Raw genomic sequence first — 209,843 nt, 5'->3', positions numbered from 1 at the left:
AATGATTGAAAACATTTCTCATGGATACGTAGTATTGAGACCACGAGACACAAGAGGAAGCTGAATATTCTCGTTGCTTGGGCTGGCAGCCCAGAGTTTAGATGTGAGAGTACACCAAGGACATGTACTGTGCCGTTCGACAAAAGAAGAAAAATTTTCATGCCATTCAAATCACTAATAGAACGAGCATGCTAGAAACGCACCTTTAGAAACGTGTAGAAATCGGCTGTAGAGAAGTACCACAGTGAGTAGTATCAATCACAGCTGAACAGGAAATAGGCTATTTGTAATGTAACTGAACAATTGAAGAAAAATCAGATGACCTGGTTATGAGAAGTAATAATTGTTAGGGTTTAACGTCCCAAAACCCCCATATTATGAGAGACGCCGTAGTGGAGGGCTCCGCAAATTTCGACCACCTGGGGTTCTTTAACGTGCACCTAAATTTGAGTACACGGGCCTACAACATTTCCGCCTCCATCGGAAATGCAGCCGCTGCAGCCGGGATTTGATCCCGTGACCTGCGGGTCAGCAGCCGAGTACCTTAGCCACTAGACCATCGTGGTGGATTAGATTATGAAAAATAACAAGCACTGGGTTGAAAAACTTTGTGTAGTGATTTGTGCACTTCTGAATCCTGCATTGTGCACATACACACGTGCACGCACACCAATATTTTGAGTCAGAAGAGCGCCTGTTTGGCATTATTAATATTATTATTATTGTGATGTAACGGTGAAGGCAACCATTATTAGGCCCAGAAGACACGATGAAGCGACCACGCCCAAGGCACAGAACTCAGACAAGCCAAGTCCCCACAGCAGATGAAGATGACGACCACTCATGATGATGAATATGTGTAAAGATAGTAGATGTGCTTAATGAATGCCTACACTAACTCCCCCCCCCCCCCCCACGTGAAAGCGGTCATCCTGACCGCAGTTCAAAGCGAAGATGAACGCCGTATGAAAGGCTTCATGCGGGATACGTGGACTATTTCTGCTGCCCTGTAGCGGCGGTCCGTCGGAAGAAGAACGGGTGCCATGCGATAATTCACAGGATACGTTTGCTCCAAGACAGTGTAGGGGCCAATAAAATGTAATTGAAACTTCTCGCACAGTCCGGGAGTGCGAATGGGTGTAAGAAGGAGGACTTCGTCGCCAGGGCTGAAAGACACGGCACGATGAGAGGCATAATATTCAAGCTTGCGATCCTGTTGCTTGGCTTCAGTGTTGACGCGAGCCAGCTGGCGGCAATGAAGTTATTAAACAAGCTCGCAACAACAACCAATTCACGTAACCAGTTCACGTACGTGTGAATACCGGCGATGTTCTGCTTGATGGTCGCTGGCCTCCGCCGCCCCGCGAGAATGAGGAGCACTTCTTCCTCCGTGAGTGAGGCGCAGCCGTGGTCGGCAGGTATTTGTCGTACGCCACGAAAAGTGGGTGGTGCTAGGGCGAGGCATGCAGTGCGCATTTTATTGCGATAGCAATTATGGACAGTCTCGGCTGGTTTTTGCCGCCGCCACCATTCACGTGTATATATATATCGCCTTTCCGGCTGGGGTCTTCTGCGCGCGCGCTTACCTCGTGAGAGAACAAGGGTCGGGGGGGGGGGGGCAGCGATCAACTCGCAGCTAATGCCGCCACAGCAGGCGGGAGCTTCTACGGGCTGCGTTATCAAGACGAGTGTACCTGGCCGTCGCTCTAAACATAAAAAACTGCCTCCAGTGGTGACACACGACGTATAGCCCTTAATACCAGCATGCGCTGCCCACGGAAGGCGCTTCTCATCAACGCAGTCACTGCGCAGGAGCTTTGTTGTGGTCATCTACTGTGACCGCGCCGAAGGAAACTTGGTTGATTAGCAAGCGCATGTTTGCTACAATCAATATTGCTCCTAAAAATGCTAGCCTTCGAATATGTTGCTATCACATTCGAATATGTTGCTATCACATTCATTGCTTCGCCATTTTGACGAAACTGTGACTTTTTAATGTGACGCCAACATTGTTCATAATTAGCCCCGCCGCGGTGGTCTAGTGGCTAAGGTACTCGGCTGCTGACCCGCAGGTCGCGGGGTCGAATCCCGACTGCGGCGGCTGCATTTCCGATTGAGGCGGAAATGTTGTGGGCCCATGTGCTCAGATTTGGGAGCACGTTAAAGAACCCCAGGTGGTCTAAATTTCCGGAGCCCTCCACTACGGCGTCTCTCATAATCATATGGTGGTTTTGGGACGTTAAACCCACATATCAATTAATCAGTCATTGTTCATAATTAATTCTACAACACGTCGGAGCACTTGCGTTAAATTTTTTTTTTTAGATTGGCTGTAGGTGTCACAGAACGAGCGCTAAAAATGGGCGCGCCACCCAATTCTTGCGATAACGGGCGGGAGAAACGCCGCGAGGTCAAAAAGAAAAAAAAAAGAGGCAAACGTCCAAGGCTCCCCGGGCGCGCGCTCTCCCCGCAGAAGCGTGGCTTCACGACGAACCTCCTCACCTCACAACGGCGGCCGAGCAAGCACTCGATTTTTCCAGAACGAAAGGGGCGTGGTCATACCGAGTTGACTCATCGGCCGGAGAGGGCATTCCAACCATCTCGCCCTCTTCCCAGCTTTCGCTGCGTATCGCGCCGACGAAATGACGAGAGCGTCTGGAATGCCGCGCGCAAGGTATTTAACCGAGCAGCCGAGATGAGAAAGCAGGAGGAGACGGAAGTGAGCGCCAGAGCGCGTAGGGATTCCGCCGTGTAGTCGGCGAAGGTTTTGGTCCGTAGGGACGAAGCCGGAGATGAAGAGGATTTCCACCTGAGGGGTGAAGGCTCGGGCTACAGGCAAGAGCGTGTGTTGACCGCTTTCGAGCGAAGACCCGTGGCAACAGCTGCGGGTGTGAAGCCGACGTGTTCCGGCGAAGAAGTTGAAGTTTAAAGAGTGGCCAATTGAAGACGGGAGGTTTCCTGGAAGAGAAACTTCAGGGGCCAGCGGAACGACAACAACGCTGGACTTTGAGTGAGTGATTCTCGGAAGAGTATCATTCAGACTTTTGTTCCAAGGACTTTGGACTGAATAGGTTTTCTATCTCTTTAGTCTTTAAGGGTCTTGGTTGTTCAATGCATGCGACTGCATTGTAGTGTGTACTGTTGTCTGTGTCCGTTGTTCGAGTGTGGCTAATTGTACTGTGTAGTGTGTTGATTGATTGGTGACATATTGTACTCGGCTATTGTGGAGTGAGCATATTGGTGTATTGTTTTTCTGATCTGCCATTATTGAGAATATAATTTTGTTTGTTTATCAACTCTCGGCTCTGACTTGTTCTTTGGGCCACCGCCGGCGTCTGCTGGCGCACCAATAAGGACCACTTCTAAATTGTCCACGCTTTCGTGGTGCGGTTCGGGGGGCCGATACTTCGGCTCTTGGAATTAGCCTGGCGATCGCCTCCTTAATTAACGGGACCGGTGTGACAATTAATCTGGCGTCCGCGACAGGACCTTTTGGTGCACAGTGTGTCCAAAGAAGTGAGAAAGAGCCTCGAATTGTTGATACTGCTATCGGAACGATTTTGTGTGTTGTTCAGTGTTCTCGTTAACGAGTGCAGGGGAGTGTTCCGATAGACTGATTTAGGCAGATACTTTTTGCACGCGGCAAGGTTTTATTTGCGAGTTGCGAGACACCATGGATCTCGAAAAGTTAGTCGCTCTTGGTGAGAAGATGGGTCTTTCTGGCGCCGAACTACGGAAATGGGTAAGCCAGAAGGAGAAAGAGGCGGTGGAGAGAGAGAGGTTGGCAGCTGAGAGAGCCAAGGAAGAAAAAGCAGCTGAGTTGGAGAGAGAGAGGTTGGCAGCTGAAAGGGCGAGAGAAGAAAGAGAGGCAAAGGAGCGACAGCTGAACGAAGAAGGAGAAGAAAGGGAACGGCAGCGGCAGCACGAGATGGAACTCGAGCGGCTCCGTTTGCAACAGCGAAGTGAAACCCCCGTCCAAGCTAGAGTTGAAAGCAGCGAACGGGAAGATCATGGCTTCCGCTTGAACCCAAGCAAGCTGCTCGTAGCGTTTGATGAAAGGAAGGACGACCTAGACGCGTACCTCCACAGATTTGAGACGATTGCGAGGAGCCAGAATTGGCCAGAACAGCAATGGGCAACTGCTTTGAGTACTTGCTTGAGTGGTGAAGCGCTCAGTGTGTACGGTAGGCTGACGCCGACCGATGCAGCCAACTATGCCAAGGTGAAAGCTGCTTTGCTGAAGCGATTTAGATTTACTGTAGAAGGATTCCGGGACAGATTTCGGACAGGAAAGCCAGCTGATGGGGAGACGGCTACGCAGTATGCCGCCCGACTTTGCCATTATTTCGACAGATGGATTGAACTTTCAGGGACAGCACAGGAGTACGATAAGCTTAGAGAGCTCCTAATTAGAGAACAATTTCTTACTAGTTGCCACCCAAGCCTGTCGCTGTACTTGAAAGAGAGGAAGGCTGACTCACTTGAAGACATGCTTGAATTGGCTGATCAATTCTTGGAAGCGCAAGGTGGCACTAATTTGGCCAAGGTCAAGAAGGATTGTCCCGATGATTCGAAGAAATTGGCTCCTGAAGAAAAGAAGCGTGCACCAGAGAGCATTCCGCGATGTTTTCTGTGTAACCGAGTGGGTCATCGCGCGAAAAACTGTCGAACGATCTTTAGGAACCCTACGGTAGTAAAATGTTTTAAGTGTGGTCAGACTGGGCACAAAGCAGATGCATGTCGAAACGGAGCGAGTCAAACTCACCAGGTATCCTGTGGGCAAGCAGCACCGAAATCTGATAATAATGCCGTCACTGATGGATTCGTAGAGTTGAAGAATGGGGAGAAAATTCCTATTGTGGGTGCTGTAATGTCAAAACAGCCAACCGGTGTTACGAAAGGAATGCCAACGCTGCCTGGAAAAGTTGCGGGCAAAAAGATTACGGTGTTAAGAGATACCGGCAGTTCCACTGTTATCGTGCGGAGAAATTTGGTACGGGAAAGTGAGTTGACAGGCAGAACGAAACCGGTTTGCCTAATTGACCGTACAGTTCGGCTGCTTCCCGAAGCAGAAATTGAGGTTGAAACCCCGTACTTCAGCGGGAAGGTTACTGCTTTATGCATGACGACCCCCCTGTATGACCTTGTCATCGGAAACATCGACGGGGCGCGAGGGCCAAGTGATCCAGAATGTTTGGGAGAAGACCCGAAGATAGAGCCATCGCCAACACAGCGGCCGCGAGATACAGTGGAGGAACATCCCGTGACGGATCTCACTAGAGCCCAAGGTGAAGCTGCGGCGCAAGAGACAGCGAAGGAGAAGACGATCGTGTCGAATCAGTTCACGGGCCGAGCAACCGGACTTACGTCGGCACGACCTCAACCGACCGACAGTGTAAAGGAGACGGAGTTGGCCAGCCGGGAAAAATGTAGAGGCATGATCAAGCGGGTAAATAAACAGACAGGACCCGTCGAATGTAATGACGCGTTAGCGGTGTCGGAAGAGACAACGATGGCTGAGACGACGCCTCAGATATCGTCGTTGGAAAGGGCTCGCCGAAAAAGAACGTGGAAACACAAGAAAAGATCGAGCGAGCACCGCAAAAAGGGGCGCAAGCGCTGCTCGAAGTACTCAGGATAAGTGCTGAGGTCGAATCTGAATGTGTTGGGCAGTGCTGAGTGCCATATGTTGTGTTAATGTTGTGTTATCCTGTGTCACAAGTGTCGAAGTGTTGTGCTGTGATGTGATGTATAGTATTGTACCATTGTTGTAATGAGAGAACTTAGTACATTTGTATTATTGGGAATGTGTGGTGGAGTGTTGTACTCATGTGCTTGTGGTTGTGTTTTCACGTGTTGTGTAATTGAATTACAATGTACAATTGTATTAAGTGATCTATTGTGAATGTGAAGTCTCATGAGCGACGGATGGTGTTACAGTCTGTGAGAGTGTGTGGTGACTGTTCGCGCTCGTTTGTGTGGTTTTGAATATTATGAGATAATATTCTTAAAGTGGGGGGCAGTGTCACAGAACGAGCGCTAAAAATGGGCGCGCCACCCAATTCTTGCGATAACGGGCGGGAGAAACGCCGCGAGGTCAAAAAGAAAAAAAAAAGAGGCAAACGTCCAAGGCTCCCCGGGCGCGCGCTCTCCCCGCAGAAGCGTGGCTTCACGACGAACCTCCTCACCTCACAACGGCGGCCGAGCAAGCACTCGATTTTTCCAGAACGAAAGGGGCGTGGTCATACCGAGTTGACTCATCGGCCGGAGAGGGCATTCCAACCGTCTCGCCCTCTTCCCAGCTTTCGCTGCGTATCGCGCCGACGAAATGACGAGAAGCGTCTGGAATGCCGCGCGCAAGGTATTTAACCGAGCAGCCGAGATGAGAAAGCAGGAGGAGACGGAAGTGAGCGCCAGAGCGCGTAGGGATTCCGCCGTGTAGTCGGCGAAGGTTTTGGTCCGTAGGGACGAAGCCGGAGATGAAGAGGATTTCCACCTGAGGGGTGAAGGCTCGGGCTACAGGCAAGAGCGTGTGTTGACCGCTTTCGAGCGAAGACCCGTGGCAACAGCTGCGGGTGTGAAGCCGACGTGTTCCGGCGAAGAAGTTGAAGTTTAAAGAGTGGCCAATTGAAGACGGGAGGTTTCCTGGAAGAGAAACTTCAGGGGGCAGCGGAACGACAACAACGCTGGACTTTGAGTGAGTGATTCTCGGAAGAGTATCATTCAGACTTTTGTTCCAAGGACTTTGGACTGAATAGGTTTTCTATCTTTTTAGTCTTTAAGGGTCTTGGTTGTTCAATGCATGCGACTGCATTGTAGTGTGTACTGTTGTCTGTGTCCGTTGTTCGAGTGTGGCTAATTGTACTGTGTAGTGTGTTGATTGATTGGTGACATATTGTACTCGGCTATTGTGGAGTGAGCATATTGGTGTATTGTTTTTCTGATCTGCCATTATTGAGAATATAATTTTGTTTGTTTATCAACTCTCGGCTCTGACTTGTTCTTTGGGCCACCGCCGGCGTCTGCTGGCGCACCAATAAGGACCACTTCTAAATTGTCCACGCTTTCGTGGTGCGGTTCGGGGGGCCGATACTTCGGCTCTTGGAATTAGCCTGGCGATCGCCTCCCTAATTAACGGGACCGGTGTGACAGTAGGGCTCCTTTAGAACGTATATATCGAAAGCTGTGCTAAAGTCGCTTTGATTTTTGAACCAGATTGTCACCAGATCTACATGGCCTCTTTTGAAAGAAGCGGCAGGTAAACGCCGGCCCTCGCAAGCATAGGCGTGCTCAGCGGGGTCACGGCCGGACTCGACGCTCCTTCCGCACGCGGGAGCGCCGGAGAAGGAGTCGAGTCTGGTCGTGGCATGGAAGCTGACTTTGTGCCCTCCCCTCTTTCGGTAACTATAGGGTGTGCGGCCGCCCTCTGTCACCCCCCACCCCCATGCGCACGCATATATGCTAACAAAAACACACGTACGTAATACGCATTTTTACACGACCAAAAAAAAAAAGGAATAGATCTCGAGGTCTGCGCATTGTTAGCCACCACCGCATGAAGTCTGAAGCCAATGCTTCGTTTATCTGATCTGCCAGATAAGCGCCGGACGACACCCACCATCACCCGAAAAGATTTTCTGGCTGCGCCCTCCGGTTCACTGAGAAAGTGTAGCTCAGCGATGGCTCTGCGGTTCACCGAGGAACTTGACGTTGCGCGCAGCTTTGACGGAAATTCAGGCGAATGCGTAGGCATTCATAATCAACAGGTAGCGTAAAAGACACGGGCACAAGGCATCGCCGACCTGTTCCATGTTGTGTATGTGTGTCTGTCTTTTGCGCTGCTTGTTCACTATGTATTACAGCGAAGCACACAACAGAGGCGTCCATGATTCACGAAATTTCGAAGACCAATGAGTACGGAAGGATATCTGTTACACGAGGTAAGCAAAATCAATTATCACCATCTCGTCCATTAATAGGGAGTTTTAGAATACCGCTTGCGAGCGCTGCGGGCGTTGCGAGCACCATATGAGTTAGAATAGCGTTTGCCCTGCTATGGTTTGCCCTTCTAGCCACCATAGCCCTGCTGCGATCCGCAACGCACGATCGCAGCGACACCATAGCCTCGAAACCAGCGCTTGCAGGCCACATGCGGGCCGCCATCACCGCCCGTAGCCTCGAAACCAGTGCTTGCGGGCCACTTGCGGGCCGCTATCACTGCACGCAATTTCGGATTTTTTGCGTGCGGTCCGCGAACGCCGACTCGCGTTACGACGCATGCGCAGTGGCAGCGACCGCACCGCAAGGGCTTGCGGTGCGCTATTCTAAAACTCCCTAATATTTCGCTTACGGTGCTCGGCTGCAGATTCAAAGAGTGTGGGTTCGACCCTGCAGAGCCACGGCGGCGGTCTCATTTTCGTCGGAGGCGAAAATGCTGGCGCGACTAAGACTACGGTGCCCGTTAAAGGACGCCCGGTGGTCGAAACGTTCGGAGCCCTTCACGACGACATGTCCCATAGTCATGTCGAGGCTTTGGGACGTAAAACCACGGCAGGTATACATTAGTAGGACTATCTCGGGTATGACAAAACCTCAGCGCCGAGACATAGTAATTTCAATTAAAATGCGTTTCTTGCAGCAAGGAGTACGTTAGATGCATAATTTTTTTCGCGTTTTAAAAGCAAGTTAATTGATTTGTGGGGTTTAACGTCCCAAAACCACCATATGATTATGAGAGACACCGTATGTGGAGGGCTCCGGAATTTTCGACCACCTGGGGTTCTTTCACGTGCACCCAAATCTGAGTACACGGGCCTACAACATTTCCGCTTCCATCGGAAATGCAGCTGCCACAGCCGGGATTTGATCCCGCGACCTGCGGGTCAGCAGCCGAGTACCTTAGCCACTAGACCACCGTGGCGGGGCATCTTAAAAGCAAGTTGAAGACCTTCGGAAACGCAGTACGGTCACTGTCGGAAATGTACTTGGAGAGTTTCTTTAGTTATTTGATGTTTTATAATGCCTCGAAGGCCCCAGTTTTACATGAAGGATGGTCTAATACAAAATAGTTAAATGTGTTACTTAGCTTGAAAGCAGTCCATGATTGCTACTTTGAAGTTGCTTATGCTGGACTGGTGCACGTCATTGTTCAAGAGGAAGGCCATATCCAGTCTTGCGCTATCTTGAAAAAAAAATTGATAAACGTAACATGCGCAGTGGTACGAGCAGTCAACGCAGACGCAGCTTTTCCGTGGTTCATGTACAGTCGGTCGAGCGAGGATGGCTTGTCTCGATTGTGAGAGTACGAGGGGATGCGCGATATAACTGGTAGAACAGGTAAGCTGGCGGTGCGATAAAAGCCTATCGAGATTACGGCGAGATTTTATTTCAGTAACACTTGACTTGTATAATGTGACCTGAAAATATTAATACTGTTCGCGATTTTGCACAATTTCTCAGAGGCTTTCTTTAAAAGCCAGTTTCTTAGATGCCTCAGCTAAGCATTAGGTACCTCATCAAATGCTAAAATCGTCCTTGGGTTTCCCGCATTGGCGTGCCAACACATGTAACGCAAAAAAGAAAAGAGAAATCGTTACGCGAAGATGTCCCCACATGACGTCACATATTCCAAAATCCGCTTCGTCATTGTGGCGTCACATAACGTGACGTCATTCCATGAGGTCGTCACTTGGCGAAGGCGGGCCGATCACCTATAGGCGTTGCGAAAACCACAGTTGTACGTATAACGCCTTAGAAGCAATCGATGGATAACTTGTAATATGTTACATTTTCTTGAAATCTTGTAGTATAATCTATTTCGAAAGTTTAACGTTTTGGGAAATGGAATTAAGTTTTCTTGTAATTGATTACCGGTAATCAATTACTTTTTTTTTGCTCTTCCAAAATTAGATCACGAAGCCTTTTAAAGCAATTCTAGTCCCGAAAGATTCGGAACCGCTGCTGTAAGACGAGGCGTTGCTACAGGGCCTATTTTTTTCACGTTTTCTCGTGTGCCGTGACTTATCCGAGCGCCAGCAGCAGCGAAGCGCGAGGCTTGGTTGGCAGTAGCATCGAAGTACTGCGCAACTACGACCTGGTGCTCAAGGTGTTCCCACACGTTACACAACCACCCTTCACTCCAGCGCAAGCATTTGAGAGAGTGTTCGGTGTATACCAGCTTGCCTCATATCGAAGTAACATGGAACAATCAGTGGTGAATACTTTTGAAAAACAACTCCTGTTTAGAAAAGCCACATTAACTTCGTAACCTTCACGTGTTACGTAAACCTTCAGTCCTCGCTCTTTGTTGCAGTTTGAGTGAATTTGCGTTAAGTTACTACGGGAATATAATTTTTAAGGAAAGTATAACGTAAAAGTAATCGATTACGTTTCCGTAATTGCGAACAGTAAGCCTGGTGCTGTAATTCAATTCAAAACTTTATTTCATCTCAGCAAGGAGAAAGAGGGTTGTGGAAAAAAGCTGCCTTAGTGCAGCTTGACTAAGCCCGGCCTCCTTGTGTTACAGTTCGATAGTCAGTGTAGCACTGACTAAAGGTACATGGCATGCTAACGATAATCTAAGGCACATTGCATAAGTGTAAATGCAGTAGTGTAGGGGTGCATAAAGTAAAAGGACTTCTTTTTTTATGAATGTAGCAACGCTACGCCACGACATTAATAAGATATGCACAAAATAATTTAGAAAAAAATATGTGGCAATGAAACAATCGCAACCAAATAAAGAAAAGAAAACGTAATGGCCATAACAAACTCAATATAAACAGGTAAACGCATATGTACATTTGGTATATGCTCACATATTTATGTTCTGCTGGAATTACACGGCGGGATCAAGCGAAATGAAATGTGTGAATAAAGAGTGAGGAGACATGTTGTCCAGGTTTATTCTATGTGTATTTAAGGCAATACGATACGGTATCAATTGCTGCCCGTAGTTAGTACGACAAAAATGTGCCAACCAAAGATCTGTATGTCTTGTGCTATATAATTTCGCGACGATGCAGGTTAAACAAATTCATATAATTAACATTTCCCTTTCACAAGGCATTTCGGTACATAAAAGCCAGACGAAATTAGTAAATGAACCCAGCTGGCATGATTTTGTATTCTCACTATAATCAATTACATTTTAATGACGCTTAATTGTAACTCATTCCTCATATTCTATAACGTCCACAAGTCTGACACAAACAGATGAGGTGAAGTCGAGAGCAAGACGGAAATCTGTTTGGCCGGGAAAAGACGCGATTACAATTAAAATGCACGCCGACCACGAACGTTCACATAAAAGCAATACATTCTTGATCCCGCAGGGAAGTCTTGTGTGGTATTAAAATGGACACCGACCACAAAAAGTATGACACCAACCCGCACAGGAGTCTTCTATACTCAAGGTTTCCGTGCGGCAGCCCAAGTGGAGTGTTTTCATGTAAACATTGGTGGTAAGTGTCCATTTTAGTTGTCCTCAAACAGGTGGTGCGCAGAAAGCTTTATGAGGTAAGCAAGCGGGCATCAATACATTGACTGAGATCGAAAAGAAGAGGATGTCTTTAACGTGGTTTTAGCCGTCTGAGGCGTATGCGCAGATAAGAGACGCTGTCATTCTTTTTTTAAGGGTGTTACATTGATAAGGGTCCCAAATAGGGTATGCGTTGAAGTTCAGGTGTGATTAGTATATGGTAGGCAAGGAGTTTGACGGGAGTGACACGACCTGCACATTATTGGTAGCGTGTGATGTAAGCGTGCCATAATCGCAGCGTCATAAAGGAAAACCATGGAGCACATGGCGATTGCATTCTTACACACTACGACAACGTCACGCTGCATAAAGCGCTGAAAAAGAAGGAAAGCTTGCATTGAGCCGCGCAAGCCGTGAAACAACGAAACTGGCGATTCTGACGACTTGTCTGGTTGCTTCGAGGTTGTTTGTAGGCCTAATCTAGGTGATGCAGATTGTTTCTAGGTTGCTTCTAAGTCAGTGCTAGGCTCTATAGCTATAGGCGATGCTAGGCTGTATATAGATTGATTCTCAGCGCAGGGAGGGCTGCAGGGCGCATTTGTGAAAGCAAAAATAAAGCAACAAAAGCGAGAGAGAAGAATCTCTCTCCAAGGCCAAGGAGACAGGCTGTCGCTGAGGCGTGTGCCACTGCCACACCCCCACTCACTGCTCTGCGGCCTCTAGCAACGCGCTTGAATAAATGATCACATCCTAGCCGTTAGACAAGATGAGAGAGAGAGGGAAATGAAAAACTGTGATGAAGAATCTTCTCCACTCTACCTTTTCTGTACACCATCAAAAAGGAGGTAGTGCTCTTCCTTAAACATAGGTACTAATGTACAAGGTCACCATAATACAATGAAGAAAGAAGATGAAGAGAAAGGAAAAAGAAAGGGAAGCCTGTCACGTGACAACCATGAATGATAGCTGTCGCTACAGAAGATAAAGTGCCTTGAGGACACGCGGGAACACACCAGGAAGCAGCAATGGTGACCTAAGAATTCAGGTTCTACTCGTCAAACCACCATCCAACTCCCCTTCGCCTCTTCAAGAGAGCACCCGCCCTAATGATTATGGTGCGTTTTTGCTGCCCTGAAGGTCGCGGGTTCGAATCCAGGCAGTGGCGGCCACATTTCAGTGGAGGCGAAATGCGAGAGCTCCGTGTGCATAGATTTAGCCGCACGTTAAATAACCCCAGGCGATGATGATGAAAACTTCATTTGGCTTCAGAGAAGGCGCAATGGAAACCCCGCGCCAGTCGGCTAGTACCACTTCCCAAGCTCTCCAGTATAGGGCTTTCCGCGTGATCATATCGTGGTTTTGGGACGTAAAACCTGAACAATTGGAATAGTATTCCACAGTGCCTTAAACGTAGTCCGAACCCGCATTCAATCTTGTGCTGTGCTAATGTATAAATGCTTGGCTTGTTGAAAAAATTATTTTTTTTTCGCTCATCGTGGCTCATTGGCTTGACATGAAGGAGTGTGAATGCGCAAAAGTAGACGAAGAGGCTTAATACGCGAGCGCTGGCTTACAAAAGGGGATGTTGTAAGTCAGCGCAAGTGAGTGGCAAGTTTCTTTTCTGCCTTCATCGTCTGATGCACTTTCACCCTGCGTCTTTGTCTACATTTGAAACATAAAGCTTTCGTTGAGAGGTGATGTTAGGGTCGAAGAGTCAACTTGTCATGACGTCTATAGGTTTCCATCCTAGCGACGCAGAGGTGTGTTTTTGTATAGCCTATTCAACTGGTTTTTAAGTCGAGATAGCTGCTGATGTCACTAAAAGGAAAGCTTACAAACGAACAAACAAACAAACAAAAAAGAACACACACACACACACACACACACACGAGGAAATATAGCTGGCACAAGCATTTATATAACTCTTTGATTTAGACCATGGTACTCATGTCCCCGATTAGCCACCATGGATACCACGGTAGATCCATTGGTTGTCGCTGGCTTTTAAGCTGTCACTCACCGCCAAGAGCAGTCAAGACGTAAGCGCGTGCACGCGCTTACATCACGTTTGTTACTTTATACTGTGCAGTTTGATTCATCGCTCCCGAAAATCAACGGGGCATTTAAATGAAAAAAAAAACAGCCAGCAAAAAAGCCAGGAAAGGAGCTACTTTGTTGAGCAGTGCCGAACTTTGCAGCATACTTCCGAGCCGCACAAGAACGTGTGGAAGCTTGGGCAAGTTGGTAGGACATAACTGAATGCAGGGACAGCGCAACCTACAAGTAGTTACTTCGTAACTACGGAAGCGAAAAACAAGGACAGACAGGAAAGTCAGCGCTCTTTTCTGTCCTTGTTTTTCGCTTCCGTAGTTACGAAGTAACTACTTGTAGGTTGCGCTGTCCCTGTATTCAGTTATCTCGCACAAGAACGACGCAGAAAGAAGTCCCACTGAACAGGACAAGCCCTATCGTCACGCTTGTCCTATTCAGTTGTGCTTCATCCGGCATCATTTTCATGTCCGATTTGATTGCACGCTGAAAAGTTTACTTACACCTGCCAAAAGCGAAGGCAAGTGGCCCGAAACAGCTTGCGGTGGTAGGGGCATCCAAAATCGAAAAATATTAACCAGAGCACTGACAACAATCACTATTGTCAGACTATTCGAAGACTCAGAATACCCCAGACGGAAGCTTACTGAAGTACTGGACAAGTTCTCTCAAGATTGCATTCACGGCAAAGAAGTAGACTGCTGTGCAAGTATAGCCCACTAAGGTTTTAAAAGACAGCGTGGCACACATTACACGAAAACACGCAAGGAAAATTATTTAGTAACTGACACAAACATACCTGCCACATTAAAGGTAAGCTGTTCGAGACAGCACTGCTTCTCAATAGGAAGAGCAATCATTCTAAGAGAGGCTGAATGTCTGAATTTCCCGTGTTTGGTTGAAGCTCTCTGAAATACGCGTGCTGATTTTTTTGCACGTCACTTCGAGCAACACCAAAAAGAAACAATGACTTAACAATAGATCGACTAACAATAGATAACAACGCCGCGAAAGTTTGAAGAATCCGTCCTGCAAGCGGAGTTACGAAGATTTGTCACATGCTGCAATCGCATTCTCTCTTCTTTCATCCCGAAGAAAGCACTGGAAACTAAGCAGGGAGGGATGGCAGGCCCACAGAAAAACGTCACGCATGCCTCGTGACCTTGAGCCCTTTTTCTGTTTTTTTAATGCGCGGCTTTGTCAGTGTGATCGCGCGCACAGCGCAGACAAATAGCGGCCTCGCGTGGTGATCTCTGCAACGAGCGAGCGCGCCGCGTTCAAATCAGCCAATGGCTGATAGATGGGCTTGCTACGCGTGATTTTTGGGCATATTCCGTGATTTGTTGAAAGAATAGAAAACAATTTTTAGCTGACTTCGATAATTTATTGTGAACTACAGGCCGCGTGCTGCACTATAATGTTTGGCTCGCGTGTTGTAGGTAGCCTCTACTACCGATCAGCAGCGTTTTCTGACCATGCTCAAAGTTTTGCAGGGCCCCTTTAACAAGTGAGAAAGAGCACAGAAAGAAAATGTGGATGGCGCCACCACCTTGAAGTTCCCGCACCGATCGCCATGATGGCATAGATTCTGACGGCATCTACTGGAGCTTACGGCGTTCCTAACATAAAAATGACGTACATTGTCTTCTAAAGGGGCCAAAAATTTTGCCAGGGAAACTTTTTTAAAAGGAAAGAAAACTTCGTTAGGTCAATGTTCAAAAAGATATGAAAAAAAGGTGCTTTGAAGTTTGTCTTGCATAAAAACGCAGTTGTGACCCGGCTTCGCACTAGGTGGTTTCGCAGTCGTCGCTGAATTTTTTCTAAAGGGTGTTCCAGAGCACAAAAGAGCCAAGCACCCACCGATAACATCTTGTTATACAGAGCGAGGGTTGAGTAACGGGACAGTTGGTTCAAGATTACGTGGATTAGCGCAACTAGATAGGTTAAAGTTACAACGCAGACGTATGCAGCTTCAGCGCTTTATAGTAATCATCAGTATATCGTTTGCCGGTAGATCTAGCCTTGCAAAAATTGCAGGCTAATTGTCCCGCTCGGATCCCGGCTGCGGCGGTTGCATTTTCGATCGAGCCGAAAATGCTGTAGGCCCGTGTGCTCAGATTTGGGTGCACGAGATCCCCAGCTGGTCCCCAGCTGGTCAAAGATCCCCAGCTGGTCAAACTCTCCGGAGCCCTCCACATACGGCGTCTCTCATAATCATATGGTGGTTTTGGGGCGTTAAACCCCATATATCAATCAATCAATCAATCAATCAATCAATCAATCAATCAATCAATCAATCAATCAATCAATTGTCCCGCTCGGTTTTCTCTTCGCACATTATATTGAACTAACGTCCCTTCTAAAGCGAAGTATGGGCAGCTTACAAGAAGTCTCGTGCAGAACGACGCAACAATGCATGTGTCGGTGGTATATATACGAGCTCTCCCGCATACAGTGTTGTGCCGGACCCCCACATCACGAAAATGCAGCCCAACATAAGTTTCACTCATCGCCACTCACCTGCAAGGCACGTAATGCTTAAAAGCTGTAAAAGTAGCCGGAACACTCTAATTCGTGAATGTCCAGTGACCACGGGGAAACACAATCAGTTACATTGTAGTGTGGCGAGTGTTTCACAGCCTCTGCGTTTTCTGCAACATGAAAAAGAAAATGTCTCGTTATCTCTTACTCATTTGCCTAATGCGTCTGGAAGGCGAAAACCCTCTTCTTTCTCTTCACAGCCAATCACACTGATCCCTCCCGAAAGCTTTCCGAACCCAAAGTGGTTTACCGCTGCCTCCGAGATCAGCTCGCCCTTGACCAAACGGTTGAGTAATGTGGTGATGCCAAAGTTTGTGCGACTTGTAGAATCATGATGATGTATTTTTTTTAATCACAAGAGTTAACGTCGCCGACGTCGCCGATGGTCGCTGTTCCCGTTTGACGAAGTATGCCAGGCTTTCACCTTAAAGAGCTTTTTTGTTTGTTTGTTTTCTCCGCTCTTCGTTCATGTCAGACACTATAGCTGTAGCTCATGATCTCTGTCGACGAACGTCACATTCAACGAGACGGAGTAAATACGAAGCTAGGAAAACTCATTAGCCATAAAAGGTTCTAAGAGAGAGACTTTTTCTTTACACGTCCTATATTTATACAACCACATTCACATGCAGTCTACCATCTACCCGAACTTTTTCCTTCATACGCAATGATTTCTAGCCTTAGCGTGTGCCAGTGTCGGGGCTGTTCCATACTTCTTTTCCTAATAAGAAATATTCGCAAGGACGAACGGGCAAAGGGAAAAAAAAGGAGGAGGAGGTGGTTGTGCACTGACTCGAACAGGCGCACGTTGTGAATATATATAGTCGGTACTCGGCAGAAGTCGTCATTCTATACCTTGTTCGTTTCTTGCTAAGCGACACTTCGCAAGACGGAGAAATGGTTAAGTGGGAAGAAAGATCGGAAGACGGGGGAAGAGAGGGTGTACGACGAAGGACGACAAAAGAGGAGACGGCAGTGAAGCGTGCACGCAGGAGAGAACTTCATTTCTTAAAAAGTGTCCGCGATGCGGCGGCGCCCCTCCCGCGAGAGTGCACCGCGCGATACACGTCGGCCGCTCGGAGGACGAAAACAAAGGACCGCATTTAAAATGCACGGTGCAGCCGGCCTCCTGGGCGCCAGAAGCGCTTCGCGACAGTACTCCGAAGAGCAACAGAAGCAGGAAGCAGCAGAAGCAGTGCCGGCGACGTTGGAACATCGCTCGCTCGCTGGCTGCGGTTAAAGCCGCAGTCTCTGTGACGCTGGTGGGCGCTGCAACTACGCCTAGGGAACTTCCGCGAGACTGGCGTATTAATCCTGACCCGCCACGTGCGCTCTCATCTGAGTCCCCGCACAGTAAAGGAAAAAACGTGCATGTTTTGTATGTTACACCTATTTTGCTACTGCGTGTGCGCAGAAAATGACGGCCGTATATTTCTTGCATCCGTGCGGTGCGACTCTAGTGGGGGTTTTAATCTAAGCCTGGCGTGGAACAAGGTTAGGAAGGTTAATGCTTTCCAAACAAAGGTGTGAGTGGTGGATTAGTCTAAGCCTGGTGTGGAAGAAGGTTAGGAAGGTTAATGTTTTCCAAACAAAGGTTTGAGTGCCGGAGGTGTGTGGAAGATTTTTTTTCTCCTTGTACGGCATTTTTCTAATTGCTGCCCCGAACCTTTTGTAGATCGGGACATTTAATACAGTGAGCTCGTTGAAGTGTGGTTAGAAAGCGTGGAGGAAACGATGTGCACTTGTAGCGAATGCACGCATTTTTCCACTTATTTGACGAATCGAAAATTTTATTGAGTTTCTCATTGTGGCATGAGTTCTACGGGTTGCCTGGAGATATGGCTCGCCACTGTCTAATATAACACTATGCTATAAACACTAGGAGTGAAATGAAGTTGTAGTGAACAAAAAGTGAAGTATACCTTATATAACGGACTCTATCAAAAAAAATCAATTGATTATCTATAAGCAACTCGTGCATTGATGACAGCGAAGCCGTATGTCCGAGTTCTCACAATCTTCACGAGCGAAATTGGTGACTACTTCACGAAGGTTGCGATGCGGGTTTGTTGGTAGCACATCTTCAGCAGTTTTCTTCTTAGCGCACGTAAAGAACAGGGGAAAAAATGAGGGCACATGTAGACAGACAGAACACTAACTTTATCGTTCTGTCTGTCTTTTTCGCTTTATTCGCCATGCTCACGTGACGGTGACTCGTGAGGCAAGCGCATAAATGTTCCCTGACTTTCGAGAATAAACTATGTTGAAAGTTAGCACTTGTCTCTCCTTATGTGCCTTCATTTTTTTCTGTCTTTTACGTGCGCTACAAGGAAACATACTGATGATGGTGACTAGTGACCAGTTATTGTCATTTCCCGAAATCTACACCACACTTTTAATATGCTTCCAAGTATTGAGTGCTACTCTTACACTGTAGCCGCACCTCAAATGCTTCGATGTGTTAGAGCATGGTACTTCCAAAGCCACCACTACAACCTTCGTTTGAGCTATCTTGGATAAAATGAAGATGTAGTAATTGGCTAATCGTGATAACTAGGTGTGTCTTTCTGTATAGAAGCTGACCTTGCAACAAGCTCAATTGAATTTGGAACGGAGGATCCATTTGAGTGCCTAAAAAAAAAAAATCTCCCTTTTAATTTTTAACTCAGTCGCAAGACAGAAATGTTTTACAGAAATGCACGCTTTACAAGTTCTGCATCTGCGCGGGTGCGTGTTATTTGTACTAGATAGATAGATAGATAGATAGATAGATAGATAGATAGATAGATAGATAGATAGATAGATAGATAGATAGATAGATAGATAGATAGATAGATAGATAGATAGATAGATAGATAGATAGAAAACCTTAATATTCTACTGTCATCCCTCAACACCTATATTACATGCAGTTATGGTAAGTGGTGAACTGTTGCTATGCAGACGAAAAGCGGGATTATACGTTTCAATAAAGTGAGGGCTTGCTATTATCGCGTGACTTTCGAGATATGTGGGATAGTTCCCTCATTTTATTAAAAGCGAGATACTACAGCATAAAAATCGACGTAGCACAAACGGCCACTGTAAAGAGAAATAAACCTAACACTGTTTTGGTTTTTCAGTATCGTCTTACTTATTTCGTTCTGTCTCTTTTCGCCTCTCAAGTACAGTGGTTATATGGTTGAAACGTTGGTACCTGCAACAATGTTTCTTTTATTCACAATCGTAGAAACTCCAGAGAAGATGACTCTGGGCGTTAAGCCGGATGACTACATAAGGTTTACTGGCTTAGGCTACAGAAGCAAGCCTAAAAGCACATTTCAGATTAAGAAAATGATTATTTAAACCGAAAGAACACGAAATGGCGTCATGACACGTACACTACTCATATTTCTGGCTACCTTATTTTTTCTGTCACCAGTGCTGCTTTATTGTATAGCTCACCGATAGCTACAGAAAAAAAAAATATGCAGAAGCTAGTAGGACCATTTGAAAGAAAGAGGGAACCACGAATACCCTTAAAAACAGAGGCGCGTGGCATGCCTCGCGGTTTCTCGTTAATTACGGGACGCCGCGTGGGTGGCCATGGTTCTCGCTTTCCGCCGTGTGCTAGACCTCCTTCTCCTAGCCCTAATTTGCCTCGGTAATTTAGACCACTTTAATGACTAGCGTGCGCCGCCGTTTTTTTCACTGCGTGTTTTTTGTGTTTTATTCCACGCGTGGATGAAGGGGGGTGAGTTAGGCAATCCTGTGTACACCCATACAAGCTTGCGTTCAGCTTGGAAGAGCAAATGCGAGCCTCCGAGGTGGCTTAATGCCGTGAGTGCCCGTTTTGTTTTTTTAATATTATTATGCCATCAAATTTTTGTGCGAATAATGGAGTAAAAGTTTGAAGCGGAAGATTAAATGCCTGAGAGAAAAAGAGATAAGAGTAAGGCTGTATATTGATAGCGACATATATTTTAGGATGTTTTTTTATCATTTTCATTCATGTTAATCGCACTCTGTTTTTTTTTTCAACTGTTAACTTGCAGTCCCCCGTTTATTTTGTGTTATTTCTTGTTGTGATTTATCCTTTAAAAATATATCTCGTGCCTAATTGAAAGAAAAAAAAAAGATTAACTATCTACGCGTCTCATATTACAGATTACAGATTAGCTCACAGATTAGCTTTTAGTTACTTTTTCTTTTCTATTATTTTTCTTTTTCGTGTTTTCGGATTGGTCTTCTGAGTTCACCGGGGTTCTGCAATTTAACCTTATCTGGGCGAAAGTTATGCACGATTTAATCAACAATTGAATTACACGCTTGGTATACGCCGGTGCAAAATTTTCGTGTATTATTTTACTGAATTGAGCCGTGCAGGTTTATATTTTCTTGAAAATGGTGATACGTAGTTGTTTTCCTTTAAATTCTGAAACGCCATAACAACTAAACAGGCTAGCTTCGCTTGAATTCGTGAGAAAACGTAGATATACCACCAAGCCTTATAATCTGAGAAAGAAAGAGAGAATAAAAAGAAAAGAGAAGGTAGGGAGCTTAACCAGATTATCATCTGAAATTTGATGAGACGGAAGCAGCTAACCTCGGAATTCTCGAAGTACTGATAAAAGCCTGTTTCTATAGTGTTATATTTCTATAAAAAAATGGAATGTCACCCTTTTAATGAACTGTGACTCCAGTGCGTCTAATATGAGTCATTTATCAGAACGGGGGACTGAACAACATGTGCGCTGCTTTAGTTAAATATACTGTACAATATCGCCTCACAGGATTCCATTTACGGCTGCGTTGGTCGTACACGTAAGAAGGAAACTGATTCCGCCTTCTGCTGACAGATCGGGAACTTGCGAGTAATTGCGTACGGTGGTTTGGAACGTGTTGCCGAAAGGAAAGGTAGATGCTGCGTCGTGAAATAAATCGTGAACTGTTTAAGCGTTGCGAACAGGATCAAGAATACGGTATCTTTTTTCAAACTTCTGAGCCGGAATCAAATCGAAGCGTTTCAACTTTGAGCCCTAAAAAAATTTTGTTTGTTCGACACGACAATATGAACATTCTGTAAGCAGTATGCTTAAAACTGGTAACGTGAAAAAGAAAAATTCGCGGTTTCCATTTTTGTTATTACTGTACTTCATATGTGAACAAACGTGTGTATGAACGGAGGAATTTAGTTTTTCAGAGAAAAAAAAAAGGTTCCAAGTCGAGAATGTTGTTAGCGCACGCCTTTCCATTAAGATGTAAGCTATCTGACTATACCCCGATGTTCTGCCGATAGATTAACCGTGAGAATCAAGCTGTAAACGTCACGGTGGTTGCATATCTCTCCCCCCCCCCCCTCCCAACCAAGCATCCCGTTTACACACAGATGGTGTTCGCCCGCGAAGATCAAGAGGCGTGACGCTGCCGGCTGCAACGAGCCCTCGTGGAGACCAGACGCGTGCCACAAAAAAAAAATGGCTTCGGTTCTCACGGAAGTTATCGGCTGGGCACTTTGCTTCACCACGCTGACCCTTGCCTCGCGCAGCGTGCGCAACCCCGAACTGCTACATCCCCATGCTCGCCGGGAGGAAACCTAGAAGCAAGCTCTCCCACACAACTCAAACCATCCCCCGATACCCCTCCCCTTTCTCCGGCTACGCGCCGCGAACTCCTCCTCTTCTCTGTCGGTGGCGGAATCTCCTCGGGGGACAGCAGCGAGCGAGCCTCCATCGCAAATTGTTTGGTGGCGCTGCGAAAGCCTTCTAGCGCAGCCACACGCAACTCATGTCCCCTTCTGTTCGAACACGATCCTTCCGCTACGCGAGCGAAGGCTCATTACACCCGCGTCCGAGTGTAACCTTGAGCACGTGTCACCGTCGTTGTCCCTTCCCCCTATCTCTCTTTCTCGCTCCCATACTCACTCGCCAGTCCTGCAGCAGCACAGCCTCCGTCAGTGCCGTTAATAATAGAAGAGCCCGGCTAACACAAAGCGAATGGCTTTCGCAAAACTCCATAACGGACTGCCCGCTTGCTGGAGCAGGGACGCGTGGGGGCGCTGAACGAGTCACAAGCGCGTGCCGGTCGGTCCGCAAAAAGCGAAAAGTGTCCGCTAAAAGCGAAAGTTGCGTGCGTCTCCGACGTTCACACGGCACGCGGGGCATTCCAAAACATTTCGCCACGCGGTCCCGAGAGGCGAATAATTTCGCTGTCGCCTGGTTTTTCGAGGCCGGAGAGGAGCGGCAGCAGCGGCATCATACTGGAAGGATGTAGTTTGTACGCGAGTCACTGGAGTGAACGTGAGCGTTCGAGCTCCTGTAGTTGTGCACTTACTTATAAAGGTGACATTGCTCTCTTATTCGAGGTCACAGTCTGAGCATATTGGTAAGTCACAAGAAATTAAAAGCCCACAAGACTAAGACAGCGAGGCTTAAGACTCACGAGCACTCGTGTCTTAAGCCTCTTCGTGTCCTTCGTGTCCTTCTTGTCTCTGTGTCGTCGTTCTGTTCTCGCGCTATAACTATCGCCTCTTATATGCCCTCGTCTCAGGCGCACTTAGTTTATATCTCCTTGAAGATATTAAAAAAAAAACAGAATGCCTAAAGAGTATTTTAGAACTTGTAGCTATCGCTGAATCACCTTCAAAAACTTTCTAACACTGAAATGACAAAATTGAGCCAGTGTATTTAATATAGTCGCTTCATCACTGTGATAGTGTTGAGGACCACACTTCATGACACATCGAAAAATGAACGACACATGAAAAGATGCGATTAAAGACAAGAAATTTTAGTGATGATCTTTTTCATTTGAAATCTGATGCATCTGACGGCGCTGCCCTTAAGCTCACGCTCAATTAATTGAATCGTTGTCCGAAGCCATCCTAAGCCATTGGGAAACAAGAAACTGAAAACAAAACTCAGCATCAGGTTTGCTGTATCTGGTTTCCTCTCACGCAAAGCTCACTGCGTTGCCACCAGGCGAGATCAAAGAACCATAAAAAAGTGATATAAGAATATTGAAGTATTTGCCCTCTTATTTCTAATAATTAAGAAAAGAATGAACATCTAGTATTTTATAAGTGTAGAAAACTCTTCATGGTCGTTTGGTCGTGGTTATCATTCATTAGCGGTTTGAAGGAGGAAAAGATCTGAAATTGTTTTGTAGCCCAATAAGTACCATAATGCTTAAAAACAGCCGAGCACACTTTAAATGCTTACTAATAAAGACGATCCAGTTAGTAGGAAAAAAATGGTTGACACCATTACCAATGATTTATGTAGGCGGCTTAGTTGTCTTGTCTTCCACGATAAGACAAGGCTTAGTACTAGGAACAAACATTAGTACGTTACCTAGCGTCCACTATAAATCGGCAAATTAAAATGCAAATACGTAGATGAGTGAGCGAATGCACACACAAAATATAAAATCTAAGAAAAATTGCGTTTTTACGTGGGCTTATCTAAAGCATTTGTGTTTTCACTTCGTGTCCTGAACAGTGCCAACGATGCAGATTTACGAGAATGAAGTTACGTTAGGTTTTATCACGTTTTAAAGGAAGTGCGTAAAATGAGACGGAACGCATGAGAGAATATCCTGATAACGCGTTTTTTGTTTTTGTTTTTTCATGCGGAAAACATCTATGCTTGAATGATAACAAAAAATTATGTAAGCGATGCCATGCATGTGTGGAACGCATGCATTGCATCACTTCGTATCGCATGCATGGTGAATTGGCATTGGCATCATAGACTGCTAAAATGTGACTGTAGTTATCCAGTAGATTGTGACAGAAAAAAAGATTGAAAGTGATGAAAGCACATTACTGTACTAGTTATCTGACACCATATCGTTGTGTACATTCGAGATTACGTTGCAACGAGGCTATATATGGCTACTAATATTCATCCGTCCCATGTTCACAAAAATTTCTTGCGAGTACGTACCAGAGAAACTGGGTGATTGATTGGTTGATTGATTAATTGTTTGGATATTTATTGATTTATTGATTGAAGTAACTTTATTAGAGTCTTTCCAAACGTGCTCTGGCAAGTAGCGGGCCCGCTACCACATCTCAACAACAACAACAACAAAAAAAACGAAATCTCCCCTACCAATCGCTGGCTTCTAACAGCTGTTGAGACGATGACTAGTAATAGCAGCCTCAAATTGGGATAGCGTGATGATTTCGCCATCGTGTAATGTGGGGCGCCTCCAGAGCATATGTTCTAAGCTGGCTATATGTACCGTAGAAAAAGGGCTATTGGGTTTCTGAAAATGAAGGGCGGGGGGCACAGGCGGCGAACACTAATTAAGATTACTGGACAGGCGCAACAAATTATTGAAATACTTTAATATTAATGTACCCCCAGGATGAGCCCACTGATAAATACTAGGGCCACATGTTTCAGCTTCATTGGTCAACCGTCTTTACAGAATGCCTCTGCGGTATTTTTTTAGGATCATAAATTATGATTCATAATCCACGTTATTTTGTTGCTTTTTCTTACCACATTATTGAATGGATTGCCCTGTTTGTGTCTAAACGTCCAATATTTCAAACTTCATAACAACGACGAAACAGTTTGGACCATTATAGAGCAATTGAAATTCATTATCGCTGAAAGATGTCTTCGAACAGCAATGATTTGGTTAGTACGTGGTGTTGAGGATGATGGTGACGTTGGTTATGAAAAGCGTGATGATGAGTGTGTGAGATGGAGCAGAAAAAACGTACCGACTGTACAGTGATGGTTGGTAGGTCGGTACGAGTGATGCTGCGCCATCTGTACAAAGCTAGAGTAGTACTTCCGCTCCAGGAAGCCATTAAATCCTGATCTCAATCGGGTCGTGGCATCTCCAGCACCGTGGGGGCCCATCCCGGCGGGCTGCAGGTGCCCGAGCGCCGTTCCGTGGAGTGGCGCTGTAGTCGGAAGTCACGTGCCTCTGTGACGTTGACAAATGGCGCGGTAGAGGGCGCGTCCGTCGGGTGGCATCACTGATGCGGGTACGGCGGCCGACCACGATGTCCCCCGAGACAATTCCGTACGCCTTGGTTCGGTTTCTGGGGTGGAACACTGAACGTACGGCATGTCTGGCATGAATGTCGGCGAGAAACGTTCGTCACCGTGGTTCCCACGTTGCGACAATAATTGTGACATCTGTGAGGTCGTTGTCTATGTACCCTGCAAAGTGTGAGTTTTCTGGTGCAACCCCGAAGATGCCAAGATGAGAACGCAGGGCTGTCGTTCGGTCGCTGTGTGTTGAATAAGCAACAGTTACGCTTTAAACTTGCTCATTTGAAAGCGTGATCAAAGCGTCGTAAGGGAGGTTTTTTTTTTTTCAGTGTGATGACATTTCCTAGAAAAAAATAGATCAATTGTTGTTACTGACTAACATGCAACTGCTTTCAGCGTATGCAAGACAGCTACTATCGAGTAATTTGATGGTTAAATGAAGAATACCTATTTTGTGGTTTTACAGTCCTTGTACCTGTGCACTGTGCTCTGTTATCGCAATGAGGCCACCCAGCTTGCGTGAATGAAGCTGAGAACCTCATACTCCGCTCCAATTCAAATAAAACAGAAGTTAAAAGAAAGATAGAAAATTATAAGTAATGAAAATATGAAGTAATAACAAAAGGTGTACAGAAGTAGAATTACTACTGCTATCCGGCCACCCGAAATTGTTCGATAAGAAGCACACCTCTACAACGGGGCTTGAAAAGGAACTATGCAAGCTAAGATTATCACATGTCGTTGCTTCGGTGAAAGAACTGCAGAAAAAAACATAATAACAATTTAGTACTATTAAAACTTGCTAGGTGTAAAATTATGGCTCTGACGATCATGTATGAAGAAGATCGTGTGGCTACAAAGTTGGTTTCGTGGATATTTTAGACAAATTGTTTTATACAGACTGGCTCGTATTGCGTAAGATGATAGTGAAAAGTTTTGAGCTCTACATTGAGCCTCCCTTCTTTTTCAAGCTCACTACGATTGCTATGTAAAACACATCAAGACCGAAACACTGTGACGTGCGTGCTTTTATCTCAACAGATGAAATGACGGTCACTTACTATAAAAGTTACATCAACCCTGTTTGTGTCAGTTGACATCAATTTCACGCGCAAGCAAACATCTAGTATTGTTAAATGTAATCAAGGACATATTGGTGCTTGTATACGCGTGAGTCCGGCTATACTCCTCTTCTTCGACATTAATGTTCTCGTCATGAAATTTTCAATAATCGTACGACAATACACAACTTACGCACGAATGGGTATCCACATTCCTAATCTCAGTACTACGGGGCTGGCGCTAAATTTAGTTTGAAGTTAGCGTCGGTCCCGTCCCCTTTGTCTGTCCATGCGTTGTTTCGCGCTAAAATGTTTTAAATGCGGAGAATTTCTTAGTCGCACAACGCTTCGTGCGTCGACGTTTACACCCTCAATGTGCATGCTCATGTCTGACGTATCGTGCCACATGCTTGCGTCTCGTGCCAACTGTTTGCTCCTCCCCCCTCTTGCTTCGCAAGGCCGGCTCGTCTGCTAGTAAAAACCGACTGCTCGAGCTGCACAACCGTTCACTGGCCACCCCGTATATGCAGGCGCTGGATCGCACATCAGCGTCCCGCCGCTCGCTGTAGGCAACGTTTCTCCTTCATTCAATAAATAAGAAGAACAAAGACGAAATAACAATTGAGCATTCCCAAACTATACGCAATTACGCAACATTCACGCGTTAGCCCCACCACTATGCGACGCACTTACTCGAGTTCGCCCCGATGAATGATGCAGGCGGCATTTTTTTTCCCTTCAAGAGGAAGCGTCTCTGCACAGCGTATACCGAGGACAGTCGCAGAAGATATGCTGCAATGTCTCTTCAGTACCGCAGTTATTTAAAAGAGCGTTGTCGGCCATCCCTATCTGAAATGAACATGACTTTTTGTAGCCCACTTTTACACATAAACGGCTAAGCAGAGTGGCCTCCCTTTGGTGGAGCTCAGTTCACACTTAATATCGCCGCAAAGCGTTTAAGGGGGGGGGGGGGGGAGGGGTCCGATAGTTTTAGCTTCTTGATGTAGTCATTGTTGAGTGCAAAATAGTCATTGCGACTCTTCGAAGCATGGCAGCAGCATCAGACCTTGAAAGGGTAACTTTATCACTTTGCAAAGCTGACCGGGCAGCACTGTCGACACGTTCGTTGCCAATCACGCCGCAGTCACTTAGAAACCATTGAAATTTCACTTGGCGCCCCTTCTCAATTGACGTATGAATAAGGTGTCTATCTCGAATACCAGTTCGTTTGGTCAACGCCACAGGGCTGACAAGATAAATTCTAGGACTTCTTTGGAATTACTAAAAATTGACCATCGTTGTGGTTGTTCGCGATTAACAACGCTAAGCGCAGCGTGAAGAGCTGCGAATTCCGCAGCCGCTGATGTTTGGAGATCACACAACAGTCAATGGGAACTGGCCCCACTTTAAACATATCTCTCGCGAAGGAAGTGCTGATAGGTAGCAAAGCACGAGAAACACACTAAAACATGGGAAAGCACTTCTCCGAGTGTTTCTATAAAACCTCATGGTTACTTGATTTCGATGCCAATTTCTTTTTTTTACCACCACGGGACAAAGCCAGAAGCCTGGCTTTTGTTAGACACAGTTTACAATTGTTTAGGTGTTACAACACCGCACAAAATTCGTTCGCACCACCAAAATGTGAAAGGCAGCAACAACGTCAGAGTCGAGAGAAACATACATTAGCGTTTTTAGAAAAGCTTCCAAAGCAATAACGCGGACATGAGTGGGACGAAAGAAAGCGAAAACGTAGCCTCCATTTCGTCACATCACCGACTAAACGGCCGGTGCGAGCAAGGCGCAGACGCATCGCACAACCCTGCACTGTGCAAGTGTCTCGTTCTACATCTTTCTCAATAACGGTGCGAGCGGAGCAACGTTTTGCGAGCGTATTTGTCTATCGAGCCTTCGACAACCTCTTTGCCATCCAGCCGACTCCTCTCGACCCTTCTCCACCCGGTCCCTCACTGCGCTTACTCGCATTTTTCCTTTTTTTGTTATTAAACTGTCCTTTGCCATTAGCTTCGTTCTTTGCATTTTAGCCTGTCGAAAATTTTCATCCCTTTCTCCTTCGAAAAGAATGCGGCCCTTTGTGTACACACACTCTTTAATTCAATTATCTTGCGACCCAGCCGGGTTTTGCAGCGCTCTCCTTTTAGCACGCACCCTTGCCTTTAACTCGCGTATCTCTCTTTTTTGTTCGTGTTTCAGTTTTCTTTTTCAGTCAATATTCTTTGCTTTGCTTTAAGCAGTGCCTCTAGTATGCCCCTGCGTACTCTTCTCATGCGAACAAAAATGAAAATTTACGTTGCGCACAGAGGAAACACAGGCAGGAAAAAAAAAAGCTAGAAGGAAGAAAGAGAGACGGAAAACAGTGGCACTCAAAAGAGGCCTTTGGCAAGGTCTTTAGCCCACAGGGAAAGTATCCCGGAGCAAGTTTTTTATTTATTTTGCCTTTTATATCCAAGATATACGGCTATGTGAAAAGCCTGTCAGGAACATGCTGCACCCTACAGATCCATTCCAGCCTGCATCTGTACAGCTTGCCGAACGAAGATACTTTGGCAAGGCACCGAAGTGAAGCCTATCCTAAAGGAGTGAACTCGATAAGTCCACACACACACACACACACACACAAACACACACACACACACACACACACACACACACACACACACACACACACACACACACACACACACACACACACACACACACACCTACCACGTATTTTGCTAGTTTGGTCTAGTGTCATAATTGTAACGCGCTCTAACATTGACATGTTCACAAGGCACACAGGAGTACTCTTTTGTTATTGCGATAGCAATCATAAGAGAAAAAGAGAGCAATCCAGAAAAAGACTCTGGCGCATGGAATCGAGCGTGGGACCTCTGCGTCGTGATTGCGAGGCGTTAATCACTGAGCCACCGAGGAACACGTCCTTCAACGTTCAAAGGGCAAGCTATTTATACCTACCACTTACCTCTGCTGAGAGGACTCGGGGAGAGAATAATTGCGTTTTCAGCATTACCAGCAAGATGGCGCAATGAGCGCGCGTTGCCACATCGCGCTGCGGTGCGCGCTCCAATCTTCCACGCGTACTTTGCCCCGTTTAGAGCAGGAAGTTCAGGCTGCCTCTCGCGCCTTGGCTGGCCTCGGGCTTTACCTGGAACGATTCTGTAGTTGTTACCGGGCGCACAAAGGTCACTGCAATCATTGAAGTCTTCGTTTGCGAAAAGCGCGTGCTTTCAGACGCATCGGAGTAACAACTGAGACGCTTATTCGCGCGCATCTACACCTTTGGGTACGTTTCGTGCGTCATATGCGTCTAAGAAACGTTGGGAACGTATCGATCTGCTTTCCATTCAGCGCGTGACCTTCAAATTTGTTGCTATCGCGTTCATTGATTCGCCTTTGCGGCAAAGCTGTAACTTTTTCATAACTCATTGCCGATATGATATGAAGGATTGATGTAGCTGATGGTAATAAAAGCCGTATTCTTGACTGTAGTTACAGATGAAAACTGTAGAAATAGTTGCGTGGAAAATCATTTTCCAATGTAGGTGCGTATTTTAAAGTGGAGACCCGTCCTTGACTAGTGTGCGAAAGTTTAAGAATTTACAGGTTCAAGTTATTGTGCAAGCATAAGACCTCATTCAAAGTAAGAAATCTAATCAATTCGAAGCAGAACAGAAAACATTGAGCCGGGTTTAATGAGATGCAGGAATCATTTGGCTGTCTAACATTCTTTTTATTTTTAGTTTTGCGTTTGTAAGCTTTAAAGTAATTGTTTATTTAGGCATCTCTCCTAGTAAGTCTTGAATTGAACGAACAGTGCCGAGCCCTCCCAGCTGGTGTCTGCTGTAGTTAGGCATGCCTTCGTTAACTAACGAGAACATAAACAGAAGTAAGATCTACTCCGGTCCATGTTAAGTACTGCGCCCCACTTCTATCTCCCATCATGAACAGTTACCAATTAGCCCAAATGGCCGTTTTGCTGAAGAAATACGCTGTTTAGTAGACAGAACACAAACACTATAGCAAGTGGGGCCTCTTTACTTAAGGCAATAATCGCAGCGTTAACACGAGGCGCACAAGAGAAATGATGGAACGGATGCTGCTTTTAGGATGGCTCTATTTGGGGAAGAAAGGCTGCGATATATACACCTTGCACATGACCATGAAAATCTGGTTTAAACACAATTTTCTCAGCATCCATACAATGATTTAATAATTCCGAACTTGATGTTGCTGCCTCAAAAGTGTAATTTAACACAATTATTTCTTTGATTACTTTATTATTTAATCGCCATTTTTGACTTTTGTTGGTTTAATAACTTTTTCTAGGGTAATGTTATGGAGCTAGTGACAGGTCAAGTAAACGCTGCATAAAACAAGAAAAAAAAAGAGGGGGGATAATATTCACCTCGTAGCTGAAGCGTCATTGAGGGCCCTTGCTGCGGCATTCAAACACTTGTGCCTCGGCTTGAAAGACACCTGAGATATCCTCCATTTGACGAGAGGGTGGTCCTTGGCACCGGGTGTACCCTTGAGCGAAGTGCGGACCAGCATCACAAGAGCACGGATCAAAATATGAAGAGCTCTCGAGTACGCGGCTGCGAATGGGAGTGGGAAGGGTTAGCACCCAAAGGGCTGCTTCGGGTCGGTATCCATCTGTCGCACGACGTAGACGCAGGTGCTAGTCGCAGAGCTTTCAAACGGCTTAACTGGAAAATGCTCACGCTAAAGAATACTCAAAGCACAGAAAAATAGGTTTCAGTTTTGCCATCACCCTCAGCGTTTTGATATCGCCTAAGTTTAGCCTTTGAGATTAGCGTAGATTAGCACTGAACTCGCCTATCGGAGCAGCATCATACTTGCTTGTTATTGCTTTGTTTTTCCTATTGACACCTACACAGATGCATAAATAATTCATAATTTTAATTAGAGAAAGACGAATGACACGTACATTTTCTTGAAATACGTAATCGACAGTTGTTGCAGCTTTTTTTATTGAGGCGCCTTGTTTAATTCTGAGCAGGCACAATATACAACTTTTGTAGACGGCTCACGAACCACAATTAATATGAGTAGAAATACTAGAGGCTGTCAATTTTGAATGGCCTTAATGGGTGGCGTGGCGAACAACTTGTGCTGCACAAGGTTGTCGTACCACACCAGTATCACCACCTCCGCAGTAGAAGCTCTCGACCGGTGAAGCCAAGCGTTGCATACGCACAATGAACTGCACGAGCCATGCACAGCAGAACTTTTGCTCATCTGTATCATCTTACAAATAACACAACACAATTAGAAGCATTAAAAAACGCAGAGTACCAATACGAAAGCATCCGCCGATTCGCGCACCGCAATCGTAAACATTGCACGTAAGACGAATAACATGCGATATAAAAACATCCAATGACAACTGTTCATTTGCTGTCGAGATTTCTGTAGTATCAGTGCTTAATGGTCTGCAGTAACTCACTGTTATTGTTCATAAAACCACAAGGTAGAATGAAACATTAATTGTGTTGCATTTATTTTGTTCGAACTTCGAACACTATGACTATCTAGTGCACAATTTATACAGCGGAGTTCATGACACAGGATAGGTTAGTTGTCACGCTCCTCTTCTTGCTCCGATCTCCTTTCGCACTTACACAAGGTACCTTTCTCGACGAGAGACAGAAACTGTCTCGTAATTTTCTCTTTCTTTCTATTCAAGAACATTCTGTCTCACTTAAACAAAAAAACAACAAAGCAATTACTGTATTACAGCTTCAAGGTTCGTCATTGATACATGATGACTATAAACAAATTTTCTTGGACATTTGTAGACACGTATAGGACTGCTTCTAACGGGAGTTGATCGTATCTGAAAAAAAAATACGATTGAATTTCTCGATAAGGTTATAATTATTTTTGCTACTAATCGCAACTCTCTTGCTACACCCCTGACACATATTTAACTCGAGGAACCACATGGTGAGGTTTGGTTTGATTAGAAAACTCGGCTTTATATTGGAAGCTTCGGCAATGGGCGGAGTTTAGAAAAAAAGGGAGGAGGGCAACGAAACCACGAGGCATGTCCTTTCAAGCGATATTCCGAGCGCATTCTTCGGAAACGTGGCGTGTTTCTTTGTCATTACTTTCGCTCCAATGTTTTCATAGTGCACCTCTTCAGCACCACTGACTCGCTTTCTCGAGCATCGCCTGAGTGGCAAGAAAGTTATAAGCGCAAAGACAACACAGTTTTTTTTTTATCCACAGCGCCGCGACTGAGTTGAATGCGAAAACGCGTGTGTGCTAGGCAAGGAGTTCAACGTGACACTTTTTCAAACTCCGTCCTTTTGAATGAGGAGCACGTCAGGGCACGCTGAACAACCTTCGTGGTTTCATTTTTTCAAGAACGGATGAAGCGGCACTAAATGTAATAACATACTTGTCGCCTCCTATTACTGAGAGTGTTGATCATATGTAGCAAAAAAGGTTTAGACGTAGGCAACTTCATGTGAAGCGTCGTGCTTAGTAAATTCTAGAAAAAAGGGACAGTATGAGGTTTAAATCAACGCGCGAGTTCTGGAGTTGAATAAAAATCAAGCGCTCACTCGTTGTGGTAAGAGGCGAAGCATCTCCATAACGCGCACTGGTGTAAAATTAGACATGTAACAAAGTACCTGAAAAGCATCCATTGCCTGTAAGACATGTTTGTTATGTGTGCAAATTACTTGTAAAGCGTGTGCTGCCTGTATGACAACATTGCAAAATGGCGAAGCATTTGTATACCGTGTATTCTGCAAAATGACATGTAAGAAAGCACCTGTAAAGAGTGCACTGGCTGTTAGGCACTGTTGTCTTGTGACAAACTACTCGTAAAGCATGCACTACCTGTACGACAGTATTGCATAGGGGCGAAGCATCTTCATAACGCGCTCTGGTGTAAAGTATAGTCATGTAGCAAAGTACCTGTAAAGCATGCTCTGCCTGTAAGGCATATTTGTTGTGTGGCAAATTACATGCAAATCATGCACTGCCTTTATGACAACATTGCATAATGGCGAAGCATTTGATAACGTGTACTTTTGCAAACTGACATGCAAGAAATCACCTGTAAAGAGTGCACTGCCTGTATGGCACTGTTGTCTTGTGGAAAACTACTCCTAGAGCTTGCACTGCCTGTACGACAGTAATGCATAGTCGAAGCATCTTAATAACACGCTTTGGTGTAAAAATAGACGTGTAACAAAATACCTGTAGAGCATGTACTGCCTGTAAGGTATGTTTGTTATGTAGCAAATTACGTGTAAAGCGTGCGCTGCCTGTATGACAACATTATAGCATAACGGCGAAGCATTTGTATAACGTGTACTTCAGCAAAATGACATGTAAAAAAACACGTGTAAAGCGTGCACTGCCTGTAAGGCACTGTTGTCTTGTGGCAAACTACTCGTAAAGCGTGCGCTGCCTGTACGACAGCATTGCATAGTGGCAAGGTATCTCAATAATGCACTCCGGTGGAAAAGTAGACATGTAACAAAGTATCTGTAAAGCATGCAGTGCCTGTAAGGAATATTTATTATGTGGCAAATTACCTGTAAAGCGTGCGCTGCCTGTACGACAGTATAGTTTAGCGGCGAAGCATACCAATAGCGCGTTTTGGTGTAAAATAAACATGAAACAAAGTACCTGTAAGGTATGCACTGCCTGTAAGGCATATTTGTTATGTGGCAAATTACTTGTAAAGCGTACACTGCCTCTATGGCAACATTATAGCATAATGGCGAAGCATTTGTATAACGTGTACTTCTGCAAGATGACATATAAAAAAGCACCTGTAAAGTGTGCACTGCCTGTAGGGCACTGTTGTCTTGTGAAAAACTATTCCTCGAGTTTGCGCTGCCTGTACGACATTATTGCATAGTGACGAAGCATCTCAATAACGCGCTGTGGTGTAAAATTAGACATGTAACAAAGTACCTGTGAAACATGCAATGCCTGTAAGGCATGTTTGTTATGTGGCAAATTACATGCAAAGCATGCACTGCCTTTATGACAACATTGCATAATGGCGAAGCATTTGTATAACGTGTACTTCTGCAAAATGACATGCAAGAAAGCACCTGTAAAGCGTGCACTCTCTGTAAGGCACAGTTGTCTTGTGGCAAACTACTTGCAAAGCGTGCGCTGCCTGTACGACAGTATTGTACAGTGGCGAAAAATATACATTAAGGGCAGTGCTACAAAATTAGTCGGGTATAAGCTGTAAAGCATTCACTGCGTGTAAGGCAGATTTGTCACGTGTCGAACAACCTGTAAAGCAAGCTCTGTTGTTGCGACGTTATTGCATGGTGGCGAAGCATCTGCATAACGGGAACTGTTGTAAAATTCATCTCGTAACAACACACCTGAAAAGCGTGCACTGTCTGTAGGGCATACTTGTCATGTGGCGAACCACCTGTTGAGCGAGAGATTGCTTTGTGGTTTTGTTGCAATGTGGTGGAGGAACGCGCAAAGTGCCTTGAGCAGTTCTAGGTGCTAATGTTTGCCGAGTCTAGAACGTATTAGCAGCTATTTGTCTTATGCTGACTGCCGGAAAATCGCAAGTGACACCGCGTAACATAATATTCAACCCAACTTTCGTAAAAGAAAGGTCACGTGTGGGGCCATTTTGTTGCATGTTAACTTTTCAGACCACCGCCAGATGAATTACGTACGCGTTGGAGTGCAAGATCCTATAATTTTTAAAATGTATTTGATGTTTGCCTCAGGCAGTCTTGTTATACACTAAGATGAGTTTGAAAACTCTGGCCTAGTGCACAGTATTTTTTCTTAATCGTGTGCATTCTGTGTTTTGTGCTATGATATGATAGTCTTGCAGGAGGTTATGCTTCTTCATTAGTTAGTCTTCTGGCATTCTGACAGTTTAATTACATAAACAGCGAAGTGCATGAACACATCGTGATAACTCATTATCGATAATACAGTGCTCATGCTATGTGCAAATAAGTATGGGCGAAGAAATTTGTGTCTGCCTCTTGTCCTATTACGTCCCCTACGCAATTCACCTCACACCATCTTACCTGGAGGCTAGCAGTGTTGTCGCTAAGCTGACCTTCTTAGATACAATATTAAGGTTTCTCTCTTTTTCAACGCCTAACTTCAGTCGTCGAGTTACCAACTTTTTTTATGACACCTCCTTAAGACTTCAGAAAGTTGCTTTCTAAAAATCTCTTGTTTAAGAAAATCTATTGCTGGCGTACAGCGTTCAAAAGGTAGCAACCATAGCTTGAGGCTCAATGCGACACATTCATAATTTGTGACAAATTGAACTCTCGGCATGCGGGTGAAAAAGTTCGTAGGTTCAGTCTACTAGAAATAGCAGTTTTTGAAGACGTCGTTCTTCTATGCTGCTTTGTCTGAACAAATCAAGGAGTCGGCAAATATTCCAAATTAGCATTTAATACCATCGTTTTAGAAGTTTTACTACGACGCTGTCACTCAGGTGAGATAGCGGTCTTTTTCTTTTCACGCTGTCTTGCGTGGACATAAACTCCGGCATTTGTTTAGTGCGCATATACTCTGTCTGACGATTTCGTATTCCTCACTGCTTGCCGAGCGCTTGCAATGGCACTGCTTCTAATGGACATCGAGAAGTAATATTAGGCTATAATATTACTATAGGTAATAATAATACTCTAATATTAGTAATTAGTCATTTTGTTCGTTTTCGCTCATTGTTTTGCAGCATCAGTAGTTTGTGTCTTTTTTAAGGCAAAACTATCTCGTTCTGTCCAAAAGGGGCAAAACGTGGCACATTGACTCATCTTTTCAATGTTTTTGTGTTGGAACTCTTCTAGATTTTTTTTCTTGACGTATTGTTTTTGTTATAAGTCATTGCTGTTGTTTTCTACCGTTGTAAAATGTAATATCAAATGTATGTATATGTACCCACTCCTGCCTACGACTTCGCATAGATGTCGGCAGTATTAACTAACTAACTAACTAACTAACTAACTAACTAACTAACTAACTAACTAACTAACTAACTAACTAACTAACTAACTAACTAACTAACTAACTAACTAACTAACTAACTAACTAACAAACAAACTAACTAACTAACTAATTAACTAACTAACTAACTAAATAATGACAATTGCTCCTTTCCAATAGTCAAACAGCTGCTTTACCGCGAGAAGTTGTTGGTTAAAACAGTGAAGACGGAAGACGGAAGACACTCAGGCAAACAAAAGGAAACCGAGGGTTGAGGCAGCGTGAGTTTCCCGCATCAACTCGTACTCAACGACGTGTGATCTCGGAGGCCACTTCATGTCGCGAAGGGCTTTTATAGCCTGCTGCTGATCATTTAAAAGTTTATTGGCGAAAAAGTGTGGAAAAGGAGTAAATCGTCGTGGCTGCCTCAACATTTCATTGCAACCTCCTAGTCATTGATCCATTGTTCACGAACGTTGACATAACTGATTAAGGCTTTGCTGAGAGCTTGTTCTGATTTTTTGTAAGCCATGCACCGCTTATATTTTTTCTGTTGGTCATAAATAGCAAGTTCAGCCATCCGCAGATATTCTACAATAGAGTTTAAAACTTTATGGCCTATTTTTACGAGAGAGGCTAATGCAGAATTAAAAGAATCTTATTTAGAGAAGCTCGACTTTGTCGTAGTTATCCGGCGAAAAGAAGTCGACAGACTGCACAAGACGGGCCAAAGCGAGACACTGCATTGTCTGTATCTTCTGGTTATTCCGATTTCCGCATAAAGAAATGCTGAAGGAGGGGAGTAACACTGGCATTTTGCAGTTGGACATACCAGCTATAGAGGGTTGGAACTGCATTGTTTTCGGTACTGCTATACTTATTAAAACAATAAAGTCGGGTCTATTGAAAGCTCGAGCAGGTATTTTACTGCATGCAACTATTTCAGTAATAATTAAGCATAAGGTGCAGAAAGACGACATTAAAGTTATAGCGTCTGATAACAACATTTCAGTATAACGGCTTGCCTAAGAAGGGCGATGAATCTGTCAGCTTCACTCTGAAGAATTCACATATTGTACGCGAATGATCACGCCGGGAAAAAAGACGAAAACACTAGTGATCCATGGAGTTCATGTTCTTTCTTTGCTGCTGATAATGCCGCAATATGTTTGTTCCTTTCGATCATCAGGCTGCTCAGCACAACCTCGCTCATTGAAAACAGCCGCACTTGTATGGAAAAAAATACTACTCAGCGCCTGTCGTTCAACACGGTCGTATTGAAAGGAGCTTTGGCGATCAATGTGGTGTATCAGTTTGGTCAGACCAACACTTTAGAACAGCTCAAAATGTTTTATACCGATCATCTGCAGCGTTATGGGAAGATTTGGCCCTGTCCGGTATTCTTTGTTTCTTATGTTTTTTTAAATGTTGAGAGTGTTTATAGGTTAGTTTTCAGGGTATAGTTATAAGGAGTGTATTTGTAGGGGGGGGGGATATGGGTGCAGAAAAGGGCGTATATTATTAAGCAAAACCTTGAAACTGCGCAACGAAGGCAGGACTAAAACAGCACACAGACGCACGCATTAACTTCGTCTGCATTCCTGTTTAAGTCCTGTCTTCATGGCGCCAACTAAAACATTTTGCTGAATCTCTTGCGAGTGTTCCGGCGAAAAGTGTTCTATTTGCGAGTTGCACGTACGACTTCCTAGTGGTCTGCTGACAATGTCCAGAGGGTATTGACGAGTATAGCTCAACAAAAGCAAAACTATAGCCACGCTGGCCGAATCTCTACTCGTGTGATCTGAAAACGATCCCCAGTGCCGACGTCAGCCAGCGGCTACACCGAGCTGTCACTGCAAACAGAGCAGGCGGGAACCGAGGCAAGAACAAACCCTTCTTACTTTACTATTGTTTAATTTTTTCCTTGTTTTCAACGCTTTTGCGCGGTGTCACACTGTTGACTCGCTGGCGGCACTCTTTCCATTTTCTGACTTCATTTTTTTTTCTCTCGCCGGGGTCTTTCTCTCTGCACGTTTGATATCGAAAGAAAATAATCGCAAAGATTGTTCCCGAACGTGGACTTCATGACTGGCTAAGAAAGACCAGAAGCAGCAGAGTTTAGTTTCATGGTTCTCTCTCCTATAGTAGCGTAGGTCTTTCATCTTGCGCGTGTATGCCACCGTTCCATCGCCGTTCTCCGAGGCCTGTCCAACAGTCCAGCGCGTAGAGACGAGGCGACCAATCGCTCTAATGCGAGTAGCCCACCATCCGACCAGCTCCCACATCCTCCCTGCGTCCAACTTTTCTTCCTTTCCTTCGTTCTACACTTCTCCCGCATAGTCAATTCACAGCAATGCCCCCGTCGACGCCCGGCTGCCATCTCAATTCCCTCACTCTCTCACATCTCGAGAGATCGCCGTCCCTCCAAACTTGGGCACGAGCATTTTTCATCCCTGATATATATCACCCCACACGCAGTTCTCCCTCCTTGGTCTTCCGTCTCTTCACCTCCTCTCGTCCTAGCAGATCTTTTTTTTCCCCTTCCTTCCGTTCTAGTTTCTTTGCGGCGCTTTCAGTCGGCTCGTGCGTGCGTCTGTTAGCGTCTCCTACAGGACGAGGACCTAGAGATGTTTTTTCGCAGAATGAAACGAGAAAGAATGAAAGACGGGCGCGTAATTACTGCGTCGCGTACCACCGTTTACGCGAAGTGGCACTCCATTTGGAAGCGAAGAAAGCGGGGCGGCCCCCTAGCGGCAGCAGAGTGCGTCCCGCCTTCTAGCGACCCCAGGACTGGAAACAAATGATCCGCTTCCAGCTTCTCGGGTCGGACCAGCAGGCCGCGCCGAGGCGAATGCTGTAATGACGCTGCCACCGCCTACGCCTTCACCACCGCCCGTTTCGCTTTTCGCTCTCTACAGCGGGACTCGGAAGTCATTTCGAACAGTCGCGCTGGTACTGGATGGATGGATGGATGGATGGATGTGGCTGTACCCTTTAGATCGGGCGGCGGCTAACGCCACCTAGACGTAATACTTAGTGAACTAACCATTACATTTATCTTTTTTTCCCTTTAAATAATGAAGTTGAGGATTCGTACTTCGCAGTGAAGGATTTAATTTTCACTCGTGCCTTGACTTTAGCCACCAATCAGATAACCTCCTTCTAGTTAGGTCTACCCGCTTAAAGTCTATTTTGCCCTTGCTGTCCCTGAATCCCAGTGCTTTGAAAAACTCTGCGCCATCATCCTGAACTATAGGGTGAAGCCCTTTACAGAACATTATCAAGTGTTCGGCAGTTTCTTCTTCCTCTCCACACGCACTGCATACTGTGTCTACCCCTTCGTATTTGGCCCGATATGTCTTGGTTCGCAGTACTCCCGTCCTGGCCTCAAACAGTAGAGAACTACCCCGAGTATTATCATAGATCCTTTCCTTGGCAATTTCCTGCTTAAAAGTTCGATAGACATAGACAAGGCGGCGGCAGCGCCACGTGGCGAGTCGCGTAATGACGCCGAGCCGCGCTGCACTGTTGCGCGGCCGTGAAGTTGTTGCTACGGGAGGATGACCTAACCTTCAACTAGCCACCAACTGGTACTAGTACAACCAACTAGCCCAAGGAGGATGAATGAACTCTAAGTAGCCACCAACTCTGACTAGCCCGACCAACTCGCGCAACTTTCATTCTCGAGCTAACTTCGATAATCTTAGCATACAATTATCAAGTAAGCAACGGATTATTACATTACCACGGCAACAACATGTTGAGTGTGTTCCAAACTGACAATGTCGATCACTTGCTGCGCGATGCTCTGACTTTGAGGAAATATTACCTAATAACAGATCCTCCTATTTAGGCTGGCAATAGTTTAGGTATAAACTTTTTTTGCGGGTCATCACCTACGAAACATACTTTGAAAAATATCAAGTGAGATTAAAGCTCACACTAGGTGGCCACCGACAAAGCTTTGGAACGTCCAAAATACTAAGAATATTGTTGTAAAATGGAGTTTAGGAATGATGGGAAATCGAACCCTCTGTCGTTATCTTAATCAGTTCAACGTCGGAACTCTAAGCCTTTATGGCGAATAAGACCTTCTTCATAACTTATCAAGCCATATGCTTCTATTAAAGTTAACCTCCCTACTTTTTCCTAGCATCTATTTCTCTCACACGCACCCGTGTTACAAAAAAAGATCTATCTATCTATCTATCTATCTATCTATCTATCTATCTATCTATCTATCTATCTATCTATCTATCTATCTATCTATCTATCTATCTATCTATCTATCTATCTATCTATCTATCTATCTATCTATCTATCTATCTATCTATCTATCTATCTATCTATCTATCTATCTATCTATCTATCTATCTATCTATCTATCTATCTATCTATCTATCTATCTATCTATCTATCTATCTATCTATCTATCTATCTATCTATCTATCTATCTATCTATCTATCTATCTATCTATCTATCTATCTATCTATCTATCTATCTATCTATCTATCTATCTATCTATCTATCTATCTATCTATCTATCTATCTATCTATCTATCTATCTATCTATCTATTTTTTCTATCTATCTATCTATCTATTTTTGTGATGCGTTAGTGATTTGTATGGCATGACACTTTTTTTCTGTTTGAAGATTTTGTTGCTGTAATCACAACAATATTTGTTTCGGTTTCATGTAACTTTACTTTACACCACGTCTCGTTGACCATATTTCTATTTTTGTTAAATATATGCAATCACGTACAACTTTTATTGCTTTTAAGAACACCATGTGATCAGCGCTGTCGAAATACTTGCCTGTATGTGTTCCTCTTTTCCTTCTAGTAAAATCAGTTGTTAGAAGGCGTTCCTCCATAACTCTTCTTGTGTCCGTCTAGTTTGCGCCTTATTCATTATGTAAAACCTATATATATATATATATATATATATATATATATATATATATATATATATATATATATATATATATATATATATATATGCAATCATCGTTTGAAAGCAAATCACACTTTCACGCTACGTCGACTTGATATTCCACGCACTTTATTACGGTCAACATCGGCCTGCCTCCTTCAAGAACCACGAAGCGCAATTCAGTAAAAATAAAAGATAACGCAGATTTAACATTGCGGAATCACATAATGAATGCTTCCCGTACTAAAACGAAGGAATGAAATTTTTTTACGCTACAAAGTAACCGATTCGGGCCCGGTAGGAAATAATGACGGCCTCTCCGCACAAAAAATAGGAAATAAATAAAATATAAGGAAGGGAAAGTGTGTACATGTCCTTACGCTTCAGTGCTTTCGTTCCTCCGACACCGTAAAGCAGCTCTCTAAACGGAAGTGACATTGCAATTTGGGGGATTCGTTTCGAGGGTCTCGCGCAGTTGCTCCCGCCGCAGTTGAATTCATCTTTGGTGCCTTCTCTTTTTTCGTTCCCCCTTTCAGACTACAAAGAGATAATTTCGTGCAGTTACGCCCTCGAAAGACATCCTCGTTATCAATATTTTTAAGACTGCGGAGAACCGTTGAAACTGTGTCAACTTTAAAAAAAATTATTTTGGCAAATCTCATTTACAGGATGTTCTCCATTGTGATATTTTACAGTATATCTCTTGCTCGAATCGTGCACCACTTTTTCGATATTTTTAATCTGTTCAGCGATTTTTCGACATTGTCGATCTTTCTTGCGCTCCGTGATGAGTGGTTTGATTTTACGCTAACATGAGGTACCCCTGTTTCATCAACTTAAATTGGTAAGGTGCCCTTCGTGTTCTTAGAAGAAATTCTTCTTTCGTTGGAGTGATGCTTTGTTTGCTTATTGCGTGTAGGCCGGCTTTTATGTAACTCTGAAAGGCCTCGCATTCTAATGCATGCGCAACGGGGGAGAAATTTTACAGTTAAACTTGATTACAAACTTTCAACAAAGTCCGCCGCGTATCATGTTTTCTAAACATTTCTTTGTGTGTGCTGACAACTCGGCTGTGCGAGCATGCCAGCGAAGTTACCCTTATGAAGACGAGCAACGTCTGAAATAAGGATAATTTAGGTCATACATACGCTTAATTCAAATCTGTTGCATAAAGAAGAGGTCTACCGAAAACACTGTAGATTTAATAACGATCGCTTTAGTTTGTCATAGACGTATTTGTAACGGTTGTACGCTGATAAGGCAACCTTTCTGTGTATTTTTGTTCGTGGGGTAGTTCAGATGTTAGAGATTTCGCCTTTGCGAGAAGAAAAAAGCTATTGGCGCGGAACAACAGCTGCAGAGTCTGGAAGAGACAGGTAAGAAAAAGGTGGAGACAACATGCTGCTTGAGAACAATAGGCCTGACGTCGAGATTGAGATATCTAGTAAGACGCATAGTCGGCGTGCTTGTACGTAGCAAAACTGAAACGAAAAAAAAATCAATATCATTTTCGTGTGCTATACAACCGGGCAAACACACACACGTGTACGGTTCTTCTACTCTCTCTCTCTCTCTCTCTCTCTCTCTCTCTCTCTCAAGTACACACTTCTCATTGTTGTAGATGCTCTGTCCTCCTCCACTTCTCTTCCTGCCTTCTTTTCACGCCCGTAGTCGGGAAGATGAAACAAGAGGGCCCACCAGAAGCGTCATCAGTGGCAAAATCCGTGGCATAAGAAGAAAATGAAAAAAAAGGAAAGAAGAGCGACAGAGAAAGAACGACGTGGATTGCGTGGACGTCGAAAAGTGCGCGGGCCACGAAACACCGCCAGCAGATCCGGGCGGAAGGTTTATCTCGCGTTATGAAGACTGCTACTTGTTCACAGCCAGAAGCAATTTCATCTTTTATCCTCGTGGAGTTGATCTCTAAGTCTCTTTCAGATCCCGCGGGAACACACGAACAAGCTCACGATATAAAAAAAATCTAAAGAAGATAAATAAGCACGTATAGAATAAGGAATAAATATGAGGATGATACAAGCGTTAGGATAAAACAAACAAAAAGAGAAGCCAGTAAGAGAGCAAGAAAGGAGAAACAAAGGCGAGGAGCGGGAGAGAGCAAAAAAAGAGGCAGCAAAAAGGCTGCGTAAGTAGTGGCCTTCGCATCGTGATTGGGCAAATTACGGGGGTTCCGCCATTAACATACGCGCCGGTCGATTCGAGTCCCCGATTGGACGGAGGACCTCGCCGCCCCTCCCCACGTTGCGACTCCTCTCTCTTTGGCGACCATCGGTTGCCATGGCGACACAAACTCCTTCCTGGCCTCGCATTCTCCTCGTCGCCCATCCACCTCCTCTCTCTTATGTCTCTTTTTTTTTTCATTTCATACCTTCGTTGCCTATCTTATGCTGCTTCTCTTTTTTAACGTATATTTCTTCAACCGCTGGGCCTCGCTTGTTTCTGGACGACTCCGCCGCTGCAGTTGGTAGCAAACGCGAAACGAGAAATGTTTTCTTTCGATGCAAATTAAATCTGAGCGTTTATCACGCCATTTCGGATAGTAAACTTTTGTCGGCGGGCCGCGCACGGCCCTTCTATCTTTGTCTTCTCTCTTTTAATTCTACCCTTTATTGATCCTTTTTTTTTTCTCTGTCCTTTCATTCTCCCGCTCCAGAGCTGAGCGGCATCTGCACCACGTCGGTGGGCTCACACGTTCGCAAAAAAAGAAAGAAAAAGTGATCGTATTCAGCGGCGGTCGTATAAAAAAAATGTTATCGCCTCCGACGTGCCTCCGGCTGCCGAAACGGCGCAGCCTTTCTTCCTTGCGCTTGCTTGGCATTGAGGCGAGAACGTCTCGCGTCAGGTGTGTTGAGTCTTCCGCCGATTCCCTTCCGCGCCTCGCTATCGCGCCGCTGTAACCGTGCGGCGTACACCGCCGAGACGGGCCTTTCTCCTATAAACGGGCGCAAATTGGGCGCCTCGCAAGTGCTTCCTTTTATCGCGCTCTCTTATCCGTCGGACCCCCATCGACGGGCCGTCGATGATCTCGAGGTTGCACGGAGAAGGCGTGCGTACTCGCACAAGGAAGAGAGGGAAGTGTATCGGAAGAGGACAGCTTCGAGCCGAGCGGCGAGCGAGGGAGAGGAGGCTAAGGAGAGGAAGAGAGGAGAAAGAGGAGGACGGAAATTGAATCAGTCTGATTAGCGTGCAAGCGCAAACGTACACTGTGTGCGTGCCGACAAGCAGAGTCAAAGGCGCCGCTCGCAACAAGGTTAAGAGACGATTACAAGGTCAGCTGACCCCCCCTCACCGCTGCCGACAGTGTGCCGCGTCCGATCAAGCAGGTGGTCTCACGTGATCGCTACCGTCCCGCGCTGGTCCGCTGCCCGTGTTTTGGCCACGCGAGGCTCAATTTTCCTCTTTTTTGTTGTGACAGCTTTGAAGGAAGACGATTGGCTGTTCGGAGAACGAATTCGGGTCGAAACTATTGAAGGGGAGCACTTAGATCAAACAGAACTGAACGCGACATTGTTGATGCGGGAGGCGCGCATTCACGTGTTTTTGTTTCTTGGTTTACTGAAGCCTGTAAACCTAAGTGAAGTAGTAATGAATATGTCACGGAAGGTCGGGAATGTGTAGTGGCGCGAGAGTTCGCGCTGTTTGCTGACATAATTGTTACCGGCTTTCCTTACTCTTGCCTGTGTTTGCCTTAGAGTATCTTTGAAAGGCGCATGATGGGAGCTGTGATGGGCGTACCCGCACAGCTGATATATTTTACATTTTCGTAGATTTATTTCAACTTCCAGATGGGAAATATCTGAGAGTAAAGCATGATAAAGAAAATGCCGATATTAAGTTTGCGTCTTAGAAGATATGTATTACAAATATTGTTCAAGGCCTATAAGTTCACTTTATGAAACATCGAAACGCGCAACCTTCCTTCTTGGATTCCACCGGGTACAACGTTTACTGGGAAAACAAAAGACTGCACATGGAAAAATTCACGCGTTTTTTTAGTTTTAATGTAAAACTCGTTGGTCTTTACAAACGCACCGTGAGAAGTTCAAGAACTGTGGGTGCGGATGCAATTCCGTGCGTTAATTTTCCTGTAATACATCTGAAGGTGTACCGACAACCACAAGTTTTCAGCACACTTCTAGTATATATAGAATAACGCTGCAGATACACATACCTGCTTACAAACCTTACAACACGTATTCCAAAGTTCCCAGAAGTCATTCCGATACGAAATGAAAATGAAATTACCAGCAGGTACACGAAACACTCCGCAACCGTCCTGGCGTTTTATGACCGCAGAAAATTGAACCTGGAATTTCTTTAGTAAAAAAAAAGAAACGTCACTGGCATGAAAAGACGGCCCAGCAAAGGACACTGATACCTCCAGAGCCTTTCTGTGAGAAATAATTTTGTTGAGATTAGAATCATTGGATTTAAATTGAATAGACACACTTAACTCTTTAGAGCGGATTTACATTTCTGCTGCGTCGTCACAGTGGGTTGTCAGTGAACGGATTTTAATCGATGGCTTTCAAACGGCCTGATAAGCCCCGCCGTGGTGTTCCAGTGGCTAAGGTACTCGGCTGCTGACCCGCAGGACGCGGGATCGAATCCCGGTAGCTGCGGCTGCATTTCTGATGGAGGCGGAAATGTTGTAGGCCCGTGTGCTCAGATTTGGGTGCCTTATACAACACTATAGTTTACATTTATCATAAATCAGACAGCACTATAGTTGTTATAAGCCAGTAAGTACAAAACTAAGTCACATTTGTCAATAGTTAGCCAACAGCATCCAACCAAAGTAATACTTTAGGCATCGTTAGCCAGCATAGGTAAGGCAGCAAAGACTAACACCAACTGAGTCATAACTTAGCCAGTCAGCACTAGTTAAGTTTAGCAAAGTGCTGCTAGCAAGCGAGTAAATGCGGCAGTATAGTTAGGTCAAAAATATCTGTCATGCACCATTGTATAATGCAGGCAGTAGATGACCATTGGATATTTTGTCTTAAAAACCAAAATAGAAAAACAAAACAAGAATGCCTAAGTTACAATGAGCAGAAGCAAGGATGCGTTAAAATTTCGCCAATGTTCTGACCACGGCAAACCTCGCCAACGCGCGAATGATAACTGCTGACAGCCATATCAAGGCGTCTTTTTCTCGGGCGGCCCGTTTTTGTCTGTCAGGCTTCCAAATTAAAATCCAGCTTCCTAGCCTTAGGGTGAGAGATCCTCCTCACACCGAAAGTGGCGCTCGCCAACACCTGAACGCTTCCCAGAACACCTCCTGGCCGTGGCGCTGAACAAACTCGGAGTACGCGGGGGACCTGGAACTTTCACTCTGCCGCCGCGATGCCGTTTATCATGTTCCCTCTCGCGTCTACCTATGGAGAACTCCAGCCTCGCGCCCACGCTTGGCGCACTTCGCCGATTTCTATTTATTGCCCTGCACTCTCCTGCGCGCCAAACTTGCACACGCGCTGTTCAAGATGGCCGAGGCAGGCGTTCAACTTGAGGAGATATTTGTCACAACGGTATTGAAATAGGCTTCTCTACTTAATCTTTAGTTTATTCGGTGTTTTTTAAGGGGGGTGGGGGTGTTTGCTACGCACGTGAATCACTTTTTATAGCAGTCTCACTGCTTTCTCATTTCTGCTGCGTCATCACAGTGGGGTTGTAAGTGAACGGATTTTAATCGATGGCTTTCAAACGGCCTGATCGGCTGGAACCGCCTCACCATATTCAAAAGATTATCTATCAGCCGAGTTTCCCGTCAAGTGTGCCGCTTTACTTTTGTTAAAGAAAGTCACAGTTTGCATCATCTTTTTTGCTTTTGTTTTATTAGGAGACAGGATGAAGGACGCGAGCAGCAATTAGAGAGGCATAGGTATTGGTCTAATGGTCCCGGGGAAGGCAATGGAGCCAAATGATGAGTTAAGAGGAGATAATGGAATGACATATCGTCTAGTTGTGTTACTGTGAATATCAATAATTAATGTAGCTATAGCGTTTGGGTCAACTTGAATAGTGAACTTAATAAAAACATGCTGAGAAGGCAGGGAAATAAAAAAATACTTGCATTAGAGAATGTGGGCTGCTTTGTAGATTATAGGTTTCATGATTCCTTTTTCTAAAACATTCAAGATATAGCGCTCCTATATAATAAATGACGTTAAGAACATTATTTCATACACGTTTCGCATGAAACGTGTATGAAATGACGTATATGGAATAATTCATTTTTTAAACACACAAAAAATAGCCCTTATATATAATAAACGGCGTAAAGAACATTATTTCATACACGTTTCGCAGCGTATAGGCAGGTGTATCTCGTGGTTCATGCTGATTGTGCTCGTAAAATATCTAAGTTTAATTAATTAGTGTGTCTTATAGTGAAGTGATGGTTGATTAAAGAACGATTTCTTGAGGGCGAAGCTCCTTGGGACCTAGCCTTGTCTTTCATTGTGTTCATGTCATGGAACCGTTTCTACAGTCAAAGCATGAATGATACACACAAAAAAGGGTTGTACAATAGACTTAAACGTAGACATATAGGTTAAATATTAGGTAAGAGTTCACTGTTACCGCCAAAAAATAACCTATCAGGAAGAGTATAGATGAGTTGACCTCTGCAAAAACGTGCCCAGGCTTTTCAAGGAAACCTGCAATTCATAGATACACGTCGAGCACTATACGTGTCAACAAACTACCCATACTAAAATGGTTTCTTGCCACCGATAAGATGGCGGATTCTTGGATTCGCGTTCGAGTCATATCTTCCACTTCAGCAATTTTCTAAGTCCGACTGTCTGACGGGCCCTCTACGCAGCTGAGAGACTTGGTCTTTCTGCTTCGACGTGGGAGCGGCCCGCAACGTGCTAAAGCGCACTCCATAGGACCCCCAAAAAATTGATCCATTCAATCTCTAATTGCTTGAGGTCCCTGGAAGGTGAAATAAATTTATATTTATATTGTACACTTTGTCACTAAATTTACATTATACGAGGCAATGCTTCGGTAACGTACACGGTTACTCACCTATAAGATACCCAGAGCTTCTCCCACTAGTGATGATTCCTTCTTCGTGGAGGTGCGTGGTGTTTTCTCCCCCTTCACTTGTCGATTAATAAAAATCGGATTAAAATACCGACATCTTATTTGGTATTTGTCAAGCAGATATTTTAGCCAACTCCGCTTGACATACAGTGAAGCTAGTTGTTTACAAAAAAATACTTTGTTTGCTTACAAAGTTGCTTGCAAAGTTGCTTACAAAGAAGTGGCGGGTGAAGTGGAAAAACTCGACCAAAACTGCTTCGCAGTTAAATCATCTATAACTATTTCTGAATCTCGGTGACGAAAAAATGCTATAGTTTCACCATACATGTATGAGTTAAGAAAAGCTTCCGTTTTGTTTGTAACGTCACGTGAAGCACTTGATTCTTCTTCCGTTCGCTAAACACTAAAGGATATCATGTGGTTAGGTTATTTGATGCATGCTTATTCATTCCTTTGTTACGCGCACAATTCGGCAGATGCACCGAACACACGCACGAAAACGCACGCGCGCGCATGAAAAGAGTCGTCGTGGCAGAGGTCGACATGTCACTGTTGCTGCAGAAACTAATTACCCTATTGTAAGCTTAACTTTGTGTAAAAAATCAACGTTTTAATGCCCTTAATCAAACCACAATGCTGTGAACATTTTCAATATTGGCAGTTTCTACTTCGAGAACGCGATGATGATGATGATGATGATATTGGGGTTTTTTAACGTCCCAAAACCTCCAAATGATTACAAGAGACGCGACATCGAGACCATAGCAGTCAGGCATAATTCCAAGCTGGTATGCAACTTCATACAAAACATTTCATAGTACAAGTGTACATACGAGACACGGAAATCAGATACAACTCCTCTGTCGACACTTTCAGGTCTGGAGAGCAATGAGAGAAAATATGTTTACTTTTCCAGCATATGCTAACAGCTTGGTACGCTAAATGTCGTCGTGCTTTCAAAAGCCCTTCTAACGAACGTATAGTGTATACTATATTGAATACTATATATAAAAAAAAAGACTGCGTAATCGAAAGTAAAGGTGTGAATTCGGTGCGAAGGAAAGGATACAAACGTGGATCGCGTACGTCAGAGAGCAAGGAGAGATGCCAAGGAAACCACGGAGAGCCGTGGGGAGAGCGGGAAGAGGAGCGCGTTCGGGATAGCTGCGCGCGACAGAGGGAGAGTGAGGAGCGTGGGGAAGGAAGGTTGCGCTGCTCCCGGAGGAGGAGCCTCCTATAAAGCGCTGGGGGAGTCCCGATGCCTCGATCAAAACACCGCGCCTCACCGGGAAAACGTGCCGTGCAGGGAGCTTCGTGGGCGCCTCAGGCCGTGTGTTGCGGCGGCGTTGGTGGTTTTGCCTTCTTGGTGCTGTGCGTGTGACTGGGACGCGTACTTTTCTGTGCCGGGTACTTCTCTACAGCCGGTGACTACACGGTACCCGATAGCGCGAGCCGGAGGAAACGCAGCCGCCGGCTAATTATTTTTTTTTTCGTCGTACCGCAACGTTTTCCGAGCGCCAGGCCTAACAGAACTCGCGCTGAGCCAGTTTCGCTGGGCATCGACTTTTCGCGTTCCCACGCACATTTGACCGCACGAAGCACCGCGAATCGACTAAGGTGAGATTTTATCCTGATCTCAAGGACTTCGCGTTCATATTTAGGTGTGATCAAATAATTCATAAGGTTGGGTCAGAAATACAGGGTATACGTGGCCCACCTCGATCTGCAATGTTCCTTTGACGTTTCGCCGTGGTCTGGCAGATTGCTTCCTCTGGTACGATACACTCGCAATAGTCTCGAATTTTACATGGATTAGCTAATTATCCGCGTTCATTACAAAACATGGACCTCCACGTGGACTTCGCTAGCACTGAAACTTGATCGGACGACTGCAGCTTTCCCCGCTAGACATCATGGTCCGCATTTGTTAAAGGACAAACCGGGCAGACGGTACCGTCAACTTTGGAGCACTTTGTTGAAAAGCTTCAATTGATGCGATTGACGACCAGTAGACCGGGAGCCTGAGATGCCCTCGTTAGGTGTTTCTAGCTGAACAAAGCATCTGATCTGCGTTTTTATCACGCGCTGCATTATAGAGGCCGCTGAGACGAGCGGTGTCAGTTCATTGCGCGAAGATTGAGCAACGCTGGAGTAGAAGGCAACAGAACGTTTCGGCCATGGACTACGGATACTTGAACCAGGCTGCTGCGGCCAGCGCCGCGTTCGAGCCGTGCATGGAATCGGCAGCGTGCCAACTCTCCTGTTCGTACGCGGAGCTTGGTCCTCCGACGGCCGCCTACCACCGCTACTCGGCGCCCGTGCCAAGGTCCTTCTCGGCGCCGCCTTCCGCGTCGGCCCCGACCTGCGGCGCGGCGGGACTCATCGCGCGAGGCGTCAGGCCCGAGCCGCCGCCTCCACCGCCTCCACCGCCACCTCAGCAACCGCAACACCACCCGACGCCGGTCTTCCCGGCTATACAGAGTAAGTGCGAGACTTTATTGAAACATTTCAGTCTACTAATTTTTTTATTTACTTGGAACATTACCCGCAGCGCCATCTTAGGCATTATTCCCCGTCAAGTGCGGAGCCTACGAAGTGACCACCCCAGAAAATATCTAGTTCCTCAATGTCGTGTGAACACATATGCATACTCTTTTTTCCCTAGAACAATAAAAGACTGGAATGTATTACCCGATGCTATACGTGATTCTCAAACTGCAGAACATTTTGAAAACAATGTTACGAAATATTTTCTAAGTGAATCTTCGTAAACGGTGATTGCCGTTTTTGGTGTGTGTGCCTGTCATCTTTTGACTATGAATCTATTTGCTGTAACTTGTCTCATGTACGTTGTAGGATGTAATATTAGAAAGTGTATTTTGTGATGTACGTGATGTAGCATGTAAGTCGTAGAACGTAGTATAGTGATGTATTCCTTTTGTATCGGCTATGCATTTCTTTTTACGCATGACATGACGGTTGTTATGTCAGTTTTCTACCCCACCCTTGTAACGGCCCAATCGGCCAACAGTACCTGGAAATAATAAAAAAAATAATAAATTGCGAGGGGCACAGTGTCTCATAGAATGAATCCGCAGTCTTGTGGCCAACTAAATCAGCTGGTAACATATTCCCATTCGACAATGTCTTGCGGAAAATAGGAATGCTTAAACAGATCCGTTCTGGCGTTGTATGGCCGTACTTTAAATTTGTGGTCATGCGAGAGGATTGATAATGCGCTATAGTTTTAAATATTCTGAAAAATAATGCCTGTTTTCTCGTTATAGATTAAATAAAATAGTCTTCAAGTCACTCAGTGCCTAACCGATTCCGTCAACGTTTGCGCGTTATCTTCAATCCCCTTGTTGCGTTTAGTAAAGAGATTTAGGAAGAAGGGAACAGGAGAGAATGGAAAGGCAGGGACGCTAGCTAGTCTATAACGCCGTCATGAAAGGAATAGAACAAAATTAGTGGTAATTAACAGCGTCAAGTGAGGCTGGATATCTTAATAGATTCGTGCAATAAAGGAAGGAAGTAAGGAACAGGAAAGAAAAGAAAGGCAGGAATGTTAACCAATCCAGAAAATTCGTTATGCTACCTACACTAGGGAAAAAGATTAGAGAGTTTTAAAGTGGAAAATGAACTATCGTCTATGTGCTCCTTTCATGAGATCCCCGATGCAAGTAATTAACATAAATCAATAGCCTTTTAACTTAACCAATTGCTGTAATAGCGAAAACAGGGTCTTGCGAGTTCCTTTCTTTTATATTTTCGTGTGTGTTGATGTCATTGACATGTATGGTCGCTTGTTGGTACCAGCTATGTCTATGCTAAGCTGAACTGTTGGTTTTTGCGCTTGAAACTCGGCAGTGTTTTCTGACATGCGATGCTTAATAGAGGAGATCTCCGGATTAAGTCCCATCACTTGATATTCTTTACCATGTTCCTAAATATATCGCGCGAAGGGGTGTTATGGCCGTTCACCCCGGTTCTGCCTCAACTACCTTTCCCCTATAAGGGTACGAGCTTTCAATTTTTCTGGGGTCACCATGTGATTGCACGCTTATGTGCGTGCGTGTTGGATTCACCTGTGATACTTCTACGCTAAGGTATCTCTGCCTAGTTTTCTTTGAAGTAAATTTTACAAGATATACTGGATCAGTCGCGGACGCGCCTAATGGCTTGTTCCTATTTGGAGTCCCGCAATACAGGAGTCTCTAAGCAATTGAATGAAGAGGAGAACAACTGCAGTCCGTTGATGAAGGTCTGCACTGTTGCCTAGCAACTGTCGGTGACATTGCCTGGAACATCAACAAGGAAAGGAGAATGCGAAGTGGGTGCCCCCAAGAGGTGGAAGGCTAGTCTCGCGTTTTCTTCTTCTTTTTTTTTGAAGAACACCAGTAGTGTTCTACCTGTGTGTCACAGAGAAAAGGGGCACAGAGAGGTTTAAGGTTCTCCCGTGAAGCATCCAACCAATAAAAGAAGGTATCTTAGTGACTGTCTCAGAGTTGATTCTTTTGCGCGAGCGTTTTAAATGGCAGGGAAGATCTGTCTGCAACTGGTGTACTGTCTTACGAACCGTCTCTTGAATGTTACATACAAAACATTTTCCTCTCGCATGGCCCTTGTGGTGGAGTCTGCATACCTCAGTGCCAACTTTCGCAATTCGCAACGTCTCCCCCCCCCCCCTCTCCTACGAAATTGACCACCATGGCCGGCAAGCCAACCCCAAAGTTTTTGCTATGCAGAAGAATGCTTCATGTTTCTACATGAAGTGTCCTGTATTTCTAGACAGAGTAGCGTGCATTCTAGTGTTGCAAAGTTTGAACATTACAACCAAGTACTCTATTAGGAACATGAATGTTTCATGCATTAAAAAAGGAATGTTCATCTATTGGTAAGTCACTTTTCGTATTCATTGCATTTTCCGAAATAAGTTTACGTTGAAATACAATTTAAGTCACTTTTCGTATTGATTACATTTTACGAAGCAAGTTCACGCCGAAATGCAAGGGCTAACATTATAATAGTACTTGTCGCACTTGACTTACGTGTTCTAGAGTAATAATGGGAACCTACGACGTTTTAAGGTACATGTGTGTTAAAGATGCCCCAGCTGCTCCATATTCCGTGCCATCGCATATCGACTATCGCAACTAGTCAGACACAATTTGTAGTACATATTTAAAAAAAATTGTTTTTCTAAGAAAAGCAGGTCGACGTCATGTGGGCATGCTTTACTGTACTACAGTCGAGGACACTTGTGTTGGTAAGCACAAAACACAGCCGTGATGATGACTGCGAACAGAAGCAGTGATAAACAGCAAAATTCAGAGTATAGCCAATCTGGCGAGGCTATAGCGAAATTAATTTCGCTATGGCCTCGCCAGATTGGCTGCTGTACACTTAGGTGGGAAAAGTATGAATGAAAAGGTTGGAAAGAAAGAAATAGAGCAAGAAATAGAGGTCAAGATAGCTGCCAGAGAGCAGTTTCTTATTGGAGTCGCTGAGACCTGAACCAAAAACACCTCACGAAGGAGGAGGAGGAAGAGAAATAAATGAGGAAGGACAGGGAGGTTAGCCAGCTCTCAGACTGGCTGGCTACCCTGTACTGGGGAAGGGTGTAAGGGGGATAAAGGATGAGAGAAAAGAGACGCTGTAAAAAATGGAGAGAAGGTCATCAGACGATCCACGACGCTGTTTACAGTCTGTCTCTAAGACCACTTGCCCGCAGAAAGCGCAACAACGCTCTCAGTGCCTTGCGTGCAGAGGACGGTCTTGGCCAGTGTCCCAATACCCTTTCTTCCGACAATTGGTGATTGTCTATTCTATCTAAAGCTTTGATTGCATATTAGGGCAAGGGCACAAAACGCGTAAATATGCCCATTCGAAATGATGGGCATGGATATTATCGTTTAATGTAGTCCGTTCAGCATAGGGAGGAATTAAATGACAAACAGGTTGATACTGCCCATTTTAGGATTGCTTTTTGTGCAATCAACACTGCAAACGAAAGGTTCTTGGTACCTTGCACTAAAACGTATGTGCAAGAGCATGACCGCGATATCCCAGGCGTTCTGGTTTGATTTAGCCGAAGTAAAATCCGTAACTAAGCCATCACAGCAAGTTAGCATAGGTACAAGAACTTCAGTAATGTTAATCTCGCTTGTCATCTGACTAAACGCAGCGTGGCTTCAGTGGCGTCGGTGCTGATCCTACGGTGTACGCAAAGTGTAGTCACTGAGTGAAGTGCACGGTGACATACTACAATAGCAAATCTATGTCCGTGACTGGCAGTGGAACACGTGACTGTACAATTTGTTGAAGAGCGCTCTATGTACTATGGCTAGACTCGCAAGGTTACTATTAAGATGATCTAAACAAAATAAACAGCGCGAAAGTGAAAATAAAGTCATTGAAGTTTCACACTTGAAGTTTCACTTGAATTAAAGCAGGCTTCATTTGCTAGTGTAATTTAATAGTTAGTATTTGATCTATAGTGTACATCTCTGAATGTGTAATAAGAGCAAAGCAAAAATGTGGATAAGTGCATCTTGGCTTATAAGGTGAGAGATTTACATGATTGAAAATACTGCAACTATTGTGTCGCTACCACGTCAATAAGCACTAACGTTTTAGTAGTGACAGAATGACACGAAGTGGTACGGAAAACGTTCCAGCAGAAAAGCACGCCTTGATTATACCCCCGAACTGTCAATATAGAAAACAGCAATACAATTTCACGTTATAATTCCATTGCTATCACGCATTCAATAAATGAGTGAAGTCAATGCGTAACGAAACGATTCACACCCACAGCTTGATATTAAGACGTTTTACCCGTGTGCTTTATCTCCCTCCTCTTCCTGTGTTCATCACTCTCGTTTTCGAAGTAGTACGTAAAACCTGCCACTCATTGTCAGCCTCTCGAGAGGTCACTGTCTTCTCTCAATTTTTCATATTTGAAAAGTATTTACTTTCGCTCTTTTGTTATTTGAACAACAAAATTGTCAATTATACCGTACAATCTTCACCATTTTCAAGTCTAAGTGTTTGAGTCGGTTAAATAAGATAGGCCAGAGGTAGTTGGGATTTTTTTCTTGATTGGACGGAACGTGATGCCATTGCGCATTTGCAACGTCACACTATATACTCTGTTTATCGAGAGAGAAAATAAATTGAAAAAAACGTCAACGAGAATTGTAGCATTCGGTTTGATACCATGCACTAAGGCAATGGGGAAAGGAAGATAAAAAGGAAAGCAGAAAAAAATGTAGACGCCCCCCCCCCCCCCCCCAAAAAAAAAGAAATGATTAGAGGTGTGGGAGCTATAGCCTATTTAATAGGCCACTGCCACGCAAAAAGTTCAATAAGGCCTTGGTCGGGCTTCGCTGACTTTCTGTCCGAATACAGATCGTGTCGGCACTCGAGCCCTGACAAAAGTCTGTCGTCAAGGGTGACCTTGTTTATATTGTTCGAAGGGCACATTAATGTGGATAATAGAATGCTTGTAGATAACTACCTGCATGAGAAGCACAAACCAAGATGTGTTTATGTTACTCTGCCGTTCTCAAAAATGCACATTTGATTTGATTTGATATGTGGGGTTGAACATCCCAAAACCACCCTATGATTGTGAGAGACGCCGTAGTGGAGGGCTCCGGAAATTTCGACCACCTGGGGTTTTTCAACGTGCACCCATATTTGAGCACATGGGCCTACGACATTTCCGCCTACATCGGAAATGCAGCTGCCACCCGTGACCTGCGGGTCAGCAGCCGAGTACATTAGCCACTAGACCACCGCGGCGGGGCACCAAAATGGCACATTAAGACTTGCCTCCATATATGCTTCATCTCAAAAGTTCTCTTCAACACTGGGGAGGCTACAGGACCCCTAAGCAGATAGGAAGGCTGATTGGCCCCTGCAAATGTATTCATATGCGACGCGTCGCCTACTCGGCGTCTCCTCTGCATACGCGCACGCGTAGCATGAGTGGAGCAAATAGATGGCATCAGTGGAAAAAATAAACACGGGAGCACGATATGCAGCTGGTGCCCTCCGCATTGAATTTATCGAATCGTCATCGTGCGCTGTGAAACGTCTAAGTTACAAACTGATGCTTGCGTTTACTTGAGATGAATGTGCTGATGCTTCGGCAGCAGTGTGTCATGACAATTTCGCTCTTATTCTCAGGACTATTGTCAGATTCTAGGCGTGTTAGGTTTAGAAGGCGTGGCTAAACAAACAACAGATCTTACTAATAACGACAGAAAAGCCTCCCATGATTTTTGCTCACCATAAGATGGCACTAAGCGATGGCCGATTTCAGCATTTATTTGCTGCTGCCACAGCAGTGGGCGAATAGCAAGCGCAAGTTGGTATAGAAGCGAGTGATAGCGTCTGCGTCAGCGCTGGCACGTTAATTTGTAATCCCCGTAACCGGTGGATAATGATACAGCTATGAAAGACGCATTACGTCAATGAGAAGAATAAACACATCATGCATCGATGAGACGTAACACGTGACAAACAAGAACAAACGCCTCAACCTCTCTCTTGTAAAGTAATTATATAGGGAACTATATATGCGTAGCCTTGATAGTGCTGGACGGTAATGGTACAGCAGCCGACAGGCAACGACCAAAGAAACAGACATGGATGAAGCTGTAATATTTTGACTCAATTAAACTGCTAAAAAAACGAACGAAATTTTTGTTTGACACTATTTTATCAACAATACGTGGCAGGAACATTGTTTGAATCCTGAGAAACTGGGATCCAAGGGAGCCGAAGGCCCTCACCTCCCAGATAAGTCATTTACTCCGCCGAAAATGGGGCCGTGTTTGGAACACGTGATTACCTGTAACGCTCACACAGTGTATGCATCCTTAAGTATACATAGCTATGTGCGCTATGTTTAAGTGATGAGCCATGTGTGCTTAGCATCGTATAGGTCATGCCGTTACCTGTCACCGATGTTAGGTGACAATCTACGCAAAAAAAAAATAATAAGTGTGCATTCTTGACGGCCTTTCAATACGCGCACCACCTAATTTTCATGAAGAACCAAAATTATGATGCCTACTTACAGTGTGGAGATGGCCTAAATTTGACGGCACATAATAGGTGAAGGCCGTACGCCACGTTTATGCCTACACTGCTTAGACATCTCGTTTTTTATTCAAACAAATATAGAGGCATGTATGCAACGATGTCGTCGAAACCTGTGCACCGTTGTAAAGTCATCGATATATGTTAAGCTGGGATTTTTAACTATCCACTTATACTAAAAAGCACAGTCGAAGTGATCAATAAAAGTGTGAAACAACACTGTGAGCTCCGATCCGTGAGCGTCGACGTCATAGAGGTCACCATATTGTTCGATGGCCAGGATGGGATGAAGCTGTGCTTTATGTCAATCCGCTTGTACCCAGAAGAGCCTACGAAGCTCTGCATGAGACACCGAAGAAGTGCATGTGCCGTTAGGCGAATGCTCTCTACACGCACTGTTGACTTTCCTTACTTTTTTTTAGGGGCGACGCTCCTTAAGGCGTGGGTCTGTCCACCCATTGTATTTATGTAGTAGTACGTAGCCACCGGTGGCACATAGCCGCTCTAGAGTGAGTATGTGTCATCGAGGATGCGAGATGGGAGATGGCGGTACTTGAAGTGTTCACTAGATGGACGGACGGACAGACAGACTAGCAGACGGATGGACGTACGAACAGACAGACAGACAGATAGATCGACGGACTGACGGACGGACGCATGGACAGGCAGACGGACGCATGGATGGATGCACGGATGGTCACGCGGACAGATGGAAGCAAGAATGAGCGGACGGACGGAAGCGCGGACGGGCTGATGAACGCTTCGCCCCCCTCAGCATCATTCACTACGTGGATATGCCGTGATTTTTTTATTTGCACAAACAAAAATATAGACTCAAACTGACTAACTTGTGGGATGAAGTCATCGAGAAATTCCTCGAGACTAGATAGTTAACGCAATGTTTCACTTAGGCACTTCTCGCCAAGCGTTGCAGTATAGGTAGTAGTAAAGTGCAGGTGCGTGCATGCGGAAGAATGTGAAAGAAAGAAACAAACAAACGAAGGATTGCTACTCGTGCCAGATGTAGATAGCATGTGAGCTAAACCGCTTGCCCTTCCTTGTATGCGCGTTTTCAGCTAGGGCCTTTTGAGGGCCGCCATAATTCTTTCTGGGCTGTTATAAATGCGAGTGACCTCCTAATAAATGCACTGCTGAAGATGGCACGTTCCCCTTCCCTCCCCCTCCCCGTTTTCTTTTTACTACCGCGTAGCAGTTCGGAGAGAAGCTTTCTCCCTCTCGTGTTAATAAAATGGCCTTAGAACACTCCGATTCGTTGTGACATTTCGAACTCCAAAACCAACTTCCTCACCTTTTCATCAAGATTCGCTATCGTTGTCGTGTTCGCTGCAACTTGGCAAGTACTGCTGATTAGGCGAGTCGATACTGAAAAACTCGAATCGTATGTCAATCTCACGCTCGCGGTAAGAGCAATAGAAACAGCTTTTTTTTTTCTATCTCTCTCCGTTCGCGTGTTTCTTTCACGAAGCAGTGCTTGAACCCGTGTAAAAGAGAGAAACCACAAGATCAGAGTGGGTATACATTGTGTGTATGTGTTCTTCACGGAAGAATGAGAGGAAGAGGCGCCGTCGAACAGTGGCGGGAGAGGAGAGAACTGCTTTAGGAGAGAAGGGCGAAAGGGGGGGGGGACGCAGGGGTTATAACCGAGTTACGGGACGTGGTGCGCCGCTGCTGGCCGCTCGTTCGGCAACGCGGCGGGCCGCAGCCGATGCTCGGCTTGCTTGCTTGCGTGTCCAAATTACCGCCACCTCGCCGCCCACACTCCGGCAGCCTCCTCCTCTCTCCGACGGCGGCCCTTCGCCGCAAATTTGATCAAAGGCACCCTGGCTTGGATATATAAAACGCTCGGGCCGTACCAACGGGGACGCCAGTTCGTAAGGTTGGCTCTCCCGTCATTTCGCATCCAGCGCCGATCGGAAGCGAGCTATCCTCCGTGCGGAGAAGTCGAAGCCACGGAGAACGGCAGTGCAGGAACGAGCTATACGAACAGTGGCTGCGGCAGTAGTGCTTCGAACGCCACTTCAACGGTTGCGGCCGGATGTATTGGGAATGCGTGGGCACAATACGACGTGCACGATGTCACCGGTTCGACTACACGCGGGAAATGTAGTCAACGAACTTGTCGTACTGACTTCGATACGTGAAGGGGCGCGACCTGCGTCGCTCCAGGGGGAAGTGGCGATTGAGGTCCGATGTACTCAAGATGGCCGCGCCGTCTCAAAGGTGAGTCTGCCCTCGCACTGAGTTGCGCTCTCCGTCAGCGACTGATATAAGCGCGCGCTGGTTAGTAAAGTAGCGTGATTGCGAAATAACTGTTACATCACATCTCAGACCCCATTCATGTGAACGGTTGCTATTTCACTAATGCCTTTAATACGTTGAAGCCAGTCCTTTAAAGAATTCATTAATATCATGGATTGCAGTGTACGCCAACTAAGACAGTGTGTAACAGTTCACAGTTGAGACATTCTTTGTATGCGCGGTGAACTGTTGTATGCGTGTGCAGTTATTAGCTGTCTTTCTTTCTTTCTTTCTTTCTTTCTTTCTTTCTTTCTTTCTTTCTTTCTTTCTTTCTTTCTTTCTTTCTTTCTTTCTTTCTTTCTTTATTTATTTCTTTATTTCTTTCTTTCTTTCTTTCTTTCTTTCTCTACCCTGTTCCTCCCCTTCCCTTTTTTTTCTGTAGCAAACCGGATGCAACCAGCTTAACCTTCCTACCTTTTCTTTGTTTTCCCTTTCTCTTTCTCTCTCTCTGTTTCTCTGATACTCTAGAGAGGGAAATTACCGTGATGCGTCTGTTGCGCAGGTCGGAATTTTTCGATATTGTGCGAGTTACTTCAAATGTTTTATATAAGAGTTTTCAAGTATAAGAGAAGAAAATAGTGAACGTCAGATGCCTGAAGGCGTATGCACTGTTCCCTTCAAAATCGTGGAACGTACGTGTCGTGGAAAGTACAGCCGGGAAACACGTCCCGATTCATTCCGAAAAAAAAAACCAACAAAAAAAAACATCACAAGTAGACGTTTTCGCGTAAGTGGACCATAATACCATGCATCGTACTTTACTGTCGCGTGGGTGTGGACGCACCTTCTAAACTCTGCGCGGCCAAATTACTGATGTGTCGCAATTCAGGGTCTGTTGGCACGCCTTCTTGAAATGTGAGCATAACGCTAGCAGGGGTGTGACGCAGAAGTGACCACGGACGCACAAATAACGACACCACAACGAAAATGATCAACCTTCAATCCGAAAATAAAAACAAGTTGTCGTACAGTAATCCAGTTCGAAACGCAAATCTGAGCGTGGTTTTTTCCAAGTGCCGTGTTTGAGTGTTCGAGCTCTTTATGCGGTACTCGTCCTGCCTGCGTAACTCTGCTGTCGGAAGCTGGAGATCCTATTTCTGAAACTGGGACGCAAAACAAAAGCTATTATAACTAAAAGACATAAGCTCGTTTGAACATAACTGCAGACTTCTAGGGCACAACGTCCCCGCTAGAATAAATTGTTTTTCACCAAAATCTGCTATAGAAAAAAAAAGATGAGGAGGTATCTACAATGATATCTGTTGCACTGAAAGAGCAGGAAGCTGAGCGCCATCCAAATACAAGCAGGGCGTCTTCTCCCACACCTTCCCCAGATGCCGTTAAAAAGAAAATATCCAACAGCATTAACACTCTCATCATCATCGAAAGCCACACAACATTTAGCTCTCAATACAAAAAGGCCACGAAATTGACTTTCAGTGGTTACCTGGGCATTGTGGTATCAGCGGAATGATTCTACAAATAATTCTACTCGCGCGTCACATCAGGAAGCGAACAGCGTTACCATTCCGCTTACAAAAACAGAAGCTGCGAATCAGATTCGTCAACTGGCCCGCTCTCTCACATCGACTGAGTGGAAAGCACCAAACGTGCGATGTGACATACCAGATTACATCAACTTGATCCTTCATTGCGACTCCAGCCTCCATTTTGCCCACATCAACGCGACGTTTCGCTTCTCTATCGTCTTTTATTGGGAGTTACTTTCGCGAAGGCATATACCACGTTAATCGGAGGGACTGACAGTGCGGCAAGCGATGTTTGCGGCATCGACCAAGGTGTCCAACATCTGCTCTGCCACAGTCCTCCATTTGCACCAGAGTGACAAGTACTTGCCAACCCAATGCAGCGACTGGACGATCGGCAACTTTCTGCGCAACCACTGTTACAGTACCGTCCACATATCTCAACAGCAAACAAGGCAGCCCCACCACTGTGGTCTAGTGGCTAAGGTAGTCGTCTGCTGACCTGCAGGTATCGGGGTCGAATCCCAGTGGCGGGCGGCTGCATATTCGATGGAGGCGAAAATGCTGTAGGCCCGTGTGGTCAGATTTGGGTGCACGTTAAAGAACCCCAAGTGGTCTAAACTTCCGGAGCCCTCCCCTACGGCGCCTCTCATAATCATATGGTGGTTTTGGAACGTTAAACCCCACGTATCAGCAAACAAGGCAGTGGGCTTTTGTGCTTTTTGAGGACCATAGGCTTGTGTGAATGCCTCTGACTTGCGGTAGGACTCTACATCCTGCTGTGAATTTACTTTCTCTCTCTTCCCTTTTTTCGTTCTCTTTCCTCATCTTTCTAACCCATTCTCTAATGCCTCAGTGTAGTGTAGCAGACCAGAGGTCTGTTTCGTTAACCTCACTCACTGCCTTCTCCCTTTGTGTTTGCTTCCTTACTTCTATTGGCGCTTAGTTGCTGTATAATTTAGTGTTAAATTACATATAATGCACTTTCGATTAATCAAACTTTATGTTATTACCTATAATTCACTTTCTTTGTAATTAGTTTTAAAAGTTATGAGCCACTTTCACCCAAAGGGAAGGTTGTAGAACTGAAAAGCACTGACTCACCTGCGTTTCCTTGTGTTATGTTGTGTTCGTCTGATTTTCAATGCTCTATTGTGTTTTCTTCTCCTGTCTATTTGTTTGCGCGCGCGCGCGCGCGTGTGTGTGTGTGTGTGTGTGTGTGTGTGTGTGCGTGTGTGTGTGTGTGTATTTGTGCCCGCATGCTGTCCTTTTCGAGTGATCATGATACATTTCATATAGTTTTGCGTTCTTTTCTTGCGAATATATATTATCTGTTTTATGGTCTCCTTTGTACATTTTTTTTATTTTACAGTTTGCTGCACAGTGCGCGGGGCATCCAACTCGCGGCGCTAACGTATCGCCTCCGCTTCCCTGTTCCGTAGATCTGTGCAACTCCCGACGCTGGTGTTTCGCTGTCGCTTGGCTGGCTCGAACAGACGAATTAGCCCTTCGGCGATGCTGGTGTCCCAAAACGTGCATGAAGCCAACGCGAAGCATCGGACGATGACAGTGGAGTCCCTTTAAACTATACACAGTTAAAATTATCGCATTTGCATAACCTCAAGTGAGCTTAATACGGTATAGATGTTCTTCTTCTGCGGAATCATCTCGTAGCCTCACCTGGCACGGTGCTCTTTAGGAGTGAAGCTCCTCAGTCCCGCATCCCGCCGTCGTCGCCATCGAATCTCCCTGCGCCTGGCAAACACGCCGAACAAAACAACAGCTGCGTTCGCCCGGCATAGTGGGAGCACCGGCGTGGTGCAACATTGATCGTGCCTGGCCTCGTGTTCCGCGCACACACTCACTCAGTCGTTTTCGCCACCGGGGGCCGCAGACGCTCTCACCACCCACTGCCCACCCTGCCACATTCCTCAAAGCCAGCAGCAGTATCAGGCGCATAGTCGTTTGCGTCCCATTCGTAAGGAGCTTCGCTCATCGATTCTATTCGTGCACAGAAAAACTCCAATAGTTTTCGCCTTGTCACTTACCCTGTGCTGGTTCCCTCGGTTACGGAGAGGAACGCCGACGCTCAGTAAGAGAACAGGTGTTCTGCGCTAGGAGTATACCTGCACAATGGGTTGCAATGCTTATTAGCCAGTCTTTTAAAAAGAGAGAGATGTGAATTAGCTTTAGGGGCGAAGCAGCCCAGGGTCCAGGCTTGTCTATTGCGCGTTGTCCGTGCTCACGGTGGCGATGACGATGACGCTGATGACGATGAAGAATAAGGGTGGTCCAGACCACACTTTATTTTTCTGTCATGGATGAAAACAAATATTACCGTGCTCTCAACCGTGAAAAGCAATTCCGGCGCAGACATCAAGCTACCCCGGAGGCGAGAGCTCAGGAAGCAGCAGCAGAACAAAAAAGCCAATAACAATAAACTGCTATCCCAAACTTGAGGGCGCGGAAAGCGGTGAATCAACGTCAAAAGCACATTGTATATAGTGTACACACGCGTTGTCACTGATTAACATGCGTGAGTGGTCAATGCCACGGGTTGATTTACAGCAAGAATTATCCACAGTGCTTCGCCCACTCGTCATCATTAACTTTGTGGAGACGCGTTTTTTTTTTAACATGCTCATTATTCTTCACCCCTAAGGCGGGTGGCCTACTTGTAGGTCCAGGTATCCATGGCTTGCTGCCACCGCCTGTGTCCTGTTCATCAATCATAACCGGCTTTCAGGGTCCTGAATCGTTAGCAGTCTCTCCCACTGGTCTGTCTTCGGATTGTTCCTCTGGATCAACTCCTTCCTCTTCGTTCCCGCTTGCGGCCGTTGGAAGTGGTTCATCCGGACTGTTCTTGCACTCAAACACCTTTTAGCGCAGGGCTTTGCGCAAATGCATACCTTTCATTGTTTTCTGATTACATGGCGTTCATCAGTGTTTTGTGCGGGGAAGTTCAGACCAGGAGCATTCTCATAGGTCACCACTTGTTACCTACTCAGACCCTTGCGTGCCGGCGTATGCTGCTTCCTCCGCTTCCTAATAATATCTGGGGTTTTACGTCGCAAAACCACGATATCATTTTGACGCACGCCGTAGTGGAGGCCTCGGAAAGTTTTGACTATCTGTTGTTCTTCAATGTGCACTGACGTGGCGCAGTACACGGACCTCAAGCATTTTGCTTCCACCGATATGTGATTGCCGTGGCTGGAATCGAACCCGCGACCATCGGCTTAGCAGTTGAGCATAATAAGCATACAGCAACGCGTCGGACAACCTTCTGTGTTTTCTCTAATGGGCCAGGATGCCTGAGTACTTTTTCAGCACGCGTTCATTCTCGACGTTGATGTCACCGTCAGTGTCCTCTGCGTGTCGTAAATGTCTTGGCGCACATGATATCAAGTCGCGGTGTGCGCAGCCTGGTTACCCATGAAAGACACGTGTCCCGGCGTCCAGAGGATGCTTGTTTCTTTTTAACTTGTGGCGTTTTTAAAGACGCGAACTGCAGTCTTTATGATCTTTCCGTTTATGTACCTTCTGCGCGCTTCTTCTAAGTACGTTACCGCTGTAATCCAGGTCTTCTTACGCGTTGTGATGACCAGAGATGTGCCAAGTTATTCCGTTGTACTCGCGTCCTTGGTACGTATGGACGTTGCTCACAGTTCTTAAACTTCTTCGACGGATACGCTGATTGCAAAACGGTCGTTTGTAAGGTACGCAGCGGTGTCCATGCATCCCAATTTTTCTTCATTGCTTGTTGGTGGGTTCTCATTTTCGTTTGAGCAGCTTTATAGTATGGCTGTCTAGCTGTATTATTCTATTCTCATACTTGGGATGCATGTTTCTGTTACTAGCTCTTTTCTTGCCTTGTGCGGAATACACTAAGGAATGTGCTTGTCATCTTCGAGTTGGTAACTTAAATCTTGGAGTGCACCTTTACCCTTTTGTCAGCTCTACTATTTCCAGAAAGATGGCATTCTGTGCTTCCACGGCCTCTTCGCGCGTTCTGTGCATTCCGGGCCACGTCTCTGTGGATCTGAAATAACAAAATAAAATTCTAAGGCAAGAAAAATCGTACACGAGTTGATTTTGCTATGTGCATATAATACTTTAGGAGGAAAACAGAAAGAACTCAAAAAAAGAAGGCAGGGATTTTAACCAGGTACATGTCAGGCTGGCTACTCTAAGCTGGGTGCATGGGAAAGGGGAGCATAAAAAGGAAAGAGGAGGAAAAGAAAAGAAGGGAATGATCAGCAAATGTGCGGACGCGTATGTGGTGGTGGCACTATAAAGTAGTCAAATGCGTTAACACATGCCCGCAGTCCTCAGAATATACGTAAGTGCTTTAACTGCCTTGTGAACTGAGGAGCGATGGAACTGTTCTCCTGCAGCATCTGCGCGAAGAGCGGCCTATCGTCCAGTTGTCGCAACGCGTAACAAAATGTGCATGCCTCAGAGGCTCATTGAGGGCAATGGCAAAGCAAATGACTGAATTATGCTTCAGTGCCGAAGACCTTGCATGCTGTACTGTCAGTTCCACCTATTAATGTTGCAGTTGCCTTTGTGAAGGCAACCCCAACCAGAACCTTTAAAGAAGCAAAGCTTCACGTCGACGAAATGCGGGTGGAGGTCGGAGTTCCAGTGTAAGGTATATTTTGTGCAGTCTCGTATGTGTTAAGGTTTTATTGCATTTTAAAGGCTATAGTCTTTCTTAGGGACCTTCGACGCAAAAAATTTGGTCTGTCTGTTCATTTGTCTGTTTATCTACCCTTAACAATACGGGTACTCTAAACGGCACCAGCCGATACCCCAAACGGCCGACCCCATCCGCAGTGCCCACCAATGCTGCTCAAAATTCAGCGTTCATACTTGTGTGATTGTCAATTAGAAAGCAATTATGGCACATATCTGAGGCACCATAACAACACCAACTGGTGCGGGTGCATTTCCGATGGAGGCGGAAATGCTGTTGACCCGTGTGCTCAGATTTGGTTGCACGTTAAAGAACCCCAGGTGGTCAAAATTTCCGGAGCCCTTCACTACAGCATCTCTCATAATCATATGGTGTTTTTGTCACGTTAAACCCTACAAATCTTAATCTTAACCATAATAACACGTATATATTCTTTATGTGCGTCTTTCACTAGAAAAGGCTTACATAAGTAATTCTAAGGACAGTAGCGCTTATCACGCTGCGCTGACCATACAACGCTTGCACGAAAAGGCAAGTGTTTCTAACGCTTTGCTAAGACGACACGGTGGTGGCAACTACCCGTCGCCTTGCGTTATAGACCTTATCACCCTTGAGACGGGCGTACACGCCCATCTCAGAGCCACGCGCTTCGTTTTCGAAGATAACTGCCAGTTGATGCGCTCATTTGCCTCTACTGCACGCTCGAGGCACTCTAACGCAGCGCCTCCAGAATACCATTCCGCGATTTTCTCGCGCAGAACATCAAATAAACGTTTTGTTCACTCTCTCCAGCCGCAAAGCTTATCGTCTTTCGACGACATTTGCAGATTAACATCTAGATACGGGGCCATTTTTTTTTCTTCTAGACATATGAACAAGGTTCAGAAGCTATACTAATAAATGCTTCATATATACTTGTCTCAGTAAACGTTTTTCCTTCAATTTTTATGTACATATTTTCTTATTTAACATATTTTATAGCTTTTTCGTTGAGTCAAAATTTATATGTTTGCGCAATTGATAGCAGTGCAGAAAGTGTCGCTGGAAACAACGTTTCAATAATTAAATTTAAAACAGTAGCTCGTAAATAAGAAAAGCTCCTTGGGGGAGGGGATTAGTCACTTTAACCGTACTCTGATATGCGTGAACTAAATCCAATGCCCCAACACATTCAGAAGCGTAACATACCCTTGAAGATCAGGAGGAGAGTACCTGCATTGACGTAGACAAGTCCACTCGTCGAAACATTGGCTGCAGTGACACTTCCTATTCAACAATTTCTCATAACAGGCAAAATACTCCTACACCAACTAAAATATTTTTTTAAAGCGAAAGCCTTTACTGGGCTAGTCGAGCGCGTTTCTCTGTGTATTTCCGTGTGGCTTTGAAGCAAAGAACAAATACCCGGTGACAAGCTGTGCAAAGCTTAGTTGCGACGTTACAGTTGTCAGAGCCTGCAGCGAATGCCTTTGTCGGATTGTATGTCTACCTTTCCGAATGCCTTGTCTCGTCGTACGAGGTGTGAAATCAAGGAGTGCGTGCATGCGTTCACAGAGGAGTGCGCGAGCGTCTAATAGTAGTGTAGGGGCGTGGAACTCCTCGCGTCGACTATGGCGACAGCTTCGGAAACTGATGAGACGATTATAGGGAGTGCGCGCAGTACGAAACGTTCGACTAGCCGTATGGTTTGGTTGGTCAACTTCGCTTTAGTTGTGAAGGTAAACAAGCGTAACCAAGTAAACAAGCTTTCGTTGGCTCCATTGGGCCTAGTTTAGCGAAAACGCAGCCATTTTCTTCTTTGTTTATGCATGCTTGTAGACAAGAAAAGAGTCTAAAATGTAAAAAAGAAACTCGCAGCACCTTTTATGCATTGACCTCGACGAATGGAAGGTGATAGCAGTTTTCTTTTCCTTCTGAGTCGATGTGTTGCTACTCCACCGCCGTCATGAAAAAGTTTTCTGCACTTCACTTTTCTGCACTGTTTCTAGGATCAGCCCAACCTTTGACTAGACCTGGATGTGATGCGACTACCTCAGGGAGAAGCTTTAATTTATGGGACGTCATGCTGGCGTCATTACAACATCTCAAGTGTTGCTGACTTAAGAGGTCATGCTGGCGTTATATGATGACGTCATCATTTGATGATGATATTTGACACCACGCATGTTGACACCATGGGACGCCGCCGACACCGACGGTCAATTTTAATTTTCGATGAGACATCTAGGGATTTCGCCTAATAATCGAGCCAAGAGATATAACTCTTTCTTGCAACAATAACTCACGTCTGTTGACTAATAAGTATGCTTCTCCTCAGGACCACTACGTGAGTGGCAAAACACGCTTTACAAAACAAAATTGTTGAATTGTTGCAGGCGTCATCTGTACAGATGGGGTAGAATTGCTGAGTTTCATTGGTGCGATAAACACTCTACATTAGAGGACTGCGGATTACATTATGGCGTGGATATCTAGGTACTACTTGAGGTGGCACTGATATTGTTGCATTATGGGTAATCCCAACTCCCCGCTTCATAAGAGGTAGTCTAAAACGCAGGCTTCAATTGCGATTATCACCCTCGTTGTGGAGTGGTGTGTCGCTCACGCTTGGGAAAACAAATGAGTGACTCGCAGAAGGAGGGGTGTAAGGTGCTGAACACTTGGTTTAATACGGCATCTGATACGACTGGACGTGTAGCATCGTGCGTTCCGTCAATCGACTGCTAAGGGCACATGAGACTAATGATCGAGCAGCCCGTTGCGATATTCGACGATTCAGGGAACATAGGGCGAAGAATCGAGCAGCTCGTATACTTTACCAAGATCCAGCGTCCCAGCTTGTAAAATTTGAAGGCTTCGTCTTCTGGTCGAGAATCTTAACAAGCAACTTTGCACAATGCTGCTTAGTTTGACAAGAATATAATCAACAAAATTATACTTTTCTGAGCGACATAAACGTCACAATAGCCAGAAGTCCCTGATTGCTGTGCTGACAGCCATTGGCAACCTTGCGGGCCTAGCCTGGCAAACGCACAGTTAAGCTTATTGCATGGAGGGCCAGCATTAGGGGCAGGCACCCAATTCACCATTTACAGAAGGTGCTAGCACACGCTAATGTAATTGTTCGTTGTTTATTATATTTGAACAAAGGACGCAACATAACATTGTGTGTTTTATTTTTAGTCATTTTTGTTATTGCAGTTTTTACTCACGAAACGTTCATACATTGTCACCTATGACATGTTTAGCAGCAACCTTGTGTCGCACTTTGAGGATGTGGTTGTAAAAAAAGAAAAAAAAAGAAGAGGGGTGGGATTAGGGCAACTACCAGGGTTCACCCGGGACGTCTTATTGTTCTATGTCAGCCCTGATCGAAGGGCTCGATTATCTGTCATTCTCAACTGTTTACCCTTTCCTCGGTACAACATATGTTTACCTAATACTTTGCCTTCTTTTACTTCGACCTGACGTGCTAGAGATTACTCGTTTTTTTTTTATTTCAACCGACATACGAACTGCAGTCGCCCAATCCTTAATACTAGTTGTCGTCGTCTAGTTACTCAACGCCCAGGTCATGATATTATGCTTTACCACTCATCGCGTGGGATTGAGTGTTTTGTTAACCTTTTTTGTGTGCTTCTTCACAAGCTTCGCCAAGCACGTGTCTCCAGTTCAGTGCCAGAAAGATCCGATGGTCTCGTACTTCCTTTGTTGCATGTTAATGCACTGACGGCTTTCATGACTCGACACCTGCTGCTGCGTGTTACCCTCACTGATTTTGTTCCTCTAGTTTTGCTTACTGTAGACAGTGTATCCGATGAATTCTAAGCTTGACAAATGTGCTAGTGCACTTATCTAAAGGGTTGATTGCCAAATACGCTTTCTTGGTTTTTGTACGCAATTAAAGTTACCTTATTATGGCGCACATGATGACTGTCTATTTATGATTACGAGTCATCATGTCACATTATAAGTCACGTATTGCACATTGTCAGCACAGTCCTTCAACAGGACAATGTCATTTCTCTAGCAAAGGTTATTCTGATAGTGCATATACGTAGTAGCAAGTTGCCCGATACTACTTATTCCTTGCCTCTCAACTTGAATACGCTTTGGGTGGATACGATGATTTTCATTGAACAATTTTCCCCATTGTTTCACGCTCTATTATAAGTGATACCTTTTTTTGCCTTAAAATTGATATAATATGTCGTGTCGTTTGCCTTGAGTGCCTCAATGTTGCACAAACTGGAATATAAAACTACGGCTGGCGTTGAGAATTGGAGGAAAAAAAAGGATCGCTTTAAGCTCTTGAAAAGCAGGCCAAAAAAGGTGTGTCACTAACAATGTAGGTGTTACCGTAGGTTATGAAGCTTGTGTTTAGAAAAAAAAGGTTAACGATTTAGATTAGTAGGTACTCTACTATGGGATAGGATAAAGCCATCCCGTAGGCCTGTAGATGTTCACATAGGTGCTTAGACATGTAGGTGTTCTTGCCTTTAAGATATATAAGCAGAAAAATGTGTAAAACCTCACTAAAGGGTCCTTATATCTCCACAATGTTGTTTCGATGACAAGAGGGTTGTTTATTTCTCGCCCTCGATGTCCGTCCTACAAGCATCATTTCATTCAATTGACTAATTTTTGTATAAAACACGTGGAGGATATTAGCACTAAGCGTTGAAAAGTCTATAAGGATTTCATTCTTTTTGGCTACGTGCTGTTATCTCTGGTTGCATGGTAGAAATTGCTCAAAGTTAAGTGAAATCTGTCGATTGCCACTTTAGTCATGTTAGACAAGATAGAATGAGCTTTCGACTGCATAACAACAAAAAAATAGGTTGGAGACTATTCACAACTAATATTTCTCGTATAAGCACTAATCTAGAGTTTATTTCCTAATGACATCATATCAACAGACTGCTGGCGTTACCAATTGTGCCGAAAATACAGGAAGCACTAAGAAAAAATAACGCGCTCTTTCTTTGTGTTTTAAGATGTTGTTCGAGGGCTTTTAAGGACCACCGGGGGATGCTAAAAAAATATTGAGTCGTTTGACTGTAACTGAAGCGAGCTTTTAAGGCCCGTATTCACTAACCAACCTCGGCCTTACCTCATATTTTTCTGAACTTCCTGTACTGTCTACATGGGTTTTAAAGGCAAAAAACTGGTAACAGGGCGTAAAATAAGGAGAAGTGTGAATTGGTCCAATTTGTTTATCACGCGTAATAAAGGTTTAAAACCAATAAAAAAAACTCGAGGAAAGAATTAGGTTGGTTTGTGAATACGCGCCTGAGTTTTGAAACCAGGACAGAGAAATTACGTGCTTGACTTTGTGCGTCTAGCTACTAGCACCCGATGTGTTCCACTGTTCGTAAGGAATTCGCACCTTTTGTTCCAGAAGCTGACGCATGGGCGCGGGCTGAGCGGTTGCCGGAGTGGAGTCCCGAGCGTGAACGCAGTGCGGCGGCTGCGGCGGCGAGACAAGTATCCTGGTTCGGACAAAGTGAGTCCTCTTTTAGAGGAAAAACGAAAAATTGGAGGGGGCCTTGAATCAGGTGTCTGGTAGCGACACTCGCACATCGGCTTTCGTGTGCGCTATAGTGTATACCTTGGGTACACTTAAGCTTTCGCTGCGCTGCCGATGAACGAAGCCATGTAGAACGAAGCGCGGTGTTGCGATCTGCTCCGCCGGAAATCGCAGTCATCCCAGCAGCTCACAACCTTCGAATGAACTCTATCAATTCAGTTTTAATAATTATCATAAGAGTTGATTCACCCTTGTGTTAAACGAAATTGTGATGTCTAATTAGATGTATAAAATATACTTCTTAACTTAATCCTAAACAAATTGTTTCAACTTTCTAGATGTTTTCTGAATAGTCGAAAAATCGGAACTGCTTGACCAGAAGTTCTTGGGAGAGAAACGAGGATCTCACTCGGTGTTCATGCCATTAAAAAAATAGAGCTGAACTAAACGCTTTATTCAGCCCAGGATAACCAGTTTGTTACCCTATGTGTGGGAACGGGATGAGGGAGATTGAAAGAAAGATACGAAAGAGAATGTAGCACATCACACTGCGCGCACACACAAGCACGCAGTCAGTATCATTCCATCAATCTGAAGCAGAACGCGACACCATGCGGCATCATCAGAAAAAAGGACCTGAACGCTGTCCAGGTCATTTTTTTCTAAAAAAGATCACAGTTCATTGGTCGCCTCCCTCAACTGCCGTCTACTCCGTCGACGACATTCTAGAGCAGATTCAACACGCATGTGTCTATTGTCAAGGTGCGCTATAACGGATGCCAGTGATTGTCTGTGAAGATTACAGGCCGGGCGATCACACAGGATGTAGCGTAGTGTCTCCTAGCTACGACAGGCATCGCAGAGAGCGTTGTCGGCCATTACAATGTGGAAGGAATACTATTTCGTAAATACCATACCTAACGATAAATGATAAAGCAGTGTAACGTCTCTTCGGGGGAGTCCATTTAGCATATCTATAGAGATCCATCAGAGCACAGGCGGTGTTCGTCATTGGTCTGGTTGGTCTGCATGCTTCGTGGGCACCACAGAGAGAGCGTGGTCTACTGTGCAAGCCCTTGAGGGCTACTGGCCGCATAAAAAAAGAAATGCTTGTGAACATAACCAAAACAGTATCATTAGTTATCGCTTCTTGATGATTGGCAAGAGAGAGAGAGAGAGAGAGAGAGAGAGAGAGAGAAGGATAGATTAGAAACGAAAGGTAGGGAGATTAGCCGGAAGATAAATATTCAGGTTACTCTCCTGAACTGCGAAATGGGTGAGGGAAGACTTAAATGCGCAACGAGTTAAATGCGCGATTGCTCGAAACAAGCCCGTCATATCGTTACGTATCTGCTCTACACAGATTATGTTGGCTCTGACTTACGTGTTCGAATCAAAACTACGCCTATGTGACCCGAAATGAAACGAAAAAGTGGTCGTATACTTAGCCCTAAATTGTCCTATTTCAATCGACGTGTACCGAACATTAGGAAACATAAACATTGGGTTAGGGTTGCGTGACACACACAAAACGATTTAAAGAAATTAATGGACCGGAAAAAAGTACTAATGGCAACTAATTAACTCATACAAAATAATGGGTGTCCGTAGCTATCACCTAAGGGCCATTATGACTCCAGCCATGTGCCACGACTCTAGTAAGTGTTTGACCCTTAGACGATTTTCTTTGTTGCACATAGGCGCATGTGCGGGGTGGAGGGGAAGGTCAAGGTGCCGGCCCCCTAGTCGCATAAGTAGGAGCGCAATGTCTGCCCCATATTTTGACTGGGGGGGGGGGGGGGGGGTGCGCGCTGCAATGAACCTTCGTCCCCCCCCCCCCCCCCTAAAGTGTTACCTTACGCCTGCCTATGGTGGTAAAATGTGATTTCACGGGATCACAATATCATCATACCAGGGGTAAAAATCTTCACGGCTTCACTCCATCCCTCGGACGTCGGTAAAGTCAAAGTGGTTGTAATGCTGACGTTAGTAAATATTCTGGTTGAAATGCTGGCGCGAGTGAATTCATTGCACATGATAATGTCGAGAGATTAGCAGAACAGCCTCTGGACGGTGGCTGCCACTGCAATATCAGCAATTATGTACAGCCTCTGCCTTCATACTTTTGTATCCATACAAGTGTCCTGGGGAGGCTGCGTCGTTAATCGTAATGACACAGTTTAGATGTAATAGCTTCAAAGTATTTTATTGCATTTTTGAAGCAACTCAATCAATACGACTGTTGAGATTTTAATGCGCGTATATATCTGCTGTATGCAATACGTGTATATATTTAAGGCGTGTGTAAGCCGCATGTAGAGACAGTATTATAACCTCTACACAGCGACATTCCATATAGTCTGTTGGATTCAATTAGTCACCGACTGCACCTAATTTATCCTCTTGTCTCTGGTCATACGTTATCCTTGCACTATCAAGCATTGCACATGATCATCATCAATAATATTGAACCATTTCACCTAAATGAATGAAACAAGAGCCAAATATAGGTTTGTATTTTTCCATAAGGAAGTACTATTGTAAGGACTTCAACTCATTTCGTATTGCACTAACATCTAGCAAACTCAGGTGTCGTGTCACGCTGTCGTACAATACTATCTACATCGTGACCGCGCGTGGAAAGGTCCACCACGGTGGATCAGTGGCTACGGTACCCTGCTACAAACCCGGAGGTCGTTGGTTCGATCCTAACCGTGGTGGTCACATTTTAGTGGAAGCGAAGTGGTTGAGGCCCGTGTGCTGTGTGATATCAGTGCACGTTAAAGAACACCATTATTATTATTACTATTATATTATTATTATTAGTTCATTGAAAGGGTGCATGCGTATACTTGCTTCCTTTTGTGTCATTTGATCTGTTTATTGTTTGTTCGCTCTCGCTTCTTTTTTTTATTTTTAACATGAAAGTGTTTTATGCCTTGCTCAATCAGGGCTCCGCTGACGTACTTTTGTCACGGAAGTGACGTTGAAAAGTATGTACTAAGAGATTGCAAAGGAAAAAAAAATGGCAGCATATCTACGGAGTGAATGATGGAGAGTGGGGCGAGTGGAGCATTCGTCTGTCCATGCGTCCGTCTGTGTGACCGTCCATGTGTCTGTTCGTGCGCCCGTCTCTGCGTTCGTTCATGCATCCGCCCCTGCGTCCGTTCATGTGTTCATCCATGCATCTGTCTGTGTGTCTCTTCGTCCATCTATTGAACACTCCAAGTCCCACCATCTCGCATCTTTTTATCATACTGACACGTGCGGTTCTTTTGGTTTACGAAGGAAGACGCTATCACTTTCTGTTAAGCGCAACGCAGGCCGCGTTTATCTTGTATGCCACTTTGGAACGCGTTACAACGCGTGTATAAAAAGCCGGCGCAGTGCGCCACTGGGGGTCTTTTTTTTTTCCGTCGGCCGACGACTGTTCACGCCGCTGTTGCTGTGAGTTGTGTTTGGCCCTGTTTTGCTGGGCACAAGTTCGCCCAATAAACAGTTCGCCTGACACCGCCCTGACTCCTGCGTGCTTCCTCTCAAGTGCTGCGTGTATCACAACCTCGTGACAATATATTGCCCATATAGAAGCACCGCCATTCAGTGGACATTCCAAGGTCTAAACGAGAGGTGGCACACGCACACTTTCTTACGGCTTGCGCTTCAGGTCTACTTCCCACCTTCAACCACCTTGAGTTCATGGTATATAATAGTTCACTGTATTCATGGCACTGCGGCTCAATGCTCGCTAAACCCTTCTAAAACCAAGGAGGTTATGCCCAACGAGTATAACGTAGCAACCTTTTCCTGTAAGATAGTGCTCAATGTACATGCCAGTGGCTGCTAATGTGATATGAGAGACAGGGGGATTCAGCTTTTAATTTCTTACGGCTTGCGCTTCGTATCTGCTTCCCCCCTTTAACCACCTCGAATTCATTCATGGTATATACTAGTTCATTGTATTCATGGCCCTGTGGCTCAACTCTCGCTAAACGTTTCTAAAACTAAGGAGGTTACACCCAGCGAGTATAATGTAGCAACCCTTTCTTCGGTCCGATAGTGCTCAATGTACATGCCAATGGCTGCTAATGCGATCGCAGCGTGCGCGTTGACTAAAAGCCGAATGATCCTGTCTCTCATTCCCCATTAGCAGCCATTGGCATGTACATTGAGCACTATTTTTTATTGTTAAATAACGCACAGAAGAAATCTCTCACCGGCACCACCTTGGAGGTGAAATGTTGTACCTATTTCGGGTATGTGCCACTGGTGATTACGTACTACGAAGGACGCCCAAGCCACGCCATAAGGAGCTTCGCCCCTAAAAAAAAAAAAAAACTGAAGGCAAGTGTCTGTCGCGCGGAATCGAACTAGCAACCTCTCAATTCTTAGCGCGCGGTGCTAATCACTACGCAACAGAGCGTACGTTGTCTAGTATGCTAACAGCAAGTTATTTATACACACCATAAACCGTTTCGATGTCCTCAGAGCTTCGATAATTTAGCGCCTTATCGTTACCAGTGGCGAACTTGGTGCGACAGGGACGCGTCGGGCGCGCCGCTCTAAAGGTCGTCGCCTCCGCAATGCGCCGCCTCCGCGGAGCGTGGTCTCTTCTGCTCGCTCGATTTTCAGACTCGTAATTCGGGAGAAGACTAAAATCACTTCGCACGCTTTGACGGTCGCGTTTACGTAAAGAGCGTGCTGCTGACACACGACCCAGGAGGAATTGTGAAAGTTGTTCGCGCTTGTGTTGTGTATCTTGTGCACTCGCTTCGCGCGTCTTACTTTGTTTGAACAACGCACTTCGAGTGTCCAGCTGTGACAGGTGTTAGTGAGCGCTCGTCCTGTGTATGCTAATTGTGTGCGTGTTTTATGCTTGAGGAGTGTGCAGCGAATTTCGAGCTGCCGTTTTTAACCTGAATTTGCAGTTTGTTGCTGTTGCTAAAATAATGCACAATAAACGCATAACTACTACTGCAAAGACATGTTTCACTTTCGTGTTATAGCAATTTCTATATTGGAAGATCAGCCACAATTTTTTTGGAGGGGGGGAAAAGGCGTTCCTCGTGACTTTAGCAAAACCAGCACGCTAAGCCTGTCACTAGGCTGCAAGTGTCAGCATTCTTGTCTTGCGTTTGTCAGTTCCTTCCTAAGAAGGACTGCGGTGTATTTGCCCAAGCCTTTAGGGAGCCCTGAAAGAACACGCGTAGCTTAGGCTATGCGGCTCGTGTGTCTTGTAGGAAGGAGCTCGCCACCGCAAGACCACCTGCACTTCGAAAGAGGAGTGGACACGTCGCAATGATCACCGTCCGCCGCGGTCGGCACGGTGCCACATCTTCGTTACCTGAGCGCGTCGCCGTGAGATGTGGCCTCGACACGGTGGGGTCGTTATGACAATGCGACACGCAGGCGAGCAAGGCGCCGTACCGCTGATTCGATTAGGCTGCTGTGTAACGCGTGCGCGTCTCCGTTGAGCGACAGAGAGAGGGCGTTTGGAACGGACGCCATCTTTTTTGGTTAGCGGAATGTAAATGAGAGTCTCATGCGATTAGCGCAATTAGTGCGGTGGGCGAATAAGATGACGTCGTCCCACCATACGTCCACGCGCAAGAAGATGCTGCAAGTGAGAAGTTGCGGAGCTCGGTGGTCCCCCGGCCAAGACGCAGAGGAGCGTTGCTGTCGTGTACAGAAAACGCTTTTTTTCCCTTTGCTCACAGTTTCATTCTTCTCTGTGTTACCGTTACCTAACCATTGTACTCGGTAGCTAATTTTCGCTAATGCCAGCTCTTTTGTTTTCTCACCTGCCGACTCTAAATTCGGTCAGGATTGTCGAAGCCCTCCGCTGCGGCGTGCCTCGTAATCAGTAATCATATCATTGCTTGGCGCGTAAAAACTCCGACGTCTTTATCATAACGCCGGCGTTTGCTAGCTCTTAGCTACGATTACTTTGGGCACTAAATGAGCTTTTTAAACTCGCTACGGTGGTCCAGTGGATATGCCGCTTGACTGTTTGCCCGCAGGTTGCAGGATCGAATCCCGGCCGTGGCGACTGCATTTTAAATGAAGACGAACATGCTCGAGGCCGATGTGCTTAGATGTAGGTATAAATACGGCAGCGTCTATTATGAGAAATTTCCTAGAGTATTCAGAAGATAATAAAAAATAAAAAATTTGCATGTGTTTACTGACACTCGTGCAGAATGAGGTGTCGTATAGTGACTATACTTCAAATATATATTGTCCAGTTGGTCACCGGCGATGATAGGTGCTCCTTATGATCGATGCGCAATAACTAAATCTCCTAACGGCCTTTTACATGTACATACTATTGCAAAGGTTTGACACGCTTGGGCACAATGACGGGGTTTTAATTCTACGAATTTCGCACGCTTTCAGTCTACAACGTTTTTTTTTATCAACACACATACAAGCAGTAAAACACGGAAGCAAAGGCGAAAGCTTACACAGAGGGCTCATGGCCTCAAATGCACACGGCGCACAATATGCAGAACACATATCGAGTTACACAATTCCGCCTGCTCGTTTCATCAAACAAAAACCTATAACTAACAAGAATAAAACGAACGTGGCACTCCATGAACATTCTCTCGAGGTCCTTTAGAAATTGCGAAAGCGTCTCGGAGTTTTCTAACACCACAGCGCAAAAACAGCATAAGACGCAGGTTCACCAGCGGGATGCTTGAACAATAACCGGCTCATCTTCAGAACAGACCGCGTTCGTAGCGTAACGGTCACGGCTCCGTGGACAGCGGGTCTCGTATTTGTCTTCTCAATAGCGACTCTATACACTGGAGCGCAAGGAAGACCTTTTCAAGATGGTGGACTGACAAAGTATAGCGTCTAGGCCTCTGTGGATTTGTTCTTCTCTTCCTGAGGCGAGTTCACGATAGCGCATGACGCACGAGTGCTTTCCTGTAGAAAATGTCAGGTGAATTTTATACTTTAGTTTGTGTTCCTGTGAGTCGAGTTAGAAGAAGGGATTTCGTTTGTACGCACTTCGCTTGCTGCTTTTGGGGAAACGTTATATACAACACTAATGGCTTTTATAAGGCCATTATTTCGAAAGAAATTCATATTTACGGAACGACAGTGCACCGCCTCCTCACCGTATTGAATTTGGCACTATCTGGTGCTGCGGAAGTGACAGGGATTGTTTGAGGCGACGGTGAAGTTTCCCGTTCCCTGCACCAATTGCAAAAGAGCGTAGCCAAGACTGGCGAAGCGTACATTCACAGTGCCGGTAGTTTTGTGTTCCTCATATTTCAGAAACGTGCCTCTAAAGTTCATAAAGTTTTATACAATAGGCAACACAGCGCAGCATCAAAACTTACGTTTCATGTAAGGGATAACGACACCGTTGCGAAATTGTATTGCCCTCACTGCGATAGTTTTTTATGGTGTCTATTACTTCTCAAATTCTCAAGCACACATGCTCTTAAGATTTAGCATAGGTAGTAGTGTTCCCGAGAAATCTGATATCTTTGTGACGCGAAAACGCCAACATTGGGAACCTCCAGCACCACTATATCAGGGCGCTTGGCAATTCATCCTAATAGGTACTTCCTATTGTGTCGTAAGCCCAGCAACACTACCATAAACATATATTTCTGTCATCTTTAGCGGCATGAACATTCCTAAGAATGTTTTTTATTCTGCGTGAGCTTCGCAGAAAATCCACCATCTTGATCAGAACAGAACACTCTAACCACGTTACAGTGCTGACGCAAATACACATTCAGTGACAATACATCAACATAACTTAATAGTCTCGCGATTTTAAAAGCAGTTGCTGGCTTTTGCTGCAACTCAGTTCCGCACATTTGTCACAAGCACCAAAGCGTCAGGTTCAACGCAGTCTTGTTGTGCGTACTGATAAACGTGCAGAACAGCTTCGCGTGAGTACGGCGTTACTTTATGTGAATATAGTACGAGTACATACGAGTTATTTTTTGCGTGAGAAGACCTCAAGTAAGACTGGGTGCTTCACTGATTTATGCGAGCCGACTTTAGGTTTGATTTCGGTTTACATGTTCTTGTGGTTGCCATTAGTTTTGAATTCTACACTAAATGGAGTAGCTTTTGCCGTATACAGGAAACATCTCCAAAACATCATACTGTATTTACTCGAATGTAACGCAAGTTTTTTCTCGAAATTTCGCTAACTAAAGTTGACCCTCGTGTTACAATATGAAATACCTAAATACTCGAAATACCATTTTATTCTTAATGGACGCAATAAAAAGTCACCACTCCTGTTACAATAATCGTGATTGCGTTTGGGTAGAGTAAATACGGTAAATTAAAAAGATAAATTCACAGTTTCACCACAAGGGCGAAGCAAAAAGTAGTAACAGAATAAAATTTTATGCGTAGGCAGGCTCGTAGCTTAATGATTTAGGAACCTGTGGGACGTAACTCTACAAAAAGTTTACATAATAAGGCACGGCCGCTACAGCAAGTGAAGAAACTTTGGAGCAATTTATCGCTCCGGTGGTAAGCGGAAAGAGCGCAGCACGCACAGAGGTGTGAGCCATCTGCTGGTCTCTATCGAGAAAGCGCGTGCCATCACGTATGATCAAACCTGTTTAATCAAACTTCGCAGTTTCCTTCTAGAGCGACACAACTACCCCCCCCCCCCCCCTCCACATCTCCCCTTTGGTAACCCTTCATAAGTCTTCGCGCGACATAGCAGGCCGGCACGTTTTGTATATATGCTTCAGCCACGCCCACCGGCCGCCTTCGCGCGCTTTTTTTTACACGTATATGCAACATATGACGCGCGGGGCAATGTTATGATTTTGGACTTTATGCGGAACTTGACGGCGATTACAGAAAGGCGCCTCGAGTGTCCACGTGACTGCTAGACCAATGAAAGCGACATTGGTCCTTTCAAAAGTGTGGCGGAGTTCGTCGACTTTGCACTATCACTATATGCCGCCTTTGAAATAATGTTGTTATGAAATCTTCAAGCTATTTGAGAATGAAAGGATTTTTAGTTCGCCTTCTTATAACAAAATTATGTGAACATTTGGCTATATTTTTGTCAGCATCACATATACCAGCTCACTGGTTTGTCCAGATTTGTCTAAACGTATTACGCAAAACCTATTTCCCCCAAATTATTTCTTTACAATAAATAAATAAATAAATAAATAAATAAATAAATAAATAAATAAATAAATAAATAAATAAATAAATAATAAGGCTTCCTCCTTTGTGTGGGAATAAATTTCAATTCACTTCACTTCAGCTTTTGCATGCTTACCCGTATCAAAAAGTACGCCTCAATTTCTAAGGGAAACTTTTATTACAGACGAAGTTTCTATTACTGAGTAGAAGAATTCTCAGAACTATCGATATAATTCTCTGACTGAAGCTCCAGTGCCAACTAACCCAGTCTATAAGTGGTGCACATAATATCGATGCGTGGGCGAATTTTACCGAAACCTGCTTGAAAGCCCCTTCATTCCATGTTGTGAAATACGAAATGTGACTCAACGTCGTTTCAAGCATGAACGGCCCATTTATGTCAGCGAGTCAGTCAGTCAAGAATTTTATTAAATGGTCATGAGGAGTTTAAGCCACCAGGATGTCCACGAGAGACATTCTAGCAGCCGCTATTGTAGGTGACGCCCGAGTTGGGGCGGGAACGTGGTGACGTTCCGCCAGTTCTTGGGCCCCCTGGACGGTATTTTGTTGGTTTTTGAGACTGGGGCTCCTGATTCATGCATGTTTCTCAACTATTTCTATCGATCATCTATCATTCGGGCTTTATGATATGCATATTCTGGTTGAGATAAAAAAGCGACGTGTAAAATATTGAATAGGCAGACGAGGGAAAGCTAGAGTTCTGTTGATTTATTCAAGATCGCGTCTACGGTGAAGCTTTGCTTGAAAAGCGCATTTATTTCTATTTTATATATTTCTTTGGCAACTGAAGTTGACATGCGTAGCGGCGAACACCGAGGTAGTACTTACGTGAGGAAAAACAAAACCACAGAGAGAGAAGAATGTTAAAAGACTCCGCGTCAGAGCACAAAAGTTGGGATCGCGCACCGGAAAGGAATGAAAGATGGGAAGAAAAAAGTGCAGCCAGCGAAGCAAGGCGGGCGAAGCGTCTTCGACCGTCTCAACAGCGGTTCCTAGCGAGGGCTTCTAGGGAGCAGGCGGTCGCTGTCGCTCGGGCGGTCGATACTGAGACCTGCAGGGGAGGCGTCCAGCCGCAGGATCCATCGGCATCGGAAACGCACCGCCCCGCAGCTGTTTAGCCCGTGGTTGCTTCCAGTGATACGTGCATGCTGCCTGCCGTCTATCTCGACTGGTTTCAAACCAAGTGTTGACTCAGGCCAGTTAGGAATGATCCGAGGTCGACGCAAGTAGTAGTGGCGGTGACGTCAAAAGGGGCTCATGGTTGAGGACTTCATTGCGATACGTATGTCGTAGAGCACGAAAAGTGAGAGCAATATAGTTTAAAATATTTGTTCCTCTTTTTAAGAACAATATTGTGTTATGCTGTCGAAGAAGGCTTAAACTATATGAGTTTACATATGCTAATAAGTACAACAGGTTAATGCTCGAAGAATTATTTCAGAACAAAGGAGAAGGGGGGGGGGGCAAGTACACAAAGCAGAGAAAGTAAACTGAGAAAACCACGAGAATACGTTTAAAAATTGAAACCGTTCGAGCCCAAAAATTCAGACAATAGAAAAGAAAGGTTCACGAGCGCGCAGAAATGATCAGAAAAACTGTGTATTAAAGAATAGGTCGTTGCTTCATTGGGCAAAGCGAGATGTTTTGCAGGATGAGAGAAGAAGCAGCTGTGCGGACCTTGGAACATAAATGTTATGATCGCAGGTGGACGAACTTTTAAAGTACCAACACCATCTGTGTACACATCTGGTGATTACGGGACAAATCATTAGATTGCCAATGTCACTTTTTTTTTCAGAGTCGTGCTACTTCTTACTGCTCTTCCACGGTATACAGCATACGTAGTGCTCTGAATCATCTCCGTTTCTTTTTTTTTTTCAGAACACCGTGATGAAATCACGGATAGTTTGAAACTCTATCAGACTTGCTTTACTTGACAAGGACTTTATACAGGACATGGCGGCGAGGGCGACAGCAGAAGTAGGGATTAAGTGTCGACATAATCGTCGTCGCGGTAAGAACAACATTATTTGGACATTTTCTTTGGATAATAATCGACCACACTGCTCTATCACTAGCGCCTCTGAAAGCACCTTTTTTTTTGCCCGCCACGATGGTGGCGTGGTTACGATACTCGGTTGCTCACTCGATGGTCACGGATTCAGTCCGGGCCATGGCGGTCGCACTTCGATGGGGGCGAAGTGCGACCGCCGCGGAGGTGAAGTGGCGGCGTGAAGGCGAAGTGGAGGCGAAGTGCGAGAGGCCCGTGTACTGTGCGAAGTCAGTGCACGTAAAAGAACACGAGAAGGTCAAAATTTCCGTAGCCCTCCAATAATGCGTGCCTCTTAATTACTTCGCAGTTTTGACACTTACGACTCCTGATATAATTATTGTGTTGAATGTTTACCTTACCTTCACATATCCGTTCTCGTAAGCGCTGATCCGAACGGTCTTTTTAAGCGATATAATTTCAGACTACTACTCTTATAAATGATATAAAAGTTATGGGTGAGTTATTAGTGCTGACTTTACAGCGAAAATGTATATAAGCAGGCCATTTATAGCTCCCCGACCGTAACTCTACGAAGAGAAAAAAAAACTTGGAGGGCACTTGAGCTTCGACTTCAGAACTATAATCGGTCCCCATGCGCATCACCTTCTCAAGTGCTAGCCTAGCTTCGGTGGCCGGTTCATGTCTCAACCGTGGAAACTAACGACTATATGCTCGCGACGTTGGCCATTTCAAAATGTCCTAGAATGCACACTACGAGTAAAGTTGTTAAATGTCCACTGTACCATAATTATTACTTTCGCAAATCGGCGATCGAAAGGCCCACTACGCATCGGTAAGACAACATGCGAACCTACGCATCTGCCCGCTTTGTTGTTGACGATGAATAAACACGTCTAAGCACTTTGCAGTGCGTGGACTATTGAGACTCCCACTCGTTGCGTAGTTCACAGGCGCTGACGACTGGCGCAGCTCTACGCCTCTACCACACAATATTACAAGCGGTAAGGAGACTCCTCCAACTACATGTCATTTACATCGATTTTTTTTTTCACAGCACTTCCAAGCAGCTAGTGGCACGGCTTTGTAATAGAGAATCTGCTTGCTGCGCAGAAGGCCTGCGTTAGATTCTAACTTCAGCGTAATGATTTTAATATTTACTTTATTTGCGTCTTTCTTGACTTTTCGGTCCCGGTCGTCGCGGATTTCTGCTCACTTTGAACGGCGTCGACACTGCAATTTTCGCAAAGCGAGCTCCTTAACGCTTTCGCGCTAAAGCACTCAGCGCAGATATCTGCCACATGAGTTATACAAACCCTGCCACTCATCACTACGTAGTCCACCCAAATTTCGCAAATCAGAGAATGCGGCAAAGAGGCACATACTACTCGAATATAAAACTATGAAGGAGTGTCTTTCATGAAAAATTTTCACTTGTCTGTATCTTTCGTCAAATTATGTATCGCCTCAGCACCGTGAAGCTTTCTGCACCCAACATAGTTTCGCACTACCTCAAAGGTCGGAGGCACTTCACTTGGGTTCAGATTGCCTGCGTGATCAGACTTTGTTCGACGAAGCAATGTCTATGTGATGACGCTATTATATAAAGAGCTTTTCTTGTTTTTTTTTATTATAATTCGGGTGTTTTGTTGGTGCTTTTACTTGTTCTTATTGTACTGTAACGGCATTGGCAGGTTCAGGCGTTTGGAATATACTATAACGTCTACGGAATAAGTATGTAGGGTGCAATCAATAAAATTTAAAGTGACTTCGTACGTTACTTTTTAAAAGCATTACCACCAGATCTTTCAGCTTCTTGCTGCCAGTATCAAACTTACATTTACTCAAGAGAGTAATATATCAATAGCTAAAACAAAATTTTTAACGCGAACGCTGCACAACAAGAATACACCTCACATGTACGCGTGTCTGCGATGCGTTAATGTCAAATAATTATACGAGGATGAACGTTGTATTGGACTTAATATCATTCAGTATTCATGCGTTACGCTTTTTCTTCTAAACATGTTTTGATTAATGGCGTAGAACTCGCACATCCAACCAATCATAGCAGGACGGTACCTAGCCCTTGGCTCAATAAATGAAACTATGGTCAAGTCTGGGCACCCAGATGGCCGCCTGACAATCTGGTCGAGTGTTCCACCCTAAGTTTGACGGCGTGGAAACTTTTCCTTTTTTTAATGGGGGTTCGTTCCTGTGCGTACAAAACCACGCTCTACTTGGTAATACACTAGGCACTAGGGGAGGGAGCCAAGGCCTAAAGTACGAGTCGTAGCGCTCCCCATAGCCGGTATACTATAGCTACCCAAAAGCAGCGCCGGACGGACCAGAAGCTCTAGCGCGGCCGCGACCACGACATACGAGGCTGGGCATCGTGTCGACTGGTGGTGCTTGGCTGCATTGCAAGCATATACATACACGCGCAGACACGCTCGTCTGCGAAGCTCGTGCCGAGTGGGGAAGATCGTGCTGCTTGCTTGCTTGCTTGTTTGGCTGCTGGCATGCCCAAGCCGCAGAGCAGCAACACAGGCTGTGGTGGCCAAGGAGGAGAAGGAGGGTACGCATTCTCTCCCTCTTTCCTCGCGATGGCGCGTATGACTAAGAGCAGAGAACTCGGGCGCCGAGAGATCTCGGAGCCCTAACCTGATTAGGACCCTTTTCATCTTCCGCGGAGTGCCCCGTTGTTTTCGGTCGCTCCTTCCCCATCCGCCACGGCAGCGGCGGCGCAGACACGGGCCTGCCGCCAAGCAATGAGCCTGGGGTCTGTCGCCCTCCAGTGCGCATGCGCAGCCTCGTCTGACACTCCCAATGCCCTCACTACCCCCCTTACTCCTCCTCTCTTACGCACACACGCTATGCTCACCCTCGTTCATCTCTTCTTTCCTCGTATCTCGTCTCCTGGCTCCCTATCATGGACGTCTTCTTCTCTCAATCCTCGCAACACGGCCAGCGCCATGCCGCACATGCCTCTCCTCTGCCTTTGTTCCGCGGGCTCCGAAAAACACACACGCCCTGGCAGCTAGCTAGCTTTGCGGTGGCGCATTGTTCTCTTCCAGCCATCGTCATCGCGCATCTATGGCGAGCTTTGCAATCTCTCTTCCTTTCAACGCAGCGCGCCGTTTGCGGCGGCCGCTGTTGTGTTGCTGCTGGCCAGCGAAACATCTCGAGCGTGGCCTCTTTTATTTTTTTTATTGTCTACTCTTTGCTGACGATGTGTGCTAACGGAGGCGTGATCAGCCATCGTCGAAAGCAGTATGCTTTTCTGCGCGATCAATAGAGGATAAAACGAAGTCATCATTTCCTGTTTAAGACAATCTCGTTCATTGCTATCACGTTTGTTTGCATTTTCATCACTCTCATACTCGAAGTGCAAGGTAGAAATAGCAGTGACGACGAATTCATGATGACACTCTCTTAATGGCGCAGTATACTGTTTCATGCACTGTTTTACTTACTGAAATATATTTTTTGGTGGTTACTTTGACGTGCGCACAGCCAGCGGAACAATAACGGGTTCATTATTATGCAGGAGCTCGTGGAACGTTCTGAAAGAAGAATATTATAATAATTGATCATTACCACCACTGTAGTTACGAATGTTGTAGTATAGCAAATTGCACGTAGTCAAGTTAACATCCATGTCTTTGTTGTCTTCCTCTTTATATATATATATATATATATATATATATATATATAGTATAAAAAGAGGTCGACAAACGTGCGAAAAAACACTAGTTTTACTAGAATATATATATATATATATATATATATATATATATATATATATATATATATATATATATATATATATATATATATATATATATATATATATATATATGAGATCTAACAGACAACAGACAGTAATGACAATGAATGTACAGGGGATCGAACGCGTTATTCGAAGATCGTAGGTTCGATTCCTGCCCACGGCTGGTTATTTTTTCATCCACTTTTCTTTCTTCTTATTTACATTCCATTGGTTCTAATGGCATCCCCTGTACATTCCTTGACATTACTGTCTGTTAGATCTCATTGATATTGTGTTAAAACACGGAAAAACGAGCCCTTAGGTATACACTTCTTTCCCTTATTATATATATATATATATATATATATATATATATATATATATATATATATATATATATATATATATATATATATATATATATATATATATATATATATATATATATATATATATATATTTGCTTACTGATGATGATGGTAGTGTGTTTCAGTGAGGGCTAACTAATTTCTGTGCTTTCCAAGGACACTCACTATCTTATTTCCGATAAAGAAACGCGTCAGAGTTGTTTATTTTTGTCCGCTTTATATGGAGAATATCTAAAACCAGTGTGCGAAAACATTTTGTTGGCACTATTGGGTTTAGCGGGCTATTTTTTTTTCTAGTTGTCACGGGCACTCTCGCACACGGAAACATTTGCTCACCTTCGCTTCGTATTCTTTCAATGCTGATACAGACATCACGTTCATTATTCCCTTTGACGCTCATTATTCCCTTTCATTAAAGTGTCGCTTTGTGCTTTGAAACCTAACACACGTAAGGAATAAAATGCTCACGCTAAGCTCGCGTAACATCTTTAGTAGAGACAAAGATTTGAAGGGGAGGTTGAGAGGTTAACCATACCTTATCACAAGGTTTGCTAACCTGCGGCGAGGAAAAAGGTGTCGAAAAAGGATGTACAGTGAGTCAGAGAAATAGAGAAATACATATAGAGAGAGAGGGAGAGAAAAAGGAGAGACGTATTTAGTGGCAAGATGCAGGAGAGGAAAGGAAGGGTTCTGAACCAGACTATAAGAACTGGTGCGTTAACCTTACACTGAAGAAGGAGATAAGGGAGTAAAAAGATAAACTGAGGAGGCTCAGAAGAGATAAAAATTGTTTCACTCGTAAGTTAAGTTTGACGCGTATACACGCAGCTAAGCAAAAATAAGTTCTGGGACGTCAGTATGTCACAAAAGGCGCGATAAGGAACCAGGGGGACTTAGAGCTGTCGCAAAAAAAAAAAAATGAAGCATATCCACGGAATGAACGATGATCGGTGGGGCGCAGCATTCGTCATTCCGTCCGTGCTTCCGTCCGTCCTTGCGTCCATCAGTTCGTTCATCTCTCTGTCTGACCATGCGTGCGTCTGTTCATGCGGCCGTTTTTCTGTCTGTCCATCTATCCGTCCGTCCACCCCTCTGTCTGTCTGTCCGTACATGCGTACATCAGTATGTCGACCCGTCCGTCCGTCTATCTAGTGAACACTCCAAGTACCGCTATCTCACATGTTTTCATCATGTATTGATCATATACAAGTACCGTCATTCAGCAGGCATTCTAAGGCCCGCTCTCTTGAGTATGTCCATCTATCCGTCCGTCCGTCCGTCCGTCTATCTAGTGAACACTCTAAGGACCACTTTCTCACATCTTTTCAACATGTATTCGTCATATACAACCTCCACTATCCACAGGACATTGTAAAGGCCAATCTCTCGGGTATGTGCCACCAATGGTTATATACCACAACGCAGTTAACGCACAAGCCACGCCATAAGGAGCTTCACCCCTAAAATAAAGAAAGAAGTACGTTGTTCGCGGTTGTAGTTAGATTTATCCTGGTACATAACAACAATTTTGGTCATACTGTCGCCGGCTACTATACACAAACAAATTTTATTCGATTAAAGAATGGAAGCTTGATTTGATATGCGAACAATCTGACAAGTGATTTTTTTCAGGTGCCTGAGGACAATCAGGCGAATGATTAAAAAAAAGAGTAAAGAAAACGCAGCCGCAAAGCATTTGTTTTTTCCGACTACAGCCTATCGTGATTCGAGCACAACCTCACACGATAATGTTGTTATCGTCTCTCGAAAACAGATTCACACGCTCGAAAAACGGTAGCGTACATAGCCGCAATACTGAAATCCCAATGCAAATTCGTTTTCGCTAAAGGCGCTACTTCTTCGTTTCTTGAAGGCTGACATTTACTGTTTATTTTTATCACCCGCTGCACGCTTCGCAAATTATGTACGTGCTTTCGCGCACGAGCCTACAACGCGCGGTGACGAAACAAAATCGGCGCAACAAAATTGAGGGCGAACCACTAATTCCGCAAGTGGACATTCGGCGTGCCTGCCATGCCAAAGTGATCAGTATTCATTCGACCCGACGGTTCCAGGGTTTGCACGAGTAGTTTTAAAACATTTATTTCATCTCTCCTTCCGCCATCGCTCTTGCAGTAGCTTGGGATGGGCATTAATTTTCGGCAATGCCACCACGTCAAGCAACGCGGTATAGGCGCCCATGGTATGAAATCGGAGGGTATGTGGGAGGCCGGAACATTTGCATTGTCCCACGTCACGTGGTCTGTGAACGACGCGGAGACAAACACGGGGCGTCTTCCGAGTAGGGACGGCGTCTTGCGGCCTAATAAAGAAATGCGTTTCATCTGTTGATGCCTCCGAATCAAAAGAATTGCAAAAACAAAAAAGAGGACGCCGCGCAATTGCGCAGGGGCCACATTTGCCAGGCTTGAAGATGCAGCAGCGTTGTTGTGGCGACTGCGGGCACCAAGCAAGGAGGAACGGGAGCGGACGTCTGCGTTGTCCCCACCGCGAGAGGCGCCATCGTTCTTAGTTTACGCCTACTTCGGAAAAAAAAAAAAAAGCGAGGCGCCGTCACGGTAGAACGCTTCTTGTTTAGGGGGGTATTGAAAAAACAAATACGAAGGAGGGCGGCTCTGTAGGCAATCAAGTAAAGGGTTCACAACACCGTGGAAATCACTTCGCTTAAGAGATTCAGATATCCGTAGTTTCGGTCGCGAAAGGCGAGGACCATTTGTGGAATAGCGTGCCGCAACAGAGATGTTTGTGTAGGGGAATTCAAATTCGCCTTCGTAGAGTGGGTGGTATACGCGGAGAGACTGAAAAATGCGTGTACTGTTGATGGGGACCACCGAGATGCGAAAGTAATGCCTCGTAAATTTTGCTGTCGAGGAACGCGGGCGGGTACTGACGAAATTTCGTTGCCTCTGTGAAGGCTTGCAGTCAGCACCCGTATTTTTGCAGCGAAAGCTACGCCGGCCGAGGTTGAGCTTAAAGTTAAGCTTGGTTCACGCTTAGCAGCGCTGCGCATGTCTGAGGAACAGTGATGTCCCGCGGCGCGCAGCTGGCGCGTCGGAAATGGCCTGGAAACTCCTGGAGTTGTAGGCCCGTGTGCTCAGATTCGGGTGCACGTTAAAGAACTCCAGGTGGTCGAAATTTCCAGAGTCCTTCACTATGGCGTCTCTCATAATCATATGGTGGTTTTGGGACGTTAAACCCCACATATCAATCAATCAATCAATCGAAACTCCTGGAGTGACGTGTCACTAGTGAATGGGCACTTGACTTGCGTGAGCTGGCTCGCTTGTCCACCTGTCATTCCGTACAGGAAGTAAGCACAAACTAATCCGAGACAACCAGGGAAGCTAAGAATAACCTTAGCTCATGCTACGTATATTCTAGCATATCCTGCAGCTAAGCAAGCCACTGCGAAATATTTCGAACTTGATACAGTGTGAAAGAATTAACCCCCAAGGGTGTGCTAGTATAGTGTATACTGATGATAGCTACACTAAAAGATCATTAAATATATGCCCACTGAATTCATGTGGGCTGGAAAATCGATGCTTTGCGGGCAAAAATCACCAATTTTCGGAAAAATTGGTGATTTTTGCCCGCAAAGCACCGATATTTCCGTTTGGACTATATTCACTTTGTTTTCTCTCATACAGACTGAGTATATATTATATCAAACCTCGTATGCTTGCAGCAGCTACGTCACTCATTTCACTTTACTGTTCATTCATTCATTCGTCGACTGACGGCCACACGTCCAAATATTTACAAATCAACGCACATCATCCACACGTGCCCATAGATAACATCGTCTCCGAACTTTTTCGGTATGCTTACAGTATACTGATGGACGGATCTCAGAAATGGCCCATCTTTTCCGGCTATATGCCGACTTCACATGCTCGCCAAACCACTTTCAAGAAAGCGTAGAAAACTACGTTTTGTTTTTAAAAAAATTGTGTTTTAAGGCGTGCATTTATCGCACTATAGCGTTTAGGTATACTGTTGCTTTGTAGCGTAATTTTGTGAGAAACATAACCGGGCACCGTCACGCTGTTAGTTACATAGTTACAGTTAGGGTACTTATAGGCCGATTTGTGATCTGAATTCTGCCTTGTACGTCAGCATTTTTTGTACGATAACAGCGACAGTAATGCATGCTCTATATAGCCTGGAACGTTTTGCTTATAGTAAAAACAACTTAGGTTTTGGGTTACCTGAAACAACAACAAAAAAAAAACGCTTTTCTATTGCGTTTCGGCTGGATCCCGCTCACACGCACAAACACGGGGAGGCTCCAGTCACTTCCGACCGGCAGCGGCGACTGGCGGCGGTCTGCGTGGAGCCGCACTCGACTTGTGCCGAACCGTCCGCGCGGAAGACGCGGTCTCCACGCTCAATTTGCGACCCCGGCACGGCGCTGCCTTATCGCGGGGCTGGTTTTCGCACTGGCTGGTCGCAAACTCAGAGCCGAATGTGCGTCGTGCTCCGTCCACATTACATCGTCATATTTCGACGTGGTAGCCATGGGCGCTTTCCTTTCGCAACACTTTATAGCATGGGGCCTTTTTTCTTTGATATGCGTGGTAATGGATAGATTATGCACCACTGGTGCTGCATCGCAGAATTAGTGAGCGAAATTGGGCGTTGGGGCTTTTCTTTCATTTTATTGCTCTTCTCGTGCGAGCACGGCCGTAAGAAAATATCCTAAAAGCTGCACAATTGACTGTTTATATTTGATAGCCATCAAATCTTCATGATATAATACTCCTGGCATGGTTATTATGCTAAAATTGTAACTTGTTTTGTTACAATTTGTACTGATGCTTCGCAATTAGCGAGTGTGCCTTATTTGTTGTAAGAGTATGATCTTTCATTTAGTTACAAATTTCCTCTTTGCTTCGCGTTTTAAATGAGGGCCTAGTTCAAGAACACACACCATGTGCTCGCGTGCTTGGTGTCTTCTGACGGGACTGTAATTGTTAGAAGAAAGTATGAAGTAACAAGACGATTTTGTAGGTTATGCTGTGAAGTCCCAAGAAGGCCCCGAGCTCCTGAAATGCGCCGTGGCGGAGCTAATGGTCCACGTAAGACTCCCAGAACTAACTTTGCACGCATGACGGAAAGCACTTTGAACTGTTGAAGACGTCGGCCGTGTTCGCCTAATGCAGCAGCAGTGCGCGCGTCTAATTCACACTATGGCAAGTTTGACTGTCACCTGCAGGGAACCCTGTGCTCGTCCTCTCTCATCGCCCTTTCGTTTGTTATTTTCGACATTTACCTATGCTTCAAATGGTTGTAACCATAGAGTTTCTTAATGTACACTAGAGGGAACTTTGGCGCTAGTGTCTATGGAAGCTGCAACACACGGCGCTCCAGCGAGCATGGGAATGATGGGTAGTACACACATTTGTCTAATTTTCGTGCTTCTGCCCTGCTTCTGGCTCCGTGTGTGTTCGTGTAGCTTAGAGCTGTTTTTTTTTTTCGCGAAAACATAAATCAGCAAATGTTCACCGTTTGCGCTTCACAACCTTATTCTTTTAGGCTTACCATTTCGAGTCGTGTCACTAAGTTCAAAAAGGGTTCGTTCTTTATTTCAAAACAAATCGTAACCACCAATAAACGAAGCCGCAAGTACGATTCGCCGCCAGCAAGTACGAAGACTGCAAATGTGTGTATTACCCATCATTACCACAGTCACTGAACGATCGCAGCGCCAGAGTGCCCTCTAGTTAATTTTGTGAAACTTTGTGGTTGTGACCAACAAAAAAGTTTAGCTCATTGGCTCTCCTTAATGGTCTCGCTGTCTAATGCACCAAGGCGATAGCTTTCTCTGTGCTGTAGTAATTCAATCCGATTCCACTCTCTTTCTGGCTTGCGATATAATACTCACCTCTTCGAATGGACGCAGGTGCGATTCCCTACAAGGTGTACACGGCGGCGGCTGCTGCGGCTGCGGCGGCGCACGAGGGCGTTCTGACGGAGAAGCGCAAACAGCGTCGCATCCGCACCACGTTCACGTCGGCGCAGCTCAAGGAGCTCGAGAGGGCCTTCCAGGAGACGCACTACCCGGACATCTACACGCGCGAGGAGATCGCCATGAAGACCGACCTCACCGAGGCCAGAGTACAGGTATACGCTCATTCGCTCGCTACTCTCTGTATATATACTCACCAATACGTGCCTAATACCTGCTACTATATACGAGGCACATATACTCGCTCCCTCTTTTGCATGCGCCTTGCGTACGCTATTAACTGCCGATTCCATGTCTCGCTGCTTACGTGCAAAAAAAAAAAATGATCCTTTAACTCATTCCCGAGGTTTTCATAAGACCTGCAGACGTATCTGACATATTTGAATGCGTATGGACAGTAGACTGTGGGAGGTCCACAGTCAGTGGACGTAGCCAGGCTGATGATGATGATGATGATGATGATGATGATGATGATTATGGACAGTGGACTCGCCATAGGGCAGTCGTTGTGGCGGCTTTAGTTTGCGCTTTACAGTCCCTAGACATATAATTACTCACGTCTAACGAATATATATAGAGTCTACTTGTATCGGTGCAAGAAGTGGACATTAATACTGTTTTGAAATCAACCGGTTTTAAGCAATCGCTTCTATACGTCTGTATATCCCGACTGGTGCACATGTACCTTGACAGTACCTTCTTCTCTTTGCTTTACTTATTTTAATTCTTTCGTCTACTTCCCCACTGCAGGGTAGAAAACCGGATGCCCGTCCGGTTGACCTGCATGGCTTTACTTTCTTTCTCCTCCCCACTTATATCTATACATTGTACACCAAAACAAGCTATTTCCGCGTGTATAAGCGCAGAAGAAGGTCGTGAAACGGTACGTCAACTTCACCAACGACAATGAAGAATGCGATCGATGAAAAACCTCCATTTAGCACCATAGTTGAATGGAGCAATAGAACTCGACAATGGAAGAGCTTGTGTGATACAGTGAGTGTCCTACTCCTGACTGAGAAACCGATAATAGCCCATATGGCCACACATTTTCCGGTTAGCTCGACTCTCTTCGAACGACGCGGTCGAGCCCCGCCGCGGTTGGCCATTTAAGCGGGCACGTCGATTCATTGACGAGAGTCATTCAAGCGTGGCTAGATGATCTCGCGGAAAAAGGCTTCGCGTCTCGCTGCGCAGCAAAGCCCCGCGAATGCTCATCTCCGGTGGCTGCCTCTGCGCTTGACTGACTCCAGCTGCGACGCCAGGTGCCTGACCACAAGTGGCCCGGATTAGAGTTCGGCGTCTGATTCTGCGGTTAATAGACAGTTAGATTAGCTGATTCGTATGCGTACAGCATTGGGAGGATCGATCTCCTGCGAGAAACAGCCTTTGCGCTACAGTGTGGGCGAGTATTAGAATAAATTTGAACACACTGTGATGTGCAAATACTTAAAAAAAGGCGCGAATATTGGAGAACATGTTAAAGGGCCGCTAACCATGCTAAAAAAATACAAAGAACGAGTGTGTCAGTACCTTTATGCGTTTCTGGTTTTTTTTTTTTGGCACCCCTTTTCACGCTAACTGTCTGTTCACGTGCTATAGTACGAGGAAATACGCCCTCTATTGAAGATCTAACGTCCCTTGCACGCCCTTTCTGCCTCGTCTCGCATCACCATCGGTGGGGTCATCCTAGTTAAGGTCCTTTTCTGCGTTTTCGATTGTGCTAGCGGAGATAACATGGTGCAGCCGAGAGAAAGAGAGAAAGGAGAAAGATGGGAAGGCTAGGATGTAAGTGAAAAGCGAGAAATAGGCTCCTCGCTCAGTGCTGACGTAGTCCTCGTGTTTTATAAGAATAAATAAATGGCAACACGTTCATAGTGCGTGTAAGAAGGAGGGTGAAGGCGAGCAAGACACCACATACTTCTAATTGGATTTGTAGCTGTTTAGGTGCCATTTAATGAAGGGAGGCAGGATGCGTTGTCAACAGTTATCATCTTATCTCTTATTCAACGTACTTTATTTTAAAGGAAATAAAAAAAACCCGCCCAGTTCACACAATCTCAGTAATATCATGTGCTCGTCGACAGCCTATACGAAGCAGTGAAATCACTCTGGGGCTTTTTGAGGACGATGGGCTTATGTGAACGCCTCTGACTTGCGCTGGACACATGGGTGCACGGACACGCTGCAGTAATTAACTGCCCATCTGTCTCTTTCCTTCTCTTCCCTCCTCTATCTTTCTATTCCCATTCCCTGTGTGGGATAGCCAACCGTAATGTTTTTTTCTTGCTTCCTTTTTCTCTACTCCTGTAAATCTGGCTTCCATAAAGGTTGTGCACAAGAAATCAAAATGTCTCACTGATAATCTATTTCATCTTGGTTGGTGCCTGTTTCTATTTCCGCCATAATTTGTCACGACCAGGCCACACATTATCAGTTTCTCAACTTCACCGAGAATGTTTCGCTAATGCAGTTTCAAATGAATTGGTTTAGGTTATCGAAGTTCAGGAATTGATGAAACATAATCCCCAGGGCACATACTTGAGGTAAATTAGCAAAATTTGACTCACTACATATCCAATTATTTATTCATTACGTGTTCTGCTTGTGTAACTGAGTGAACGCAGTGCTGACGTTGTACTTGTTTATCCGACATTCTGGTCTGATAAATTACTTCGACAGATATGCAACTTCGGAGAAACGTGCTAGTGCTGGTAGGCAAGCTCAACGGCACTGTACAAGGTTAAATACAAAAGTTGTCAAGCAGCCTATTTCTGTCAATATATTTCGTGCAAAAAGCTCTGGTCGAGATGGTTTCAAAGGACGTCTTGACATTAGTCAAAAAATATATAAGGTAGTATGGAGTACGTGCACAATGCAAATGAGCGTCTATTATAGTAAGTGAGGATTAAATGCACTAGGCTCACAAACAATTCGTGTGCATAATAAAAACAATCAAAATAAAGAAAAACAGTATCGCAATATCGTTCTTTGTATTATCCCTTTAGGTACACTTTTTTTTTTCGGGCACGTTTAAGGCGTGCTTGAAGTTCTAAAGTGTGTCACTTTTAGCAAACTGCGATTCGAAAGACAAATGATACCGCGAGGCTTCGTTTTGTCACCTATTACTATCTTTCATGGTTCTAAGAGACAGTGAACAAACCATATCTAAGTGGTACGAAAATGTCAGGAGTGACACCACAAAAACGATGAAGGCTCTGGTTCGAAGGAACCCGATCAAAGGCCACCCGGGCGCGCTAAACGCTCTTCCGATACACGAACGATGCTGAAGAAAAAAAAAAAAGAAGGGGGGCAAGGGCAATGGGAGCAGTGAAAGGGACTATAGGAGCAAAAGGGGAGCCGGCGCTCAAAGCACCACTCTTGCGCATCTTTTGTTTGTGCTCGAACCCGTGTCCGATGGTTCCGGTTCTGCGCAACGCGGCTCGAGTGTTAGGCCCCCCCACGGACACATATCAGGCCCCCGACTAGTACGCGGCACGCGCTTGCAGCACACGCACGCACGCACAACGCCACCATCCCACCGGGTTCTCCATTCGCTGCCTGACATGCCCGAAAACTGCATGCTTCCTCGATTTCCCCTGATGATCCGGCCGAGATAAACGAGCTTATAATAAAATAACAAGCGCTACTCCACCTCTCTCCTTCTTTCTCTCTTTGGCTAACTTGCTCGCGTGCCCACGCTCTGTGTAGTTACCGCGATGCCAGGATGAGGGGTGGTGGTGGAGGGTGCTTGCGCGGCCACTGACACGTGACCAGTCCAGAAAGGGTGTCGCGCGCAAAAGAGAAAGACAGAAGGCAGAGCAAGCTGACGGCAGCGCTGCGCGTGGGTCGCTTTTTGCCGGACAGAACTGCAAACGCTGGCAGGAGGAGCAGGTTCAATCTAAGAGAGTGCTCAGTTTTCTATCGGCACGACAAGAGGACGCGCTGTTCGGAGCTAGACCTAAAAGCGCATGCGTACCCGGAAAGCCCGCGTGGAGCACTCCGGAGGAGGAGGAGGGGAGGCCGTTCTGTCAAGGGTGAAGGAGGAAGAGGGTTGCGACATGCTCGGCTGTAGTGTAAACAGGGTCCTTTATTAAAGCGTCATCCCCGCGCCACTTCAAGTGGAAGGAAAGGAGCACGACGTCCATCAAGCGGTCAGCCGCCGCTAGAGCGGCAGACACGATGTCACACTGAAGCCATCTGGCGGGCACAAGTTCGTCTCGCTCTTCGTAGAGTAGTCGCAAGCGAACATGTTTTAGCGATGTTGTAGCGAGTAATTTGTCTCGTGGGTATCTTTCCATTGTGTGTGTCGAGATATCTGTCACTTCTCTCGCTTTCGCCCGTCATTAAAGCAGGTGGATGTACGAAACTGGTATTACGTACCGTGTGCGACGAAACGCGTCGATAATGTAAAGCCTACTCGAGCGACGAGGAAAGGCAAACAAAAAAAGGATGTTCATTGAACTATAATCAAGAATAATATAGAAACAACTGGCGAGTTTGAGGTGCGGTTCTTGAAGTCGTGGGAGAGGGAACTTTCGAGAACAGTGGCGATCTTCTAAATGCCGTAGTCTATTTCAGATGTTATAGAAACATATGTTAAACTGCGTAGTCATTGCAGCGCTATTCAATCTTACTACATCAATGTTGTAAGAGGCAAGAGTGTAGCAGGAGTCAACGTTTTTAGAAGTGCGCTTGACTCCTAGGTCAAGAACTTGTCATCACCTTTAGCCGTCGTGGACTTTCGAAATTGCGTCCTGTTTATGTTATAAATTCTACGTGTGCCTCGAAGGTGACGATACATAAATAATTTTAGGCTAACTAAAGTTCAGTCCTAATTCGAGCACATACGTGAGCAGCTTGTGACTCCAATCCTTTATTCCAATATAGTTAAAACGAGGAGAAAAGTCTGCGAAGGCTATTCTAACGTCTCAGCTAAACCAATCCCTAACGAGGGATCAATTCTGGACTGCGGCAGGGCAGCGAGACGCCCTCTGTCGAAGCAGCCGCGTCAGTATAGAACGGGACACACCAAGTGACGCCTTATTTAACGCAGGCCACATCTGCGCTCGCCTCACCGCACCCAAATGAGAGGCGACAGTTCGCGGCGCCGGGCCAGAAAGGGAACGCAGTACGGTCGGGCCCCTCGGAAGACAATGGCGGTGGCATGCGCCGCGTTGTAATCAAACGGCCATCTCCGACCGCGACAACAGTGTACCGCGTCGCCGACGACGAAACGACAAGGGGCGTCACGTCGAACGGCGACACTAGGCTCGACGGTATACAGTAGCGGGGCGCGTACGCCGCAGGCCGGTGTGTGCGCACGTGTCATGGCACGCGACGACACGCGTTACTAGTACAGGGGGCGCCCGCCTCGCGGCGCTGTCGAGCGCGTGGCACGTGGCCCTACAAGAGACGTCCTGATTGGTGCACGCGGCGCGAGGCAACGTGGTCGTGTGCTTGCCCGGGGCCATCTGCCGCTCGGGTCCTTGAAGCTGTCGTGCCTGCGCGATCTGTAATCGTGCATCTGTCTGGTGAATGATCTGTAATCGTGCAGCTGTCTTGCGAATGAAGGCGAGCGTGTGCCGACGTATTTTTTCAGCCTTCTGTTCGTTGCATAGAGCATTCGGGATCGCGTAAAACCGCAGGCAGCCGTCCATGTTCTTCCGAGAAAAGCTCCCTGTTGCCAATGGGTAAAATATGTGTAATAGAAAGATTTATAACGCTCCAGAAACTCAGAATCTTCAAAAGAAACGTTTGCAGAATCATGCCACGATGGCCATTGCCCATCATGCGTACAAATTCGTTCAGCTACCATCTCCGGAGAGAGAGAGAGAAAGGAAGAGCTACTTTATTAACCATTTGTAGGTTCGCTCATGTTTTTGACATTATGCTAAACAACCGGCTGAGGCATATACGTATACTACAAACATAACTACAAACAAAGAGTATAAAAATAATTTTGTAAGAAGCAAGCCAGTATTTTGGTGGAAAAAAGTGGGACATGCACGGATTTATGAAGGTACCATTATGCGACCACATCACCGAATATTTCATTTGAAATGGCGGTCCCAAACCGCGCAGACGAGGATTTGTGATGTTGTGCAGATGAACGTTGGGTGCACCTGATTTTCAGTATAGCGAGACAGCAGATTTGCCGTATACACTTGCTGCAGAAATGGTCGAGCACTGATGTTGTGCCCGAATATCTCATTTTTCAAGAGGTATATAGGATGTCAATTAAGCTTAGCGAAGAGTGTGGCAATTTTGCAGAAGACTCTGTTTCGGTGCATTTATCCGTTAAGTTACTGCATAAATCTGCGTAAACACATGATGACAGGGAGCTGAAATCCCCTCTATAGAAAGCCAGGAAAGGAGGATAATATGTGGAATTTTATCGACAGGCCGTCTTTTTTTTTTAATATGAGTGGAATGAAAAGTCAGACGCTTCCGTAAAAAAATTAAAACAAATTCCATATGCATTGTGGCACTACTTCCACCATCTTTATTCGCAATAAAACATTTTTTAATGAATTTGCATAGACGTAAGTAAAATAGCACACACTTAGCGTTACGCAAACTCTGAAAAACGATGTGGAAGAAAAAAAAAGTTCTGGAGGGGAAAAAGTAGAATATATGTGTCCCGCTGTCGTACCAAGGGTTAACCATGTACGATCAGGTATTGAAAAGTGAACCTGTTTTCTCCGTCACTTTCATCGTTGATCGAAGGACTGAGAATGTATTTTCATCCTTGTGAACTCAAATAGTGGTGAATTTCCGTGAATTTTTAAAATGAAACACACTAAGGTAGGAGTGGGCCAGGAGCGTAAGCAGGAATGTTTTCGGGGGGCAGGAAGTTGTCTCCTTGATATGAAAGGGGAGGGGGGGGGGGGGGCAGGGCTGAAAAATGGTTATTGTGGGCCCTACATGTCATGACAAACCAAATTCAGAGGTGGAGGGGGGAGGAGCACAGATCCGGTGTAACACCTAGCCACGCCGTTGAGATGGGTGAAAGGTCAAAAGTTCGTATAGAAATCGAATAGTTTTTACATGAAGAATCATGTTTTATTCGAGAAACAGTTTCTTATGTCTTTTGTTTTTTTCAAGTACGCTGTCAATTCTTCGTGAAAGTTATTACAGGAGTAAAAAAAAACAATACAGACATTATGCAAGAAAGGTAGTGCAGTGGCAGTACAAGAAGAGTATACAAGAATAAAACGCACACAAAAGTAACGACATCACCACGTGTGAGTGCCGCGGTCATGGGAATTATGTACATGATATACAAGCAAAGCGATGCATTGTCTACAAAAGCCGAAAAAATTCATGAAGATAAAACGTTAGAGAGTGAATTCTTTCGCCCGTACGCAAGTATAGTTTAGCACATAGAACTTGAAAGCACTGGCATGAGATTTTCAATACTTTCTAGAAATCCCTGTTGCGGCGAGCTATACTATGTCATCATCAGCCTGACTACGTCCACTACAGGACAATGGGCTCTCCCATGTTCCGCCCGCCGCCGACATGAGAGAAACCTTTGTGTATATATATATATATATATATATATATATATATATATATATATATATATATATATATATATATATATATATATATATAAGGTAAAGAAGTGTATACCTAAGGGCTCGTTTTTCCGTGTTTTTGACACAATATTAATGAGATCTAACAGAGAGTAATGCCAAGGAATGTACAGGGGAAGTTATTAGAACCAATGGATTGTAAATAAGAAGAAAGAAAAGTGGGTGAAGAAATAACCAGCCGTGGCATTACTGTCTGTTAGATCTCATTTTATATATATATATATATATATATTGTAGTCCACTACAATATATATATTGATAAAACCTATGACAACTGCAAGCGCCTGTTCCAATTTACAGCGAGAAATTTGATGACTACCATGGGCATCTGCTCCACAGTTGCTGCATAGACGCAATATTTCTTGGGAAAGTGCATGTTGGCCATCTGCACTAGCGCAAAAGAATGACATAATATAAGTGCAATGTGTTTACTTTGGCTACATCAGCTTCGAGACGCTACTTGTGTGCCTCGTGCCTTCAAACTTCCGCTCTTTGTCCCACCTAGGGCAATGTATCGTGTGAACAGGTTCATGCATATTTGTATCACTATAACAGCGTGCTGCAGTATTGCGTTGCGACCTTCGTCGAGGCGACTTTCTCTGTAGGTGTCTCTGGTAACAAGTTTCTCTTTTGTTAGATTGCTGTCAGTACTATAGCTGCCATGGGTCGCAATGAGATACTCTCTTGTCGGTCGTAATAAAATACTCTCTTGGCCATTATTTTTTTTTGTTTATTTACAAGCTTGTCAGTTGATCGAACATCTATTTAGTGGCTTCACGTCGATAAAATAACGTCTATATACTTTTTAGGCAGATTTGCACTATTTATACTTTCGTTTGTTTTAGCCATTTCAAGTGGGCTTTCTTTTTTTATGTTGCAAGGATGCTTTTTCTGTAATGTTTGTGGTCCACTAGGTTACGCTGTTTAAACACCAAAGCTCAGCTCGCTGCTTGTGCTGAGATACCTTCATATATATATATATTGAATTCAATAGAAGGGTGGAAGGCAAGTGCCGTTTTCTTTGTTGCAACAGCTATTCTAGTTCCTCCTGGTGCAACGTCCAAGTGGGCCGCATGGTGCGCTCATTTTAGGTACGCAAAACATACGATCGCAGCCGGTCACATTTAGTGACCACGTACAGTTCATGTTCATTAATCATTTGATCCCTGCAGAGTTGGGTTCCGAATACAGTGTCCCCCCCAACTACATTCTGTGTATACTGCGTGTTATCAGCTGAATCGCGTGTCATGCGAGCATGTATTGTGTCCCGCAGCTCGAAAGACAGGGACGGTACGTATAAGCAGCATAGAGCTCTCTCCTGATGCGAGTATAACAAACTACTCGACTGCGCAGTTGGAGGCCGTTTTTAAGTAGACCTAGATTGATGTTTATCGCGATTAAATCACGGTGTACACTCGTCTCGTACTCGGGGTCACCCCTGGTGATCTGGGTGTCTTTTAGTGGCTACTCGTCGATCCCGCTATACGTTTATGCCATTTACTCCCGTTGCTTCTGTAGTGCCCACGGGTTGCGGCGCTTCCTCCCGTGTATACGCTGTCGGTCACGCAGCGTGGCTCCTAAGTTTGTGCAAACTTGGCTGCTTGCTTCCTCCCCCCTTCCCCTCTCTTCCAATTCTACTCACTCAGCAGTTGGGGAGCTTTAGAAAATGGGCAGATGTGTGGCGGTCTGTACTGATGACTGTTTCGCGCCAAGCCCCGTGAATCCACCAGCGGTGTATAGCTGTTTCGCGGGGGAGAATCGGACAAAAAGCGGGGTCGCTTTCAAGGTTTGTTCGACGACCTCACCAAAGCCTACTTTGAACCTACTACGTTCGCACTCTGTGCACCGCACAGCCCCATACACCGCAACCACTCTCCCCAAACCCTCCACCCTCTTTTGATCTCTCGTCATCGCGGCTCGGCGAAGGTGCAGAGCTCACCCAAGAGCCGCTCGGTGTCGCACCACCCATACACTCGACACCCCCCGCCACTCTCCGTGCAGCCTTCAGTGTACACCTCGTGCATAGAGCACCCCTGGATCAACCGCTCTGCCTTCCCCGTTCCAGCTCCTGCTGTCCTCGTCCGAAACCGGCCTCCGGAAGCGAGCGTGACGCTCGGTTTCACGCATTCAATACTTCCTTCTAATTCCCCGCACCTCTAAGCTGCCAACTGCGTCGCCAACAAAGGCACGCGTTCGACCGGAATCCCTCAGCGGGCGCATTTGTGCCGTCATAAACGATCGCTTAATAAACTGCCCCTGTGGCACGCGGAACGTATTGACTGGCGTGCTTGACGGCCACTTTTATGCCGTTAAAAGGGGCCCCTTTTCATTCATACACGAGCGCTTGGTTATTCCTTCTGGATGAGTAAATTAAAATGCTATACCACGTAATGATAGCCCCCTTTCTTTCTCCCGATGTTGGAGCACATAGCACCTGTACCCGGACAGGCAACTTGCAGCTATAAGCACTGACTGTTTGCATACTGGAGCACCTGTGCTGTTCTCAATACTGCCCAGACAAGAGACAATAAAACCTTTCGTCGGGAAAATAAGAGACATAAGCTGTGCTATAGATGAGACTTTAACCAGCACGAGCTGTATTGAAATGTTGCCCGTAACCATGATGATGATTTGTGGGGTTTCACGTCCCAAAACCACCAGTGTTGTCCGTAACCAGCTAACTATATTTAGCGCAGAAACAAATGTACCGATTATGATGAGCGTACGTTTAGAAACATTTAAGGCATCTTAACACAAACGCTGTTGTACGAGGACGAGGTGACATAGGCATAAACACAGCAGAGTCGTTACAAGGTTGTTCTATACCCTATTAAGCGTAATTGCGATGAAACTAATATTTAAGCAAAATTTATGTGTAATGTGAATTTTTTTCTATCCGAGAGGCCTTCTCTAATAAAAATTAAGTATAGCTACACGAGGAGATTATTCAGTGATTTAAGAATGCTTTATCAAGGCAAGCTGGTGTGACATATTCTAAGTTAACCAGCACGACGAAAATTAAACACACATACACAACATGAGCGGTACTGAACTACCAATTGAACTTATTCAATAAATGTGCTTTTTATAATGTCCCTCGTCATCACCGACGACGGATGCTATCCCTTTTTAGTATAATGACCAAACTATCGTTTTTTTTCTAATTGAATATGATGGTAGTTTTTCACCTGCTTTGTTTTCGATCTATGCCAATTTGGGAGGAGCACGCGCATTGCTGTGTTTTAACTAGATGCTAAATGTGTGCGCTAACTTTTTACACACTGTATACTGTGCACTTCTGTATGTTTTGGCTCCACTTTTGTTGCTTTTTTTGTTACAATATAACAGTCATGATTGTTCTTATTACTGGCTGCTGTCGTGCATGTGTCTTTTTTGTCAGTAGTGACGAAGCACACTATAAAAAGCGCATTTATCGAATAAAGCTCACTTGGTAGTTCAGCACTGGTCCTGTCATTTTGTGTGTCCTCCGTCGTCGTCCTTCGTGCTAGGTAATTTCACAGGTATTAATGCTGTGATGCATTAACAGCTGCGTTTCAAGAAGAAAATGTTTGGAAAATGTTTCTACTTGAAATTTAGCGTTTCTTTAGCAACAGGGTGAGCTTCAGGTATCGTGCGACAACGAGAAAGAAAAGTACGTGCATCATTTTCTTGGTTCTGCCATATATAATTGTCTTAATTATGATACATTGGTGAATCAAATTTATTAGTGATGCTGTGAACAAGACAGGCCTCAAAAAGGAAATGCTGGGGATGATTACGCCTTGAACTTCAGAGTGCCCCTCCAAGATCTGTTATGAACAGGTTGGCCTTTGTTAAACAAGATATGACTACGCTGGTTTCAATACACCAACTTATTGGTGAATAACGGTAATTGTAAAAACACCTAATTTATCATAGTAAGCTCAAAAACTGGTGTAGTTGCTTCATGAATAAGGTCACAAATCATAAAACAAAGAGAAAAGCGTACCTACCGGTGCATAATAAACAATGCAGGTCAGATTCTTTTCAGCATACATTGTGTTTTAGTTCATTTTCGCATTCAATCAATGTGGCGCTCTCTCAACTATCTCGCTTGTCCAACACACCTAACTATCGCTATGGTATTCGTCCCATCACCGCAATTTAGCGCCAAGATTTAATAATGAATGCTTGGTGCTGATTTTTTTACACTGATTTGTAACGTTTTCACAGAGAACATGGACCTTCGACGAATATGCTTCGATAACCCCAACCCATTTGGTGTTTTTATTTAGCGTGCCTATCAAGCACATCGTAAAGGTCGCCAGTGTTGGGCTCGCTCGATGACAGGCAGGTCTTCTCCGGATTGGGAGAGACAGAAAGTGAATGGATGAGGAGAGTGAAGCAGAGCCTCGCTGCGAGCACGAAATCCATCTCGGCACCAGCACAACGGCTGATGTATACAGGGGGTCCCACGTAACTTTGAGCCATAGTTAAAAAATATGCCGGAACACGTAATTACGACGCGACCAAACGCATGTTGCTCACCGTTGCCTTGAGTTAGTCAGACTGTTTTTCGTGTTGGGTCATCTTTAACCTGCTCCGTTTTTTATCACTTTAATATCTTGCTTTTCTATGCTGTGATTCTAGTGCTCCCTAACGTTCCGCGTACGAACGACCCATTTGCCCCATTGTGCTGTCTCGGCAGGGCCGCAACGATGGTGATGGCTTTATGATGAACACGTTTTTCCTATCGGTCACAAAAATGATAACCGCTGTGACTGCTTATCGCTGTCATGAACCGGTGCGAGGTATCGTCCGTACGCGGAACCTTAGGGAGCACTAGAATCATCGTGCGCACTGACACGCGAGCGGGTTTGTCATGTGGTACTTTTTTTGTATTTCGCGGGCATTTGCAATTAGCAGAAAAACACGAATACCTAACAGATATCTCATTCAAACTTTCTCATTGAATTTTTTATCTATATTCGTTTTTTGAGAGGCTAGTTAATTAAACATATCTATCTAAACAATATTTGAGAACACAACAGTCTGACTAACTCCAGGCAACGGTGAGTAACATGTATTTGGTCGCGTCGTAGTTACGTGTTCCGCCATTTTTTTTTAAACTCTGGCTCAAGTTACGTGAGACACCCTGTATACACCTACAACCCAAGCAGTCCGGCCTTGCGTGCAGAATATTGGGTGACGAGGCAAGGGAAGCTGCGATGGGTTAAACAGTGAAGCTGCCGACGACTGCGAGGGGAAGGAAGGGATTCGCGGATAGTGTCCCATGCATGTGGCTACGAGGGTTATACTGGCGGCCAACGCGGCGGCTCAGCGGTTTGCTGAATACTCCCGCCGGCGCGACATATGCGACGCGTTTTGCGCGCGACAAAGCTATCGCGGAAGCCAGGGCAACGAAAGAGAGCTCGCTCTCGTCCTCCGTGCTTTTTGTCTCGCGGCCACATTTCTCTCCCTCTCTCTGTGGTACCGAGTGTTATAATACCACGAGGAGATCAAAATAAAACGCAGCGGGAAAAGGGAAAATCAGTTCATATATACGTGATGATATACAGGACATGACCAACCTGAATGAGAGACCAGAAAAAAAAAAGAAAAAAAATTGTCGGGAGTAGTGGACGGAGGGACAGGAGGGGATAGCGACCGTGCTGCGGTACATAGGCGCCGTAGAGAACAGAGACGTATACACACCCGACACGGTGGGGTGATCACCGTGTAGTGCGGCTCTGTTTAACCTCTTCCATAAGTAAGTTATGCGACGGTGGCGCACTAAGTGAAATCCCGTTAGCGAGGCGAGAGAGTACAGTTCGTGCGGTGTTGCACTGGAGGGAGGAAAAGCGGGGTGCTGTCGCCAGGGGGATGTAGTACGGGTCGGTGGATTAGCGGCACGGGGTTGGGCGAGTCGTCAAACTTTTGGCGAGCAGGTGTGACAGATGGGTGAAGTGAAACTGAGTTTTGCCGAGCGTAACAGCGTGGCGTGTGCGTGTGTACTTATGTAAGTGTCGACAATGCGACGCTCGCTTATGCCGCTTTGTCGGCTCCGGTTCCGAATACGCCGGCGAGATAAGCTTGATTGCTTCCAGTTTGCGCGCCTGCGTGCGCTATACACCGGAGGGAATGGTAATGAGAAGGCGAGACGGTATGGAGCGTGTGTGTTTGTATTGTCGTGGCGTCCCGGTTGCTGGAAAGTCCAACGAAATGTTTTGTAGCTGGGGGCCATGTCGCAGGTGCGGAGATCCACAAGTAAAAAAAAAAGGAAAAAAAAAAGTCGGGTCAGAAGTTTGTCTGTTTAGCGACGAACGTCGATAAATTTTTATTTGTATATTTGTTTTCTCGTGAATCACATTTATTTGTAATGAACTGAAATAGGTTGTTCACATTGGGAAATATTGGCCACTCAATAAAAAAAAAGAAGTCACTTTATAAGATTTAAATGACATGAAGCATGCATGAGCTGTACTAGTTAATGACTGATTTTAGAAACACGCGAGATACCAAGGCGTCTCTTTCGCGGCACTGAACTGTTAAGCTATCAAGCTACACGTTAAGTGACTCAAGATCATTGCGTATGGCTATTCACGCACCAGTCGAGTTACTCAGAGTAACTGAAACTCTGATTGAGCTGTGAGTCCGTGTGAGTTCCTGTGAGTAATTTTTTGTCGCGTTTGAGTTTCCGTGAGCCCGGTTTAGTAATGTTTTTTTTTTTTTTTGTGAGTATGAGTCGGAGTGAGTACTAAGTGCAAAATATACTTCTTTGAGTGAGTCTGAGTAAGTCCCGCTTTCATTTAGCCGACATATGCTCCTGGCTATCGAATAAGTGAATTCAAGAGAAATTGAATTCCGCCACTCTTAGGGAGCTCACACTCTGGCCTTTTTTTTTTTTCCCTTGTCTTATCAGACTCGCATTCAGAGTCGACGCGATGCACGCAAATCGGGGGGACACGAGAAGGGAGCAAGAGTAAGCGGTTCCTATAGTGCGGAGCGACGAGTTTCGCAGCCTTCATCTCGGTCTGCTTCCCGTCGTCATCCGAAAGCTAGAGCAGGGACCACCAGACAAGTCGGGCAAGCGTGCACTCCCTATACACGCATAGAGGCCAGCCAGAGAAGGAAAACGGTTCACACACAGCGGTCGCAACAGCGTGGGGCAGGCGAGCAAAAGGCTACGGCACGTAACGAGAACCCCTCCTTCCTTTCTTCCTCGTTCTCGTCTTCGACCTCCCGCTTGTTTCTACCCTCGACTCAGGCGACGCGGCGCGCGAGCGAATAAATCTTCGTTTGCTGAGCGGGCAAAGAGAGAAACGACGAGGCACGACGCCGGCCCAAAAGAGAGGAGCGGGCAACGCGACGCGCGCAGCGCCACCCAACGAAAAGCGGGCGAATGAAAATAAGTAAGATAGGAGGAGCGCGCAGCCTCTTCCCTTTAATTTCCGTCTATTACGGCCCTCTTCTTAATGGACTGCCTCCGTTTACTTATTCATCTATCACAGCTCCTTTCTTTCTTGCCCGTCGTTCCTCGCTCTTTTCGGTGTTCTTGGCGATGTTTCAGCTACCCTGCAGCCTCCTCTATGCATCGGGCAACCACTTTCACTTTCCGTCTTATCTCCACTCCATGTTTGTTACGATACCTTTTTTTTGCTTACAAGCTGCGTCTTTCGCATCTTGCCGTTTTAAGGTCTGCTTTTCCTTTTCCTGTTATTGTTTGATTTTATTTTTTTCATTCGTAAGTTGGAAAAGGAGTTCAGGAAGGACGCCGAAAGAACGTCGCCCGCCTTTCGCGATATCTTTCAGGAAAGAAAAAAAAAAACCTCCACGATGCAACAATCTTCCTTTCTTTTTCTCCGAGGTTGCGAAGAGCGTACACTTTGAACCGCTGAGCAGGATAAGGGCTTTTTAAAAGGGCAGGTGCGTGCTCTCCTGCATGCTCCTCTCTGCCGACCGCTCTCCTTTTTTTTATCAATGCATTCACAGTGCTATCGCTCCGTAATGCCACAGGGCCATTTGTACTAGTTTGTGTGCTGGTCAGTCGGTGGATCTTATCGATATGAAACACCGGATAACACAAAAGGAAGTATAAACAAAGCAAAGAACCCTGCATGCCGCTTTCCGCATATTTGTATTGATGGCGACAAAGCGTTAGTTTAAAAGGAGTATACGATGCACACGCCTGAAAAAACATTCTCGGTTTTGCAAAATAAATCGCCAAGGAAGACTTTCTCGATTTGGGGGAAGGGGGTCTTTAAGCAATACGAGAGCGTGTCAGTGATGATTTCCTGGTTTTTGCAAGATGTGTGTAATGTATTTATATTTATATTTGCGTATATAAGCAGTATATAAAATCAATCTATAGAAGTAACATGAAACCTTCGGTTGTACCACCTAAATTTGTTTAGAAGAGCTCTTCAGAAATATTACCTATATCTAGTTAATGTGTAGACATCACTCTATCGGAACACCACATTGCGTTAGATGTCGGCAAAATTAAATATCATAGCACTGCTTCCCTTCAGCTACTCTTCCTTCGATTTAGTCAGCAAGTCATATGTGTCATGGTGGCAACAGTGCTAATTCAATTGTCTTTATCGCCTATTTACCTTTAAATTAAATGTAATTAAAACTTTCGATTGTATAGCTTCGCTAAAGTTTCACCTAATGGTAAGTTGTACAGAATACGTAGTGATAAGCCGATGTTTTTGTAGCTTGAGTGACGCAAAACATCCATGCATTATACAATCTAATGACCCAGGAAGGACATCATGGATAGAAACGCCAGCGGCGCAACTATGATGACTCTATAACAAATCTTTGTGACGTTGTCTTTCTAAAGAAATGCCATTTGGCGTTGCTTACTGTCAAGTAATAGAAAATGACTGTGTTGCCTGCTGCAGTTAGCAGACTGATCCTTGCAACTTCTATCAATTTTCATTATCCCAAATGAAATAAAAGCAAACATGAATATGGACGGTAACACAGGCTATAAAACCACCGCGACGTTTTCGACTTCGAACAAACGTATAGCACATGCTAGGAGTGAAACATACAAGCTTGTGTTCCTTCTTTTTTTTTTGGTTGCAATCACGTTCTGTGAATCGAAAAACAAAATATGTGCATATATGTATACAAATATAATAAACGCACAAATCCGAATACGTAAACTACGCAATAAGCTGCTTTGTCATGCAGATTTTCAGAGTGTTTTCTTCAACAGAAAAAGCTCCTTATCGTTACCTGATAAGCATGTGCGGCGAGCCACTTTTCCCTCTGTGCGACGACATCGCAGGCCTTCGCGTATCTTGCCCGGACCCCTCGCCGTTTTCTAGTTCGCAAGACCGCCGATCTTCCGGGCGATTTGAGTGACGGTAGATCCCGAAGCCTAAGCAAACGGTGCTACCCCCCCTCCCCCCAACATTTTGTTTCTTGCTGTCTTACCCATGATCTTCATCCCCGTGCTCTTAAAACACAAACGAGATCCACCCCATCCGTCTTTCTCGGACCGTCACTCCGTCCACGTACGTGACTTGGATGAGAGAAAGCCCACGCGCGGAACAAGGAACCTTACCTCCCGGATCTCCTCCTGCTTCTCCCCATTTGCCCCCCTCTCCTAAGGTTTCCTTGCCCTGTTTCACCTATCAGCTTTTCTCGTAGAGTGAGCTTAGAAAAGCACGGTACCTACTTGCTTTTAAAACATTTGCACGTCACTTCTGATTGACTTGACCGATAAAATGGCGACGCGAGATGTGGTTGACTGAAGGAATGCTAAGGGTGGTTATCTCTCCTAATTGGAAAATGTCCTAAGGAGATGAGATTTTTTTCCAAGAAAAAGACCTCGTTGCGAGCACCAGAATCTACTACAGCGCCACTGCGAAATAATGCATCGCGATGGTATTTCATTTGCGAAATGTTTAGGGGTCCGCGTGCCTTGGCTTGATTGATATGTTAAGTTTGACGTCCCAAAACCACCAAATGATTATGAGAGACAGTGAAGGGCTCCGGAAGTTTCAACCGCCTGGTGTTATTTAACGTACACCAAAATCTGAGAGCACACTGACCTACGACATTTTCTCCTCCATCGAAAATGCAGCCGTCGCAGCCGGGATTCGATCCCACGACCTGCATGTCAGCAACCGGGTACCTTAGCTACTAGAACACCGTGACGGGGCCGTGCACTTTGGTTTGAGTGAACGTTAAAGAGCCCCAGCTGGTCGAAATATGGAGCCCTCTACGGTGGCATAGCCTGAGGCTTTAAGACGTTGACCTTCGTAAACCAATCAACCAGCAGTTTCTAAGTGGGAAGCTGTGGGTAATTGTAAGCCTCTGAGCGCAGCAGCTAGACACACTTTCACACTTTTGTAGATCCCTCCCAGACATTCCTTTAATAATAATAATAATAATAATAATAATAATTCAATGCCAAGCAAAGGTGACCCTATGTATATAAAACGGCCTCTCCTATATATATATATATATATATATATATATATATATATATATATATATATATATATATATATATATATATATATATATATATATATATAAGGAAAAGAAGTGTATACCTAAGGGCTCGTTTTTCCGTGTTTTAACACAATATTAATGAGGGTCGTAGGTTCGATTCCTGCTCACAGTTGGTAATTTTTTCATCCACTTTTCTTTCTTCTTATTTACATTCCATTGGTTTTAATAACTTCCCCTGTACATTCCTTGGCATTACTGTCTGTTATATCTCATATATATATATATATATATATATATATATATATATATATATATATATATATATATATATATATATATATATATATATATATATATATATATATATATATATAGCGTCACGTGTATACGTGTAGGACATATCCTTGATGTTGCAATTCCACGCAGCTTTTCACCTCTTTCCTCTTGGGGTGTGAAGTACTTGCTAAAATCGTGAGTCTCTTGGTGAGTATTGAACAGCTGTGGCTCGACAGGCTCACAGGATGTCTTTGGCCGTGGTTATTGCGCGTTACTTGTGCACGGAAGCGTTTGTCCCTATCTTGCTTGCGCCTTACTTATCGTCGTAAGGGAGCAAATATTGCATACTTTCATCGTAAAATCTTGGTTGTATTTAGCCGATGAGCCAAACCTAAAAAAAAAACAGTGAGTGAAATTGTGCTTGTGCCCCTCCCTCTCCCAACAAATAGAACCCTCCCCCCCGTAATAAATAAACTACAAAAAAGCAGTGAGAATGCCCGCTACGAAATCAACAACACAAAGCGCCTCGGCGAAATAAAGAGCCTGCAGTATGTGTTAGACAAAGAAGATGTGTAATGACTTGTTCAGAGAAGCGACTTCACCAATGGAGATTGTCTTACTTTACATTTGTTCTTCATCCGAATTCTTCGTCATTAAGTCATTGATATTTTGAAGCCTTCGTGCTATATAGTGACAGTTTATATTCAAATTGAAGAAAATAGAGGAAAATACTTGAAGTACGGTGTAGCTCCATCTTCGAAAGTTAAACGCGAATGCGTGATAGGGCTCCATTCACATTGCATTCTCATTCGCCTGCCACATTGTCTAGTGGCGATCTAGTGGTTAATGTGCTCGATTCCTGACCCGCGGGTCGTGGGATCGAATCCTGGCCCAGGTAGCCACACTTTCGATGGAGGCGAAAATACTTGACGCCTACTTCGATTTAGGCTCACGTAAATAACCTCCGAAGGTTGAAACTTCCGGAGCCCTCCACTAAGGTGTCTCTCATAACCGTACCATGGTTTTGAAACGTTAAATTCCAACTATTATTACTACTACTCATTCGTCTGCCAGGCCTCGCGTCTTGGTGGACGCCTAAACTGTGCGCGAGCAAATGAACGTCGGTGCGCGTAATATGGGCGTTTCAAGCACATCGTACATCGAATGCCCACTGCAAGCCTACTGCCTACTGGATACGACATAAGGGCCCCTTTAACAACTCCTCTGGGAGTTATGGGGCCCTGCCTTTATAACATAACTGACGTACATGTATCTTCTTGTGAACAATAAATGAAGTGAATGAATGAATGAATGAACGGAAATGATTGCAGTACAGTTGCAAAGTGCCCACTATGCCATAATTTATCATTTGTCGTTAAAGGAGAAGCAGTCACCTGCCCACAGCACACCGGTAAGACAATACGCGCACCTACGAGGCTTTACAGTTTTTAAATATTGCACTTTGAGCCACCCAACTTTTAGTGTTAACGGTTCCCCTAAACCGAGCATTTCTCCTTCTCCGAGTTTCTCTTTATCATAATTGTTCATATTTTGTGTTTGCTGCTGCGCTCTTGCAGAAAAGTAATTCCATTAATTTCAATTATTTTTCCTCCCCTAAAACAGTACGCTATACGTACAAAACGAAAAAAAAAAGAAGCCTTGAACGCATGAACAATGGTGGTTTTAGTATAACAGAACAAGTGTGGTTCTAGTTACAGCCGAGAAGCTAGAGTTTGTCTGCGTGCTTTGACCCTTAAGAAGGAAGCTCGTGGTCGGAAAAAAATGAAAAAGCAGACAAATAAGATAGAAAAGATTTAGGTACAAAAAGGAGGCGTGTATTGCAGACAACACTGCACACTGTACGTACTAGTACGAGCGTGAACAAACACAAGCACTTGCTGATAACACCGGCTTCGCGGCCGCACTTCGATTTTGTATGATGGCTATATGCATTGAAATGTAATACTGCAGTATGATTGATTGATTGATATGTGGGGTTTAACGTCCCAAAGCCACCATATGATTATGAGAGACGCCGTAGTGGAGGGCTCCGGAAATTTCGACCACCTGGGGTTCTTTAACGTGCACCCAAATCTGAGTACACGGGCCTACAACATTTCCGGCTCCATCGGAAATGCAGCCGCAACAGCCGGGATTTGAACCCGCGACCTGCGGGTCAGCATCCGAGTACCTTACCCCCTGGACCACCACGGCGGGGAATACTGCAGTATGCCATGCTCAAACATTCCTTGTACTCCGCCTTTACTTTTGTATTATATGTATGTACCCCCCCCCCCCCTGTAATGCCGCGAGGCACTGTGAGTAGTATAAATAAATAAATAAATAAATAAATAAATAAATAAATAAATAAATAAATAAATAAATAAATAAAAGCCTTGAAACTAGCGCAGGACGAAGCGCACGACAATGACTCTGTCTTCGTTGACATGTGCATGCCGCGTCCAGAGTCTGCGCAGCCATTGAAGAAGACGCCGTTCTCGTCTCCCCCTCGTCTCGCGTTGCCGTCCCGCAAGGTTTTGGGGCGCGGCTGCCTTCTCAAGTAAGAGCGCTGGCTGAGCATTGCCTCCACTCGCTTATCGATCTGGAAGAGCCCAATGTTTTCGCCAGAGGGGGTCAATCTGCCGCCGCCACCGAAGAACCGCGCGCGCTGGCTCCGCATACGACCGTGGTCGCCACACCCGACTGTGGTCGCATGTCCCATCCGTGACCAGACGACGGGCTGAGCGAAATGTTGGTGGCTGTCCTAATGTACTGATAATGGATAAGAGAAAGATATGAAAGAACGACACACATGGCGTTTATATTACCTTAATTAAAGATAAAAGAACGTTGTGCATTTTTATCTGCAGTTTAAAAGGAGGCCCCCAAAACTAAAAGTGACGGTGTCTTTCTCACCTTCGCTATACCTATACCTACAACTATACCTATAAGGAAGCGCTATCTCATCCTCGACGATTATCTCTTCATGCGACAAGTGTATAACGCCAGCACTAATCGATGAGACTCTCGCGCATTTCGTCAACACGCCGCGCGGTCGAAAACGCAGAGAGATATCATTCGATCGAGCACGATAATTATGCGAGACAAACTAGAAGGGATGTGCGACTGCGCGGTAAAGCAAACTAATATTCACGAGTGATGTCCCTCGTGTGTGCACTAATCGAGAGCTCATTTTCTTGGGACGTCACAGATTACATCATGATCATCTGACCTAAAAGATGGGAGACGCTGCAGGAGCGAATGATCGATTCATTGATATGTGGGGTTTAACGTCCCAAAACCACCATTTGATTATAAGAGACACCGTCGTGGGAGGGCTCCGGAAATTTCGACCACCAGGGATTCTTTAACGTGCACCCAAAACTGAGCGCACGGGCCTACAGCATGCAGGAGCAAGTGAAGCACTCATTCTTGGTATTTTCACATGCATGCTGTTTGAGGTCCCTCTAAACAGGCACACGATCATCTAATGTGACTCTCGATACCCGCCGCTTGCGAAGTGTACATTCAGCTCTGATGAACATGTACAGCTTATGATTACGCATTCCGCAGTGTCCTGCTCTTTCTGTGCAGTTCTGCTGCTGTCAATCATGTATTCGTCTTCGTTGTTCGCATGAAATACGTTACCGTTTCCAGTAACGCACAGGTGTATAGATGGTGCCAAAAGTGTATGTAATCCAGAAATCTGAGAAAAGATGAGATTAGTGAGCAGCGTGGGATGACGTAGTAAAAACACCCAAAACTATTCTCATGTGCTATAGTATTTACTGGTTATCTTATTACCGCAACTCAGATGTCCAATGTGCGTAAACGTGGAAAATTTTGTAGAATTCTGGGTGTCTATAAATATTTAAACCTGAATTTATGCGTCCTTTGATTAGATATGGCAGAAAGCGTCTCACAAAATCTGCTGTGATGAAGTCCGGCGCTTCATAAAAACAAGAATATTTTCTTTCTTGTTCTCTTGCCACTCAGTCACTTTCTAGTTCGTTTCGACCTTTGCTTTCATTTCAGACGCTAAATTCGGCAACGTTCCGTCTTCTTCTTATGTCTTTCTCAGCTTGAATCATGTATCTGTGATCCCGAATGGCATTGCTAAATCTGGCGCTGGGACGCCCTTGAGCGAGTTCAGAAAAAAAATTATGAGCATTTACAATCATCGTTTCGCTGTAGAAATGACTCTAGATCTCGTTCTAGTACTGCCAGATTATTATCATTGCGATCACTTCACTGCCAAAGATCGCCCCCCCCCCCCCATGGATATGGCAGCACTTCCCTCCTCGTCGTTAATAAAGTTGTTTACTATAACAAAGTTGTTTAATACTACACCCTCCACACTTACTTTAGTGCTTGTAGTCCACGTCCTATATCACTAATTAGGACAAGTTAGAAACTGCATTAACGGTATTAAGGTTTGAAGGAGTTTTTCTACTAGCAGAAACAAGTCATGACTACGCCTCTCTTTCCGGTGTTAATTTTCAGGAGACGCCCCCCTCCCCTCTAAAATGAGGAGCTGGATCCGCCCCTGTATAAAAACTAGTTCACGGTATGATGTCCTGCTCCTTGTTTCTCAGTTGCGTGCATTTTTGGTTTACGCGTAAGTTAACCACAGAGAATCACAGAGAATGCATGTACCTGCCAAATTCTTTCAACACACACACACACACACACACACACACACACACACACACACACACACACACACACACACACACACACACACACACACACACACACACACACACACACACACACACACACACACACACACACACACACACACACACACACTCTCTCTCTCTTTCTCTCTCTCTCTCTCTCTCTCTCTCTCTTTGTAACATATTTTTTCATCATCCTTTTTTCTCCTTACCCCTTTCCACAGCACAGGGTAGCCAGCCGGTCTAAGAACTGGCTAACCTCCCTGCCCTTCCGCTCATTTTTTTTCTCCTCTTTCCGTCCTACTGCTCATAGAATACAGTCTATATAATGTTAACTTTCATGACCTTGATGTTTTCCACATTCCACTGTCAATGTTTTTATCTTAGCTTTGCACTGAATTAGGATAATGTTTCAGACTGTACAGAATCTTCGGAACCTCTTCCGCTTTTCAGGAAGTATATTCCCCTTAATTTTTCGCTGTGATTTCATGATTCTCGTCATGTCCTTTATTCTTCCCATTTTGCGCTGATTTCTTTCTGTCTCTTCGTTTCCGTTCTTTTATTTGCTTTTTTTCTGTAGACTGTATTGTATTGTTTATTTTTATCGTTTTACTTTTGCGTGTGTCTGGGGAAAACCTTATGGTTGTTCCTGGGTGCGTTAACTAAATTATGAATTAATTAACTAATAATATTTGCTGATTAACGAGCAAATTGTGGGCTTCATTGCACGAAAAACTTGCAACGCGACAAAATAGAAACAACAACGAAAGAACAAACGAAGAGAGTCGAAGCGGGCAATGCTGAAATCCGATTGAGACCTGTCTCGATTTACAATAGTAGCGTGGTTTTGTTTGGCGGCACCAGTTGACAAGTGAAGATTTTCATCCATTCATCCATGAGTGGCCAACTATAAATGGCATAAATGGTTCACCTTAGTTACGCATGAGCATGCCTTGGCGTTAACTATTCATAAAGAACAAAATTATCTTTACTCTGCGGCGGTGTCTGCTAGATAAGGCTTGAATTTAGTCGTGAGGTTGCTGCCTTTCTATGGCGCAATGCTTGTGTTCCTTTTTTTAAAGGCGATTGTCTTTCTTAGGGGCCTTCGACGCAAAAATTTTGGTCTGTCTGTCTGTCTGTCTGTCTGTCTGTCTGTCTGTCTGTCTGTCTGTCTGTCTGTCTGTCTGTCTGTCTGTCTGTCGATTTGTCTGATTTGTCTGTTTGTCCAACGTTACCGCGTACCGGGTACTCTAAACAGCACCAGCCGATACCCCGAACGGCCAACCCCATCTGCAGCGCCCACCAATGTTGCTCAATAATGAGCGTTCATGCTTGTGCAATTGTAAATTAAAAAGCAAATATTGCGCATGTCTGGGGCACCATAACAACACGTATATATTCTACATGTGCGTCTTTAACTAGAAAAGGCATACATAAGTAATTTTAAGGGCCGTAGCGCTTACCACGCTGCGCTGACCATGAAACGCTTGCACGAAAAGGCGAGTGTTTCCGACGCTTTGCTAAGACAAGATGGTGGTGGCCCCTGCCCGTCGCCTTGCGTTCTACACCTTATCACCTCTGAGATGGGTGCGCACACCGGTGTCAGAGCCACGCGCTTTGTTTTCTAAGAAAACTGCCAGATGGCGCTCATGTCTCACGTGTGACTTGACTTGATGCACTCGTTCGCCTCCGCTGCACGCTCGAGGCACTGTAACGCAGCGCCTCCAGAATATCATTCACCGATTTTCTTGCGCAGAACATCAAATAAATGTCGTGTTCACTCTCTCCACACGCAAGACTATATATCATTTTTCGACGACATTTGCAGATTAACATGTAGATACGGGGCCAATTTTTTTTATGGATTCGTAATTATGCCGCTATATGTTGCAAGTTCAAATGTAGATGGAACCTTGGGAAAATGAAAAAAAAGTTTCGGAAAGGAGGCGTCACTGTGGCCGATGCTTTGACCAGCGGTTTTATACGATCTTCAAGACAAGGCTCTTATACCTTGTCGACTAGAACAGGCGATGTCCACAAGGTGATGCCTTGCCTTGAAGCGGGCATTTCTTCGAGGCAGTGGTCTCGCCGACAATTGACCTTGCCCCGGAAAACACAACACCACTTACCCAAACGCTGGCTTCATCCGTAGCACGTGATCAAGACTATACTTACATGGGCATTTTATAAAACGAATATGAAGTCGGCGCTTGCCCTTGTCGCCTCTCTTTGTTTTAGGGGCGAAGCTTCTTAGGGCGTGGGCTGTGCGTCCCCTGTATGTAGCCACCTCAAGTTTAGTTCTTGCAGTGTTCACTAGATGGCGGTACCGTCCCCTGTATGTAGCCACCTCTAGTTTAGTTCTTGCAGTGTTCACTAGATGGCGGTACCGTCTCCTGTATGTAGCCACCTCTCGTTTAGTTCTTGTAGTGTTTACTAGATGGTGGTACTTGTAGCTGATGATGAAAAGATGCAAGATGTTATAAACTAGAAAGCGGTACTTGTAGTTGATGAAAGACGCGAGATCTTATAAAATAGGAATGATGTCACATATATGGCGCGTGTCATTGGTTGAAGGCAATCGTTCGATTTAGTGCGGCGACGTACGCTAGGCGGAGCGATGTAATAAAATCGAGTGGGCAAAATGTACAGAGGATTCATGGTTTACCAGGTTTACCTCCGGAGCTTCGCCCACTCATCATCATTCACTTCGTAAATATGGCGGCACTTTTTTTTCGTTCATCTTTCACACACTGTATGCTTTTTGTCGTTTTTTTTAACGTCCCACGATTTAGGATTCGTAAAACTGTATGCTTCAGAAGGTGATGTCTGCAAGGTTAGGGTTGACTCGCATTGCAATATGAACTGCTTTTGGTGGTGCTCCGTTGCCGGAAGACCTCTTAATGCAGCCTGCACTAAGAAACAATTAGGTGGACCATAGCTTATTATAGGTGTGCCATAGTACCCTGTTTTCATTAAACAACACTCCCCCATTCATGGGCTTGTTGTACTTATTTACGCAATTACGAATACCATACAACAAGGCTTAGCTTCGTCCGGCCATTTGTGACCTTTTCTTCATCTTACATATTTTTTTCTTCTTCTCGTAACTCGATGTTGAAGTATAGTTTGCCTTGCTGCTGTAGTTTTCATTTTCTTTTAATTCTTGTAATCCGATATAATTGTCTTCTTCCTCTTCCTGTATCATTATTTTTTGTTTCTATGCTAAGAGTACGTAATTCGAGTATTGTCTACTAGTGTGCATTTTCAATCATTGTTATCATTGCCTCGTTTTTATTTTGGCCTTATATTTGTCAATTTATGTTTAAGTATAGTTTGCTTCGTTACTTCGATACCATTTTGCTCATTTAGGTATACTGTTTTATGTCTTTCTCGATATAATATCACTCTACTGTTCATTTTTTTCCTTTTGTATTACAGATATCTTTCTTGTGTGTCGATGAGCTTTAGCCCTTGCCCTCTATAATGCTCCTTGTCAGCCCTGAGTAAATCAAGACATATATTAATAGTTTTCTATTATTACCAACCAGTTATAAACTAGACTTCCAAAGTGTCACTTTCATTTTATTAATGCAATGCTAAGCGTAAACATGAACATCATCATTATATCTAGTGGTCACAACTGGAGAATGCCACCTTCCAACAATCTGCGGTTATCCCCAGTATAAGCCGTCGGCCGATTCCATCTTGTCGCTTCAGATTTCTGGGATCATCTTGCCTATTTAATTACGTATTACATAAGAATAAAATTATTCTGATTCTGATGGTGCGAGCTGGTATGAAACAAAAACTCGAACGCTGAGCTACGAAGGTCCGGTGAACTTGCAGACGAGTGTCACGCGGTTAAGAACGTGCTAAACACTGATAGCTGAGCTCGTTCCAGCTACTCCGGTCCAAATCAAGAATCCACCGACGCTGCTGCGCATTCCACCGGGCTCGCTGCTCGGCATCACCCAACAAAACGTGCGTCGTCTACACTCCAGTGTTGTTCACCAGCCTCGTCTCATCCCGGGGGGCAAAAACCACACACGCACACTCTCTCTCCTTCCTTGTTTTCGGGGAGAGGACCGCCCCGTTAATATGCATTGCGCTGGAGGCAGTATCAGCGCAGGGTCCCTCCCTTTGCCGACCCTGGGGGAGGGACAGGCGCGCGAGAGACACAGCCACGAGCGGGGATGCTGCAGGCTGTGCTGTTAGGGCAATGAGCGAGCAAGGGAGGAGGGAGAGAAGACAGAGCGTTCTGGGAGCCGGTCCGTCGGAGCCGTGCGCCGGACGCATTTATTATGCGGCCGGGCGACACGGGCTCTCGGTAGATTCCGGTCCCCCACCTCCTATGTTCTTTACTGCTCGTGATGCCCCTCTCTGCTGCTGCTTTGGCGTCTCTTTCGTGCGCGCCATGCCTGGGCGAGTCCGGCGACCGGCCGTGCATGCATGGTGGCCGTATCAAACCGCGAGAGACGCCCGCGAGGGAAATGCCTGCTGCCTCCTCCACCCCCTCGCTTCGTTTGCGCACTCCCGTTCTCTGTTTGTGTCGTTCTCTGTCTTGCTGTACGGTGGGTGTGATCTCTCTTTTTCCTACTCGCGAAGCTACTCGACTTAGTTTATTATATTATTATTATTATTATTATTATTATTATTATTATTATTATTATTATTATTATTATTATTATTATTATTATTATTATTGGTAGCAGTAGCAGTAGTAGTAGTTCGCGTCCTCTCTGTTTCGTGTGCGTGTGTTGTATGAGCGACGAGTATGAATATAGACACCTTGATTGATATGTGGGTGGTTTAACGTCCCAAAACTAACATATGATTATGAGATACGCCGTAGTGGAGCGCTCCGGAAATTCGGACCACCCAGGGTTCTTTAACGTGCACCCAAATTTAAGCACACGGGCCTAAAGACTTTTCGCCTCCATCGAAAATGCACCTGCTGCGGCCGGGATTCAATTCCGCGACCTGCGGGTTAGCAGCCAAGTACCTTAGTCACTAGACCACTACAGTAAAGGGCAGTATGTAGACACCCGACTAGTTTTACGGATCAAATGGGGTTTTGCATTTCTTCTTTGTTTGCAAGTTCGCCTTCATCGTTATGCTTATTTGAAGGTGAAAGTCTTCGATCCCTTATCAAATGTAAAACTTCACCGTTGGAGTCCATCAGTGTCCCGCACTGGCGTAACAACACAGATAAAAAATCACACGCAATGACGTCAATATATGATGTCTTGGTCACGTCACAGCAAAGATTTGGGACGTCGCCATTACGCCACGTAACGTGATGTCACCTGATGACGTTATCACGTGTCCTTGTCACTTGGTCACAGGTGAGAGGATCACGGAGGCAGGCCAAAACAAAGTAAGGTGCCGAGAGAGAGAGAATATAAATATAACAAAAACAGGAGGTTTGACTAGCATTCCTCTAGTTTGCTGCCCCACACACAGAGAAGGAAATAAGGAATCGACAGAGACAAAGAAAACATACCACCATCAGGGCATGCAATTCGTCCGATCTTGGAAGTAATGCAAAACCAGGTGAAGAGCTAATTTTGTTGCTGTTGTTGTTTTAGAGTGGAGCGTGGAGAGATCAATACGACTGAGAACAAAACGTACGACATCTCCTCTACTTTGAAAGTGGAGGCAGCGCATGCACCTGCAGTGGTTCCCATTCGTAGACTCCCCACAGCTCCGTTTAGCCAAGCGTCAAAGACGCCAATGTTTGATGTAACCATGTTGGGTTTCCCCGACATGAGTGGAATCTTGTTGGGCATGCATAGCAGACTCGCATACTTGGTGTGCGACACGTGCGCTATTTATTGCTGTGCTTTATTGGCATCCTGATCATTACGTCAGTTGATATACGCGTCGTCCGCAGCGAGTTCTGTCAGTTTTTTTTTTTTTCCTACCTGATGTGACCATGTGGCGACGCTGTTCTATTGAGGCAGACAGGCAGGCGCTCGGGGAGGTGAGATGGTGACGCCTTTTCTCACTCCACGCCGGGGTCAGGGCCAGGTTTTCGAAATGCTTCAGCAATTTTACATTTAATTAATGAACTTCTTGTTTATTTCTCTTATATATATAGAGAGAGAGATAATTTATATGCAGGAAGCAGAGGTTGGCCTGAGCTGCAGTTCACTCTGGCCCGCTACTCTACACTGAGGCGGGGTGACAGGGAAGCGAAAGAGTGATGAATGACGATGGTAAGGTAGAGGTGTGAGAACATGGTCCTATATCACGCTTGGGCTTCTCCACTGCACATGGTGTCAAAGCGTGATCCTTGTGTCTGGTGTCATTGTGGGTACTATCGAGCGTTGAACGTCAAGACTGTCCATAGTTTTAGATGCGGAGCATCTTATACTCGCGCCTTGTAGTGCGCCGTCCGCGCCGTCCGCGCCGTCCGCACCGCTTCTCGAACATTCGACAGCTGACGCGCGCGCATGCGCCGTCGCGCCGTCGCCCACTCTTCCACCATCTGTGCATCCCTTCCTCCTCTACACACCGCGCGCGCTTCACTCCTCCACCATCTGTGCACCCTTCCTCCTCTACACACCGCGTTCGACATCTACAATTCTCCTGATTCTCCAGTGGACGCGCATGTGGCGTCGCGCTTCGAGAACATTCAACAGCTGACAGTGCATGCGCCGTCGTGCTGTATATATACTCAAGGTCGGCGCTCGCTCGCTCAGTTGCCGCTCGTCGGTTGGTTTGTACGGCGCGTCGACGTCCAAGGTCGCGGTGAAATGAATTCCAACGAATCCACAAACACAATGATCGACGTCCCTTCGACCAGCGCCGCCCTTTCGCATACGTGTGTACGTGTTCACTCATTTAACACCCCCTCCTACAACCACGTTAACCAATTTAGCCATCGACTCAAGTAAGTCGCAATTTAACACCCCATTTCACAACCACGTTAACCAATTTAGCCATCGACCCAAGTAAGTCGCACTTTAACACCCCGTTAACCAATTATATGGTCCGCATCCTCCTCAGTGTTCCCCCGAGGGAAGCTGCGGGCAATTTTTTTTTATCCCGTGCTTCACAACCAGAATACTGCATCACCCCTTTTTGGTTGCACCTTTTTCAGCATGGTAAACCTTGTTATAATGCGCATCACCAGATTTTCGTCGAGCCCGCAGATATACCGAAGACAGGCATCACGGCGCCTTTTGGTTTGTTTAAATGCGTGCGGATGCCTTTTGGACTTAGTTCGCAGTTCGGCTCAAGCCGTCCAGCGGTTCATGCCTGATGCTACACAAAGCTGCGTTTGCGTACCTTGATGATATTCTCATCACCAGCCGGACGCCTGAAAATAATGAGCAGCAGCTCCGTGCTCTGTTCCAACGCTTGCAACAGTATGGCCTTGTTGTCAACGCCTCGAAATGTATTTTTGGTGCATCCGAGCTCGAGTTTTTGGGCCATCACATATCATCATCATCATCATCATCATCATCATCATCATCATAATCATCATCATCATCCTGACTACGTCCACTGCAGGACAAAGGCCTCTCCCATGTTCCGCCAGTTAACCCGGTCCTGTGCTTGCTGCTGCCAATTCATACCCGTAAACTTATTAATCTCATCTGCCCACCTACCCTTCTGTCTCCCCCTAATCCGCTTGCCTTCTCTGGGAATCCAGTTAGTTACCCTTAATGACCAGCGGTTATCCAAACGTATATACGCGTATATACTATCATAAGTCCCACGCTAAAGCAATTTAGAATTAATCGCAGCCTACAACAGTGCACCATTTACGCCAATTCCCGGGGCTTGTGAATTTTTCCGGGCGCTTCATACCAAACTGTGCAGAACCGCTTCGACCACAGAGACTTCTGCGGTCAACCACCACCCCGTCATCGTTCATTCCTTGGTCGTCAGAAGTCCAAGCGGCCTTTACTGCTGCCAAGTAAGCGGTCGCAAACGCTGAGCTTCTTGTTCATCCACGCAGTAACGCCCTTATTTACTCGGTTGATATATACGCCATGCTCTTGAATAGTTCCAATAAGCTCACCTTTCTGCCACCACATTATCATCCACATGATGGGCACGGTACAGCTTTTACATTTCCAAACTAACTCCTACAATCTATGTTACATTTCCACGGTTGTTGGCCGCATTGTATTTATTTTTTTTTCTATGTCACGCTTCTACATTCTTTCAGTAATTGTACTATAGTTTCTGGGCTGAATTTTGTGGAGCAGCTTAATGTAACCAGCTAACATCCTAACAGAATGGTACAAAATAATTGATTATTTCTCAATGTGGCCCTCAAATATTCGGTTTTTAAAACATTCATTTCAGCAAAAGAACCAATCATAAGCATTCTTACTTTTTGTATCCCGTTTTATCTAATTCAGGACTTCAATACTGTTTCTCTTTGATAGATAAGGTGCCCCCGCCGTGGTGGTCTAGTGGCTAAGGTAATCGGCTGCTGACCCGCAGGGGGCGGGATCGAATCCCGGCTGCGGAGGCTGCATTTCCGAAGGAGGCGGAAATGTTGTAGGCCCGTGTGCTCACATTTGGGTGCAAGTTAAAGAACCCCAGGTGGTCAAAATTTCCGGAGCCCTGCACCTACGGCGTGTCTCATAATCATATCGTGGTTTTGGGACGTTAAACCCCACATTATAAATCAATCAATCTTGATAAATAAGGAGGTCTTCAATGCAGCTTTACGAAACACCTGAGTTACAAGTGTAAAAAGAAGGGAGTATTTAAAACATGAATGGAGTGTTCTAAAATTTTGTTTATAATATTAGGGCTGATTTGTTGATGTAATCGTTGCTTCCATAGAGCAGATTACACAACCCAGTGATATACAGCCGCAAAGCAAGAATGACATCGCTGCTGAGTTACTATCATCATTCCTGAAGCCTAAATGGCTTCACTTAGGCTTCAGAAACGATGGCTTTAGTAAACACTATAACCTCTCAGGAGTCCGAATCGATACTTATATTTTGCTAACGTGCCACTAAGCTCGTAAGGAGAAAAAGAACAAGAAGAAAACATGTCAAGGACCATTTTTGCTTGTAGCACACCACTCAGCTCTTTTTCGCTAAACATTTAAAATAGTTCTATCCTCTTGCGACAAAATGATTTACGCGTGTGAGTGCCCTAAAAGAGAAGCAAGGTCACCACGAATTGGAAAGCTGTTGCTTCGCCACACAACGCCACTATTTGCGGAGAAAACAAAAGACACTTTTATATTTTTTCGCGCCGACTCATCAAAACAAAGTTCTCGGGTCGTCTCTTTCTCCGGCATCACTTAGCTGTTAAGAAAGAGGTTGCACCCCCCTCTCTCCCCGGAGGGTGAGAGAGGGGGGGGGATGTGTTGTCCAGCACAACTTTCGCGCACTGTGCAAGAAAAGTGAAGCGTACGGACAAGCCATCGCGTGGAGACAGGGCAGGGACCGAGAAATGGAAAGCAGAGCAGAACAGAGAGGTTGCAATCGAAACTCAGTTTTTCTTCTTTTATTTAGCTTTCGGCCTGCCGCACATCTCCTCTACGGGGCAGAGCAGCAAGAGATAGCGACGAGGGGAACGCTGAAAGGAGAAGAGGCGAGGCTATCGACAGCGCGGTGACAAGGAGGCAATAAGTTTGAACAGGCCCGCAGTTTGGGAAGCAAGAAAAGCGAGAAGTCAACGGATGAGAAAGAGGGAGAAAGAGTGCCAGACTCTAAGACCAAGTGTCGACAGTCGGCAAGCCAACCAAGCAGTCAGCCTTCCATCGGCCAGAACAGCTAGCGCAGTGGAACGCCGCGCGGGGGATGGAAAACATCTAAACGAATCGGGATCTATGGTCTCTGAACCAACTTTGACGAGGAGAGAAAAAAGAAAAAAATGAGACGCCGCTGAAAGGGAGTGTGCGAGGGAGAACAAAGCTTTGAGCGCTCCGGCTGTGTTACTGCTCGACTTTGTGCGCAGCCGCAGTTGAAAGAGAGATGGGCGCAGATGAAGAAGGCAGGGTGGTGTTGCTGAGAAAGGAGTCTTCACAAAAGAAACAGGCCATGAGGAGGTGATCAAAGCCCGAGGTTTTTGGCGTTTTTTTTTTTGCCGCGTTGCTACGTTCTCTATCAGCATCCTCTTTTCCCTTTTGTTCTGAAAGGTCATCCCCGAAGCTAAACGGGCGCGCCCCTTGTCTGTGAAAGACGCCTAAGAGTGAAGCCAGGGGTCGGGGGGGGGGGGAAGGGGAAGAAAAAGGAGGGGGTGTAGCGGAGCTGATGCAATTACCGTAATTGCATTAGCACTAATTAGAGTTCCGTCAATACGACGAGGGACCGGTTTCCGACCCGGCCTTTTTTCTCCCCCCCTCTCTCGCTCCCCCTTTTCCCTTTCTTTTCCGGGTCACTTCTTCCCACAACTCCCCAAGGGAAGAAAGACACCGTGTATTACTCGAGAAAAGAGCCGGCGAGAGTACACCTTTCTTTTTTTTTCTTTTTGTCTTTTTCGGGAACGCAAAGATTGCGCATGTGACGGCGCAGCTTCTGGCGTCGCCAGAAACAAAACGACGACTGTATGAGTCTCGGCGGCGCGTTTCACGGGCGGCAGAGTAACTCCCTCTCCACGTTCTCCTCCCTCTTTCCCTCCTTCATGATGTACAGGCGCGACAGAAAGGTGGTGCAGGTTATACGGTGCTCGGCGAAGGACGGGCTCGCATAGCAGGTACGCCATGCACACAGCCCTCGGGGGATCTTTCCCGGGAGTCACAACGCTCGCCGCCCACAGAGAAGCCCGCGCCGTCGCAGTCGAAGTTGACTGGCGCAGCGTTCTTCGTACGCCAATAGACGTAAAAAGCGGAAGAAGCGCAGAAGTTCTTGCCCTGCGGCCGAGTTCCACTGCCGACTGTCGTTGCAGCAACTCTTCTTGGGATATCAGTCTGCTGGCAGAAAAAGGAGGAAAGAAGTTGGACTGTTGTTCAACGCGTTGACAAGCATGCATGCAGGTTTCGGCGTTGTTGCGACTCCGGGTCCCGCGAGTCTCAGTTTGGTAGCGGGCCTCCGTCCTAGGACCCATCGTCGGACAAGTCAGATGAGGCGCTCGCAATAACGACAATTTATTTACATGGTTAGTCACCGAGAGTTCGAAAAGAGACGAGAAGTCAAAAACTGTGCAGGAGAACTGCTCAACTGTAGAACTTCAAGTACACGAAAGTCATCGGCTTATATAGCGCCTGGTTGCCAACCCTGGGCACATTGTCGGCGGCTTCCGCCAATAGGGCGCTCCATGGTCTAGGTGCTCCACCCATGAAGGAGAGGAAAGACACCACACAATGCATGCGTAAAGGGCACAGTCTACACGATGCCCAAATATGGTCACAAACGCACTGCACCGACATTTTCGCGCACGTCACCAAGTTTCGCGCACGTCCGATGATCTTGGTTTCCAAGATTCTTCTGGCAGTTAGGTGAGGTTCGAAAAACCGGCTGCCAGTACACGTGTCAAACTTGCCTGACTGTTTGGGTAGGACAATGTAGCGGTGTGCCAGCATATAGTCAAAATCACCCCATTCAGCCGATCCTATGGAGAAAGGGGGAAGGAGGAGTGGTCGACTAATGCCTCGTCGTCGAGGCGGGCTCCCGCAAGGGCTACAGCAGATAGCGCCGTTTCCTTTCCTTCAACCCTACATTTCATTTCTGGTTGTTTGCTAGAAGCTGTGGCTTAGCTGCGCATATCCGGGGCTCCGCATCTCCTCACAAGATGCAGCCACAAACAGTTTGGCTTTAGCTTTCAGCGTGAACTACAAATACCATGCTGGTTCCGAGATTTCCAGGTCCACGGTGACCTCGAAAATGGCCCAGCTGCCTCCTTGCCTGCCTCGAAAGCCTTGTTAAGGTTAAGGTTAAGGATGTTGTAGGTAGCCAGCGGATCTAGCCTTGAATAATTTGCAGGCAATTGCCCCGCCCGGTTTCCTCTTTGCTAAATGAACCTGTGTCCTTTGTTTGTTTTTTAACTAATCATGAGCAGGCTCTTAAAATAAAAATCGTTCATAGCACGACGTAAGCCTACATAAGACAGCGGCCTTTGTGCTAATCCACTTGCAGTACTGTGCCGGTACTTCATCTCACTCAACTATACACCAAACATAATTGTCACTTATCACCAGTCACATGCGAGCTCTGTAGCAATCAAAAACTTCAAGAGAAGTCACGACACTTGTTTTCTGAAGATCGAGGTACCACGCTTAAACACAATATCAGTCACGCTGTCGCATGGTGAGCCTAACTTTGTCTTGTATGTGCTTCAATTCTTATACATTTTTAGTTGACTTATGTTGCCTTCCTGATTTGCGCATCTGATACTTGTTTCTTTATTTTGTCTTTTTTTCTTGTGTGTTATATATGTTGTACCCACCCCCTCTGTAATGCCCTACGGGCCCTGAGGGTATTCTAATAAATAAATAAATAACTGTTGCAGTTCCTCAAATAAACCTTGCCGTTCCTTCTAAGCGCACAACATTTAATCAAATAGTGTTTTATATCACCGTTTTCCTTGCACTTCGGGCACAAGGGCGTCGCGGACAGTCTGATCTTGTGAAGCCATGCTGGTGTACGCGCTGATCCCGTTCGAATGCGATGAAGCAAGCAGGCCTCTTCCCTTGGTAGCCCTTGCGTCACACATGGCTAGTGAGGCGTCAGCCATAACGAGTGAAAATGCTTGTTTACAGCTTCTCTTAAGATACGCTGATTGTCTTTGAAAGCCTTCTTCGTTGGTGTAAGCTCCAGAGCACTCCGGGCAAGTCTGTCAGCCCCCTCATTACCCGCTATACCCACATGTGATGGAATCCATTGAAACGTAATGTTTATACCCATGCCATGCAGATCTTTAAGGATTCGCAGTGATCTTTGAGTGCATCGATCCAAAATCAATCCATGTTTTAGCCGCTGCAAAGCGGGCTTACTGTCCGAGAACAGCATGACTTGTTGCTGCCTACAAAACTTCAGTTTTTTCAGGGCTGCCTGAATTGCCACGCTTTCACATGCTGTCGATGAAACAACGCACTCGAGTCTCGCTGCCCAGGAAACCTTTAGAGATGGGATCACAAACGCGGCAGCGCTTGCTCCGCGCACTATGTCGACTGATCCATCGGTGAAAACTTTCAAATGATCTGCGTACTTTTCTTCAATATATTCAAGTACCAAAGGAAGTATTTCTGCTGTGGGTGTGGAACGCTTGGTTTGCATCCGTGGAATCGTCACCTGGCAGTCGACATCCTCATGTGACCAAGGTGGGTCTTGTCGAAGTTGTCTTTGTTTGGGGAAATCGATGATAAGATGGCGAAGGGTATTGAGGGCCACGAAAGCTCGAGATTCCGTGCGTCGCCGAAGGCGACTGAGTAGTGCTCGTCCTGGACTTGATTCGCCAAGTCGGCAAAGCTGTGTCAGCAGTCGTTGAGAGGCGAGAAGACGTAACGGCAGAAGACAAGCTTCATGAAGCACCTTTATGCTCGCTGCAAACTTGGGCACTCCCAAAGCAACTCTGAGGCCTTTACGATGAAGTTTTTCCAGCCATCCATACCGTGACTCACTCGGAGAGATCAGAGGCAATTGGAAAAGCACATGGTTGACAATTACTGCCTCGTGTAACTTTATCATTGATGTTGGGTGACTCGCCCTGCTTGTTCCTGCCATCCTTCGAAGAATGTTTACACGGGGCGTCAGCGCTGACATCGTCTTGTCTACTGCTCGTCGCCAATTCATCCTGCTGTCTAGTGTGACTCCAAGGAACCTCATGGACTTAACTTGCTTAATTGATGTACCTGGAAGTAATATTTTCATCCTTGTTTCTCGTCTTCGCATACCTGAGAATAGCATGAATTGAGACTTTTCAGCTGATATTGTTAGGCCAATAGATTCAAGATAGGTTTGTGCAGAGTGTAGAACTCTTTAGCCAATCATTTCCAATCGCTTATGCTGATATCCAGAAAGCCAGATGCATATGTCGTCGGCATAAATTGATATTTGTACTGTCTTGCTCACAGTCTTGAGAGCATTAGGTAAACCAGCCATGGCCACATTGAACAACATCGGAGACAGGACACTGCCCTGTGGCACTCCTCTGGTGATTTTCCTTGAGCTACTGAGCACTGTCCCTAACTTCACCTGTATCGAGCGATCACTAAGAAACGCCTGAACAAAGCGTAAAAGGTTCCCCGTTATTCCCATAGATGCAAGACCACAAATTATCGCACCTTGGAACACGTAGTCGTATGCTTTTGAAACGTCCAGTAATATTGCCAGAGTTGAAAAGCCGTATGCTCTTGCTCTCTGGTGTTCTATGTGACTCTCCAAGTCCAAGATGTTGTCTTGTGCACTCAACCGCTGCCGAAACCCAGTCATACATGCTGGAAGGGTCTTGTGATTTTCTATCCGCCATGTCAGCCTAACACAGGCCATCTTCTCCATCAGCTTCGCTATGCAAGAAGTTAGTGATACTGGTCTGTATGAGGCCAGTTCTGTTCTATCTCTACCTGGCTTCAGCACTGGCATGACCCAGGCCATTTTCCAGGCTTGAGGAATGTTTCCCGACTTCCAAACATAGTTTAAATGCATCAGAAGCCTGACCTTCCCTTCTGCAGGCAGATTTGAGATCATTTTGTTTGTAATTCCGTCAGGTCCAGGAGCACAGCGTCGACGGAGACAACTTATGGCTGACGTAAGTTCCCGCAGCGTGAAAGGTGCGTCGATGGCAGATCTAGAATGAGGCGGAAGGGGGTAAGGTGGTTCGTTTTCTCTTCCAATTACATACACGTCAGCAAACTCTTCGGCTAGAGACGGCATTGATGTATTCTTGAATAACGCGAGGGCAATAAATAGTCTCAAAGGCTTGGGCGTGCTTCCGACCCTGTTTACTACTCGCCATATCCTTGACAGTGGAGTAAATACACTTAAACTCTCACAAAACGTTGCCCATTGCTTCCTCCGAAGTCTGTTGCTGTATCGCCGTATTGCTGCATTAAGTCTGTTTAACTGAGTTTTGCTAGCAGTTTCACCACCTTTTCGCATAAGCCTTTTCTCTGCCCTTCTTCCGGCCGCACACAAATTACGGAGCTTTAAGTCTGGGGCTGGAAAATGTGCAGGTAGCTTAAGTACAGTGGTTGCAGCCGCTTTGCTCGCCTGCATATCATGAAACATATCTCCTTATCGGTGATCCAGATGCTCTCGGTAGCGGTCCCAATCAGTTACTGTGCAGGATTTAGCTACCGTCAAATGGTAGCCAGCAACATTGATAAATATAGGGAAATGATCACTGCCCATTCTGTCCGGAGTCGAGAGCCTTGCTCGCAGCAAACACAATGACCTTTCTTGAGTCGACCTCACAATGGCCTCTCTTGGCTCGTGCGTTTTCTTTGCGCAAACCCGTCCCGAACACCTCGTTCAGGTTTTGCTGAGAGGAAATCAACCCGTCTTGATGGCACACCCTTGCTTGGAATGCGTCGAAATATCTTCGTCCCGTTCACAAAGGCCGAAAAACTTCAATAATGATGACGGTCGTAACAGCGTTCACGTGTGCTCCCGCACCGCTTAGATCGAACAGCGGTGGCCGAAGTGTGTCGCGCCGCCGTGGTACTTTTCGATTGTGAATAAATCTGCTCGACTTCTGTCGTGACTAACTGTGCGAAGAGATGTTTAGAAAGCAGCGGGCGCCTTTCAATTACGTGCCGATATACTATATACACTCTAATAAAAAAAACTGTTTCTTTTGATAGTTACGTGTGTAGAACTCTCTTTAAAGAGTCACATGTATCTCAGTCAGAAAGTTTTGCATCCCACAACTATCACAAAGAGAGGCAACGTGTCTTTCTATGTATAAGAAAAGATTAAAAAGACACACCTTATTTTCTTAGAGTGTAGCAGGAGCAGTCAAAAAGGACAGGGAGTATAGGGAATATGTTGGATTGTATGCTTTCTCATAAACGAAATAATGCTACTGCTTTAGGGCATAACCTTATTGATTTTGATTATATATCATGAACATGCAAAACCTGCACCCTTATAATCACCACTTAATACATTTTGTTTATGTACATTACCGTCTTTTTTTACACTGCCAAGCGGCTTTGGGAATGAATTAACGCACTGTGCTTCACTTGCGGCAACCATCCGGCTACGAATAAATTCGGCTAGAATGTTAACCGAGCTTTCACTGTGTACAACTGCAGAGTCACTTCATTCATGATCAGCAATACTATTTTGGATTGCAGCTATAACTGGATTCGTCGTTTTTCAAAGAAATCATAAAAAACGTTGAGTCACACTGTGAACCAGATCAAGAAAGGAGAAAGAGAGAGGAGAGAGAGATCCAGTTTGGTACACTACCCTAGGGAGTGGTAGAAGGAATGGTTATCTGCGTACTGTTCCGTTGGTCGGGCCAGTGTGTCGGACTAACTAGTCAATTGATAACCAAATCATTCTACTGTGAAACAAGATTTCAAATGTAACTGAATATGCCAGAGGGACTAAAAACATTACACAATTTAGGAATCAAATTATGAATGTAATAATTTGAACACACTTGTAGGGTGCATGCATGTGCTGAAAGTATGCTGCGTATATAATATATTTTTGTAATCATCGTTTTTTTATATTGCACTTCAATTTATTTGTATTTTAGTAGTACTGATGACAATGTCTTTGCATTTATCGCTAAGGAACATCTTTGTTTGAATCTTTGACTGGCATTTCTCTAAATGTTGCAGTGCTCCCCAATTATTGATTATTTGTATGTTATTGAATCTATCAATGCGTTGTTTTGCTGTAACTGCCCGAAGTGCCTCACAAAGAGTGGGCCAAGTCGGGAGACGCACACTTCTTTTGCCCCCACAGCGGTCATTTCGTGACAGTTAACAAATAAATAAATAAATAAATAAATAAAATGAAAATAAGAAGAAAACAGATTGATAGAAACAGTGGGCACGCACACGAGTAGAAAATATGTCTGCACTATGCAGACATGCTCAGCAGACGCCGGCTTTGCACTAATCTATCGAGAAAAAAAATCTTTCCTTCTTCAACAAAAATTCACGAAACCATCCTGATTTAAGATGGAATTCGTTGCATTGTCGAGTGATTAATTTCATATCAACATTTATATGGACTACTCGCGACGTCCACTGACAGATCTCAGGATGGCAACTGGAATCCAGCTGTACCTGCAGGCTAAGGTGCACTGCTCGACTATTCAGCCACCAATTGTAAATGTCGTCAACAGTATATGACAGCCCATTTATTCAATTGTCGGATGCGTTGTAGGTGGCTCCTACATGGGCCGCCCACAATTTCTCCATCTCGCACCTCATTTGCACATAACGTATAGGGCACCGCGTGCGACAAAGGAGAGAAAATGATATAACTAGTAGACAGAGCGCAGTGGCGAACTCGGCGTAGCGTGTCCATGAATCACCAAATATATATACACTGCCAAAGCGTCAGACCCGCACACTGCCTTACTGTTGGCAAAGCTCGCAGAAAACTTTGCGGCGGCAAGATTGTCAAAAAGAAGTGCTTCAGCCTCGTATGCAGCGCATGCCCAAGTTGATGGTCATATATGCAGAGATGGCACGGACACTCGGAGAGTGTGGGGGCGAACACTGGGTGCTATAGAGGCCGGTCTCCCTCACTGCGAGCTTTGGACACACTCAAGTCCGTTTGTCCCCTGTCGCATGCACGCTGGTACGCGCGCAACAGTCTGCGGCTCTCTGAGAGAGCTCGCCTAATTAAATTTAGCGCCAAAAATAAAAAAAAGCGCGCTTTATTCGTAATGCGCGTTTGCCGCCACAGGCACGCTACTCGCGCGCGTGCGCACAGCATACATTGTTGGGCCTCGCCTCGCCAGAACCGAAATACTCGCTGTCAACGTGCACTTATCTCGCGCCCGCTTGGCTAACTCCCCGCCTTTTCCACAAATGCTACCTTATACGTTCCCCCCATTTTGCGCAACGGGTTTGCGTTTCTCGTCTACGGCGGCACTGTGAATCCTTTGGGAGACGCCCTGCAGGCGTGCGTGGGACGCTTTCGGAGCGATTCGCGAAGGCGCGAGCGTGGCAGCTCAGTTGTTGCGCTCTGGAGACAAGGGAGCGTGTGTACACTGAGAAAGGTTCAGCCGCGTTTTAGAGAAAAACAGAAACGGAAGAGAGTTCGAGTGACTTCGTTTGCTCGTCTGTTCTTACGTACACGTCACTCGAGCGAGAACGTCACGTGTGAAAAAAACAAAAACAAGAATTAATGAAGCCGCGTGTTTGTGAACACTACAGTGAGCAGTAAGCGAATTTTCGCGATATCTTTTAATGCTAGTGGCAAGAGCACCAAGTGAGATTCTTTTTTCCCTTCTAAGCGTTTGTGGTTAAACACTAACTTTCTGTATTCTAAATACTCATGAAAAGTCTTCCACATAATAGAAATCTATCGTTCTGGTATAAGTTAAGGAAGGAATGAAGGAAGGAAGTAACAAAAGAGAGAAGGCAAAGAGGTACGTTAACCAGAAAGAAATCCGGTTGGCTACCTTACACTGGGGGATTAGGGAAGGGGACAGCTACCCAACACTGGGGGATTAGGGAAGAGGACAAGAAAGATGAGAAAGAGGGAAAAGAGAGAAAAAAGGAGAGACTGACAGTAATTTCACTGCAGCGTGTAGAACTCCACCGAATGTTAGAGGCGTTCGCACAAACCCGTCCTTCTCAAGAAACGCAGCAGGGTTTTCACTGCCTTGTGGGCTGTCGAGGGATGTGGACGTCGCTGTAATAGCACCTGCACAGAAAGAGGCCGATCATCCAGCCGCCGCATTGCGTTGGCAAGTACTTGTCTGTCTGAGGCAAATCGAAGACAGTGGCACGGCAGGTGTTCGATATTTTCATCGGTGCCGCAGACATCGCGTGCCGCACTGTCAGTCATTCCGATTAACGTGGTATAAGCTTTCGTGAAGGCAACTCCCAGCCAAAGTCGAAGAGTTATGTGAGATGTATATGGTACGGGAGGTTAACCTCACCCATAGTATAAGGGACGAATAATTGTAGGAATAATTAAAATAATTATTCTTGTTAGTTAAAAGATTGTGAGCAGCTCGCATCGTTGCGATAGCTGGCAGCACATATCTCAGTCAAATAAAAGTTTATCCAATAAAAAAAATAAAAGTTTATCCAATCTCAGTCACACGCTTTTTCCCCATATCATGCCACCCACGAGACCCTCTTTAGAAACTCGCGAAAAGCAACGTTAAACCAGAGAATAGACAAGAGCATATACGAACGCCGATGTGTTGGTGCCCCTGCCAAACCTATAATCAAGGGTGGGGCCGCCTCGAAAATTTTTACGCGATAGCTTTGAAGATCACGTTTCGCATACATTTTGTCGTCGCCGCCTGTGGTTGTGAGCGGAAAAATCAGCTTCACCCATGAGCTATAATTCGAGGTAGATGCAAATAAAGTAATAATAAAACAATCCCCAGTTAACGTGAAAACAGGAACACGAACTTTTGACCCTTCGCTCCGTGGCGCGATCCGTGTAGCCACTTGGCCACCACGTATAGCACGCTAATGGGGAGCTATTTAGATACACCATCAACCCTTGGTACAACGCACACCTCGGAGGGGCTTTAGCGCCTTTATTATAACCAGCGAGATGGCGCAAGAGGTCCACGGGCTTGCTTTCAGTGGCGTTGCGTACATGGATATATAGGAGCCAGAGGGCGTCCACACTTTGGCTTTCCTTGCAGCACGCTTGCGATATTCACCAAAAATCGAAGTCAGGCTGGCGATTGGGAAGGCGATACGAACGCGGTTCGTTGATGCTATCCAGTTCAATGTTAATCAACATTTTGCTTAGAAAAAATTGCGGGAATAAAATGCCAGGATAAGAGCAAACATCTACTGTGTTAACAGCCGTACGAGACTCCTGTGCCACTTTTTTGTTGGCGTCAATTATCCGGAGAGCAGACATATGAATACATCCAGACATCTATGTTCCGGTAATAAGAAAACAAAGCAGTTCATAACATCAGAATTTCAGACTTACATAAAAAGAAGTATACATTAAAAACATGCCGAAAACTGCGTACCAGGGGCGTTCTATACTCTAGAAAGTCAATCTCAAGCGTCCTCCGAAATTGTTTTTTTTTTTCATAGTATTGCGTATACGTCTCGCAAGACGGTGCGTAAGTGAAAGCGGTAGTATTGGACGTACGTGCTAAGCATAAAATAGCGTATAAAACACAAAACAGTAATACAAAATTTACAAAGTGTTGCAAAAAAAGAACGTATTGAGGCAGCAGCCATCTTATTGCTTCGAAGCTGCGAGTATCGGATGCCTTCGGTTCTCGCGCCAGTGGGGTGGTCCCCTCTGAGCGGTTTGTTATTCAAGATTCCAATTTACCTGGCTGCATACTGTTCGCATTTGAGATGGCATTCACTCAAACAAGTGTCACTGCTCGCTGATCACACGCATCCATTCGGGAAAAAGGATTGACACTTGTGCTGTATCTCTAGCTCATTGTAAATGTATCAAGTTCAATGCACAAGTTGATGCCTCCGTTTATCAACCAACGTCTCTACAAGAGCATACCAAGTTTTGTTTTTTACGAGTGACCATTTATTTCTGGCCTGTCGCGTCGCTGGAAAGTTTGCATTTCTACGGTTAGAAAAATTGTGACTACTTATGGTGTACTGGATATACCTCGCTACTGTATTGGTCATCCAAGTGAGTACAACGAGATCTATAGAAAGAGCGCTTTTCCTGCTATCACTGTGAATGTTCTGCGTGTGCCATGCAGGCGTGACGTTTTCACGTATATTATACACCGCAGCAACGCCTCCCTCCGATACATTATTCTCATGCACATATCCGTTTATAAGCAGGCTATGCAATAATAATGAATTTATATTTCATCCCTTTCTATAGGGATGAAAAAAAAATCTGTAAACAGGAGTTCTGTGTTCGACACGACGTTTCGACAGGTGTACTTCGTCTTGCCCTTCCTGCCGTTTCTTTAATATCCCTGTCTGGCTGCGTTTACGTCAAATTCACCGCTGAATATCCGCGGAATGTTACATGAAAAAACAAATCTTAGCGCAACTTAGAAGTGTGCCAGCTTGGGCTGGTTGGCATGGCATGACGTTAGTTATAGCGCGAGAACAAAACGACGACACAGAGACAAGAAGTACACGAAGGACACGAGCGCTCGTGTCCTTCGTGTCCTTCGTGTCCTTCTTGTGTCTGTGTCGTCGTTTTGTTCTCGCGCTATAACTATCGTCCATAGCGCAACCTCGTGCTGTTTGCGAACGGCGATATATGGTATAAGTGGTGGATCAGAAGGCTACCTTGTTTACTCGAATGCCATCAGCACTATTATCATTGGCTAATCCAGGTTATTTGGTTAGTAACTTTGGTTTGACAAATATTTTTGGTTGGGCGAGTTGGCGTACGTTCGCAATTGGATCTAAGGTGCGAAAATAGTAAAAAACACAAAGAGAAAAAAAAGGCGCTTTGTCTCGTGTCCTCTCTCGTGCTTGTGTCTATTTTCACCCCTTAAATTCCAATAGTTAATTTAGGCTGCTGTTGGCTTCCCGCGGTTATACCAGCAAAACTTATCCCCGTTTGATATCGACACGACAATGCTCTCGCATATACATCGGCAACACCCAAGTGTATTCCATCCGCATTTTTTTTCTTTACTGTGTAGCCTGCTTTTCGGTGGCCGATATATTCCCACGATACAGTCGTTTTCTACGAACATCACCAGCAACAACGAATACGGACTTAGAGCTGTTTGCTCCGTTCGTTTCATTCAGGTGTGGTTCCAAAACCGGAGAGCCAAGTTCCGCAAGCAGGAGAGGCTGAACCAGCAGAAGCAGTCGGCGTCCTCCTCGAGCTCGGGCTCGGACGCCGGTCTCACCACGTCACCCATCAGCACCACGGCAGACTCGACGACGCACACCTCCAGTGCCAAGGACTCCAAGGACGTCAAGGTTATGCTGCAGTCGCAAGACGTCAAGCACCTCAACGGTAAGCCGAGAGGTTGAACAAACTAGATTCCCGATGGATTCTTAAGTATCAGAACTAAGAGATAGTCGAACGCCAAATTGTAAGTACTGCAGCATTTTTTTTGTTGGTCGTCACCTGAATGCGGCTGCCGTGATGAAGAATCTAAACCCTCTGTGGAGCTACACGTACATACACACAAACACGCACACATACACACAAACGCACACACATACGTGCACTTAAACACACTGTCTCTGTGTGTGTGTGCGTGCGTGTACGCGCGCGCGCGCGCGCGCGCGCGTGTGTGTGTGTGTGTGTGTGTGTGTGTGTGTGTGTGTGTGTGTGTGTGTGTGTGTGTGTGTGTGTGTGGTTTATATGTGCAGCGCAGTTATTCTCATGTCTCATGGTCACGCCGTGGTCAATATATATAAAACATAGCAGACAACGCTCACACCTAGCGCAAAATAAACGAAGCCTAAGATGATATAAACTAGAGAAATAACAAAAAAGTTAAATTTCATAATTCATCAAAATTGCAAAACAAGCTTCTTAAAAATGTGGCTCATGATACCCATTTCCGACAAGAGGGCGCCACCACCTCGGCAAGTACGCAATTTCCAAGGAAATCGCTGCAGGTTGACTCATGGCTACGCACTTCCTCAGGTATTGTGGCAGGGGAGTCGCATTAAATGTGAGATTTAGAACTACAGCAAGACCCACACAAGGACGACATTAGCGCAGGCTTTTTGAGTGAGCGTGTCACGTGTTGTTTTTTTTCACGACGAAGGGTTTTCCTGTTTCCACTAATATCGAACAACGCAGTCTAGTTTAAGGTCACGTCTTTTTTTTCCCATCTCACTATATATACATTTTTATCCCTTTATCCCCTTCCCTCAGCGTAGGATAGCAAACCAGACTTTCAGCTCATTGACCTTCCTGCTTTTCCTTCCATATCTTACTACTCCTACAACAGCTTCCCAAATTGGTCAATAGAAGCTTCGCTTGAAAAGGCGAACAATTCGCTGTAGTCCGTACTCCTACATGTGACAAGAGTAAGCTGCCTTGGTATTGAAGTTTGTTCACGAAAACTCAAAATATTTTGAGAACTGTAAATTCTTCTATGTGAGAGTGGTAAGCTACACCGTCAAGACATCTCTATTTAGAGAAATTTATTCTCACGGACAGTGAAGATCAATTACAATCCAACAGAACATCGCGACAGAACACAACATCCACAGACACACCAAAAGTTGTTACAAAACGATATGTTTATAAATGCATGCACGGAACACAACATACACAGATACTCCGTGAGACAAACAACTGCCAGACAACCGCCAAATGGTGTGCAGTAACGCCACCCGTCGAGCTCAGATATATTGTTAGATGTGTATATTCGTGTTCCTAGTTTTAGTACCGTTAACAAGCCATAAATGTTACTTTCGTTTCGAAAATGCAGTTTCTATTTGATTGGTTCTCACCACTTTTGGTTTTTTTTTTCCTGACATGAACGTATAGCAGATTCTTCTTTTAATGGGCACATACTGCATGGTAGAGTGTACTGCAATGATTGTAACAGTAAGATTAGTTTAAATGTATGAAAATAAATTCATGTGGGAAGAAAAATAGACGCTGCTACTTTCATAAAATAAAAAAAACGCACAAGATCCACTGAATGCTGCGGAGTCCATAAATTCCTTTTATTAGGAAGCAGCTCAGCTGTTTCTTCGATTTGTCTGTTATGTCTCACGCAAAAAAAAAAAACCTAAGTATGCTTTCACGGGGCAAGGGTGGCAGTGTTTTGTGCGTTTTTTTTTCCATGGCGCGTCGGAGCGTCCAAACTAGACGCACAGACGATGAACCGCCAGAACCACGGCGTCAGCGTCCTTCCTGCTGTTCTTGCGAAAGCGCATGTTCTTTTAGCGAGCTGCAGCGTGCATGCATCTCCGAAAGCGGTGACGTCATGACTCCCGGAAAAATGGCGACATCACCTCCATCCCCGGCTCAAACCATCCGCCTGCGAAGCTTCGTCCAGCACTGCCCGACGCTGTGCCTCGTCTGTTTCCATTAGTGTCGCGCGAGAGACGCGAAAGAGAAAAAAGTATCAAAGGGAAAACGAAGAGCTGTGCAACGCGGGTTCAGTGGAGGAACAGAGGCCCGGGCTTAGCAAGCTGAAGCAGGCTGTACGAAGGGACGAAAGCTCATTCGAGAAAGCAGAGAGGAAAGCTGGCCGAGGGAGTGAGGGCGGTGGGAAGAAAGAGAAATGGATGCTTGCGAGGGAAAGCACTGAGAAAGGGAGGCGGGAAGAGAACCTCGCGGCGTCCATCTTGAGCTGGCCTTCTTTATGTCCAGTGGCCACCGAGCGCCTAATGGCCAAGTTGCGTCGTCTGTCTCCAGGCATGGCGTCTGCTGCGCTAGGGATTTCACTCCCACTTCTCTCTTTCTCTCGTCGGTTCTCGAGGGACGCGAGAGTAGGCACTTCTGAGGAAGTACCACACCGAAGGCGATAGCGTTATGCGCGCGGCGCTCTCGTGGTGACGCATCTGATCTTGTGATTAGCGTTCGCGCGAAGCCGTTCTGCATGCGCTCTCTTGGACAGAAGTGTTTGATGTCGTGTTCCTGCGAGCAGACGCGGGTTACCTACTCCACGCCGACTAATGAGGTGTCCTTTTTGAGAAAAGAGAAAGCGAAGTCTGTGCCCGTGCTTGCGCATTTGGTTACTTACTGCCTAAATTGTATTGAGCTTGTCCGTGAAAAAAAAAATATTCACTTTTTCATTCTATCACCATCATTATTTTTCATCATCACCTTCATCGCCACGTTCGAAACAACCAATACGCGTACTTTAAAAAATAACAAGAAACGTAGAAAGATTGAGTATGTTAGTAGAAGTATAGCAGCAATTTTCACCGGTAATAGCGCACGTTTTCAACAACTTTTTCACTTAAGGCCCCAAAAAGAAGATCCTTAAAAGTATAAAGTGAAAGAAAAATAGAATATTGAAGCAGAAGGGGTGGAAAAAAATAAAAAACAAAAACACGCATCGTGTTTCCTTTGTTGCTTTTACGTTTGGCTTCGCAGCAAAATGAATTGCCCTTCCCCCCCCCCCCCCCCAAAAGAATTGCCCTCCCCCCTCCCCAAAAAACAAGCTTTACAAAAAAATGATTGTGAGAGAAGAAATCGAAATGCAATTTGTAAATAAAAGTCACAGTTCCGCCGCAAGAGCAAAGTAATGAATGCGATAGCAATAACTTGCAATGTAACGCTGAGAACGGCAAGCAGATCGAAACGTGCAGCGCCCGGCTCACGCACAAATGACGCATGAAAACAACATACACAGGACAAGAGCGAACTAACAACGCCTACAGCTCGACACTTGACGCGCTATTTAAACAAAAACGACGCACTAAACGTAATCACAATTACAGATGAGTGCAAACTAACAAGTGTCCTAGGTGTTATACTTCGCTGTGTATGAAAAGCGCGCTTTTTTCGGAAACGGGGCCTGTGCAGCGGAGCGGAGTGACGTTTATAGGCCCGGCGACTAACGAAATCGTTCCGGTGAAAGCCTAAGGCACACTATTCTACCCACCGGAGGATAAGCGGACGCGCACAATCACCTACCACCCCCCCCCCCCCAATTCCTGGGGCAAAGTACACCTGGTAGATAAGCGCGCATCGGTGCATCGTGACGAGATAAGCGCGCTGAGCTTGGGCGGCTTTTTTCATATATATATATATATATATATATATATATATATATATATATATAAGGGATTATAGGAAGTATCACGCAGGCTCTGATAGTATAGAAAAAGGAGTAATTCACACACAACGAACGTTTCAGCACAGTTTAGTCCGACGTTTCGACCGTGGGACCGGCCTTCGTCTGGGAAGGCCGGTCCCTTCGTGGGACCGGCCTTCCCAGACGAAGGCCGGTCCCACGGTCGAAACGTCGGACTAAACTGTGCTGAAACGTTCGTTGTGTGTGAATTACTCCTTTTTCTATATATATATATATATATATATATATATATATATATATATATATATATATATATATATATATATATATATATATATATATATATATATATATATATATATATATATATATATATATATATATATATAGTGAATGACGGTGTGTTGACGACGACAGAAAACCAGCCGAGACTGTCCATATAATTGCTCTCGCAATAAAAAAGTTTCATTTGAACGCTTTCGTAGTGCTGCAGGAGCTAAAGTGAATTTTAAGGACGCAAATGGAAAGCACTGGACCGTGAAAGAAAATTGAAAAAAAAAATGCTGGCCCCGTATCTGCATGTTTCACTGCAAATGTCGTCGAAAGACGATAGTCTTGCGTCTGAAGAAAGTGAACCAAACGTTTATTTGATGTACTGCGCGAGAAAATTGGTGAATTGTATTCTGGAGGCGCTGCGTTAGAGAGTCTTGATCCGTGCAGCGAAGGTGAACGAGCGCATCGAGGCACGTTAGACACGAGTGCTATCCGGCAGTTATCTTCGAAAACGAAGGAAGACGGGTGCGCAGCCCGTCTCGGAGGCGATAAGTTTTGAAACGCAAAGCGACGGACAGGTGACGTCACCATGTAGTCTTTGCAAAGCATTGGAAACACTTGCCTTTTTGAGCATCGCGTTGCATTGACAGCGCAGCGTGATAAGCGCTATGGTCCTTAGAGATACTTATGTATGCCTTCTCTAGTATAAAGGCACACATACAGAACAATGACGTGTTGTTATGGTGCCTCAGGTATGCGCAATAATTTTTTAAATTGAATGTTGCACAAATATGAACGCTTAAACTTGAGCAATATTGGTGGGCGCTGCGGATGGGGTTGGTCGTTTGAGGTATCGTCAGGTGCTATTTGGGGTATTGTTATGGCAGACAAACAGAAAAATGTACAGACGGACGGACAGACAGACGACCACAATTTTCGCGTTGAAGGATCCACAGAGCTGAACGGATGGCTCGCGCCAGTGGGGCCCTGGAATAGGGCACCACCCCGCCGGACAGATTTCGCTCTTCACCCTGTATATTCTTCGGGGCGCTGGAGTTCTAGCCTGTCTGGATTATGTACATAATAAAGTTTTCTACTACTACTACTACTACTACTACTACTACTACTACTACTACTACTACAAGAAAGACTATCGTCTTTAAAGAAGATTGATTGATTGATATGTGAGGTTTAACGTCCCAAAACCACCATATGATTATGAGTGGCGCCGTAGTGGAAGGCTCCGGAAATTTCGACCACCTCGGGTTATTTAACGTGCACCCAAATCTGAGCACACGGGCCTACGACATTTCCACCTCCCTCAGAAATGCAGCCGCCGCAGCTGGGATTTAATCCCGCGACCTGCGCGTTAGCAGCCGAGTACCTGAGCCACTAGACCACCGCGGCGGGGCTTTTTAAAGAAGAATATAGAATATTCGTGCATTCCTTTTTAGTCATTTTTACGTGTGGCTTCGCTGCAAAGTGATTAACACAGCAGGAAAGAGTGCTTTACAAAACGAATGGAACGAGAACAGGAATTCAAATACGATTTAGTAGTCTCATTTTGAAGTTGGGGTTGTGTTTATGTAAATCATTGAAAAGCAATCGTGTTCGCCATTCTTTCACTCGGTAAGTACTTACTTGCCTGTATTTCTACAACAAAGTGTTTCTTCCTTCACACTTTCAACTAAAACGTTAACCAAATCGCCCACATGCTTACTCAATGAGATCACTCCCCATGTGAACATTTTCCCGGAGTACATCTTCGTTATCTTGCTTTTACGCGTAATTAAGCTCACCAGATGATCACAGACCATCAATGAAATAGCGTTTTTAACGTCAAAGCTTAAAGAAAAATTCGGCAGATGCCACGTACCTTGGGAATTGATGTTATCGAAGCATGCGCATAGAAGGTGACTGTTTTAGATATTTCTTTAAGTGAGACGTTATAAGTAGCGTTTAATATCGGTAAAAATGCATGCACACACATACTTTGAGCAGCCGCACGAGTTTTATATTAGCAGTTGTTTAGAGCTGCGTAACCATGCCAATACCAACATGAATATTAGCAGCACCAGAAGCGGTAAGCTGATATGAAGAGCTGGGGTTTGCGCTGGTGCGCTCGAGGATGGTGGCCCTCAACACTGCTACACAAACAAATCAACTTCAGCGGATGGCGCCAAACTACAATTGACGGCAATTGACCTCGCAGTATATGATGCTCTAAAGAGGCCTCTTCCCCTACATGACATCAATGTGACGTGTTTTTCTTTTTTAACGCAGTTTCAAGAAATATTGTGACTCACTCTGTTTCACAGCATCTCATTGCCACGCAGACAACCTAGGTTCAATCCTCTCTCGGACCCAGAAATTACTAATACTTATTTCCTTTTCTCAATTTTTCTGACACGGACAAGGTGACTATTTTTCACTCACAACCAACGACGCCCACCCCGATGCCAACGCCGGTATTTCCGCGAAACAAGCTCTTTAACGCTATCGCGTTAAAACCATGAATGAACTGAACATAAAAATTACACAGACACGCACAAAGTGAATAAGGGTAGGCGAGGCCTCACCTGTAGCAATCTAAGAAATGTAATGCAAAAATAGGAAGGACGTGCCGCAATCGCTTGGAATATTCTAGGGCAGGTGCGTCTCTGAAACTGCGGTTGTTGTTCGAAATATCAAGTAGCGTTCTACAGTTTGTTGTATCGACTGCCGTGACTGAAACATTGACTATAGGACAGCTCAGTTGTAATGAATATGTACGAAACTTTCATATTTGTGTTATGGGGTCATACAACAACAGGGTGACATACAAGCGTAATTGCCGGACTAAAAGTCCGGCAACTTGATCACTGATGTTGAAATAGCATAAAACATCAGCATAGTGAACTTCGCGAAAATGTCGCGAGACCGGAGCTTGTTTTTCAATTTTTTAATATATATATATATATATATATATATATATATATATATATATATATATATATATATATATATATATATATATATATATATATATATATATATATATATATATATATATATATATATGATGTGAAGAAAATGTGGCATTTGTGACATCTTCTTTTACGTTATGATGGCATGGTTTGACATAAATGTGTTTGTGTGTTTATCTTGTGTGTTAACTTCACCGTATACGTGTATTTAGTGCGTGCTACAATTTGAGTACGAAAGGTCGACAGAGCTTAAATGAGTGGTGCAGAATTTACTGAAGGATTACCCGGCCGATGCACAACAGACATCGTATTTGTCGTTGTCGTTGTTGTGTTTGTTGTCGTCGTCGTCGTCGTTGTTGTTGTCGTCGTCGTCGTCGTTGTCGTCGTCGTCGTCGTCGTCGTCGTCGTCGTCGTCGTCGTCGTCGTCGTCGTCGTCGTCGTCGTCGTCGTCGTTGTTGTTGTTGTTGTTGTTGTTGTTGTTGTTGTTGTTGTTGTTGTTGTTGTTGTTGTTGTTGTTGTTGTTGTTGTTGTATAGAAGCAGTGCTTGTTCCTCGCTTACGAGTATACTCACCGTTCCACGCAGGCAAAGTCGTGGCCGCGGACAGCCCGTGCAGCCAGCAGCAGCCCCACATGTCGCCGCCCAAGTGGAGCTCGAGCCCGTGTGGCCAGCCTTCGTGCCTCGGCCCTTACCCTTACGGCTCCGGCCTGACGGGCGTCGACACCAAGCCCAGCTTGTCTCCGCAGATCTTCTGAAACTAGGTGGCGTGGCAGGATCGTGTGTGCGCGCCGCCACCGCCACCATCCCCGACTTTCACACAAACTTTGACAGTTGCCATCCGACACGACCAAATGGGATTGCAGGTAGATAACATCAAGTGGGATAGGACCTGGAGTGTTGTCGTCGCCTTCTTCTACTGCAAAGGAACAGCCGAATGATATGGGCCTACAGGTCAGGAGCGTTTGCAAGTAAACAGCCGCAACCGCGAAGTTGGGCAGACCCGGAAATCGGCGAGGGCCAAAGAAGGACCGACGTTCAAAGCTCAGTGGAGGTACCCTGGAAACTCCTTGGTAACTTTATGCGTCCCAAGCTTCGTGAGCGAACAAGCAAACGGCTGCGGCCGATTCACAATCTCGTAGATGAAAACACCGATTCAGTGCATTCTAATGAAACGTGTGTCAGACTGCGTGAGTGTGTACGTGTGAGACGTGTGTTAGTCACTGTGTGCTCCAGCGACAACGTCCTTTTGTCCATCCAGCGAGGAAAAAAGCAAAACAAAAACAGCCCTGAACTGCGTTTCAGCAGAGAAAGGTGTAGTTCGTTCATTTTGTGATCTTTCGCATTCGATTCGCTTCATTTCCGGCGTTGTTTTTTGCTTCACACGTGACTTTCGGTGCCAGGTGGAGACGAAAGAAAGAAAGTGTACTGTCCGACGCGGAGCAAGCGCCATCGCAAAAATCGCGGATGTGAAGAACGCTGTGTCTACGGCTTCAGTTATCTTGTGCTCTTCCGGCCGTTAAGAACTATCGCAAGAAACTTTTGTTTGTGTTTGCACATTTGGCAATATTATTTCTTATAGAGAAAGCGCCGACCTATTGTATCTTACGCTTCTGGTCTTACGTACAGAAGGAGCTCTGCGTCAGATATTCCTAGTCATGTTCTGCATTAAATATATTGCTTCTGAGAATTATTTATTACGACTTACATGGCGTGCTTCACAAAAATGTTTGTAAAATAACTATTCAATTTTGAGCTGTATAAGCCCAATCAAGGTGGGAAGTTTTTACGCTGGAATTATTTATTTCAACGTGACTATAAGAAGGGATTGTCAGATTGGTATCTTAAAGTGCGAAATCACGAAAAAAAAAATGCGTTCAATACGCAAGAATTGTCTGGAACTATCAAGCTGAAAAAGCCAACTTGTATCTTGCGAACAAAAAAAAAAACACGCAATTGCCATAGTGCTAAAGTAAATGAAAATGGAAGTAAAACGAGTTATGTCTAAGAAACATTGCAATCTTCCAGCATAAATTCTGTCAACGCAATTTCGCGAAGTAAATTTTGTTCTTAAGTGATTGGTGTGGTTATGAAACAACACTCCCGTAGCAAAAGTTGAACGTATGCGAATAAAATATGCTACGTACTCAAATTGTGCTGCTGTTTTCATGTACTTACTTTTCTGATAGATTTAGAAAGGAACGCTTCCATACCATTACGATAATATAGTAAGATGTTACAAAGAAATACCTGAAAACGACAGGAAGGAGATGGGAGCTTGCAATGAAAAAAAAATCGTGAACAGTTGTGTACTCGACCCGATGATGATGAAAATATTTTATTATGCAAATCCAATGAAAACAGGGAGGGTCCCTATTCCAGGACTCTTATGGCAACCTCTGCAACAGCTCGGACCCGCAAAACGAGCGCCCGACAAACCTCGAGGGCGTCGTCGTGAAGTGTGCCTTCCCACTGCTCTCGGGCATGGGTGGACCGAAAGATTGGTGAAAGGGAAGGGAAGTAGGCAGCGGTGCACTCTATACGGTAACGTGAAAAGTTGTGGGAATAGCAGTGTGGCAGCTTGGGCTGGTTGGTATGGCACGGCGATAGTTATAGCGCGAGAACAAAACGACGACACAGAGACAAGAAGGACATGAGCGCTCGTGTCCTTCGTGTCCTTCCTGTCTCTGTGTCGTCGTTTTGTTCTCGCGCTATAACTATCGTCATGTGGGAATAGCACCACGTCCTGGACAGTCATCGGTATAACGAGTCGGGTATATTTTACGCACGAAGTGGCAGGTTCGGGAAAGTCTGCAGCCGGCGAAGTGCGACAGTCTCTCCCCGTGGGAAGGAGTCTGGTGGGAGTTTGTATTGCTGTCATCGCCGACACGAGCCGACATTTCTGCAAGTGAACTTGTCTTCCTGGAACGCCTCTTCCACTTGACTCGCAACTTGTCACGGTGGCCTCTCCACCGCAGACTTTGCGGTTGCCGTCTCCTCCTTCTTTGCTTGGATTGGAGGAGAGGGTACGAACTATACACACACCAACGCTAAGAAAATGCGCTCCAGTGTCGAAGAATACTTGTCCACTTGTCGAAACGTCCACGGGCCGCGGTATGCGGTAGTGCGCCACAGGTGTTTGACAGTTTATATCTACCGAGGAATGGTGAGAACAGTTATTGGTAATTCAGATGCAAGGGCGTTAATACAACCCGACATGAGATCGGCAACGTTTACCTGACGAGTGCAAAGACATGTTATGGTCTCACCAGGAATGAAACCCAGGCATTCTGTGTGGCAATCATGTATTCTACCTCACAGCCAAGCCAGGTGTCGGAACTCTTTTGGTAAAGAACCTTATGCAGGCTTAATGTTGGTGAAATGTCAAGTGCGTATGCAATGCTGCTCACATTATTCTTTATAAACACTACTTATTTACTCCAACGATACAGATGTGACGGCGCGTTGGCGTCAATTGCAGTAAGGCTTGATCCACTACTGTTGGCCGACGTAGCAATATACAGGGCTACTATCCTCGAAAGCACAAGCGCTACATTTCAACTTACCACTTGTGGTGTCCCCATGCTATACCCTTGGTATCGTTACGCAACTGTCAACAACTGGTTCCATAACACATGCATACGCAACTGTCCAACATACTTGTCTGTACGCATAATTGTACGTTCATTGTCATTTAGTAACGTCTCACTCAACAACAAAAAATTTACCGCAGCCACTTTCACTCGACATGCTTCGCATCACATCGATTCCCATGGCACGTTGAATTCGCCGAATTTTTTTTTTCATCACAGAAATATCTTACGACACTGAAATTCAGCCTACTCTTCAATGTATCGAAGAAAAAAAATGCCTAACGCAGGTCCTATACTGGACTATAGTGTATCCCAAGGTTGACGCGTGCGTTGTTTACCAACATTGGAGCAATAATGAACTGAGGAGTGGTTTCGCATACTGTGTGCTGAATCTACAATCACACTGAATATCTGTATACCCTGAAATGAGGAACAAAAGAGAAGCACAGAGAAGAAATAGTAATGTGTCTTAAGACGAACAGTTATTCTCCAACTCGGATATAGCAAGACACGGAAATGTGATTTACATCGACGATAGCTCGAATGAACGCACATTATTTGTTCCAGTCATCAAGGTCTGTTTTTTTTTAAATTCCCTTCTAGAGCATCCACTCTTATACATACTCCCTTCTAGAGCATCCACTCTTATTCCGCAACAAACTAAATAGTGACACTAGGAAGGCTAAACTTGCCTATTATGAAGCCACCTTCTCACGTATAAAATCAGAACCGGCAAAAATATGGAAACAAGTTATTTCCTTAACTGGGAGAACAGCAACGTCAAATACACCTAAACAAGTAAAAGTCAAAAATATCATTCTGGAGGGTAAGGAACTGGCAAACGCAATTAACCAATACTTTGTAAATGTGGCTGTTTATGATGAAGACTCAACACAATATGAAGATGAAACAAGTAGTTGCATGAACTCTCTCGTACTACACGAAGTATTACCCGAGGAAGTCTACCGATATATAAAAGAACTAAAGACAAACGTTGCGAGTGGTTATGATGACGTAAGGGTGGCTCCAGTTAAGGCTGTCGCATCTATACTTAGCCCCGTATTAGCATATCTGGTAAATTATTCCTTTCTTATTGGAATCTTTCCAACAAAACTTAAGGTGGCCAAAGTTACACCCATTCATAAAGGTGGCAACACTACTGAATTAACAAACTATCGTCCGATATCCGTATTACCTGTATTCTCAAAAATTTATGAAAAATGTATAAATACGCGCCTTATGAAATATCTTGAGAAGTACAATATCTTATCACCGCATCAATATGGTTTTCGCAAAAATAAAACCACGGAAGAGGCACTAATTGATGTAAAAAGCCGCATAATAGAAAATATTGAAAATAAAATGTTCACGTTAGGTGTCTTCCTTGACTTGCGTAAAGCGTTCGATTCTGTTGACCATAATATCTTACTGTTGAAATTAAGCCGCTATGGAATTCGTGGAATAGTCTCTGATTCATTTAAAAGCTATTTATCATCCAGACAACAATTTGTTAGCATAGACAGTAAAAAGTCAGACTATTTAAGCGTAAAGAAAGGAGTTCCGCAGGGGTCCATTTTAGGCCCCGTGCTTTTCCTTTTATATATAAATGATATTACAGAGGTTCAGTATACACCCGAAATTAAAATGTTCGCTGACGACACAAGTATATTCTTCACAGGCTCCACCATTCAGGAAGTAGAAGCTTCGACAAATGTATATCTCTCGAAACTTTCAGGCTGGCTAACAAAAAACAAACTAAAATTAAACACACAAAAAACAAAATTTATTATGTTCAGGCCCATTAACAAGCACATCAGTGATAATATAGTAATCTTGTTTGACAATCAGCGACTCGAACAAGTCAGCACACAAAAATTCCTTGGAGTCTGGTTTCATGAGCACTTAACATGGACACCGCACGTAAATAGTCTCTTGGTAGATCTAGCTCGTTCTGTAGGGTGCTTGAGTAAAATTGCTTTCCTCCTCCCTTCATGGTTATGTAAATCATTATATTATAGCATGTTTTACTCCAAGCTTCTATACGGAATGCTTGTATGGGGAACAACAACTAAGACCAATTACGATCGAATATTAATCTTGCAAAAGCGCGCGCTCCGTGTAATAGAAAAATATAAATATAAAGGTCACCCCAAGGACTTAGACACTCAGCCGCTTTTTCTTAAACATGGAATTCTATCTGCTAGGAAAGTATATAATCTTAAACTGATGTAACACATCCACAAACATAAACTACAGGATTCCTTTCCACGCACTGTATCAACAACATATGGCTTCAGAAATTCTACCCGCAAAACTAAGAAAACACGCACGAACTATGGCAAGCAGGCTATTGATTATAAGATCATACAATTGCTAAACCTTCACGAATCGAATATAGACTTTACTCTGAAAACTAAACAATTTAAATGTCATCATAAATCCTTTCTTCTTTTGACTGAAGACATAGTAGATCCATAGGCTTTTATATTTAGGAATACTTGTATACTGAGTTGATTTTTTTCTTACTGTGAACAATGATACTTAAACAGAATCGTTTGATACCAAAATTGTTTCCTGTTTATGTAAAACATATTCTGAATGTATATCATGTAGAAATAAGCTATGTAACTAAATAAGATATGTATAATGTCACTTATTTGTATATGTATGTTACTGATGTGTGAATATGTGTAATATGGCACTGATGCAGACTGTATCAGGAGGTCAAGACCTCGTCAGGCTATTTAGCCTTTAGTCTTTGCCTCCCGCAGGGAAGTTTTTGTATTTTTTTTTCTTTCCTGCAAATAAACTTTGAAACTTTGAAACATACCACCAGAGTTTATAGAGAGAGCACACGGCAGCATGGCGGGATAACACTGTCCGTTGCTGTGGATCGAGAATTATTATTATTATTATTATTATTATTATTATTATTATTATTATTATTATTATTATTATTATTATTATTATTATTATTATTATTATTATTATTATTATTATTATTCATAAGAAATACAAAGAAACGGGCCTGTCTAAGTCCCCAGGACTTGTGCGACTAATCCCGGCAGAGCCGGTTACAGCGACGTGGATACGAGGTAACAAAACTATTGTTGTTTCTTTACCAACGAACAGGCAAACGATTTGCACCATTACTTTTTTAGAGGCAGTGAATAACGAAGAGGAACAAATGAGGGACACAGAGCATACGTGGCGTACAAGTAGACCATGTGATTTTACAGCTCAGCGAGCTGTAAAATTATTATAAGGCTATAATAATAATAATAGTAATAATAATAATAATAATAATAATAATAATAATAATAATAATAATAATAATAATAATAATAATAATAATAATAATAATAATAATAATAATAATAATAATATAATAATAATAATAATAATAATAATAATACAAAGCCGCGGTTGGTCAGTGAATACGGCACTCAGCTGCTGACCCGAAGGTTGCAGGTTCGATCATGGCGGTCGCATTTCAATGGCGGCGGCGAAATGCTGAACGCCCGTGTGCAGTACGATGCCAGTGCCTGTTATAGAGCACCTGATAGCCAAAATTTACGGACCACTCCACTACGGTTCTCTCATAACTATACACAGGTGTTGGGACGTAGAACCCCCAGATATTGTTTATTACACCACCACGGGGTAACACTGAATCAATCGACTGCATATATCGGGAGGAGGAGGAGGAGAAGGGGGAGGAGGGGGAGGGGAGGAGGAAAGTTTAAGCGGAAAGACAGGGAGGTTAGCCACTTCTTTGACCGGCTGGCTACCCTGTGCTGGGCAAAGGGGCGAGGGGAATAAAAGATGTTAAAAAGAAATGTTGTGAAGAGAGAGAGAAATTACAAAAAAAAATTGTGACAGTGGAAAGGCAACATCAACGAGTACAAGACACTAAAGTCTGTCTCTGAGGCTACTTGTCCACAAAAAGCGCAGCAAAGCTTTCAAAGTCTTCTGGGCTGTATCGAGCTTCCATTTCTCTCTCTTTTTAAAGCAATAATGGTAAAATAGAAACAGTGACACAAAAAGGCACACACAGGCACACTACATAGCGTGTTGTGTTAGTGCCTTCTTCGAATTTTACGTTTATAGTGTGCTTTTACCGTTCCTAAAGTGGCGTTCCTAAAAGTGGACTCGTGTACTCAGATTCGGGTGCACTTTAAAGAACCCCAGGTGGTTGAGATTTCCGGAACTTTTCACGACGGCGTCTCTCATAATCATATGGTGGTTTTGGAACGTTGAACTTCACATATCAATCAATCAATCAATCAATCAATCAATCAATCAATCAATCAATCAATCAATCAATCAAAAAGTGGACTACAGTCCACATTTAGGAACGGTAAAAACGCACTATGAACAGAAATGCGGCGTTACCAGATCGCCACCCTGGCGTCTATAGGTAAGCCAGGTACGTCTTTCTCGTACTTTAATTTTATATCAATGGATTGCCGCACGTATAACGAAACACATCGATGAGCAAGTCCTACAAATATTTACTACGCTTTTCTTGGCGGCTAACTCATTTCGCTAAATATTGAAGATACTAGAAGTGAAATCGTTCTATAGAAGACTTAACGGATAAATCGCGGGAGTTTGGTAAAAGTATACCATCTCTGTTAAAACAACGAGAACGCAGATGAAAAAAGGCCCTGAAACACCGTTTTGATTTTTATAAAGACCGTCATCTACACTTTTCTTCGGAAATCTCGCGTATACATATACATGTGGTTTCGAAACAACACCTGCCCCACCATAGAGCTTTAGCGGTTACTGCTGGTCGTGGGATCTGATTCCCTCTGCATTTCGACGGAAGCAATATGCTTGAAACCCGTGAGCTACGCTTTAGGAGGACCTTTATTGAAGCCCGGGTGGTCGAAATTTCTAGAGCGAAGCCCTGCACTTGGGCGTCCCTGAATGATTTTGGGACACGAAACCTCGGCAATGATTACGAAGCAGCCCGCGTTACTTCTTTAGGACTTATCACACTGATTCTTTCCGCGTTACGAACATAATCTCTTACGAACATAATCGATCTTACGAACATGACGACTCTTACGAACATAATTGATCGGTATAGACCTGAAAAAGAACACGTCAAGACAAGAAACACATTCGGTGCATTCCGCGTTCCCAGAAAAGCATTTATCAAGAAAAAAAATGACACTGTTTAGTACAATTGAATTTTTTTTTCAAGATAAGCGAAAACTCTGTGTTTGGCTCTTAAGCTGATGAGAATAAATAAAAAAAACTCTTTATAGGCTGCCGATACCAAGAGCGCTGCGCAAAGTGCTGCTTGGTGCGCCTGTAGCGGAGCAGCCGACCAGGACCGAACGGCGGAGCCTGCAAGGCAAACAAAAGCGCGGCGGTGGCACACGGAACGGTGGCCGGTGGACAAAAAGAGCCACCCTCCCTTTCTTGGGCGATCAAATAGAGGAGCCGCCGGGGGTCTTCCCCCGACGTCGTCGTGTTTACCGACCGGTGTTGCGCAGTGTTTGCCCAGCAAGTCCTTCCCCTGTAGTTTGTCCGTCGCGAGTCTCGACGGATGACTGGCAAGCGAGGCGCGGGATGTCAGGCGCGCTGGAAGAGCCACGTCATCTCGAAAAGATGGAGCGCACACCGTAAGTGTATGCGAGTCAGTTTGATGGTTATGAATGGGTCATCGGCCATGCATTTGTGCTGAGTTCGCTCGGCTGGTGTCGGATTGCCGAGTACTTAAGCAGCTCTGCGTGGCTTGTTCCTTAGTGTCGATCCTTAACTCGTACCGGTTGAGAAACTCCCCGAAAGCCCAGTTAGGCCGAAGTTCTGAGAAAGGGAAAGCTGTAAGGGATCACAATTTCGTGAATACGGGTTCTCGCTGGAGCCAACGCTCCGAAAAGTGGTCTCATCTTCTTCAAGACCGCAACTGTTGCGAAGTTTCAGTTTTGAAGTATATATAATACTACTTCTCGAAACTTTGCCTCTAGTGACATCTCGTGTTGGAGTATTTTTCATCTCTCCAAAAGCCTATGTTTCGAAATCCCGAGAGCCATAAGTGGGGGAGAGTGATAATGGACATAAGAAAAGGAGAGAAAAGACCATAAAAGAAAATTCTTTGTGCGAATTCAGCCAACAATGGTCTTAAGATGTACTATAATAGCTGTGCAATCACTTAAATGAACGACCTTTTTCGTGACGTGCACGAAATAGTCTGGGCTACATATTCAATACCGTCGATGTAGCCCAGATTATTGACACCCGCGTCAGCATTTAGAACAAGTTTATACAACCTGAGCCACGGTTATGGTCAGTAAGCATGGCTGGAGCATTGACTGTGGGATAGATGACGTAACAACTGATTAAAGAATGAACACCGTCTGCAATCATGCTACAGCAGGAGGCCGGATTCTATTTGCGGTCGTCATTGCACCTGATATATGCAGGCACCGACAAAGACTGCTGTCCCCTATACAAGCGATGAAAATTCTTGACTGTATATGATACCAGCCAATTAGAAAGATAGAGAAACAAACTCATTTATCCCGCCTTAAAGGTGGCGAGGGGGAAGCGGGGGCGCTACCCTACTCATGGCTTCCTCTACCAGCCCAACCAACCCCAGAATAGTCTCCTGAATGTAAGGGCTGTACTGGCGCAAGGCGGCCTCCCACAGCTCACGGCAACTTAAATCTGTGCAAAGGTTAAAGGAAGAAACAAGAAAAGTGGTTCTTACATTTCCACTTAATGTGGTTTAGTTCAGTTCTGCCAGGCCGAGTTTGCAAAGAATCGGCAACTCAGGACCAGTGACATCGCAATCTTACTTCTTGGTTTGCCTGATGCACCTGCCCACCGATGAGGTTTTCCAAAGCCTGAGCTTCGGAACTCGCAGCAGGGCACCTAAATGTCGGCATGCCATTATCACAATTAACATAAGCATACACAAGTCATAAGCGGGAATATAGTGAAACGTTCGTTAAATGTAACCCACCGGTACATTATTGCCTAAAGATTAACACCTTCATACTATGTACACCACCTCACCGTCCTTTACGATTGAAGCTTGTAACGGAGCTTACCATGGTGCACACTAACTGGGCGGATGACGAATGAACACCAGCCGACAGTCTAGTTCACAACAAAAGAGAAAAAAGATCCTGTGAAAACCTCGTTTGGGAGTTCTTTAAGTCATGCGTAAACGCTGAGTTTTATGGGTTGTGATGGCCGTCGTGAACCATCGTGTTGTTTCTTACATCTTCCTTTACGCGTTCCTCGGTGCCTGAAATGGCTCTCCAGAACGCGAGTTCCCCCAGAACGCGAGTTCGCCAATAAAATTTCGAGAAGTATAAATATTGAAGTTGAGTACACAATCATCCATGTCAGTATTACATATCTTGTCCTAGAGGAATGTCTTATTTCCCTAGCGAAAAAATTCGGCAGATCCCACGTACCTGCGAATCGACGTTATGCGAAGCATGTGGAGGGAAGGTGACCGTGTTGCAATTTTTTTTTTATTGATCGACACGACATAAAATGACGCTATATATATGTACAAATCTTGCACGCACAGACATATTTTGAAGAGTTGCAGATGCTTATATTACTAGTTGTTTGAACTTGCGCAACGATGTCAACTGGCACATGCGTATTAGCAACACCAGAAGCTGATATGAAGCGCTGATGCTCGCGAGGATGCTGCCCTGTACACTGCTACATAAATCACTGCTGCATAAATCACATGACACCTAAGCACAATTGAGGTTAACCCGACGTAACGGCTGTATCGAAGGAGTACATATGTAATGTTTACAAAATTGGATAGGCAGCACTGCAACCACTATTGGCGTTTCACGAAGGTTATAGCGTCTGTTTGAAAAGTAGTTCCGAGACCTGGCATAGCTCTCTGGTAGAATGGTTGACTGCCACGCAGAATGCTTGGGTTAGATTCCTGCTGGGATCCTGAAATTTATTATTTGCATTCGTCGGGGGGTCAACGCTGCCCTTGTCAGGTTTTTCTTAACACTGACATTTATGCTATGCCTTCGTTGGGTCGACGCTACCTATGTCGGGTATTGCTTGAAGCTCACGCGTTAAAATTGTCCATGTGTGTTCTCGTCGTTCCTGGGTGGATACTAAATGTCAAACACTTGTGACACATACCCGCATACCAGAGGCACATACCCGCCCGTGGGTATGTGCCACTGTCTGGCGGGAAGTGTTTGACGACGTGCGCGACGGGATTGTGAAATTATTCATGTCTTGACCAGCACGTCACATTCGTCAAACCATCTTACCCTCCCATGCTAATTTTGGTTCACGCCAAGTTAAGGGGGTGACCACGAGAGCACTCAAACGTAAGCGGCTAGATAGATAGATAGATAGATAGATAGATAGATAGATAGATAGATAGATAGATAGATAGATAGATAGATAGATAGATAGATAGATAGATAGATAGATAGATAGATAGATAGATAGATAGATAGATAGATAGATAGATAGATAGATAGATAGATAGATAGATAGATAGATACGCTCAAAGTCGCCGAAGTTCGCTAAGAAATGCTTCGCATTTAAAAATTGAACGAAGCCTTCATAGAAAATAGCGCAGCTTGGTCGCAGTAGAGTTGGTGGACGCAAGAAAGCTGGTGCACCCCTAGATGGTCCTGGCTTGACTAGGAGCTTTCACCTCTCACATGTCTTATTCCCATCAGCGCCCTTCTATGGGACTCAGTGGTCGCGCCGAAACGCCGTACGTATAACGCTTTATGATTATTTCCCAAAAAGCGATGCTGCTCCCAGTGCTCACTTGACAACTGGCAAAAATGAGAATGCTGCTTGTCACAGGCAGGCAGCTTCATCGAATTAACGTGCCAGTGGCTGGCGGGGAAGAGCAACTTCAGGCTTTCAGTATTTCTGGCCTTTTCTGGACCATTTAATAGAACACTTCAATGAGCGCTTTAAAAAGCGTCGGCACACCTTGAAGATGGTTTCTTCGCTTCTGCCACAGAACATTCCCGAATTTGCCACTCTTCTCACTGCCGAGAATTTTACTGACGTATATACTCGGACATTATCTCAACGTCAGCATTGCAAGGGGAGTTAGCAGTATAAGATGTGAAATGGAAGCGACAGAAGCGAGAGACACTGAAAATCCCTTTGACAGCATGGCAGAGTGATTCCGTTCTTTCCCGTTGCCTACGCCTTGCTTTTCAGTAGCACCTTTCACCTGCAGACGTGGTTGGCGGATACGAAAGGTGTGAACGACAATGCAACAACCCAAATTTGCATGTGGTAATACTAGCAAGTTTTGGGAAACATATGGGGCATATAATGTGACATGCAATGCGCAGGGTAATCTTTGTGTCAATTGAAAAAGATTATCAACAGTGTTCCGCTATGTATTGTGTCTGCGGCGTGAGACAATGCTTGCACAAAGTTTCATTTCTTGTAAAAAATTATGGTTACTGTGTATACTGTTCGTAATTTTACTCAATAACACGCCCACCCATGTTTCTCAATTCTGTGCATTTCTTGTCGTGCGTCATGTCGCTAGTTGCAGGAATCGCTCGGTGTGCCCTTCTAGTCATGTCAACGGAAAGAAACGAACAGATGAAGGGAATCAATATAAATAATTGGTCGTACATTTTTTCAGCTTTATGTTCCTTATTCTTGCGCTGTTTGCCACAGTGTTGAACGACAAAGCTTGTGCTCACTATAGCTTCCGACGCTGCATTTCTCATCACGCTGCTTTAGGTTTATGACCCCCATGTTTTTATTTATGAGGCTAAGTTACATGATGAACATTCTATAGGCCTTTCTAAGGCTGTGAGTAGCCTGCACGTTTGCATGTGTTGCATCTTCGTCACTAGACAACACTTCGGAGTGCCTTAGACGTTAGGGCATAGTAAAGATATGTGTAAATATATTGTACACTCGCATACAGGCCGAGTTATGTGCATAAACGGAATATTCTGTCGCGCATGTGTGCGTGCTTGCGTGTGTGTTTAGATGTTAGCAGAACCTGTGAAGGTTAAATAGAAATGTTATTCTTTGGATTGAGTATATCTTGTCACGAAGAGAGTCACATGCACTGTAATATGCTTGAACGTGGCCTATCAGACCTTGGAACTGTGTCTGGCTATTTCCATTAAAACGAACCTCTCGCTTTTGAAAATTATCGCAGTGATCGACTCTTGCGAGACCTGTTCCAGTGGGTACAGTATGACCACCGCTTGTGCATTAATCCCGTCACCGAACCAGGGGCGGCGCCAGGGGGGGGGGGGGGGGGGGCAAGGGTGGGCTGGAGCCCCTTCAAAATTCTCGCCTGCCCCCCCTATGCCCACCCAAGTGCCCGGAAGCATATATTGAAAACCTAGTAGGAGCAGAGCTAGCTTGCCCCCCCGGAGGAACTCACTTTTCGTGGTTGCCCCCCCAGTAAAAACATCCTGGCGCCGCCCCTGCACCGAACCAACTTAAAACACTCGCGGCCGAGATTCCTGCCCAAAATCTCACAGATTGCTAATCCTTCAGAAACACCGCGACACGTTTTTGCGCATGCAGACAATTCATTGTATAAATGTGCCCAGCAATGATAATGTTATAGTAGCAGTGCTTAGTTTCTAACTCAATGCAGCGCGAAGCGACGAGAAAAAAAAATAAGTTGAGTAAGTTGCAAGAGGGGGGGGGGGGGTGTTGAACAGAAAATTTCGAGGAGGGTTTGAACCCCTCACCTTGCCTTCGCCACTGTCTCATAGCGTTGGCCTAGCGAGCGAACGTCCCTCGCCATGCGTCGCATCTGCCTCGGCGCTGCGCTGCGTCGCTACGTGACTACGTCTGACGGGGGGAACAACCTGACGGGGGAAACAACCTGATGGAAGTCGATGAAGCACAGCAAAAAATAACGCAAATGTGGCACGCCAAGTATGTGACTCTGCCCAGCAAGGGCCTGCTCGTGTGAGGGAAGCCCTACAAGCATGGTGTCGCAGTGACGTCATTGACGCTTTGGTAAACGGGTCAGTGGGAAACGGGGATCACTGGGTGCCCGTACGACGCACTTCCTCACGCTTCACAATTGTGGAGCTGGCATACGTTTTTTTTCTCTCTCTCTCTCCGCCATTCCTTTCTTTGTATTTCCACCTTTTTTTCTTCTTTATACCTTTCCTTCTCTCTATTTTCTCTTTCGCTTTCCTTTAAGTCCTTCTCGCTATATATAGTTTATCACGCCTTCTATCTATTTCTTTCTCCCCCCCCCCCCCTTTTTTTTTCTATTCCCAGCTTTCTCTTTCTGTACTTGTTCTCCCTTCCTCCACGGCTCCGCCACATTCCCTGCTAAATCCAACGTTTTGCTAGCTATATTATGCTCTCCTCGCCGCCGCTGGGTTCCGTAACCAGTTTCGCACAAAATAAAAAAACAAAAACTGAGTAAATAATAAAAAAAAACACTAAGCTCACTTCTCGCGAACCAGCAATGGGCCGTCCAGCAGACCCACGAAGCGGCCGCCAGGTATTCCCTGTCGGTTCTTATATACGTGGGAGACGCCCGCTGCTACACGCTAAGCGCGTATACGTCCATGCCGGACAAAAATAAAGTGTTTTCCATTCCATTCCAAAGACACTGTGAAATTCGAAGCCGGGTCTCCTGCGTGCCAGCCATTTTACCGCAGAGCCATTTCGGTGCTTCGAAGGCAGGCTTGATCTCGGGAAAGGAATCGCGTTAGTATGAAAAATAAAGTGTTCTAGAACACAGCAACGAAGCAACCAGGCGTCACACAATGCGAATTCCGTAACGAATGGGTCGTCCACTGCTACGAACCTTTAAAAAAGCTGTAGCGTATGCATGTAGAAGATACCGTGCTTCTCCGAAGATTAAAAAAAAATATAGCATGGTGAATACCAGGCTACTACACAAAAATTGTGATTATTATTGCTCAGTGGATACCCAACAACTTTGCTTGTAGCCGTAACCCAAACAGTGCTTAGAGGCTCGAAAGGCCTTTACCAGCTTTGATTGTGCTGCGCGTTCCGCGCAAGCCTGGGCGGTTTTTTTTTTTTTTTTTTTTTTAGGGCGAGGCTTCTTATAGAGGCACCCGTTCGTCCCTCGTGGCTTTAGTAGTAGTAGTGTGTAACAAGTATTGCATTTTGACCTCCAAGGTGGTGCCGTTGAGAGATTTCTTCTGTGCGTTGATGAACAATAAAAGATAGTGCTCAATGTACATGCCAATTGCTGCTAAGGGGGAATGAGATACAGGAAAATTCGGCTTTTAGTTAACGCGCACGCTGCGAATTTTTTATTGTTCAACAACGCACAGAAGGCAAGAAAGGGTTGCTACGTTATACTCGCTGGGCGTAACCTCCTATGTTTTATAAAGGTTTAGCGAGCGTTGGGCCGCAGGGCCATGAATACAGTGAACTAATATATACCATGAACTCGAGGTGACTAAAGGTGGGAAGTAGACACGAAGCGCAAGCCGTAAGAAAGTTTGCGTGTGCCTCCTCTCGTTCAGTCCTTGAAATGTCCGCTGGATGGCGGTGCTTCTATATGAGGAATATATGATGAAAAGATGCGAGATGATGGTACTTGGAGTGTTGAATAGATGGACGAATGGACACACAGACAGATGCACGGACGGACGCACGGATGGCTGCACAGATGGATGGACGCATGGACGGACGCAGGAGCGGATGCATGAACGAAAGCATGGACGGACGCACGAACAGACGCGCGCACGGACGGGCGGATGGACGCACGGGCGGCCACACAGACGCACGCATGGATGGACGGAAGCAAGAACGAATGGACGGACGGATGCTTCTCCCCACTATCCATCATTCACTCCGGGGATATGCTGCCATTTTTTTCGTCTGCGTTTATTTTTCTTCATTTTTCTCTGTATTTGCTTTTTTGCCCTTCAGGGTTCACCCTTCAGAGACTGCATTACATCAGCAGAGGTATATTTAATCCCTGTTTTAGGTTGTAAAGTACGCCCTTCAGAGCTGACTACTTACATCAGTAGAAATATGTTTGATCGCTGTTTTAGGTTGTAAAATAATTTCTTGAATTTATGTTCACCCTGTACTTGCTGTGAAATTTAGCTTACACCTCCCATTTATGACATCCACTATCATTACAGTGTACTAGAATGTTGTGGACATGTTCTGCCAGTTAGTTCTAGTACATTGTGATGTTTTAAAATACGCGCTGTTTTAGTAGTTGGCAGTATAGTGCTGCCATCTCACAGGACTTCGGCAAAACAAACAAAAAAACTGAAGGCTTTATTTGAAGCACGACCTCCAAGATTTCAAACTGTTAAAAAAAAATTTCAGAGGCTACGTTTACCTTTTTCTCAAAGGTATGTGGATTTCAAATTTGTAAGTGTTCGCAAAACACTTTGACAAACTAAATTCTCAATTGTTGGGTATTTTTTTATACAAAAGAAATATTTTAACGGCACATTACTCAAAAGCACAATTTTATGTGCTCAGTTGTGTGCAAAACTTTTAAAACGCCTTTAAACTATTGTCAAACGTCACTGCAAAAACAAAATTGTTTTAAAAAAAACTGTAAAATGATAAATTTAAGACGTACGTCACAAATTCATCAGTCACAAAATGTAAAAAAACAAGCTAAACCCTTAAAAAAATCAATACAAAATTAATAGTTAAAAGTTTAGTGTTTATTATTGTTTTATAACAGTGTAAATACAGTTTTTTTGCGTCACCTGGCGATAATATTTATCACCACCACGCGGTCTCTATATTGTCAATATTAACTTACAGATGGCGCGGCGGTAGCGAGCGCAATTTGACCCGCTGTAATTTATCTGTGCCATCTTACGATCCCTCATTCTATGGCCCCTCTTCCGGGCTGGACGCTTGTGATGTGATACACGTCTCTCATTGAGAACAGTGCCGGCTCTGGAACGGAGGCCGCTAGGACGTTGAAAACGCTTCAACGAGCTCTTCAGTGCGGCGTGATTATACCTCCACCGATTCAGCCATGAGTGTGACGCAAAAAGTTGCCGAGTGGTTAAAGTGGGACAAGGTAAACGCGTTTTCTTTACTCTGCCGCGCACTATCTAACGCGCCGTCCAAACCGCCAATCGTGCGACCTTGAATGCACCTCTGTAACGTTGCCGCAGCGCAAGTGAGCGGTGCGTTTCCGCATTAATCGATACGACAGTCCGTTGCCAACGCGAATAGGAAAGGCTGCCGTGTTTGCCTTGCGGGCGAATAATACCTCTGCTTGAATGTGCGGTGTTCAGCAAAAATGCGTGTCGAAACTGCTCACTGCACCGGCAGTGTCGGCTTGATTCTCGATATACCACGGATAACTGCCGCACATAGCAGCATTGAACTATTACTTTCTCTCATACTTGCAGACGAAGCCCGCTGCCGGCTTTGCCATTCGTTTACTTGCGGAACGGAAAGAACCTTGAAATCCCTAATGTGCGCGTCTTTCGCGCAAGCGCTGCAATATTAAAGTACAAATTGGTTTTATAACCATTATCCAATCTTCAGCCCGCTTTTTGAAATATTTGCAACCGCTAGACTAGCGATCTGTTTCAGATCACTTCTCATTCGTACCGTCTTGCAATGTCTCGATTTGGTGGTAATCTGCCTATACAATGCGCTACGAAAAAAAAATACAGTTCATAATACACACGTTTATAACGATTTGCAGTGGTATGACTTTCTGTCTGGCTTGCAGCATTTATGAATTTTTAACAAAAATAGGGAAATAACTTGATTGTCCTTCAACTTTCCTAACCTTGTCTGTAGTGTATAATGCATTGCACTTAATAGGATACAACCTTACTCATTCCTTGCAGGGACAAGTTATTAAAAGAAGGTAATGCGACAACCTATCGCTCTCACTTCTCATCCACTCTTTGTTATCTATGAGTAGCTCGCCTCTTGCGGAGTGTTTTGCATTATCCTAATGTCAACAGTAAGCTGCACTTGGCAGAACTTTGTGAGAATGACTGCGACAAGCAAACCTCCAAAAGTATTCCCTCTAAAGGTATATGTGGTCGGCCTTCGTGAAAGCAGTTGTGCTGGTTAGTTATGCTACCAGTACTATTTTGACAACACATATGTCACTGGTTGCAGGGAAACATCAACTTGGAGTTGGAACAGCATGTGCAGTTTTGCTTACCAACTTTGATATCATTTTATGGCTTCACAGCTAGTGATGATGAGGTTATAGCTTGACAACCAATTCATAATGTAACACTGATTCCTTAAATTGCTTTTGGCAGGGGAATGTCTATAATATTAAATACACCAGTATTTTCAGCATCACGAGGGGACATCTAAAACTTCAGGAGTGCACATCCTGCATTTCCCTTCCAGAGATTTTTTCTGTGTTTTACTAGTAATAATAATAAGAATAGACTAATCAACATGACTGGAAGCTTCTTATCCTGCTTACAAACAACTAAACAACTAAAAAAAGAGTGAAAGTGGACTAATTGATAAAAATATGTTTGTACGTTATTCATAGTTGGGAATTCTCCGTATTAGTTTGCCTTCCACATGGTCAGTTTTTTTTTGCAGACGGTGCCAGCCTACGAGAAAGTGAACGTTAGCTTTCCCCTCGCCTTGGAACTTGCCGCAGCTGTAGTGATAAGGCCGTCGTACCATGCGATATCTAGTCGGCTCTTGTGTTAGATGCTTATGCTCGCAACTCCTCTCCTTAGAGGTCAAGTGGCCGTTCTTTAGGCTCGTTTAAGAGTTATAGTCATCTTGAAAAGAACATTCCTAGCTTGCACACTCTGTAGAATTTCATACGATCACTGCTCTCGTATTCCTACTGCGTATAACCTTTGTTGTACTTTTCACTGATGCTATGAAGGCCACTTGTGAGCATTTACGTAGTGGTATTTTCAATTCAGGGCATAGGGAAAGCAATCAAACTAAATACTAAAGGCATTAGGTTGCAACAGGAAGCATGTTTAAACAGCGCACTACCTGAGACTAACTAAAGACTGCACAAGACCTTTCATGTTCTGCACTGTCTAAACATGAATCCTAATCGACTAGCCCCAAGTCTCCCATTTGCATAGTAGGAAAGGCAACATTGTTCAGTGTGTAGAGGAAATGCAGATGTGCTAGCTGTAACTAAAGGAAAGATTTAGCAATGCAAGGCACAAGGTATGTTATATGTGTGCTTTTAGCACACAGGTGTAATACTAGGGTATATTTGTTTTAGTTATGTGGACTATGCTGTAGCATTATTTGGTAAAATGATCAGATGAGCAAACTTCTTGGCAGTTACTGCAAAATAGCATTACTGAAAATTTCCGAGACACACACCTTCGCTTACAGTGAAGATGAACAACTACATTGGTCATTGTGTATGGAGCTCAATGAGAAGACCCATACATATTGATCATATAATGCAGTGCAAGTCTTTTGCTAACACGAATGTGCAGTTGTAGACAATGCAAGTTGGCAAATATAATTAGTACAAGAAATTAACTGTGATCCGTTCTCCTAGGGCTCAAACTGAGGAATCATCAGGAAATAGATATTACATTTTTGTGACTGCTTGACAATAATCAGCAGGAGAGGTTAAAGCTCACATTGTTGCTATGGTTGCTCTTTGACCACCGATAAGGTATCTTTCCTTCTTTCACATCAGGCCATACTATGCTGCACATTTTTAGCAGCATTAAGCATATCAGATGCTATAGTTGATTACAGTAAAGAAATAGGAAGACAAAAGGGGAATTTCTGTGCATACCGTAGTCAACTACTTTTCAGTTCAACAGATCAAGCTTTAGTCAGTTAGGTACCCAAGAAAAAGTAGGAGCTGTGCCGACAGTCACTTAAATAAAATTTGCATGGATGAGCCATCTAACCAGATTCGCTCAATTGTGTGAGGTCAATTTGTGTAGCATGTTCATGATAGTTGATTTTCTCACGCAGATAGGAATTTACATTACTGGTTTCACATTGAAAACTTAATTGTCCCAGCAAATATTATCAGGCATTCTGTACTGAACTGAATGTAATCTGTACAAAGAATTGATAAACTCTATTTTAGAATATGTTTAGCATTCAGGTTAGATAAAAAGTATTTTATGTTTACAATGGAAATCTGCTGGCATGCTATTTTTGCACGAGCATTAGACTACTGTGGGGGAAGCTTATGTACATACATTTTTTTGTTGTAGTTAATGGCGGCCAAACTAATTCCACAGCCACACTTAGTTTTATCTTCTAGTAACAGTGAATATAGGAGAAATTAGATAAACATTAATTCTAATTTCTTAGTAAAGTTTAACAACAAGAATACTTTTTAGGTTTACAAAACATTTGTTTGAAATTAGCACATGTCTTGGTCCTCTTAAGTGCATTTTTTTCTGCATGCGTGTAGAAGGCATGTTCAGTTACATTTTCACATTTCCTCTCTTTTGCAACACACATTGCATTTGCGTGAGTTGCCTACGCTGTGTACCAGTGGTATTTGTATGACAGCATACGGTCATTCAGACTTCGCCTCTCGTGGCTATGTATATGAGGCTATGGACTTGGGTAAGCCGTGGAAACATAGCGCTGCTTTTTCTTTACAGTTGTGTTATGTTGAATAAAAGGCAAAACATGCATTCAAACCTGAATTATTAGACAATATATCGTAGCATGAATCCATGCTTGGGAAAACATAACATGTGTCATCCGTGAAGGGTACAGAAAATGCCTGGGCAAATATTGGCTTAACTTCTCTAGATAAAGAAGTGCTTTTTTTCTTTTGTCCTGGACTCGACGTCTGTCGGGACAGACACAAATGTTATCTGGGTGGTGTGACGGCTGTCGTTGGCCTTGTCTCCATCCACCCATTTTGTTGAGTAAAGGCATGTCTGCCGCATCCTTTTATTAGTTTATGGACACACAAGTGCCATCGTGCCTCAACCACGTAGGGAGTGACGCAGAGCAGTCAAACTCCTGTCTAACACGCTTTCTGTAAGGTTCAACGTACTTGTCACACCACTCCCTGATAGTCTTGGATCATTCTCTTTAAAAAAAATTTTCTTCTGCAAGTGATAGAGTGAAACTCCACTGTGTCAATACGTTTGAAAATTTGGCTGAAAATTTGTTAGTGTAAACTCGTCCTCCCTTTTTCCTTCTTTTTCCAATGGGAAGGGGGGATAGTAGAGTAGTGCTGGCTTTTATCACCACTGTGACCACATTCCAGTGATAGCAAAATTGAAGAATGTTTGTGCATTAGTACAGTAACTCCCCACTGATACATTGTAGTTTAATAGGATTTCTCAACTGCTACGTTTACAATCGTGAAAATTAGACTAACCCAATTCGGATCGTATGATTTAGATTGTACATTATTTTCCTGGATCGTATGTTTATTTTCAATGTATTTTTTTCAGAAACATGTCAACGAGATACTACTGCATGTTGTAGCTCCCTGCAAATGTTCATCATCATTAAGTTTTTTATCAGCCACTTCGGGGTATGAATACTTTTAAGTGGCCCTGTGCTGATTCGTAATCTAGCACAACTAAGCTAGGGTCATGTCATTGCTCAGTTGTGGTGTCGCTCCTGCCGATTCTACCTCCTGCAGAGCTCTCAGTTTTTTTTTTTTCGTTTTCTTGTCTGTTTCATGGAGATGACGCACATTCTTAAGAGGTATTTCATAGCTGAAAATGTGCAGTGAAAAAAGGCACTGGCAAAATCATGAGGACACAAAAAGACTGCTTCATTGTGTTCACACAGAGCATACTCATGTTTGTTGGGATAGTATGCTGGTTCCCTATCGCTATGTTTTAGCAACAAGCTAATGTGTTAAATATTGAGGGAATGCAGTTCACATCCCATAATAGCCATCTAGACTCTTTCATTTGGTGGTTAACTTGTGTGCATAAAACATTACTTTGATATCACTTAACTTGTAGGGGCCCTTTATTTTGCCCCGATGCTATTGCCCTTGCATGAGAATTGCTACTTGAGTGAGTTGGTACTGAGATCAGTGTAATTCAAGGCCAAGGGACCTTACTAACTGATAAAATAATGCCACTATGTGTGCATTGACATGAGTAACTGAATTAAGGCAGCGAGTTTTTGCGGTTCCCATGTACCACAGACTTTTGTATATTAGTGCAGCCTGTGTCCTTTTCCTGATGTGTAAGCATAAATCAGTTACTTACTTAAAGCTTTGTGCTTCAGTAAGTCAGGATATGTCATTAACCTGGCCTCAAGCTCTTTTAAGATATTTTTTTCCAGTACGTTGAATTAACATCTTCATTTCGTCTCTCTTAGAATGAAACCAGTCGGAAGCAAATCGAACATCTCCAGCAGATCGGGGACACCGGTCAGCTCCAAAGGCTACTGCTTACAAGGTTGCAGTTTGGAACTGCAGGTACGTGTGTTCTTGAAGATCTTCGCTCGTCAGGTGCCTGAATTTTGTAAGTCTTCATATTCAAAGCTAATCTGTGAGTAGCACATATTCCATATATTTGTTCAGTGCCAGAGGTAACACATCTTTTGTATTTCAGTACAATACACAGCCAAGTGATTACATCAATGCATATAGACTAGCTTTCATGAGTAGTGGTGGTAGTATCTTCTTTTTGTTTCTTGCAGTCATACCCAAAAATCAGGGACAGAAACAACAGACTTCTGCACCCGTGGTTTGCAGCGTAAACACATCTTGGGAAAAAAAAAATGGTGCATCGTATGACATGAGCAATAACAAAGTATTTCCCTCTTAAGAAATGAACAAATGACATGCTTTTTATATTGTTGAAAAGTTGCCTAAATACAATCATCCTACAATGCATATGTGCTAGCCTAATGTGCCATGTTGACCACATTTCTTTTCTTTTCACTGGCGTAGAAGTGTTTCAGTTACATTGCTGCCCGACAAAATGTTATTTTTACAAGTGAACCATGCTATATCTGGGAGCGAGCCTTTATATAAGCTCTTCCTCGCCAGTTTTAGAAATAAATTGGAAGGGAAAAGTAGATGGCTTTATTAATTTGCTTGCCGTATTGTTTGTTTAGTTCCTTCATTGCTTTGTGCTTTTTCTCAACTAGCAAGCATGCTACCTTCGCCAATTAAAAATGTACACTTTCGCACAAGTGGGAGCTACGTAAAGTGTAAACTTTTTGGCAGCTTGAGCTAGAGGAATAATTTAGGAACTTGCATTTGAATCGAAAGTAAAACAAAAAAAAAAAATGTCACTACACCTGTCTATTGCAAGGTGCCATTTTTAATAAGCAACTATGTTCAGCTTTTATTGTTGATTATGTCCCACCTCTTTGCTATTTCTTTCCAAAAGTGTTTCAATTTTAAACTTGGAGATCTCATGGTGCATTTGAAAATATTAGGTAGAAAGGTGGGTTGTGCGAATATTATATATTTCGAATATTTTTGGAATAGTGTTTGCTATTTGATTCACACTGGAATTTTACGATTTGAACGATTCGAACTTCCCAAAGACAAATGCAGGCAAGGCCCCATTAGAAGTGTCCCCTTCGCATTTTCAATATGGTTCACTTCTACACATTTTCGTGTTGCGGCGAAGCTGTTTTTCTGGCCCCACTATGATCGAACTTTTCGAAGACTGTCGTCAGAATAAAAATAGCCCATTCAGAGTTTTATATGCTTCGCCTCATTACATTGATGTACTATGGTAAAGCTGCCTTTCAGGCTTCGATTCAGTCGCAAATGTATGCACTCAAGGAAATTCTGGTTCCAACATGAAAATTAGTGGTGTAGCAAAGGTGCTGGCTCAAAAAATTTTGTTTTGGACCTGAAATTTGGTTGGGAAGTCCAAAAAAATATGACGTCGAATATTTTTAGCATCTAAAACTTCCGTTGTTTTTATATGTTGATGTCTACGAGGTAGATTTGGAATTCCGGACTAGAAGAGAGAATACTTTTATCTGGGACATCAGTTGGGCTTCCATAGAAGTTTGAAAAGGAGGACAGGCTGAGAGAATAGCATTTCTGCATTTCATGTGTAAAGTGTTGTCAGTAACGCTTTGGTTGCACCAAATCACGTACATAAATACCATTTGGCCACTGCATTGTCTCATTCTTGATATCACAACTGTGGAACACCACCCCACTAACACTTTATCAACCTAGTAAAAAGAAATTTTTTCATTTTGCTATTGCACAAGAATATGCTTAGAAATCCTCTACAACTTTTTTTTGTAATTTCACTTCAAAGAATTGGCAAAATATTCTAGAAATATTCTACAAATATTTCATTTGATTTGCACTCACACTGCAATATACGAATTCACTTTCCACCCAAAATTTTGGTATTTGCATAGCTCTAGTAGAATGTTCATGTTTATTTAAAACAATTCTAATTTAATGAAGACATTATAAAAGGACTGTTAGCTTGTCAGCAAAAGTTTATCTGGCCATTCCAGAGAATTGTTTAGCTGGCCTGCTTAAGCAGTCTTGGCAGCACGAAAATTAAATATGTTGCTCTTGAAAGAAGTACATAATTTACTTGAGAAACCAAACATTGTCATGAATTTATGGTGTTATTTATTCAGGCTTTGAAAATGTGTTATTTGTGCAAAGCAGGGCAGTATGGCACTTTTATATTTCCTGGTGTTCACGGAAGAGTGAGAGGTCGTGAAAACTATAGTCTCGTTGACATTTGACGTGTTAGGGCATAGATTTTGAGAAAGAACAGTTTATCTGTTGTGTCTCTGTTCACAGCTCAAAATTTAGATTCCTTGCTTCACTATATTTATTCTTATTTGAAGGCCACAGTGTTAAGCTGTGACTGTAGGCTAAGGCTAGGCTTATTCATACCCTCTGTCTATGATTACCGCTATCTGCTTCCATAGCAAACATTGGATGCATATTAGCACATATTACAAGAAATTAAGACATTACACATTGTGACGGTATGATTGCTTGATATGATATGCATCAATTTGTCATTTGTAGTCTTAAGTTCCGAAGAAATTGAACAGGTGCAAGGAGCTTCACGTTTACGACTTAAAATTGTACAAGGCTTTGCTTTTCCGCACGTGCTTGAAACTTGTTGAAATATGTTTTCTTCTATTATCTATTTTCGAAAAGTGTATTTGAATGTTCATTGTTTAATTTTCTTTTTTATTGCACTAACTATTATAAGAACAAGGTAGAGAAAGTGTTTATTTTTTATATTGCTGCTATTTATATGATGTAGATGAACATTCACGTGCTGACGTTCCTGCTATGTTCTGTCTTGTTAAGGACTGCGGGGAGTCATGGGCCCTGGCTATGCTGCCATGAATGACTTGGTCATCATTCAGACTTCACAAGGCGTCGCAAAGTACGTGGAGGCCACACTCCCTGAAGCGAAACAAAAGGGAGTCGCCGTCAGCTTCGATGGTCGCTACAACAGTCACAGGTGGGCACTGATGCATCCTGGCTTGCTATGGGCGGTTAGCTTCCAGAGAAGCTCCATGTGCGGTGCAACAAAACAATCGATCTTGTTAGAACTCGAGTAGCTTGTAGTTGAAGATAGTGAAGTTTTATTAGGTGATTCTCACACCCTTTCGTCTAGTTTGCCACTGCACAAGGTCTTCAAAGCTTTAGTGGGTACTATAGTCAGCAGAGTTCTTTAGCTATACACAAGCCTTTTAAAATGTATAGCTATAGCATTTAAGCTGTGTAAAAATTGTGTAACCTCTAACATGTTCCTGTATTTTGAGCCAGCTTTGCAATTGCTAACATCTTCAACTGCATAGAAGGTTATTCTGTCATTTCAGATGGTTACAGCATTATTATTGGTTAAATAATAATGAGACCATTTGGGAAAATTAATCAAAGATATTTGTAAAGATAACCTAGGAATTCAGCTGAAGTCGTTTCGAAAAGCACACAAAATTGGTCCTCGTACTAAAGAGGCTAAGCGGCCTAGCTTTTCTCTTTTACAAATAAAAAGAAGGGGTTTTAATTAATGCCAGAAACTTTAAAGGAACTGATCACAGTGCCACTAAAGATTACTTGGGTGAGACATGTAGCTTGCACTACTGCTATGGGAATGCGCAAGAGCTAAAGAGGAAGGTAAACACAATAAAGCAAGGCTAAGTTATGATAAGCCTGTTATAAACCGCTGGGTTTTTATCTAGGACAAAGACAAACGAGAAGTAGTTCCTGTGGCAAAGCCACAATGCGATTTCCGATGTGGGATACACCCCCTTCTCGGCATATAATTCGCTTAGTGATAAATTTTCCAGGGCAGAAGCTGTCGTAGATAGGTGGGGCTATATGTCCAAGGCTCCACTGGCTTGTGCCACCAGCCGGATGTGGTCCAGGAGTGCTAGTTGTAACTTCACGCTCAAGCTAGCAAGGAGTGCCTCCCATCGGACCAAAGAGTTTTCTATTCTGCCCTTATGCTATAAGGGATTGATTTTATATGGGTGTTTACTGCAACCCCCACGAGATATAGTAGAGGGTCATTGGTAAGTTGCGACTCAACAAACAGTCGTACTTTTTTAATATGATTCGTTTCATCCTAGTTGAATTCTGCTCTTTTGTTCATCTCTCAGTTAACAAAACTCTTCTTAACTCTTTCTCTTCTTAACTCTTTCCTTACCACGGGAAAATTGGCCTATTTTCGTATGTTGCAGCTAGGAATTTTCTGTGCCGTTGCTACTAGGTTTACAGTGCCATGCAATACATCAAAATAAAGACGAATGAACGTACTTTTGAATGCTTTTTATTTGAAACATAAAGGAAATTTATTTGGCGCAAAAAATTTGTATACAATAAAATTATAAAATTTTCGAGAATTTTTTTTTTTAAAACAAAGCGATATCTCCGACACAAAATTTTTCTGAGGAATTCTGAAATATACAAAATGTTTAGTAATCACAGGACAACATTATTTAGAAGAATTGTTAAAATTGACGAAGCTGTTCTTGAGTTACAAAAAAATTGCCTGATGCATAGCGAAATAGTGAAGTTCTGAGTTGGTCCTACGCGAGATTTTTTTTTCAGGAAAAAAAATTTTTCAGCAAAATATTACATACCAAAATGCAAGTACTAAATGTAGGGTTTGAAAGGTACATTTGACGAAAGAACTGGCAGATCTAAATAGGTAACAAAAATTGACACACAAATAATTAGGTTTGTTCACAACAAACGTCGTAATGATATACTTATATCTTCCGAGTAAAAAATTATGGAAAGTTAATGGAGATGTAAAATATTTAAAACAGCGTATTGGAGTAGGATTGAAAAAATGAAAGTTATCGCTCAAGAACTTCTCGAGCTATAAATTGTGCACTACTGCGGAGCGTCATGCCGAGGTCGATGCCCGGATCCCTCTGGGGTCGGAAGTCCACGTGTCTTTGTGCTGGAGGCAGCACATCGCGCCCAAATGAAGTAGACACACTAGAAATAATAATAATATGTGGGACACATACAGAGCAAGTCTTCCAGCTCCAGAACACGATAAACAAAAGAGAAGGTGAAAACCAAACTTACTCGCGACTAACAGCTGACGTTCCCGGCTGATCTGATAAAATTTCTTCATTGAAGCTGAAATCCGATGTCACCACATCGTTGTCCAATTTCTCACTGCTTTAGAAATCGAAAAGATCGCTCGTCGAGGGGTCGGCATCGAGGGAAATCGCTTTTTTCCGAGCGCGCGTGGTTTTGGATGTTGACGCCATCACGCGGATCACGTGCGTTTCAACCTTTGAATGGGCGCGCCCTTTAAAAATCACCGCCACGCGGTAAAAATGCGAACCGTACAGAAACAGAAATTATAGTGTGTGTACAATCGTCTAGATGGCGCTGCAAGTCCTTACGCACGGTGTTTGTTGAAAAATAGGGGCGTGAAATCGTCGGTCACTGGTGAACGCTGTTTAGTGGCGTGGTAAGGAAAGAGTTAAACAGAACATAATTTCCTTGTTTTTTGTACCGTTCAACAAAAGCTTACTGCAATATCTTAGACTTCTGGTTTTGCAACTCGCCAAACTTTGCGAGTTCAGTCACTGTCATCCCAGACTGCAGTGGCCACTTAGCTGTAGTTGCAACTATAAAAATAAAAATTCCTTGCTTGAAGTACTGCGGGAGTAGAAAAAAGTTCTTCCTCGATCAAAGCGATTATTCTGCCAAAACTGAAATACTTCTTAGTTGGCCTGTTTTCGAATGCCTGGCAGATGATAAGGATGTACAGGATTCAAAGAGAATACTTATATTTCACATTGCTGGCCTTCCAAGAGCAAGTTTATCAGGAAAAATCATTTGTGCAAAGCACTAGTTCGTCAAAAGAAGTCATTACTGTAAAGAATCGGGAGTCTTATGCTTAAGTCACTGTGCTAATGCAGGAGCGTGAAGTATGGACTAACCTTTGCGCACAAGTACTAGCAGTGGACCCGTCTGTACAGGAAGTTTGGCGTCTGTTCAAAAATAAACTATCGAACTGATAGGTGCATGTGCACCTAGTGCAGATTCTTTTAAACTAAAAAAAAAAAAAAAAGCTGGGGGTTACAACACATCTATTGCAGCTAATCAATGAGAGAAAGCGGTTATTCGCTGAATTCAAATGAACCAAACAGACGTCAAAACGGGTGCAGTTCAAGACGGCCGGAAAGCCTACCGATTCGCAGTTCGGAGGCACTGCCAAATGGCCACCTCTGCCGAGCATCCACCTTTCGCAGTCACACCCCATCCTTTCACCTGGCCACATGAAACAGTGACATGAGATTAAGCTGACATTTCGTCTGCTATGCGAGCTGTTGTAGTCATGTCTTCGTCACCACCGTCGTCGTCGTCCCCGTCGTCAGTGTCTGTAAGTGTCTATAAGCGAAAAAAGCACTGCGAAATGGGAAATCACTGGGATTCGCAACGCCGCAAATCATTTTTGCTTCGATCCTTTTGCAAAGCACCGATTCTACAATTGATGCCGCCCGACAAGCGACAAGAAGGCACCTAGCGATGCCCACTTAGGCCGTGCTAGCTGGTAAGAACACAGAACAATAAGAAATGTTGGCAAGACAGGGGCTCCTATCCTGTCCACAAAAATATGCAGTGTAGCGGCTAACAATAACAAACAATTTATTCAACACAAATGGTCGATCGACTTGATGGTAAAATGTGCCCGCACTGCTCAGAATTTCATTCGCATATGCCAATTCTTCCACTACGCCGAGCTCGCCTTTTACTTCTCACCATCCATACATACACCCTGTCAAAGTTTGGTGTCTCGTTTTCAGCCAGGCGTCCATGCTGGCGTGTCTCACCCATGTCCCTGTTAAAATCTCCAAAACAGTACGGTCCGAGTTTCCTTCATTTCAGTACTGTCTGTGTGATCGTGTAAGTCCGTCGTGCAATGTGCTGCGAAAACTAGTCGAGAGACGTACATTGCATGCCCAGCCCGTCCTGGAATGCACAACCCTACCACCGACTGTAGAAGCTCTCCATGACAAAGACATTTCTTCTTGCAGTACTTGAAATGCCACTGGTGTCAGTCACGCACAGCTGTTTCACGACATGCCCACATGTAGTGCTGTTGAAATCTGGGCTCGAAATTATCACGTGCTGATAGCACACGACAAACAGTTTGAAGCGTTACATTATAGCAGCATGGCGAAAACCCAGGATTCATATGAACGTCGTCATTGCTCACTCATAGCTACTCAGTGTCTGAGGTGTGGCCTAGGAGCTGACTAAACCTGTCTATTACTGTCAATGTCCCATGGTGCTGAAAGCGCCGTTGAGTGTTTGTACGCTCTTTGGGCTCGAACTAGAATGAGTTCTACGTAACTGCCAAAAAATACTCATGCATACCAAGCAATCAAATCAACGCCACATCTTGGGTTCAAAATTTCACTAATATAGATCTATTTGTTCATTTCGAATACTTCGAAATTTTCACCATTTGAACTTCGAATTGAATTGATTACTAATACAGTAATATTCGTGCCAATATTCAAAGCATTAAGCATTTAAATATTTGCAGAAGTATAATAATATTCCACGTAAAGCTAATGAATAAAAATGATCGTCGGTCTCTGCATGTTTTCTGACACCCCTTGTGGTGCATTAGCTACTGCCCGTTTTACCTGTCACCAACTGTGGTGGAAACTTACATCTACTCTTTGTTGTCATACCATATAGAAGTTAAATATTAAGCGGCTACTGTGGTTTTATATTAGTATTTGCTGTTGTTTATGTGTGGACCATTTATTTGCTGGTGGCACAGCCAAGCCTTGATATCATCAACATGAGTATACAGAACTTGTGGGCTATCAAACCGTTTCCAAGATTTTTACGAGCGTATCAAGTGTTGACCATTAAGATTTGTCAAGTCGAAGTTTCTGGCAACTTCTCTATTAACACCACAGAATTGTTTACACTGTCTTTTATATCATAAACTTCAGCTTTAAACTTTGGAACAGTTAATTCATGCATATCAATTATGAATGCTACACTGAACTCTTCAATGGGGGATTTACTATGCATGAAGCACAATTTTTTCATGCCACGGCGGTAGGACGCAGATGTGGTGTAGATATTGCCCAAAATATTTTGCATTTCGCTTATACATGTTGATCCCTGACACATGTCTGGCACTTTGTTAATGCTGCTGATTAAATGATAGCATGATGGATAACACCACTAAATACTATGAGCTTTAAGGTGCAATGCAAAGTCACCCTGGTATTGAATGATTTTCACGGCAGCTTTGCATAGCAGACTTTGGCTATGCTGATCGACTTATATGTTATGGTTTTTATGCAGTTTGCTATAACATGGCTTGACTCAAGGTGCCATATTTCCTCAGTGGACTAGAAGCATAACATGTTCATTGTTGCGCATTGCAGGTTTGCCCAGCTGGTTGCAGTGGCATTCCTGCAGCTGAACATTCCAGTACGCCTGTTCAGCAAAGTGACACCAACGCCTTTCATCCCTTTCACTGTCTTGCATCTGGGCTCCTCAGCTGGCGTAATGGTCACAGCATCCCACAACCCGAAGGATGACAATGGCTACAAGGTGCTCTCTTCTTTATTACACTCTGTGTGCACCTTGATGTTTATTTCTGCATGAACAAACTGCTTACCAGGACGCCTACGACAAGAAGGATATCGGGAAGTGCTTCACTTAACAGAGTCCAATGGGCCCCATCCACATATCGTACATACCCAGTTTCTGTGGACTTGAAGTAAGAATACAAAAATGCACCTGAATATAAAGCTGTCCTTATTTATAAGAAAACTGCACAACATGCCCCCTCATCCACATTAATAAAAGAAAAAAGATAACACGAGTCACCTTGAAAAGAGAGAGAGAGCTTCGTTAAACGAGATTTGACCATAAGAACAAGACATCATTGCTATTTGTGCATTATTGATTACACATGTTGGGCACTAAGAAACAATGCAGCAAAAAGCTCATTAATTTGGATGGCATGAGAATAAAAAATAACCAAGTTAATAATCAAATTCTGAATTATTGAAAGTGTAAAGAAAATAATAACCATACATCTGTTACACCAATAATATTCATTCTCTTGATGAATGTGTAATTTCTGTGCTTAGTTTGCATAAAAGCTGCAGTTTTCTTCATCCTGCAACTTATTCCACAACGTGGTTGCCACACAAGACCCTTGCATCTTACTAGCCCGGAATCTGCTCTTTAACCCCTCCTGATTTTGTACAGCCACCACCACCACACGCCTGTGGCGATACCTTTTTGCCAGTGAAATGGCTGGCAACTAATCATCTGTTCATCGCGATGTAGCGTGCGAGTTTTATGCCAGCATGTAGACTGTGGCTGTAAGCTTTTCACCTTCAACCACTTGTGTCATGTTCGATTGTTACGACATTGTGCGGGCATCGTAACAAGTCAAAACAAAGCTACTGAGTGCTGCATCCACTGTGGAATAAACCGTCGTCACAAACAATGAGATCACTGCTAGAGTTCATACGGTTCGACGACACATGTGAGGCTTACGTACACCGAGTCAAAGTAAAACTACGGAGTGCTGCGGCCACTGCGTTAGGTGCCTGGCACATTCACAGATTGAGGCTACAAAGTTCTGGAGGCACGTGGCGAAAATGAAACTGCTGCTAGTCGCAGCCGCTGCGGACAATAGTACCAGAGTTGTCTATGCAACTGTAGCGCTTGTCAGTTTCTGATATGATGTGTCCCTTATAAGCAGTGCACCATGTTTTCATTTTCTAATGAAACCCTTATTTGAGGTAGGCACACTGGCGTCTGTTATAACCAATTGTCCGTTACATCAGTGTACTGTCGAGTACATTGGTGACAAAGCAGGTGTGTTTACACTGAAGCCTTCATCTCGCACGGTGATGCGCTAATTGTGCCCATTGACTGTTCGAGTACCTCTATTGTTGCCATATGCACTCTGGAACGCTGGAAGCATGAGTAAATATTTTTCGCCTTAGTCGGTGTCCATCAGTGTTTTAGCCAACTGGTAGTGTCACAATGTGACTGCTGTGCACTGCATTTCACGGCCACTGTGGAGTGTTCTATAGCAACTGCGGCTGTGCATGCTGAAGGGGTCTCCTCTGTGCACAGTTGGCGTAAAAGCCTAGCTCCGGTTCAAGCCGCACGCAGTTGTGCCATGCGCGTGTCAACGTCTCCTTCTCGTAGCCAGAGTCATTGCAGGTACGATAGGTTCAGGCGAATAAGCCAACAGGCTAGGTCAGCAAACAACACTTTATTGCTCTGTTAGCAGTAACGCGTAAACCTCGAGTTGAGGGATAGTCTGCTCAGTGTAGAAACAAAGGGTAAGAATCACTCCTTTCTTCAATTGCTGGCTGGCGTGTTCCTCCAGGTGATGACAGTCGTGACTGCAGGCACAAAAGAGAGCTTCCTCGTTTGCTCGGCTGTTTTGTTCGACCTCATTTCTTCCTCCTAGCAGTGTGGGTTGTTTCCTTTGCCGGGTAAGGCTACCCTTTCCCTCGAGCATGGATGTAGCGCTCGCTCCCTGAGAACTTCCACTTTTGACAAAGCTATACTAAATACTGCTTAACATCTCTAGTGCTGCCATAGTTATGATACATATTCTTTTGCTTGAATGTATTGACTATGCTTGGAAGTTCTCATTGTGTGATCACTGCCTGCTTCCATGACATTTGGTCTCCCGTAAATGTATAAGATGCCGACTAGGACCTTTAATTAAGACCGAATTAGCTGAAAAACCAATTTAATAGACGTGTGCTGTAATTTAAAAAACATACAAGGAGAGATCACTGGTTAGCTTTGATGAAATTGCAGTGCATCTACAAAATTTGTGCTTACATACTTGCCTTTGATTTTTCAGGTCTACTGGAACAATGGCACTCAGGTGAGAGGATATAGCATTTTTCACTGTTAATTAGTTGCTGTGCGGGAATGTTTCTTAGTACTATAACTTGGTGCAGACATGCAGCACAAGTTGAGCAGCCGTGTAACCTAATTGAATATCTGTATATTTGGGCTCACTGCTCATGCAAGCACAGAATTAAAAGAGGACCAAGTTTTAAAATACGGCTACTATTTGAGTGTGATTCATGCTGATGTACCACATTGATTTGCATAATCCTCACACTTTTTTTTGCTCAAGACTGATCTAAAGTTGGGGGACGGATTACAGGAAAAATTTTCCGTGAAAACGAATTTCGATCCATTTTGAATTTATAAAGCAGTTCTTTCACATAGCTAGGCAGCGCTCGTCTCTTGGTTTATCCTCCATGGTGGGTTGTGCGAGGTTAAAAAGATCAACCAACCAACCAGTTGCAAGCATAGAGAAGTACTAATTAAGACTTACCTTAACAATAAAACCCCAGGTTCAAGACAAAACAAGATTTATATGAGACACAAAAGCCGCAAACAAATAGTAGAGAAATGGAATACCATACGCAAAGCTTGTGTACATCGCGTGCGTAGTGTTACCGTTTTTCACTCAACGGGAGCCCATAAAAGCTTAGAGTACAATGTCAAACTTGACCTGATGGCCAAAGTTGTCCGCAGCCCATTTCTGACAAAATAAATTTTACTGTCTATGCCAGTCAGGCACATGGAAGGCCCAACATGTCTTGGTGGTTTTCAGCTGCTCATGCTGCTGTCGCCAGTAGCTAACACAAAACTCGTCAAGTTAGAGAGAATTTCGAAGCATGTTCTTATATAATAGCAACATGAAAGTGCCTATTTTGGGCTGGGTTGATGAAGGACTGGCTGGGTGGTATTTCGTAGTTGTCTTAGCAAGAATTACGCCATGCATAGGCAGAATTGTACTTATGCACATGATTTGGTGCAAGCAAAATGTGGCCGACAACATTTTACACATGAGAGGCAAAGGTGCTGTTGAATTTCCCTGGTTCAGCCCGAGAAAAGACAACGGTGAGCTTTGCACCAGCATGCCAATGAATGCATGATCTCGTTAGACAAAGAAGACGAGAAGCCATCATCATCACGTTCTGGGCTCATTTGTATGCTAATAAACAACGTCTGAGTTCTCTGGTCTGTTACGACTGTTCAGTTGGCCACATATTTTGCAGGTGCTATTTTCTCTACCTCAGCTCCTTTTTCAACCTCTGTGTAAGCCCAACTGATGTGGCAGACAAGCTCTCTTCAAGTCCGGTATTCCAAATCTGCCTCCTAGACGCCGATAGACAAGAACATCCGAAGTTTTGGACGCTAAAATTCATTGACATCAGATTTTTCGGACTTTCAGCCCAAATTTCAGGTCTAAAACAGCATTAACTGAGCCCCAACCTCTGCGACATATATCATTCCCATGTTGGAACTAGCATTTTCTTGAATCAATACATTTGCGACCGTAGCAGAGCCTCAGAGGCTGCTTGAAGTACGATGGGGTGAAACATAACAAAAATTTGAAGGAGCCTTTTTCCATTTGGCAACTGCTTTTCGGATGATTGAATAGTTTGAATAGTTAAATGTCAGTGCAAATCGAATTGAATAGCAAGCACTAATAAAAAATATTCAAAGTTTCAAATGCGCACCTCTAATTATCTGTCTAAATTGTCTTAATGTTTCGCTTTAGTGCCCCTTTAAGGGAAGATGCTACTCAACGAAGAGTTTTCTTAATCTTTAGCATAGTGCGATGAAATTTTCGCTGTTAACTAGGCTTGTGCGAATAGTGAATTTCAGGGTTGTAACGAATAGCGGTTTTGGTCGAATAATCTAAGACAGAACAGGAATAGTGTATCATTATCATCAGCCTAACTACGTCCACTTCAGGACAAAGGCCTCTCCTATGTTTCTCCAGTCAACTCGGTCCTGCGCTTGCTGCTGTCACTTCATACCCGCAAACTTCCTAATCTCATCTGCCCACCTAATTTTCTGTCTACCCCTAACCCGCTTGCCTTCTCTTGGGAATCCAGTCAGTTATCCTTAATGGCGAGCGGTTATCCTGCCTATGTGCTACACGTCTGGCCCATGTACATTTCTTCTTGTTTTCTACTATGATATCTTTTACCCCAGTTTGTTCCCTGACCCACTCTGCTCTCTTCTTGTCTCTCGCATTGCATATTATACAGAGAAAGGGGCACATTTGTCACGATCCAGCTAACCTACAGAATATATTCAAAAATTGGAACAAGGCCTGTGCAAATGTCATTCTATTTGACGTTTGGTAAGACGAAAGTGCAACTGGTAAAATAAAATAATAGCAATTTCTGGGGCTATACGTCCCAAACAACCTGTAAAATATGTTTTGTTTTAAAGTTTTTCTATACTTAAAGCATATTAGCTGATATAATAAGCTTTTGAACTTTAAAAATTATGAATCGATGTGAGGGTAGTACATTCATTTAACCTTGAACTGGGGCTTTGCGGTAGTGCTTGTTTTCCTGGATAGATGTTTTCATGGTTTAGAAGGCCTTACTGCAGTGAAACCACTTTTACAGGGGGTTACATGCAACAAATTTACATTTGCCCCGCCGCAGTGGTCTAGTGGCTAAGGTACTTGGCTGCTGACCCGCCGGTCGCGGGATCGAATCCCGGCTGCGGCGGCTGCATTTTCGATGGAAGTGAAAATGCTTTAGGCCCGTGTGCTCAGATTTGGGTGCACGTTAAAGAACCCCAGGTGGTCGACATTTCCGGAGCCCTCCGCTACGGCGTCTCTCATAATCATATGGTGGTTTTGGGACGTTAAACCCCACATATCAACAAATTTTCATTTGGATAGGCGCTTTTGTGGCTTACCACCTCTCCCATCCAGTGAAACCACCTTTACAAGGAAAACATGTGGACTAATATACACCTCTTCGTTCATTCCGAATACTTTGAAATTTTCAATAATATAAATTTGAATTAAAGCCGATTTGAATGAAGTAATATTCATTTGAATATTCAAACATTCACCAAAGCCTACTGTTAAGATAAGTTTTTATACTGATTTGAATATGTAGTCAGTTTTATAGTGAGTTGTTTTTTTTTAATGTTTTATATCACGAAAATGTGTAAAATATAACTTTTCTTTAGACATGCTTTTTCTATCACTAATATTTTATAATTATAAGCCTTTAATGGCTCATTTTTCTCCCCTGGAACTGTACAGTGTAAATAATCATCAAGAAAGTGTGTATAAAACATTTAAATTAAAGAAAAAAATTTTTATGTGAGAAGTCTTAAAATGCTCATCCCATACTACTTGCTTGCTTTAGTGTCAAAATATTGGCGTGTTGGTTAAACATTGGAGGGAACATAGCACAAAAAAAGATGGGGACAAGAAAGGATGGTGCACACAAAGCACTGTGTGTGCATTGCCCTTTTTTATCCTCTTCTTTTGCACTGTGTTTCCTCCAATCCTTACTCTAAATAATGATATTTATAGAAGAAATGTTATGCTTTAAAGGAGTTAATTGCACTCCTCGCATGTTAACGAATATGTGGAAAAAATTTTAGCCTGATTTGCTTATCAGAAGTACCAAAAACATGATGTGCAAACTCAAGAAAGTGCCCGAAATTTCATCTGGTGAATAACACGCTTGAAACGTAGAAACTAAAGCTCATCTGTGCGACAGAAATGTGCCTTTAAAATTTTTTTTTCATTATGAGAGCTTGGGAATCATGGGTATTTTGAACATAAAGCTTTGGTGAACTGCTCATGTGAAATGCAATGGCAAACAGTCAGGTGACAATATCCAGGAGACTCTAGACAATGAGCCCTTTTTAGTTTTTAAAAGCCACTGTGGCTCTTCAAAGGCGATTTTAACCTACTTCAAGATCAACTACAACCTAGATTTTTTTTTTTTGTGAAAGTAGACTTGCGAAACCTGCGAAAACAAGTAAAAACAAAAATATGTTATTTTGAAAAAAAGTTGAATTTTTTTTAGTAGTGTCTCCCCTGGAACTGTCTTCATGTTATTTCTATTGTCTTCTGTTTTTCTCTGCTTGTACTACTGTTAATACAACTCATTCTTCTTGAACCTTGAATCATTGAAACCTTTCAGGTAATCGCACCCCATGACAGTGGAATTCAGGCCAGTATCGAAAAGAACCTGGAACCCTGGCCAAAAGCTTGGGACATTGATCAAATTAAGACAAACCCGCTGTGTACAGACCCATTGGAAGAAGCCAGCAAGAAGTACTTTGACATCATAGCGTCTAACATTTATGACAGGTAAGGCACTCCTTTTATTTCACCTGCACTTTCACCTTCTCTGCACAGTTGTAAATTTAGTTACTAAGTGTAATTTGAATTGTATTATCCTTAAATATAGTTCCACTGCAGGGTCAGTGATGAACTAGAGACGATCAGAAATCTGATTCAAGAATTTAACTCCTATTAAACAAACTTGTGGACACAGGAAGAGTAGCAGGACTAATCGCACAACGATAACAGTGAGCAAAGCCACTTGTGGAGGAGATACCATCTCGTTATCATAAAATTCCAAGTGAACACCTTTACTTCAACAAGTAAATATTATCATCAAAGTGTAAAGGGAACAATTTCTTGGAACAACACCGAAATTTAAGACGACCGCGGCAAACTTTTTCCGATAGAAAAAAAAAAAACGTAGAGCATATTAACTTTCTTGGATGTCTTCTCACTCTCGTTAGTGGCACAGCGCGTTATGATGCCCTGCCGCGATGGTTTAGTGGCTAAGGTGCTCGGCTGCTGACCCGCACATCGCGGTATCGAATCCCTGCTGTGGCGGCTGCATTTTTGATGGAGGTGAAAATGCTGTAGGCCCCTGTGCTCAGATTTGGGTACACGTTAAAGAACCCTAGGTAGTCAAAATTTACGGAGTCCTCCACTACAGTGTCTCTCAAAATCATATGGTGGTTTTGGGATGTTAAACCCCGCATATCAATTGATCAGTGCATTATGATAGCTCACAAACACGAAGAAGCCGCAATAAGACTGCGGGAAGCAAGGCGTGGAAGTATCTTCCATTATGAGCCACAATGCAACGGCTTTAAGGAATACATAGAAACAGATCCCGGAAGCCTTACTTTTGCAGGCATCTTGTTATAGCTACCATCTTGCAATTTGGATCTTGAAAGTCATGCTTTTGCTCAAAGACCTTAAAGTTTGTCATGGGAGCCTTATACTGCATTCGGGAAACAATCATTGCGCATAGGAATTTTTTTAAATGACAGATTTTAGGTGCAGGCCATTGTCCCAAGAACCCTGCGAGGAGCAGGAGGGGAACACTTTTTCAGAATGGTGTGGAAAAATGAAATTAGTCATAAAATTGAAGTGGGTGCTTGCTCTGAATTGTACAGTTGTTGAATTTTTATACAGTTTCTACGTGTATGTACCTCAGTACATTGCACATGCTGGAGTAGCTTGGTGGCTAAAGCACTGCACTGTTGAGCTTGAGGTCACTTGTTTGATTCTGGCCACAATGGCCACGCTTTTGACAAGTGCAAAATGCAAATATGCTTTTGTATATAGCTAGGTTTCGGTGCATGATGTGAATGATCACATTCGGCAAGCATTCTCAAATCATGAATAGTGATCTGCCACTAATCCTCAAGAGGAAGGTATATGACAGCTGCATCTTGCCAGTACTTACGTATGGAGCAGAAACATGGAAGCTTACAAAGAGGGTTCAACTTTAGTTGAGGACAACACAGCGGGCGATAGAAAAGAAAATGATAGGTAACCTTATGAGACAAGAAGAAAGCAGAGTGGGTCAGGGAACAAACCTAGGTTAAGGATATCATATTTGAAATCGAGAAGAAGCAATGAACATGCGTTGTGCACGTAGCACGTAGGCAGGATAACGGCTTGTCATTAAGGGTAACTGACTGGATTCCCAGAGAAGGCAAATGCACGAAGGGGATCCAGAAAGATAAGTGGGCCGACGAGATTAAAATGTTCGCACGCATACCACGGCGAAAGCACAAGACTGGGTTGATTTGTAGATCATAGGAGAGGCCTTTGCCCCGCAGTAGGCGTAGTTAGGCTGATGATGATTATGATGGTGATGCATGATTCAGAATGCACTTGGTTGGCGATTGATATGGAGTTGTGCTCTATGATGAGCCTCGGTGTTGTATTGTGGTTATAACACCGAAAATCTTTAATTGAAATCATTGTTAATGGCACATCCTGGACTATTTGCTAGCTGTTTCTCGCTTTTCAGAAGGCAAAACAACATGCATGTCACATAGCCAATCCTAATAGACAGTACTCCCTACGAAATCTGCGACTGCATGACAGACTGCTATGTGTCGGTTTTGTTCTTTCCACAGGTCCCTAAACGAGAACTGTGGCCTGACCTTCACGTTTACATCAATGCATGGTGTGGGTCACCCATACATGGTTAAAGCATTTGAAGCATGCGGTTTCAAGCACTACGTTTCAGTCAAGGAACAAATGGACCCTGACCCTGAATTTCCCACAGTCAAGTTCCCAAACCCTGAAGAAGGAAAGAGCTCCTTGGTAATTATTGACAGAAGAATAAAGAACAGTGGGATAGGGTTAGTTTTATCCTTACAAACCAATGAACATAGAGAACGGTGTTGTTGAAGCCTAGAACTAACCTTGCCCTTTGACTGATCATGTTTGTACCCGGTATTAATTATTAAACATAGGTATATCAAAAACAGTGAACCGATAGACGCAATTGGCCTTAGTTAAATTTTCAATGGCAGCACTACAGTGGAATCTTATTCATGTTTTTCACAGGAAGCAGGAAATGAAATGTATTATGTGTAAATCGCATGAGCCAAAGAAGGTATAAAAAAAAAGGGCTAAATATGCATACTGCATCAGCAGCTCACTTTTATTAACTCTTTGTGCGACAGTGAAACATATACATCCCACTTTTTCATCTGCAGGAAAAATTTTCTCCCACATCCCCCATTATGTTCAGCGCAATGCTAAGTCACTCGTATCTTACCTAATTCTTCATAACATCAAGAAAAGTTTTTTTTGCTATGCTTTCGAAATGCCGTTGTAGTGTTACAATGGTGTTGAATTTCGGTAATTTTTTTATGATAGCTTCTGAATTTTTTTTTATATTGACAGATCTTGCCAATCAAAATTTTTGAGAATTTCTCCTTTTTCTTGTTTTTCAAAGAGGTTACTTTAGCTGCCCGTCATCAAATGTTTTTTGTGAATTTGCGCTATAACTTGGCCGTTAAATGTATCAGAACGATCCCGTGCCAAATTGCACCGCTCGGCCATTAGCGCAGTTGTGGATATGGATGCACGGAACTATTTTTCTTGATATTGCATACCTTTTGAAGAGTTTGCTTATGTTCAGGGACAACAGCTGTACTCATTAATTTTCCCAGGAAAAGCAAGGACGGCAAAATGAAAAAATAAAAAAAACGTTTTTTTGCTTGCAGTGAAGTAAGCTTTACAAGAACAGACAATGCTGTGAAGGCTCGCAAGAAGTGCAACTGCAGGTAGTGTTCTCCTGCTAAATTGAGGTCCACACAACTTTCATCTTCATAACTTGAAAAGTGAAACTCAGCAGTGCCATTTGCTTTGGCCGTTTCATCCCAAATACTTGTTGATGCAATCGCTGGGCAGTGCCTTCATGAGACAGTGGGACATTGTTTTCCCACTTTTTTAAAAATTCCTTCGCGAGTTTTTTTTTCTGTAAACTACTTGCCTGATTTTGATGAAATTTATCTCAAACTATTTCTTTGTAGTATATATGACTATACCACAGTCTGTTGTTATATCATCAGTACAAAAATATAGGTGATACTACAAAGGGTTAAGCCACATTGGAGTAGCTGGTTGCTGTGCACTGCATTTTTCTCTGTTCAAAGTCTAGTAGTAACTTCTGAAAAGTATTCTGAAGCTCTTGTCTTAGGGCATCGCCATCATCATTGGACGCAGCAGGCCAGGCCAGATACTGTTATTTTTCATTTCATTTCATTTCATTTATTTATACTGTTAGCCCAGAAGTGGGCCGTTACAGGGTGGAAGTACAAACAATTATTTGCAAAAAAGAAGTACCGTACAGATCTCGAGATAATTTCTCGGTATTATTGTGACTAGCAACTCGAAGTTATACATAACATACATAAATGGAACACACATGCGATACAATACATACGCGCAGAACAGCACATGACGCATTTGAGGCGGCACTTTTGCACCGCGCTGAAGATTTGAAAGACAACTACTGCAGAATCATGCAACCAACAAAAAGTACACACACACGCCAAGAAAAAAAAAAACATATGTCACTGTTATTCGGAAAATAAACGTTTTAGATTCTGTTCAAATGATGTAAGCGAGGAACAACCAATTATAGACTCTGGCAGCATATTCCAATCTTCAATAGCACGTGGAAAGTAACTGAACTTAAAGCAATCGTTACGTGGGACTAGGGGTGGTATATACATATTATGGCGATGTCTGGAGTGTTCTTGTGTGTTGACCTGGAAGTAATCTGAATAGTTTAGTTTAAAATGATTATGAATTAACTGGAAGAGGAATTTCAGACGCTCAATCCTCGTCCTAAGTTCAGGACTATCCAGTCCAGCTTTTTTACAGAGTTCAGTAGGAGTTTTCTTGCAAAATAATGGTTTTGTGGCATCAGTGGTTCTGCAATGTTCAGGTTGTGGCTTGTTGAACAGCGGTTTAAGCTAGTGTACTGAAGAGTAAACGTAGGCTGTCTATGTAGTATATCGGTCAAGATCCACTTGAACAGTTGTATTACGAAACTGTGGCCTAAAATGAAATTTTATGAAACGCATGAAAATGCATTATTTGCAAGGCATTTCGGCAACACGTAAGTAGAAAAACATGTTAATCAAAAAAACATTATGCAGAATTGTGTCAACGAGATTCCACTGTAGAGGCTTTTATTGAAGGGGTCATTTGGCCTTTACGGCTCTGCAAATGCCATTTGCGCAGAAGCTTTTAGGGTGCATGTAGAGTACACATTTAGTAGAACTTGTGTTTGAGCTGATTGAAAGGAATTGTTTTCAAAGTACAAAAATCTTTCTAACATCTTCCATTAGATGTATGGCTTGCCCCTTTTAACTGTACGATATTCACACAGCTAGCAGCTTTCAAACTTTGCCCCCATCTTTTCGCTTCTCACGTAGAATACGTCATTTGCAGAAGTTACTAAGCATGCACCCATTGCACACATTCAAACACACTTCCTCAAGCTGCAGCATAAATATTCATACCCCGAATTCTTTACGGATGCAACAAAGATTCACACCTCTGTGTCTCCTATGCAGCGGTCAGCCTATCTTTTACAGATGCTGCTACCCTTCCGTTTTAACACAAGCATTTTTACAGTAGAAGCTCATCTGGTGCTTACGGCCGTGAAACACATTGAACAAACAAAACTACAAAGTGCTATAATATACACATATTCCCTAAGCATAGGAAAAACCCTGAAAACTCTGAAAAGTTGCAAAAACCACATCCTTGTCTCCCTTCACTCAGACGTATGCGCAGCGTACGCACTCAAACAGCATGTTGTTGTATGCTGGGTTCCAGAACACCGCGAGATATAAGAAAACGTCTTGGCGGACCAGTTAGCTGCAACCGCCAACGAAAGCATCGGCAATACGTTAATAGTTATCTCTGCACTTGACCTAAAAATTTTCTTTAAAAAAATCTCGGAGCACATCGGCAGAGCACATGGGATATATGTACACACACAGAATAAACTACACGTTGTCAAGCAGCACCTTAATAACTGGCCTCCAGTACAAAAATCATGCCGCACAGAAGTTACACTCGCAAGGCTGAGAATCGACGCACTTACAGTGCGCACTCATTCTTTCTGTCCGGTGATGATTCATCCATGTGTGACAGATGTGGTGAACCAGTCTCTGTACTCCACATTGTCATCCAATGTACTGCATTATACCCCGTCGGAAAAAAAGCATTTCTTATTAATCTACCAAGAACGAACACCGCTTCACCCATCGATGCTCATAGGCAGGGAACTGCCTTTTAATTGCTTGCATTTTTAAAAGGAGTCCATAGCTTCCATGTCCTATACCCAGACTATTTGTAGCATGACCTCCAAAAAGAGGTTCTTGCTGCAGTAACTACTACTATTTTGCAGAAAGCACCTGGCTCCTCCCTTTTAGGCCTCAAAGGCCTTGAGGAGGCATACGTGCTTTGCCAACACTCAGTTGTGCATATCATAGTCACTTGCGATTCATTGCACACTTATAGATCACCTTAGGCATCAGTCTTATAATTTTATATTTTATAGACAGTTTTTACGCTTGTTTGTAGCTCATGATTTTGGGCCTCTATACAGCCGCAACACACCCTGTCATTGTAAACATTGAGCATCGACACCACCACATAAGAGACATGGCGCTGTTTAGTCGCCCATGGCCCTTGCTCTACAAAACCTTACTAATCATCATTTTGGCTTCTCGTGGAATTCTTTAATTATTTAAACCATTTCTGATCTCTGCTGTCGCCTCGTTTTCCGTAATTGTGTTAAAAAAAAAAGATGTTTGAGGCGTTCTTTGTTACCTAACATTCAACTAAAGCTGCAGGAGCGTTGTCAGTTGCTTATATTTTTTTCTTTCGCTGTTTCTTTCTGCTTTAGGATCTTTCTTTTCTTACTGCTGAAAAAGCAAACAGCCGGGTGATCTTGGCCAATGACCCCGATGCAGACAGGCTAGCAGTTGCAGAAAAACAGTCCAGGTGAGTTTTGTTTCACCTCTAGTCTGATGCAGCAAACTTGCACTTGGAACAAAACATAAAGAGCTTAAATGAAATAATTTAATTCTAATGGGGGGGGATCCTCTGTTGAGGGCTTCACTGGACCAGCAAGTGATAATGTATATCGCAAATTCAGAGGCCCTCAGAGCTGCCCGCACGTCATCAGCAACAAAGATCTATCTGCAGTTCACATGCCCAGATTTCACATCTTTACATGATCTGTTGTAATAGCAAAAATAGTTCTTTCAGATTTTGCTGTGCGTTCTTACAGATGGAACTAACACGTGGTCACGTGAGGCATAATGATATGGCTGCTGTTACGGTACAGTACTTATGGGTCATGCATGTCATTTCACTTCATTTCATTTCATTTTATTACCTTGAAAGCCCAACATGGGCGTCACATAAGGCGTGGGTTTACATATTTTCATTATACAACAGTTGGAAATAACATGTGTATAAGCATTATTAAACACGGTATGAGTAATATGGGTACAGTACTATGGGTAAATATGGGTACATATCCCTTGTATTACGAAATTAGATGGTTTCTAGAGACATGACTGACTTTCAGCATATTTGGCTGCAAAAACTAGGAGCTGTGTTCTTGCTTCCGATGTGATTGTTGCATGCACGGACACGAGTGGTTTGCTCTCAGTCATAAAAGAAGGCAACGTATTCGAACACGAACACATGAGAAGAGAAGAAGACAACAAAACAGCATTTTGTTGTCTCTCGTCTTATGAAGTTTGCAAGCTCAGACAGTCAATGACAAAATACACAAAAGTGTTTGTGTTGTGATGTTTTTTCTCAATTCTGCTTAAAATTTTATTAATTGTACTCAGAGGACTGCATTATCATATTTCAAAAATAACATGTTGCTCATTTTAATAAGAACAAACTTACACATTTTCAAACATTGGGTTTTAAGAGCGTGTTCAGTACAGCGTAAATGACATGTCTTTTGGCAAGAAAATGGAATAACATGCTTTTTTTTTCTCTGACTTTGCAAAATTACAGTAATGAGGTGCTCATGTTACGTTTATTTGTGCATATTTTATATAATCTGTCTTTTGGTGCGAATTTTTTTATTTTTTCTTAAGTGCAGCCAGTGTGCTGTGTAGTAATGCCAGGTGGAACAACACAATTTGTTCACTTCAATGGGTGGTGCACAACCATGTGATCAATAATGTGCTTACTGGGCAACTTGGCTCTTGTGCTGTCTGGTTGTTATCCTTCACTGTCTTCATTTTTTCGTGGTTTCTTCTTCCGATAACCACATGATGTTTTCATTGTGTTGCAGTGGGGAGTGGAAAGTGTTCACAGGCAATGAAATTGGAGGCCTGCTTGGCTGGTGGCTGTGGCGATGCTACAGAATAAAGAACCCCAACACTCCTGGTAAGCAGATATACAGCTGTCTGAACTAATATTCGTAGTGGTCCTTGAAACCCTTAAAAATCCTTGAGTTTTATCAACGGAAGTTCGTTAATCCTTAATTTAGTGGATTTCTTTTGCACCCCTGGCAACTATGTGCTCTTAAGCTAAAGAAACTATCCACTCCAATCCGTTTCTCTAGCCTTATCGGAGTGTTGTAGTGCTCATGTGGTTACAGCAGCTATGACGGAACTAAGCCTTGCTTTTTGGTGGAGTCTGTGCAAGTGTGCGCACATTTTCGCAGTCTCGTCACTTATGGTGGAACTATGCCGGGCAAGTGCAAATTTCAGCAGTCTTCGTTATGCATTGCTGCTTATAGGGAGTGGATTGCAACAGATACGTCAAACTCACATCGGTCAAAGTCTAAGCTTTCTGGGAGGAGCTTTGACATGTCATCAATGGAGAAAGCCGCCCTAAAAAGTCACATGAAGAGTGTGAAACACATTGAGAACACGAAAGCGACTGCAGTCCATGGTAACTTGAGTGCGTTTGTGGTGCCAACCGTCATTGAGCTACGCGTATGCCCCGCCACGGTGGTCTAGTGACCAAGGTACTTGGCTGCTGACCCGCAAATCGCGGGATCAAATCCTGGCTGTCGCGGCTGCATTTTCGATGGAGGTGGAAATGTTGTAGGCCAGTGTACTCAGATTTGGGTGCACGTTAAAGAACCCCAGGTGGTCGAAATTTCCAGAGCCCTTCAATACGGCGTCTCTCTCATAATTATATGGTGGTTTTGGGATGTTAAACCTCACAAATCATCAATCGAGCAACACGTAGAGCCAGTTCCATTGTCCTGCGATGTGAGTAGCATCTGTCAAGCGCACGAGTGTGTGACCAATGCGGAGATACTGTGGACCTGAAGATGGTGATGTCCCACTATTCGTACAAGTCATTGTTCCACAAAAGAGACTTATTCAGGAAAATGTTCCTGAATAGCAGCATTGCTAAGGCATTCTCATGTGGGAAGAAGTCCGCTTATGTTGTGTGTCATAATCCAAGGCCATTTTTTTCTCTCCAGCTTGAAACGTAAAGTGGTGCAGTCGGATGGGTACACTATTCTTTTTGACAAGTCCTTGAATGACTACTTACAGAAGAAGCAGATGGACATCCACTTGCGGTTCTGGAGTGCAACGCCGGAGTTAGTAACGATGTGGTACATCATGTCGGTTTTCATGGGACATTCGATTGCCGAAGATCTCCAGTAGGAACTTCTGGGTACATTAACAGATTTGCCACTGGGGAAAGCTGTCCAGATGTCGATGGATCACCCCAATGTAAACCTGAAATGTTTCAGGGGAATGCAGGATTACTTGCTGAAAAATCAAGTTTAATGTTTGAACTTGGGCACCTGCGGTCTTCACATTGTTCATAATTTAAAGTCTCCACTCGTGCTTAAGGTGTGGAAATTCAGGCCAGCAATACTGAATAAATAAATAAATAAAAATATTGCTTACAGGGCGGGTGTCGCTGCCAGCAAGTGGGGCCTAGAAAGTCTTCTGCCAAGCCTCAGTGCCATGTTTCATGATGTGCCAGCACAAATAGAAAATTTCACCATTTTCACAAGCCAAGAGGCATTACCTCTGAACTTTGCTCCACATCGCTGGGTTGAGAATGTTGTTGTGATAGAACGTGCCATTGCACTGTGGGATGATATGAAGAAATACGTGGAATACACAAAAAGATGTGAACATTCCAAGGTGTGGGTCGTTCACACAGATATCCACTTTTATCCAGGACCTGCTGCTTTTGGCCAAACTTAAGTTCGCACTTGCCATCGCGATGATTCTAAAGCCATTCCTCACTGAGTACCAGCTGGACAAAATGCTGATCTTTCTGAAGAAGGATCTGGATAGTCTCGTAAGGCAACTCCTCACAAGGTTCGTAAAATGCACTCAAAATGGACCTCGCAGACCCAAATAACCCCGTGTCTTCTGAAAAGGTGGACATTGGGCATGCTGCTAGACAAACAAGGCTGCAAAGGTGAGCGCCAAAGAAGTATTTGTCTTTTAAACAGAATGCAAACTGTTCTTTATAGCTACAACTGAAAAACTCTCGCAAAGAGCCCACTGGCAAATCAGCTAGTTATGAGCCTGTCTTCGCTCGACCCCGTCAAATGGCCTCAAAGCCTAATGAGTCTTTTACAAGCTTTAGGAAAGTCCTATACGCACTTATAGCAGTTGGTCGGTTAGACGAGCATGAGTGCGATGCGGTGCTTAGTGAAGACGTTGAACTTCTGCCGGAGAAAAAGCGTAACCTGCGACAGTTGACAAGCACTCTGCTAGTCTGGATGAATTTTATCTTGAGCTGCTAAAGACTGATAGCAGTTGGTCGTATATGCACCTGTGGAAGGTTGCAAGACTTCTTCTAGTCTTCAGCCATGGACAGGCCTCTGTTGAAAGAGGTTTTAGCGTTAACTGACAGATATCTGTTGAAAACCTGTAGGAGATCTCACATGTGTCAAAGCGAATCATCTGTGATGCAGTAAGCAAGACTGGTGGTGTCATGAACATTGCAATAACAAAGGAGTTGCATAAATCTGTCTCGGCTGCACACAGCCGCTATCGGGCCTACTTGGGGGAGATGAAAAAACAAGTGAACAAGCAGGCAAAGGTATCAAAGAGAAGCCACATTGAGGAAGAAATTTACAGTATCAAAGTGAAGAGGCACAAGCTTAAAGAAACAGTCGCTGACTTGACAGTTTGCGCTGACTACACTGAACGAGCAGAAGCTACAAGTGACATCTCTTTTCTGAAAAACAGTCTGAAAAAAAAAACAGCAAAAGAAAAAACTTTGGAACTTGCAGAAGTGTATGAGAAGTTGAAAGAAAAGTTTCATGAACTCAATCTCTAGTTGTCTGCAAAGAAAGGGCCTTTGGTTTATATGTGTGTGTCTGTGTGCATTATGTTTTAAATTGGTGGTGCAATATGTGTTAATTTATCAAGCAAGCCATAAAAGTGGTTTTTGAAGCCTGTGATAAACAAAAAAGATGGAACTGGTGAATAATGTTAAGTCTTTGTTAGTTAGAAAATGATTGTTCAAATGTACTTGGTCTTGCCTCTGTGAAATAAAGTACACATTTTTATGCTGTAAAAAGTTGTCATTTTCCGGGTTTCAAGTGTTTTAGGTCCTTGAAAAGTATTCATTAGATCCTTGAAAGTCCTTGAAAACCCTTCAATTTTGCTACGCTCAGGTGCTATGAACATTAGTTTTACCCGTTCTATTTCTTGTCAAGTTCAACGCAATGTAGCAAGTAGGTGGACAGTTGGGCTTTGATTGTCATGCAAGTCATCGCACTCTGTTGCAGCGGAAAATGTTTACATGATCTCCAGCACTGTGTCCTCAAAGATCCTATCTTCTATAGCTGCGAAGGAAGGCTTCAAATTTGTTGTAAGTAGAACATAATTTACCAAGCTTCTTGTGTCTGTAAGAGGTTTGTAACCGCTCTTTACTCTGATGTGTCCTAATCAATTTCAGGTGTCATTATTGTAGGCACAGTTGTGTATGCTCAAGTATGTTGCATATGCTTGCAAACCATAGGCAACATATGATCAGGATAAAGTCAAATGTGAAAATAGTAAAAGCTAATCAGAACACTTGGTATTGTAACATTACTTTAGAATGTGTTATGCAGTCACTGTATACCACATTTTCAAGCCTAAATATAGCCACCCTTCAAAGTGCAGGGGGACCTGTAAACAGCAGTAAGCTTGATTCATTTTCCAAATGTTCACCTTTGAATGTTGATATACTAATTACTTTGCAAACCTTCACATTAGGTAAGCTAAAGATTAGGGGAAATGGCTGTAGATAAGACTGGTATATTACTCAGGCCTTTGCTCTTTTTGTTGATGGCAGTATATAGACATGATGAAGGCACTCACAGGCAACTCCAGGTGAACTCATTCTGTGTTCCTAGCTCTAGTTCATGTTACCTTAAGCACACTGTTTACATGTCTCAACAGACAAACAGTGTAAATACTGTCGAGGATGTTCTTGAGCTTGGAAAACTGAAACAGCGACAGTCCTGAAGTAAATGAATGAAGTAAGTTATGAAAGAGGAGGCAGTTGTGATAATGCTTCCATAGTGGTGTTTTCAACGTCTTCCCATGCTTCTGTATTGTTGCAACCTCCTTCTGTATTGTTGCAAGAGTCTGCAATTAAACCGAATTGTTGCAAGAGTCTGCAATTAAACTGAATTGTTGCAAGAGTCTGCAATTAAACTGAATGGATGGTGTGCCTCCAAACACACCTTCGTTCCAAGTTCTGCCCATAGTACAGACTACAAGCATGTGAATTCATATAGTCAATGTCCGTTTTTTTCTAATATTGTATCAGAATCATTGAAAATGCCGTATTTACTCGAATCTAGGACGACCTCCATTCTAAGCCGACCCCCTGCAAGCTTAAAGCCAGAAAAAAAAAAAAAACATACCTTGAATGTAGGCCGAATGAAACAGCGAAGACAGCGCTTCCAAACAGAAAACATTTATTGAACATGAAGATAAAACAAAACAGTTGGTTCATGATGCAAATAACTCGAGAAACATACAGTTGCAAGTGCTGTTGCGAATGTTCTCTTTGACATCATTTTTTGCACATTGTTTCAAGTTGCATCATAAAGATCCCATGCTTGCCGATGCTGCGATCATTTCGAGTCGTCGTCGCTGCTTCTCTCATTGAGGTCTTCTTTGTCACTGTCTTCAAAAAGTGCACAATTCTCAATGCCATCAAACTTACTGGATATGCCGCAATTTTTAAAAAAGTGCACAATAAATGTTCTCTGGTTTGTCGTCCCCCGCTGGAGCCCCTTCAGTGACGCTCCACTCAAAAGTTCCTCTCCATTCTCCTGTTTTCTTTACCGCAGGAAACACTCACTGGCTTCAAGTGGATGGGCAACAAGACATGTGAACTGATGAAGGCGGGCAAAACTGTCTTGCTCGCTTTTGAGGAAGCCATCGGTATGTATAAATGAAAACACTTACAACAGTTATATTAGTTCATCAGTACACGAAGAGCTGCTATTTGATACAAGAAAGATTTTGTATTTTTGCGATATTTAGTTTGATTACACTGTAAAAATTGTCAAGCATAGCATGTTTTCCTATCTTCTGGGGAATCGACCCGTCATTGGATTACACTGCTTATAGCAATTCTGATGATGCTCCTTATTGCACCACTGTTGTAATGCACAGTTACCAGGATTTCACTTTTTTCTCTAATATACTTAGTTTGATGCAAATTAGATTTAGCAGTTGCTTCAGAAAGAACTTCTGCATTTTATGTGCAAAAAATTAAAAAAAATGGCCTCGAGCTTGCGTTTTTTTAAATGTTCCCCTTTAATGCCCCTCTAATAAATTGATTGCTGTGGGCTTTTCATATTGTGCTAGTTGTCATACACGTCATGCTGAGCAATGTGTTTAAAGTGACTCTAAAGAGAAAAACTATTTTTTCTCATGTTCGCAAATTACTTTTCTACAATACTAAAATTACCATGCTTTCCATGAGAGGATGCTTTGTGAGTGAGAAAACATGCAAAAAAAAATGCAGGTGGCACACCACCTTTAAATTCTCGTACTAGTCACCGTGAAGTCATAGATTCTTACGACATGTTCTAGAGCCTGCATAGTTCCTAATTAGTAAAAAAGAAGTACATTGTCTCTGACTGGGCCAGAGGCTCAACATATCAGTTTTCAAAGAATTTCGTTCAGCCATTGTTTGAAAAATAGAAAAATATGCTTTGAAACCCATGACATGCAAGTATTTTGATTTGAAGTTTAATAATGAAAGAAACTCTGACCTGTTATTTTCTCCTCTATGAATAATACTACGATGTTGACTTGAACATCATTAGAGTCATCAAAGTATAATTAATCAATCTAAACAGATTCATTGTTTCATTCTAGTGTCGCTTCAGTGTAGCTCATCTTGATAGTGCTCTGATAAATGACATTGAATTCGGCGCAGGTTACATGTGTGGTACAGCGGTGATTGACAAGGACGGTGTGAGTGCTGCCATGCACGTAGCCCAGATGGCTGCCTACCTTGAGACACAGAAACTGACACTCACAGAACAGCTGAATGTCTTGTTTGACACGTGAGTGGCAGTGTTGTAGTACTATTAGGGCGCTGAAGTAAACATGCGCAAAGAACAAGGCGCTTTTTGTTACGTTCTTAAAAATACTTGCTGCTCATATGCTGCAAGGTACCATTTATTGCTGAAAATAGGGATGAACACTTGCTCGGTCACATATTCGTAATGCATGCAGAGCAGCTACTTCGGTAAGTGCTAGCCATGTCTCGAGAATTTAATGTCCGAGACACTTGGAACATGTGTTTGAGTTTAGAGGAACTTGGCACATAGTGTTAATGACTTCCTGGTGTACAACCAGGACACCAATGTATAAGAAGAAATGATTTGTTTACCTGGTAAAGCACTTTGGAAAATTGTTTTGAAACCTCCAGTAGACTCATACAAGTGAGACACTCGTAAAATTTGATTCACACTATTGGGGGTTTTTAAAAGTAGTTTTAGAAGATCTACCACACTTATTGTGCTCAAGTATCAAGTACAGAAAACAATAAATAAAAAACATAAAAATTTAATACCTGAAGACAGCTGAAAACTTAGGTTGTTGGGACTCCGGGTCCTGCCAGTCTCGTTTTCGGTAGCTGGCCCCGTAGCAGGATACATCGTCCGACAATTCAGCGAGAAGAAGCGCCCGAACGAACGACAGAGATTTATTTACATGTGGAGAAGTGATCAACTGATCCAAAGAGAGAAGAGAGAGAGATACAAAACGTCTTCGGCATTTTATAGCGCCGCGTTGCCGACACTGGGTGCACTGTCCGCATCGTCAGCTAATACGGTGGCTCCGGCACCTCAGCCACGAGAGAGGGGGAAACACCTCACAACACATGGAGTGGCACATCCCAACACGAGGTCCATATATGGTCACGGTGCCCTAAAATGTTACCAAACATGGTCACGAACGCACAGCAGACCCCGGAGCTCTCCCGGCGAGGAGGAACCCGAATGGGGAGGTGGGGGTGGACGACACCGTCAGGTCAAGAACCGGTTCTCCCCCAAACTCTTGCTGCTTGGCTCCCCAGGGCCGGTCGTAACACTCTCTCGCGCGGGGGGGTGAAGATCTCGATGGGCTGAGGTTTGCAGCCACTGTCCGGAGAGATCAGCGCCGGCAGTCGGTTTGGTGACGACCGTCTTTGATGAAGTAGAGGGCACCACCTGCTTCATTGTGGGCTCAACAGACATCACATACGCACATGAAAACACAACTACTCAGCTGGTGAGCGCCGGACAATTCCGCCTAACTCCTCCAGGCAATTTTCCCCTTTAACTGATAACAAAGCAAATACACAATTTATTCAAAATGTTACTCACACGTTAAGGGGACACAAAACAACAACACTGGAAGCACACCGAACACGAAACCCTGGATAGCCGTATCTTCAACGTTTTCAAACAAGTACACCTAAAAGAGTAAAAAAAAAACAATCACTAGCTCTTGTCTAGGTCAGGAAAAAAAATGCCAGAGTTCTCGAGACATCCTCTCGCGTCAGGGGCATCGACTTAAGCCATCAGCGTTGCCATGGAGTACACCCTTTTTGTAGCGTATTTCAAACGTATATTGTTGCAAAACGAGGCTCCAACGCAGCAGGCGGCCGTTCTTAGAGGACATGGTCTGTAGCCAGGTGAGAGGACAGTGGTCCACTTCCACAATGAACTTGCTTCCGGCAATATAACAAGCCAGTTTCTGGACTGCCCAAACCAAGCACGCACATTCCTTTTCGCTAGCGCTGTAAACCTGCTCGCGAAGGGTGAGTTTCCGGCTAACATAGAGGACGGGATGCTCTTCATCCCCCTCATCCCTTTGACTAAGAACTGCCCCCATGCCTCTATCACTAGCGTCGCATTGGACTATGAAAGGCCTCGAGTAGTCCGGTGAACTAAGCAAAGGTTGGCTCGACAAGGCCGCTTTCAAAACGCGGAAAGCCTTTTCTTTCTCCGCATCCCAGTCGACCATTTGGGGCTCGGTCTTGCGCAACGCGTCAGTAAGAGTGCTGGCAATGTCGGAATATCTAGGGATGTACTTACGATAGTAACCAGCTATTCCAAGAAAAGCCCGAATCTCGGTTTTCGTTCGAGGCTGGGGAAAGTCTCGGATAGCTGCCACTTTCATTTCAGAGGGACGGCGATGCCCTCGACCGATAACATGCCCGAGATAGAGTACCTCTGCTTGTGCTAGCTGACACTTGGGCGCCTTTACCGTTAAACCTGCTTCGCGTAGGCGTGTCAGTACTGCTCTCAAATGCGCCAAGTGTTCTGGCCAGGACGAGGAAAACACGGCGACGTCGTCCAAGTAAGGCAATGCGAAGTCCTCTTGACCCCGCAAAACCTTATCCATTAAGTTTGAAAAACAGTAAGGCGCGTTCTTTAGGCCGAAACTCGACACTTTAGGGCGGAATGTCCCCAATGGTGAAATCAATGCAGCATACCGGCTCGCCCTCCCGGTGAGCTGCACCTGCCAGTAACCTCTCACTAGGTCTAGCGTTGAGATAAATTGCGTGCTGCTTACCCTCTCGACGCGTTCCTCAATGTGGGGAATTGGGTATGTCTGATCCTTGGTGATGAGGTTTAACTTACGATAGTCTACGCAAGGACGCGGATCTTTGCCGGGTACCTCCACAAGAATTAACGGGGAAGTGTAATCACTTTCACACGGCTCAATCATGCCCAATTCCAGCATCCTGTTAAGCTCTGCTTTTATTAGCTCAAGCCGGCGAGGTGACACCCGATACGTCTTAGATCTTACCGGTTCCGACGAGGTAAGCTCTATGTCATGAGTGAGGACGGATGTCCGGCCTGGCTCGCTTACAAATCTGTCCTGAAACTTGGTCAAAAGACCACGCAATTCCTGCTTCTGCTTCATTGTCAGCTGTGACTTTGATACTAAATCGTCAACTCTTTTCTCGATCGGGATTTCGTCCGATTCGGGAGCTAATTCAGGAATTTCTGCCGGAACCTCTTCCGGAACACTTAAAGTCATGTTCACGATGGCTTCCCTCTCTTTATAGGGTTTGAGTAAGTTGCTATGATACACCTGGTGTACCTTACGACTTCCTGGTAATTTTACCACATAGTTGGTGTCAGACAATTTTCGAGTAATCTCGGCTGGGGCCGACCCATTGCACTTCAAGCTTATTCTTTTGGGAGGGCCTCAACAACATGACCCTGTCTCCTACAGCAAAGTGTCGTGCTTTAGCTGTCCGATCGTAGTAAAGCTTAGCCTTCTGCTGTGCTTTGGTCATCGCACTCTCGGTCAGTTCTTGGGCTTTTGTTAGACGATCCAATAAGGTGAGGACATATTCCACTACTACAGGATCATCACCCTGACCTTCCCACGACTCTCTCAGCATACGAAGAGGAGACCGCAGTCTGCGGCCGTAAACAAGTTCCGCTGGCGTAAACCCTGTTGTCTCATGTGGTGCAGTTCTTAGTGCAAACATCGTTGCAGGTAAGCAGATTTCCCAGTCGTTTTTCGTTCAAAACACAAGGCTCTTAACACTCGCTTCATCACGGAGTGAAGCTTCTCTATCGAGTTCGACTGCGGATGGTAGACTGAACTATGCAATAATTTCACGCCACACCGCTCTAAAAAGGTTGTCGTTAAGGCACTCGTGAAAATGGTGCCCTGGTCTGATTGTATCTCGGCAGGAAAGCCTACCCGGGCAAACACGGACAGAAGTGCGTTCACTACTTCGACGGAACTTAGCTCTTTTAGCGGGACCGCCTCTGGAAATTTAGTAGCTGGGCAGATTAAGGTCAGGATGTGACGGTAGCCTGAAGTTGTCTTGGGCAAAGGACCTACTGTGTCAATTACCAACCGACGAAAGGGTTCCGTGATTACGGGTACCAGCTTCATTGGAAATTTCGCCTTATCTCCCGGCTTACCCACTCGCTGACACACATCGCAAGATTTTACAAACCTCTCTACATCTTTAAAGCATCCAGGCCAGTAGTATTCCTGTAAAAGACGATTTTTCGTCTTCTTTACGCCTAAGTGGCCTGACCATGATCCTCCATGCACCAAACTAAGCAAATCCTGACGATACACCTGAGGTACGACTACCTGGTCCAACTCTACTCCTCGCCTATCTAGATATTTTTGATAGAGTATGCCGCTCCTCTCTTGGAATCTCACATTTCATTTGGCGATTCCCTCTTTCGAACTGTCCTGAAATTGCTTAAGCGTCGGGTCCCCCTTTTGTTCGGTTATTAATGAAGTGGGGCTCACCTGCAGCAGCCGACTGAAATTATCCGAAGTTGGCATGACACACAACTCTTTTGTATTTCCTAGTACCTGGAATGTGTCACCCTCTGTGCTATCCTCTGTACTACCAGGAATCAACTTGGGAGCAACGGCATTTTCTATTTGCTCGGCCAACGAGGCGTAATTGACCCCTTCCAATTCGGGAGGAGGTTCATCGTCACCTTTAGGAATGGTTGCCTCCGCGACTACGGCTTCTGCAGCCTGTTCTCGCACAAGTCGATTTGTTACCGTGGTGTCCAACTCTCAACCAGGCCCGTTGTCGATTTGAGGCTTGTTTGCCTCAGTGAATGTTGCTCTCGCAGCCAGCGCACGTGCCTTCGATCTAGTCAGTGCCTGCACTATGCCTTCTCCCAACGTTAGACCTTTCTCCTTCAGCATTTGATCTGACTTATTTGAAAATAAGTAAGGATACTGAGAAGGTAGATATGGCGATACCGCGGCTTCCGTTTCCAACGTACCAAATGCGCCTTTAAGGACAACTTTAGCTACGGGAAGGCACTGACTGTTTGCTTCTACGGCTTGTCTAATCCAGGCACAGTCTCCTGAATACTGTCCGGACTGAACAAAAGACAGATGAACTACGTCCATAGTGGCTGCGGAGTCTCTAAGAACCCGACACTGCTTGCCGTTCACGGTAAGGTCGTACATATAGGGCTCTAACAACTTCATGTTCTCCCCGGCTTCATTTATAGATAAAAAGGCCACCTTTTCTTTCGGGCAGTGTTTCGCGAAGTGCCCTGTTTTGTGGCAATTGAAACAAGCAGCCGGTTTTCTCGCCTCAAATTTCCTTTTGCTTGCCTCTGCCGACGCCCCATGGTTAGATGAATTGTTTTCCTCACCCTTTTGTGCGAGACTTGTCGGTTGTTTTCTAAACGGTGCCTTATTCGGTAGTAGGAATTTTTCCCTTTTAGGCTCACTGTTTGCCCCGAGGGCGCGGCGCGTAACGAATTCTTCAGCGAGCTCTGCGGCTTTCGTTACGGTGTTTACGTCCGGTCTATCCTGCACCCAGAACCTCACCTTTTCTAGTAACCTTTGATAGAATTGTTCCAGACCGATACACTCGAGCACCTTGTCATGATTCCCATACGCCTTTGCCTCTTTGAGCCACTCCCCCATGTTGGCCATTAACTTGTAAGCAAACTCCGGGTATGAATCATTGTTCTCTTTTACGGCGTTGTGAAATTTTTGTCTGAAACCTTCCGCTGACAACCTGTATTTCTTGAGAAGGCTCGACTTCACCTCACTGTACTCGTCAGCCTCCTCTTTCGTGAGGCGCGCGATTACTTCTGAGGCCTCCCCCTTAAGTAGGGACAACAAGCGTTGAGGCCACGTATCCTGGCTGAAACCTTGCCTTTCACAAGTTCTCTCAAAGTTGACGAGAAACAGCCCAATGTCCTCCCCTAGCTTGTACGATCTCATTAGGTCCGTCATTTTGAACCTGACCCGCTCTGCGGTACCGGAAGCCTCGCTGCCTCCTGCTCTACTATTATGGCTAATCTCTAGCTTGAGGCGCTTCATTTCAAGCTCGTGCTTTCGCATCTTATCTGCCTCGGCTTCTGCCGCTTTCCTTTCGGCCTCCGCCGCCTTTCCTTCGGCCTCGACCGCCTTTCTTTCGGCCTCTGCCCCTTGCCTCTCCTGAATCTCCTCGACATATTCTGACAGCTCGTCATCCTCCGCCTCCAAAGCGAGAATCGCCTCTATCAGCTCTGGCTTTCTTTGAGAGTCCGACACCTCCAGATTCAACTCCCTTGCAAGTAGCAACAACATGGACTTTCGCAGGGATTTCAGATTCATGGCTGCTTCCAGTACCGCTGTCTCTGTTCCACAAAGATTCCTGTTCTGCAACTAATTAACCTTGACGGCAACGACAGCTCTAGATACCTGCCTTGCCTCAAGTTTTCCATTAACTTAGTCTACAAATAAAGCTTCAAAAAGCTCTTATACGGAATCCTGCCCTGCCACTGTTAACCTTGACGCCACTGACAGAAAGAGCTTAACCAAGCTCTCACACAATTTCTGCCTGACGCAAGTTACCTGTTAACCCAATGACTAAGACAGCCCCTCTCTACCAGCTTTTACTTAACACATAGAGTAAATGCCTGGTAAAATTTAACAGAGAAAGCCGGCACTCACCCAGTTCGCAGTCATGTCTCCGGCGTCGTGCCTCTCAGAAGTGCCGTTCGATTCCCTTTGGAAGTCGATGAGCTCGTGTCATTCTTCTCCTGTCGTCCCGTTGTTGAACTTCGGGCTCACTCCGTCCAGTGGTCGCTTTCGGGGTTATCGGCATCCCACCGCTGCCACCAGTTGTTGGGACTCCGGGTCCTGCCGGCCTCGTTTTCGGTAGCTGGCCCCGTAGCAGGATCCATCGTCCGACAATTCAGCGAGAAGAAGCGCCCGAACGAACGACAGAGATTTATTTACATGTGAAGTGATCAACTGATCCAAAGAGAGAAGAGAGAGAGATACAAAACGTCTTCGGCATTTTATAGCGCCGCGTTGCCGACACTGGGCGCACTGTCCGCATCGTCAGCTAATACGGTGGCTCCGGCACCTCAGCCACGAGAGAGGGGGAAACACCTCACAACACATGGAGTGGCACAACCTAACACGATGTCCATATATGGTCACGGCGCCCTAAAATATGCCCAAACATGGTCACGAACGCACAGCAGATTCCGGAATTCCCCCGGCGAGAGGGAGGAGCCTGAATGGGGAGGTGGGGTCGACGGCACAGTCGGTCAAGAACCGGTTCTCCCACAACTTCTCTTGCTTGGTTCCCTAGGGCCGGTCGTAACAAGGTGCATTTCTTGTGCTCGCATGGTAATTGATATGATTTTGTGCACTTGTATTAACTGTTGCGGAAATGTTGCTTGCAGTCATTGTGCAGACCCCTGCATTTTAGAAGAATACTGTTTCACCTAGCTTGCTCATCCTGTCTAACTTGCTCAGCCATTCTCAGTGGCATCGTGTTATTGGAGAAAATGTACCAAAATGTTATGAACACTTTCAGCTCTCTACATGTCAAGATTGCCAGTTCTTGTGCCTCCTAAAAAATGTTTTCATTATCATCAATGCCTTGTAGAGATACCTTGACGCTTTTTTCAAATACTTTTTCTGTGGTTATCAGCTCTGTAGGTTTCCGCATCGTGAATGATGCTGGCACGGTTTTTTGCGCCAAAAGAAATGCCGTTTGCTTTTCCTCTTATCTAACAGAGTCTGCATCTACTAATTCAAGCCTGTTTTTAAAAAGACACTAAAAAGTGATTTTTCTTGCATGAGTAAAATGCTTTTTCGTAGAACAAAAATTGTCATGCTTGCCACGAGAAGACAGTTGGCACTCGAGAAAAGTCCAAAAAGAAAATCTGAATGGCGACACCACCTTGGAACTATTGCTTAGAAGATTCCCTAAAGCTTATAGATTTTGACAGTGTGTACTAGGGCCTATGTAGTTCTGAACCGGTAAAAACGAAGTACATTGTCCTCTGTGGGTGCCAGAGGCTTAACATAGCCACATTCGGGAAATTGTGTTGATCGAATGTCACTAAAATATATAGAGCACTCTTTTAAATCCTTGACTTCACTCACGTAAATTTTGGTGCAAAATTTCAAAAATGGAACTGTGACCATTGTTTTATTCTATAGTATCAAGAAACCCATTATAGTGATGATACCGTCGTTGGAGTTTTCAGAATATAATTTATCAATCAGAACATGTTCATATTTTAACATCAGGGTCCCTTTAGGTCAGGGGGCTGACTTTCTGGTTTTGCATGTAGTTCCATGGAAAAACGAACATGTGTTGAAGCCTTCTTTTTCATTTGGGAATTTGTCTCAAGCTTTGTCTTAACGTGTATCTTCTGAGCTTTGGCACCTGTTTATCTGTATATAGGTGTGCCCGTGTGTCTGGATTAGGTTTATGCGAATACTCATATGAATTTTACATTACCTGAATTCACTTCGATTCGAATTTAATTTTTTGAAAATTTCCAAGTGCTCGAAATGAACATAAAGGTTATATTAGTGAGCATGTAAGCCTTTGTAAAGCTTGTTTCACTGCAGTGGAGAGGGGCAAACCGCGAAAGCATCTGTTGAAGTGTGTACTAAGTTGCATGCAATTTTTTGTAAAGGTGCTTTCACTGCTATAACGGGTGTTAAACAATAAAGCCATCTTCTCAGAGAAAATTGGCACTGCCGCGAAGTCCCACTTCAAGGTTAAATGAACATATTTCCTTCACATCGATTCATCAATTTTCAAGTTTAAAAGCTTTTTATACTATCTTAAATGTAAAAAGCTTCTACTATGAGCATTTACATCAAGTATAGTGAATTTTAAAACTTCTCATATTTTACAGGTTACCTTTTGAATTCTACCGAAAGAGAAATCTTGCTACTGTTCAAAGTTGTTTTCACTTCCTTTGAACCAAAAAGAAGGGCATTTGCATTGGCCTTGTTTCAATTTAAAAAAATATAGTGCAGGTTAGTAGGTATATGACAGATATTCCCATTTGTCCTTGTATTGTGTGATATATGCTGTCTGAATTCGATTCGAAATTAGTCGACCAAAACCGCTATGAACTCACTTTGAACCTATAATTTAACTATTCACACAAGCCTAGTCTGAATGTGTGGATTATTAGATGTGTCTGCGCTTTTGTTCCTCCTGTTGAAACATAGACATTGGTTCACATAACAATATTGAATTTTTAAATGCCTTATTTGCACGATTTTGTTGCAGCAATAACATAGAACTATTTTTCTCTTCTAGCTATGGCTATCATGTGTCCAATAACTCTTATTACATCTGCCATCACCAACCAACAATTCAGAAGATGTTCGAGCGGTTACGGAATTACAGTGGCAAAGACACGGTAACACTAGTCTCATTCACAGATGTGTATTTTTTGCCGATATTGGTATTTCCTTTACAAATGTGTGTCTTTTGTTATTCAGTATCCACGCAAGATCGGCACGTACACCATCAAGAACATCAGGGACCTCACTACGGGATATGATGACACGCAGCCTAACAAGAAGGCCGTGAGTATCTTAAAAAATGTCAGTCTTGTTTTGGTAAACTTCGATGCACGACAGGGTCGAACAGCTGCGTGTCCACATGCACTGCTACGTAGTGGCGTGGGGTAGCACGACCCTATAAGTCATGGAGGGAATGCGACCAGGTGGGAACGTAGACGGGCATGCATACCTGCCAACTCTCCCGAATTGTCTGGGAGACTCCCGAATTTCGACTTAATCTCCCAATCGTACCAATGGTATCTAGAATCTCCTGTAAAGTGGCCATGACAGATGAGACGTGCTTCTCTTATTTAGATCAAGCGCGTATGTCAGCCTTTCTTGCTGTGAAGGTTGCAGTGCTACAGAAGAGCACTCGCCACTACTCTTTTAGTTCTTTTAACCATACCATAAAGTACTGCTAAGTATATATTATAGGCACTTTTTGCGGCGAGCTCATGCTGTAAGTGGCAGCACCGTCCCCATGGTAGTGTGGGTAGGCGGTCGGCGGCATGTATTCAATGTTTGCATCTATTCTCATCATTTGTGGACACCAGTTTTTTCTCTTTGAAAATGATTTTTTTTTTGTTTGTTGTTTGTTCATGTGAAACCATTTGAAATGAGTCTCTCTCTACTTTGTCTTTTTTCTTGCGCTGATGTGTTTTCTTTCTCGGCTTCCGATTACTCCGGGAAGCAGCTCCATGTTAAATTCAAACTCACTTTCTTTCATGGTCAGTAGTAGGCTTCGCATTTCTGCAATTTCTTGTAGTGCACCAGTCGAATGTTAGCTGTACTATGGTTAGCTGTGCTATAGCTAGGTATGCTGGAAGTGTTACTTGCACTATACCGTATTTACTCGCATAATCCTCGCACTTTTTTTGCCGGAAAACCGATAAAAAGTTGGGGAGTGCGAGAATTACGCGGGGAAAACATTCTAAGAAAACGTACAGAGCGAAAAAACAAAACGAAGTGGCCGCAAATCGGGATTCTCACACTAGCAACTAACAACAAGCTTTAAGAAGTACTAATTAAAACTTACTTCAGCAATAAAAGCAGAGGTTCAACACAAGACAAGATTTATTTGAGACACAAAAAGTGGAAGCAAATAGTCGAGAATTAGAATACCATACGCAAAGCTTGCGGGCGCAGCGGTAGCGTTCGTCGCTCACAGGAGCCCTCAAAAGGTAAGCGTGGGACGTCAGTATTGGGCTGATGGCTATTTAACAGAATTGTCCACAGTTTCCTTCTGAAGAAATAAAGTTTACCATCTATCGCAGTTTTAGGCACACGGCAGGCCCAATGCGTCTTGGTGGCTTTCAGCAGCCATCACCAGTAGCGAACACAAAACTCGTAGACGACAAAGGGCCTACCGGCGGCACTGTTGCCGTTCTTTTGTGCATGATGTATCACTTGCAACTTGAAAGCAGCCGTACAGCTTCAGTGTCGCCTCATAACTTGACAAGGTTACAGACGCTACATACAAAACACGCCACAACGCGCACTGGCCACTTCGGCTTGGCTTGAATTGAATCAAATTTCTGTGCAATAGTACGCTTGATGCTTAAGAGATGGCACCAGATGGTGTGCGCTATCACTATCAGTGGCTGGAAAGAGCAGACGACATTATTGCAGCAGTTTTCGGGAGTGCAATAATTACTCGAGGAAAAAAAATCGTATTTTTGTTGGGCGATGTGAGGAGTGCGAGAATTATGCGAGTGCGAGGATTACGCGAGTAAATTCGGTAATAATGCATGGGAAAGATGCGACACAAAATTTTTTTTTTTATGCTAAGCTGGGTTCCCGAGCTCACAATTCGCACTAGGCTTCCATAGACAAATTCAGTATTGTTGGGGCACTTGTTGCAAGAAATTGTTTACATCTGGTTTGCATTCTCTTCATGATAGTTTTTTAATGAAGATATCTGTGTGTGCATGTTTTTGTTTTAAGAAATACTTGTAGGAATTTCTGTACACAGACCTCAACATGATTTACGCGTGTTCATGCAAATAGGTGTGCATTGTTTAAAGAGAAGTAACGTGTTCATTTCAGATACTTCCCACGAGCAAGTCCAGCCAAATGATCACATTCTACTTGGACAATGGCTGTGTCATTACCATTCGAACAAGTGGCACGGAGCCAAAGATCAAATATTATAGCGAGCTGTGCTTGAAACCTGGTGCTGACAGAAAGTAAGTCTGTCTTTTGTTGGTATCAACAGAGAGTTTTAGGGCTGATTACTCCAGCTCTTTCATTCTTTTGTATTTTCTTTGTGGGCAGTTGGCGGACAGAACACGCTGGCAGAGTACGAAAGGGTGCAAAGAGCTTGGAGCACCTAGCTTTGAAGGACTGCAACAATAAAGCTCTCTAATTTCGAATTTTGAGTGTAGCTAATTTTGTTTTGTTTGAAAGCTCAAAAGTGTTATCAGCTGGTGTGAGCTGGCTGGCATTAAAAGGAAAGCATTTAAGTTGTGAAGTCACTCACGTGTCTAAAACAGGAAGTAGATTTATGAACGCTGCCTCATCTTTGCAAGATCTGTGAATAAAAAAACTCGGAATGTCTCTCAGGGCTTGTAACAAGCACATATGTTTTGTGACTGGCTGTCAATCACAATGAAAAACAGTTCTCTGTTGATATTTTTTAAAACAAGCCTAACTCAAATTAATTCGCTGATTACTTAGTTGAAGGGACTCTAAAAAGAAAGAATGAATTGGTTTATATTGATGATTTGTATTCTTCAGACAACAGTGCCGTTGCTTTCACTGTCGAAGACATGTCATACAGGATAAATTTAAGTTCAAAGTTTTGTTTCTTAATTTCGCGCCACAATCTCTGCACCAAGCATCTCGAATTTCAAAGTGAACTTTTTCCTATTTTGGGGAAATCGGCTCATTGAATTTCATTGAAACTTGGTATGTTGAGTCTATGGGCTGTTCAGAGGACAATGTACTCCATTTTTACCAATAAGGAACCACGTAGGCGCAGTAGACACTGTCAAAATCAATGACATCACAGCGACTGGTGTGGGAATTTCAAGCTCGCATTGCCCCTTGAATTTTCTTTTTGCACATTTTCTCTCCCGTCAAGCATGTTCTCATTGCGAGCGTAATGATTTAAAGTAATGGGAATGAATAATTTGCTAATACGGTAAAAGTTGTGTAGGCATGTTAGTATTATTTTTATTTGTTAATGACGATGCCATAAGGTGTTATGCTATTTTTTGTAACTGTTGCATTGTGTGGTTTTGTTATCCTAATTTTTAATAACATTTCCATTCTAGGTCATGGAAGAAGTTTGATGATGAACTGAGTCACATTATATCTTTGATGGTTCAGGAATTTTACCAACCTGAGCTGAATGGCCTGAAACCAAGGGCCGAATAATTAGCTGGCAACATTGCTCTTTACCAACATTTTATTGGTTTTTAATTGAGAGTTGCAATGCAACAAATGAATTAAAAGAAAACGAAAGGAATGCAGCTTATGTTAAATATTCGGCTGCTATTAATGTGTTATACAGTCCAGATTTATTTTTTAATATATTACATAGCTGTCTATAAATAATGCATTTATCCAAAATAAATGTTCCTTATTTTCATCAAATTTCACTCCGCTTTGAATTATTGCTTTTAAAATGCTTATAGTTAATTCAAGTCGTACTTGGTGGCATGCTTTCTGAAAAAGTTTTAAAGCATTTTGACCATGACAAACATTTTTGTTGAATCCTGGACAGGGTTTCTCATCGTTGGAGTATTAAGTGTGCTTTGTGTAGTAGGACTGACAATTGGGCAATTTGGTATGTAG

At 44.3% G+C, this 209,843-nt stretch overlaps 2 protein-coding genes across 3 annotated transcripts; both read left to right on the top strand.

The window, feature by feature from the left end:
* The first annotated feature begins 7,671 nt into the window (after window positions 1-7,671).
* On the top strand, window positions 7,672-146,724 carry LOC119169223 (uncharacterized). Of its 2 annotated transcripts, XM_075881557.1 has the most exons (6): window positions 7,672-7,940; window positions 11,334-11,462; window positions 71,157-71,258; window positions 92,528-92,748; window positions 137,401-137,614; window positions 145,161-146,724. In XM_075881557.1, the coding sequence occupies exons 1-6, from the start codon at window positions 7,886-7,888 to the stop codon at window positions 145,328-145,330; spliced, it is 891 nt and encodes a 296-aa protein (XP_075737672.1). In that variant the 5' UTR covers window positions 7,672-7,885; the 3' UTR covers window positions 145,331-146,724. The 2 variants fall into 2 exon arrangements, with proteins under 2 accessions (XP_075737672.1, XP_037276233.1); XM_037420336.2 differs by lacking the exons at window positions 7,672-7,940; window positions 11,334-11,462 and adding an exon at window positions 49,429-50,614 and having other exon boundaries at window positions 71,154-71,258.
* A 15,280-nt stretch (window positions 146,725-162,004) lies between these two features.
* On the top strand, window positions 162,005-209,642 carry Pgm2a (phosphoglucomutase 2). The gene is made up of 16 exons (XM_037420978.2): window positions 162,005-162,200; window positions 167,435-167,534; window positions 170,385-170,541; window positions 175,973-176,141; window positions 178,438-178,461; window positions 182,573-182,742; window positions 184,827-185,016; window positions 189,134-189,231; window positions 190,553-190,647; window positions 193,988-194,070; window positions 195,548-195,641; window positions 196,648-196,777; window positions 205,798-205,900; window positions 205,983-206,069; window positions 208,092-208,231; window positions 209,321-209,642. The coding sequence occupies exons 1-16, from the start codon at window positions 162,156-162,158 to the stop codon at window positions 209,421-209,423; spliced, it is 1,788 nt and encodes a 595-aa protein (XP_037276875.1). The 5' UTR covers window positions 162,005-162,155; the 3' UTR covers window positions 209,424-209,642.
* Window positions 209,643-209,843: the final 201 nt, after the last annotated feature.

The sequence above is a fragment of the Rhipicephalus microplus genome, chromosome 2 (genome assembly GCF_043290135.1).
Source record: "Rhipicephalus microplus isolate Deutch F79 chromosome 2, USDA_Rmic, whole genome shotgun sequence".
Lineage (NCBI taxonomy): Eukaryota > Metazoa > Arthropoda > Arachnida > Ixodida > Ixodidae > Rhipicephalus > Rhipicephalus microplus.
Note: the sequence above shows the minus strand (reverse complement) of the source record. Positions and strands in the feature narration are given on the sequence as shown.

What these genes read in the sequence shown, in the direction of transcription:
- LOC119169223 (XM_037420336.2), top strand. Translation starts at nt 50,311, where the DNA reads ATGGACTACGGATACTTGAACCAGGCTGCTGCGGCCAGCGCCGCGTTC. An exon ending in TCACCGAGGCCAGAGTACAG is followed by an intron (nt 92,749 to 137,400) that starts GTATACGCTCAT and finishes CGTTTCATTCAG; the next exon opens with GTGTGGTTCCAAAACCGGAG. An exon ending in AGACGTCAAGCACCTCAACG is followed by an intron (nt 137,615 to 145,160) that starts GTAAGCCGAGAG and finishes CGTTCCACGCAG; the next exon opens with GCAAAGTCGTGGCCGCGGAC.
- Pgm2a (XM_037420978.2), top strand. Translation starts at nt 162,156, where the DNA reads ATGAGTGTGACGCAAAAAGTTGCCGAGTGGTTAAAGTGGGACAAG. An exon ending in AAGAAGGAAAGAGCTCCTTG is followed by an intron (nt 185,017 to 189,133) that starts GTAATTATTGAC and finishes TTTCTGCTTTAG; the next exon opens with GATCTTTCTTTTCTTACTGC. An exon ending in ATTACAGTGGCAAAGACACG is followed by an intron (nt 205,901 to 205,982) that starts GTAACACTAGTC and finishes TTTGTTATTCAG; the next exon opens with TATCCACGCAAGATCGGCAC.